At 42.0% G+C, this 288,358-nt stretch overlaps 11 protein-coding genes across 23 annotated transcripts; 6 read left to right on the forward strand and 5 right to left on the reverse strand.

Moving 5' to 3' along the window:
* Positions 1 to 8,408: 8,408 nt before the first annotated feature.
* Positions 8,409 to 9,342, reverse strand: tnnt2c (troponin T2c, cardiac). 12 transcript variants are annotated; one of them, XM_070853951.1, is made up of 3 exons: positions 9,322 to 9,342; positions 9,271 to 9,291; positions 8,409 to 9,198 (listed from the first exon to the last, which is right to left on the reverse strand). In XM_070853951.1, the coding sequence occupies exons 1-3, from the start codon at positions 9,340 to 9,342 to the stop codon at positions 8,509 to 8,511; spliced, it is 732 nt and encodes a 243-aa protein (XP_070710052.1). In that variant the 3' UTR covers positions 8,409 to 8,508. The 12 variants fall into 12 exon arrangements, with proteins under 12 accessions (XP_070710052.1, XP_070710051.1, XP_070710050.1 ...); XM_070853950.1 differs by lacking the exon at positions 9,271 to 9,291 and having other exon boundaries at positions 8,409 to 9,210; XM_070853949.1 differs by lacking the exon at positions 9,271 to 9,291 and having other exon boundaries at positions 8,409 to 9,222.
* A 3,807-nt stretch (positions 9,343 to 13,149) lies between these two features.
* LOC139221981 (transcription termination factor 2, mitochondrial-like) lies at positions 13,150 to 15,734 on the forward strand. Its single transcript, XM_070853939.1, has 2 exons — positions 13,150 to 13,216; positions 14,154 to 15,734. Exon 2 carries the CDS (start codon positions 14,171 to 14,173, stop codon positions 15,305 to 15,307), a length of 1,137 nt encoding a protein of 378 aa, XP_070710040.1. The 5' UTR covers positions 13,150 to 13,216; positions 14,154 to 14,170; the 3' UTR covers positions 15,308 to 15,734.
* Positions 15,735 to 15,978: 244 nt separating this feature from the next.
* LOC139221980 (cryptochrome-1-like) lies at positions 15,979 to 28,703 on the reverse strand. 2 transcript variants are annotated; one of them, XM_070853938.1, is made up of 14 exons: positions 27,796 to 28,703; positions 21,466 to 21,574; positions 21,207 to 21,349; positions 20,905 to 21,089; positions 20,655 to 20,743; positions 20,226 to 20,366; positions 19,472 to 19,783; positions 19,043 to 19,194; positions 18,443 to 18,645; positions 18,188 to 18,304; positions 17,991 to 18,086; positions 17,790 to 17,867; positions 17,450 to 17,554; positions 15,979 to 16,809 (listed from the first exon to the last, which is right to left on the reverse strand). In XM_070853938.1, the coding sequence occupies exons 1-13, from the start codon at positions 27,951 to 27,953 to the stop codon at positions 17,454 to 17,456; spliced, it is 1,884 nt and encodes a 627-aa protein (XP_070710039.1). In that variant the 5' UTR covers positions 27,954 to 28,703; the 3' UTR covers positions 15,979 to 16,809; positions 17,450 to 17,453. The 2 variants fall into 2 exon arrangements, with proteins under 2 accessions (XP_070710039.1, XP_070710038.1); XM_070853937.1 differs by having other exon boundaries at positions 15,979 to 16,821.
* Positions 28,704 to 32,194: 3,491 nt separating this feature from the next.
* On the forward strand, positions 32,195 to 188,791 carry LOC139221692 (ankyrin repeat and BTB/POZ domain-containing protein 3-A). The gene is made up of 17 exons (XM_070853612.1): positions 32,195 to 33,239; positions 138,964 to 139,113; positions 160,673 to 160,880; positions 167,639 to 167,791; positions 169,442 to 169,607; positions 174,562 to 174,651; positions 176,899 to 177,000; positions 177,863 to 177,956; positions 179,875 to 180,010; positions 181,819 to 182,051; positions 183,937 to 184,115; positions 184,389 to 184,494; positions 186,399 to 186,501; positions 186,590 to 186,671; positions 186,840 to 186,908; positions 187,013 to 187,126; positions 187,693 to 188,791. Exons 1-17 carry the CDS (start codon positions 32,375 to 32,377, stop codon positions 187,921 to 187,923), a joined length of 3,081 nt encoding a protein of 1,026 aa, XP_070709713.1. The 5' UTR covers positions 32,195 to 32,374; the 3' UTR covers positions 187,924 to 188,791.
* Positions 188,792 to 194,575: 5,784 nt separating this feature from the next.
* On the forward strand, positions 194,576 to 202,099 carry LOC139222195 (zinc finger protein 11-like). The gene is made up of 7 exons (XM_070854173.1): positions 194,576 to 194,860; positions 196,753 to 196,955; positions 197,307 to 197,408; positions 197,522 to 197,617; positions 197,754 to 197,864; positions 198,910 to 199,033; positions 199,196 to 202,099. Exons 1-7 carry the CDS (start codon positions 194,833 to 194,835, stop codon positions 201,808 to 201,810), a joined length of 3,279 nt encoding a protein of 1,092 aa, XP_070710274.1. The 5' UTR covers positions 194,576 to 194,832; the 3' UTR covers positions 201,811 to 202,099.
* An 8,045-nt stretch (positions 202,100 to 210,144) lies between these two features.
* igf1 (insulin-like growth factor 1) lies at positions 210,145 to 226,476 on the forward strand. Its single transcript, XM_070853489.1, has 5 exons — positions 210,145 to 210,292; positions 211,744 to 211,903; positions 221,874 to 222,127; positions 222,720 to 222,755; positions 223,567 to 226,476. The coding sequence occupies exons 1-5, from the start codon at positions 210,245 to 210,247 to the stop codon at positions 223,624 to 223,626; spliced, it is 558 nt and encodes a 185-aa protein (XP_070709590.1). The 5' UTR covers positions 210,145 to 210,244; the 3' UTR covers positions 223,627 to 226,476.
* Positions 226,477 to 232,256: 5,780 nt separating this feature from the next.
* pmch (pro-melanin-concentrating hormone) lies at positions 232,257 to 234,737 on the forward strand. Its single transcript, XM_070854234.1, has 3 exons — positions 232,257 to 232,505; positions 234,433 to 234,574; positions 234,688 to 234,737. The coding sequence occupies exons 1-3, from the start codon at positions 232,257 to 232,259 to the stop codon at positions 234,735 to 234,737; spliced, it is 441 nt and encodes a 146-aa protein (XP_070710335.1).
* Positions 234,738 to 235,360: 623 nt separating this feature from the next.
* On the reverse strand, positions 235,361 to 247,206 carry parpbp (PARP1 binding protein). Its single transcript, XM_070853636.1, has 10 exons — positions 247,057 to 247,206; positions 246,285 to 246,521; positions 246,067 to 246,171; positions 245,125 to 245,295; positions 244,826 to 244,980; positions 242,061 to 242,244; positions 241,765 to 241,946; positions 240,387 to 240,468; positions 236,460 to 236,646; positions 235,361 to 235,944 (listed from the first exon to the last, which is right to left on the reverse strand). The coding sequence occupies exons 1-10, from the start codon at positions 247,204 to 247,206 to the stop codon at positions 235,613 to 235,615; spliced, it is 1,785 nt and encodes a 594-aa protein (XP_070709737.1). The 3' UTR covers positions 235,361 to 235,612.
* Positions 247,207 to 247,954: 748 nt separating this feature from the next.
* nup37 (nucleoporin 37) lies at positions 247,955 to 258,294 on the forward strand. Its single transcript, XM_070854051.1, has 10 exons — positions 247,955 to 248,054; positions 249,016 to 249,204; positions 249,290 to 249,411; positions 252,107 to 252,179; positions 252,419 to 252,513; positions 257,142 to 257,232; positions 257,407 to 257,588; positions 257,683 to 257,733; positions 257,934 to 258,027; positions 258,114 to 258,294. Exons 2-10 carry the CDS (start codon positions 249,049 to 249,051, stop codon positions 258,225 to 258,227), a joined length of 978 nt encoding a protein of 325 aa, XP_070710152.1. The 5' UTR covers positions 247,955 to 248,054; positions 249,016 to 249,048; the 3' UTR covers positions 258,228 to 258,294.
* Positions 258,295 to 262,619: 4,325 nt separating this feature from the next.
* th2 (tyrosine hydroxylase 2) lies at positions 262,620 to 268,348 on the reverse strand. Its single transcript, XM_070853546.1, has 12 exons — positions 268,121 to 268,348; positions 266,705 to 266,879; positions 266,444 to 266,532; positions 266,284 to 266,351; positions 266,134 to 266,184; positions 265,876 to 266,021; positions 265,126 to 265,261; positions 264,970 to 265,039; positions 264,824 to 264,880; positions 264,523 to 264,618; positions 264,304 to 264,437; positions 262,620 to 262,809 (listed from the first exon to the last, which is right to left on the reverse strand). Exons 1-12 carry the CDS (start codon positions 268,346 to 268,348, stop codon positions 262,644 to 262,646), a joined length of 1,416 nt encoding a protein of 471 aa, XP_070709647.1. The 3' UTR covers positions 262,620 to 262,643.
* Positions 268,349 to 269,338: 990 nt separating this feature from the next.
* pah (phenylalanine hydroxylase) lies at positions 269,339 to 282,887 on the reverse strand. Its single transcript, XM_070853487.1, has 13 exons — positions 282,781 to 282,887; positions 281,346 to 281,468; positions 276,881 to 277,064; positions 274,845 to 274,933; positions 274,209 to 274,276; positions 272,801 to 272,997; positions 272,294 to 272,429; positions 272,132 to 272,201; positions 271,818 to 271,874; positions 271,633 to 271,728; positions 271,035 to 271,168; positions 270,797 to 270,912; positions 269,339 to 269,882 (listed from the first exon to the last, which is right to left on the reverse strand). Exons 1-13 carry the CDS (start codon positions 282,844 to 282,846, stop codon positions 269,839 to 269,841), a joined length of 1,380 nt encoding a protein of 459 aa, XP_070709588.1. The 5' UTR covers positions 282,847 to 282,887; the 3' UTR covers positions 269,339 to 269,838.
* Between the last annotated feature and the right edge of the window lie 5,471 nt (positions 282,888 to 288,358).

The raw sequence follows: 288,358 nt of genomic DNA on the forward strand, positions 1-288,358 counted from the left end.
TGGAGCTGTGATGTTCAAATACAACAAGACAGACTGTCTGTGAGAGCACACAGACGTCTTTGCTGCAGATCATCTGTCCAGATTAAAGTAAAAATGAATCCCTGTTAGCATTCTTCCACTGCTGTAGATAAAGACTACAGCTTTCTAAGGCCTCTGATACCCTCTGAGTAACACTCGTATTAAACCCTGCTTCAAAATTAGCCTGAAAATTGTAATTAAGACATCGCGAGATAGCAGGGATACAAGAGGCTTCATTGTGGCTCCAACAGGTGTGAGCAGCGGTACTATCATCAGCGCTGTCACAGTGGCGAGAAGACGTGGTAATAACGGGTTTGGAGGAGAAGGGTCTGTGCGAACAGGCCACTCCAGCTGCTCTGCTGATTTGCATGGCGAGCAGAGGTGGAGGAGTCAGCATGAATCACCCGAGAGACCGAGAGGACACAGCGGAGGATGTGAGCTTGAATCTAAATGCAGCCATTTATCAGATGCCGCTCATTCCATCACAGGTACGGCTCAGCAGCACGGTGATTCATGTCCAAATCAAACAGCTGGACCAGGACAGACAGGGGGACGCTTGCCAACGGAACACATGAATACGGAGACGGACGTCAGATCTCTTCCTCTATCAGACACAAACATTTAGTGCATGCAGACAAACGCACAGAAACGTTGTCTGCAAAACAAACTGTTCTGCAGGCACACTCATAATTTGCAACCGACTTTCAAAGACATTGCAGATGTATTTCCCCAAACTCACAATGCCCACCAATTTAGAATCATAACATTAAAGATAGACATTGCACCAAATTTGCGGCTCTGTGAGGCTACAACTCTCACTCTAAAGACAAGTGCTTTTTATATAAAAGTTGAGGTCCAACGTTTAGTCTTGATTCTGTACAGCCATGGAAAATAGATGCGAGAAAAGGAGTGATTGTTACAGTGGTGACTGTATGCATGCTAACATCCTCCTAATGCTGGCATCTAGCAACGTTTACCGTGTTCATCATCTCAGTTTAGTGTGTTAGCATGCTAACAGGAGCTAACTAACACTGGGTTCAGACAAGGCGGATGGGGATATCAATAGTTTTGCAGGTATTTGGTCAGAAACCAAGATTCTGGATTGAGTAAAACTTTGACCTTAGGATGGCACTAATTCACATTCAGGAAATCACCAAAAGGAGTTGAAAATCAAAACTATAATGCCTCAATCGAAGCACTCCACACTTCCACAACTGAACTCTTGAGACAAATTAAGAGAGGAGTTAATCCAAACAATGACATTATTGTTCCAAGCTGTTAGTTTTACCGTAAAACTACACGTGCCACACATATACAGTATTAGTTGTTCTTTCTGCTACTTTCCTCCAAATGCTGGCTTTAAAGTGCAACCGAGGGACTGAAACAGCACGTCATGCCTTTGCCAAATGTAACATAAAAGTATTTACACTTTTTATAAGTGAAAAAAAATGTTCCAGTCAAAGTTGCCTGTGCATTCATTGGCCTGATTTTGGCACTTCCTGTTCAAGACTCTATATAAACTCCAGCACAGTGTTGATTTTAACACATAATTGGCGCCGGAGCTCTAGTTAATACGTCACGTCACTAAGTCCACAGCAGTCCCCAGTCAATGTTTTAGTCTGAGTCAACAACAGTGAGGAGAAGTGTGATGTCGGTGTTGTATTTGAGTTGTTTTTCCATGAATGAACAGCCTGAGCTCCTACACCCGGGTGGTGAGTCATAGTTTTGACCTGCGTCCTTACAATGTGTTTGTGGACGCCGCCGACAGGAAGCCGTTGGGTAACTGCATGGGTTTATATTTATCGTGTTTCCGTGTATGACGAAGCAAGACCAACACACACACACACACACACGCACGCACGCATGTGCTTCGAGCGCTCGAAATGACTCACTCACAGGCCTTGTGTGTTCTGCAGCAGTATACCATCCCACTGTCCAGTACATCTGAATTTCCCACACTTTGACTGAGCACAAGTGTTATTATTAAAACAAACAGGGACATGATCTCAGAGCATCGGCTTTCTGTAGTGATTCATCTTTAGACAGGAGCTATTACAGCATTACTGTCTAGTTTCTGAATGGATGTGTGTGTAAAAATACTGTTAAGGCATGAAGCTGGTAACCTTCACTGCCACAGATTAAAGCTGCACCACTGAAAAAACCCACTGTGACCTGCTGCTTGGTTGGATGCTGCATAATATTGAAATTCAGCATGTGCCGTTTTTAGGGCTCTGAATAAGGTTTAATGATGTGGCTAACAACCTAAGGCTCATACAAGGGGCCGCAAAATGATTCCCCTGGAACATAAACATGATGAAGCAATCTTACACTAAATCTGAGAGGACGGAGATCTTAATGTGCTTACAGCTTATGTGTACTAGCAAAAACCACTGATTTGAATACTTTGACCCTTTTGTTACACACCGAAAAGGGCTATTGAAGATGATATTTTCTGTGGCGTTTGAGTGTTTTTACTTTAAGAAAGTTATGGAAAGTTTGAATACGTTTTTCAGTAAAGCAGTACTCTGATTTCCCTCAATCTCTTACTTCCAAATGCCAAATGCACTAAAGAATCAGAGGCTGCAAATCACTGAAAAGCGGGAAAGCCAAATGCGGGTGAATAAAGTAATCTGCACGTCATCGGCTACACAAAGCCAAGTGCATTATGGTCAGCCACTAAAGGAAAAGTGCAGTTTTTACCCTGGAGAAGAGGGCTTTCACTCCCTTTAATAAAACCCTGAAGCTATTACATTTCTAAATCTAACGACCATTGTTACTTTTGATTTTATTTTCGTCTCCAAAGACTCGTTATGCTTACTGTTTTTACGGTTAGGTTTATATGAGTATAAATGTTACGTATTTATGTTTTCTGTTATAGTTTTAATAACTGCCGCAAGGAAGTAGAGCAAAGTGAATGAAAGTGAAAGTGAAGAGCCAGCTACACTACCAGCCAAGTGTAGTGGCTCCTGAATAACAACTTTTATGCTACTGAACTCCAAATGGACTCTTTTAATAATGTGGAGCTCTAGAAACCAAATACATCACCAGAGTCCCTCTCAGAGTAGTCCGATTCATTTGTCATAAAATATATTTTCAAGCAGCGACCAGAGCACTGGTGCATTTTCAGATTAGACCACCTGATAGCTGAGCTTCCACTTAAGAGTATCTGGTTAAGTATCACATGAACTAAAGCTCCTCTGTTGCTATTTTCATCCAGACTATGCAACAGACTGACTACATTGTACACTAAAGCTATGTACTCATGAAGTCGTTCTCAAAGGGCTACAATGGGGTGCTGATAGGATGCATGGTGACATCAAATCTTTATATGGCCAGAGGGATCGGGGCTCGAAAACTTGCAGGATGCTGAGGAGGTGCGGAGATTAATGCCCTGTCGGATAGGCTAAATCTCTTTTATACCTCTGGTTGCTACCAACTCCCACCTCAATTTGGAGGTGGTTGGAGATAAGCCCAAACGGCACTGTCTCCAGGGCAGGCTAATTTATCCACTAGGCTAAAAGCATCCAGAGAGCTGGAGTGCGAGCGTTTCTCTAAACTAGTTTCCCCGCTGGCATTCTGTGTGCATGTGTGTGTTCATAACAGGACAATGAACTGAAGTCTGTTTGCCATAAAGAAACCACCTCCCAGAAAGGTAAATAAAACATCCCAACACAGTCGCACAAATTAGTTTTACTGCCTTTTTTCTACTCTTACTAAACCTGCAGACTCACTCAGCCAGATTTAATGAAGGTGCTGTGTTGCTAAAATCCCCTCTTGGGTTAAATACTGATTATTACTTGAGTGCCCAATTCTCTGCCTAATTAATAATATAATACGTGTTACATTAACCACTTCACTTAACTGAACTGATTAATGTGCAAATTTAAATCCAGGCACTCATATTATAACTACTTTACATACTGCTGAGTAGTTTCATTCAAGGTTGAAACCTGACGGAATAATAATCAATACATTTATCAAAAACTTTAAATATTCACTGGTATGAAAAGGGCCTTGTAGCACCAGGTGTCAGGTACATGTAGTGGAGAAGAAGTGTAAAGCAGCATCAAATGGAAATATCCATGTAAAACACCTCAAAATTGTACTCAAAGGATAACTTCTGTATTTTTGAAAATAAAAATCCTTCAGGGCCATTGTACCAGATCGGAGTACATCCACAAAAACCACTTGTTTTTGCCCCTGACAGAACCAGATTGTTACTCTCAGTCTCAGAAAGGATCCCTACAGAGATAGAACTGTAAGATCCTTTTTGTTTGGCCAGAAACAGCTGTGTTATTGCGCTCTTCAAAGCCACCAGACTCCATTCCCAAAACAGTCATTTTTGTACAAACCAGTCATTTCAGTCCCAAAACATGTAAAAATGGCGCCCAGGTTTAAAAATAGCAGAGTTATCCTTTAAGTAATGTAATGTCCTGACTTAATTTCCACAATTTCTAGAGGACTGCGTGCTGTAATCATATAATACCTCTCTTCATTGGACAACTTTTATGTCTTGATTTATGGTTTACCCCAGAAAAATTGGTCTTATCCGCTCTACTGTCTCTCTGGACTGACAAGATTGGGATAATGTGACAAGCTGTTGTTCTTACATTGGTATATATTATTTTTTTTACTAATTTTGTCACATCATAAAACAGACATTTCTTTTTGCTCTCACTGATGTTTGCTAGATCACAAGGCAGAGTGGAAGAGTCTGAAAATGTGTTCTCATCTCTCGTGGTGCTTACCAACAGGCGTAATCTAATTTAATTCTCATTAAAAGAAATTGTACATAATTAATAGGAACCATGAGAGACTGCATCACACGGGCTCATGACAACCATTATACCGGATAGTGTGGAGTTAAATACACAGGGAGGCACACAAACATGGAAATTTAGACATCATGTCTGGAACATGCCTGTTTATAGTCTGGTTAGAGTCTGTATATGTGCTCATATATTGAGAATCAACTAATTAAACTACAGATGAAAAAAAACTAAAAGAAACTTGCAAGAGGTTTTTGTTATCAAACAGTAAAGCAGTGTAAAACAGATATATAGTATATTTACGCTTTAGACACCTGTTGAATATGATCTAAACACTAGCTATTCTAACAAACGTACCACATCTTTTTAAGCAATTCATACACGCACTTTTTTAACGTGGAGTTATGATAAATAATATCAAAGCAGCATTTATTCGAAGTTTTAGACACTTTGGGGCAGAAAAACTTCATAACGTGGAAAACACATCACTGAAATCAGTCTAATATAAAAGTATGTGTCTGTTGTGTGGTGCTGGGTAGGCAGTGAATAGTGAGTTTATCAGACTATTAAAGGGTCACTCCAGTATTTTTAAACCTTGGGCCCTATTTTTACATATTTGGATTCAAATGCAGTGAACTAAGCAGATTGCCTCAGCTGGTAGCTGCGAATGGGCTGCAATGCAAACCTTTGAGGCACCAAATCGTAGTACGTCCTACTAAAAGTGCTTGTTTTAGCCACTGACAGGTCCAGATTGTGTCTGACCACATTACGATAAGGGTCCCTACAGAGATGGACCTGTAAGATCCTTTTTGTTTGACCAGAAACAGCCGTTTTATCGTTTTCTTCAAAGCCACCAGACTCCACTGACAAAAACAGTAATTTTAGATCTCAGATCACAGGGATCGCTGGTCTGCTGCTGCCTTGATCGGTTAGTTTGTTTGTGCTATTGTGTGACTGTGGTGTCTTAAAAAGGTTTAGTTTTGATCCAACACAACATTTGTGCAACTGAATGTTCCTGGTCAGACCTGAAAGTGTGGCCCAGGAACCATAAAATCAACCATAAAGCGGTTACATTATCCTCTAGTCTCTGCTGGGTACTAATGAGCAGACAACGCCCCCCTGATGAGTCTGCAGCTGCTGTTCCTGGTGTGCACACACGCGCACACACACACACGCACACACACACGCACACACACTCTCTTTGATATGAGTGGACACGTTTCAACTCCATGTGCATCATCTTAAAGCACGTACTTTTGTTCAAACCTAAATAGGATCACAACAGAACAGTAGCAAAAGTAGATCTAGTAGTAAACTTAATCACCATCCAGCAACAACTTATCAAATTAACTTCGGCAGCAGAGTTTTGGGAACATCTTGTTCTCTGGTGTTGTTCCACAGGTAGTCGATTGAAGCATTGGTGTGTCCTGCTGCTGTCAAGTCAGGCATTTTTCACAACATAGTCAATACACACCCCATAACTTGAAGCTGAAGGGGCGTCGTGGATGTGTGAGTGGGCGTGTTGAAGCTGCAGGGAGGTATAGGGACCTGATCGCACAGACGGCCTCTCCCTGTCTCTATGGTAACCGGGTGGCACACTGCCATGTCTGGAGGGCTATAATGGCCTGTCACTGTTATGAGACCAAAACAGCAGTGTGGCATCGACAGTCCGAGCGTGAGTGACAATCAAAGCCAGCAGGGGAGAGAAATGATCCTGTACCTTATTCTGACATATTCATCGCAGGTCACCGCCTTACTGTTGGCACAGAGGGTGTTTTCCTCACTGTGCACTGAAAAATTCTCTCTGGACATATTTAACCGGATAATTGGTATGCAAAGACAAAGACAAGAAACTTTGGCTGTAACCCACTTACAATAAATTCAGAGTCTTTCCTTTCCAGACATACAGGTTTTCCACTTAGTTCAAAATTAAATAAAACCACATAATTGGTGTAAAGAAACTTGGCTGCCTGAAGAAATTGTATAACTTAATGAACTGAAAAAACTGTATTGCACGCATGCAGCGTTTAGTTGTGTATTATACTTTTTCTAGTGTGTTTACTAAAAGCATTTTGCTACAAACTGGTGCCCTAGTGCCACCTAGTGGAGATGATACTTCACTGCTTGTGCACTTTGACATTCATTTGACCATAAGCAGGATGATATTTTAAGGTTACAACATTACATTTGTAGCAAATAATGCATTGTATGACAATGCAGATATCACTGCAGTGTGCTTTTACATGATTACATTTGCATATACCCTGGGTTTTTATAATAGATGTTGTTATTTTTACAGTATTTTTGCATTTAAGTTAACAATTTAATCAAACTGTTGCTTTTGATTTGCACAATGGAGATTTTATTATAAAGAAGTAAGATTCAGAATAGTTTTAGAAACATGAAATATTTGGTAAAAGCATATTTAATTATATAATTGTGATATTAATGGTGAGGATGTGGGGAAAGTACAGCCAACACAAACACATGAAAAGAACATTTTGATGTCGATTATGTAAGCCAAATCCTTGTGAATTGTGTTTACCAGTGTTTCTTGTGCCCCATTATTTGCTGCAGAGTCCTGGTTTGATTAATGTAAACAGAGAGTGAATAGAAACAGAAAAAAAAGGGAGAAGTTTGTTTTGAATTAGTTTGCCAGCCAGTGCCGATTTGTCTTTTAAATGGGTTGTTATTCAGCGTCTGTTTGTGCAGACAAGTGCATAAATAGCCATTTACTCTCTCAATTTGTTTGCTCAATTGACTTTGGTCAACTACCAAGATTTGTCCGGTGTTTCACTGCAAAGGGACGAGAAAAAGAGTCAAATCTGTACATTAAGGAATAGAAACGGGGTTTTGCTGATTGCAGTTAAATATATGAAGAGCACCAAACAGAGCTCAGCGCTGTAAAGCTTCTTCCACCCTGCAGGCTCTTTGGGTCGTGGGCTCCACCTCTCAGCCAACAGTTGGGTGTTTTTGCTAAAAACGCTGCAGGCCTGCGCTGCTTGTCCTAAGCTTCACAGACCAAATTAGCTCCTTAAAAAGTCAGCTGTGCAACACCTGTTAGGCTTTAACACGACCCCACCCTCACCGTTTACCGCTCGTTCAGTTCAGAATTACTGCACAAAAGTTAGAAATGTTGCCCCGAGAGAGACCTTTTCAAAAAACAGTGACGTAGGTACCAACAGAGTAAACTGTACTTCTAAAGAGCGTCTGAGTAGGAGCAAGAAAAGAGTTAAAGTGATGTCATTTGACTCTGAAAGATATCAAAATGTGTCTTAATTTAATGGAACAAATTACATTTCTGCAGAGTTATTATAGTTTGGTACTTTTTCGTTAGTTTTTAATCTTTATTTCAGTTTTCATTTTTGTTCTCATCCAGATTCGTTTCAGTGGGTTTGCTTGTTTCAGTTTAGTTTTTATTGTTTAAAAATGTTTAGTTTTAGTTTACTTTCTAACATATAGAATATGCTTTAGTTTTAGGTAAAACTCTTGGTAGGAAGCTAAAACAACCAGGAAGCATACTGTAGAGCAGTAGTGACTTTAACACCAGCAAGCATTCAATCAGGTTTAATAAAGTCTCCAACCACAGCATTTGAACATATCTATACATCACCCCCCCCCAAAAAAAGTTCCCATTCAAGTCCACACACAATCCCCGGGATAGCTTTTATGATACAAGTTGGAAATATGAGCCAAATAGTCCAGAGAGAACTTGGCTGGTTTACTTCCAGGAGCCAGACTTGCCCTTGGCCCCGCGGGACGTCTTGGACGCCTTGGAGCCCCTCTGGTGGTCGCTGACTCGGTTGCGGAGCACGTAGATGTCGTACTTCTGCCTCTTGAGCTTTTCGGCCAGCTCAAACTTCTCGGCGTGCAGCTGGTGGAGCCACTGCCAGAGGTCCTGCGCCTTCTCCGCCAGCTTCTCCTGGTTGAGGTGGTCGATGTTGAGGGGCTTCCGGCGCTCCATCAGGGCCTTCTTCTTCTCCTCCCGTGCCGTCAGCTTCTTGCCCTTCTTCTGGTCCACTTTCTGGAGGTAGCCGCCAAAGGACTTGTTGGTAAATATCTTCTTCTTCTTTGCCTCCTCCTCGGCGCGCAGTTTGGCTGCCTCTTCCTCGCGCCTGGCCCTCTCCTCAGCCAGACGCGTTTGGCGTTCACGCTCCTGCTCGGTGCGGACGCGCTGCTGCTCCGCTCTGTCAGATCGACGGCGCTCAATGCGGGTACGCAGCGCGATCAGCTCTTCCTCCTCCTTCTGGCGTGTGGAGAAATGAGACTCGATCAGGGTCTGGAGGTCGTTGAAATCCTTTTCTACTCTCTTGCGGTGCAGGTCGTCAAAATCCACCTTCTCGCCATCGGGGAGCTTCGGAGGGGCAATATTTGGCACGTAAGTTGTCTTGTGCCGTGGTTTGGACTCCTCCTCGTGCTCATTCTCCTCGGCACGCTCTTCTTTCTTCTCTGTTTCATGACCAGTGTGCTCCTCTTCTTCAACTTCTTCCTCCTCTTCCTCTTCCTCTTCTTCCTCCTGCTCGTACTCCTCCACAATTTCCTCAGTGTCAGACATGATGGTACCGCAGAAGCTTTCTATGGAAGAGAACACCAAGACCAGCTGGTGTCTTGCACACAAGAGATGACCAGGGTGTGCAGCTTGGGGGCTTTTAAGGGCTTGTGTTCACCATGTGACCGCAGGCTGAGAAAAGTCTCCAGAGTGTAGGTCAGCAGCAGGGCACATTTTGAGACAGATGGAATAGTCTATTTTCTCCTCACCGAGTCTTGTCAGCCACACACACCCCCACTTATCCCCTACAGCCCCCCACCACCAATCTCCACTCTGACCCTGCAGCACTCCTCATTCCTTTGTAAGGACGAGATGAGAGACTATTTCAGATACGCAACAGATGCACGCACATACTTGTGCTTTCCAATCCCACAAAGCAACACATAGGATCGCCCAGAACAAACAGCATCCTCACCGTTAAAGGCCCCCCCCCCTGAGCCTCTGGTGCTGACTAGAGAGACGGAGATGTGGAGGCACAAACATGGAGGATAAATAGAGAAAACTGCCATACTATGGATCATCCACTCTCTGGATGTTTCACAGCGTCTGCAACTTGGGGAGCTCGCTAATCCGTGGTGACAGTTCAAAAGCAATGGTGGCCAAGTGTGCGGTGTTTGAGAACGTCCATTAACAAAGCACATTGCAATCTCTTAAGTACGTCAGAGCCAGTGAGGATTTTAATAACAGGAAGTTACAGCTGCCGTATTTTCCACAATGTGCCAGTACCTTGAATATCCTGTTCCCTGTACCATTAACTAACTAAGAGGTTGTTCTTGAGTTAAAAAAAAAAACAACACTGTAAGGATGATTGGGCCGAAGCCAAACTACACTCTTTGTTTTCGATAAATAAATGGAAGCTTATATTATATCATCATCTTTATGTGTTCTTATATCTGTGAAGCACTTTGTTAAGTCAGTCATTTTATATACTGCTGGTGTTTGTATACCAACAGTTATTTCTGTGAAGGAAAGCAACACTGAGCGCCACAAAAAGACCTCCAGTAACAACAATGACGGGCAAGATGAGCTTTACTGCTCCGGCCTTGTCTCCACTTTGGAATGTAATTAAAACATTCTTGCTATTGGAGGCTTTACTGCTTTCAGCGCTGCTCGGATTAAAGTGTAATTGCTCCCATGCAGCAACACGTAAACGCTGATGTCAAGAATTTGCGTTCCCAAGTCTTGAGTTATCGGTGGAAAAGGACAAACGCAGTATTTAGAGGGTGAGATAACTGACGGGGAGAGACAGGTGCCCTGTTGTGTCTGAGAATCCCAATTAAAGTGTTACGCACGCCTCCTTAGGATAAAGATTCTGACGTTATTGGGCTGTACATGTACATGCGGCAGACAACACATTATCTCCAGGGGGTTCAGTTTCAGTCTTAATATAAATCTTCTGAAGCTCTGAAGATGGGCTAATTGTGGCTTTAGAGAACCAAAAATCTCATCTTGATCCCATCTCATCCCAGAGCGGACTGAGCTCCACTGAAACATGCCTGTGCACAACATGAGGACAGCAGGTGGCTCCGGTATAATCAAGGCTCTCTTGGTTGCTGGTGGCAAGGGACAACTGTGTCCATCAGCACAGAACGGCAACAAATGAGGAGGGCTATAGATAGCCTCATCTTCTGCTGTATAACACAGTCCACAGTGTACAAATACAGTGATACAGTCAAACTCCTGCGTGTTTTAACTCTGTGCAACTGGTCTGCCATCACTTTCAATTTAAAAAAAAAACAGTGAGGGAGATCTTGAAGGGGCTTAACGTCCTGCTGGAACATTTTCAAAACAAAACTTGTTTGACATAAGTAATGAATCCTATAATAAGAATAAAGTGGCCTTTTGTCATGTCATGTTCAAAGCAGTGTTTCTCCCCTGATTGACTCAGTAACATCAACATTTTCTTTGTCAAAAAAAGTCTGTGCAGTTCAAGGGAAGAAGCAGTTACGCTTCGGCAGGCCACCCTGGGTGCACAGTGACCTCGTCTGGTCAAAACTGTGCAGTACAGTTACAGTCTGTCCCACAGAATTAATCTCCAGGTGGGGTCTCCATTCCTGCCAGACTGAGGACACTGAGTCCATGATGATTAATGCTAAAGATTTACAGAGCAAGCCAAATAGTGTCAGTGCTGCACATTATCAAAGGATAACTCCAGTATTTTTACACCTGGGCCCTAATTGTTTTCACATCTTTTGGGTTGGTAATGACTGGTAGTAGATACAAAATGGTTTTGAATTGGTCCAGTGGATCTCTACAGCCAGCAGCCACTGACAAGCTGCTATGGCTTTAATGTAAATCCTCTGGGGCAACTGCACCAGTCAAAGCAGGTCCACTAAAAGTGCTTGTTTTTGCCACTGACAGGCTCAGATTGTTGTTGTAAGTGTCTGACAACATCACAGAAAGGATCCCTACAGAGACAGACCTGCAAGATCCTTTTTGTTTAACCACAAACAGCCATTATAACGCTTTCTTCAAAGACACCAGACTCCATTGACAAAACTAATCATTTTACCTCGTAGAACACCACAATTGCTGGTCTAGTTGTCGTGACTTTGGTGTTTTAACACTTTAGTTTGGACCCAAACTAAGTCTCCCAAACACAAAAGTAAAGAATAAGGGTGTGTTTGATTTCACGAAGGACCTGCCATTACATTAAAAGCATTATTACAACAACGTTGGCTATATGAATATGCTCAAACTAAAAATACAAATAAGAAGGAACAGAAAAGTAAAATGACTCACCATCACAACACTCGCAGAAGGTCGATGTGCACCTGTAGTCCCATTAGCTCATGTCTTCCTGTTTCACCACAGTCACCTGAAAACCATTCAGTCAGACAGTTAATTCTTTTTTTTTTTTTTTGCAATGGCTGGTTCAAGGCTTTAACCCTTGATACTATAACTCTAAGAGCTGTTTTAGCTATAAGATAAACTAAATATCTGAAGCAAAGTCTCACAGGTCTCCTCCATGTGGCTGCCATGTGTTTAACATCTAGTTATACTACTATGAACTGATCTAGCATTGGCTGCATGTCCTCTTACTCACAATGTATCTAAACTAACGAATATAATGACTTTAATCCAGTTTAACAAATTGTTTAATCTTGTGATTCATTACATGTTAGGTTGCGGTAGATTAAAGTTTAGCTATAACACATAACTGTAGCGTTAAAAGGAACTTAACTATCACAAAGGCCCAACACAACAGTCCACCAGCGAGAAGGTACCAAACATTTCTGTTTGTCCGGACTGTCAAGCTTGGTGTCGAGTCTGGACTAAAACTAAAATGTCCTAGTTTTCAACATTCACTCACTAATGTCCTTATTTTCACCATGATTACAAAACTAATAATAACATTTGTTCGTTGCTCGTTTTCAGTGCTTACGTACACGTTTATGTTGCTCTTTCCTCCTCATTAACATAAACAATGCACCGCGGTTCTGAACTCGGCACTGATTGGTCTGTATGTGTGTCAATCAATCAATGTGTCGTTGTCAAGGCTGTTGCTAGTTTACGAACAGGTAAGGTCTTAAGAGTAAGTAAGAGAGTAAGAGAGAAAACGTCTGTGAGGCGTGCATATGCGTGTGGGGGTGCATAAACGTGCGGTACACTTACGGGTCCCGGTTTGGGGGCTTGAAAATATGGTCACACTACTTCAGGACCAACCAAACATAACCTACTGAGTACAGTGGACTTGGTTGCGGCCGTACTTCCGGTGGGCGGGGCTGGGTGTCTAACTCCGCCCTCCAGCCGGCCACAGGCAATCACGTTTTCCCCACGTGTGTCCCCTCCTGCTCTCCGTGGCTCCGCCCCGCTCGTCCTCACATTATGAAAGCACAGCGGTGGGGCTGATACACGGAGTCCTCCGGCGTACAAACTGGTAAAATAACCCCTTTTATTATCCATTTAATCTAAACAGACGTTCTCTGTGTTCCGCTATCAGTACATCCCGCTTGCTTTGTATCGGTGAGTGTGTTGTGTGTAGCTGTGGGCACTGCTGTGACTGAGCCCGTGCTGCACAAAACATGTAACATGTAAGGGTCAGGACACAGTGTTCCCTCTGTTTGCTCCACCTGAGGACAACTGCATGCATTTTAACAACTTTACTCTGCTGATTCACATACATGCACTCCTACATAAATGTCCTGATGTCCTAGTTTCTGTGTAGCTGCAGATGTTCACTCTGCTTTATACCCTAAACTTAATCCCTTTTGTCCCTGAATTCCTTTATACTGGCAGACAGTCTATTGACAACATGCATGTGAACTTTAGGTTTTGCAGGATCATAACTTTAATAGAAATCTTCAAGTTTCACCATTGGGTCTTAAAAGTTTTGTCATTCTGCAGAGAAACCACTTTATTTTCACGGCTAATTATGAAAAAATGAAATGCTCTCATTGACAGTGTACAGATCATGTGACTGAGTCATTCCCACCCTCCTTAAGATGAGGCAGAGGGGTCACTGAATTATTAACTGATAGGAAATAAGAAAAAAACTCAGAAATGTGTGTTTTCTGATCTCTCTGTAATCATTTTTTTGTGTGAAATTTGAGATAGTTTTTACCTTTGCTGAAAATCCAAAACACTAAAAAATGACTGGAAAAATGTTTTCAAATGAAAATATTTGCTGATTTTCTTAGTTTTCTTCTAGGGTAAGTTAAATACCTTTGGATTTTGGACCAAAGATGTAATCTGAACATTTCAGCCTATGTTTAAGGAGGTCAGGAGTCACTGCTGAATGAATCGTGTACATTGATACGTTAGAGCGCCACCTTCCACGTTCACCTTACTTACGGATGTTTTTGTTTCCCTTGCAGATCTGCTACAGTCGACGATGCTTCGTGTCACCACCGCCACCCTGTGCACCTACTGTCAGAGGATGAGGCTCCTCCTCCCTCCCTCCGCCTTCGCCTCCACAGTGACATCACCCAACAAAAGACCGGAGAACCAGCACACGGTGAACGCCCTCTACGAGCTGTCGGTGGACATCCGAAAGGTACGCAAGTTTAAGGGCTGGATCCTGTCCGAGAACTCTGCGTACGTGTCTGAAATCGCTGACCTGTTGAGGGACATGGGCGCGGACACAACGATGATCGCCCGCATCCTGGAAACCCACCCAGAGGCCGTCCTGTGTCGGCCGGAGGACGTGGCCGCCCAGCGAGACCTTTGGGTGTCTGTGTGCGCCAACAAGCGTGACTTGATGAGCATCATTGAGAAGTTCCCGGCCTCTTTCTTCACACTAACTCACCACAGCAACCAGCGGGCCAACATCTGCTACCTCCAGAGTCTTCGCCTCAGCAACAGGATCATCGGCAAGCTGATCGCCAGCGCCCCGCAGAGCTTCAGTCGACCTGTGGAGCGGAACCAGGAGGTCATCCACACTCTGAGGGAGACCTACCTGGACCTGGGCGGAGACGAGGGCAACCTGCGCCTCTGGCTGCAGAAGCTCCTCAGCCAGAACCCGTACATCCTGCTGCGTCCGGCCGAATCCTGGAGGGACAGTCTGGGCTTTCTGAGGGAGCAGGGCTTCAGCACGGAGGAGCTCCTCAGACTGGTGTCGAGCCTCAGAGCCTCCATAGCAGAGCTGCAGCCAGACTCCATGCAGCAGGCGCTGGCCTACATCGAGGGGGCTCTCTCCTGCTCCAAGGACGAACTCAAGCAGATAGTGATCTGCTGCCCGGCCATTCTGTACTACTCCTTGCCAACCCTGGGGGGGCGCTACCAGGGACTGATGGATGCCGGTGTAAGCATGGAGCAGGTGAAGGAATCTCCAAATGTCCTGGAGCTCACCACGCAAATAGTGCTTTATCGCATCCACAAGCTGGCCTCCTACGGGTACGACGTGTGCTCTGGCAGCCTGGACGTTATCGTGGGAACGAAGAAGGACTTTGAGATGAGTTACAGCAAACTGCAGCTCAGGCAGCTGCGGCCGCTCTTCAACCCAGTAGCTCCCCTCAGTTCTGCCGACTAGTGACTGTCACGACAAGTTTGCTGATTTGCTGAAACGTGCTGCTATAAAGGAAAGGCTCGTGAACGCTGTTTGGTGCTGAGTTCAGGAAGGGGTTCACACCTTCACCTGTGTGTAAGATGCTCACAGAGGCAGTTTGGAATTCCAAACCTCCAGCAATACGGTTCTTCTAGTATTGAGAACAACTTCATCATGAAATAAACTAAGTTTCTGCCCTGCAGCCTTCATCAGGGTCCCTGATGAAGGTGGAGTGGAGCCTGAGGGCTCTTGTGAAACTGAGACAGTGCGACTGTTTTAAAACTTAGGAAACGGTACTGTATTTTATATGAAAAAATACATTAAGGAATATACTGACAAACACTAAAACAGTGATGCATGGAAATGAGTGCTAGTCATTACCAAAACAAAATGATTGTGGTGACTGAACCTGTCAGAGGGGCAATAAATGTCATGACTAAATGTGGATGTTATTGAATTTCATTAAGTGTCAAAACTTTTTCCTCTGATTTAACAGGAGCACAAACGGTCACTTAACTCACATATAAATGTAATTTGGAGTAAAACCAGAGCACCAATCAGGCTCATTTCATTGGAAGTTTTCTCCAAGTTTGAAATATTGAACTATTTGACTGTTGTCAAAACCTGAGCTTCAAGGAATAGACTGAAACCATTCGTATATTTAACCCAGTTTTAATTAAACAAGCACATTGAGAAGAAACAAGCAGCAAGTGAAGCAGTTCTCTCCAGTGGTACATTTATTGGGGGAATTATACGGGGGGGGGGGGGCACCATGATATGAAGACTGTATACCTGTCGCCTTCTCTCAGAAACCATTGACAAGGGCGATAACTGGATAGTTAACGTCATACTGATATTGCCTCTACAGTGGTGAGGAATAAAACTAGTTCACTAGTACTGAGACAGAGGGAGGAAATGATCAAAACACTGATAGATACATCAGACGGCTCAGAAGGGAGAGAAATCAGGAAGTAGAATAAAAGAGAGGACAGGCGGACGTGTTAGAATGGATACACGGTTTTGCAACATTTTTTAGAGTGGACAGTCTATAAATGCTTTTATTTTTATTGAAAATTTTCCAAAAAGAAAGATCCATCCACAATGATTTGTCATATCAAAAATATATCAACGGGTCTATGGCTACACAAAGAGAGAAAACACACATACAATATCCAAATATGTACAAGTTGTATGTGAGCAGAAATTAGCAAATACATTATATACACAGGGACTTCTGTCCCGTCAATATTAACCCAAACATGAGCACAGTGTAACAGCCGCTCCAGTGATGGCCGGGCCGTGCAGTCCACATGGTCATACAATGTACAGTCCCGTTACTTGAGAAATTTGTGAATGTGTTCAGTGTGAGTTTGTATGCACCTCCTGACGGTGTGTGTTCATGCAATGGTGTAGTGCTGTAAGAAAAGTCCAAGTCTTTGTGTCCGTTTTGTGTTTGGGCTTTGTACACCTTCTGACTGACGGCAAGTCTGCAGACACACCTGTAAGGACAAAGACAGGACACACATGATAAACATGTCTAATAGACAGTTTAGTCACATCCTAAAGAGAGAACCTAAAGTAAGTTAAAGGATACAGGTTGGTCTGCTGACATGTTTTTCTTACTGTCAAATCCCATGAAAAGACCAAATCGTATTAACAAGTATTGTCTGTGTGGCCCAGTGGTGGAAAGGGGTGTTTATTTTGACTCAGTCCCAGATGCACCGTCCTGCTGCCAGAAACACTCAATAGAGCATCAAATCCACAGCTGAAACAAATGCACTACTTGGCTGTGCCTGGCCGTGATGTAGATGTTCGTCACCCAGTTCTTAAGAGCTACGTCTTAGGTAGGAAGGGTTTGGGCCACAGACATGGTTGGGACGTTGGACAGACAGATAAAAGCACTGTTGGATTTGATCTTTTGATGGGATTAGTGGGCAACAACTAAAATACAGAATAATACCAGCCTTACCTTTTAAGTTTCTCCTAAGGAACTCTAAGTGAATTTTAATCAATAATCAGCTTCTTGTTTGCTAGTTTGCTGATCCTTTGTGGTCAGTTGTTGTTTGGTTCTACAGGCCGGACATTTCAGTAGGAATGTGTTTAGTGTGAATTAAGTTTCCAACTAACCTTTCTAGTGGCTGCTCTGTCTCAGGACTTTAGAGCCTCTGCCATTCCCGGAGACTTCGCTGTGCCGTTTGCCGCTGGTCTGAGGGGTGCAGTGGTGGTCAGGTCCTACAGAGTAAATGAAACAAGAGCGTAGTTGAGAGCGCCGCACAGAAAATACAGTTTTACCAAGTGCAAAACAGAGGAATGACATAGCATACACAGACTAGACTCTAAAGCTGGTGCCGTTGAGAACTGAGAGCCTCGATGTTTTTATCCATTTAAACAATATGGGATTTATTAAAAAAAACCTAATTAAATCATCAGCTGTGGTAAAACACAAAGTCTCAAAATCAGTTCTCACCTTTCTGCATCACAGGACCAGGAATCTGCTGTGTGCCTTGGGTGTAACACATCCCACTGGTACTGGTTCCTGCGTAACCTGGAATTCAAGCAAGACTCCAGGATTAGCAGGGAGGTTATCGAGGACTCCTGAGCACAAGGCCCAAGTGCATAATGTATTCAGACACATGAGATGGATGATGGAGTGGCTGAGGGTCCTCACCCTGCTGCTGTGTGCTGATGCTGGTCTGTAGGTCACTCTGCATGTACGTGACGCCGCTTTGCCAGTCTCCCTGGGAGTGAGCTGGCATCCGATAGCCTACAAAAACAAAACAACAAATGCATCATCTTCTTAGACACAACTTCACCGCCACAGTCTATAGAGGAAGCTGCTGCATAGGAAGGCGCTACGCCACTTACCAGACGGAGCTGCAGCATCATGCGGAGCCTCAACAGGGTATCCCATCATGTCTGAAGACTTCTCTTTGTCATCGTTGCCGTTGCCATGAGAGTTGGATGGAACTGTAGCTAAGAGGCCTGAAGACACAGACAGTCAACAGTTCATACACGGCACAAGTTTAGAATAGTTAGAATAGTTAAATCTGCGTCATTTGTTAAAACTCTTTTTGTGAACATTATGAAACAATCATATCAGGCCGAGTGCCGTGTCCTTACCGAGGCCTCTGTAACAGGACAGCTGCTGGTAGATCTGTTTCATTCGCTCAATGTTGAGGCGGCTGGCCTCTGCGTGGTGCACCATGGGCTTGGGGTAATGCACTCCAATAATGCACTTGGCTGCTTTCTGCACATTCTCTGGAGCATTCCATGGGTCATAAATATATTTGGCTGGAAACCCTCTCAGAATGGGCAGGTAGCGCCTGGGGGAAGTGATGAAGAGGTTTAGGCTGAGTGTGGGCTGCTGTAATGTGTTATTATGACAAGCACAACACAGCTACGGAGGTGAAATTAGCCAACAGTGATTTATTAGCATGTGTCACCCACTTCCCCGACCACATTAAACACATTAAAAACTCAGTGGAAAAAATATTTTCTTGGAACATTAACCAATTTAATTGTTCAGTCATATTAGTTAAGGCTTTAATTGATTTATGTTTTAGACACTGAATAGGTCACTCTGCCTTAGAAAGAGGCCACTACACATTTCACAATAAATTAATCTTGTATAAAACACTTAATACTTGTAATACTTAGTATTTATTTATCCATAGCATTTACATAGCAGGTATGTAGCAGAACTGAGGCTAATCAACCTACCGTATGTAATCTCCGTTGGGGTCTGTGCGTCGGCCGAAACCCACGGGGCAGTAGCAGTGGAAGAACTGCTGGAAGAAAGAGCTGCAGGAGAGCCACATCCAGCTGCCTGCATTCACACTCCAGTCTGCATCCAGCAGCAGCTCCTCGAACACCTGAAGACACACAAACGAACCTCACGTTGGCTGGGAAACATGAGTATTCATGTGTTTGGCAGCATTTGGCCTGAACTAGTTATTATGTTTGTTTTTCCTCTTTCTTGCACTTCTTTTTCACTTCATGTCATTTTCAATAATCAGAAAATATATCCTACACATGTCCTAATGGCAAGGACCGCATTTACTACAAACAGGGCGGGTTTTCTTTAAATAAACAGAATAGCAGGAAAACCAGTTCCACTGCCTTATATGAAAGAACTTTAATGTGGCTTACCTTCATGCCCTCCTCCCAGCCGATCCACAGGTCTCCTCTGGTCAGGAAGCACGCCACGGCGTGCCTCGCCAGGTGGTGGATCCAGCCCTCCTGCCTCAGTTGGGTCATGATGGCGTCGATCCAGGGGAAGCCGGTCCGGCCCTCCGCCCACTTGGCCAGCGCCTCGGGGTTGTGGTCCCAGGGGATCTGAACGCAGATGGGATTGCTCTCCATCTTGTCGAAGCAGGGGTTGTTGGTGGCTGCCGTATAGAAGAACTCGCGCCACAGCAGCTGACCGTAGAGGGAGAGCGGTGGGGAGCTGTTCTTCTTCACCTGGTGGGGTTGGAGAAGAGGCGCCACACGTTATGGTCTCAGGAAGTCAGGGTGTTACTTATCATATCCAAACAAGTGTGTGTTCGTATGTATTTAATATAAAACACTATGCTTATTTCTATTATCAAATCATCTATTAATAATGTTGTCAATCAACAGTCCAGTCATTCACTTCACTATAATAATAGAGGGAAGCCATTAATCTTACATAACTTCTGCACCTTCTTGGTAGTAAGAGTGACAGACAGACATTTTCCTCGATAATACTTCATACTTCTTAACTGTCAACACTTGCACTGGAGTCTGACTATACAACAGCGCCTCAAGAGGGAGCCAGCACATCAAAGCAACACTGCTATGGATAATTCACCTCACTATAGAATAAGAACAAGATAGGAACCATTTGCTGGCGCCCTTTGTTCAGAGATGTTTCCCGACTTACCTTCCTGTACAGGTCGGTGAGCTTGAAGTAGAAGAGGCGACAGGAGAGGCAGCCAAAACGCAGGTACGGACTGAGGCCAGTTGGGCTGGCGAGCAGCGAGTTGGCGTTCATTCTGGGACGCTCAAAGTTGGCCACCCATGCCTTACGGGGGGTAAAATAAGAAAGAAAATGAACGATAGCAGAGTGTTGCATTGCATCATAGCATTGACAAGGCTTCTATCAAGGTTATCCCACTGGGACAGAAGCAACCAAAGAAGCTAAAACGGAGCCTTACTCCACTATAAACTCTAGCTGTTTTTGTGGTTTTCAAGTGACAAATATTATCTGGAAAACATTTTTGTAAATAATAGCAGGTTCTAAATCGCAGATTCTCTTTCTTTACATGACAAAACAGTAGGTACAATCATAGTTGAAAAAGTCGTGACTGACCTTCCTCTCCAAATGCCTCTCCAGTCGTGTGAGGGCTTCTGTCTCTCCACCCGGCCACACAGCTGAAGACAGACCTTCAGTATCAAAGCCTGCAGGGATTGCATTGAAGGAACACATTAGAATCCAACTTATGGAGTTGAATTTCAGTTTGGAGTATGTGGGATCAAGCTTTGATGCTTTATCTGAGCCTAAGCTGCTCTGGTGATGGTGCTGTTGTGGACAAAAAGGCTTCCTGTCTGCGCTCACTCACCCAGCTCCTCCAAGGAGGGCACCCCAAACTTGTCATCGTGGTCATCAGACAGTGGTGTGGTGCATTTCCCCATGATTTCAGCTGTGATGGACTCCGCAGGCATCTCCACTGCATCCATACGACTGATGAGGGTCTGGAACCGCTTGTACGTGAGAGGGGACTGACCCCCATTCAACTCTATGATCCTGCAAGAGTGAGATGAGCACAGAGGGACTTAAGGAGCTGATAGACCCGGAGATGCAGTTAAATTCAGATGCCAAAAATGACACACTGCTTGGTGTTGTGGTAAGAGGGTGACTCACTTGTCCAGGTCATAGAGGGTGTGGGAGATGCGGACCGTCACCTCCACTCCAGCCTCAGAGGCCAGTTTCTTGATAGCCGCATCTCGCTCTTTCCCAAAGGGCTCAGAGTCGTACTCATAAGACAAACGAGTAATGTTCCATTCCTGGAAAACAGGGAATTGAACAAAAGTGAGCTACAGAACAGAATAAACAGGTTTTTTGTTTTTTTTTTAAGTACGGTGGGCTTGAGCTTGATGGTTAAATGAGAGGGCTGTGTGACCTTGAAAAGCCTGGGAAAGACATCGGTGGGTTGGCCTCGTATCACAAACAGTCGAGAGTTGAGCTTACGGAGGCTGGAGTCCAAGTCCTCAAGACTCTGCAGTAAGAACCTGGAGGAGGACAGGAATGAGTGGAGGGTGGTTAAAACTCTGACAGTAATACTAGACTGTCAAATATCAAAAAACATGTCACAATGCCATGAACTGTCATGTTGTTGAAACAGTGGGGAAAGAAAGCGTAGAAGAATGATGCAGCAGTTTTAATTCAGTTTGCTTTCTGATATGCTCATTTTATGCAGGTAGGTAAAACAAAATCTGTTCAGCTGTTGGCTTTTTCCTGCTCCAAACTATTGTTATATTGGCCTTTGAAAGTCCACCGTCGGTCGACCTCAGGAGGTAGGAAACCATTTCTGGCAAATGTGTCACTTCTGGTTAGATAACAACGCCACAGGCAGAACAAAGTGGGAACTAGACATTCTGGACAACTCAAATGCACAAAGGCAACTGCTGACACACCAGGGAACACCCTACTGTAACACTGCATGGCCAGTATAGTTAGGTCTTTTTTTCACCACAGGAACAGTCTAACAAACACTCTTCACACTGCTAGGTGTAGCTTTAAACAACCTGTTTTACCATTTTAAATTAAACCTTGTTTGGGTGGTAAAGACAGGTCAGTGTGCCGGTGTCACTATTTTCAGAAAAATTGTAAAGATGCAATCAGCAGATGGCAAAATGAAGATATTTCCTCCAGTTGGAACAAATGCTCTGTAAACCCAGGTTACTATTTGGATAATCAATTACTTTCTTTGGTCATATCTTTAAGCCAAAACACCAAAAATGTGCTGATTTGCTGATAGTTTTATCATAGTTAACAGAATGTCTTTGGACTCTGGATCAGACCAGAAAAAGCTGCTTTAAGACATCACCTTCGATGATGGAAATAATCTGGCTTTTAATTTGGCTGTTTCAGACATATCTGCTTTGCTACAACGTTGATTGTTGTAAATCCTGATTAAGAATCTCTCTTGACAGGCTTTTCTCACTCCCATGACAATAATGCCTAATGATAAATAAACTTTGTAGCAGTGCTACAAAGGGAAATGACATAATTATCCCTTTCTTCTTTCTGTAATCCTGATAGTAAAATTCCTCCTTAAAGAGCCCAATTTAACATCAACTAGAGAAGACCTTGAACTCTTCGGGCTCAGTCATGCAGCCAGTGGACACATCAACCAACCTGCATCCACATCAGTTTAATCATGTCTGTATGTGACGTCAGTGAACATAAACCAACCAGACATACTGACCTAGAAGCAGATATAACTGACAGAAACGTTTCTTCACTTTTAGAACAAAATAATGACTGTGCTCCGTCGTTATTTTGCCACAGAATGTGTGCTGTGCTTCTGTTTTTATCTTTCCAAAAAGAAGAAATACCGACTGTAAACATCAGAGCACACGCGCGCCCCCACAGGACCACACATGTGTGCAGACAGAGTGGCAGTAATGTGGTGCTTCCCGTGCTGTTGCTACAGATACCACAGTTTGTGGGTGGAAGGTTCCTGTATCATCCACATCTAACAGTGCTTTTACTGATTTGAAAGTCAAGTAGGTGCTCTGAGTGTACTGTGAAAACTGGCAGTGAAGCTCAAATACCCAACTCTCAGTCTCCTATTCATTACCACCATGATGTAAATAATTCTGTTAATAAATCATGTGACATTTTGAGAAACAGCAAAAGCCATAATTGTGCAGTTGTACATTAATTTCAATTGATTCTGTGACAGTTTGTGCTTGCTTTAACACGGGTTTTGGCAAATGTGGACACTGATAAATTATTATTCAAATTCAGATTATGCTATTTATTTTGCAGTGTAGCTCCACATTCAAAAGCAAATCATGTAGATGAAATTAGAAATGGCTTTCACCTGGATTACAGACCGTGTGGAATGTGAGGGTCGGAGGTGGATAGAGCAGCGATATGGTTGGGCATTTTAAGCAATTTAGCCACTCAAAATCGAAGCCAGAGGCAATTCAGAAATGCTAACGTCACTATTCAGCAAACAAAGATGTGTTATGGTGTTGATCAACAGCAAGCTGCGGTTATCCAACCAAGCCTCTCTGTGGTGCTGTGTACCAAAGGACAACCATAGCAATAACATGAGATGCAACACAGAAGTGAAACAAGTTCAGTGGGCCAAAAGTTGGATCTGCTGCGACGACAGCTGGGTGAAGTGGTTGTGATGACAGCCTGGCTGATTCTACATCTTCCAGGGCAATAGCAATGTCTGTATTTGTGAATTTCAGTAATCAGATGATGATGATTATGATGATGATGATTTTTCCACATCGCCATGTCTCAAAATTGGTTATTAAAGATCTGTGACCTGGTTACAGGACATTTTAGAGTTGAAAAATGGATCATTTAGAATTTCCTATCATCATGACACAACTACTCTGTTGATAAATGATAATGCTGTTGTATCTGTTGCATGTGAGCTGCACAGCAGAGCTACAAAGAAAAGTGGATCTATGGGAAGTGGTTTCATGGATTTGTTTTTACTGAACATTCACCGAGCAGTGTTTTTATCCGGGAACACCCTGCACTCTCAAACAATTACACCGTGTACATTCACATCTGGAGGCTCTTATAACACAGTCTTATCTGACATCACAGCTCAGTTTATCCCTCCAGTCCATGAATGGAGTCTGGGGTCACTCCCTGTGCAGCTGTCCTGTTCTTCTGACCTCCACAGCATGAAGCTGTAATGGCTGACTCAGACCATCTGACTCCAGAAGAAAAGCAGTGAGCTTAATCTCACTTCATCTGGGGTGTTTCCATTTATACAAAGCTGTGGTGCAATGCACAAAAAAAAGTCTGCATCTGTTTTTCATTATTTTTGTATGCAGTCCTCTGACACAGGCACTTCTACTTCTTATAAACTTCTTTCATGATCATGGGCCACCCAGCACAATTCTGTTTACTAGCTCGAACAGTTTCAGGCAAGTGTTAGCATATCAGATGGAAGCAGCTTTGTTGGGATTAGTGCTCGCTGTTGTGCTGCTCACCAGAGATAGTTGGGGTCTCTTGCACTAGCAGGAGAGCAGAAGTAGGTCAAAACGCAGAGAGGAGTGGAGGGTTTTCTGCTAACACACTGACCTACTTGCACCACGCGTGGAGACATAGGGGAGATGTAGGGAAAGTCATTGTGATTATGTCATCTGGCACTGACCCACCTCATTCACTGAGGATTACCCCTAGATCTCAAGGACGGGGAGGTTCTCTTCTTCACGAACAGTTAAAATTATAACTTGAGCTGGCTGTCTGTGCAAGAACAAGTGCTAATTACACAGGCTGCAAGCTATAGAAAGCATTTCTTCCTCCCATTGCATTAGAAAATCATTTTGTGACAGTGAACTTTTTCTGGCTTTGAACAATGTAGACTGAAAGATACAAAACCTTAGACAGCTGGAACAATATCGCTATAGTTTGACTGCTAATAGTTCTTGTAATGCAGCAGGGCCTTAGTTTGCATTTTCCTAACAGTGGCACATAAATTACTCAGCTCTGATTCGGCCAAAAGTACCTCTCTGTATAATGCAAATTATGTGCAAATGTACACACTTCCTCCGCTAAATCTCATTATTTGTAACGGCATATTCACTACCCAGAGAGAAAAGATCTCTTGACTCTCAAACGAGAGAGATTTTGATTCTCTATTTTTCTCCGTACACTCTTGCTTTTTGAGATGAAGGGTTTTATTTCATGCACATGTGTGAAGTGTACATAAAAAATTAAATAAATAGAAGGAATCAGGGCATGCTAAGCGATTTGCGCGAGCTCTGCGTCACTCATGGTTGCCGTTACATAACTGTGGAAGCATAACATGGATGCTTCATAACAGGCACGCCTTTGCTGCTGCTGCTGCCCTACTCTTCCAATGACGGCATGGGACTGCAATGCAAACCACAGCGTGGAGCGAGAAAGAACACACAAACATCCTGCGAGACACCGACTGTTCTGTGAACCTCAGGAGCTCTTTCATTCAGCAGCTGCATGTGCAGACTGCTGAACCTGCCAGCTGAGGTACTGTAGTTTCCACATGGGGGCAGTTAGCAGCATACCACACACGTTTGTGAGGTTGTGATGCATAAATGTCTGGGTCACGGATCAAGCTAAATTAAAAAAAGAAACCAGCTGTTTTATTTGACAGAAGAAGCTTTCAACGCATTGCTGAATGTTATCTGGGACTGTCTGCAAGACGGTTTGTACGGCAGGAAGTTAGAAATGAGAGTGACAAAGCCACTGGGCTATAGGTAACTTAACTTAACTTAACGGTCCTAGCTCTTATCTCGGTCACATGAGCCTGTGCTTCACAGCTTCATATACTTATTAGTGTCACCAGACTCAAACAGCCTGTCCATATGTCAGTCAGACTAGCACACACAGACTTCACAGACAGAGTTCAGAAAATGTCAGTTATGTAAAATGTTAGCTTTCAATGATGCATTTTCTTTACTTAATACATGGCTAAAACTATGTCATTTGAGAGTTGAGAAAGAGTTGAGCTGAGAAAAAGAAAAAAAGAGACAACTCTTGACATGTTGAACGCAGTGTGACTTCATGTTCCTCTTTTTGGCCTTCAGTCCAAACAGTTCAGACTAAAACAACACACAGCCCTCAATTACTTAGAGAGAGAGAAAAGAGATTAAAACAAAGCGTGTTCAGTCATTATTCTCAGCTCTGGCAAATGTGGAAGACTAATTAAGTCTGGAGGCATTTCTCTATTTCTATCTCAGGACTACATCTCAGGCGCTTGGGATATCGGAGAGGTCCATCTCTGCCAAGTCTCTAATCCCTGTGGAAGAGCTAATGATCTGAATGTCATTTACACTGCTGCAAACTAGTACCACAGACCACAGGGTGGATCTGCGGCCCGCTCTGCAATGAGCTGTGGAACCTTAATGCTTAAGTCTGGGAACTGCTGTCTGCTGCTGTAAAGCACATGTGCTGCGATAAACTGTGATCCATTTTGACAATAATTATAGTCTTGTGGGGAGGTGAGGATCAACACACCAAAATACTGTTTACCCGTTTGAGATCTTACTAATTTGTGAGGAGAAGACAAGAATAATACTTTAAATGATGAGGGTTGTCAGCACCCATCATCACTCATCATCACTCCTTTAATCATGAACCTGAAGGTTTAATTGATGTTTGTTTTTTTTGATGGATATGGTTTCATTCACCACTATATGTCATGATGTAATGAGGAGTGTAAATCACTTGGTGGTGCACAATTTCTATCACTCAACTCACTGACACCAATACCCACAGTTATCCATTATGTGTTATGGCGTCAAGACCAACATCAAAATCATGCCTGTTGGTCTCTCAGTCCAGATAATATGATAACAGTTTAATAATATCTGATTTAACGTAGCAACTCCGGTGCTTTTTTAAAAAAAATAGATTAAGTGAATTTTGTTCTGATTCGTTTAGATCTAAAAAAAAAAAAAAAAACCACCTGTAACAAACAACATATCAAAACATCCAATGAAAAGCACTTAAGAGACATCAGCATGTGCACCAGTTTTAACAGTTAAAACAGACTGCTTTTAACAGCCAAACAAAATGGGAATTATCATCCAGGGGTTAAGGGAATTACTTTTGTTTATTTATTTATCTAAGAAGGGATGTGCACATTAGCTGAAAACATGTAACATCCTGTAAATGTAACCATGTAGGGTCACTTTCTTTTGCAGTCCATGAGAAGTTGATAGCATATATAAAAATATAAAAGATCGTAGAGATTGATTGGAAAGATTGGATTTATTATTAATGAATCTGTTGATTACTTCCTTGATTAACTGAGTGATCACTTTGTTCAAACATATCCTAAAATGAATAAAAAAGATTTTTCCCAAAAGGGGTTTTTATTTGGGCAACAGTCCCAAACCCAGATACATCACTTTGCCATCATATGCAACAAAGAAATGCTGCATATTTGGACATTTTAGCTTGAGGTGACGCAAAGGATTAACAGTTGCAGATAACCTTATCTGTCTATTGACATCAATCATTTCAGCTTTCAATCTGATATCAGATATGGGCGTGAATTGGCCAGTGCATCCAACTAAAGTGCAAAAAAAAGCCCCCTTAAATATGGCACATTACATGCGTCATGCATTTGGCACCTGCTCATCCGGAAACACGCTTTTATGTTATGAAAATAACCAAGAGCATCCTGATATGCATGGATCACAGAGAGGAACTATGTGACTGCGTCCTTCTGAAGACTATATCTGTTGTTTCACGTTTTCCTCACCTCCACCTGTTGATCCCAACGTTGGAAGATCCGGCGAACCAGGGGTCGAGGATGTAGACGCAGCGGACTGTATCCGCTCCCAGCAGAGATTCCTTGAGGGACGGGTTGTCGTGGAGCCGCAAGCCCTTCCTGAACCAGTGGATCGTATTTATTACCATTACTCGACTGGACGAATCCTTTATACTCCTTTTTGAATGATAGAAAGTCTTTGTGTCCTCGCTTCACTCTTATACCGACTCACTAACAGAGATTAAAAATGTATATCCAGGAAAAACAGGGCGAAACAAGGCCACTGGGAATCCAAATCTGATCCAGAGGAAAAAAGTGCTTGTTTGCTAATAAAGCAATCACTAATGTAGTCCAACTACTGATTAACCTTGCTCTAACAGGACCTTTTCCATTATGTCGAAGAATTTAGAAACCGATGGCTGCTGAACCATTTGGGCACGAGACAGCGCGCGCTCTCCGGCAATGTGACAACCAGGAAGTCTGCGGGCTTTAGGACCGCGCTGCCCAACGGTAGCGTAGCTCGTTGTATAACTTGTTTGTCTGAACAGTGAAAAATACATATATAAATACACATGTACTAGTACGCGTTAGTGGGCCCGCACTCTTTTAACATTATCTAAGTATTACTGAATGACAGAGTAATTAGCAAGCGTGTAATTTGAGGCGGCTGGTACTAGTAACGACAGCGAGACACCGTGGCAAGACCGGCTGCTCCCCGCCGCGAATAGCTGGTTATGTAAATACAAATTTCTGACTGCGTTTCTATCAAATTCCTCTTCCTAGTGCAACCTCGAGAGCTACTTAGCTGTAACGAATCCTTCTCTGTTCCGTATATATCGTCTCCTCCACTGTCGCGCAGTTGTTTTGAACGATAGTAACAGAACAATTTGCCCTCAACGTCCAGCACAAGTGACTGCTCAACCTCCGCACCGCACCTACAGTCCGAACGCCGCCCACGTCATGACGCGCACAGCATCCAGCCTCCTGATTGGTCAGAGCCACTGAGTGCGTATCTCGGCGTTGTCACGTTTCTGCAGCGTGCTTTCCTCTGACCCCAAATAGGAGAGATAAGTTAACGTGTACCGTGAACGTAGTTGGGGTAATGTTACTGAATTGTGACCTCTTATGGTGGACCTGTTTGTAGGATAGTTTAAAAAAGTTCTGCCAACACATATCTATGTTAAGATTGTAAAAAGTCTTTTGGTTTACTACGAAGTTAATTTTAAAAAAGAGCATTCAATATAGGGTGTGCATACTTTGAAGACTTTGATTCTAAAACTTTAAATATATTAACAAAATCTATAATATCAGTGAGCCTTGCGGCGCACACTGACTTGTTTACCACGAAAGAACCCGGATAAGCACATGAAGCCTGGCATGAGCGGGCTGCCCTCACGCGTCACCGTGCGTGCGTTTGTATGAGTGTGTGTGTGTGTGCGTCACTGTAGTACTGGAGAAGTACTGTCTCTGTCGCACTTGATATTTTGAATCAGCTGTGCAGTAAAGGCTGTGGTGAAAAGTTAAAAATAATCTTCTTTCTGTATTTTTTGTTGCCCCCCCCCCCCCCCCTTGTTGTTAAAACGTGCTGTACAAATGAGCTTACTTTGCCTTACTTTGGAGCAAGATGTTATAAAAGTAACATTACCTAATTTACTTTATCTGTCTATGCATGCATGTATGTCTAAATTATATTGTTATCACTATATATTCTATCTCTGCATGTGCTATGTAGAAGCAGAAGGGGCAAGATGCATCTTATCTTCTGTATGTTACGTGTTATTTAAGGTCTAAATAAGAAATGCGTCACAATAGTCTCTTACATAAAATGGATTGTAATTATGCAAGCTGTAAAACGCAGCACCAGACGGAAGGTGTAGTACCGTCATTTGGATGCTGGGTGTCAGTACAACATCATGCCATCAACGCCCTGTTTCCCTGTCCTGTGATAACCTCATGTGATGTTAATAATACGAGGCTGTTACAGTGGATGTTGTAGTTTTTTTCACTTTATGGGCCCACGTTTCCATTATTATTATTATTATTATTATTATTATTATTATTAATATTAATATTATTATTATTATTATGGTTATTATTATCATAGGGCTAATACAAGTAAATTAGTAATTAATAAGTAATTTATTTTTCTATTTAAACAGTACAATCACTTAGGAACAAAATCATAAAGAGGACATACAATTTTAAAAGAAGGAAAAGACAAAAGCTTTTGAACATATAGAGATAACACAGCACAAAGCAATATGCTACAGACATAATCACACAAAGCACTTCACACAAAAGACAGTGTAACAACAGAGAATTTGATAAATCGCAGAGTAAAAAAAACGTGACTGCACAACATGAGTAACGAAGCTTGTCTGTATGATACATTCATTCTTCTGGCAAGATACTAACAATCCATTGTCTTTCTGGGAAAATCATGATCATTTTGCTGTTACCAGGCAACCAACGCTTAATACGGGAGGACAAGCTCTGGAGGACCACAGTGCTCTTAGAGAAGCAGCTGACAGCTGCCCACCTCCACCGTTCTCACCTTAGTTAGTCAGCAAGATATGCTGCATTGCATCAAGAGCTCGTGGCAGACTGCTGGAGATGAACTCAGTGAGTGTCACAGACTGGAGGATGGGATGCACTGATGGTGACATCTGCTCACAAAGAAAACTAAACAACTATATATATAGGGAGACAGGAAGAGTTCTTTATACAAAAGGCATTATAATGGTTTGACCAAAATGAAATTCATCCTTCATTTTCCCTTTGGAGTCCATGTAAATATTGATATTCCTCTGTCTGCATCTGTCACACTCACCCTTTTGTTGACAGCTAAATAACTGAACATTCAGACAGTAAAAACCTTCCCAGACTAATCCTTCTTGTCCAAAAAAGTCTTGTCGAACAGCATTCAGAGGCCCTATGCGTTTCCACGTGGAGGCTCTTACATACATACATCATGTAGCAAGGAAACTCCATTTGACAGTCGAACAATAACACTAAAATACTGTTTTCAGTTCTGGCATAGCTGTAGTGCAGTGTCATGCTAAGAAAATATGAAAGGGCCTCTGGCATGGCAGGCAGTGTGGACAGATGGTTGGTCCAGCTCAGATGTACAAGGAGAAGCCCCAGCAGAACGGATGAATCATCGTTCCACCAACTGTTCCCCTCAGCATGTCTTCAGAATTCAGCTCACTCGCTCTTTGTTTTTCGTGGCCCGACAAAACATTGTATTTTGGAGAGAAAGTCGACAGCACGATGAAATGATGCTAATCCTTGGGACCGGACCACAGGTCAGCATTACCACTGAATGTTGGAAGCATCTCTGATCTCACAAAAAAGAAGACAGCTTGGACGAATGTGCTTTGAACAGTAAAATATTTATGGGGCTCTGGCATTAAAGCTCATGGTGTTCCTCAAGAAAGCTGCTTTTGCTGCAGACCCACTTTCACTTCTCACTTAAAATCATGACTAGTGGTGGGCAGCGTGCCAAATAACAACAGCTTTGCACTGCAGGACCCCAGACTGTTGCCATTCAGGAAAACTCCATTTTTCACAACAGAGGTTCATTCAGCAATTCTCAGTTTTATCCAGATTACAAATACAGAGAGATTTAAGTCAAACAGAACATTTTTCATTCCTGTTGTTATTATCATTATTGATGTTAGCTGAGCAGAAAGGTAGAAAATGAAGATTTAGGAGGGAAAATTGCTGGATGATATTATAGTTCAAATATATGTGTTCCATCAAAGTTCTTTCTACTTTAACTGCAGATATAAAGTGCACAGCAGGCTGCTTTTGCAGACATCTACACCCGTAACTTACCCCAGCAAACTGCACGAGTGTAATCAGTTATGTGTATTATAAATAAAAGGAGAGCAAACATCTGCATGATCTCCAGTTAGTTTGTGAAAAAATCTATTTCCTGAGGTTTCAAGTTTGAATAAAAAGGCTGGCTGTGACGTTGTCATGCAGACCCCCCTCTTGTGTTGCATCTCTGTGGTCCACATTTTCCCACACAATCTACAGAAAAATTCACATTTCCATCATGTGTTTTCTCAGTGGGAATCCACCTCTCATTCTGACTCCTCACTGCAGCCACACGACTAAAAATAAGAGATTGGTTGGCACAGCACAGCCTACGTGTGCATCTCTCGACTCTGCAGTTGTGTTTCACCAGCACCAGGTAGCCTCTGCTGAAAGGTATCACGCAGGTTGTCCGTGTCAGTCAAAGCTGATGGAGATGCGGATTGGCTCATTTCAGCCCGCGGGGCTCCAGGCTCCACCTCTCCATCAGAGTCTTGCCTTTGCTGCGCTTGTTGCAGTGAGCGCGTAGGGGCTTGTGCGCTCTCAGGTTACGCGTATGAAGTTGTGGACAGGAGGACAGCGAAGACACCCAGCCACTGAGAGAGGGAGGAAAAGTAGAGGCTCACTTGGCTCACTCTTAAAGCGGGGGAATACAACTGAATCCACGGGCAGCGGCGGGGAAAAAGCAGGAAAACGAGTTTGTGGCATTTAACTGAGAGACCAAGCATACCCAACAGTATGCGGTGCAGTTATGGCAGGCAAGGGTAAGACAGTCGTGAGGACGCTGGAGGATTTAACGCTTGATTCTGGTTATGGTGGAGCCGCGGACTCGGTCAGGTCGTCCAGCGTGTCGCTGTGCTGCTCCGACACGCATCAGTCCGTCTCGCATGGGGCCAACTGCTGGCATCTGACCGAATCCATGCACAGCAGACAGAACAGTTTGGACACAGTCAACACCGTCCTGGCGGAGGACACGGAGATACTGGAGTGCTCGGGTCAGTGCGCCAAGCTGCCCGAGCTGGAGGACGTGCCATGGAGCCTCGGCGAGGTGGAGGGCGCACTGAGGAAGGACGAAGAGCTGATGGTGGGAAACCCGCCGCCGGAGGTCTTGGCGCGGCTTTCGGCTCTCATCAGCCGCGCGCTGGTGAGGGTGGCACGGGAGGCGCAGCGGCTCAGCCTGCGCTACGCCAAGTGCACCAAGCACGAGATCCAGAGCGCCATCAAGGTGGTGCTGTCATGGACCATCTCCGTCAACTGCATCACGGCGGCTCTGAGCGCCCTGTCCCTCTACAACATGAGCACCGGGGACAAGTTCAGCCGAGGCAAGTCGGAGCGCTGCGGGCTGGTCTTCTCCGTGGGGAAGTTCTTCAGGTGGATGGTGGATAGTCGGGTGGCCCTCAGGATCCACGAACACGCTGCCATATACCTCACCGCCTGCATGGAGAGCCTGTTCAGAGAGGTGTTCAGCCGCGTCCTGCGCAGCGCGCTGGTGGAGAGGGACAACGGGATCCCCAAGTTTACGCTGGAGTCACTGGAGCAAGCCATCAGCAACGACTCGGAGATCTGGGGTCTGCTGCAGCCCTACCAGCACCTCATTTGTGGGAAGAATTCAAGTGGTAAGAAGCATTCAAAAGAAAGAAAATTCTAGAGATGGCAATCAGTTATTTTTTGTTGTTGTTGACATATGATGATCTGAAATCTGATTGGAAACTCTTGTGTCACCTTGGTGGTCCATTTTTTTTGTGTTTTGTGCACTCACCATCCTCTGTGGAATCCACCATATAGGCCAGATCATATTCTGCTTCCCCTCAGAAACAAGTCAAGTGCCACTTAACTCAGATGGATGTCCAAGTGCTCCAAGAAATATCTAGAAACAAGAGGCTGAGTCTCAAAACAAAGCAGAATGGGGGGGGGCCCAACTGGGAGGTTGGGAAGTTTTAATAATTTCTTCAGAGGACAACATGATTTTAATGAGCATTTGATTGAGAGGATTTCCTCAGTGCACAAAGTGATAATCTGCTTAGTGTAGCCCAGTTGGACAAGTAATATGTCTATAAAGTGTGTAATTATGCTGGGGAATAACCACTGCTTATCTAGCTCCTGTAATTGCGCTCCCAAACAAAAGGACTTGACAGCTTCTTGAATATTTATTACCTTCAGCTTAGACCTCAAGCCCCCCCCTGTGAAACAGGAACTGTGTTGGCTATCAAAGCCTCGGAGCAGCTACAGCCAGAACAGGTATTTATGGTGGAAAATGATGAAACACGCTCCAGCTTCTATTTCTTTGAAGCTATTGTGTTCTCTGACTTTCATTAGAGACAACAGCATTCCTGTTAATTATTGTTTTTGATAGAGTGAGGGCTCCGCGTGGTGTGTATAGATGATATGCGAGTCGTGATTTTGCACAAACCGGATTTGTGTTTATATTGTGTGCCGGCCTTGTTGGTGAAGCTATTACTGTCTCGCTCCAGAAGGTGTAAGCTGTCAGTGTGGGCTGGCCCTCTTATCCGAAGCCCTGAATGAGTTGGCTGAAACAGTAAAGCAGAAGGGACTTGAAATGTTATTCTTAACTGAGAGCCAAACTGAGCCGCGCAATATTGACCAGGAAAAATCATATTGCAGCTTGTATGTTAATTGTTGCAGTGGCTGTTTTTCTTTCAGCACTTCTAAGGCATCTTAATAGAGGTGAAAAACAAAGATGCTTGGGCTGAGGGATTGCGTACATGTGCAGCCTGTCATGTGGATGAACTATTCCTCTATCATAGCACCAGAGAAGATTGTCCCAGAAGCAGCCTGTGGAGAAATTGACCTGAAAATAGCTTTCATAGGTTCCTCTGTGATGTTATGTCTGTGACTGAATGTTATGGATGCAGGTTTTTCCTCACACCACAGGTTCTTATCTGCAATCCAGGCCTTTGGCCTCCATCATGTGTCACCCATACAACACCCACATTCATGGTTCAAGCCTCACAAGTGGGAATATTTGCTGCTTTCATCATATAACACACATCAACTGTTGCATTTTCGCTTAGAAAATACAATAATTTCAAAATAGTTGATCCATTCTCTGCAGATTTGTTGTCTAATTGTTGCTTGATGTGGGGCGTTTCTCCCCCCCACCTCATCTGTCTTCTTAAAAATCTTCCAATATGCGGCCTGGGCAAAGATGCTGCGCACAACTGCTTTGCCTTGAAATCGCTGCCGAGAGAGCGAAGAAGGTACTTCTCTGTAGAGGGGACACGGAGCAACGCACGCATCCCCCTCCACTCCTACCCGTGGAACACATCATTTCCTGATGGTGCAGAGGAGGCAACAATTTGCACTCACACAAAATAGCATGATGTCATCCCGTGACAGTCAGGATGTGAGGATGTAGAACGTGCTGTTTTTGTCACTGTGGGTTTGTGACACCCCTGTCCGTCCTTAATCACACATCCACTCACATGTCTGTAATTCCTCCTTTTCTGTTGAGCCACATGTAGGAAGTATTGTGAGGCTATGTTTAGGCAGGGGTGGGAGAGAGCAGGGTAGCCCTTCTGGTGCGCAACGTGGTCTCTTGTTTTAAAATTCAACCAGAGAACAAAAGCAGCGCAGCACATAATGACTAAATCCCCGTTGCTGTGCACTCCCACTGACCATACGTGACAGCCTCTTTGCTCTGACTAATGAGCAGAGCTAAATGGAGGCTTTTCTTTACTTCCTTTGTTATCAGCTGTACACACACTGCTGTCCTGCCTGTACATTTAGATTATTTTTAGGATTTCTAATGTTTACCGTTACAAACAGAAGATGTGTGTTATTTTTCACGCTTTTCAGAGATGCACATGTTTCTATTATGGGGCTTTTGCTCAGAACACTAATTCTGAAACCTATGATATGAGCTCACTGCCTACAGGTGGAGGGATGGGCAGTTAAGGATGGGCCGTATCTCCTCATAATGAACTGACAAAATCATTGTCGTTGCCTGTCATAATGACTCATATGAGCCCTTTTTAATCTGGTGGCCTTCTGCAGGACGACCTCCAAAATGACCCAAATGATCACCACAGAAACAAATTCTCAAAAAGATGACATGACCAAAAGAGGTCGCTTGTTAGGAAATCAGGTTAGGTTATCAGTTTGATGGTACAGTTTGTCTGAGGAGGACGGTTTGTTTTCAGCTCTTACACTCTTCTGCTATGACTTAACTCATTTAAGTATGACTACAGCAGACCAAACTTCAACCAACGACTACGATCGGGGCGGTGAAGCACATAAAACCTAAGAAAATACAGCCCGCTCGGAACGTGATGCAGTAAAAGTGTAAGCCGCTCTAGTGATTAAAATAAAAGTGTATCTGTTCAGGCCATCGCTGCTTCAGGACACGTCATTGTCCTGTTTCTCAGCAATGATGCTGGTCAACTCTCCAGAAAAGCAGCAGTATTATCATACCTGTTTTCCTGGGTGAGGGCATCCTCGTTACAGAGGTGTGGTACAAATGAGTTTGCCAACTTTCAGTGAGATGTGGTACAAATATTGCATGTCAAAATGTTATCTCCTGGCGTACAGTTCCCAACACGGATTCACCTCGTTTGACTCTGTCTCGTCGGTTATGTTAAACAGCCTTTATGACAAGTCAGAAGCAAACAGCTCGGTCATCAGCTTCCAAACCTGCCGGTGCGGCGTTTAGTTTTGGGAGCCCGAATGACTTGATTGCATCTGATTATGCGTGTCATTTGCCGTGACCTTCCCCAAGGAAATGATCCACCCTCCACGGGACAGATGACACAACATAATGGAATTGCATAGCCTGCTATAGCCAGTCTATTAAATTAGCAGTGGGGTGTCTGTTCTCTCTCCTCCTTCGCTGTCTGCCTTTCACACCATATTTCATTGTGTTTTCTGCTAGGGGTCGGGCTCAGTGTTTACATATTTATTTTCCACCGTGGTTTTTAATAAGCTCAACTCATAACCACATGATTCTGGCAAAGCCTTTTGTTGTCCATTCTGTTATTATTTTCCGCCTGTCCCCCCCCCCGCCCCCCACACACGCACCCCCTCCTTGGGGTGGACTCGCAGATGAGCTGACAGATTGCTGTCGTAGTGGTGGAGATGCGAGCACCCGGGCAGGCAAGCTGCTTGTGATGGATTTTTCTGTCATGGTAATTTCATAAGACCAAAGGCTGCACCCGCACCCCTCCACCGCGCTTCATTTTCAGCGGTGATCAGTGATCGTGAAGTTATGTGGAGTTGTTTCCGAGGCCGAGACGTATTTTATGAGCTGCGTCCCTTCCTAGCGCTCCTCCGTGTTAGTGGCTTGTGAAAATATTGGCTCTCATTTCATATGCCTCTCTGTGATTTCACTGGTAGGGATTCCAGAAAAAACACACCTATAACTCTGCTCGGGGGCAAGTTTTATTGCTTCCATGTCGTCGGAGCGAGGTTCCCCTTCCATTTTCAGAAACTAGGTGAAAGCACTGGGTCAGGATGAGATAATGAGAGGAGGCTGAGAGCGCCGAATGCTTACTGTTGTGAGGGAGTACAGTGCGGGAAGAGAAACCAGGCTGTGGTGTCAGCTGGAGGAGGTGGCGGTGGTGAGGGGGCACTGGCGCAGGTCCCTCAGAGATATAATTATGCAGCTCTCTTTAATTAACACTTGTGCTTATCTGGTAGTCATTAAGATTAGGAATTAGCAACGGGAAACACCAGGGAGCTGCAGAGAACAAAGATGATAATTCCTCTCATTCATTTTTAATACCAGCTGCGCGGGTCCACGCCGGTTTTGATCTGATCGGTCTGTGTGGCCGAGATAAAACGTCTCCTAGACGTTCAGACCTGCGGACTTTCTTTGCTACGCTTCCTGACAAAGAAACTTGTTACGTCACTCGTCCTTGACATTCTTTTACTCCCTCAGCATACTGTGGATGCCTACAAGCCTGATCAGGAGGATGGGTTTGTCATATTTGCTGGCATGTAGTGCATTTTATAAATGTTAAATTGCATTAATATAGACACTATAACTGTAGTGTAATATGTGCTATAATACGGCACTTTAATTTAGGATCTGTGTTGCACAAATCACTTCTGAGTAACTTCTGAACTTGTGCTCAGGCACACATCTGCTTTCTGCTGTGGTATGTGTCATCAATGTTGGGGCAGAATCATAGCTGTGATAAGACAACGTTGCACCAGACACACATTTTCTTTTATTTTTGGTTCTCTGGTAACAGGATGTCACATATGTGCATTGTCCCCATTTCTCATGACGTTTCTTTACCCTCTTCTCTCCTTTTTTTTCCTTTTTCACACCCCGATCAGGGCCATGTTGAAAGATGCTCTGGCGCCGTTTTGCGTAATCAGCCCCATGTGTTGACCCCTGACCTGTGCTACGGGTGTGAAGTCGGTACGACAGGTCTCACCTCGCTCTCACCTCAGCGATCGGCGAGGGAGGGATCGATGGGAACAATGCTGCAGTGTCAAAATGACCTAATTGTGCGGTCCAAGTTTAGCATGTACACAGCATCCAGCTGATGCCGCAGCGAGATTAGATGACACACATCCTGAAAGTCTGGAGATTCGCTCGGGTTCTACGTCGACACAATTCGTGTGACAGCGGCTGTCAGAGCGTGCTGTGTTATTCGATGTTATCTGTCAGCAGTACACAAACCTAATTCGAGTTGCATCCTGTGGGGATTCCTGAAGCACTGCTCGTCGTGATGTTACTTTTGCTTTCATTCTACATTTTTTTGTTGCTTTATTTCTTTAAAAACGGATGGCTTCGTTTTATCTCCTGTGTTAAGAGAGTCAAAGTAATGCCACAGGATGTGTCTCACGAGATGCATCAAAGGTTCAGTTCACCTAAATTAGCCAACAACGTGTCTGGCCTTGAAGAAAGTTTGGTTTTACTTTTGATTTAAGATCACAGTTTTTTTTCAAGTGTATGCATTACAAGATACAGCTTTTTCTACACGTTTCCTACATAGGATTAGGTTTGGATTATATGACAATACCTCGGCACTGGATGTACATTTTTATATCAAATGAAACTTTTGTTTTTGTTTTTTTTGGACAGTCACATGTGGTTATTTTATCTATAAATGGTATAATGGTATAAAACTTTCCCTAACCTTAACTACCTGTTTTACTAGCCTAACCCTAATCATACATAACCATAGTGTATTTGCCCTAACCATGGTGTTTCCATACTGTAGTAGCCACTCACAGACATAATAGAAGGCAGGGATTTCAAATGAATGATCCACTGAAAAGGGTTCACAGGTCTTTGGATTATTCACTAGGACATTGTATAGGAAGACAAGTTTTTCATGCTCAATTTTAAAATGCCTTTAACTTCACACCTTCAACTCAAGTGAGGCGAAATCAGAAACCTCAGAGATGGAAACTTCAGTGCCTCGTTACCAGCTACATAGCAGCAGACCAAAGCAGAAGTCACACGGCTCTGAAATGCCAGTAATTCAGCAGAAGTGAAAACAAAGCAATTTAAAATCAAAAGTGAGACCTCTTCTCCCAGCCGCTGTGATGTTGTATCACGTAGTCTGAGCTGCTGCGAGGTTTAAATCAGGCAGTTTGCATTTGTGGTAAAAAAACACTTTCTATCTTCTCAGCTGTAACTGTACATTTTCTTCCTTGTCAGGCGTCGCTAGGTTTCCGTTGTCACACCATTCGCTCTTGTTGCACCGGGCCTGTGGTTGTTCTTTTAAATCTGTGATGATGCTTTTGATCACACCTTGGGCACAGACAATTGCAGTTTGCAAGAAGCTCTAATTTAGAGTACAGTATTGATTGCACAATAAAGAAACTCTGTACATGCGAAGCCATAGGAATTCTTAGAAATCAGCAACTAACATCAGGACTTCTGAGAAAACAGCACTCTGACTAAAGCTACTGACACTCAGACATTACTGTATGAGTCAAGCTATTGACTGGTCAGGAAATGTTGGATTTTCTGTAACACTGATGATGTCCTCGGAGAGGGAACGAGGATGTTGGTTAAAAAAAAAATCAAAAAAAAAAAATCACATCATCTGAAACTCATCTATTGAGTCAGAGATTGTTTTTGTCTTTCGGGGACTTTTCATGATTGCTTCCTGAACCGTTAGCCAGCACACAGGCGGTGTCACTTCAAACTGTTTGTGCTGCTCTGTGGTTATTTTTCTCATGCTGCCAAAGAGTGACAGTAAACACGTGTGTCACACAAAAACGCAGAATTACAGAAGCTTTATGTGAGATTCATGTGAGCTTGTCAAAAGATCTACTGAGAAGAAAAATAAAACGACTACTGACTGATTGCCCTCTTGAGTTTAATGGTTTATTAAATCAACAAGTATGCAGTGTAGGATGCAATCATATCACTTCAAAAATATATTCTAGTTTGGTTTGGTTACTCATTGATTTATGCAGCGGGTTAGATGACTTACATTGTTCCAGCACTATGCATGTTGTTTTTAACAGCAGCAGGCATCAATCAGAGCTCCCTCTGTGCTTATTATCCTCCCCCTGCTGTTATTCCACACACTTACTACAGACTCCTGGAGTTTAACTTGTTTATGTGAAGTGAAATACTTTTCAGTCCGAAACAAACTCTTTTTTTTTTTTTTGTTGCTGCATTTGAAGACCTGCTCTGAGTTCTCCGCAGCTCAATATATATGCGGTTGTTGACACCCGCCTCTCTGCAGACTGTACTTCAAAATGAATCAAAGTGACAGATGATTATCTTTCCTCTGACTTCTTTCCTCCAGACTATTTCTCCTCTTATCCCTCTTTGCACTTCTCTTCAAGACAAACTGAAATTTTGACAGCTGCCGTGTGTAAAAGAAATAGAAATATTAATAGTAATAAAATGACAAGTAGTGTTGTGAATGTTTTTTCAATTATTTCAAAGAGGACAAAGTCGTTTTTGGACGTATTTATTGAGCGACTGAGTGGGTGTTTCCCATTGCAGAGACTGACTGACATCTGAGAGTCGCCAGGGGACGAGCTGGTAAAACACATTGATGAAAAGATTCCGTCGTTTAATCTATCAGGCTAATCAGCAGATAATCTAATCAGATGAATAGTGAGTCTAGCTTGCTAATGCTAGCGCTGATGATTCCCAGACTGGACATTACTTTTTGTCTCAGTGGTCTAAGAAGTTCTCAGATCTTTTACTTCAAATAAAGATAGCAATACTACATTTTGGAAACACTCTGTAACAGGTAAATGCATTTAAAATATCAATTACTTAATTTTTTTAGAAAAATTACAAGTAACTAGTGACTAAAGTTATCAAATAAATGTACTGCTGTACATATTTGAACCTGTGCAATATTGTTCATTTACAACCGTAACACATTTCATACATCTTTTTATGCATAAGATGACAATTGTGTGTGTGAATGTTGGATGCGTGGTTCAAGTATTTTCCAAGCATCGTTCCAAGCAGTGCACCTGAATTTCTTTGTGTATACACACACGCACGCACACACACACACACACACACACACACACACACACACACACACTCACACACACGTGGAGAGTAAAGTACAAGTACCTCAAAATTGTACTTAAGTGCAGTACTTGAGTAAATGTACTCAGTTAAGTGAGTAGCTCTGTCACCTTAGTGCTCTGTTCCTTACACAGTGATTCAGGTCACAACATGTTGTGAGTAATGTTCGGTGTAACAGTACACACAGTCTGGTGTGTGTGCGGCTCTTTAGTGATATCATAACTGTTTTTACTGTCTTGACTGTCCACACAGTCAAATTACTGGACCAGCATTGGCGTTCAGAAGCAAACCTTCAGTTCTGTGGAGAAAACTAACCCTCTCTAGTCCGCCGTCCCCAGCTGTATCGATCTCAGTCCTTCCACTCTGCAAACTGAAACATCTTCTCATTTCCAGTAGACCCAGTTTCCTGTAAATGAGAATAATTTTATGAGAATTTCCTACAGAAACAGGAAGCCTTTAATGTGTCTCTCCGCTACACTGTGTACAAGGTCTTTCATGTTCTTTCTTGTGGCGGCTCGGATAGTCTTCAGTTGACCTCAGCCTGCTCGCCGCTTTGTGTTGACGCCTTCCTGCTGGGCTGCGTGTTGGTGGGTCACATTTCTGCTCAATGTGAACACTGATAGTTAACTAATGTCTAACCCAGCAGCTTCAATGGGCACAGATTACAACAAACTACAACATGACTGCTTGGCCCCCACTAGTCTGTCCCTGACGTAGTGGCAGGAGTGATTAAAGGCTTTGCCAGGATCAACAAGAAAGGTTTTTCATATTATTTCCATGCCGTCATATAGAGACAGGATCCAGTGCAGAGAAGAACAGCGCTTTTGCTTTCATGTGTTTTCATTTCAAATTCACATTGACTTCTGACAGATAACCAATCCAACCAAAGGGCAATAACCTAAAGTATTTACTTTTATTTGGCAGTAATTTAGGCACGGAGGAGCTGGAATAAGTTGGTTTTAAAGGATCAAAAAGAGATTAGGAGATGAATGTTAGCATTTTTACCAGCTGGATGGAAAACACCTCACGTGTGATGTCTTTCAGATGGTGGCCAGAAGTGGTGCATCATTTGACAGCCTGCAGTGAATTGCGTAATGCTTACATAATACTTACGTAGGTTATGTACCAAGAAGAAGTCATGATTACAACTTTTTGGATAAATCTATATGTACTGTTTTTATGTCACGCCACTTTCATTGATCTTCAAATCAACTCACTGTTGATCTGCCTGAAATCACGACAACTTGCAGGCAATGATGCTCAGTGGTGCTAAATCGATGTTTTGATTACAATCTTTTTTTGTTATTCATTCTTTTCTTTTTTTTTTATTGTCACAACAAAAATGGTGGAAATGATGCTGGAATAGATTCGATCACAAATAGCAGACAGCAAGTTTGATATCTGATAACTTCAGAAATGAATAGTGGATGATGGATGTACATCACAGTCTGAAATGCTGCATTCAAGGCCAGCCTGCTGTGGTGTGGGGCTTCTCCACTGGAATCAGTAACACAGTTTACAGGCCTTCAAAGTGAAACTGAAATCAGTGTACGTGCATTACCAAATGTTCAAAATGTCTTTTGTTCACCTGTTTATAATAAAGTGTAGACTTCCTGGAAAGCACTATTGATTCTGAGTGAAATAAGACAAATTAAACTGAATCAAAGAGCTTTCAGCTGCATCTCACTGTCTTCATTCAGCAATGGGAGATGTGCTAAAAGTGCATTTGCTGAGTGAAGACTGTGAGATGTGATTTAAAGCTCTGAAGCGTCAGTAAGTTTATTTTGTTACACATAAATGTGTTTTTTGGACTGTTGGCAGTGGCATTTCTGCAATTTTCAACAGTCAACATTATAGGGCTGGGCTGATTATTCATTCAACATTTTGTGGAATTGTTTTAGGACAATATGATTATACTGTATTATCATCCTGCAAAATTATGCAGTTTCATTTCAGTAACTCCTAAAATTATAATTAAAAGTAACTAAATTAGTTTTTGTAGTTTTTGTTTTTGTTGATTTGAGCATAGCAGTTAATCAAAAAACAATTGACAGTGAAAATAGTCACCTGGTGCTTGCCTAATGCCTTATTGGTTTTTAATTCCACGTTAAGTCATCATCGAGTGGAAATTAACAAGAGGGGGAGAGGACGGGGACAAAATGTTGCACTTGTCAGTAAAATAGACATGGATAAATAAAGCCTGCCTCACTGCACGTCGGCGCCCTGGTGCTCGCCGCGCTGCAGGGCTTCAGTGTGGTGTGTTACATCCCGACAGGACAGGCAGCTTCTACTACATGCCATTACAGCATTTAATTAATGAGGGGTGAGCGCGGGATCAGTTTCTGGCTGTTCCCAGGTGGTGAATGAAAATTAGGCTTCTTGCTCTGGGGAGAACCATCTGGTGCCACAGTGGCACAAAATAGGCCAATAATAGGGATACTGAGCATTCTGGGTAATGGGATTTAGGGGAATACCATTTGCAATTACGACCCACACATATACTAAAGTCGGACTTGAACACATCCTCCCTCCCATGCTCTTCTTTGTTTGTCGGCTCTACCACTTAATCCTGACTCGACAAGTGGAAACGCCAACTCACATAGCTCACAATAACAAAAAGAACCCCCTTTTTTTTCCTTCAAATTTTCTTTTGGTGTTTTAAAGCCCACTGTTACAAAAGCTGTTTCTCAATGACTGCTCATTGAGAAACGGCGACAGTGACAAAGTCCCACCACAGTATTTCTGACATTCAGAGTTACTCTCAAGTTGACTCATGTGAAGATGTAGCAATTTTGTTCACTGCCGTTGTGTGGGCAGGAACACTTCCTCCCACTGACATGAAGCATTTCATAACGATTACAAGACAGACGTTGAAAAGAAAGCTGCAAGCGTGGAATTAAAAACCCAAAAAGGAGAAACTTCAGGTCTGTGCAGTCAAATCATGCAATCTCACCAGCTCCCCATGGTGACGTTTCTCCTCCTGTTTCTTTTGCTAAAAGTATTAAATTAGACATTTGATGCCATCTCTGACACCTGATCTTGTTCTTTCCACTAATTGCTGTTTTCTTTCTCAGCGAGGGCAGCTTTATTGTGTTCTAAAGTGAGAAAAAGACAGCATGAAGCAGCTATAAACTTAAATCTAAAAGATGTGCAGTATTTGGCATCTCTGTGTGGGAGATTGGTTGAACTACTGGGGTTCTGTGTTTTCACAGAATGTGACGGTGGTGGGTGACTGGGTGCTGCGTACAGCTACAAAACACTGCGTCTCTTATGAATATTTCTCACAAGGATGGCCTCAAAAACATACCTAGCTGTTAGCACTGATATTGATTTTTAAATGTATGAACCTACGGGGCATGTCAGGAGAAACCGCTAATGTCATGTCTTTGGATGGTGATACTCACATGCTAACACTTAGCATATTGTGCTAAAATGTTTGGATGCAGCGCTGGAGGTGATAATTGGATCATTTCTGTGTTTATGTTCAGGTTATTGATCGAGTGCAAGTGCACTGTATTGTGTATAAAGAAAGAAGGAGAACCTATGAGGGAAAGAAGGAGGATTATGAAATCAATAGACAACAGGATTTGCAAACAAGAAGTGCCAATCCTCCTCCACTGAGTCCTAAAAATCAGCTCCACCGTAGAGGATTTTTTTAGTGACGTTGAAAGTGAAACTAAACAATTGACTGGATAAAATATTAATTCATGTGAAACAAATATTTTCCCACTGATCATCCCCACTCATCCTTCAGTTTTCTTGCAAAGCTTTGTTCCTCTGTTTACCTAGTGTCTCCTAATACATTGGCACACCTGCAGCTTTAACACGTTGTTGCATAATGACATTATCGTTACCCTCTGTGCAGTCTTTTATGTATTTATGTCACTCTGCTATGCTACTCGTCGGGTTGAACCTGCTTTGCATCATCCTCTGGCCCTTTGGCCGACGTGACAGACAAGTACAGGCACAGACAGGTTGCATCACCGTTCCTGTTTACCAAATCCTGATTCATTGCCAGTAACCAGCTTACTGCAGGCATGCAGATCGACACACAAACAGGTGTCTGGACACACACCGACACTAGAGCATTGTTGTATTACTGCACCTATGGGAGTGACTGGTAATAATATGCATACATGCATGTTTTAGCCATACCCTGAACCTGAAATCAACCCTATAAACATATGTGATTCACACTTGTGAGGACACTCAGTCACACATTGCATTCCCAAAGGTGCGTCTATAATTATGTGTTAAGAGGTTACAGCCTGTCTGCAGATATTTGAGGCTGCAATTACTTTCCCTCTCCCCCAATTTTCTGATGCACCATGAAGAGAAAACATGAATCAAGTTAAAAAAACTAATCTTCTCCTTTCCTCCTTTTCTTCTTCTCCCGCTGTCTGTAGCAGTGAATGAAACAAGGCAGACCTCTCCATAGCCTGATCATGCACTCTACATCGGTCTGAATGTTGAACTATAAATGGAAATATGCCATATAGATATCTACCAATTAACCTGTTGCAACAACCACTAGTCATTTGAATTATTGATAATTAATATAATCAGCATCTCCTGTAAGGAGGATGGTAGTAAGGTGGGAAAAGCGTGATAAGAATAATAAAGGTGTAAACTGGCCTGCCCTAATAGAGTACAGCACAGATGAATGAAGGAGATGTCAATCAAGACTTTGTATGTGTCCACACAGTCTTAAGAGGAGGTCTAATCAGGCAGCCTAAGTGAAAGCACCCACCACATTTAAAGGATCATTATCAAAAATATGTGTTTGTCTAATGTGTTTTTGATAACTAACGCGTCAATATCAAGTATTGGACTCATTTCCAAAACTGTCCCCACTCTTAAATGCTAAAGCTTAACCTGATCCTAACAAATACAGAGGTACAACAATGCGGCATTGTCACTCACCTGTTGCACATGTGTAACAAAGAAAGCTAGTGTGACAGTGGCAGCGTCTGGTCTATTTATGTTACATGTCGTAACAGGGTCACATAACATTATCACCACGTCATAACAAGTTAATGTCTTAATGTGTTAAACGGCTTTAATCTCGGAGCACAACCGTCGTTAAGTGCAGAGATAGGTATTCATGCATATCATGCACCCAGTCACTCTGGAACTCTTTCACCTATGCTAATGCACACCCACACGAGGCAGCTGCGTGATACCATTCCTGCTTCTGCACATTCACAGTAGATAATCCTAAGGCTTCACAGCAGCATTTTTTTTCCCACACTCCCAAAACAGACACTCAATCTCATCAGTACACACAATCCATCATAATGTCCCAGAAGCTGCCTGCTACCGTCATCAAAATACAATTTGTTTTTTGGCTTGTTTTTACCCGTGGATGCATCATCAGGGGGGTGGTAGCATCTCTCTCCCTAACCTGCATTTTGCTTGGCGAAAGCTCGGTTTAAACGTGTGAGTCAGACTGAGCCAATATGAGTGTGCATAAAATGTACACTGCAAGACAAAATATGGGACAGTTTTCTTTCTTAACTCTTTATTTTTTGCATTGACCAGTTATTAAAGCATTAGAAATAACAGGATCATCCGAAAAAATCTCAGAGCCAAACGACAAAGAAACCCCAGAGATATACAGCTTACAATGATGGAGAACAGAGAATCTCAGACACATTTGGTTTGCAATGTTTGATCTTTTTCAATTGACAATTTTTTTTTTCACTGAGATATTATTTGTTTAGCAAAGTACAGTATTTCTATTGTACCAGATAAAGCTAAAAGATCATTTTTATCTGCAGTCCCAGGGTGGAGGTCACTAGTGATGCAAAGATTACACTTAGTATAAAACAGACACCAAAATGTAACACTACAGTCCCCTCTAGACCAGCTCTACATGTTGTTATATAAAGATTTTCTGGTATGGTTAAATAATAAACACTGGCTACAAACAGAGCATTTTCAAATGTCAAAAGTTCATACTTTTTAACTATATTGCAATAGTTATTTTTTTATCCACAATTCTCCACGGACAATACAGTATGTATAACGTAACAATATCATTATATGCATGTACAGGTATGCTGCGTCTGTACTAATGAGTTCTAATATAAGGTGAAGGTTCATTCTGCAATTTACTTCATCACCCCTAGAATTGTAAATAAATCAACATGTCATCCGCATATATTTGAATATTAACATCTGGCAAATGGGTGGTAAATCATTAAAATAGATATAATGTAAGAGAGGACATAAAATTGAACCTTGGGGTACACCAATAAAGCATTCTATAAATTATCATTTTTCGTTAATTTTGTAAATTGTTGTCTATTGTTCGAATATGATGCCACCCATTTAATGATCTTTTCTGATACAACAGTGTGCTGTGAGTGACTGTGTCAAATCTATAAATGATTCATAAATACCTACCACCCTCCTGGATCGATTAATCCACCACTGGTTTCAGCAGTAGAAATTCCATATCGCACATATCCATATTCCATCTAAATGAGGCTCCTCTTTGCATAAACCACATCCTCTTCTCTCAAACCTTTATTTTTATTTATCACTTCTTTTTATCTCCATTAGTTCTTTTGCGGTTATTGTAAGTGAAATTTATGAGGCATAATGGCTTGTGATTTAATACATCTGTGTACTTAAGATTTTGCCTGGGGCCTCAATATATCATAGCAGTGAGCTTGCATCCAATCATTTAGTAAACCATGCTGCAGTGTTTCAGAAATGCAAATGCATTTTTTGTCTACTATTCCAGGAATCTCAGTTTAGTATGTTTCAGTGTTTATTTCAACATCAATTAATCTTTTTGGCCGTGTGGTGACAGGAGCTGTAAACACAACAATGTCATAAAGTTGACATAGCAAACCCCAGATCAATTCCCACATCCTACAAGAAGTACACCAACAAGAAAATAGCCCGGAGGAAGTTCATTCAGCGACTGGCAAAGGAGCCGAGAGCGGAGATCATGGAGGAAAAAAAGCAGCACGACAGTTGGCAGAAGGATCCGATCAGCAGCAGAACAAACCACAGTAGCAGACATCAAAACGGAAGCAGTTCAAGACGCAGACAAAACAAAACACAAAGACAGCTGGTGCAAATACTGCAAACCCATGTGCGGTGAGACCAGAAAAATGAAATACATTGATTATTTACAAATATTTATTATTTGCAAGAATGGCTTTGTTGAGTCTGCTATTTGTTTTACATTCCATACAGAAATTAATGGAAATCTTCAAGAAAAATACATTAAAAAAATGTGTAGCACGAGGTTGAAAATGGTAAACAAAATATTTACATGATATGTAGCTAAGGAGCTAAACCAGACTGGTATAACACAGAATTTCATGTTTTGAGCTGAAAGTGGAAATATTATTCATTAAACTGGTTGACTCCCACTGTTTGCTCTGTATATCTTATTTTCAGTGACTCACTGCAGACTCAGAATCACTTCCTTTAAGGTATTTTGGTGTGAACAGTTGACAGTAGTCCTTTTTCTTCCTGGCTCTCTCTCTCTCCCTCTCTGCTGGAAGTTGAGGGCTGTGAAATTGCCCAGGACACATCAATCATGCCTTCATTTCCCAGGCTACCTCCACTCCCCCTACCCTCACCCCTGCCTCTGGTCGGCTCTCAGGGGTTTTCACCCCGGCTTTTCTTATGCTGCTATCATTTTGAGTGCCTTCTCTCCCGCATAAATCCCTGCATCCTCATGGGGGAAGAGAGTGAGGCTGATAGAGTGCCCCGATATAAGTTCTCTTTAGGAAGGACAGGGCTCATCCGTGTTTTAATGCAACATCGTGTTGATATATTTATGTGTTTAGAAAACTCATTCCAGAGGTTAGCCAATGTAACAGAGGAGCGATATGTGGCAGATAACCAGATTTACCCTGCTGGGAGATGGATTGGATGTCAGAATTGTATTATTATTTTTCTAAAGCTTACAATGGGAAAAGCATTGGAAAGTATGCCAGGCTATAAATATTATAGTATGTGGTAAAACAAAATAAGAAAATACTAGAGTAATGAACAATAAAAATAAACATTAAATCAAAATTTTAAAAAATATTTTTTTAAAGCTATATAAACAAAAATAATATCTGAATTTTATTTAATAAGGAAAAATGTAAAAGAAAAAAAGAAGAAAATCAAGAATTGAGGAATAATAATTGTATTATATTGTGACACATAGTAAAGCAACATAAAATAAAATGAAATATTATAAATATATACAAAAGATAATGACATTTAATTACAATAATTAGAAAAATTATTAAATATTAACATAAAAATAAACATTAAAAGTTCCGTCTCTTACAGTTTCATCACTGCAGAGACATGACTGTCAGCTGACCAGCTCTAAATAATTCCACTTTTTATCGCGAGCTGTCAGAAAGGTGACTCAGGAGACAAATAATGGGATCCGACAGATTAAATCATATGCAGAAGAGAGTTTACTGTGTGATAGATGGAGGAAAATGATGCTCCCTGTAGCCCTGCTGCTTCTTTTCAAGCCTGGAAATAACCAATGTTGTGCTTCCCCCTTTGCCCTTTAAACATCACTGCTCAACTTCTAAACTTTTATGTTTGTCATCATTTTGTTTGTGTGCAGGCGTGTGAGGGCTCTTTAGCATGACAATAAGTCGGCAGGACCAGATGCACTCACAGACTGTCCCAAGTGTCAGCCGCTCTTTGTTGTTTTTATTGTGTGTGTTCATCTGTGCATGAGCCTTTATGCCATACAGATACTGCTCTGTCAGACATTTTGTGGCTGACACCATTAATCACTGAAGTACACGCGCAGATACGAGTCCGCCAGGGGAAATAAACAAGTTTTCCTGCTGCGGAGAAAATGACAAAGACTCTAAAGGCAGCCGCTCACAAATCAGCTCTGATCACCTTACTTCTAACAACCACATGTGGAGAATTAAGCAAGTGAAATGTTCTGCTTTGGTTTTCTGCTCTTTTTGTCTGAGAGAAATCGGTATAACAGGATTAATTGAAAATACACTTCTGCCACACTCAAAGATTGTTCACACTCATGCATTCAAGATGACAGACCAAAAGGTTTCTGTCGCGAAAAACAGAGCCTTTCCCCCCCGAAGGCTTAACGGGAACATAAACACTCCTTTTGATCCGAAACAGAAAAGAGTCATCTGTGTTGGTGCGAATGTTTGAAACGTTGTGTTGGATTAATTTGAGCATTTAACTTTTGTTTGAGACAGCAGAGGACTACATGTGATGTGCAAAGCTGTATGTTTTTACTGTTTTAGGTGTATTATGTTACTGCAAGATCGTGTGTTTCTGTGTGTGTGTTTGCTGGTTTTAGCTTCTGGGGATTGGCAGCTTTTCTCACTTTGAAATCTCCATAATTTGAATAGTTTTTCATTTTTTGACTGTTTGATGGAGCCAGCAAGCAACATGGGACCCGGGACGCTGTGATGGCCATTTTCCCACATTTTTTTTACATCATTTTTTTGGTGAATTTTTTTACATAAAAAATATTCAAATATCTAAAGGGGAAAAGTGTCGTCATCAATGGTGGAAAACATAGATCATTAACAAATGTGGAAGGAGCACCACAATAGAAATACTTCATAAACAGTTAAGAGCATTTAGAATTTAGTGTCGGTATTAAATGATTATTGTTATATCATTGGATCAGAATTATTGATGCATTAAAATGCTCAATAAGGAGTGACTGTAACTGATTAGATGGTTTGTATGTAAATGTTCAGTGTGAAAAGTAACCAGTAACTAACAATTTAATAAATGCAGCCAAGAAAAGTACAGGTACCTCAAAACTGCACACCAGTGGCCTCAGTTAGAGTCAAAATGGACAAGTATGTATATATATAGCCAACCTGTGGCTTGTTCTCTCTGAAGTTTTATTATCTTTGATCTAATTCAGCTTCTGGCAGATGTGTCACCTGATTTTTCTTCACTCTTCATTGGTTGTGTGGTTTCAGAATGACTTCATGTATCAACACATGCACAAACCTCATGACTTGCTTCCACTGTGACCCCTGACCACATGGTAGTCACTGGTGTTTCCTGTCATGTGTGATGTGGGTGCAGAGAGGGATGTTTACTGGCCTGTATTAGGACCAGATAGCTGCAGGTTTCGTTTCTGTGCCTGAATACCACTGCACCCCTGTAGAGGAGTCGGGGAGAGTTATGTAATTTCTTATTGATCCTGAACAATTTGGTGTTATTGGGTTTATTCTCTCCCCGTGGTTGAACACATGCAACAGATTTGTGAGACATTAACGAAGGCTTACAGCGTTATCGGCAGGGATGCTCCACTTCTGATATTGATTTTGCAACCTTAACTGAGGATATTAGTCGATGCTGATCCAACACTGCTGCTCTTTTTTTTGGACTTTTTCAAAACTGAGAGGAATACAAGGACCTCTCTCCTGTATTCAAGATACTTTTTAACTATCATAAACCAAAAATTAAAAATAAACCAATAATACTGACTCATTTATGTGAGAAGAATGAATTGTGGGTTTCTAAACGGATTAATTGGTTATTTTTTAGGGATGCTGATTTTGGTCTGTTGTTTTTTTTCCCAACATTTTGATTCATGAGCCATTACCTGCAAAAACAATGACATTCCCATCAATTAGCATTAAACACTCTAACTTTGTGTTTAGTGCTCCAACATGTTCTAATTAGCACTTAACACAAAATAAGCTTCTGCTAATTAGTAATAGTTGGAGCCAGTAGCTGCAGGCCTTCAGCCTTGTAGTTATTAGTAATGGTCATTTGTATTTTTTTTTGTATATGTCCGTATCCAGTAGGAATAAATACTGTATTTTCTAAAAAGTATTTTGGATGAATATTTGGATAATATTGTTTTATATACTTTCTATCTCTGGTACTCCACTGTATAAATCACATGACGGCTTAATAGAGTGTCCAGTATACACAGATACCATCCTGCTGAAGGCAAGATTTATTTTTTTCTCACGTTTTCACATTTTCATGTGGGTTTTCTCTAGGTGCTGTAGTGTCCTCCCACAGACGAAAGACAGGCTAAAGGCTTGAAACTGGGCAACTTGTCCAGCTTTTGCTCACTGCACAGTGGGATAAAGCTCCCATGTGATCCTGTTAAACGACTGTGGTTGAATAGATGCGCTCGGATCAAACTAAATTAAATATCCAGTGCACTTCCTCTTTGAATAGCCAGGCAGTTCTTACAAATAGCCTCCAGACTGTACTTACAGAGGATCTACTCTGGAAGAGGGAATAACGCCGCATTTCCCCCCACGTCTCCAATTTGCTTTTCAGATCGCGTGTTTCCTCAGAGCCCCTCTTTGAAAATCTTCAGTCTTCAACATAATTAGACCCAACAGTGAAAACCTTAAACGAACGCTCAAATCGACAACTTCAAAAAATAATAACCTCTCCGTCGAGTGAGCTAATTTGTTACTATGTGTGTGATGATCTGCAACTGTTAGCCGGTGCTCCTGAGTCAGCATTGTGGAGAACAGTAATTGAGACTGGGCTAATGGGGAAGGACTATTCTGAGGTCTAGTTAAGCAGAATGTGGGACAGCATGAACACGGGCATGTCAGTGTGTTCAAGTGTCAGTTCAGGGAGCTTCCAGACCAGCCACTTCGAAACTGGGATAACTAAGAGACAGACAGCAGTACACTGGCAACACCACCCTGTGCTGGATTTACAGTTATTTAAGATTATGTTGGGACTGTCAAAGCATTACTGCATTGGTTTAAGTTATATGTGGATTTATTTGCACATCAAGGCGAGACAAATTTATTTGTACAGCACCAGTCGGACACAAGGCAATTTAAAGTGCTTTACAGGACATAACGTACATTAAAAAAAAGACATAGAAAAAATTTTAAAATTGCATGTAAAAGACAATAAAAACACAAGCGAATAAATAGGTATAGTTTAAAATGAAATTCCATTGAAAGGACAATAAAAGAGAATTGATGAACAGCGTCAGATTAGAGTGAGATTAAGTGATTTATTGGAAAGCCACAAGTACAAGTTCATCACCATTTCAAGACCATTTAGCGCTTTATAAATATGTAATAGGATTTTAAAGCTATCCTTTGACACACAGGGAGCTGGTCCAGTGATTTAGGACGGGTCCACCTTCTTTGTGTTGGTGAGGAATCTGCCAGCAGAGCTCTGGACAAGCTGCCACTGTCTAATCGATTTTTTATATAGTGAGGATACTGTTACAATAGACCAGCCGGCTGAAAACACATGCATGAAGTTTTTCTGTATCTTGTTTAAAAAGCAATTGTTCAAGTCTTGCTTTGCTCTCAAGGTGGTATTAGGCTGATTCGGCCTTTTTGTGGCTGTTGAAATTCAGTAGTCCGTCATTACACCAAGATTTCTGGCTGGATTTTTAGGTTTTGACATCATTGTAGTTGTTTTGTGTGTGTACGTCTAATATTCACTCTCTTCTGCTCTGATTTTGGTCTCCACCAACTCTTGAGGGAAATATCTGGTTCTTTAGCTGCTAAACGCTCCATTATGTTCACCAGCAAGTCACTAACTGCTTCTGTCTGCTGTTTGGTCTACAACCGCTTTCGCTATTTTTCTTGTCTTTAACACCGTTCATCTCTTTTTTTCATTCACCTTTTGTCAGCCAAATGTTCTTCAGAGGCAATTTACCCTGGCAACACAGCTGTGGATATAACATTTCATTAAACAAATATCAGCTTAACCTCTTCAATGTTGCAGCTGGATGCTGAAAAAAAAAAAAAACAGCAGCGTATTTCAGCATTTTCTGATTGTGCCACTGGCCTACACAGGAGGTTTTGGAAACAATAACAGTGTTGAGCAGCGCTGACTTTGCTGTCACACGCCTACTTATTCACCCTCATCAAGCCCACATGTTGAAGCTGCCGATGAACAGGCCTGCTGCAGTCGCTTTGCTCCTGCTGTTTTGTTGCATTCCCAGCACTGTGTCGTGCCTTTGGTGAGACAGCACTTGTTAAAGGTTCATAAAATCAGCCTGGTCTTTGTGGACAAACTCTGTTCTACCTACTCTACCATATATTTATGTGTCTGTAAGAACATATGAAAGTAGTGGGATAATATAGTACAGTTTGATAATAGATTGATAATAACAAAGACATAATATTCCCATCCATCCATTCCTCCAACTATTTCCTGCTTTTGATTGGGTCCTGGTTCTGGTGGCAGCAAACTAAGCAGAGTGGCCAACATAATGCCCATCTCCTTAGCTGCATCCTTCACCTTCTCTTGGTGTATCATTAGATATACCTGATGCCTCATAGGATACGTAATCCCATCAGTGTGCTTTGGGTCTGCCCGAGTGTGTCCTCTCACATGGACGCGGCCAGAAATCCTCATACAGGGAGGCATTCAGAGGCACAGTGATTCAATGCCCCGATCACCTCAACTGGCTTCTTTCAGGGTCAAAGATCCAACAGCTATTGACACACTGAGAAAAAACAACTGCACATATAAACTTTTTTGTTTTTGTTTTTTCACTTTCTGTAGGTGAGGGTTGGAACAGAAATCAATTATTACTGGAGTTAGTGTACCAGTATTTTTGATATATATACAGTACAAAACTTTTTTTGTTCATTAAGCATGCAGGAACAAACTTTTCAAATGTATAAGCAACCATGCAGTAACGTAGAATAACTCCTTAGTTGTTGTTTTGTCCAATTGTTCTGTTTTCCAGCATAAATGCATTTGAACTGTTCATAAAAACATTTTTACATTTTATCGCATTCACTACCTGGATTGGAACATCCAGACAATTGATGCTCATCAAATTATGTGTTGATCCAAATGACAAAACACCTGATTTCATAATATTCTGGACAGTTTTTGACTGGACACACGTCAGTCAAGTCCTAAACGTAGTTCATTTGTCCCCGATGTGTCAGTATGCTGAAACAAATTAGTTTGGATGGTCTGTTGTCTGACTATGTCTGAAGAAAAAAAGTGTTTGTAGCTGATCCTTATGGCCACAGTGGGAAGCGGGGGGAGACGCTGGGATGTAATGACTTGTCTATAAATATGAAGGCAAAGTCTTGTGCTTCCTGGCACTGACAAAAAGTGACAGAAATATGCAAGCTTGAGAGGGACCTTCAAACCTCCATACTCACTGCAGCTTGCCTGGCAAATCACTGCATAAAAATAGACACTATTCTCAATTGTCCTTTATGGAAAGTTACAGAAATTTATGATTGCAGCTCCACCACATTCTGAGGGCTTCGGGGGTGGGGGGGGGGTTCAGACGCTGTCAGACCATCTGAAGAGCTGAACACGTCCAGCACAGCATCCAAACAATGTGTGGTCTACATTCATCTACATAAATGTGAGCTGCTTTCCACACAATGCGCTTTTTTTATTTTTATTTTCTACAGCTGTTAGCGTTGGATGAGGGAGGAGATGTGGTCAGAAAGGGAATGTTCTGAAATATATTTGTGTTCATACAACATGAAGAATGAAAACACAAGATGTAAAATTCTGAATATAGCTCGAGGTTTTTGCCCTTTTTTAGAAAATATTTTTTTGCATGCATATGAGGTTAAGTAACTGCACTGTATGTCTGTTTTACAACTGAAATTCAGCTTGCAGACGGTAATTAAATGCACTGATGCATGTTTCCCCTCAATGCCTATTTGGGCCATAGACAAGCTACAGCCATTCAAGTGCCCCAAATGACCACTGTCGCCTGCTGTGGCCCATGTGTGTGTTTGGAAGGCTTGTCATTCAGCCGCAGATGGGGTCACGACTTCAGCCAAGTGCAAATAGACCAGTAGACAGAGAAGACATGCTTTAGATGACGCAGCCCCTCAGTGGATCTTCCCAAGCTCAGGCTATGGTGGCTAGCAGGATGGGAAGTGAAGGAAGGCCAGACTAGTTCAGCCTGTTGGATATGCAGGCTGGGCTTTAAAGTAGGCCAGCTCATGCCTGGGAGCAGCCGTGCCAAATGAACTTCCTTGGTTGCTGTGTGAGGCGGCGTTTTGGAGGAGCCTCTGGGGAGCCGGGGCTGTCAAGGCAATGTGAAGCACTAGAAGTGCAGCAAAAAGGAAACTCGGTCGGTTCGGTTCAGTCAGCAGCCCTGTTTGCAGTGCAGAGAGCTTCATATTTTGTGGAGGTCTGCTGCTGATTTTTATTCTCGATTTTTATTTTTTAACAGATGAGTTAAAGTGTATGACAATATTTATTAAGATTAGCAACAGAGGAAGACTTTATCCATGCGACTCTTGATTACACAAAGGCCCATATAAATATAGCAGACAGGACAGGATCCCCCAGACTCTGGACAGTCGTGGTACTGGGGTACTGGGGTAAAGCTGGCGGAATATTGATGGAACATCACAGTCAATGTCCCTCGCCATGGTGGTGATGGGAAAGTGTAACTGCACTGATATTTGTATGGATATACAGAGCAACACTCAAGGACTGATAGGCTGGAGGAATGCAAGCAGAGAGATCATTGGTCAAATATGGCGACGTCAGGATTGTGAATGTAGGAATTTGGACTGTGTGTTGGTTGATGTGACAGAGAAGATTAGAAGTGGAAGAAATAGCAGAAATTCACCCATAGAAGAATAAAGGAACGTGAGGCTCATAACTTCTTGCCGGAGCTTCCTAAAATAAGAGTTCCCAGAGCTCACGATGTCTTATAACAGTTTAAGAACCGAAAATAATTCAATTTGAACTTACCTTAGATAAACAAAATCTGCAATTCTGTTGAATTACTTCCGATTTGCTGAGCGTTTGCCTTTAATTATGAATCAGTCAACTAATCTATAATTGCCTCAGCACTCTACTTACATCTGCAATAACTGCCATGTTGGCCACCTTGGAAATAACCTTGTTAGTAGGCTTGCAGAGAGAACAGTTGAACAGCATTTGAAGCCGACAAATATAAGAAGTCCCATGTTCACTCTCCTCTTATCTCCGCTTTGGCCTCGACCGACTCCTGGAAAGAATATCTAGCTCTATAGCTGCTAAAAAAAAATATTCTCGTGAACCAAATACTTCCATTTTCAGAGCAAGCAGCAACCTTTAATCCTACATTTGTAAATCAAGCAGAATGCATGAAACACTCACAGACATACAATCCCTTAAAAATGAGGATCTAATTTTGATATCTCTTATTATTTCTTACAGAAACTACTGAACTTGTGCTTTTGAATATTAAATGTAGGAGTTCTATCAGTGGACTATTCTCTTTTTATCTCCACTCTCACATAAATAAAGGATTGGCGTACATATTTCCCAGCCGCTCCCAGCAGTTATTTAACTGTCAAAATCCACCAGGAGACTCTTTTAACAGGTTCCATTATGAAATGGCAATAGCTGTTAAACAGTCAGGGAATCCCATGATGCCAGACAAAGCTCTTTTAATGAACGTTACTTTCCTGCATCCTGGGGGGGGGGCACTCCAAAAGTGTCAGTGCCTTCATGTATTCACCTACAAGCACACTACAGATATATATGTCATAGCATGGTGGACTATATAGCGAAGGGGAAAGGGAGCTGAAGAGGTGACGAGATCGGAAAAAAATGGGGGAGTGCTATAATTGCGCTGACTGAAGGGGGAACGAATGCAGGAAGACAACGGCGAAGTGAGAAGAGGAAGACGAAGGAGAGGAGGAGGTGGAGGAAGAGGGGGCGGAGAAGGCCCGAGTGGCAGCGGCCCGTTCCCGCTGAGCAGGCCGGGATAATCAGAGCAGGGAAATGAGCCGAGTCCCACGCAGTCCTCGCCAACCGCCCCGGAGCGACCGATGACAAGCCTGATGGATGGCAGCACACAGTGAGCACACTCCTCTGGGAGCGAGGGAGGAGAAGGGAGGCGAGGGGAGGACTGTGAGGAGGGGAGGCAGGTGAGAGAGAGGCAGCCCGACACCAGGAGATACAGGGGAGACTGTGGATAAAAATGGAAAGTGGAAATATGTTTGTTAATGACCACAGATGTTTAGTTTGGGTACATGAGTGACATGTTTGGGATGAAGTTATACACACCTCTCCTGGAGGGCAGAGCTGCTCTCCAGGTAGAAACCATTTTACTGGTCGAGTTAAGCCTCGGTAGCCTTGTTCCACTTCTAAATTTCCACCCACGTCTCCAAGCGTCTGTGCTGTTTTGATGGCCGTTAAGAAAGGGGACATCGTATTTCTGTGTCAGAGCCGGAAACATAACAACAAGTGGGTAATGAGATGGACAGGTTTTTGCCGTTGCCGTTCTTGTTGTTGTAAGTTGACTTACAGGAGCAATGACTCCTTATTTGATCGACTTCACACGAGTTATGTCAACTGCTCCGAGCAAAGGCTACTGCTGCTTCTGAGCTGATGGAAAATGGCAGTTTTTATGTCAGTCACACATCGGTTTGGGCAAAAATAACAACCACCAACAAACAGAAAAAACCCTAACATGAACATGACAGATTGAAGAATGAAATGACCCCAGGCGAAGGGTTTCATGAAACAAAGGTGAACTTTGATGGTCGGTAGGATAAATTAGCTTCCGCGGATAACGTGCAGTAGTTTTACCAGAATGTGTTTTCCAATAACTAGTAAGAAAATTAGCTTGACTGCTTATTATGACTGTAGTTTTTTGATCCACCCATAAAAGTATAGTTTGCCGAAGAAGTTACGTAGTTAATCAGTAAAAAGCATCCTCACATATGGAGCTCCTTGGGGTGTGTTTTCACCTGCTCGACTTCAGTGACATGAAAAATCTCTGATGCTTCCTGCTCTTAACTTAAACCCACCTTGATTTATCGCCCCGCACCTCCACAAGCTGAACTCTGTCCGGCTGCCAAAAGCCAGTTTGTTCAACTGTCTGGAAAATAGTCACACTGTACCTCCTTGTCTGTTTCGCTCTTACACCATTGGGTCACACTCGGTGAAACATAATGTAAGAGAGGACAGACTAGACAGTATCAGGGAATCTGAGCCCGACTTTCCAGTTGGCTGGACTGTGTCCTGGCCTGAAGTGCACCTTGTGGGCCCATTGCTCGGAGATCAGCAGCCAAGAGAAATAAACAAGGCAGTAAACACTAACTGCCGGGGGGGATGGCCACAAGGGAGAGCTTATTTTTCACTCTCCATGAGAGGTCTGCCCAATCAAAACATGTCCAACTCCACACAAAATCAAACCAATCAGTCCCATTGAGGGTTTAAAGCGAAGGGGGACAGATATTTGGAATATAAATGTCATTGTATGGCAGGGTAGTAAGGAAGACTTTTATGTAAAGATACGCCAATTTTATCACCTAATTCAACAAACCTCCCAGAGTCCCAGCCCCATAACTTATCCACTACAGGTTGGCTGTTTTTTTTAGGAAGAAAAGTTCTGATGTTGTAAGCAAAAATGCAAAATATTCATTGGCTGCAGCTTCTCAAATGTGAGGATTTTATGGCTTTCTGTATTTTATATCATTTTAAATTAATAACCATCGCATTGTGAACTGCTGGTTGCGCAAAATTAGATATCTTAGAATTAAATGTGAGATCACCTAGTGGAACTTGGGATGGGCTCGTTCCTTTCTGAGGCTCCAACTTGGCTATAATCAATACATTTAGATTCAAAGTGGATCAAACGTGTGAGGGGATTGCTCGAAGAAAGGAATAGGGATGTGCATTTCAAGCTGAAATACTATGCAATAGATACTGTGAACTGTTTGAAGATTATTCGATACAGTTTGCTCCTACATCTTCACAGAGGCCTGTCTTCATCTTATACATTCCGCATCAGTCTACTGCTACTGACAGGACAAAGGAAAATATATTTTTAAAACAAGATGATAGTCGCTCATCCCTGGAGATAAAGCCACAGAGGATTATCCTCTGATTTCCCTTCAGCTTTCAATGTTTTGCATGTTTGCACACAACTGGCTCACAACTTTATAACTTTACTGTCTTCCTTCACTCTCACTGCTCTGATCAGGGCTGTTTTTGACTGTCGCTGCTTGGCTTCCAACTCATGCTGGGTGCCAGATATCCAGCATGAGCGCCCCCCTACCTCAAACATATGATTAAATAAATACATTTTAAAAAAGAAGTAAAGTGAATATTGGACTTACACTCATTATGTGGACACAAACAAATGGATACTAATTGCTCCATATCTGTAGTATGAGTAATTAAGTAATAGTTTGCAAACTACTTTACCATGTCAACCTAAAGGTGAGAATACTGTATGTCATTGATGTGTTTACAGCAACCTCCCAAATAGCACATAGCTACGTTAATAAATGCATGCAAAGATCAATTACTGTGAAGTGTGTTGCTCACCAAGCGTGCAGAACATGCATGTGTGTGAGCATGTGTGTGGGAGGCCCAGTGACATTAAATGCAGCTCATGCTGTGCGCAAAGTGTGTTGACTCATTAGAGAGTGCGATACAGATTGCAGATGGAGAGACGGTGCCAACGGTGAGCGCAGAGGAGTGTGTCGCGCCTTAGTCAGGGCTACGGGGATGCACCTCACCGGTCTCATCCGAAATGCACAGCGGACGTGCATCGACAGACGCTGCTGGGCGACGTCAAAGACAACATGTCAGGGCTGATAAAAAGTGACTGATGAGCATATCAGTGTCCAATTTAAATGCAGCGTATAATAGACGCTGATGAATAAAGCCATCAAAAGTTTCAGCAGGAGCTGGCAGATAGGGAGAGGTACATTAACTCGTGTCACATATCTAATAAAGAAAATAGTATCTGACAAAGGAAACTCAAAGTGATGCTTTGTCTCTATAGGCGGAGTGACAGTGTGGTGAAACTACTACTGTCTAGATAAAATAAGATTCTCTGCTTCAATTATTCTTTTAATACTGGCAAAGACTGATAGCTTCAAATTGTTAATTCAATGCAAAAATCTCAATCTTGTCAAGTCACTTTTGTCACTTATTGAGTGCTAAAAGCTTTAATTTGAGCTTCCAATACTCAGACGGGCTTAGAGGTCAATTTATGCAGCTCACATTAGCACACTACACAAGATATTATATGTAAGTTCAAACACACCAAGTACATGAAGGGAACCCTGGGAGCATTCACCTTTACGCATTTTCTTTCCACTTTAGCCACGTCTCCAGCGTCTGTGCTCTTAGGCTTGACGTGACAGTCAGAGAGACTGTGTGTGTGTGTGTGTGTGAGTGCTTGTGTGTGCGCATCCCTGTGTGTTAGTTAGGTCTTGAATTATAGAGAGATGAGGCTGCCTTCCTTCAGGGAATGCAGCAGAAATAGTTTTTTGGAGATGCTAAAACTCCTGGGTACCTAATCTTTTTCAAGTTAAAAGTAAGAACTGTTTTAAGTTACCTATCAGAGAAATTGAAGGATTGCACTAAAGGCTGCTTTTTTTGGGCATTTTGGTGCTTTAGGCCAGAGACCCACTTCATTTTCTTCCATCCTGTTCAACTTAACTCAACGTGTGCTAAATGTGCATGTAGTCAGTTAGTTGGTATGTTTCCATGAACGCTAGTATACTGAATATGAGCCTGATTTTGATTGCGATCACATTTGGTATATGATGTTTAAATGGAAAGCATCTTAGGTTTGGAGGGGCCAGTGTGACAGATCTTTACAGGCAGTTTCTCTGAAAGTAGCTATAATCAGCTGCATGCATGTTTAGAGCTACACTGGTTTGACCCGCACTACCAAATGATGGAGTGAAGGTGAGGCGTGTGAAAGCACTAGAGTGTTTTCAAAGCTGAGGGGCTCTTGCTGAAGTGTGATGGTCAGCGTAACCTCAGAGGATAACCTTCCAGAGAGTCCGACAGTTAGATCAAGATGACTGCCTTCCTGCAGGATGAATGTGCAGAGGAGATAGAAAATTCAAATCTGCCATCGCCACCAGCCTCATAGTCCAGACCCACGGGCTCCACAGAGCCTTATGAATAAATAAGCGGAGCAAAACGACCCAGCCTGACACTTCTAATTCTCTAATTGACCAGAACATGGGCCCCAAGGCCAGTTCTTGAGATGATGTTGCCTCTTTGTTCGGTGATACTCACACCTGATTAAGCATGCATGTGATCTTTACTGTGAATGGCAAGCGCAGCCCTTAGCTGGGTCACACCGAGCCGATCTTGACATTTGCGTTTGTTAAACAAAATCGCCAAGTGGTTTTGGAATAACACGGATGACATATTTATTTGGGTAGGTCACAGCGACAGGATGATTTGAACTCTTGTTCCAGTTTGTCTAAAACAAATAACAATGCAGGTTGAATGCAAATGCAAGCAGAGTCGCTACAACTACACAGAAGTACGTGAACATGGCTTAAATTATGAAAATATATAAAAAAACACAGAGGCAACAGTGTCACCTATGCAAATTATTATTATGTACCTGGCATGGAGATCTAGTACAGGATGCCCCTAAAGGTGCCTGAAGTGGTACAGATGATATTTTGTATGCTGAGTGCAGAAAACTGCACCTCCAGCTGCATCTACCCTCTATCAAACGCAAGACCAACCCTGTCTGTAAGACTCTGTCACTGCAAATACTGTATGCTGCCCTTGTGCGTGTTTGTGCTCATCGTGTTGGTGCACTTTTTATGTTTTTTTCCCCCATCTTTGTCAGCTTTAGCCGTAGCCAAAGTTCCAGGGCCCTGATATAGATCAGAGCCTAATGAGGCTATCTCTATGATGGACATGTCATATGTGAGATATACCGCAGACAGCCTTCACACTGTGGTATCTTCAGTATGGCTTGGCACAACAGTTAAACACTTCCAGACATAAGCACATAAAAGGTCATTTATAAGACAGTTTTCTTTCTTGGCTGGGAATAGTTTCTCAAGCATGTGATTAGACCACTCAGCTGGGTTCCTTTAGAAGCTTCATTGACTGATTCACAGCCTCCAGGTGCGTTAGATTTATATTAATGTTACTAAAATCAGCCAGCCATCGCATTCAGTCACCCTTCAGCAGGTGCTGTGATGTCAGTCCCAGGGCTCAGTGAAGATGAAAGCAACAACTTGTTGAAGGAGGTTATTTAAGGTTTGTAATCCTTTGGTGTCGGGGGTTTGGTGAGTTCTCACAAGTGCCCTTGAGAGGAGCAAATGCAGAAGCACCCACCGCAGTAAGCCATAGTGCAAAACCAAAACAGGCCACAGTACCACAGAATGATTGGCGGACTGAATTCACAATGTATTTGTAGCTCAGACAGAAGTATTCTGTCAAGTTGCTACTATATCATTTGCATCATGACGAGTGCATATGTGATTAGCTGATCAATTGAAAAACAAAAGCTGCTTGATAACACTTTTGTCATTTATCAAGCACAGACGGCAAACGTTTACTGGCATGTTTGAACCAAATACTGTGGTGATCCATTTGATAGTTGTTGCGATATCTCTTTAAAATCCACAAATGCTAACCAACTGGTGGCACAAGAGGTAAAGTCAGGGGATTACCAAATCCTCTAGAGACCATGAATGTCTGCACCAAAGTGAATGGCAAACCATCCAATAGTCTGGACCAAAGTGGTGGACTGAATAACCAAAAAGCCAAAATTAGATCTTGGAGCTGCTCCACTGGCATGCCTGAGAACTAATCAATTAACTAGAAAAATAAATTCACAACACAGAAATAATTGCTAGTTGTGACCCTAATCTGAACCCTAGCTGATGTACAGTGGACTGTGTGTGGATTTCATTTTATTTTCACTTTGGCACATTAAGATGTTTTTCTTTTTGCTCAGAGAAACAGAGCTTGGAAAGAAAATATGATAATTCCTCACTCTTGTGCTCGCCTTCTCATTTCCAGATCCACAGGCCTTAAACAAGAGCCATGTGCCAGATTATCTCCTCCATCCTTCCCCCGTGCTTTCCGCTCCCCCTCGCTTTCTCCACACAAACTCTAAGCCTTACAGAAGCCTCTGTACCTTGGGGACTGACATCGGCGTGTAGGAACGCTGCCAAGCTGGTACAGTAAGATAGGCACGCAATGCTTTGCTACTCCCAGCAGATAAGTCCACTGAAAGAAAGCAGTGAGAGGAGGCAGGCGAGTGCTCGAGTCTAACATACTACAGGGGTCAGTGGCTCGATTATCTACCCTCTCTGAGGCCCTCCATTGTTGCCGAGGGCCCATCTTATCTCCAGGCACTGGGTCTCTGACACAAATGAATAATCACACCCCTTATCGCCACATGGGCTCAATCCATCCCAGGGATACGGCGCTGCATTGGAACACAGAGAGCAGCCTTTTATCCGCATTGGTCGCGTATGAATGTGTGTATCTGCGTGTATCGCCGTCTCAGTGTGCAGAGAAAGTACACAGAGGAGCAAAAGGGCTTTCATTGGGTCAGGAAGAATGACGAGCAAGTGGTGGACATTTGCTAAGGTAATGGTAATGGACCTGAATGCCCTGAGCAGAAACCCACTGTAATTTCCCTGCTGGTCTTTTATTGACTGACTGTCATTGTGCCCTGCAGCCCTAAAGGACCTCATCTGTCATACATCTACTTGTACAGGACTTGCCATACTGAACCCTGGTCCAATTGAGTCATCTGCACTCACTTAAGCGGCCTTAGATGGTTTGACGGCTGTGAAGGAGCAAAATTGTATCATAAATATTGCTCGCAGTTTTACTTACACTGTATTCTCTGTATTCCCAGCCATGCAGGGACACCACCAGCTAATTATTCCACCACAGACATTTGGTCCAATTCGCACGGTTCAACACTGTTTATTTGCTAGACCGCTTTGGCAAGCCACATAAAAAGAGGAAATAATTGTATTTACTTCCACAATTTTTCCACTTCAAGGGCAAAAAAAAACATAACATAAAAACATGGAGCAGCCAGGAGCAGAAAGCAAAAAGATTAAGGTGACGACGGAGCGGCACAATCATTCACAACAACAGGTCAGTCAGCAATCAGCTTGTGATTAGGTGAGTCATTTTAAAGAGGGAAATTACAGCTTTTACCAAATAGAAAATTTGCCATCCAAGAATCAACAAGAAAAAATTTCTCAGTATTGTTTTTTACTTGATAACAATTGAGGCCTTTGTTTTTGGAATTTGCATGTCCTCTTAGTGAAAGGACATCTGTGCTTATCTGTAGCCTATGAGGAATTCTCCTGCCATGGCCCCTTGACCCAGACACTGACCTCAGAACTGGTCCCTGAATGCTGCACCGTGGCTACTGCAGCATGTGTACCTGACTGTTTGCAGCTGATAAACTGTAAAACATTTGTATAATTTGTATAATACACTTCCAAGGTGTGTGTTACTTTTCTTGCTACATTAATGTCCAGTCTCAGATGTACATCCAACACAGTTCTATGTAGAGTACGGCAGTATGGTTTGATGTGATGGGCTCCTTAATGGGGCCCCTTGCAGAGTGTTGGCCCTGGGTCAGCTACACCCCCATAAAACCCGCTATACAGCGATGTTTAACCCTTCTGCAAAAGCCCATTCGCAAGGACACAATAGAACGTTTCTCTTGATAAAAACAAGGAAGGCACTTAGAAGATGAAAGGGAACTACAAAGAGAGGAGAACAGGAATTAGAAGGCGAGGCAGACGGAGAAGGAAGGAGCTGGAGTGACAAATCGAGCGGTGTGAGAGGGCAAAGCGTCCTGTTGAATGAGCCAGCTGAGGAGCAGAATGGATTCTGCCATAATGAAACTATTACCCCCAGAAAGGACCCGGTGTGACGAGGAAACAAAGCAATTATGTTGAAAGAGAAAGGTCAACTTTTTCAGGAAATGTGCAGTTAACCTGGCAACCTGCTAACAATAGCGTTGTTGATTCTGTTCAGTCAGTTCAATTTTTGTTGATGCTTCGAAGATGCTGCTTGTGAACAGAGAAGGCTGACGTTAACGATTAAAAGCAATTTCTTGCCCTCTAAAAAAAAAAACAGTTGATGAAATGTTGGAAGAACTGTTCTGAAGCTAAATCAACATGTTGTCAACAGGGTGACCATTGTAAACACAGAGTTTTGCCACTTCTGTCACTATTTTCCCATCAGCTTTGTGTCGGCAGCAGCTCCCGATGGCTTTTTAATTAAGCCAAGGCTTATTAAACCTCAGTGTTTTTAATTTGATTATGCTGAGTAGAAGTAAACATTTGAAGAGACTGACACTTTCCAAACTAATGTTGGCTTTGCAATGAACACTGTCGAATCATATGGCACTAAAACAGCGTGAGATGGAGTGAAATTAAAATTGTAATGAAATGTGAACAATCTTAGCTCTCTCTTTTAATTTTCTTCACGGCAAACTTGACCTTGAAAGGCTAATATCTGTTGCTTATATGAGATGCAGCGACATAAATCATATAAAATGAAAATATCTAAAAGATAACCAAGAATAAGTGGGTGTAAGCTCACATGTTTATTGACGCAAACCTTGTGTGCACCATTTTGAAGCGTCCATTTTTAAAATTATTTTTAATTTCATATTTGAGGCAAAGGTCTGTCACATCGTGATACATCTTGACTAGCAGCCTCTGTCATCAAAAACTCCACATTAAGTCAGAGCCAATCTAATTGTGCTCTTTAAAGATCAATAAGCCGTGACCTTAAATCTGCAGGATGGATATAAACCTCCCGTCAGGAAGTCACTGCTCGACCACGACGCACACACCAACTTAGCTGACCAAGCAAACTATTGACATGGAGCCGCACGTAAACACAGAGCCTCGCGGAAACATTTCCTCGCGTGCACGCTTACACACAAGCGGCTCTCAGATTCCGTCGTGTCACATGCTTTCGCAGCACTTAGTCATCACATGCAGTTAAAATCACTTGGACCCATCGTGCTTTTGTTGCCAAGTTGCTGTAAATGGTGTCGAAACAGTGTGTGTGTGTAATTGACAGGCTCGAACCACGCAGTGATCAGCAGTGTAACCTGAGGGGCGTCTGCTGCGGGGGTTATTGTTTGTCCACTTTACAGCGTGTTTGTTCAGGGTCTTGGGGCAAATCAATGGCAACCGTGGTGGAAAAATCAAACTAATGCTGAGTAGAAATGACTGCCTGTAGTTCTAAAAAGCATTTTGTTTCCAAATAGACATCATTAATAGTGCTGCATTTATTTGCTCGTTAATTTCCGCTCGTTATATTTGTGGGATTTCTGATTTCCTATTTGCACATTCTCTTGCTTTTGAATGTACGTGTCACTTTTAAGTGTATTTGACAGTAACCTTGAGCCATGACCTTTGAACCTATTTGAACATGCATATTATTGATTTTATAAGAAAACAAGCAAACAAACATTTTGGATTAGACATACATACGTGTATCATCTGGAGAAAAAGAACTATAGAAAAGTGCTCAGGCATTAGATGAAAGTGTGAAAAGCAACTAATTTAGTAAAAGAATTATCTAAAAAGTAGTTAGTTGCAGCAATGTGAAACGTGTAATAAATACACTCGTGCAAACCAACACACAGGAGAGGGCAAATACACTCAGTTGCCAGTTTATTAGGTACACCTGGCTGAAACTAGATTCAGTCTAATAAATAATCTCTCCTCATTAATATAAATGGAATAGTTAAAGTAGAAGATGAACCTCACCTGACTATACAATTAAAAAAACAACTTCAATATAAAACTGAATATTTATTGCAGGACTTTTGTATTAGACTACATTATCAAAATGGCAACTTTGTAATACTAAATTATGCACCAATTAAATGATAGCAGCAAGAAATGAGCCCAAATTAAAAGTAGGATAGATCTTGATAAATGCAGAGTCAGTTGTCACGGAGTTTGGCTGCTTTCAGGCAAGTTTCCGGTTTAGCTTTCAAAATTTAAATGGAGCTACAAGTCTTATTATCATCTGGCAGAGCGTGTCCACTGATCTGTGGTTATCTATTGACATAAAACTGTAGACTTGTACAAAGACCTCTCTGTAAAGTCACAGCAGGATAAAGAAATCACATTAATTATAAATGATAAGGGATGGGGCTGTGAATGCATCAGTGTTATAATTTGGAAGACACTAACATTTAATTGTATTTTTAAAAAAAGTTGTAAATTAGTAAAAACGACTCTTTGTTGAAAGTCTTATGCGCTGAGTTTGTCTTGGTCTGCAGCACATTTAATCAGGTTGCCATGGTGACCAAGCCAGTGCAAGATTCAGGGCAATTATGGGAACATTACCTTCCTTACTGCGCGTGGGAGTATAGGCATAGTGGGCTGGGGTTGTGAGGATATGAAACCGCCATTTATTTAATTAAAAAGGGGGCACAGAGCGAAGCCTCATGAATCTAGTACTGGTATGATAGATGCACATTGTTTGTGTGTGTGTTTTTAAATTGTGTTTTCGGAGGAGATATTTTAATCTGATTGTGGTTTAAGGAGAGAACGGTCTCACAAAATGGCACAGAAAACAGTTTATAACTACAAGAGGATAAAACATAGCTGCTACTCTTTGTCTCTCTGTCCCCTTTTCATACCATTCTCAGCAGATTCCCTACAAATTTATGGGTCTGTTAAGGCACCGTAATTTGACTCGCAGCCAGTCCTCCTGGCCACAGCACAGTGCCTGTGAAGTGAGGCCATTACGGCTCTGCTCTGGGTTTAGAGATGACCGGGGTCACGGATGACATCAGAAAGTCTCATATCCCAAACTTCGGCACCACAACGAGGTGGCAGAGCTGGCAGAGTGTCTTCCTCTGCTGCCGTCATTTTCATCTCAGCTGAATTGCTGCTTTCACATGAGCTGGGCTGGAACTTTCCAGATAAAAACTTTCCCAGCAGCATTTTGAGAAAGGAAAGGAAAAAAATGCTACTGAGAAAAGTAATCATTCTAAGATTGTTCTAAAGACTAAATACATTTTAAAACTTGATTGCAAAAAAAGGATTTAACAGTTGGTCTGAATGCTTGGTTTCCTCATTGCTGCGCTAAATTCAACTGTATGTTATCGTCGGTCATCATCTGTCACTCTGCTTTAGGGAATAAACTGTCAGAAGACACACAGGGACAGATTTCATCCCTCTGGTCAAACTGGGGATTTAAACTCACCAGAACCTCATATTATCCAGTGTGTTTCACTGTGTACTACTATTCTTGTGAGGACCTTTTTTATGCTCTAACCATAATCTCATCCATCACAAGCGGATGTCTAACACACACTTATCCCATAACTCGGACCTAATTACAAGCTTAAGGGAAAAGTTTGAAAAAGTAGACTTATTCGCTTACTTGCTGAGAGTTAGGTGTATGATCTGTATTTGTATAACAAATAGGCTGCGAGAGTCGTACAAGTTGTGGTTTTATAGGAGGTTAGGCATGTGATATTTCTTGGCTGGGTGCAGTTACTTCCTGGAGTCTCATGGTGATGATAAGACTCCATGAAGTTACTTCACCCCCTGTAAAACTGCAACATGCCGTTGTCACAGTTACGTTTCTGCACAGATTATGCTAAACTACTGGCTAGCTGTGGCTTTATACTTATCTGATAGAGAAGTAGTAAGGAAATGAAGGTGGTATCAATCTTCTCATCTAGGTCTCCACAAGAAAGCATATATGCATGTTTCTCAAAACGCTGAACTATTCCTTTAACCTTTTTAACCCTAAAACAGCCCTTGGGAGTGAGGATCGGCCAAAATGTCCTCACTTTCCAAAAATACTCCCCCTGTCTGGGTCATTGGTCCTCACAAAGATAGAAGCACAAGATCACATGAGCACACACAACCCTACTCATCGCTCACCATTACATCATGCAATTAAGCTTGAACATAGGAACTTTGGCTGGGCTTATTTCCAAACACAGTGTAAGTCAACATTGATTTCAGTTCAACCCAACCCCACACTGGCACAAAAACAACCCTGCAGATTTTGGGATTAATGTGGCAGAACAGTTACCGCCGGTGCCACAGCACACTCGCTACACACACACACACACACACACACACACACACACACACACACACACACACACACACCGAGAGAGCACACGACCTACCACACGAGATCAGCCATCACAATCAAATGAGTTGCAGAAGTGATGAATTATGGGTAATTATGAGGTTTCTGTTCAGAAAAAAAAAACCTCAGCATCAAGTCTCTATTTATGAACACTGTGAATATGAATTGTTTTGTTCATGAATCAGAGGTACGTAGGTGAAGGACTCATTAAGTGAAGCTAATATCTTGGAGGCAATAATAACCCACGGATTGTGATAAATGAGCTAAAGCTCAATGGAAAGAGTCAAAGAATGACAGTTTGGTTGGTGCAGAAACTTTACGTCGCACACCCTCAAAACAATTACAGCAATAATCCAGCGTGCCACTGCTTAAAATGAGCTCTCCGTTTGCCTTAATGCACACAGATGACAAAAAAGAACAACTTTACAAACAATCTAATGTTTGAATTTTAGGCAAACCTGCAACATTTTCCCTTTTTCTGCATTGACAGGTGTTTCTATTATTTTGTCCACTCTATATCGATGAGTGTAGGTTAATAAAAGGCTCAGACATGTTTCTTTGTAACATCATAATGAACTGCAGCCCCCAAAACAGGTGGCTGTAACACACCATGACAGAGCAATGCGTCCGCCAAAGGCAGGTAGGAAGAACACTGCTGGCCAATGTGAGTGTGAACAATGTAGTTTGAAAGTATTCCAAAAATTGTCTTATTAATGTTTTTTGAGGGAAGAAATGTGTCAACTCATTTGTTCAGCCTCAAGGATGCACCCAATTCAAATAGATGAGACTTTTTCTTAAAGCGTCCTCCAGGCTCTTCAATGGACGCTCATTCCCTTCAAACCAGATACATACAGCTGCAGTTGTAGAGGCTACTGATACAAACAATACCAGGACAAAGGAACTCGAAGCCCATATAATGCAGGACAAGACAGTGCAAGACGCCCACCGGGGATGGCTCCTTGGCCAGTTCTCACTTATTAGGATGGCTGGCTGAGCATGCAGACACCCCGAGGGAAGAGGATGTGGAGATGGTGGGTGGTGCCGGGGCGGAACGAGCCACTTCAGTATTCCTCAGGATAGTTTTAGTCCTGGTGAGCTGGGGGTCAGGGCTTGTGTATTGTGTGCACTTCCTTGCTTCAGCTTTATGAGGCCTTGGTGGAGGTCAGCTGGTAGCTGGTAGATGTTTTTGAGGCTTCTGAAAGGGTTTTTGGAGGTGGAGGTCACACAGGTATTTGAACGGCTAAATTATTTTGTCAGCTTTTTGTTTCTTGCCTTTCCATGCCCTCAATCCTCTCACAGACTTTCCCAATTTTTTTTCAGCAGCATTTCAGTTTGTCCACCACCTTGGAACAGACTGAAATACCTCAACAACTATGTGGACTGACATTTGCGATGCACAGAGGACGAATCCTCATAATTTTGGTGATACCCTGACTTTTTCTCTATCGCCACCACAAGGTGAATGAAGACGGTGAATATAGTTAACATCGTACCTGCTAACCATCGTTATGTTAGTATTGAGCATGTTAGCATGTTGACATTTAGCAGATTTTTTAGCCTCACCCTTCAGCGCTGATTAAATCTTACCACCTGAGTATTACTTTGACTTAAGGAGGGTCAATATTTCCTCTCTTGATCTGGTTTCACATGAAGGCAGGGTAAACCGTGTGGTGCGATCAGAAAGCTTGCTTGAATCTGCAGAAGAGATTGGCTACAATGCATGAAACCCTGAGATCTAGTGATGCAGAAGATAAATTCAGCTAACAAGTCGGCTAACACAAAAACCTGTAGGTAGTTAAACTAGTGCTCTCTTTCGGTGTAAACACTGCAATGCTGAGGCTAAATTCTAAGGCAGTCGATAAACAGATAATGGCATGTCTGGATGAAACAATGACACCCTGGTAGCCGACCCCTCCCTGCAGACTCCATGTGGACTCTATCATTGACCCAACAAGTGTTTGGGATCTATGTCCCATGTGAGCGAGCGTGACATTAGGACCTTTATTGCACGTGTCCACTGCAGCAACACCAAGCCGGCGGGCAAGCATGGACACATCATAACCAGTGCTTTACATCACATGTGGAAGTAGGAGGTGAACACAGAGGTGGTGGTGTGAAGAGAAAATGGCAGTAGGTGTGACTCATGTAGCTCACATGCAGGTGAAGGAGTGACCTTTGGTATTCAGTGTAAAATAAAAGCATGAAGTGATAACGTGAAATGAGTACAAATCAGGAACAAAATCCTCTAGAAGTAATAAGTAGTAGTTTCTGAATATTTGCAAAAGAAATGATGTAGCAGAAGTTATTTAAGCGTAGATATGTATATTTCTGTCTGTTCAATTAAATCAAACTGCCTGTTTCTACATATCTGGTTTGTGAACACTTTACAAAACACAAAGGTCTTCGCAAAGCATGAAGACAAGAACAGAAGAGTTAATAATACATAAGATAAACTACAATAATATACAGATAAAAGGTGAAAAATAGTGTCAGCTTGAGATTGTAAATATTAAATGACTTGAAAATTCACAAAGAAACAGGACCTGTTCACAGAAAATGTATTATTAGTTCATGAAGTAGTTCACATCTGAATTGTTATAACAAGAATCCTCACTTTGGTTGCCGCCCATGAACAGCAACATATTATTACCCCTCTCTCTCCTCTCTAATTCCTGCCATTTTGAAAAAATGCATAAAAAATCCACCACAAATTGCTAGCTATCTAGTGACCATATACACCCAGAGGCCATTAGGCACGCTGTACACCTGCTGGCTGATCAGGTGGCAGTAATGCATAAGGGATGCAGACGTAGTTAGGAGGTTCAGCTGTTGTTCAGACAAAGGTGAGGCCACGTCACAAAGCACACGTCACCTCGAGCTGCTTCCACCAACATCACGATCAGTCCATTGTACTCTAGTGGCATTTACAGTCACCAGAGCCCAGAGGAGCGGAGCAGCTTTGGGATGTGGTGGAAGGAGACGTCCACAGTGTGAGCGTGCAGCCGACAACTCTGCAGCAACGGAGAATATTCCCTGAGGAATGTTCACAGCACCTTGTTTGTTCTATGAGACAAGAATCCAGGGTGTTCTGGGAACAAAGGGAAGCCCTACCCCCTATTAGAAAGCTGAACCTAATGAAGTACATCCTTGTTTACATGATAACTATAGAAATCGGTTCTCAAGTAATTTATCATCCACTGTACTGAGCGCTGAGTTATACTTAGTTCTTAATTTGTAGCTGACTTGTCACTGGATGACTACTGGGTATCTTCTATAAGGCACACACACATATATATGTGTGTGTGTCTGTGTATATATATATATATATATATATAATCACATATAGAAGATATTCCAAAGTGTCACAGGGTGAAAAAAATACTGTTGGTCTGGAGTTTCTGCCACTAAAGTTTCAACTTTTGTACTTGTTTGGGCTCTCTGCAGTCTCTGTTGTCTGACTTGACAGTGCACCGGCTCACTCTGTCAGAGCTCAGTGGAGCGTGAGGCCAGTTCAAAAGACAGTGCTGCTCAGGATCCTGCATCCATGATGTCACAGCAGGTCTCGTAGTGAGGCAGCAGCCCTGTACTGTATCTCTGGTGAAGTCCAGCTAACAAGCTCAATTACAGGAGCCACAGCTACAGTGGCACGGCCTCAGGTTGGATGTGCCTGTCGTGCTCACTGTAGTCAGCTGCAGTGGGAATGCTTTCACCTTACAGGGCTATATTTTTTTTAGCAGAAGTAAGTGAGATTCAATTTGTTTTTGATCTTATCCAGTAATAACAGCCATTCTTTCAAAGAAGATGAGTTGTTTCTTTAAAAGCTAAGTTCAACTAAATTACAAAGATATAGATTTTCTACCATTTCTTTGGCGTGGTGAGGTAAATCTCAGGGGATGCAAATTGATTAACAGCAGAAAAAGTGTAATTCTGCAACACTACGTGTCTAAGTGTTCATACCCTCAGCCTGTGAGGAGAGACAGCAAATAGACATTGATTTAAGGGGTCTATTGCAGCAGCTAACAATTATTTTTCGTATCGATTAATCTGCTTAATATTTGTCTTTATTAATCAATTGACTATTTAGGTTATAAAATGTCAGAAAATAGTGAAATGGTTTGGCATTTCTGCAAGCTACATGACTTAAACCACGAATCAAAGTATATAGCAAGCAATTTTTTGTCAATCAAATAATCAATTAATCAAATTAATTAACAGGCTGTGATCCACTGCTCTAGTGTCCTATATGTGTATACAGATGCTTCTGGATTTATTTCACTATTTTGAAACATCCATCTCTGAGATTTTTGCAGCCACCTCAATATAATGGACATGAGAATTTTCATTTGTGGTGCTAACAGCAGAGAAAATTTCTTAGCAGGATTCAATAGCAGCAACTCTTCCCAGAATGAAGAGAAAAATCAATAGAACATGTTGGCAAGACTTTTCGCATGCAGGGCTTTTTTTCCCTTTAGAAAGTAGCTCAGGTGAAAATGGATAGATATGAGTTGTTGTTACATTTTGTGAAGGGCATTTTTGAGTGGCGAGAGAGTCACAGAGAAATTCCATTCATCCTCTGCATTTGGGCATTTGGGCATTTGGGCATTTGGGAAAGACGAATACCTGGACAAATAAAAAAAGATGTAAATCATTTGCAACTGCAAAGCTAGTAGTAGTAGTTTGACGAAAAAGCTTTCAACCACATTTCGAAGTCGCCTTGAGTTGGTCGAATTTGCGTGGAAGTTCAGGTGCAGCTTTTCATCTGATATTTGTTTGAACTAACCCTTTAAAGGCATTTATATCAGAGAGAATGTAAAAAACATGCAAGAAAAGAGAGAGAAATGCAGAGCAAACTTCACCTCTTTCTGTGGCCACTGCAGATCAGCATAAATCTAATGTACTGTGAACTCTGTGTTCTCCGTGGATAAGTCCTCGTCATATCAATGCCCCGATTCAAAGCGAAGGCTGTTGGCTTTGTTACCGTACCAGACAGTGCTCGACTGAAGAGTGGAGGTTGTCTGAAGGTATTTATACAGTTGGGGGGAATAGCTGCCAAATTCACTCATCAGCAGCTCGTATAAATCATTTTGTCAGCTTGTGGGGTTTGGTAAGGTCACGCTGTCATTCGTTCGGTCTCAAAAAAAGACACAACTGCACACAGAAAGCCACAGGGGATACACAGACACAGTACCTACAGTACAGTGGAGGTTTCTCTGGCAGTCGTACTGGTGCTTATCTCGCTCAGTAGTGCAGCAGATGCATGGGAGCCCTGGGTTTTAATCAAGAGGATGACAAAATTCAGCTTTGTATTTGGTTTCACAGTTGCAGTTTATCACAAATAACAGTCATGTTGTGATTTTTTTTTTTTTTTGGCTTTTATTTAACAGCAACAGAACCAGAGAGGAGGGAAATATTTGGAATCAAATACAGCTCCCCGGCCAGATTCATGCCCTGGATGTTGCGGTTACATGATAACTGGCAAGAAATAAGCGGTGCGTAAATGTGACGTCAGCAGGCAGGCGAGCTGTCTTCATCGGGCTGATATATCAAAAATAACCACCAAATCTATGATCGGTCTTTCAACAAAACACAGGCCTACTCTCCTCAATTCAAGCTGCACACTTCTCTGAAATTGAGCGAACTCCATCTGCTGATGAAAAGGCATGATTGAGAGCTCCAGAACAGCTTCTACATGGCCCTCAAAGACGAGCAGGCTTCGTTCAACAAATCATTTTCTTACCCAGCCAAAGCTCCACATACCCATAGTGAAACGGAAGACCTTGATTGCCCTCTGAGGATGGTTTGTGTAATCTGAATGGCAAAGCACACATTTAAAAAGGACAGTGTGCAGCTACACAGGCAGCTCTGTGGAACTGTACTTTGAGCACAGCAGTGCTTTGAGGTGCAAACATAAGCATTTGCTAATTAGCATTAAACATAAAGTACAGCTGAGGCTGACGGGGACGTTATTAGCTTTGCAGATATTTGGTCATAAACTAAAGTAATACACGCTAAATTATAATAAGGGTGCAATAAGTGTTGGCCCCCCCACGACCCTTCAGGATAAGTGGTATAGATAGTGGATGGATGGAGCTCCATAGAAGCACATTTAACTTCTTATGCTAACAAATACTGACAGTTCAGACTGTAGACTATAGATATATGTCCAATGTCTGGGTAATTATTTTTTAATACATTCACAGTTCAACTATATTTCCTGGTTCTCGTCCTTTTATTGTATTTTGTGCCAATTTGTGTCAAGATTTCTCTCCACTTTCGCTGACTCAGCACAGAATACCTTTGTTTTTAAGTCTCACCATCCTTCAGCAAACTTTCCACACTCATTCAAATCTCACTTTTGGACTTAACTCGAGCATTGCTGGCCCAGCCCCTGCACAGAAATGTTCTGTCTTGGATATTCAGAGGTATTCTCTACTGCTGATTGGGCTGAAATCATCAAATACGGTAAAATATCTGTCATCTTTGTCATTCCTCGGGTTCAGTTTCTATTATACAGCAGAAAGAGCAGAATATTTTACACCTCATTGACTTGAGTGAGATGGGAAAAGCTCTCTGGACAGACGTAGCTACGGAAAACCTCCCAACTCCCCACGTGTCGTCAGGATTTTACAAGCTTAGCTCAATCCCTGGCCATGTCTTGGTTCAGCTGACCTCCTAAACCAGACTTTCTACAAGGAAATCTTTGACCTTCGGCTGATTTATTAAAGGTGCTTCCTCAGTGTTTCCATTTGTACTTAGTATTCAAGTCTTGTCTCAGGCCTGTCTCCTTGGGTACTTTCTGTCTCCATGGGGAGTCAAGTAAATGTCATTTTTTCTTGGAGATAATTGGACACAGGAACATAGCAGTGAGGGAATTTCACCGTGCTTCACTCTGACATCTCACATTGGCACAGCTGCACCAGGAAATTCTTGGCCTGATACGAACGATCTGACACATCTGTTGAAGGTATTTTTTCCCCATTCGCGAACAATGTGCTCCTCTTGCCCTTTTCAGTCAAAACACTCATTAATATTCAGAGCTGATGAATATTACAGAGGTGAATGGGTAAGCATCTCTTTGGGACTTCCATCTGAGGTAAAAGATCCTCTGGCGGTCAAACATTTGACTGTAACAATACTGTAACTCTTCAAATGTCACTGGATGAGCAGGTTTGATGTTAATGTAGAAGCTCTCTCATTATGTTAACTACAGGACGTCCACTTTACATTTTAAAAACCTCCAGATCATCATGAAATCACTCTGCAATTATCTTTTATTAAGGGTAAAGGTTTACATCCACCACTTGGCAATAAACATAGTTCTTTGGAGGCATCAGTTGTGTTTCACCAAAATCTGACCAGAAAAAAAAAAACCTGATCACTAAAACGCAACTCTGTCTAAAACTGGTCAAACAGCAAAGTGTATCAGCTCATCCTCACAAATAGGTCGTATTAAAAGTGAAAGCCTGGAATATGGTAACACTGGTCAGTCACAAATTCTCTCTGCTAGCTCTCTTGCTAACTCACTTGGCTTTGAAGCCAATTTCAGAGTGACCAAACTGTGTAATTATAACGATGGCGTCTGTTACGTGATGACACTGGGCACAAGAATACTTATTTCCATAGATGTTCATTGTGAAAGAGACAGTAGTACATGCTGGAGAGTGGAAGGTCTTCCTACTTTTTACGCATGGGAAGTCAAACTTTTTGGCTTCATGCGCCACTGAGAAGCTTTCATGAATGAACAGGGTCCCTCCTCCGACGCTGTGTCCAGTTCTCTTTATACATCGATGAGTTAGAAAGGTCAACAACAGTTTATTCAACTCGAATAATTTCAAGTTGAATAATTTGTCTCGTAGCTGTTTTTGTTCTTTCTGAAACAGAGATGAAATGTAACACTTCAGGTCATTAAGCAATAATACAACTAAACAAAAAATGTGTTTTATATGCAAATGAAGAATTAGCAAGTAAGTTTTGTTGGGAATGACAGTGAGGTAATATTCAGACTGAATGTACCCATAAACTATCTACTGCCAATTCAAAGTGTTCATACTGAATACAGCTGCACAAATTCACAGTTAATTAATAATTACTCTTGGCAATAAGATAGCGTAACTGGTTTAAGAGCTTTGATTGGAAAGTGAACATAACATGGGCATCAATGGCGTCTTCTCTGACACATCCGGCAATAAGATTGCAAAAGGTGGGCATACCATCTGATTAGCCACACTGTGATGTAGTTCCTTCAAAGTTTAAGTCGTGTTTCTTTCATCATTTCCTTTTATTCCTCAGAATAAATAATAACTCCGAAGGTATCAGTACAAGGATCCGTAATGAACCACGACAGTGTTTCTCTCCCTACAGCACATTTCTCTTCTACTCCCCCACATCATCTGACCATTTGATTGACAGAGGCTTTCTTTCATTTCAGTGGGTGGTGAGTTACATAAGGCTGAGAGTTGATGGAGGGATGACTGCCCTCTGTGCTGCTTCTTCACATACAGCCCCCCATGTAGCCTTGGACATCTGAAATCTGCGAGTAATCAATTTTAGCCTCGGGCCATAGGCACTACAGATTAAAACATGCAAAAGGTTTTTATTCTACTACTTCAAATATGTCAAGATCATTATAGAGCTCCAATTCTACACTCATCATTAAATCTAGTATCATTTTCTTGACATTTGGAGGAGCGATTTTCCTCATTTTGCTTTAATTAAAAATGCTCAAATTTGGTGCTTGGATTTCACTGAAACAAGTGAAAACACACTGAATCAACAAGGTATTATCTCAGTTTGTGTTAGAATCCGCATAATGACATCCAGAGCTTTTTAGCAAGAAGGTCATATTTTATTTTCCCATTTTACTGCTGACAGTGTGGAGACAGTGTTACATTCAAGTGCTAGTGATCCCCTGGGAAAAAAAAGTGAGCTTTGGGTTCCTCTTAAGCACAATTTTTTCCCCAACTTAGTCAAGTTTGAAGTTGATCAACTTGAAAATTCAAGGTGGTTAAACAAGATTATGACACAAGGCCCCTCTTGACACAAGGTCAAGCAAGTTTTAAGAGGCAGAGTAACACAGTCTTCCTTTTACAAATAAAATGTTTTATTTGGTTTTAATTTCATCTTTGCATGCAGCTCTGTCCGACTGAATGTGTCAGTACGCTAACGGTAACCTGGAGTTGGTACCAGGCCAAAACAAAAAAGCTGCGTTCATGGTGTCCATGCTGAGCGATAAATCCCCCATCCTGATGAGAAAGTCTATGATGCGTTCATGCTGCATAAATGTATGTGTGTGAACGGGTGGTACACTAAGGAGTCCTGGTTTTGGGGTTTGGAAGTATGGTCACCCAACACTTGTGGCCAAAGATGTCTGCTGTACAGTAAAAGTTAGCTTTGCTTTAAGGTTTTTTCTAAGCCTCTTTATATGAATCACTTAATCAAATGATCAGAACTGATTAAACCGAATCAGTGGCCTTTGGTGCCTCAGAGAGTTTTGGGACTTGGACAAATGACTGCAGTATTTCTAAAATCCTTGCTACAGCCCTGGATCCATCCAGTGTGTGGGCGTAGCAAAATGAGAGAAACCACAACGTGAACTGTACTAAAAACGGATTAATGTACACTGAAATGTCACTGTAAACTCCCAGAATTCTCCTCCATTCATGCCAGACTTCAAAAAATCATTACCACTGAAATTAGAAAAAGTGGAATAATTCATCGACACGGTTCGGGCATTTCTTTGTTCCGATTATGAACAGTAATAGCTTCCTCAGGGCGCCTTAAATAGAAAACCGAGGTATTCATCAACCTCTAATAGTTATGATAATAGTCCATTGAATAGATAATTACCTCCAGGCCATTTATGTGCCATCCACTTGGAACAATCATTGAGCAAATTTAGCTTTAAATGCTTTAAAATAATACACCCTTAAAATATAAGCTAGCATGTTGCAAGCCACATTGTCAATGATTACCGGAAAGATCTTACAGCCGTGATATGAATTGCAATGATCCTTCCATGTGTGTTATGTATTCTCAGCTGGACTTAGAGCGTAATCCTAGCTAACATAATTATCTCTTTCCTTCTTTCCATGCTGTGGGACGTGATCTCCCTGCTGTCCACTACAGGTAAGCCTCTTTGTGTTGCACTAACACTGGTCTGACTGTACTCTCTCGCTTCACTCGCAGTGTAATTTTTCAGGCTGCTCACCAAGCATGAAAACAATTTACCGCATACTAACAAGTTGCGAAATTGGAATCTGTACATTTTCCAACTGTATTACAGCCAGTGGATGTGCTGGCTTTATTTCATTGCTCTGAAGCTGGCAGGATAAAAAGCAAACATTATTTTGTTGGTATGTTGTGTAACAGATTAGAGGAAGCAGAGAGAAAATCCCTCTCTCTTGTTTCCTTTTAACAATTTCGATGTGTGTGACATCTCATTACTGGTCTGTGGCTGATTATTCCTTTTACTATGTTTTGTTCTTTTAACAGTTTACAAAGTGTGATCTCTCATTACAAGGCTGCTTTTTTTACTACGAGTTGGCCGTTGCTTTATTAACTCTCAGGTGGTTTGTTATTTCAAATTCATGCTTCAGTGAAGCACCGCACACTCCATCCAATTGTTTTTAAAAAGCTGCTGCATCCTTTCAGACCCTACTCTTTATATCTCCACTTTATTGTTGTCTGTATCTAAATGTGTTGTCTTTTACCTTCCATCTTATTTTGCCTTGTTTTGGAGCCTGTTGTGCCTTATTTTAACAGCTATCATCTGAGAACAGAGAACAGTAAACCAACAGCAGAATACCTGGGTTGTTGAATATGTCCAGTGTGACTCAGCGGCCACCTGTACATGACCTGCTCTTATCAAAAACCCGGACCACCTGTGCTCTTTAAATCGCACAGATTTTAAACTGCCCTGCAATCAGGAAAGCACATTTAAAGTAAATAATGGAGGTTGGAGTTGGTTGGGAACAGCTGGCTGTGCATTTTAGCCAGGACGTATCAAAGCATTAAGTGCTTGGGGTGATGTGCAGGTCGGCAAACCTTCCTTTTTCCACATTAATATGTCCGTGTTGGAGTATGAGTTCTCCGGCCGCTGATGCCTGTGGTGCTCTGGAGAAACCTGTTAAGCTATAATACTTGGCAAAAAGACTTCACCACAGCAGTGCACATTGCATTTGTCACTTTTTCCTAAAATCTACTAAAAGAATGGCACGTTCTGTAGATTCATCGGTGGCATTGTTGGTGACATGTTAATATTTTATAGATCTTATCTATAGATACCTGGGAAGTCAACATTTTTGACCTCATGCGCCACTGAGCAACTTTTATAGGAATAGAGCCCCCCCCACTCCAACGCTGTATCCAGTTGTGTTTAGACATCCATGATTACAGGTTATGTTTCAGTGTCAGGATTTTTAAATTATCGTGAGACAATAAAAAGTCAGCTGGAGACGGAGATAGTGTTAGATTAATTAGCTATCTAGCTACAGCTGATAAAGTCTGCTAGCATTAGTTGCCATGTCAGCCAGCGGTTCCACTGGTGATTAGACTACAGACATTTGAAATTAAAGAGCACGCATTGTTTTTAGTTATAAATTTGCCACCATTATCAATTATATGCTGTCAGTGACCGGAGAGAAATAAGTAAGGAAGGTGTAGGAACACTTCTTTAAAGGAAATTACTCTGCAAACTGCACACAAACTCAACTCAACTCTAAAGCCTCTCTCAAAACGTTCTCTCTTTTTTTCCTTATAGTAAGTGCTTGGTTAATCACAGGAAACATGCAGAAGTATTTGGAAATCACATACCTGTAAAGTAAAGCTCATATTGAACAAACTGGGAAATATACATGTTGAGTACAGTGTTGTAGTATCTGTTTCAATCATTCATTCTCCAGCTCTGGCAGTTGCATGTCCCCAGTCAGGATTCTCATTAACTGTTTTGAATGCTGCTTTTACAGAGTGTTTCATGTATTTGCTTTAATGTGTCTTCCAGGAGGGATTTGAAGCTTTGATCCTGCAGCAACACTGTGCTCTGGCTACCATTCGAAAATTATTGCCTACCGAGCGCCAAATATGGGCAAAATTGGCTTTAGTGAGAGAATCAAATGGGGTCACCGGCTGGTTGGGTGGTAATTTATTTCGGACATACTGCCAGGCTGAAAGCACTGTGTTTGTTGTGCTCGGACCAGCTGAGAATACTTTGAGACAATATTGTGACCCTTGTATGACCCACTAAAAAAGATTGTGACGCGAGGGTCTAAGAAAATAAAACCATTATAGCCAGTAAAAGCTGCAGTGTTCATTCAATTCCACAAAACAAGCTATCAGCACAACAAACAGCATTGTGAGGATCTTTCTGTTTCTGCGAGAAGCTGAATGATGCAGTTTAATTGCCAGTGAAAAAATATGTTTGGATGGTAAATTTCTCAGTTTACCTGTCACTGGCAGATGGGTCAGAAAGTAAATTCTGGTTCCTGGCTCTGGCTGTCGGGCATCATGCCCTGCAACAGGCGTCGAAGCATCAGATGGCTGAAATTAGCATGATGAATGCAGCAGGATTATTCATCATAGCAAGAGGCTCTCTATCACAGTGTAATTACCTCTCTGCCAATGCTTGCTCGTCTCACAGATCAAAAGGAAAATGCCCAGATTCTCAACTACGAACTTCCCCTTCATGTTGTAACACATTTGCTGTCATGCTTGTCTTCCTTTAACTTCTTTCCGTCTTGCTGATGTTACGTGGCTTGTTAGAGGATGAAAAAACTTCTTGCATTGTGTAAAATTTTTGAGCTTGAAGCGAAAAAAAAACAACAACTTTGAAATATTTCACATATTAAAAAGGACATCCACCTTAACAGTCAGTCAGACTGCCTCATGCTGACATCATAAACAAATAAAATTTAACTTTTGCAACGGTTGTGAATGGATGAAACTTACAGTTAATAATTAATTGTATAGATATAAATTGAATTTAGAAGATCCATCTACTTTTTTCAGTTTCCATTTTGCTACACATAAAACACAGAATATCAAATTTCTGTTAAGTGTTTCCAGGTACCGCATGCAGTTTGGAGTGCAATTGGAAATATGTAAGGCGAACCGCCAAAGGTCTGTTGTTTGTATATTTATGTATACAGCAGCTGGAGGAGGTGATAACTCATACTTCTGCTTGCTTTAATGGTGCTATAGCTTTTGCCACCATAAATAAACCAACAATTGCACGCTGTTTGCGTCCACCCACCTTATCCTGCATTACGATGAACTGTAGACACCTAAAGAATTCATTTGCAGTTGAAATTGGCACCTGATGAAAGCGAAAGAAATTATTGCAACTGAGAAACACTCGTCTAGTGCAACACTTGTAGAAACTGAAAACAAGTTCTTTTTTTTTTGAAGAAATACCTTCTGGTGTGCAAAGAAAGGATGCAAAGAAAAGCTCCACTGAGAATGATGCATGGCTTTGGCTTATTCTTGCATAGTGCACAGGGTGTTGCTGTTTACACCTTTATCGGAGGTTTAATGGAATTTCCAGCTGTTACTTAGGCCAAATGCTACAGCTCCTGCACAGTATATTGCAGGAAAAGTGATTTACCACTCATCCCCAGACGAACAGAAAGGGGTTAACGTTTCCCCTGATGTAAAATGGCATTAAAGGATTGAATTTTGTTCGACTCATGCCCACTTCCCAACGCTCATTATTCTCATTTATTCTGAACTCTTCCCTCCTAATCACATTCAAATAGCACAGCTAGACCGTTATTTCATTGGAGCAGCAGAGCCCCTGTGCTTTTCCTTCCTCTCTTTTTCTCGCTTCTCCCCTTCTTGCTATAGGTTGTGTAAATCTCCATATGGTAAAATCTTGTTAGTATTCATATGGCGGCTTCCCTGTGACTTCTACATTTGTCATTTAAGGGATATAATTAGCTAATGGAGCGAGTCTGACTCAGGTCAGTTAGTCTGAAGCAGAGTTCTAGTCAAAGGATTCAACCAGGCCTCCAATTCCATTTGGCCTGAATATGATTTAACTCGATGGATGTTGGCTGCTGTTGCTTTTAAAGAGCCCCTTGAATAAGTGAATACCAGAGCACACAGAGGAGCAACTGCTATAAATGATACAATGAAGATGTAATACGTGTTGAAACTTAATATACTTTATTCAGCTGAACGGTCTCTGTTCTTTATCTAGTATTTATGCATTGTTTAGACCAAAAATGTTAAAATAAGTCCTCGTGGACACCCAGTGTGCTGTCTGAATCACTAATTACTGCACTGCTGGGTTTATTATTTTATTATTCCCCACCTGTTGACCTAAATTCCATCTCCAGAGTTACCTGAGTTTCCTTGCAGTGCAGCTCCACAGACCATAACGCTCTGTACTTGTAAACAAAGTTACGTAACACGTCAGGGGGGAGCCAAAATTCTGCAAAGCATTTTAGAAGCATCTCTGAAGCTTGCTCGGTGAATAATTCAGAGCTGCTACCTTGAAGATGTATAAGCCGCTGCCCCACTCTTATCTGTTTGCTGTCATGTTTCTTCATGAAGGACAAGGGTGCGCTGGCCACTGGGGGTTCAGGAAGAGATCCCCTCTGCCAGGGTTACACAGGGTTTTTGGCTGTCGAGCAAGCAGACTTAATCAGTGGGATATTGTTGGATGGAAGCCTTTTTAGGGTCAATGGTCAGAGTCATGATGGCAACTTCTACTGAAAGATGCAAGAAATGGATAAAAAGTTTGTAAAAAAAAACGTGTGTATAAACGTGTTTTCTGCAGTCTATTTGGCTGCAGCTCCCTCTGAACTTGCTTGTCACGCATCATTTAATCCAATCCTTTCTTTTGGAATTGCATAGATGAGTTTATTTTTTTCCTATGGGCTGTGTTATGTATTCTGGTGGCTTGTTCGAGAGAATTAAGTCCAAATGTAAATGATAGATGTCCAGTAAGTTATAATCCTTAAGATTTCAGTTCTGGTTGATTCGGCAACACCTGTGGTTACCGTGGCGAAAGCAAATGTGGATTAACACCACAGCAAACCCTCCCTGAGCAGCTACTCAGTCAGAAATACGACAGGAGCAACTACAGAACGTGTTTACAGTGCAGCCAAACAAACACATGTTGTTTCAATGAAGATGTCAGTCTAGAAAAAACAGGTTTTAGTTTCACTTTGGCTCAATATACAACTCTGACAAGGTGTTAGGAGAGTTAACAGTCAACAGTGAGGCTGTAATCAATGAGATAAAATTACAACTACAGCTACTATATAAGTATAATGAACACATTACACAACCACAAACAGTATCATAGATAGGATTTCATTTAAATGAAAATCTTAAGCATCATAATGTATAGATATTCTGCTCATATTCACAGTAGGTTGGTTAATGTAAAGAACTCTGGAAGGAGATGGTCTCTTCCCAGAATGCCCCTGTGGCCTCACTGCTTCCCTGCACTGGGCCAGGCTGTCAACCTCCCTCACATCAGCGGGATGAGGTTGGCCAAGCTGAGAGGTCACGGCTGGACAATCTACTGTCTACATGTCTCGCTGGGCCTCTGCCTCCTTCTCGTGACTGTCAGGGAAAAAGATTAAGAGGTGTGTGTGTTATTGCATAAGTGCATGTGCTGAGGGAGGCTGATATCTAAACCAGTCCCAACCTGAAACATCTCCATTTTAACCCGTGAGTGTGACTTCAAATTGCATTTCGTCCTAGAACTGACAAAAAAAGAAAAAAGAAAAGTCCAGTAAAGTGAAGTCTGTCACTTCTTTTGCGATGTAAAGCTCGTGGACATGTCTCTAGAGTTTTCTTCAATGAAGTGTCATTCTCTCAATAGCAGTGCAGGGATGTGTCTCTGGGCCATAACTACCAGTGAGGACACAGAGGTCGTCTCTGCAATTTTTTTGTCACGTCCACTTTCATTTTTCACACTTAGCGGAGACTCGCACAGAGAGCCTGTACAGTAAAACCCTCACTGTACATCATGAACTGTTCACTACAGGATACCAAATATGGCTCCAGGACCCAAATATTTCCAGTCTTATTAACATATTTACAATATTAATAATAGATCTCATAGTAGGATATACTATAGATGTGATTTACACTTTTATTTACGTTTAACTTCGTAGATTCATCTCTATTAGCACCCAGTCATAAAACAGCTACTGCTGGATACTGGGTGACGCAGCATTCGTGTGGGTCGTGCAGTGGCTACTGTCAGATTGTAGCAAATGGACATGGAACAGAAACCTCCGGTGCTATCTTTGATTTGGGAGATGGCAGCCGCATGATGTTTAATGATTTCTGGTTCTCTCTGTTCCCTCAAAGGTCAGCACTGTCAGGAGGATTTGTAATAAGCTAATAGCTCGAATTCACGTGTCAAAATTCACACAAGTTGAAGTCAGCATGACGCAAATTCACGGATCTTTACACTTTTATCCAAAGGAAAGACTAAAGATCCGTGTGCAAAATGACACGGTGCGGTGCGAGCGCCCACTCCCTTCGTCGAGCAGTTATAAAGTGTTGCTCACGTGGGCTTGAGAATTAAGCATTTTTTTTACTGAAAGCCCTACATACCATAGTTTCTCTTAGATTCAGACTCAACCATTGTTACAATCTTTGGACCAGAATAAAACAGTGCTGTCTTCAGTGTTATGCCCCAGCATTCCCTCATTATAATATATGTATTATGTAAATGTAATATATTGTAATATAAAATATGTTACAACAAGGTGATAATTGGCAATCTTGATTCCTCTTAGCAGCCCCTGCTGTGTTTACCTTCTCTAAGCCTACAAATATGGGTTCTGAAGAGTCTCAGTGCTGTAAAAAGTTTATGTCGATCAATTGTGTGTGTAATTACACCAGTAAAACAGATTTGAACCTTAATGACTTTGACGATCCCCTGACTGTTCCTGTTTTGCCACCAGCAGGTCAGAAATGATTACTTATCAAATGTCAAATATAACCATTGTATGGATTTGCACAAAATTGTGCTCAGGCTTTCAGGGTCCTCAGGGGATGAATCGTACTGATCCCCTGACTTGTCCTGTAGCGCCACAAGCAGGTTGACATTTTTAATTTGACCAACCACAGCACAGCTTTCCTGCTGTGTGAACAGAACCATGAGCCCAAACTATGCTCTGCCTGTCGCTGTCTTGTTCTTGAGACTTGAATGCTTTTGCTCTGGTTTCAAGTCAGATCAAGTCTTTAGGGAGCCAAAAGTGAGTCAAGTTTCATAGCAGCCAAATCTGTCAGAATCAAGTTTCAAGTCGCCATTGTTATGACGTCGGTCGTATTCGAGTCCAAGTCTCTGATGTCTACAGCTCTGATGTGTACATTTGACTTGGAAACAAGATCAGCTGTCCCATCTGATTATATATTATATCATGTCTGTGGGAGAGGGAGGCATTTTAAAGCCAAATACGAGACTGAATCACTTGTAAAAAAGAAGCGCTCCAAAAATGCCTTTAGCTACATGGCAATAGATGAATAAACACATGAAATGTGCCTGATAGTGCATCCACTCTTCCACTTAGCTTTTTCACACGAACAGACAAATGCATCCGACACCCTCAGGTTCACTGAATGTATTATCCACTATGAGGTGTATATCACCACTTTGTGTGCCCTAACCAGACCTCTCCCTCTTCCTCCGATGACATACACCTTCTCTTTTATCTCCCCACTCGTCCAATCTCTTAATTATCCTCTGTTGCGAAGGCGGATTTTTTTTCTTCTTACTCTTCAGACAAGTGATCCAGCAGATAAGGCAGCTGAGGGATAAAAGATCGATCGGAGTGAAGCGCTGCTGCAGGGGCTGAATTAGAATTTGTCGCAGTCCCCCCCTCACTTTCACTTCACAGCAGCTCATCTGACACAGACACACACACACGCACAGAGACAGATCTGACATCGGGAAGGAAGTAAAAGGAAAAATGGAGAGACTATCAAGTTCAAGAAGAAAGAAAGGGGCTTGTTTCCTTTACTCCCTCTGAGTGTGTGACGGCTCGACACCATTGATATGTTTCTTTGGAGGGGCGAGAGATCATTCTGTATGTCTGTGGCAGTAAATTAGACAGCTGAGGCGCGAACCAGCAGAGGTATTAATCAGGAATTGCTGCCCCTGTTGGCTTCACTGAGTCAGGATTGACTCTCCTGGAGGGGATCAATTGAATCAGCTGTGACTCACAAGGTCTCACATTGCAGTGATCAGGCAGTTGTCGTAGCTTGACTTGTGGATTTAGAGAGGGAGCGGCGACAGCTCCTTGGAGGGAAGCTGTGGGGATAGCCAAGAGAATTGAGGCTTTGCAAAGAGATTTGAATTTGCTCTGAAGATTTTCATTTTGCTGGATTTTGAAATGTGCTCTGTTGAGCTCTCGCATTGATCCGAAAAGGAGAGAAGGACAGCGCCGTGTTGGCAATGACAGTGAATAATGGCCTTTTTGTAAAGGGCAATAATAGAATCATTCATTCTGCCCCCAGCACACCTTTTACCTGACTTTATGCAGTATTTGAAGGCACCTTGTTTGGAAAGTGAACTGTTTTTTTAATTGTCACCTGTGTACCTTTCTATGTTCATTCAGCTTTGTCTCCTTGAAATTACATTTACATACAGCTGTTTTATAGGGAAATGCAATGCTGAGTGAATTACTCTTAAATTAACATAATGTGGAAATTAACGTATCTGGTAAGTCGTATCAGTAAAATACTCACTGACAGTATATTTTATTTGTTCACTGTAGCCTCTTTCATTTAATATGTATTTCATTTGTTTTCTGCCAAAACAACTGAATTGATGATCTTTCACTAATCTAAACCAAAGTGCTTTTGTTGCTTAACCCTAAAACACTAACAGTTAATAACACCACCATAAAAAAATACTTCTCATCAAAATACATTATAGTACAACAATACATGGCAAATTGAAGTACTCTTCTTTTATTTTCCTCTCATAAAATGAAAAAAAGGTATCATGGTGGGACCCTGTAAAAAGGCTGTAAAATTAGTGAAAAATTAGGGAATCGTTAACGAAAAATTCACACAGTGAAAATCACGTGACCACAGTCACGTGGGTGAAAATCTCCCGACGTTAGTGTGTTAGTGTTAAAGTTAACCACAGACTAGAGTGGACTTGAACTGGCCACTGGACTCTGGTGTGACAAAGAAATGTTTTCTGTGAACATAATCCAGGCAGCGATTACATTTGTCAGCGAAATGTAGTCATGAAAACAATGTAATGATATTGAAGTCATGTCTAGGAGACAGCATTGTTCACCTTGTGTACAGTGCTGCACTGTACAGGTTATTGGGGGGGGGTTGGGTGGATTCAACCCACCACATCACCGTTACCCAGTCAGTGTCAATACGTAAATACAAGCACAGCTTTGCAGAGGAAGGTCATTGTTTTCATTACAATGGGAATGGATTTTTGTGTCACTTTTGTGGGCCTAAAGTCCAACTAGATTTAACATTTACCCTCAAATGCACTGACCTCTAAAATATATGCCCACTTTCATTCTGGCAAGGCAAGATTATTGGTGCCAAATTTGTCCACAAAGAAAAGTATATTTATACATACAGTTCACATCTTCAGCAGAAAGCCTGCATTACTAACTGGAGGTATTGAAGGTGAAAGGTTTTTACTAGACTTAGACTGTGGAAACTGTAGGATCTGATATTTTTAGAGCTCACACCAACTACCAGCCAAGATACGCTGATTGATGATTTAGATTTGATTTGGGCCATTCTTATGGTAATCCGTCAAATTTCCCATATTTTATGAAAGAGCATAATTGGATGAAACTTTTTACAATCAAATGGATGTGGGCAGCAATTTAGAAAATTACTGGTGTGTTTCGGACCGGTGGTCAAACAAATCAAGCAGTTTGAAAACTTCACCTTGATCTCTGGAAAATTGTGACGGGCAGTTTTCACATTCAGCATGTAGATGAGATATTAAGCTGCTGTCTAACCACAAGGAGGAGGTTTACCACACCACAGTAACCACATTGATTATGTCATTAGTAAATAAACGTTGACTAACACACCTTGGCTTTCATTCCAGGTGCAAACAATTTTGTTGTCTCTGAGGCTGAACGTCTGATTAGCTTCAAACCGTATACAGAATATAATTTATTGCTTGAGTTACATGATGTGTGTCACATGGACAGCACACGTGTCACGTGTTTGCCCTGCAAATAAGGTTTTTTGAAATTTGTGTTGCACTAGTAATCACACCACATGTTGGCGTGTTGGGAAAAAATAATGATATGTCTGGTAATGACGTTTGAGTGTGCGGCTGCTTTTTTTCATTCATTTGGAAACTAATGGTACAAAGATTCACCGGAAGTGATTTGAATCATCAGTCCAACAATATCAAAAGCCAAAAGTCAAACGGCACTGACATCACTGGTTACATTTAAGCTTTTATGATCAATTGGTTTAGGTGAAAGAAGCACATCTATTCACAACTCTGACCTCCGCGCCTTCACTTTTTGCTGCACTCGCTGCACTGTGCAGTATTTCCAACTCTGTCATCGAGTGGAATCAGTGTTTTGTAAAAGAGGTTAAGTATAAACACAATTATTCAACATCACCTTGCCTCCCAGTCTGCAATTAACCTAAGCTCGCCCCAGAAGCAGCAACTGCGGCTCGCCTGATAATCAAGAGTGAAAAATAATCTCAACAGTCGTGCTGGTGATGAGTGAGGCAGGAGGGGGTGATTATTGATCTTGTGCGGGTTGTGATGGCAAAAATCATTCAGCCCATCCAGTCAGAGTGGACACTGCCTGGAGATAAAAACAAGCATTGATCTCACTGTACCGACACAACTCTGTTTTCAGAAATATTATCTCTTATTCTTCTGACACAGAAACGCTCACTAGCTTTCTGTGCTTAAATACCCATGGTTCACAGGACCATCTAAATGCTTTAGCATCATTCCATTAAATGCATCAATCAAGTTTTACAGAGAGGCAAGTATACAGAACATTTCCAGAGGTATAGTTTTGCATATAACTGATGGACACCACACTTAAATGAACATTAGCGTAATTCAATTACTCCATCAAAGCTGTCATTTTCACCATGAGACCTGGCGTAGGCTGTAATTTGAGTCAAATTGTGCTGGGCTGCAACAAAAACATTTCTTACAGTTTTTGGATGTGTGGTGCAATTAGAGCACAAAATAAAGAGCCAGACTAAAAGGAGGATGGCTGCTGTCGTGCTTTCATCACTGAGAAATGTTCGGTTGGAGACCCTGCCAAACATGCAAAACAAAATCACCATGTTTATCAGAATGCAGCTTAAAATGCATACACTCCACTATGTGGAGTAGCAGATCTCCTCTGCATCAAGTATGTGGGTCTCCCCACTTAATGCAGATCCTCTTCAAACAATTTAATTAGTCTGGCTCTCAGTTGAGAGTTTTAGTGGCTTGCAATTCTATTTCAATGCTTTTCTACATTTTTTCCTCCCAACACTTTGGAAAACAAACTGCACTTGGCATATAACCCGCAGATATACTCATTTTAGCCAGTAGTTGAGTCATTCAAATTGTACTTTCTTTCAAGGAGTGAAAAATCTGTCAGTGAAAAGGGAAATACACAAGTACAAGTATCTCAAATGTGTATTTAAAGTACAGCAAAGTTTATTTTGTCACAGCCAGTGAAAATATGTGCAGTGCAGTCAGAATATTTCAACCTTTTTTCAAATTAAAATCAACTTGTTTCATGTATTTTGTAAAACCAGGTTTCATTAGAAAAGTCGAGAAAAGTCGTTCATGGTTCTTTCCTTCAAACTGTGGTGAATTTATGGATATATACTGCAAGAAAAATAATAATTTGTTACAAATGAACATGATTAAGAGTATTTACATTTCAACCTCTTTCCAACACAAATCAACTTGTTTCAAGTGTTCCAAAAAACGTTTTTAAGGACAAAGAGCATAATCTCCATAATCCTGACCTGCCCTGGCATCAGTGGCTCCTGTCAGCCAGAGTTATGGTCCAACTTTATAGGGGTATCCCTTCGCCTGGGCCGGGCCACCAGCTTCCCCCCGCCTGTATGCCTTAGATCAGCCTGGGTCTTTATGAGCTGTCTCTGCCCTGTCTACCTCCCTTAATCTCACAGCAGCTATTAACAGGGGCAACTCTGGCTCCAGCCTTGCATGGCAACACTGCTGTCTAATCCTGCTGCTGTTTGGAGGGATGAGGCTGACTGCTGACGCACCGCTCGGGGAGAGGGAGGGAAGAGGTTGAGCCTTCTGAAAGGGAAGAAATCTGTTTTTTTTTCTTTCGATTTTAGTTCTCTAATGGAAAACACACTTCAGACGTGCACTTATTGCTTTTCATTTTATTGCGCTCTGTAACGTACAGTTCGGACGAATCAGCCATCTTGAAATTGCCCTCCATCAAACTCCTGCTTCTAGTATAAATTATAAAACCAAAGTAATACACACTGATTGAACACTGATTTCCATTGATGTTCTCCTTTGATGCTCTAATGCAGAACTAAAGGTAATGTCAGTCTGCACAAACTGTATCCTCTCTGCATTATTGTTGTTTTTGGATTCAAGTTTCTGCAGAGGAAACTTAAATCCAACCCTTGAAATATCAAAATAATTAAAACCCACATAAAGCAATTTTGGCTGAATCTGAAGCTCTCTATGCATCTGGTCAGTGTGTGTGTGTGTGTGTGCATGCGTGTCTGTGTGTGCATGTATTGCATCGCAGCATGAGAAAAGCCCCCCTAATCGGATTATTATACAAAAGCACACTGGTGGAAACAGAGCTCGGTAATTAGTGGGATTTTTGCTGAATTCAGTGGTCTATTAAATATCCTTGTCAGTCTGTCTGTGGTATCTCTGTGTGCCATCCAGAGATAGCTGAAAGCAAATGGCACAAGATGGTTTGTTCGCAAGCTAAAAAAAAGTGTTCTTCGTTTGTTTTAGGGCTGCAACTGACAATTATTTCCATCGCTGATTAATCCGCCTATTGTTTTTTTTTTCCGACTGACTCAAGTTGTTGCCATGGTTGTGGCTGATGTGGCGTTACTTACTCCATGACTTGATAGCGGAGGGTCAGGTTGTTCATGTGAATGACGGCCCTGCAGAAGAAGCTGCTCTTGAATGAGGATTTGTGAGTAAAGACGTTCCCGTACCTACCGCTGGAAGGTTACAGAGGTGTTTACAGAGTGAGTCAGATGCTTGTTGATGCTCGTAGCTCTCTTTGAGCAGCTCATCTGAGTTGTAGTTGTCAGATAACTTGCTTTATTGCCTTCTGGTCAGCAAAATGTTAGAAATGGTTCCCAGAAACCAAGATGACCTCTAAAAATGGCTTGTTTTGTTGATATACAACGATCGAGTAAAAGAAAAGCTGTAATTCCTAATGATCAACAGATCTGGGCCGTTGATGAAGATTTTCTTTGTGGTTTTAAATTTGTTGCTTTACAGCGTGTCTCTTGATGCCAGTATGTTGCCACAGGGTATTACATAGAGCCAATTTTAATCAGCGTGCTTCCCAGAACAAGACTCGTTGTGTTAAATCGCTCTCTCCTGAAAAATTAAAAATCAGCAGGATGTCATTGAGAGGCACCGAGGCACAGGTCTGTAGCACACATACCGCAGTCACTCCTGTGGGTTTGTTATCACACGCTGTTATTCCGCGCCTGTCAACCCAACTCTTAATTATTCATCATTAATAACCACCTGCAAAGGCTTAATTCTGGCCTTGACATTTCATTAGCTAATATGAGACGCCTTCATTAGTTTTGTGGAATCGCAATTCAGGATATTAAGTTGGATGACATCAACTTTCGCACTGAAATTTATCTGATGAACCTTGCAGATTGTAAATTATGTAATATTTCACCCACTGGAAGTGTAATTTCAGGTACAGGTTTTATCGCTCACTACATGTTTAGTCTCTGCGGTGTGATTTGGTGTTTTGATAAGATGAAAGATGCCGTCTGGCATGATTTTGGGTATCTGCTGAGTGCTCTTTTAATGCCCATGGACTGTTCATCATCTGGACCCCAGATGATGCTGAGGAACCCCGAGGAGGAGGGAGCCACGGAGGAAGACACACGAGGAGGAGACGGTCTGCTATTGCACCCCGCAGTTGATCTTTTGCTCTAAATTGAACTCCAACTATCAGGGTGTTTGGCCTTCTGGTGGGTTTATGCAACATCTGACGAGAGGATTGGCATCTCAGCGGAAAGAAAATCTTTGGCATCTAGTTGCATAACTAAACAAAATGACAGCTATGATTCATCAGTGTAAAAATATGGAAAGATTTAAGGCTTAACTGGTTTCGTAAATAAGACAACTTTAAAGCTGGCAAGGAAGCCTGACATGCGACACATTAATAAATCCTGTAGTGGCACTGAACACTGGCACTGAAAGGAAATGGTGAGGTGAGGAACGGGCCAATATGAATGTGACTTGTAGGATAAGAGACTGGTGGCTGCATCAGCCAGAGGTTTGTGGTACAGTCTATTTACAGGATCCTGTGATAACGGTTGCTGGGGTGACACTGATTTTAGCCTTTGTTCTTCTCGTCACATGAAAGCAACAGGAAGACGTTTCCTGAGATACAGAAACATGCTGCTGTCTCGTTCTTGATCTGTGCAGCTACTGAACGATCTGTGTGGACTGGAGAAGTGCACGCCTAGATTTGCATGTAGCGCAAGTGAAGATGGATGTAAACAAAGGCAAAGACTTCCAATGGAGGCATGTTATGCAGGAGGTTGGGATGTAGATTGAATGATGGTGGAATTTCAGTTAAGTCAGTGAATGTCCCAATCAGAGACCTTCAATTAATGTTTGCATTGTTATTAGACGTAACCACGATCTTTACCCTAACCCTTCACGTGTTTTAGTTGCTTAAAACTAGCCATACTTTAAACATAGCTTCTTTGCTATAACTCCAGGTTCTCTGTTCTATCATACCAAAGTTTCTACGTGCAGATATTGTCAAAAGACAGAGTTGTATAGACATTTCCATGGGCCAAAAACAAAAAGAAAAAAGAAGAAATCAAGGGTTTCGCAGAGTATCAACACTCTTGTCTGATGTTATTTACAAACTGCAAGCTTAAACGGGCCCTATGATAATTCTGGTTACCATACTACCATACTTCTTTCTGCTGGAGATTATTTTGAACTTTGTCACACAGCTGGGGTGAAAGGACACAGTCCTTCAATTGAACTGAGTCTAAGTGAACGATCTGTAGTGGATAGGCATTCTCTCCTCCTGTCCTCTGTTCAGTAAGCAGCAGTCAATATCAACCTTTCCAACTGAACAAACATGGTCATTGGTGTGGGTATCAGATCAATCTCTTCTTTCTGCGCTGGGAGAGTCCCACGGAGCTTCTGCTGCAGCGAAGCCGATCTCGCCGCGTGTTTCCTTTCATGCGCACAACAATCCACTCTGAGCGCTTGAGAGGAGGTGAGGAAGGAAGCATGCCTGATTAAAGTAAGCTCCCTCTGAGTTGTGACCCAGCCTGAATGTGGCAGCACTCCAGATCTGCTGATGAAGACGCTTCGGCGAGGCAGGCAGTCCGCCTCTCTCTCCCTCTCTCCCTCTCTCCCTCTCTCTCTCTCTCTCTCTCTCTGTGGGCCGACATGGGGGTTTTCTGTTTGAGATGTAGCTCCTCTGTCTATAAACATTTTCCCCATCAAGTGCTGGCCTCTAATTCACCTGGCAGCTCACTCAGCATTATATAAGACATCCCAGTGTTTTTACTGTAAAAGTGAAAGCAGTAACCCGGCATGCTCTTGGGGGCTCTGATGAATCAAGCCGGAAACAGGATCAGCAGAAGTCATCAGTGACTTAAAGCAAACTTGTGTTGAGGATGATCCTAAAATCAATCCATCTTTGTTTAAACTCAAAAATAAATCTCTTTAACTGCAAATGTTTGCACAGGAAGACAGACTACATTCGACTTTGCTTGAATGACAAAAAAACATTAAATATTTCTTTTAATTAGCAAATGAATTAATACATGATTCCAGGTTGTCCTTGTCCTGTAATGTAATAACACGCATCAGTACCTGCCAAATAATTTGTGCAGGCTAATTTAGATTTGGCATTGGGTGGGTGAGGGGGACTCTACTCAATTTTGAGATGAAAAGTTTAGAAATTCCCCCAGTGGACTTTAAAGACTTTAATCAAGCTCCAAGGTTAAAATGCTGCCATGCTTTTTATTTCCCCGTGCTATGAACGGTTTATGGTCTCCGTGGCTTCCAACCTGTAACCCAAGAGGATATTTAGGGAAGCATAGTAGGCTATGTTACAGGATCTGGATATGTCACGTAGCATTAGCTCGCAGGCGAAAGGAAAACAATCAGAGCTGATTAGAGGAGAAATAGTGAAGTCACTGCTGGAGAAAATCCAGAAACAGATGGAGGTCTGCAGCAGTTTCTCATGTCATAACTGCTGGAGCAAAAAGTGAGGTGTTTTTGTTACCCCACGTGCAGGATGTTGGCTAAAAATGATACAGGTAAGTAATAACACATGACGAGGTGGTCTGACGGATGAAAATAACAGACAAGGTGAAAGCAAAGGATGCCCTGATATGAAACAGTGCATCTACTATGTTGCTATGGTTACCTTTAGTTGGATATGTACCTTGTGCAGGGATGGATAACAGCAGCTGAACTTGCAGCTTAAAGAGCAACTTAACATCCCCTGAAAGTCTCGTTTTTGCTGACCTCCGGTGGTTTAGCTTCTCACTTTGCTGCAGTGATGCAGAGATGTGCTGCAGGGTGTGTAGGTTCGCTGTGACATCACAGCTGGGTGTGGTCAAAGAGCACCCAAAGGTTAGAGGTCAGAGGTTAAACAGGCGTTGAACTTTCAATGAGAGAGGGCGGTATAACACTGTTCTTCAGCTCGGTGCTAATTCACTCTCTAATGTAGTGATGTCCAGATGCCGCATACATGAGCTACGTGCTGTACCAGCATGTGTTATATAAGTACGTTTAAACGATTCGTACCAGAAAACCAATCCAAGAGTCAGATGTGCTACATGGAGACCTAAATGCAGAGCCAAACCAAATGCTGATTGAAACAATCTCACCCAAAGGTCCATTTATTAGCTGTTCTGGAGCTTTCAGTCATATTTCAGTCAGCTGTCATGGCATTGTAAATATTTTTTCAAACCACTTTAACTGAAACAAATAGTGATTGCAGTCTAAACTGATCGGCCTTCATTCCTTAATGAGCAAGTGAAAGTATTGAATTATATTAGACATGAGCTTAATCAATTTTAAAGGCAGGGTATGGAATTTATTTTAGAAGCATTTTTATGTTTGTTAAAATTTTCACAACATTTCCCTCAGGGAAAAAAAAAAGCTGGTATGTCTCAGGGCTGTAATAAGCCCATCCAATCGTTTCATTGGGCCCAAATACAATGTTTTTCAAGCTTTAGCTATGGGCTAAAGGTCACGTCATTTTCAGGACGGCTGTTTTGCTTGTGTTTATACGACTGTGGAGTTTACCAGAGTTGTTTAACTGTCAGATTAAAAAAGCTGAGAGAGGCGGTCAGTCAGTCAGCGCTTATGTACAGAACAGACGTCGGGGGGTGGCTTTGGATGGACGGACAGGATTTTTTTTTCAGTGTATCGAATTGTTACTACATGTATCTGTAATCATTTTGTGTCAGGTTGTGGTTCATGTAGCTAATCAGCAGTGGGGGAATGCAAATAAGCATAATTAGTGTGGTACAATTTTACACAACCTCTGCTCCTCTTTTTTTCAGATGGAGACATTGTACTTTTTACTCAGCAAAGTAAAAAGTTTGCAGAACAATTTGCTGATAAAACTTGTTTGAATATTAGAATGCATGAATTTATTTGCAAGTGATATTTTGCAATATTTTCTAGTTTTGCTTTGGTAAATAACCTGATTATTTCTTCCACCACTGCGTCTCCAATCATTTGAAAGAGATAGATAAACAGTATATTTTTAGTGATATATCCTAGAGTATATCATATCTCCAAGCTACTGACCTACATTTGGCCTCACTTTCCTTCAGTAAACCATCCCTGAGATCATAATGATCACCACACGTCTGCCATGTGTTGTCCATGTACTGTATATGCACAGTGGCACTTGTAAAACAACATTGAATTTGCTGTATAGGTGCACCGTCTGTGTGTTGATATGATGTCGCCATTTTGATCTGCTCTTATCTGTTTGGACAGGAAGGCGCTCACATCAGAGGTGGGAGATAACAAAGACTTTCTAAGGGAAGAGATCCAGTCTGTGATCAGACACTTTTTTGGCAAGCCGGACACACTGTGATAAAGCAGCGGGAGAGGCAGCAGGTCGCTCCGGCTGCTTCTTCCTTAAGTCCACCCAATTTCATTGTGTGGATGTTTGAAAGTTTCGCACAGAGCCGTGCAGATGTAGATCAAAATAAGAAACTCCCTCTTATATTTGGAAATACACTTGATAGCCTGTTTTGGTTCTTTTAAAAAATGTTGTTGTTTTTTTCTGGTCTCGATGATAACTTGAAGGATTTTCCACGGGCACAGGCGGGTCCGCTTTAGCTGCACTGTGCCAAGCCAGGCCAGGATAACATACGTTTCTACTGCTGCCTCACAGCAGGGGATCGCTGCTGTAATCCTGCATGATAGTAGGGCCGACCGCAGCCGACTCCTGACAGTCTCCTTAGCTGAGTCCTTGGCGACTTGCGAATTTGTGCATCTCTCAGCTTTCAGCTCGCTTTTATAGCTTCTGGATAGACAGATTCTTTATTGTCCTTTTCAGGAAATGTGTTACCACAGTTTGTACATAGACGCAGTTTACATTAACAGCATATCCACACTCATACACACATCTCATACACATACACATGCACATATACACGTGACGGCTACTGACATAGAACGGGTGTTTGCGGCGTCAGGTCAGTGGTGAGTTCACTGTATTGTCCAGGGTGAGTCTGAGATATTTGAAGCACTCCACCATCTCAGCAGTTTCATTATGGATGCAGGTGAGGCTGTGGGAGTAGGCCGTGCTGCGTCTGCTGGAAGTGTTAATGAGCAGTTCTTTTGTCTTTGCAACATCCAGCTGGAGATGATTCTCTGTGCACCACTGTGAAAGGTGGGGGGTGGAGTTATTGCCATTGAGAAGTGCAAGTATGGCAGTGGCATCAGAGAATTTGAAATATGCGGAGATGGGTGAGGGGCTAATACAGTCATTGGGGCTGTTAGTGATGGTGGAAGAAGGTGTCATAATGCAAGCTCTGTCTGTTTTAGAAGTAGGGTGGATGTTGAGATTTTGGCCCTGCAGGCGGACAAATGGAAGTCCAACTGCGGTCCAACATTTGGAGGAATGTTGTAAAGCTCGCTGTCTCTCTGTGATTTGAAGTATCTGAAGCTGTTTTTATTCCTGTGTTTAGGGTGTCTGCCTTACTTTAATGTTTACTCTTGGACCTGTGTCATGTAACTGCTGGTGCCAACTGAATCTTTCCTGCTATTGCTGCCTCACAGCAAAAGCTCTCCAGTGGCTAACTGGTGGGATGCGGTGCCCCTCTTCAAAAAAAATAAAATTGGGTCCAATAAACCAGATATGGACATAATCTGGTCAGCAGGTCAATTTTAAATATTGCAGGGAGGGAATATAAATAGGAGCAGCCACAAAGAGCTGAAAAGGGCTGCAGGTGACTTCCTGTGTTTGGGACTCCAGCACACCTCCAACACACCATTAAGATAAACTGCTTGACCTTCCTTTGCTCCCGATTACTACCTCCACTACAATAGAAAAAAGCCCCATTGTTTTTATTCCTTTTCTGATATGGTTTCAACTGAAACTCAGCTGGATTTTTAGGAACTTGCACTTTTGTATAATTGACAGAAAAGCTTAACTTTGGGATGCACTTATACATCAGTCTGCTATAACCCATTGCCAGAGCAAAGAAATTATTTCAGTAGGGGTTGGAAGTATTTTATATATATATATACAGTGAAACCTCCTCTGCCTCAAGCAGCTGCCAGTTCACTTAAAAGAATTTCATTTAAATTGGTTTCAATACTGAATAAAATGCTCGTTGCAGGGGATTTTCCACTTTTCCATGACTAAAGTTTAGGGGAAACACTTTATTTTCTTATTTTATTTACCTGCTGCTGGTGTGTATGTGATATGTGTTGATGTGTATGTGGTATGTTGTGGTGTGGTGCAAACTGTACATGCACCAATGTTCTGCACAAAAGAAGTTCCTTACGGATAGATAAAGTTCTTTGAATTTGAATTTACATTTAGCGCAGACATTTGTGGCCCTTTAGCATTGAATTCTAATCATCAGGTTGATAATCCAGGCAGCGCCGCCTGTAAACTGAATGAATTCTTGCCGGCTTCAGTTCAAGATTACTTCTACCAAAGCCCACTATGCAACACACGTAGCCTACATGCTAAACATTAGCTTGTAATACTAACAAGCAGAACACATTATGATCTAACTGTAGGCATTTGTTCACAATACAGGGGACATACATGGTTCCTCATTATAGGATATAGAACAAGTGCCGCCCTGAGGCCAACCTGTATATGTTTCTTGCCTCACTTGTGATGATCTAACAGCAACAAATTGTTTTCCTAAATTCTAATCCACCCAACTAATTCTTTTCTGATGTGTAATGAGCATGATGCCGTAGCTTCACTGGGCCGCTAGCTTGGCTACAGGGTTGTTAGGCTTAGTAGATTTTTGTTGGCATTAAAAAATTCAAATATAAAGATACTGGATTAAAATACTCTGCTCATACTGTAAACAAAATATTGGCAGCTTAGATACAAGAGTCTTAACTGTCTAGGGGTTTGTTCTCAAAAGCCTGCACATACATGACAGCATGCATATGGTCATATTTACACGCACCTACACACAGCGCATGCCCACACATACTTTCATAAACAAGGTAGCATGCCAACATATATACACACACATGTATGCGTAATGTTATTTTGAAGTGCAGTGGCAGTAGAGAGTCCTATATGTGCAGCCAAGAGGCGGTAATAATTAAGGTATCAACACTTTTACAGTGTTGTAACTTGCCCTTCAGATGTCATGCATTCATTACTGCTCTGGAAGCCACATGCGAAGAGATGAGGCCGGAGTGATTACATTTCACATCTCCTGCGCTTGACGATACACTCTACATACACCGGTCTTTTGCACTACTGTGTTCACTGTGTTTTATATTCATACATACCATTCATTAAGTGAGGGCGGGCCTCCAGAACCATTGGAGCGCAGATGAAAAGTGCAGAAAGGATTCTACTTGTCATTCTCCACATCACACCAGCTCAGAATCAGTCTTTTTCCACTTCGCGGGGAGGATGCTCAGCTGGCTCGATTCCTAAAAGCAGGAAGATTTTTCTCACTCTGCTTCCGTCCTCCTCTGACTGAGTGGAGAAGCTATTTAATTACTCCGACCAATTTAATCAAGTACATGCTAATCTGAATTGATTTTGACTTTAACCTTAATTAATCTGGCCGGTTGAATGGCTGTTAACCAGAATGAAATCTTGAAGGTCTCTATTCATTCAATTCCAATTTGACATCAATATATCACATTTTTTTTAATAACTGAGGAAACTCACCTCTGTGGTGTCTTTAAAGCTATCAAGGCAGAAAAGCACTGATCAGGTCTTTGGGGAAATTTGGGGAATTGTTGTATGTCAGCACCTCATTAAGGCTTCATGTCTTCATATGCGTTCATGTGTGCACAGTGTAATATGTGTAATTATACAGCTTTTAAGGGTATTTTGTGGAGATGGACAGGAAATGTGGGGGTGACATACAATCAAAGCCAAGGTTCAAACCAGAGATGAGAGCTGATTGTCATTTTTAAGCAAAAAAAAAAAGTGAAACATTCTCTTTTTCATCTGATGTGATAGTAAATTCATTGTATTTAGATGTTTGGACTGTTTGTCAGACAAAACAAACAAAAGGATGATATCACCATAGGCTTCAGGAAATTGTGATGGCCATTTTTCACTATTGTCTGACGTATCATAAACCAAACATGCCCCCCAAAACTGATTAATTCTAAGTCAAAACAAGTTGACATTTCTGGTCAGCTATGGGAGGATCGCACTCTTGTTCTTTGTTGCCTTCGGATCAGATCAGATCAGCTGGGAACGCGGCGACGTCGTTAAAAGATAGATGTGCAAAGAAGCAGGAGCAGTCAGAGAGGTCTGAAACAAACCCCCGGGTTACCCAGACGAGAAAACAAAGAAGAATGATTAAGCTGTTGCTCAAACCATCCGTGGTAAACATCCATCAGAGTTAACAGGCCAACTTTCTGGTTCAACTTTGTCCTACTGTATGTGCCATTATGTGCACTCACAGTTTTCCTCCAAATAAAGCGGTTTAGATGACATGGAGAAAAGTTTGTTTACCAGCTGTCAAATCGTTAGATTGTCCAAATACTGGTGAGCACAGTGTTTTCAACAGTAAGTGATTGACAAAACTTTAGAATTATTCTTCAATGTTCCTAAAATTAAAGTTTTGATCATGAAAATCCTCATTCTATAATATTTTCCACACTGTTTGACTACAGCATTTCAGATTTGCTTTGTTTTCAAAGGCAGAATGAAAAGGATTGAATGGTTGCAGTTTGTTAACACAGCATTCAAAGTTGCCCCCCCCCCTCCCCGGCTCAGCTGACCGGGGTTGGGGTTAGGGTGCTCGCCAGCCAGTGAAAGCCAGCTCCACTCTCACGTTGGACGCTTGGTGTTTCGCCTCTGTATATTCCCTCTTTTTGTCTGCGCTGTGTCTGCCATAATCTGGCCTGAGCTCTGTTATTGGCTGGGGGCTCCACACCCACTGCCCAGAAACGTCCCGAACACAGCAAAATGAGAAAACACAGGCAGGGGGTCTGCTGATACAGACACCACACACACACTTCCAGGGTGTCATGTGATTGAGAGGGATTATTTTTATGTGAACCCATACATTTACTGTCCAGAACCATAAAAACAGATTCCTGTTTGTGTTCCTGAAGCCAACAGGGGGCCTCCACAACAGTTTTATTTAGGAGATATACCTGCGAGGTAAATCCAAAGAGCCTGTTAAGGGAATGTCTTTGTGAGAGATACAATGAAGAAACAATGGGTCATTCTGATTCATCAGGAATGCACACAAACATACACCAAACCTCAGGGGTCTTCTATTCATTAGGGCTTAGACTGCCATAAACCTGCATGCTAACAAATTGGATTAGCGCAGCATTTAGAGAATTAAAACACATTCTGTGGAAAATTGATCAGGATGAAATGAGATACTTGAAAGAGCCCAAACTGCACATCAAACCCTGCTGCTGTTTTTCTTTTCATCTTCATAATTCACTGCCTGGAGGAGAAAGATCAGTATCTGAAAAATAATACCTTCGCCTGACTGTTTGATATCTATAATGTGGGCAGATTTACAAGTCGCACCGCGGTTCACCCTCATGGATGAGCTTACATAAAAACACCTTTGTCACTGTAAATGTTGTAGAGAATAGCTTGAACGCAGCCAGGGGCTTCTTCTTCTTCTTCTCCTCCAGACTGATTAATGGCCACCTCTGAAAACACAGACCCCCTTGTTTTTTTTTATTTTACACCAAAATACAATGACCAGGGTTATTTGAGGGATTTGTTCTATTTAGGCCAGCTGTGGTACATTTCTTGCTGCTCTCTGGCTCCAGTGTGTGTGTGTGTTTGCAGAGAGAGTGGGTTATGTAAAGCCTCCACCCATCCAGGGTATGTAGGGGCAGATCAGTAATAGCAGTGGATTTAGGACAGGAGTGTAAGATGCAGGCTAAGATCCTTCTGGAGCAAAGATGTAAAACTTTCAAAGTGAAATATTTATACTCCATGCTCCAAGAAATATAGCGGTGCCACACCGTTTGTTTTCATTTCCTGCTCGGAGTTTCCAGCCAAGTAGCAGTGTATGTGTGTGTGTGTGCTGCATCATTTGTACAGCTCTTAATGGGGGATTTACACTGCAGACTTCTACAGCATAGATCACAACAGACGGTACTTGAGGGAAGTTTGTGTCACATCAGAAACATGGCGGGGCCATGTCGCGCAGCAGGTGGTGGAGAAATACTTCAACACCTTATGCAAATTAAGAAAAAAAGGTCTGATTTGGTCGCATTTGAGAAAATGTGTTCAGTGAACAGAGATTGAGAGAGCCGGTGCCTCATTAAAGGAGGTACCTGTCTGTAGCTTTCCCCGACAATTCTGGAGAACTGACTGTGTGTTTTTGTGAATAATGAGGTGAGACACTGGCAGTAAATTCATCTTGCGAGCAGCCTACAGCAACTGTAATGGAGCTTTTTGTTTCTCATGGAGGCTCTCTGACCTCAATAAGAAAAACAACTAGGGTCTGAAATGCTTTGAGTGAGAGAGGATGAGTTACAACTTACACGGTATTTTTTTGTGTTAATGTACTTTATTTAGCCACCCTTTCGTTAAGTCCTCCAAATGTGGTTACAGCTCGCAATTATTTCCATTATTATATCTAGAAAATGTCAGTGGCGGTGGTGAAAAATCGCAATTTCTTGGCATGCACAATGATGTCCTCAAATTGCATCATTATCCAACTAACAGTCCAAAACCCAAGGGTATTTCATCCATAATGATAGAAAACAGAGAAAACTTGCAAATACTCATACCTGAAATGGTGAAACCAGGTATTTTCTGGCACTTTTCCTTGTTAAATGACTTTAAAGAGTCAACTAACAGTCCAATACCCAAATGTCCACTGAATTTACTGTAGCGTAAGACAAAGAAAGGCAGCACATTGTTACAATTAGAAAACTGGAGCGAGGGAATGTTTGGCAGGTTGACTCGTAAAATGATGTATGTATGTGCTGGCCACAGGACCTGTACACAATATTCTCAGTTAGAGCTGCACCTTCACAGACAGAATAATATGAAAAAATAAGCATGCAATAGGTTGCTACAGATTGCTACAGCCCCCCTTTTTCTGCTAACCCCTTTTCTCCCTCCTAAAGCCACAACCTTGGCTTCTAGGCTGTATATTTATGGATCATCTATGTATATCTCATGCTAACCCAGAGGGTGAGGTCATGCATACGACGCCAGAGCAGCCAGGCGGCCTTCCTGTCCATTGCTGCGGCTGGAAGTTTGACTTGTGCCATTCGTATTCAGTGGCCAAAGTGCTCTGAGTGCAAAACAGCCAAAAACAATGGTCGCGCCCTGAGAGGCGAGGTCTGTATGGACGGCTGGTCCTCCAGCTGACCCAGCTCCCTAATTTGATAAATAACATAGGCTGGACTCCCCTGGTGAGTGTGCATATAAGGATGCTAAGTGCTTGAGTGTTTGGAGCGGTGTGCAGTGTGATTTTGAGACTAAAAATTGAGGTTTCAGAGAAAGATTGAAGACGTTAAACTGGAAATTACACACTGATTGATGAATCCACAAAGCTAAAAAGGCTTTCTTTTGTTATTTTATCCGTCGAGCCCGATTGCATCTCACATTTAATTGGTAGCAGCGATTCCCTCGGTGGGCAGTAGATGTTGTCCTCGCCAGCAGCTTTAAGCTGCATTCTTGTTTTCAGTACTCCACAGGATTTTGCAGATATCTTTACATTACAAATTCTTAAGTAGCACATAGTTGTTATGTCGTCTTTGAATTCAGTTCATTAGTTTCACCAGGATCCGCCAGCCTTGCAGCTACAGTCTGCTCAGAGAACAACACTTCCCCTCCTTTGTGTTTCATCTAATAAGCAGCTATCAGGGCTATCACAGGGCTAATTTTAGTGGAAGGTACAGTTTTTTTGGGGGGTTGGAAATTGCCTGGTGTTTAGCATAAACCAGTTTGAGAGGTCTTGTTAAGTGTGTTCAAATTAAGTGTGTCTTCTATTTAACAAGAATATTTGCTGTTCATTAATGGCTTTTTGCCAACTTGTTCTTTTTTTCATTTGGGCAAAAATCCCTATTATGCGGTCAGCATCCTACATACTAATTCCTAGCAGGTTTTTATTCTGCAGTGTGTGGGAAAGTGAGTATACTTAAACCAGACAACATGCATACTAAATATGGTCAATTGTCCAAGTCCAAGTCCAATGCAATACACATAGGAAATGGAGGCACTGCTCTCGGCTGGAAAAAAGTTTGTTGATGGTGGAGAGAGAGCTCTACAAATAACTTGGAAAACAAGCAAATTGATTCTTAAACTTGTAAAAACTGATTTTCGACCACTTGCTGGCAGCGGAGACAAACTGTGAACACAGCATTGACACATTTTACGATAATATTGGGAGCAATTTAGCAAACTGTTCCAACAGATGTGGAGCCACATTAGCATTTATGTGGAGTTCTGTTTGTGTCCACCTGGTGAATGTAAATCCAATATTTATTCTTATTATTGGTCTCCACCTACTCCTGAGGGCAACATGTGTCTCTTCAGCTGCTAAATGCTCCGTTATGTTCATCAGTGAATTGTTGACTGTGCCTGTCAGCTGTTTTGTGCTGGCCAGGTAGTGCAGTGGGCTCATAAGAGCTTTTTCAAACGCTCTAAATGAACAATAACAGTAAACCAAAACAGTAAAAAACAGTAAGCTGAAGGACACTAAAAAGCTGCATAGCTTTTTACGCCTTATGCCTTTATGACTAAATTCTCTTTTCGAAGGTCTCGAGGAATCGTGATAGGACTTCGCAAGTGTTCAATTACTCCCTCAGCTTGTTACTCAAGGATGCATGAGTTTGACACACCACCTATGCAACATCTTAATCCGTTACACAACTTTGAAGTAGTCTCCGCTCACCGTAAAATCAGTTGTGTGATGATAAAAGTCTGCAAAGGCTGTTGGTATCATGAATAAATAACAATAGAGGAAATCAGCCTGAAGGATTATAAAGTATAGATAGAAGTGGGGTTTAAAAAGGTAACCGATCGCTTTGATATGTTATTATCGCAGAAAGCAGTATGTGTTTACAGTTCCTGGCTCTGGTGGAGCAGTCAGCAAGGGAAACTAACAGATTTCTAGGACCACTTAACTTCTCTGCAGACAAAAAGCAAAAAATGAATTTTCCTGGTTACAAAGAAAGCAGTGACTATATAGGGGGAAAAAACAGCGATCAAGAAAAGTCTCCCGACTTCATCTTGCCTTTATTAACAAACGATGCATGGATTTTAAGGCTGAACAGAAACGCTCAGTAAATGACAACAAAGGTGAGGCGCCTGCTCAAGCAATGCAGGAGAGAGTAGAGTCAAAGAGAAAGCAAGGCCTTGGAAATGAAGGATACTCTGGCACTGCAGTGAAAAGGGAGATTATCCCCAATTGTTCCTTTCGCCTGAGCTGTCCTGATTTACTTTCAAAGCAAATCATTCATAGTATAGCCTCATCGACGTACAACTATAGCATGAAAAGTATCAGGGTTATCAAGTTGCAGCATTAAAGGCAGATAGAGTATTGTGCAGTATAGACTGACTTGAGACCTGCCTTTTTGCACGGAATATTCAGTAATAGAAAGCGCAAAGCTCTGCCTTGCTCATTTATTAGAGCTGTACTTCTTGTGGAATTATAGTGAATGAAATAGGTCATCAATTTTCATGCTTGGTAAACTCATCTTGCAGCCACCAAAAGGGGGGGAAAACAATAATGGAAGGCAGTACAGTGCTACAGAAGTGACTGCCGAAGCGCACTTATATTAATGAAAAAGATCAAATAAACTGCTACCTTGATGAGCCTGAATGATGGATGGACGCCTCCCGTGAGCCTCGTCAAATGTCACAAGCTCAGCGGGACAAACTGAACAAATGAAGCCAGACTTCTCTTCAAACAATCAGCATCATCTTTCAACATGTTCGCCAAATGTGCCAAAATCTCTGACTGAAAAATCATTAAAAAATCAATCAACAAGAGGTATTTTAGCCACGATAATTGTAGATACAACAAGTAATAACCTCGACAGGTTCTACACCACTGAGTCACTATCCAGATATAACAGGGTGTCAAAAACTGATGCTTTGTCATCCCCTTTGGTGGCTGATACTAACACACAAGGCACCTTTCTGCATCATTATTAGACGCCCTTTCATTCCAAACAGTTCTAATTCGCAGCTCATCAAATACTGACTGTCTAATATTGCCACAGGCATGCTGGACCTTTCTCATCATGGTAACAATACAAAATGTGTAGTTAACGTTCTGAAACTGTGGCACTTTGGTTAGGTTTAGGCACCAACATTACATAGTTGCGTTTAGGAAAACATGATAGTTTGGGCTAAAATAAGTACGTTATTCACATTTCATCAGTTTCACTTACTGTTTCACACATCACAGTCTGTAAAAGAGACACAAGTGGGTGACACAGCGGCAGTATTTGAAGCCCTGAAAATGAGAATGGGCTGTGTACACAAACAGGGTTGGTGTGGCGCTTACAATCAGAGCTTTGTTAGAAGGACTAAGAATCAATATGTTGCTTTCTTGTGCCAAGGAAAATAGCTACATCCATGAAAATGAGCAACGATGCATGGAGACAGAGACACATCAACAAGTTTGTAAGTCGGATTACAGACTTTACAAATGAACACAATGTAAAAAAAAATGTGAGGCAAATGAGGGCAAAACAACAACCCGCTGCCAAATATAAAAGAGATCCACTTTTTTTACTTTTGTGCTGAGAGTTACATGTCTGTATTTGTTCGTTAGCTTAGCACGAAGCTGGGAAACATATACATATGACTGACCACCCCGTGGGACAAATGATCAGGACTGTGCTTTTTCTGTTGTATTATTATTTCTTTATTATCAATTATCACAGTCTTATCTTGCAATTTGTTGTTTCTGTTTATTTACCATACAAAAAATGCTTGCAGTCATTGTGCTAAGCTAATTGGCTGCTAGCTCTAGCCTCATATCTAGCATAGAGACACGAAAATGTCATCGATCTGACTTTGTTTTCCTCATTGTGCTGTTTCTTTTACACAGTCATTTGAATTATTACTGTCAAACTATTCAAACAGGGGAACTGTGATATGTAGTTCATGCCGATGATTTACTTTTTCTGAATATGAAGCTTTTGTTGTTTTTAGACTGACAATCTTCTTTTCTTCCCCAAGTACACCACCTCACGAGAAACAAACTTACTTGAGAGTAATTAGGAGAAGAATATCTGTGTCAGTTGTTATTTGGCTGTTCACGCTGTACCTGCTTCTTCTAAAAAGAAAATATTGATAGCACCCATTACTTTCAAATTTAGTGATTGAGTATGGTCATTATTTTCAAATCTTGACAGTTTAGTGCAAGCTGGATAATTAATAGTATTCACTGCTGATAATACACACCCGAGACATATTAATATAACAGCTACCTTTTCATGTAGGCTATATGCTAATCAAATCGGGCAATGCAGTTGGTGTTACAATCTTCCTGCTTTATTTGAGAACAACCATGAAATCAATCTTTGACATTGGCTGGCTTCATGTCATGTTTGAAAATCATGTCCCGAGCATTTCAAACCTATTTCATGTCAATAAAGGCAAGTGAGGCAGTTGGGGCTGCATTTGCCTGGTATAATTATTACTGCGAGGGGTTCTGTTTAAACATGAGCGAGCTCACGACAGCGGGGAAGATAATACAAGAGGACTAATAATCACAACAGAATACAATAACAGTGCTTTGGGATTGAAATCTCCCTCAAGAGGTGTCACGTAAGATCGAATAAAATGCTGCATGTATCGTTTACCAGGGTTTTTATTAATAGCAATCCCATTCTCTTGCCTTCATGATTCCCTAATGAGATCCTGAATGACCCAAAGTCATTCAGTTAAAAATTAGTTCACAGCTGGAAAGATGTTCTTTTAGTAAAACTGGGCTGTCTAAAGGCGGTAGAAAGGTACATGTATTTTTCAAATACTCCTCTGACTTTTAATGAGCTTCACCCTTTGTTTTCCTCATTGTGCTTTCATCATAGTATGTGAAGTAGAACCCCACAGATATACTGTTTTATCTTATCAGTGATGTATTATCATTGCATTCTTTTAATCCGATACGTGACAATGAGATAAGGTGTCGAGAAACAACCCTGTCGCCATTACATAGTTACAGCTTCATTTTTCATCTCTAACATGTCCAACTCCGATTCATTAGATTCATTGGTCACAATCCTTTCAGTCTGTATTCATATATTTTTGCCCACTTGGGAGAAGCAGAAACATGCTGCATGTATGTTGATCTGGCTGACATGGTATGATATATGATCTATGACCTGCTTTTGTTTCTTTCATTGTAAACAAAAGAGTTTCTATTATTTTGTTCAGCCCATTTCTATCGGCGAGGTTACACCTCAACAGCACCACAGTCCACATCCTAATGTGATAATGGACATTATAACCTTTATGAAGGTAGGATTTATAGCAGCACCGTTAAAGTACACGGTATTAGTTTTAGCAAGTTGTACCTAATAAATAGGCAACAAAGTATTTATCAGAAATATCGTGATCATGGTATTGATTTGAACCATGTGACTCCATGAGTTTGTCCTTCAGGTTCCTGTTTGTCTGCATTTCCTTTATATCCCCTGTTCGAAGAAAACAACTTGACACATTTCTTCTCTCCCTCTTGGTAACACAGTAAGTGTGGGTAGTGAAGTGGTCCCCACATTGGCCCATGATGCTTCACTGCACTTCTGCAGAGCCAGGTAACTAGGCAACAGCCCTGCCGGTTGATGGAGGTGGGTTTGCAGAGGACGCTCCAGGGATACTGTGACTTTTGAGATCCTCCTATGGCGTCACTCTCATACTACAAGACGCTCGCTGAGTGGAGAACGAGGGGCTTTGCTCGCGGCTGGGTCAGAAATCCAAATATATATATATATATATATTTTCTTTTGAGGAAGGAATATCCTCTGCTGCAGTTATATCAGATATCTACTGGCATACTGAGGCTTGTCGTTTTCTTGGCTGTCCCAGACTCCCACCACGACTCCCACAGAGTCGGGCTGCTTGCCATATGGCGCGGGACACGGTTGAAGAAGAAGTGTGCTGAGGGAGTTTCTGCCTAGAACTGGGTCACTAAGATTGTTGGCTCGTGAACCCACCTAGACTCACTTTTTACCTTTCTATATTCCACTTTTTTACTTTTTCACTTATTTGATTAGTTATCTACGTTGGATAAGATAAGTAACAAAGCATTAAAGTTATGTTATTCAATATGCAGACAGGGTCTTTCAGAGGTGTAAATCACTGCTTTTCTGAATAAATAATTGATTCCTCTTTCCACTGGGGATTATTTACCATATGATGATTGCAGAGTAGGCGTAGTGTCTTCACCTCTATATTTACCTCTGCTTCTACATACAGAGCGAGCTATGTGCTGTTTTCCCTCAGTGATGCCATCAGGGTGGGACCATCCATCTGTTTTGTTTATCCGTTTGTTTGTTCGTTTTTAATGAAACTTAAGGGAATGATTCATTTCTCCACATTGTAGCATTTACTGATTAGCTCGAGGGGGGGCGTCACAACTATAGGTCAGACTTATGAATTTTAATTAGCAGTCGTGTCGCCCCCACACGCTGGAATAACTATAATAAGTTTGATGCACATGTTCAGCTGTCCTTACTCTGCAGATTTGCCTCCTGGATCATCAGTGTACTGTACGTCATGTTGAGTTTTTCACTGTTTCACCGAAGGCAGTTGAAGCTTTTTTGTTAATGTTCTGGCTGGGCGGGGGGGGGGGGCTGGCTGCATCATGCGTTGGTGGGGTCACAAGTTGACTTTTTATTTTTACCTCACAGTTGCCTCCATGTGGCTCAGGTTGTGGTTCCCCGCCTTGTTTGTGTTTCTGAAGGTGTGTGTTCAGGGTTCGTGGAGTTGTCTGCATGTTTAATTCATGCAGGAGTTCATGTATAAACCAGACTGTCTCTGTCAGGTTGGCTCTTCCTCCTCCTCTGGCTGCCTCCAGCTGAAGCCATGGCAGGAAATGTGACCGGGCAGGTCAGTTTGATCCGAGACCCGCCCCCAACCAAACAGCTTGTGAGGATTGAAACAGGCCTGCCTGTCAATCACAGCTGTCAGTCGTGAAGGTCGACCCGCCGTCTCCTTTGACTAAAAAATATACAGTTCATGACATATTTATGAGTTCTGCCTCAACAAACAAACTTTGCACTTTCTTTGCCTCAAGTGGCACTGAGAGAGAGCGGTTTCTTTTGTAAGTTTGAAAGACTTTATGTGAGGTGAGAAACATCTGAGTCCAGGTTTTATTGCAGAGTGACGTTTGATCCTTTGAACCAGTGATTACACCAGAAATAGATTTGGGCCAATTCAGGGCATTTGAAGTAGAGCACGTCATAATTTGGGCTGATCGAATGGGTGTATAGTTGACAAAACAAAAAAAAAACAGAAGAAGAATTCTTCACAACAAAAATATTTTCTTTTGGAGCTTTTTATTCTGGCACCAAAAATAGTATTTTTGCTCTACTTCTATTTCTGTGCCTCTTAAGAGAGATCCCTTATCAGATTCAGATGTTGATGTATTGCACCTTTTCTGTAATGTATTAGTCTAAAAGATGAAGAAACATTTGATACGAACAGTTGCATTCAAGATTTATGATTTAGTATGTGCCTCTTTGAGGAGATGCTGCCTGAAGAAGGGATAGAATGTCTTTAATAGCAAATCACAAATCATTGATATGTCAGTTTTTGTTTATTGCTTCCTTTATTATTTTTGCTTATTTTAATGTGTTGCTAAAAACTGTTGTTATTCCAGTATACCTATCTGAATTCAACTTAAAAACTGATACACATTTTATTTTATGATGAGGCATAATCACGAATAAATATCATGATGGTCTCTAAAGCTTTAGAAAAACACTGAAAAATGCCCATCACATGTCCCCAGAGCCAAAGTGAACATATTGAACACATTCAGGTAGCTTGTTTTGTCCCACAAGTGGTCCATAAACTAAAGATCAACTCAACTTAGACTGATATAAAACAGCAAATGTGGGAATATTTGTCTTAGCTTGAAATATTAAAATGATTTTAATGTAAATTGCTGATTGCAAATTAACTTCATGTCGGTTGATGATATTTAATCGGCTCGTTGTTTTAGTTCTAGAAGCTTGTTGCCTGGATCGCCATAACAACAGGCTACAGTCGAGCATCATAGCGGATTCTGCTCATGAGGAAAAGGACGATCAATATGTCGACCGGCAGTGAGGCACACCAGTTGCTTACGTGTGAGCCTCAGGGAAACTATGGACAGAATTTGATTCTCCTTGTAGAGGATAAATAAATGCAAATATTACACTGAAATCTTATTAGCACCTGTTCTGTCCATCTGTCTCCGCTCGTCATAGAAAATGAACAGAAACAGTGTCTGAACCCAGACACAGATGAAGACTAATGAAGTCACGGTGCCCTTTTCTGATTGTTTTCTCTTTGTCAATTTAGAGATTCCACGGTTGACAGCCAACGCACCTGCTACTGCGCAGTCACGACCCACCATTTCTGCACAGTAATTGTCTCATTTTGTAGCAATGCTGGCGAGCTAATCTGGGCCGATCGCAGCAGGACACAGAGAGAAGCTTCGGCAGGAGGGAAGATTGAGAATTTGAGTATGTTTCCCTGCAGAGATTTGTGATACCCCCGAAAATCCTCTTTTTACTCATTTAACTCGTGGAGTCATTTCACATGAACATGTCAGACGTGGGTTGCACCAGAGCTTCTAAAGCAGCCAGGGCTCTTTCTTACCTGACACCTCCATTATTAGATGACAGCGGAGGTCAAAAATTACGCATCGCCTTTTCTCCGAGCTGTAAAGGCGCAGCTGACAGCATGCCCTGTCGCCCGCAAACCCCCCTGGGCGGCACAGCGGTGACAGTAAGTGGCAGGAAGAGATGGTGCCCTGATGTGACACCCGCTGCAGCTCTGACCCAGGTTCTTGGACGGCCCGTGGCCTCTCCACGAGTCAGCACCTCCCATCAACCGTCCGCTGTCAGCAGAGTGCCTGACAGGCGAGTCGGCTCGTTGTTGTTCTCCTGGTCCTTGAGCCGAATCTTACTGCAGGGTTGCAATCCTGCCATGTGGACTGCAGATAACAAAAGAGCGTCTCCATGAAGGTGTCGGGGCAGTGATCCCAAACCTTTTCAGCTTGTTACCCCTCAAAACAAAGCAGTGGCCTCATCACAGGCTAAACATATCTACATGGTCAGTTCCAGTCATCCTAAGAGTAGATTTTCCTTTCCAATTTGCTTTATTTGTATAATCTCAAATTATCCATTGACCCATAAGAAAAAGCAAAAAAGTCTGGAGGAAAAAAAACAAAATTTGGTGCATCATGTTTTTTCTGCTTTACTATCCTATTATTCAACGTTTCATGCTGGAATCCTCTGTATTATTGTTGTCTTATTAATGAATGCCGTTAAGTGTGGTCCCGCTGTATGTTTATCATAGGGATTACTATGATTAGAGGAATATTTGAATACATTTTCCTTTGTTGCAGTTGGTTGTTGTGGGTGCTCGAGAGAAGGCTGATGAAAGGGGAGTTTGTGGGCCTGAAAACCGAAACAATGAACTAAAAGTTGCTAAAAATGCAAAAGTTATTTTGTTCAAATAAAAACAAATGGTGAGTTCAGCTTTGAGAATATGATAATGCAGATTCATTGCAGAACATTATTTTTTAGCGGCAGACAGCCTTGGAGGTAGATTTGGTGGAATATTGATGACTTTTCAAGAAAAGAAATGCTCAGAGGTGCTTTGTTTCATTACCATGAAATTCATTGTTGTTATCTTGCCTGATAGCATCTCAGACAACAGCTCCACTGAGAACCAGGCTTCCAGCAGTCATATTAGCCCTCAGGTGGGAGCAGACAGGCAGCGAGTCGGTGACCATGTAACTCCACTCCTCCCGTCATGTTCATGAAGAGCTGATCCCCGGCTCCAAGGCTCCGTCAGAGCCCGACACTAAGCTCCTCATCTCTCCTTCTTCTGCCACCCATCAAGGATTTATCTCCTTTCTAACAGACCGCGAGCGGCATGTCAGCACTGCAAAGTCACGCAAGGGCAGCTGTCAGAGGGGTAACAGGGAGCCGGTACAGCCTGATTTCATATTTCAAAGCACAACATTCATGCCAAATCATCTCTCTCTCTCTGACTACTATGCTAATCTGACATGTGATACACACAAGGGAGGGCTATTTTTTTTTTTTTTCTTTTACCAAAATCCCAAACCTTCCTGAGAAGAGCATGTTGAGCTAATTCGCCTCCAAGGAGAGTTTGTAAGGGGATGGACCAGACACACTTCAACCTTCCTGAGGTATAATTACACCAGCGAAGCTCAGCCTCTGTGACAGCCATTTGCTCTGTGTGTCTAGTCTCACTTGGCTCTTGGGTCTCACTCTTAAAGGGCGTTAAGAGGGTTTTGAGGAGAAGGAGCAGAGGACCAGGGGTTACTTCCTGATTCCTGAGCAAAAACACATCCCCTTACTTTCTGCCCTGCATCAGCTAGTTTAACATTCAACTTTAACTTGCCGAAATTCAACTTAAAGTTAGAATCAGTGGCTTGACATCAATAAATACATCAATAAATTAGGATGTTGTTGCTCTTTGTTGCCAGTTATGCTGCAGAGATATTGCCTTTAGCCATTTTGTAAAAGTTTTATATATGCTGTAAACATCAAGAGTCTAATAGATCTTTTTGTGAAAACAATGTAAGAAAAAGAAATGCACAACATTCACGGTCAAACTATCTTCTATTTTTCCCATATCCGCACGCGGACACTTAAGTTGATTAACATTTTTATGGTTACATTTCAGCAACTTAAGTGTCAAAGTAGCAGACTTAAAGGATAGTTCCAGCATTTAAACCTGAACCTAAATGACTGGTGGATTCAAAACCTTTTGGAAGTGGTCCAGTTTTAGTCTCAGTCCATTGGTAGCCTTCGCCGGCAGCTGAGAACAGACAGTGAATGCGTTGTAATAGCTCCAATGTTATCCTTCGGGCAATTATGCTCAATCAAAGTACGTCCGTGAAAAGTGCATGTTTTTGCCACTGACAGGCTCAGAATGTTATTCTGTCTGACAACATTATGGAAAGGATTGCTGCTTTGGAACCTGTCAGTGGCAAAAACAAGCACTTTTAGTGGATGTTCTTTGATTCCTACAGAGACAGAGCTGTAAGATCCTTTTTGCTTAACCAGAAATAGCTGTTGTATTGCTCAATTCAAAGCCACAACACTCCATTGACGGAGCAGTAATTTTACATGACACATAACACATACATAGCATGAACAAACTAACTGATCAAAGTAACAGTAAACCAGCCTGTGCTCTCTGAGGTAAAATTACTATTTCTGTCAATGGAGTCTGGTGGGTCTGAATTGTGCAATGCAGCTGCTCAGGCTAAACAAACAGCTCTGTCTCAGTAGGGATCCTTTCTGTGATGTTGTCAGACACTTTGAATAACAATCTGAACCTGTCTGAACCAATCTGACCAATCTCAGTGGACCGGCGCTATTGACCAGCAGGTTACGTTTCAACCATTCTAGCCATTCGCAGCCCGCTCTTGGCTGCTGGCTGATCCACTGGCTCTATTCCAAAAGTTATTTCAAACTCCAAATATGTGAAAATAGGCCACAGGTTTAAAAATACAAGAGTAATTTTCTTAGACTATAGTCACAAAAACTAGCACTTGAGACTTGTCTTTGTAATCTCTCACGTATCTGATTAAATCAATATTAATTCATAATTTTTCTGTAGACTTTTGACTTAACAAAAGGTCTAATTTAGGGTGCTGAAACACTTGGTTAAGGTTAAATTAGAAAAATTAAAGGTGGGTTAAATATTGAATAGATCAATGTTGACTGGAGGCACAAGATGGGACATATTGGCTTTTTGGATATTGAAATATTTTCTTGTCTTTGTCATTTTGCCTTCATTGGACAATTGACACACAGGAGACGAGTGAGGACAGAGGAGTTAACGTCATGCAGCAGACGTTGGTACGCATCACAACCACCCGGCCAACAGGACGCTCCTTTTTTTTTATATTTAGTCACAGTCTTTAGCTAACCTTATCTAAGTGTTCACAGAGCCTAAAGATAATTACATCTGGGGCAGAGCAAGCAGATCCTGCTTTACCTGCACTTTTTTTTTTTTTTTACCTCAACCACCCACCACCACCTCCTCCATATGACTCCTGAACAGAAAGTCAAATGTCTTGGAGAGAAGGTCACCGATGAAAATAACCCAGACAGCTATTACATTCCTATCAATATGTATTTGAAAAAGGAAATTAGTTACATATAAATGAGACAGACTTCATAATTACAAAGAGGTCACATTTTAAAAAGAATCTAACAATATCACAAGTTTTATGCAGATTAGACAGAGAATCACTAAAGTTTTTTTCTTTAGTTCATCAAATGCAGCAGAAGTTGCAGCGCTGGTACTGGCGCACAGATCTACTGACATCTTATTACACATTTAACATTCTGACATACAGTATAATATGACATAAAGTCCAATTCTAAAACCCAACTGGTGCAGCATCTGCAAGCTCCAGTTGAGCATAATTGGACATAATTGAACCGAGAAAAAAGGCGGCCGGCGACTGTCCAAAACTTTTAGCAATATCATTGTGTTCCTCGGTGCACGACGTGAGGCATAATAATACAAGCACACCTGAGTCCCTGAATAGACATCAGCCTCAGCAGTGTAACGGGGGGGGGAGGTGCTGCTGTGGTTTTGCTGTAGTCCTGTTTGCAGAGAACATACACTGCAGAACTATCCTGTTAAAGGAGTCAAGAGGCAAGAATTGAGTCTTATACTCAAGAAAATAACGTGTTAGGTGACATTTTAACTCTTTCTGAAAATGAGAACAATTTGATCAGACTTTTCTTGTATGAATGTTTGCAAAGAGTGTTTCTTTTTCTAAAGAAACAAATTAATGCAGCTGTTGAAGACAAGGGACTCTGTCTTTCTACATTAGGAGTTTTTAGCCAAAATGTGATGTTCCTTGGTCCAGGCTAAAATATCACAACAATTTTGGCCTGGATTATTAAGAAATGTCGTGCAGACATTCATAGAAAATGAATCCCAGTGAATCCCAATGATCCTCTGACTTTCCTTTTAGTTCCACAGTTTGACTTCACTGCTTTGGCTAAAAAATAACTACACAAGATATGTACAACCTCTATTATGCAGTTTTACTTAATACATAAATTCTGACTTTTCTCACTTTGCACATACAAAGTTCTGGGATGTCTGTCTCAAATATTCCTCGGAGCGAACGTGGCTTCCCCCAGCCATGAATGATGCAAAAATGCCCATGAGATGGTAATGAGCCCGCTTTTATTTCGTTCTGTGATTAATGAATTTCTCGACTCTGACACTGATTGGTTTGTGGTGCAGACAGAGCAAAAACTGTAACCTAAATCTAATTAAAAAAGGCAAAATGAAGTCATGAATCAGATGGAGCAGACTGATCGTCTTCAAGATAAGTTGTGAAAAACTTTGCGAGTATTCGTTTTCTCGCTGGCAGCCCGTTCGTTCAGCGTTTGTAGCACACGTTTGACTCATGGCAGTGGATTGTGTAAGAGTCGTACCTTGTTAGCGTTAATATTTGCTGGTGTGCACCAGTGAGCCCGTGTATCCGTCCGAGTGACAAACGTGATCAGACCTGCCGTCAGCCATGACTCCTCCTCAGGTGTCGGTGTCTCTTCGTGGTGTGCAGCTGTTTGAATCAGAGCTGCTGAGACAGTAATTGCAGTAAATGCAGCCAGCTCATATTCATGCACGGAGACATGCTTTGTCATGTCCAGCTGGCATCCCAAAAAAAAAAATGCAGCGCTTCCCAACCCTTTCTATCTGAATGAAAGTAATTTTCCTGTCTCTTGAGTCCATATTGACTATTTGCACTTGTTTGCTGTCTAGTTTAATGTGTTTGTTTTCCAAGACTCATCATTTCTATTTGCCGTTACCTGTTCAGTCACCTTTTTATCGTTTTGCAACTGGACCTTTTGTGAGAAAGACGTGTCTGTATATATTTTACATTTATAGCTCCCCCTGCACACCTGTTAACTTAGTGCTAAAGTAATTTATTATCATTAAACACTTACTAGCGGCTAGAAAAAAACCTGTAGATCCTCTGTTGGTTAGTGGGGTGATTCTTTTTTTAAAGGAATAGGCCTCATTCACAGAAGACATTTTGGCATGTCCCAGTAGGAAAAGCACAGGTGTAAAGAATAAAATGAATGATGAATTTCATGTACCTGCTTCAGTTTCAAGGTGCTGATACAATGTTGGGCTCGCTGACTGATTGAACAGAACGGAGCCAAAAGTTGTTAAGTCAAAATACTTAAAAAGGCCTTTTGTTTAGTTCGTATAGTGTCGGAAAATATAATAATGTGTCTGGAATCCCAAGGTGACATCTGCAAATTGTTTGTATTGTACAACAATTAAACCTTGTCGCAAAACGATTCAATGTGCAGCGAAAAAAAGCATAAAATCCTCACATTTGAGGAGCTATCGGAAGATCTGCCTACAAGTCTAAAAAGAAGCTCTTAAACTGGTTCTGACTCCAGAGGGCCACAACTTTCACTGCTTTCAAAGGCTATTACACAATCTGTGACTTCAGATGGTCGCTCTGGACTGGACTCCTGTCAATCTGTGGGCTGACACATAGAGACAGGCCATCATTCAGGCTGCCTGCAGGCAATTTGGAGCCACCAATTAGCCTGCATGTTGCTAGACTGCAGAGCACCAGAGAGAGCCCACGCAGGCACGGGGAGACTCCACACTGAGAGGCCCCGGCAACGGTGCTACAGACAAAAGTGTACAGTATTCCAGATATGTTTCGAGCATGTAAATGTCATATCCTGGTGTCAGAAACATGGATAAGAACATGAATACCTGGATACCTTGGTGTTCTCTAATAGAAGCCCAGATTCTGCGGCATGTAAACACCTGATCCTCAGGTAGACTTAATAGGATTATTTTCATGTCCTGATAATATCAGCTATGGTAGAAAAAGTTGTTTTCTCCTGTTGGAAATGAGTGTAATGAAACTTTTAAGAATTACAGACACGTGTATTTGCAGTAATGACGCTGTCTGCTGTACTGTTGTGGTTATTCACATGTTATTTGCTCACAGCATCAGATGTTGTCGACAGACTCATAACAAACACCACAGGGGCACACGGACCGACAAACCACGGCGCTCAGAAAGTGCACATTCCTCACCCCTGTCTGCCCTCGTGTGTTCCCGGTTCGCTGTACGCGGTGCGTGGACATATGGTGGCCATCTGTGCCGGCCCAGGGATGTCAGAACATTGTGGCTGGGTGATATTCAGGGCCCCGCAGGTCACGTTGACCCCCTCAGTGGCAAGCGAGGGGGGGAGAGGACAGAAGGCTGACTGTTAATGTGAGCCAAGACGGCCTGGGAATGGCAACGTGAGATGGGCCGCAGCCTGGCTCACACACAGATACCCTCTCTCACACACACACACACACACACACACACACAAGCAAACACACACACACTTCCACAAATTATTAAACTCTGCACTTTCTGAGAACCGTCCAGGTTTTGTCAGAGAGATCATTATTGAGAGACAGAAGTGCAGAGGACTGTTGGCACCTTATCATTATAAGGTGTCCCTGACTTACCTGGGAGCGCTTGTTTATAAGAGCAGCGTCTCCCCAGGGGAAAGGTGCATCACTGCTGTTAACTATGTGGTTGTTTGGATTCCTTAAGAGCACTAGTTGGTTTCACGCATAACATAAGAAGCTAGCTAAGCTAGCAAAGAGGCTTATCGGACGCCGAAACGCCACAGAGCGGTTTATAATACAGTGACAGAGCATTTGATCTGCCAACTCAGAGCATGATTGATGATTGCATTGCACTGCAGGGAGAATTGAGACATGCTCAAACATTTTTGCCAGACCACTCTTTGTTTTTTGGTCTGGTCACTATCCTTCAGGCTGGGAACAGAGCTTTAGGCCTCAAAAAGGCGATCGCTGTGAAGCTGAAAGATAAAAACACGATTTCCTGGCTCTCTGTCTCTTTCCTGTGCTCACAGCCTCCCCTTTACACTCAACGCTCGCTTTCATTCTTTCTCATTTTATTCTGTCGCTCTACATGTCTGCGTCTCTCTGTATCCTTCGGGTTCATTGTGCTTCGTCCCCATTGTTCTTTCACACTCTCTTGATCATTTTCGTCGTGCTCTCGCTCTTTCATTGTGGCATCAGAGCTCTGCGGCAGTGCTGGGACGTGTGAAATCATTGGAGGCTGGCCGCTGGGCTTCAGCCAGTCACAGCCGTGTAACCTCAGCCACTTCCCAACCTTCCACGACTGGCCGCAATGCCCCGCAGCCCAGTGACCTGTGAGCGCGCAGTGTGGTCACATCAGCCGTGTCGGCAACCTTAACATCAAGACTAAGTCACATTGCCCCCAAATACAGAGCTGCCAGTCCTAATCTGCAGGATTTTTTTGACTCGTGTCACAACTGTTGTCTGTGTTCAAAGTGAATTTTTGCTTTTTAAAATATCACCAGAAGAAAATACACTGCTGTAGTGTGAAGTATGTTTGTTTTTTTTTATACTTCTCTGAAGCACAAAATGACCATCTGTGGCAGAGATGATAAGGTTTTTCATCAGCAGTAATCGCTACAACCTTTATTATCTGGAATTGCGTTCATAATTTAGCAGCTTTTCTATTATGATCATTTTTCATTTTTCTTGGGTATAAAGGCAAAAATGAGTAGACTGTGGAGTGTGGCTCCCATTTAGCAACGGTTCTGTTCATAAAGTGAACAAAATATTATAAATGGAAATTATATGACAATTTAATCTATTATCCTATCAAAACTACTCAAAATAATGACATTCAGTTGTGTTAAATACATTATTATGGCTGTTTTTTCTCTTTCTCAACCATCGGAGTGCAACACAACCAACAAAAAATGAACAAAGCAAAAATAGTCATAAAAGTCTTAAAAATCTTTTAAAACTTTTCCTCAGTATTGTAAGGAACAATATTTGAATTAGGTTTTAACAGTTTTAACCATCCAGGTAGTTCTGGAGTGATCATTCTTACAGCAAAGCAAATTAGTTAAAGACCCGCACATCCACACAGTTTCTGACTTGTAAATAGCCTTCATGTCAACATTTGAACCAGTGGAAGCTCACATAGTTCTGAATTGGCGCACGGATACCTCGTGTCATGCAAAATCCGTCGATCAAGGTAATTACTCTCACGTTTAATGGATGTAGCGTAAAATCAAGTCTGACAGGAACAGCGCTGCGATCATACGGACATCTTGAGTTGTCTAATGATGTGAAACCTTGCAAGGATGTAAACATGGGATCCCTTTTTGATGTAGCATTTGGGGCTTAAGCGCTCAGATTTGAGACTACTTACACCAGCTACCTGCATGCAGGAGCAGAAACAAGGTTTTCATTTGAGCTGGATGGATGCAGTTAGGGCAGGTTACAGGAAGGGTTAGTTAAAAGGGTTGATTAAATGTAATTGTATTGTTGTTAAACCAAATTCAAGGTAATCACAGCAAAAAAAAATCCATAATCTATACAGCTATTCTTCAACTTCTTTGCCAAATCATATCCTGTGACTCATCATGACGGAATCATGATGGAGTACGGTGCTCTGAGTGAGCTGCTACAGTAAGACACTGGAGCTTCAAAGGTTAAAGGCTCTTTAAAGCTCCAAACCCAAACTACAAAAAGAAAACATTATTGTACAGGTCCACTTACTAGTGTTTCTGGAGCTTTAAATCACAACTCAGTCTTTTAAACAAACAAAATTTGTCTGCTCACGATGAAAATTACATGTTGTCGAAGAGTCTGGAACAATCTAGAAAATAGTTTCCTAGGTTAAGAATGACCTTTGACACAATAGTTTACATGATAAAGTTGCTTCTCATTAGCCAGGTTGCTTGTTCCTGCTGTAACTTTATTGCACATGTCGTTTCCAGACTTCTGTAGCTGGAGAGGATGTGAGAGGTGCGTTCAATCGCTCCCAGAGGCCTCTGTGCGAGGGAGGGAGGAGAACTTTGACACATGTTTTCCTTATTTCTGCAGATTTAACAGAATTTATAGATTGCTTAATATCCTTTGCAAGTTGTGACAGTTGTGGCCCCTCTGGAGCCAGAGCAGGTTTAGGATCTCTCTGGACTGTACTTTGATATGGCTGCAGGGGAGGATCAAACCCGAGCCCTCTGTTTGGGGGACGACCACGGCAGCCAGAGGCCGGGCCCGTCTCCTCCTGCTGCCTCGCCGTGCTTCCGCTCTCAGTCGAATGGCATCTTAGAAGAATTAGCCGACGCATAATGCTCTGCTCTGAGGGGATTTTTTTTGTTTGAGTTGCTCTGACTGATGCAGTGTGAGAACATCCTGCTGAATACAGAGAACAGATCAGGTGTTGTACGGCATCAGCATCCTAATGCGAGGTCGTTACCCTTCCCAGAGGGCAGGGGATCCAAATGTCAACATCACCCCTGCCAAATTAGAGACGTGCTCTATTTGGGTACTCATGGCAGCACGGGGGAGAGGAGGGGGGCTGAGGGGCTGAATGATATCAATCCTCCTCTTTACACCTGGTACACTGTGGAAACTGGGTGAAAAACAGGGACAAAGGCAGATTCCTGCAGGGAGAACCCAGGGGATGGAGTCTCCTCCACACTAATAATAAAGGGTGTAAATGTGTGACCACTTGCTACCTTCAAGCTAACCATTAAATCAGTTTATGTCCAATATATAGCTGTAATGTAATATGCCTCTGTTGGGAGGAGGTGAGAGCTTGAACACATGATTACGTTAAATCAGTGAACATAGTACATGAATCCCCAAATGGTGTCATCTTATTTAGGGATATTTTCCAGCAATTTACATGCGGGATTCTTTGCCTAAAAGCACCTGAAGTGTGTTCAGCAGGATTTGCTCACTCCACACCTCACTGTGTGATGCAAACAAAAGAAAAAATCCCCTCAAAGCACAAATTTATCGATCAGGCAGTTTCTCTAAAATGCCGTTCGATTGAGAGCGGAAGCACCGTGAGGATGCCCTGATGTAGAGGCAGCAGAATGAGACAGACAGCCCCAACAAAAGGCGGTGTTGATCCACCTAATGGGGCCATAACACCGTCCCTCCAGCAAGACACTGCAGTCATGTGGACTTTTTGTCCCAGTAAGCTCAAACTAAAAAATGATATTAGATCTTTTTTAACGCATCATTTTTCTCATTTGATTCCTCAGTTTAAAAGATCCCAACAAATCTAATGGTCAGGATTGATTGTTTATGGTATTTATCGGATTTTTGAATACCCAAATATCAGCATCAGCCTCAAATATCCAGTTTATTTAAGGCTGCACTATCCCACTATGCCTGTAAATTCAGCCTGATGTATTTCTTTTCGAAAACAAAAACAAAAAGTCCTCTGGGTTTGAAGTTTAGTGGCGCAACTCAGTTTTGAATCTTCATATTTCTGGATAACTGTCCTCTTATTCCCCAAACCCCATCATTGCCATTAGACGCTCTCTGACGTTCCCTCCTTTCCCCATCACCTGACTGCCCCACCCATCTAATAACCTGCTGCCTCTTACCTCATCAGCCTCTCAGTTCATATTCCGGCCCAGTTCCATTCATTACTGGCCTCGTGCTTTGCATTGCAGCCATTGTAGCTGTAAACCTGTAAACCTGGAGTCTGTACTGTACTCAGCAGTTTTAAACCTCTTCCTGATCTGTTGGATTTGATTTCCTGCCTTCTCCTTTGGATTCGTCTGACTGCCTCATGACAGTGTAAGCTCTTGTAACTAAATCTGTCAATAGATCCCCGAACTTTACATCAGTCTTCCCAGTCATCTGCATTTGGGTCCCCTCCCCATTGCCTCGCACATGCTTCTGTGACATGAAAAACATGAAATATTCGCTATGAAAAAAGCCCCAGTCAAAGTTAGAGTTTGGAAGAAGAATTCTTAGTTATTATTTAATAAGACTTTGGTGCGTGTGGGTGTGATTTGATCAGATTTGATCCACAGTGCTGGCAACACTAGCAAAGAACCCCACAGCTGTCATCACATTTTAATTCAATATTTCTAAATCCTCATTGGTGCATGGAAATGTTTTACATTGCTTTTTCCCGACTGAGCCCAGTGAGAGGATCACAGACAAATCTCTCGTGTGACACAACCGAAACTGCTCCAGCTTTGGCAGAAAACCGTGTGTTCTTGTACAGTAGCACCCGTCCTTCACAGCGAGACGCTAATTGAGGCATTTTGTTTCCAGGGCCTTGTAAAATGTAAATGCAGTCTGTGCTATAGGCGACGGTGCAATTCAAAGTCAGCACCATATTTCTATTTTTTTTTTTCATTTTCATCCTGGCAGATGCTGTTTGTCTTCCTCAGGCAAATGGTACAAGCTTGAAACTACTTACAAATGGTAAGATGCTGTAGCTGGTAGCTGATGCTCATTGGCAGAGGGACTGGTGGCGGAGGAGAAGATGTACAGAAAGTTTGAGATGCTTGAAAAACTTATAATGTATAATACAGATTACCAATCCAATTCCAGCACTTTCTTTCAGTGGATCTTTAACTGTGGTAAAAGTGACCTGAGTAAGATTAAACTGGTTTGTTTCACCTAAATATTCAGTCAGACACTGTTCATGTTTAGGAATGGGAAACAAAAAACAGCTCCAAATTGTCCGATCCATTGGAATTTGATGCCTCCAAGTGCCGGTTATAATGTCTGTACGTGATTATTTCGGGTTAGGTATTATAGGACGTGGATAGGGGCAGCGTGTGGGGCGCCGAGTGAGTGATGGAGCGAGGGAAGAGAGGGTGGGCGGTAGAAAAAGCGGAGCAGGTGAAAAGTTTAGCAGTAAATGTCCAGTTTGTTAGAAATAAAGGCCGGAATAATGTAAATCTCGTGTGTGTTATTTTGCTAGCAGCTGCTGGAAAGGTGATGGTGGTTAGCCATGAAGGAGGAGGCTAAGCAGAAAAAGCTATTAGTGGAAACACCAGCAATGTGTCGAAACATCTTTATATATTACGTTCCAGGAACGTCACGTATGTGAACCTTTACGCATGAGTGCCACCGCTTCCCAACCATGCAGCATGTCTGTTACTGAGGGTAAATATCCTGTGATATAACAACATTAGCGTCATGCAGGAAAGCTTAGCAGATTTTTTTTTTTAACTAGAAAAACCTAAATAAAAGTGAATGCTGCACAAATAGTCTCACATTTCATCCAGAAGACAGACACTGTGTTCAGACTCAGGGATAATAAAACAGTTGCCTTGATACTAAAAAGTCATATTTCATCTCACACAGCAATCAGTGAGGGAATCGATCAAGAATTGGACCGATAAGCAGAATCAATGATGGGATTAATATCAATAAAATCTTATTAATTCCATCCCTGTTCATGTTAGCTGTTTCTCTGAGCGGTAATACTGATTGCTAGGAGTGGTTAATATAGCATTTGTCCTGTTTATCAAAGAATAATTTAAAGAATAATTATTTCTGTAAATTTACTTAAAACAGCCTGCACAGCTGTGTTTGTCTCATCAAAGCTCATCACAGGTTTTATGGCAGTTCTTCTGATGCTACTTGCCGTCTCTGGATCAAAAAGATGACATACCCATCGGTAACGTGCTCTACGAAGCTTGAATTGTCAGTGAGCACATCACCTGAGTGAGATCATCTCTCCCCGTCGTATCAGAAGTGCTGGTGGACTGTTTTTATGCCCCTACTCCAAAGTTGGACTGGTTTTATTCACATCATAAAGGAGAATTCATTGTGGGATATTTAAGTTTTATGTAAGCAATATGGTTGGGTGTTTCACAGTAATGAGAAAAAAAATATAATAGAAGATTTAATTTTTTGTTGACAAAGTCTGTTTTTGTATTTGTGAGTGAAAGAACTAAATCAATGCATAAAGGTGTGTGTGTGTCTGTGTGTCTGTGCTTGCTTGCTTGCTTTATCATTTACAGACCACTCAAGTCTGACCCTCTTTGACACCACTGTTTTTCTTCTCTTTGTCCCCGCTCATTACAACCAGGCTGATATTTGTGCTGCGTCTGATTGCATTACTCTGCCTCCCTGTCTCTTCGCCCCCGGAGATTGGGATGAGTCAGGCGGCTCCATTGAGAACACAGACTGAACCTCACACGCCATCCAAGCCGGGGAATGCAGGCCACTCATTTTGAATATATAATATTTGCATAATGCCAACAACAGACTGACTGTCAAGACAGTGGTGTCACTCAAAGCATAAAGAAGATTTGGTGCTGATTTTATTGCCACGATATGACCCCCTTGGTCTCGATGGAGATTGTAAATATAGTGAGGCATCTGGCTTGCCACTTGCAATCCATCTGGCCTGGCGTGATAAAGGTGCCCAAACGATGAAGGATTAGGTTTGTCATAATGCAGAGGAGTGTGCAGCTAGATTAGGCGACAAAACAACCGGCAAAGACCGACGTGTCGCGTGTCGTGTTGGTTTTCAGCTGGATACAACATGTAGATTAAGATCCACAACATATGGATTTATCACAGTGAATACTTCACCTCAAGATGTTTCTGATGCACTGCTTGCTGGCTGTCGATTTGGCACAGGGCCAGAGAGTTATTTGGAAGGCCATCTGGAGCAAAAGATGTTGTGATGATGATGTCTCTTGTGATGGGTAATCGCTGTAGCCATTTATGTAGAGCTACAAGTGAAGCAGATATAAATTTTGGGTTTGAAAGTTTAGAGATGAAAGTCAGTCAAGGGAACTCTACAGTATGCCATACGTCGGCTGGTTTTAGGGTGCCTTCACTTATGTGTAAAAAGATTATATTTACTCAAGTACTGTACTTAAGCATAATTTTGTGGCGCTGAGTCGTAGCTACTTTTTTCTTCACCTTTACCCCGTGAGGCAGTTGAATGTGTGAAATCACCATCATGTGAATATCCATGTTGCCAGGCTCCAGGTTAGTGCAGCGTACACTGATTCCGACCAATCAGTGTGCACTACAGATGGGGTTTAGCTGTCCGTTTGAAAAACGACACTGGCGGCTCCTGAAGAGGTTAGCACGAATGCTGCTAATGCCATTCTTCATTGAAAGAGGAGCAAACCACAGCATTGACGGCTTTTCCCGATGGAAAATGACATTTTTCGCTCTTCTGCTGCCTGATTTTTTAACTATATATGGTTTGTTGATCTGATTGGCTGAAGTTAGCCTCTGTTGGATGGTGATAAACAGATGGTTTATCCAATCTCCTGCACTCCAATCGCCTTTTCTGAAAGTGCCTGCCACTTTACACAGTTTCTACAGACGACATCCTGGATGCTTGTGTGTAACAAACCATGGGATGTGTCAGATTAACCTCTACTCCACTACAAAGGAAGTGTCTGTGTTTGTTAAGTGTCTGTACCAGAACTTGATGCATCAGTATTAATAATCTATTAACATATATGATAATATATTACTCACAGGGAGGTTTTCTCTATAGAATTCAACTCTTACTTGCAATTCTTCCACCACTGCTCACAGATCATGGGTAGATTTTCCATCAAATTTCATTTCACATAGAATAGAAATAGAACAGAAGTATCTTGCGTTTCTGTCAAAGGAAGCTTTTGTCTGGTATGGGTTAGGCCTTGAACATTGAGGGAACATGAGGCCACTGGCTGCTGTGATGGAGAGTAAAGTACTGCACTTAAGAAGGCTACAATTCTGAGGTACTGTCGTACCTTTTACTCCACTACATTTATCTGACAGCTACTCTTCAGCTATAAATGTTTCAAGACAGACATACAGCATGATCAACAAATAAATTATGCATTTTATAATCAAATTTCATTAAATTAAATCAGCACCACCTTGATGAACTACAAAATTGCTACCTACTTGTAGAGACACCACCAATAATAAAGTACAATTATAGAAGAGAGCCTACTTTTACATTTAGGATGGAATATATAGTTCCCCATATTCTGAATAAGTTGGAACCAAAAAACTGGTCCGTTTTAGGCTAGTTTCATATTCAGTTGGAAAAGTGAAACTTTCATTCAAATAGAGAAAAATAGTATTTGCTTGCTTGACACAGTGGTGTCTCACACACACACACACACACACACAGACAGACTGAGAAAAAGACTGCAGTGGGGCATCTCAGAATATGCAAATATGTCGAGAAGAGAGTCTGCAAACATGCAGGAAGGTTCAGAGGAAGCAAAACAAAGTTTTAACGTAAGTGAGAAGCAGGCGGTTTGCGGTGGATGAGCGCACGCCGCAAAATCACTCCAAGTAAACACATCTGCGTGTGTTTCCATTACATGGCTGGATACATTTGTTTGTCGTGATTTATTTATGAGGTTGTGAGGGCCCCATCTTGCTGGAAGATATTATGGTGGAGGAGAATATGTGATGAAAAACTGTGGATCATTCGAGTGCTAATGAATGGATGGAGAAATGTTCTGGTCAGTGAGCAGCAATAGAACATTTAAACTACTACCTTTTAGCTGTATTGCTGTTTCAGAGATATTGCTGACAGCCACGACATCCCACTTGGCGAAGAGAACCACGGGTCAGTCAGCCAAGTCACATGGACTGGATTATAGTGTGAATGTGAAGTGCGTACAAAGCTTGCTGGGCATCTAGACTAGACTAGCAGGTTGGAGGTGGCAAAGAGTGAGCAGAGTACTGAAGCCTCAACGGTGGAGCTATGGTGGATCCTCATTTTGTTTGACTCAGCACACATTCCTGACAATGGTTTCGTGCTTCTCTGCTTATCACCAGTTGGCGGCATCGTGATGGTTGTTGTGCAAAAAAAAAAAAAAAAAGCTACAGCAATGGACCCCGCAAAGGAAGTGAAGAAGACTTTAAATTCACAGTCATGATGAAAACGACATGTTGGATATACGTTGAAACATTATGTGAAAGAGTGTGCCCTGTGAGTACAGTCACAGGATTTGCTTTTTAAGTCTCAACACAACACAAAATGGCTGCCACATCTGAATAAAATCCCTGAATAACATAAATATAGTTGATTCTGAAAAAGAAGATGTACACTGTGTGGCGGTCGGTTTTTCTTTTTGCTACAAAAAACAACAAAGTAGCTTTTGAACAAACGGAAATTTTGATGTGTCAGTGAAGTATTTCAAGAGCTCCAGTCTGTCTGCTGTATTGGCTTTTGAAGTAGAGAAAATGTTCACTCTTCTTTGTTGTTTGTCCCTTCCCTTACTTCTGCTGTACAGCAGACTAATGTCAAATCACGTGCTGCTTGGTTTGAATTTGAGGCAGAAGATTTATGTTCAGCTTTGATCTTCAATGAGCTCTGCTTTATAATAACCGCAGGACCTCCGTGGAACCCCTTTTAGGCGTAAGACTGCAGGGACTTCCATTAAGAGCTGCTCTCACAGTGTGTGAGAAAGATAATAGTAGTGCTCTCTCAGACCCTTTGTCTGTCTGCAGAGCCAACAGGCCAACACCCAGCGCCGAAAGCAAGTGAAATAAACGTTTATGAGGGCATTGTCAGAATATGGCATCCACACCAAACTGAGCTATTATCCATAATGTAGTAGGTGCTCGCCAGCGATTACTGCAGGGCTCGCCATGTGCACACTGGAGTTTTACATTCACACAAGCAGAGCTGGTGAGGACTGGAATGATGAGTGATACAGAACAACCTTGGGTTATAATGCAGCAATTTAAAGAGCCTTCATCTTCTATAGCTCATTTGTGACAGGACATCCAGGGTCGTGGAAGGATAGCTGACTTTTATCCAGATACAGGACAGGACAGCTACAGGATGTGCAAGTTTTTTTTTTTGGTAACCTGTTTTTATTGATTTCATTGGAGGAATTCTTGGCCTCCTTAGCGTCTTATTCTGCTTATGGTATGCCCTTATAACTGGCCTTGCTCTAATGCTAGATAGCGAAAAAATATGTGCTAGTGTGTTATTTATTTTATTCAACTAATGACATTTTTTCGGGCCAAGGTTCGGCTCTGTTACGAAGCCCCCGAAGTCCCAGAAGATTATACTTTTTATCTTGTTGGAATAAGATGTTATCTTGTGGTAACAAATTACTACCTTGTCCATATAAGTAATGTATCCAGGGGGAGTTATTTGTAAAAGTGCACAAGTTTAATGCTTCTATAAAAAATAACCTCAATAACTTTCAGGTAACTGCTTCTTTTGTTGGCTTCCGGCCGAGTGATTTTCAATGTGGAACTGTCAGTACACGCTTTGCATAAAAAAGGTTTTTAAAGAGAAACTACGTAACTTTTGCCGGAATGAGGCCACCGGGGTGACAAGCGACAATTACAGCATAATGATACATTGAATTGGCCTTCATTTCCCAAGATTCTCCAATGTTTCCTAACATTAAAAACCCTAAGCGGCTGGTCACACCACACCGCACTTGTCTGGGGAAGCAAGACCCAAAGTGTGTTGACCTCGGTGAAGGGGTGTTTTATCGCTCATGAATTCAACATTTAATTTGTTCTTTTCTCAGAAGTTTAGCTCTAACAAAGGCATACATGATATGTAAAATTCAGTGCTTTATTTGGTATTTAAATACTGCCCTCGGTGAAGCTGTTGCCATCTGTATCCCGATTCAGCTCAGCTAATTGGACTCTTTTTCCCACTTTTATGGTAATCGTCTTTGCATTTTATGAACTTTCATCAAAACCTACCCGTCTTCCATGACCATGTACCTTGAATCTGCAAAGCTTATTTTCTGTGAAAATACCAAGCAGATGATTCCTGCCAAGGACAGTCGAATACTTTGAACAATTACATAACAGATTGTTGTGCAATTCTCTGAATAACTACGTTTGCACTGAACATGTAGATATTTGCACAAAATTAACTACTTGTGTGTACAACATTTTCTTCACATAAGTTATTGAACACCTTCACAATTTGGGACACGCACGGCTTGTCGGGCGTCTAGACTCCGACCTTGTCACTCCACACAAGGAAACATCCAGTTCAGACTAGAGCACAGCAGGAAGTGGGGAGTGATGATCATAACCGCCCCCCACCCCACCCTTTCAAGGTGAACATAGACTGATATAATCAACATGCAACCAGTAACTGTTATTTAATTATACTATTCGACGTGCTTTCAAATCTCAGCAAACATACACAAACATTGGTCTCAATGTTTAATCCTCACGTAACATGCAAAGAGGTTTTCACACAATTAATGAGATATAGTGAATATTTGAGTGTGCAACAGTATAGCTGGTTTAGCTGCAGGCGTCAACAAACAACATGGTTCATTATTCCATATAGAAGTGTTAAAGGTTTCTATCAGCTTGGGAGCCACAAAGCTTAGACCACATTTAAAACATTAATAACTAATTAGACCTTCACACCATTGGCATAAATGCATAATGGGATTGTAGTGAAGTCGAGTTTTGTTTGGTGTTCCCTTTCTTTCACTGCTGTGGGCATCCACCAGCAGCTGGGTCGTGGATCTACAGCTGACATTTGAAGTTAGCCAGTGGGGTCGGGTGTATAATCATTTTGGTCGTTTCACTGCTAGTGTGGTCTGAGTCCCAAGTACAGTCATTTATTATTGATGAAGCTAAGCTAACTGTCTCCTGCTGTAGCCTTATATTTAACCCTCAGATGCTGTATGAGAGGGGTATTGATTTTCTCATCTAGCTGTCAAGAAAGCAAAACTTCTCCAAATGTCAAACTAGTCATTTTATGGCACATCAGCTATATTTTTTACCTGTTGGACCATTAACACGTACGTCTTTGCAAAGTATTGCGTCCACTCAAAGCAGTTTTCCTACTCGTTCTTTCACTGCTGTGGGTTTTTACCAACAGCTGGGGCGTGGATCTACAGCTGACATTTGCAGTTAGCCAGTTGGGGCGGCCGTTTAATCATTTTGGCCATTTCACTGCTAATGTGGTCAGAGTCCCAAGTACATTCATTCATTATTGATGAGAGAATAAATGTCTCTCTGGTATACTAGATGCAGCAATTACCCAACTGAATCATCCCCCAATGATAAGATGCTTTGTGTTAGATGGCTGGTCATCCATGTGGATGTGGCGCCGGAGCTTAAAATTCACAGAGCTGCTGAGTTTCCTTGTGTACGTGTGCTTTCCTTACAGTAAGAAAAAAAGAAAGGGGGGGGGGAAATGCTGCTTTTTCAGCTCATGCAATCTCTACGCTGTTAGGCAGCAGTCGCCTGTTGCCATGGCAACTACCTGTTAATATTCCGCCAGAGTTTTCTCACTGACAAGGGGAGAGCGCCACTTTCTCGCTACAGAAAATCGATTGGACATTCCTGCAGAAAATAAAGGAGCTGAGCCATGTGGTCGAGGAGAGAACGGTGCAATACCTGCACATGTTGGAGCTGATGGCTCATATCTTCAAAGTCACCTAATTCACCTTGATGTGTCATTTAGAGGCCCAGTACTGTGCGTGTGGCTCATGGCAAATCAACATGTCATCCAGTTGTCATCGCCAGCGTCATACGAACTTTAGTTGTTATCGGGGAGTCATTTTCTTAGCGGGGATTTCTCTTGAGGAGACTGTTCAAAGGTCGGGCACTGAGGAATTGAGCCTCCTCATTCAGAAGGGATTGGCTGTCTATCATGTAAAGAGTTTGGAATTGAGCATGAATCCCATTATGCCGTAGGCTTGATCTGAGACAGTCCAGACAATCCCTCCTCCCATTTCTCTCCTGAAAAGACCTTTTTAAAATTGTGCTTTTCTCATGCAAGAGACCTGAAAGTGTGTGTAATGAGCTATTAATGCACACACACACACACACACACGCACTAGCTCTTGTCTAATTTGTTCATGCACGTAAAACCACATAATTAATAGCTAAGAGACATGTGGAGCTGAAACGAGTAGTTGATTGGTTGATTGATAGAAAATTAGCCACTGTAACCACTTCGATGTGTGGAAAATGTGAAAAAGAAATTAGCCGGTTGCAGTTTCTCATTTATGATTTCCTTCTTTCATTTGCCTAATGTGACAGTAAACTTGAATATCTTTGGATTTTTGACTGACAATTTTGAGGACGTCACCTTGGCTTTTAAGAAATGTATGACTTTTCATTTTTCACTATATTCTGAAAAGACCGATAATGGAGAAAAGAATTGACGAATAAATCTATGATGAAACTAAGCTGTAGTTGCAGCCCCATATCAGTGCTTCCCTTTTACAATAGATGAGCATTTTGGCCTCAAACTTCAGTCAAGTGAGCAGAGCGGTGAAGGGAGGCATGATGCATTTGCCTCAGGCCCAGTGAGAAAACCTAACAAGATCATTTTTTGAGTAATGCACAAATACAGCAATGTTTTTCACCTCATGTTTCTGGCAACAAGTGTGTGGTGAAGAAAATAGCTTGGACTTAAATTGTCAAGGCGTGCCATTAAACCAAAGCTTCATACAAAAACACATTGTCCTGTCGCTTTGGAACTAGTGTACGCTGCTTCTTAAATTGGAATAAAAGTGTCTTTGGTGCCTCCTGGATACAGTGATTGTGGAGCAAAACTTTATGGTCTTAATGGAAGCTGACGGTCTTGATTTTATTTCAGATGAAAGAGGTGCTTCTCTGTGCTTCGTGGTTGAAAACATTGTTTTCTTCTGTCCCTGGAGAGTTAATACTGTGAGGGTACAAGGTTATCTATGTGTGTATTGACAGAAAGGACAAATCTGCTTACATTCACCTCCATCAAGGGTCAGTAATGATTTATTAGAAGGTTTGCAGCCTTCAGTCCACTGAACTCATGCCATAGTCGGACTGCTGAACTTATCCTGAAATGTGAGAACGGATTGTTTGCCTTGCAGAAAGTACAACATCACAACAAGCTCTGCATTTTTGCAGAACTATTCCATAAGGGATGTTATAAGGCACAAATTTTCAAGCTAGCCCTGTTGCTGATGGGACAATAAGTTCATACAGGTTATTCAAAAGACATATTTGTACCATCAATTCTTGTCTTGTAACTATGCTAATAATTCCTTTTTTGTGAAGCTGTTTACACTCCAACAGAGGAGGATAAACTGAAAGTTGAGGGTACAACTAAGTTAAAAAGCTACAATAACTTCCTTTACTTTGACTTGTCAAGATGGTCTTTCGTACTGGGTGGGCAAACAACCGACTGTGTGTTACGGCTAAGACGGACTAATGTCAATACTCTCCAGCAACTTACTTTATTTTGTCTCTGAACCATGAACTGAAGTGAAAATAGCCTGCGATGTCTGTGTTGTTACAGTACACATGGAACCATTTTCAACTCATCAGGCTCATGTAAACATCAAAAACCTGGCTGAGCAGTTGCTTCAGTAAAGCTGGATAATATCAAAGAGCCGCATCTTCGCTCCACAGTTTCAGGCTGTGACAGAAATATTAATTGCTTTGTTCTAGGCCATGTGATTTTTATTTAATTCATTTTTTTTTTTGCTTTATGTTTGTTCCTCTGCTTCTCTGCAAAATGAATTTTCCAACCCTTTTTCCTTGCATGATATATTCCCATACAGACAGCTGTTGCGTGCATATACCTGCACAGCTCAATATTCTCTACATTATTTATGATGACTTTCTTGAGCAGCAGTATTTCTGTGGAGATGACTCAGGGGAGTTTGGTGCACCGCTCGGAGCTTTAAAGTAGTCTTGTCCCCGTGACCCAGTCTCCGTCTTCATCTGCCCGGCAGCAGTAGAGATGAAGGGAGCCCCGGAATAGAAAATGCAGGTCATATCTGTTTATCTGGGATTAGACTGTTTCTCAAGTATACGTATATATACTGCTGAGCTCGTCCAATTGCTTCGGAGGCCGCAGAAAGACGTGGTTGAAGTGACACAGAAATATAAGGTTATAAGACACGCCTGTAATCCTTCAGAGTCTTGTCATTTTTTAATCAGACGCATGTGTCAGCATCCTCACTTCCCTCCATCTCCGCCTCTTCCTCTTTTCCCCAGTCTCCACGGGCCCACACTGACTTCTGTCTCACCTCTGATGTTTATTACACAAACAGCACCTAGGATCAAATATTTTTTTTCAATCCGTAGAAGCCAAGTGTTAGTGAGAGATAACACGTAGAGGGAGTGGGAGGTGGGGGAAAGAGAGAGCTGCAGACTTGTTTATATGTCTTGATCTGACGGGATGAATAATTCAGCAAAGGGCTCCCTGGCACCCCAGGATTATATTAAAAGAATAGTTAGGGCAGTGGAAAAAAAAAAAAAAAAGTTGGAGCGACGCTGAAGATGGGAGGCCTTGATTACGGAAAGCTCTGTGAATTATTCAAACCTGTTTCCCCCCCCCCCAAAAAAAAACATACAAAATCTCCAGCAGAGGATGCCGTGAATGCTGTGAATATGGTTTTGGTGATTAGAGATTTCTCTGCCTCACTCTGGGACGGGAGATGGAGAGGGACTGACAGCTTCCTTTTTACCCGAGGTCTGAGAAATTCCTGCTTTTCTATTTGCCAACAGGCGCTCTGGAGTCTTCTTTCAGAATTTTAACTTTACTTTTACTTTTCTGGGCTTTGCCGTCCCTAGACATTTGCAGCAGTGAGCATTTTGCAGCAGGGCAACACTGACATGTTGTTTACTTAGCAGTTTCACAGACGTTTTATAAAAAGCACCTCTTAATCCCTGACCTTTTTTTGTTGAGGAAAACATGCATGAATCCCTATTTAGCAATAACTAATCACCATCATGTTTTTATTCATGTGCACAGAGTGGTCAGGGATGTAATTATAAACTAGAGTGCTATAATAAATGTGTTTATAGTTCCACAAACAAAACCAGAGGAAGCAAATGTCGCTGCATCAGTCCAGACAAGGATGCCTCTGCTTTCACGTTAAAAGATGTGAAGATGCCTTGGGTACATACAACCTTTTCAAAAGCATTTCAATCTTTTGTTTGTGTCATTAGGCAAAAAATTCATGATAACTGTTCAGCTCATTGTAATCAAAGTTGTCTGAGAGAAAACTTGACTTCTGAGCCTCTTTCTGGCTCCTTTTTCTGGCTTTAGAAAATCAAAGCCATGATGGGAGATTTTGACCAATCACAGGTCCTCTCAGAGAGACACTGGTCCTATTGGCTGTTCCACAGATGCAGATGCACCCTTTAGAAGCAAATGACAGCCTGATTCAATGGTGGGAATTCCTGCCAAAAAAAAAATGCTATTCTAATATCTGTCTACACTGCAAAGCAACTGAAACAAGGACAAAGACAGACTTATCAAATAGAGACTCTAAAAAGAGGCTGGTAATTTTCAGAGATGGAAAGAACTTAGAGACAACTTAATTTTTCTGTATCTAAATGTGTTGCAGTGTTTTGCTAGTTTGCATCATAGATGTGAGACTTCTTATAATACACCCATTGGTTGTGTACCCAGATTTTACATGAAAGCAGCCGATGACTGGCCAGCAGATTTTTGATATAATTGCTGCCATACAGTAACATTATTGGGATCACCAGCATGATAGCAGCATTTTCCTGTGCATATGAAGTGCTGCATATGTCCATGCTGGTCTGGTGGAAGGGTTTTAACACAGAGAGGAGAAAGCTGCAGGAGGAGAGCTGCAAATTCTGTCCATTTTTTTTTTACCTTTTCCCGAAAACTGCCTACCTCAGCTTTAAAAATTATTTCAAGCAACACCTTGAAATATAGTCATTTAGTCAATTTTTACCTTCTTGAAATCACCTAATCAGTGCTTCTTTCTTCTCGTCTGAACATACAGTAGAAATGCTACAATTCTTCAGAGCAAAAAACACCTATTTTTGTGTCAACATCATACATTTCACTGATGGAATTCCCTTTGAGCCACACCCAAATAACAGCTGTTCCATCATTACTGGTCAGCGGTTTAACAGTAATAGAAAAATCTGTTATAATCATTATTGGAGGCTCCAAATAAAGCTGACCTCCCCGGAAAGGCTGTGGGAAGAAGAGGGAGCAGGACTACAACTGGGGAATACTGGAATTCTCGGGCTGATCGCTGTGGGAAGAGGATATGGTGGGAGGAATCTGGATCCTTCCTCTCCAAGAAGGAAAAACTCCTACAGAATGAGAGTCCTGAGCCTGCTGTGCTGTGTCCACTGAGTGGGTCTTTTGTCTTATGTGCTGGCATCACACACAGACAAATTGACTAAGTTCCTCCATGTTTGTAATTACTGTTTGTTGAGAAACGGCGTATTCCCCAGCGCCATGTCATTAGGATTAGCACACGGCGGGGTGTTGCTTTCCATTCTCCTGTAGCAAAAAACTCAATATCCCATCTGTCACAAGCCATTCTCCCCAGCAAAACAAAGCCTGGCTGCAGTAACAGCACCTAAATGGATTAATCCTCTCTCGCCAACATTATCTGCTGCACCTTGTTTGCAGAGGCGGGTGAAAAAAAAAAAAAAAAAACCCAGAACACACCTGTGATCACAACAAGATGCAAAAGGAAAATACACATTCCAGCAGCGTTTATATTCAAGGCTGTGCTTTGAATTTATAGCTTTGAGGGAACAAATGTGCCTCACTGTCTACTTCGCTCAATAAGAGTTCAAGCTATGATCTTAAAGTCAGGCGTAAAGCCAAAGTTGATATCAACCACGAGGGCTCAAAATCCACGATACAGACATTTTATTTCCAGGAACTGACTCATTCATGTAATTTTTATATTTATAGTAATGTTAGCAGCCGGGATGTTTTCAAAAACAAAGTACGCTGTACAGTGTGTGATTAACCTGCGACTTTGTCTCCATTTCTAATCTTTTAAACAAATGTTTGCTCACTTGCTGCTGCATGTGAAATGTGGATTTTGTTTTCCCATCCAGCTTACCAACTCTGCTCTGAATATTTAAGTGAAAGTGCTGATGAGGGGGTTCCCCTACTCTTCCATACTTTTTCTTACAGTTTGCATTTCCCTATTTTGTAAAGTTGGTGATGAAATTTGACTTTAGTAAAGAGTGAGAAGTCATGAAATGAAATAATTTGGTAATTTTCACCATAAGAGAACAGATGAGTCTTTGCTGTTTTTGACCTTTGGGCCCTGCTCTCTGTGCTGTCTGCAGGTGTGCTGAGCCTGCCGGAGAGTCTGAACCTGCACCGAGACCAGCAGCGCTCAGGGAGGGGCGGCGAGTGTCAGGGATACACCCAGGCCGAGCTCCGCACGCTGGAACAGTCACTGCTCGCAACCCGGGTGGGCAGCATCGCAGAACTGAGTGAGTAAAGCTTTTACCGGCAGTTTTTAATACACAATATGAGGATTTTAACTAAGTTGGGGTAAAATCAAAAAACACAAAAGTTCTGCAAGGCAGGGGCAGAGGCAGAGGCAGAGTCGAAGGCAATAACAGGAATCAAAAACCAGTAACATAACACATGAGGAAACTGCTGGAACGCTTGTCACAAGGAGCAAGACGAACTGGCACAGAGGCCAGGAGGCACAGACTAAATAGACTAGGGCAAGCAGGTAATGAGACACAGGTGGAAGTGGTGGAGACACAATCAGTGGTGGCGGGAAAACACACAATGGGAGAAAGTGAATGTACCTGAAAGGAGAGGAATGTGTAAGAAACCAAAATAAAACTAATGAAACATGAAGGACAAACAGCTAAAACCAAGAACGGGTCATGACACCACCCCTGCTTTGTCGATTTTACTCTTAATACTTTACAAATAATTTACAATAAATACAAATAATTTACAAAATGAACATTTTACTGTATTGGACAAGACTTGAAACTAGTGATTGAGACCATGAATTCATTAGGAAAGTGTTTACTGAGGTAATAAATCAAGTGAGAAGTAGGATCATTTATTTGGAGCCAGTGGAGTCGCCCCCTGCTGGTCATTAGGAAGACCCAACCGCTGCATCCACTTCTCTTATACAGGCTCCGTACAAGATGCTGCTAACGGAGCTATTACCTTAGCAGAATTTTATAAATAATCTGTACTTGGAATGAAGGGTTCGATATCGTACAATGATGTATTTACAGCAAAAAAGTATTTAGTCAGCCACCAATTGTGCAAGTTCTCCCACAAAAAGATGATACATCATAGGTATACCTCAACTATGAGAGACAAAATGAGAAAAAAAAATCCAGAAAATCACATTGTCTGATCTTTAAAGAATTCATTTGCAAATTATGGTGGAAAATAAGTATTTGGTCAATAACAAAAGTTCATCTCAATACTTTGTTATATACCCTTTGTTGGCAATGACAGAGGTCAAACGTTTTCTGTAAGTCTTCACAAGGTTTTCACACACTGTTGCTGGTATTTTGGCCCATTCCTCCATGCAGATCTCCTCTAGAGCAGTGATGTTTTGGGGCTGTCGCTGGGCAACACGGACTTTCAACTCCCTCCAAAGATTTTCTATGGGGTTGAGGTCTGGAGACTGGCTAGGCCACTCCAGGACCTTGAAATGCTTCTTACGAAGTCACTCCTTCATTCCCTGGGTTGTGTGTTTGGGATCATTGTCATGCTGAAAGACCCAGCCACGTTTCATCTTCAATGCCCTTGCTGATGGAAGGAGGTTTTCACTCAAAATCTTACGATACATGGCCCCATTCATTCTTTCCTTTACACGGATCAGTCGTCCTGGTCCCTTTGCAGAGAAATAGCCCCAAAGCATGATGTTTCCACTCCCATGCTTCACAGTAGGTATGGTGTTCTTTGGATGCAACTCAGCATTCTTTCTCCTCCAAACACGACAAGTTGAGTTTTTACCAAAAAGTTCTATTTTGGTTTCATCTGACCATATGACATTCACCCAATCCTCTTCTGGATCATCCAAATGCTCTCTAGCAAACTTCAGACGTCTGGCACTGCAGGATTTGAGTCCCTGGCGGCGTAGTGTGTTACTGATGGTAGCCTTTGTTACTTTGGTCCCAGCTCTCTGCAGGTCATTCACTAGGTCCCCCCGTGTGATTCTGGGATTTTTGCTCACCATTCTTGTGATCATTTTGACCCCACGGGGTGAGATCTTGCGTGGAGCCCCAGATCGAGGGAGATTATCAGTGGTCTTGTATGTCTTCCATTTTCTAATAATTGCTCCCACAGTTGATTTCTTCACACCAAGCTGTTTACCTATTGCAGATTCAGTCTTCCCAGCCTGGTGCAGGTCTACAATTTTGTCTCTGGTGTCCTTTGACATCTCTTTGGTCTTGGCCATAGTGGTGTTTGGAGTGTGACTGTTTGAGGTTGTGGACAGGTGTCTTTTATACTGATAACGAGTTCAAACAAGTGCCATTAATACAGGTAACGAGTGGAGGACAGAGGAGCCTCTTAAAGAAGAAGTTACAGGTCTGTGAGAGCCAGAAATCTTGCTTGTTTGTAGGTGACCAAATACTTATTTTACCGAGGAATTTACCAATTAATTCATTAAAAATCCTACAATGTGATTTCCTGGATTCTTTCCCCCCATTTTGTCTCTCATAGTTGAAGTGTACCTATGATGAAAATTACAGGCCTCTCTCATCTTTTTAAGTGGGAGAACTTGCACAATTGGTGGCTGACTAAATACTTTTTTGCCCCACTGTAAGTGCTGTTTTTTATCTGTTTGTACCCTGCGAGCTCTTAAAAAAGTCCAATTTAAAGATATTCAGAATTGACCTAGAATATTAGGCTACAGTCATTAGTTCCCAGACGCTAATGTTTGATGAGCACCACTGTGTGTAAAACCACTAGGTACAGCAAGCAGCGTATTATGGATGCAGCACTAAATGTTAATACACATTAAAACTGAACTGCTCAAGGAACTATTTTCATAACTATTTGCCAAATAGCCCCATTAGTGTGAAGGAATGCACACACACTCCCTGTCCCTACTGGCTTTCATGGTGGTCTGAGGCCAATCCAATGCTCTTCTACTGTCTCTTCAACCCTCTCCTCATCCACCCCCCCACCCTCCACCCCCCTCCCTCACCCTCTGACAAACTGCAGCCACGAACCGTTCTATTACAGCTGTTCTAACACCTGTTTAGGAGCCCCGCCCGGGGACCTTTAAATCCAAGGTCACCGCCTCAGAGGCTTTTCACCTCAACTTGAAAGGAAGAGCTCCACCTTTAACTCTGACAGCCCACTACTTCCACCCCCGTCCCCGTCCTCTCCGCAGTCACATATTAGATCATCCTGTCCCCCCCAGACATCTGCACTTTGTGTGGCTGCGTGTTTGTTTGTGTCCCTGCACATTTGTCCTGGATGACTGTTTGTTTCAACCCCGTAGCACATTATACACCAGCGATTTACTATGCACCATCGATTTAAGTAAGAATTTGCAGTCTTTTTTCGTAAAAAAATACCATCATCATGGCAGGGATTCAGCCTGTGAGCATTTCGTGAAGCATGCTGTTCAATCTGCACAAGAAAGGATGCATTTATATTTATGGTGTGTTTAGTTAGCATGAGAAATGATAGCCGCCGTGGCTGAATTGATAGAAGAAAAGAACATCAAGTGCAGAAAGTAAACCACAGAAAATTGTAGGAAAAATACATCAGGATTCAATGTAATGGGTTTAAATCCACAATAACTGAAGTTTTGGTCACTCTTTTTAACTCTGGTTTGGTCTCAGAGAACTCTGGCTCTTAGGCATGTAATTGTTACAGTATGTTTGCTGGCTAGATACAAGATTTGCCTGATGATGTATGATAAAGGATACATTCACTGGGATGTCGCTGGTACCTCGTGGGAAAAACAATCGCTGTGTGGCAGGCGCAGTGATACACACTATGAAAGTGTCATTAGCATGCATGTACAGAATGCCAGACACTCGAACCAGAAGGCAGGAAAAGCAGGCTGCTGCTGTTTGATTCCTGCTTAATGCACCGTGTGCTTGACTCCCTCCGCCACGCTGCTCAGCTGGGCTTCCTCACCTCCAGGGTCAGCCAGTCGAACGCTGCCAGAGGTTGACATGCAGCTCATGATACAGTTGATGCCAAATGCTTGCAGTCATTTAGTGAATTCCAGCGGATTCTGTAGCATGATTTCCTCCACATGTTGTGTTATATGAACAGATTGATCTACAGTGTACGAATCACTGAGTTCCATGGGTGTGAATCTGCTTATCAAGTGTCTCTCATTTCAAACACTTTTGTTCACCTACAGACTTTAGTTTGTTTAGTCTTATCTAACATGCAGCTTGTATGTGATAAGCTTATCTGATTTATGCATGCATTTAAAGGAGTGTGGTGATATTCTAGATTTGTCGTATTGCCAGCAAATCCCATCAAAAGACTGAAACCAACGTTAAAAGGATCGATTCTTTATCAAGTATTTGGTGCAAAATCAAAGCTTGATATGTCTAATTTCTCTGTGCCATAGAGGAGGGATTAAAAATACATCAATGAGTCACAAAATACAAATAAATGGCTTTAAACAAAGTCTGAGTACGTCACACAAGAGCGCGAGGAAAGGCAACGGAATTATTTAAAAAAAATAAAAATAACGGCATTATGAAAGAAAACGTAGCCCAAAATAAAAGAACACATTGTGAGCTTTCTCTGGCTCTGAAGAATGAGGGAACTTTCACTGATCTGCTAATGCACTGTGGTGATTTCACTCTTTTGAGGAGACGTGCGCAAGTGTGCATTAGGCTGCAGTTACCTTTATATGATATTAGGCGGACATGGGCCCCATGAATGACATGTACATTCACCACCCATTTGCTTTGTCTGTGCATTTCTTTTTAGCTTAATTAGAGGCTCAAGTGTTTGCAGTTTTGTTGCTTCATTTGTTAGCAAATCCATTTCACCATCACTAAAGTTAATGCATTCACTGTGTTTAATATTTATGACAATCCAGCAAATAGCATATTACTGTGAAATTGAAAATCACGCTTTCTAAATTAATGGCAATCTAATAAATATTTATAGATATTATGTAAATTGATGTAATTATGACTTAATATCACTAACTGTACTTCTAATCACATCTCATTTACATTGATACAAAACCTGATGCGTAATGATATTTAATATTTGCGTGTTTACTGATGACTGATGATCAATACCAGCTTCTTTTAGGTGAGAATTAACTATACATAAACATATATAGGACTTTTTTTTTTGTTTAAAGAAAAACAGAACAATATGAAAAGGAGGTTGCACCTTTTTTTTGCAGCTTGAGAAGGTAGGACAGTGAGCATCATGAGAGGCGAAACCCAACCAAAGACAGTAAGCAAGCACTCAATGCTGCTCGTAAAGCTCAATGCTACTATATAAGTGAACTGTAATAACTGATCGTTCAATCAGATGACCATATCAACATCTTTATCTGCTCTATTATCTGGATTTTGGGAGCTGGGTGGGAAAAGTTCGTTGTTAAGAGAGTAAACTGAGACTGTAAAGGTGTGTGTGTAGAAATGATGCACTTACTCATGTAAACGGGGTTCCGCCAAAGTCAATCCATCATCATCAGATTAGTTTTACACTGTTTGAGTGGGCAGAAAGGTGGATGCACTGAAATTGCCATGCATGGGGCTCTGGCCCTTCTTAGCTCAGTTTGGTTTTGTAAATCGATCCAGCAGAATTCCTGCAGAATCCAAGGAGACCTGGTTTCCTGTTTTGGTATGTCTCAGAAATTATACAGCCAAAATATGAGAATCAGCAGATTTCCTCAGTGTATGTGAACATGGCACCTGTGCCGTTCGAAGTGCAATGCAGAGAAGAGGCTGATAGAGGCTGCCAGTCATCTCAGCAGTAGCCTGGTTGATTTACGGTAATTAGACTAATGCTCATAATGAGGAATAATGTGGTAATGATAATATAAGTACGCTACACGCACCACCTCAATATCACAGAAGAGACGTGGAACGAATCGATGACAGGAAGCAGGTGTCATGGTCAGATGCAGTGACCCCCCCCTCCCACACACACACACACACCCACACACACATAAGGCTTTTATAATGTGCTCAGTATCAACACATTTAACGTGTTTAAAGTGGAATCAATTTCAACCTATTAGCTCAATATCTGAACAATAAACAAGATCACTTGGGGAAAAAAACGTGGCCACACAGGGCTGGTTGTGAGGGCAATTTCACACCCGACTTGTTTGGTAATTAATGGATAATAGAAGAGGCTGTTAAAGAGCAACATTCATCACTATATCTATAATTTCATTCTCTTGAGGTGGAAAAATAAGTCTTTTGTTTCTGAGGTCGCCATTATCTCGCCACTCATCTAATGTGCTCGTATTTCATGTCTTTGTCCGAGCGAGCTGAGCAGATCGCCGGTGGCAGATTTGAGCAGTTGATTCTCGGGGTGTTCGCACTTTTTCCTCATTTCTCATGTCACTCTGAGGGACACCATGAAGGATAACTTTCTTTCTCCGTTTTCCTTCACGTGCCGCACTATGTGTGGTGTAAAGGATCTATAGGCACTGAACTGGCATGTTGTGACCAGGTGTGATGGAGAAAGGCCGTTCGTCTGTCAGCATAGCGGCTGTTCCGTGGGTCAGAGAGCAGCCACTAGGCAAATAAACGGCGTAATGTAATACAGTGAAGGCCTCTAACAATGGGGCCCTCCATTCCTGAAGCAGGGTGTGCCTCTACCACAGAGCATGGCAAATATTCAAGGTATGAACTTTGTTTAAATTGTAATCCTTAAGATTTTCACTAAAGATATTAAATATTCTATTTGTGTCATTGTAAGTGTGGCATTTTTTTTACTATGTAAAGTAGTTTTCATTGTTAGTGACAGGTTCCCACCCTGGATTCAAATTGCCTTCACACATAATCCAGTGTTGCTGTTTTTAATTCTAAATCATCTATATCAGCTCCCTTGTTTACTGTTCACTCTTCTAAAGCCGTATTAGCGCTGTATTAAGTGACTGCCAGTGCAAATCCAGCATTTCATACTTCAGCTGCTTCATGTTAAAAGCATTCAACTTGAAAAAAAAACAAGACAGGTTTTTTTGTGTTATCAAAAATGCATCTTCGAAACAAGACAAACCAACAATGTGAGTTTGTTTGGCTGCACTGGAAACAGCAGTTGCCACAGTTGTCATCATTTCCGCCTGGAGGAGAATCTACAGCTTTAAGCTACGCAGTCCATATTGTCAATTTGTATAATTTTTACTTTTTCATTTGAAAACTAAACACATAATCGTCATTTTGAGTTTTAAAGATGAATTTTCATGTTTACCACAGACTGTGCGCTTTAGACATTTGGGCATCACTCGCTCTGTATTTTCCTGGGCTGACAATAGCCAGCTTGAAAAATGACTCATAGTGTATTCTTCTGTGCATAGTCAGAGAGGAAAAGTGCTTATTCTTCAGGGCTGGGTGAGTTTCACAAACAGAGGAATCCCTTTATCAATGCAACACTGTTGTGTGAGTGTTGTGTGGTGATTTGAAAGGGTACAGAAAATTGCTCGGCGATGGGTTGTTATTTCTGTTTTTCCAGGATGTGATTGCCTATTGAATACTGGTACATGTGAGTGTCTGCTTATGCTTTTTGGTGGACATATGCGTCATATTTCTATGCATAAAAAAACATTACTCTTTATTGATGTATTATTAAAAAGCACATATTTTCAAACAACCTAAATTTCAAGATTCATTTATGTGATTCCTTTTTTGTAGCTGTGACTCAGACTACCTTCCCATCCTTTCTGCTCCATTATCTCACACACACTATGTGAATATGAGATAATGGCATATGACATGCCGATCGTGGAGATTCACAGGGAGGTGTTACATTTCATCTCGAGACCATCCGTGCTATTCTCATTTTTCATTATATTAGAGTTAAAATACTCCTGCGTCGCAATGCATCATCTGTCCTAATCTCACATAGTCTGACCCACTTCTCAGAGTGGGTAATGGAAAAGAAAAAAAGGAGAAAAATGAGTCACTCAGGCTTATTAAGTTGATAAAAGCTCATGAAAGACGTCATTCGTTCAGTAAACAGGATATTGCAGTTTGACCTATAAGGTTGTTTTTTTTTTTAACTGAAAAGCACATTTTACCCATGAGCTGCTGATGATAATGTCACCCTCATGTCCTTTTCAGTGTCTCTCTAATGGACATGTGTAAGCAGAACAGTACCTCGATGTGCTGGAAAAGGTCCCTGCTGTCATTTTGTCCCCTTCACTTCACTTTCTTTGTCCCCTCAGAGGTCTGCAGTGCCATTTTCTTCTCCACATCTGTCCGTCACAGAGACACCGTGGTTTGAAAAAATAAAAAATAAGAAATTTTGTTGACTTGGCTTTAAAGATGAGGCTGGTCTCATTCAGTCACTGGAGCAGGGTGCGGCCATTTTCCTTATCTGTCTCCCAGCACCTTTAGGAGGACAGCGGGGGCATGCTGACACAAACAACCCACCTCACAATCCTCCAAACACACACCACACACACCTCTTCATTCCACACAAAAGACACACGCTGGAAAATCTTGTAGGCTGTTGCGGCATGCTGCAGTAATTACGTGAGACTGGATTCATTATTGTATAATGGTTTAATGTCCCTCAATACCTGCCACAGGATCCCACTCCCTCATCGCAGCTCAGTGGTGCACAGATTAGAATATCGAGCTGCTTGAGGAATAACTTGAGTATTTTTCAAAAGGATGTTAAACCACATTTTCTGGCCTAAATCACTCTGGGGGTCTTTCTCAGTTTGCATTTGTGTGTCTGTGACATTTAAGTGCTGAAGCCTCATAAGCACGATTTTCATTTCAAGGTCAAAAGACATCTTAATAAGTCTGGCTAAATTTGGTTGAAAAGTCAACAGTTTTAGACTTCTAAGATATAAACAAGTGTAGTTTCAACAGCATTGCGAGGACTATGTTCATCTACTTACAACAATGTACTTACAACTACTTTCAATGTACTCAGAATTAGCTTGACACTGAGATATAGTTGTTTAAATTCCATGAATGCAACGATTAACGTGTAGTATTGTCTCCGAATATTTGAATTAGAATCAAGAAGGCAGGTTAACATACATAAGTAAGTGATAATTGAGGACGCTAACTTCCCAGTATGAATGACTAATGTGATTATTTTCAGGTCAGATTATGTCTAGGTTAACCTGTTTAGCCCTAGTTATTGCAAACTTCATTGCATTACTGCTAAATGCTGTAGTTTAATACAAACTCACATGTTTTAAGTGTGCAAATTGTAAAAATGTGTTCAGACTGAACAGGAAGCACATTTTTAATCTTCTTTATCTCGGTTTGTGCAAATCTGACTGCTAGGTGAAGCTAATGTCACTTAAGTGTTGCTTTTAGCTTGTTGTCCTCCCTTTTTCTTACTTTTTCCTCTTGTCCCTGGATATTTAAAAACCCTTGGCACAAGATAAGTTGAAACGTTTCAGTAAAAGTACTGTCATAATAATTTCCTAACAGTGCTATATTGTTTGTGTGTGTGTGAGCAACTGCAAACCTTAAATCTGCATGTGTGTCTAAACATGCTGGTTGTGTTCGGTGATTTGTGCACTGTAGATCAATCTGTTCACAGAACACAACATGAGGAGGATTTGCTGTTCACCTTGGCAGTCCAAAAGCATTATTGGGTGTTCTTTTGTCCTCCATAATCCATTGACAAAATTCCTGAAGGCTAATGTACATTTACAAAACACGAAAGAAAAGCAAGGACGGCTGATGGATAAAGATTTCAGCAGTCTACTTGCCAACTGAGAATGCATCACATGGCGACTTGGCCAGCAGCAGCAAATGGGGAAAAAACGAAGGAGAGAGCCAAAGATTCACTTAAAAAATAACCCATCACATCCAAACAACTGCGTACTTTATTTTGGAGACCAAAAACAGCAAAACTGAACATCAGCGTGTCTGAAGTGATTATACTACATCAAAGACAGGACCAATTTCAAACTGTAAGATGCTTCTTCTTGTCATGCTCTCAAGAGGTTCCACAAGGAAACAAACACTGACTGAGGACTCTTGAATTTAATAGCCACCAACTTGCTGTTATTGGATGAGATTACTTTGTTTCCTGTTCATGTATAAGGTCAGCGGCCTCCGTTTACGTCTCATGTCGATGCCGCGTTGCTGCACAGCCTGTGTGTTGGATTCTAATTAAAGTCTATTGAATGTATCGCATTTCTATACTTGCACACACACGAATGGTAAGCGTTCAAGTGTGTGACACCTCCTTGGAGAGGTATAACACCCAGAGGCAGATGTTTTTCATTAGTAATTATAACCCATCAGCCTGACATGAGAGCTGAGGATACTTGAGCCTGCCCCTCTCAGCTCCCTTCATATTCATGACCTCGGTGGCTGAGGGACAAGCTGAAGTTATCCGCGTTTAACATCCACTTTACACCGTTGTCCTGCTGCAATAAGATGGACGTTACACCACAGACTCTGCCTTTATAGCAGTGCTGCTGAGAGGTAATGCACACTCACTAATTGAGTGTTTTGTACAGAGCCCAGAAGCCTAATGGAAGTTTTGGGGTAATAAGGCGGTGAATTGAACAACCTGCTCTTAGTTCTCACCTCGCTGTTTCCAGCACAGAAAATATGAAAAGACAGGGCAGCTGTTTGGAGATAAATATTGACAACTGTTTGCAGCAGTGCTTTGATGAACAGGGACTTCATGAAAGAGCCTAATGGGTTGTGGCATTTTGACTGAACTCCTCTCATCAAAAAGTATTATTCCCTGTCTGCACACACAGACAGTTTGTCATTAACTCCGATATTAACTTAGTGCAAAAATCCATCTGCATCTTCTGGTTACGGCTTTTTACTTTGCCAAGTTTTTCTGTATTTGAGCATTATTACAATGTTAATGTAAGACTTGAATTAGTATGTAAACAGTGTGTGCGTTAAGAGGAAGCTCAGGTATGATTTTGTTTTTAATGAGTGAAAAACTGGACACTAATTCCTTCCATACAGAAGCAGAAGAATATGACTATTTTATGGCTATAAATGAGCTTTTGTTCATTTTTCTACAAGATATAATTTTTGAGTGTTTTGACCAACAGACAATATGCCTAAATATTTGGCTTTAATTTGGGAGAAGAGGAGAAGGGTCACAATAGTAAATGTTCTGAGAAAATACTCTAGTGGAAGCTTAAATTTCTAAATATGAAACCTGACTTTTCCTCTAGCAACGCCACAAGGTTAAAATGTGTGCTTTTTAGTGAAATGCCTCAACCACTATTGAATGGATTACCATGAAACACACAAATCCCGCTATGGATGAATGGCCATAACATTTCCTTAGCGTTACTATTTGTTTGTCCAAATTTGGTTTATGACCAAATAATTGGGTGGTATACATGATAAAATCAGCATGTTAGCTTTGTTATTATGGCCATGCTGCCATGGTGATGTTAGCATTTGGCTCAAAGCACTGCTCTGCTAAAGTACAGCCTCAATGAAGATCTCTGGGCTCTTAGTGTTGTTAAATATAGAGTATACAGTTGGATTTAGTTGATACTATTGCCTATTTACCATGCCTACACACTCTTCTCTACATTAGGAGCTGTTGCTGCCATGCACTGCACACGAATACTAAGATTTGTCTTTACAAAATGCACTTTTGCTTTGATTTGTGGCTGTGTTTTAGCTACCAACAGGACTAGTAATTTGCAGCCGTACTGTAATCGTGAAACATATATAAGGAAGGGAACAAAAATAAGCCCTCAGCTGAAATATGAATGGTGCAGATTTTAAGCACATTTGATACAGTGGATAATCAAGACCACACATAAGAAGGCTATTTATTATACGCTGCAGCAGTCTGCAGTAGAGCTTCTGCAGATCTTCGCAGAAGAGCCATTAAAGTCCCTAAAAGAGCCATTAGACAGAATAAAGTGGCATCCATTTAGAAGTCCCCTCCTGTGAGTTGCAGGAAAGATGATGACAACAGATAGAGAGTGATAGTTTGTGTAATCTCCTGCTCCATTTCCGCAGACTGGTTATATCTGGAAAACTAAGTCAAGATGGTGAGACAAAATGAAGCAGTGGGTTCAGAGGCCTCTTTAGGCAGGAAGAATTCATTATCAAGAAGGCTCCTACATTATTTCCCCTTGTTTCATAATAACACACAGACTTATTATAGGGTTCCTTGGGACTTTTACAAATGAGCCATCACAGCTTTGTTTCTTTTCTGGTGCTGTGTCATTGCTTTTGTTTACAGTCATCAGTGGATAGATGCAGCAGACAGGGGCTTCTGTGGGACGCCATAATGGCCAGAAAGAAGAACTATGATGGTGTCTGCAGCACCAGCACTATCAGATATGATGTAGAAACAGTGCAGAGACAAACACCTGAATTTCCTAAACATGGATTTCATTATATTTTGCAGAATCTTGCATAATCATTCATTCCACATCTTTAGTCAGAATTTCCTCTAGGGAGCACTGGCATGAAAGAACGACCATGGACATGTGACCCTGGCCAGATTAGATACTCGCATGAAGAAGAAAACAGTTTCAGTCCAATAGATCTAAACCAGGGGTGTCCAAACTACGGCCCGTTGGCCAACTGCGGCCCGTGGTCCAATTTTCATTGGCCTGCAGGAAATTGTAAAAATGTATAGGAATACTCACCACAGGATATATACATACTCACACATGGAACCTGCGCTGGACTGTATTGTACTTCTTAGTCTCACCGCTAGGTGGAGTAACTGTCTTGAACGAGGCAGCTTCTCTATAAAAGGAGTAAGTGAAGAAGAAAGTTGCTACAGGTGACCCAAAATGGCAGAATTAAGGAAAGAGAGCAAGTGAGTGTAGAAAGTTTCAGACGCAGTGTGCGATGAGAGCACAGTTAATAACTAATGACGATCACTTTTGCATTACGGAGGAGCTGCTTGATGTTAGCAGTCTAAAGAGCACCAGGAAGGGTGAGGATGTTTTTGAAGCTGTGCCAGGTGCAGTTGGCATGATGGGACTTACATGGGACGAGCTGTGTGGAGGTACGACGGATGGGGCTCCAGCTGGGACAGGGGAGCGCAGGAATGGCCTCTACGGTGTCCGCCAAGGGGCAAGAAAGTGGAGGTAAGGCTGTTGATTCGAGCACCAGGGCTCTAGCACAGACTATTTCAAGCTACCCTCTCTGATGCTGATGCTGGTGCTGGTGCTGGGGGGGGGGGCTTCTCTACCATTCTCATGTGCGCTGGCTCTGTCGTGGCTCTGTGCTGCAGTGGTTTTATTCCCTGAGATCAGAAATCGACCAGTTTTGAAGAGAGAAGGACCTCTTCATGAGCTCAGTGACCCTCTCTGGTTGGCATTTTTATTGAATCTCACTGATCACCTGAACACACTGAACAAGAGCCTACAAGGCAAAGACCAGCTTGTACCACAACTAATAAATGAAAGCCCACTAATGGAAAGGCTCTTTTTTTTCTTGAATAATATTCAGTTATCAAGCAGAATTTACCTACATTTGATTGATTTTGCCAACTTTAATCCACTAGAGGTGAGGCGATGTACATCATCTCTAGTGGATTAAAGTTAGCAGTATAGCTCACTTCCAGTGAGTGGCCCAGCCCTTTGTATGTTTTTCTGTATGTGGCCCTCGGGGAAAAAAGTTTTGACACCCCTGATCTAAACTTTTCAAAATGAATGCAGTATTTTTAAGCATGGGGTGATCATTTGTAATTCAGAACTAAATATTTCAGTGAATTATTCTGTACCCCACAGTTTTGGGATCCTGGGGTAAAACAGATGGTATTGCGCTGCTGTTGCTGCTGCTTTCAAGTGTTTTCTCTGGCTCCTCCAGAGATACAGTACAGATTTGTGGTGTAATAGCTGTTTAGAAACTGTACATTACCTAAGTTTTAATTAGTTTATCAATAAAGTAGCTGCACCTGCATGACACCATAACTTTAAGGAAACATTTAAAGCTGCATTTATTGATTTTTGGCCACTAGGGAGCAGAAGTACTACAAAGAAAGCTGACAGACACACACCCTGTTACACCCTCATACTGTGGGTGATACAATGAGTCTGCCAAAGCAGTGACAAGCTTCACGGTGACACCACCCAACGCTATCATCCAGCTGTGACTGCATGATCATGTCTGCACCAGAAACCATGGGTTAATGGGTTATAATAAGTCTATGTTGACTGTTGCTTTCACACAGGACACAAACAGCAGTCTCCTGGATGATTCCTGTGTTTGACCTGCACTTTTCTGCCCCTTATAATACGTCGACTGACTTCCTCCTTTGCTCCCGTCATAATTGCTACGGCCACTAAAGGTCACATGTGAACACTGGCCATTTTAAACCCCTTCAGTATGAGAACGGGCTGCCATGCGAGCATTGTGTGATATTTTCAGCAGCAGTTAAAGGCAGTACAGTGGCTGGAACATCACTAGTGCTGCACTGCATTTGCAGCAAAAGCGCTTTATTTTTTCTCTTGAGCTTTTTTTGCCAGCCCACCTTTGCAGATAGTACCCAGCTGCTTTTCTATGTTTCAGACACAAACAGTGTGTTACATTTGTATGAGTTCAGTGTATAAAAAGACAGAAGATGGATCAGCGCTCCCCCTGTGACGAACCCTCCCTCTCTTTCCTCTCTGGAGCCTGTTTGCCAGTAAAAAGCACCAGAAAACACACATTCAGGTATATTTTTACCCTTTTGTTTCGTTCCTGTTTGGCTCAGCGTCGGCTCACAGGTCTCCTGGCCCAGTGGGTAAACTCCCAGTACTCCAGATGGTCACTCAGTCTCAGATTGCATCCTAGCCAGGATACTATAAAAGTGTGATTTTGGATTATAAACCACCAAGCTTAGAAGCTGAGTCTTAAAAGCAGCTATTGTACTGCGTCTGTCAACGGCTCCACTGTCTATTCAAACACAGACGGTTATCATTGGCCTTCCCTCACATGTCCATATTAAATGTGTCCACTGGTGATTAATTTCCACTTGAGCACCGCTGGTAAAAGTATCTGCTAGTTCTGTGTTGATGATGACATGTCCTGTAATTGACGGTGATTAATGGTTGCCATGGAATTGCTAATGTGCCCCTAAGGCAGAGCTCTGAGTCGGTCGTATTACCAAGTGATGATTAAATGTCCTCAGTTCGGCCCCTGGGGAGCTATAGGCCATGACAGTGTGTCAGAGGACAGCGGAGGAATCTTCCATCCCAGTCCTCCATTAGGGAACACAACAGTTGCCTCGCCGTGATAATCTCGGGTCACATTTGATAAGAAGTTGGTTCACCTCACTTTGTCTGCTTGAATTACAGGCTTGCTTGCTGGCTGTTATTTTAGTTATGGATAATGTCCTCGTAAAAACACTTGAATCACATCTGGTAGTGTATGTTCGGTTAGTTTTAATACGTGTCAGAATCATAATTTCCATCTAAATGTTTCTGAAATATGCCTGGTTTAACACTTGCTTTAACAAACTTAAAATCAGTTATGTGCCATGTAAAGACATTTCAAGCTCACCCCTATGAATTTAAAGTGGCTATAATAATTATTTATTATAACGATGAAATCAAATTACATCGTGTAATCACTGCTTCGGTTCACTCTCACCACTCTCAAAGTGTCCTTTTCGGTTGCATCAGGCTCTAAGAGCTCTAAAGCTCTAAAAACTCAGAGTACACAAGGGGAGAGCAGGGTGATTTGAGCCTGTGAGGAAGTTGAGCCACCGTTTGTTTCTAAGCAACCTCAAATGAAATTGGTCATGTGACCACACTTTTTTTCTGCTATTCAAAGTGATTATGGGGCTATACCATTAGCATGACGTCAGCTCTAAATTGCCTGATGATACAAGTTTATTAAAATGGCAGGGTTGGGGTAATTTGAGCCAAAAGGCCTGGGGGAAATTGTTACACTATTAATAAAATGTTATTTTACTGTAATTCTACTTTGCAGCAGCTACTGATGCATTATGAGTCACAAATCAACCCTTTTCCCTCCTTATCCACTTCTTCTTCTGGGAGTCATGACTCAGTCAAGATGCCAATTAATGAATGGCTCCGTGACATCATTACACTTCCTGTTTTTATCACCATTATGTGCCATCAATAGCTGCTTAGCTTAGCTTAGCACAGAGTCTGGAAAACCACTTGAATTAATGAGCTAAATGATACTGGATAAATAGTCGAAATGGCTGGCTAAAATAAACTGCTGTCAGTTTTGTTGTTCGTTTTGAACGTTACTTTGTTTTGAAATTTTTAAATTGGCCTAGTTGAAGACAATTGGACAATTATCTTTAATTAAAACCTTTAGGATGTCATTTGATATTGGATTTGTCTTTGATATGGCATTATTCTACATCATATATACATATATGAGGTGAAAAGGTTCAGTTTTACTTCACCATAATCAGTCGCACACTTTACTTTCACGTGACTCACGTTCACAAAGACACTACTTTTTTTGTCATATTTTTAAAATTGTTTGTTTTGAAAGTGATTATTGCCAGAGATGTACCACATCCCCCTTCTCTGCTTGGTCCCTGTGGCAGACAGAAGCAGTTAGTGACTAGCTGGTGAACACAGTGGAGCATTTAGCAGCAAAAGAGACAGATATTCCCCTCAGTTGGTAGAAACCACAGCCAAAAGTAGAGAGAATACTGGATTTACATTGGACAGAAACAAGACTCCTGAAGAATAATAATGTTGCTCCGTAACTGCTGAGGGTGTGAATAATCAACTTTTGCTAACAAGTTTGTCATATCAACTCAATGTGTCAGTGTCAATATTGTTTCCACAACTTGTTTTTGCTGCCTCCAAGTGGAAAAAGAAAATTGCAACTTTAATTAAGAGTTTGAATCCACTGTTTTTACATTTTGGAACTGCTGCTTTAAATAAGGAAAAGATCAGAATACTTCTCGCATAACTGCTACAAAAACATCCAAAATTAGCAAGTAAGTAGTCAATTGCACTTCCATAATCAAGGCTACAGGAATAAATATTAATTTGTGTAATTTTTGTGCACTTTTGGAGGGTTTGGTGTACACCTGGCATTGCTTCAGAGCTCTGACTCGACTTCTGTTGATCACCATGAAGCTCTGAGTAAACAGAAGCACTTCCAGCAGACAGAAAAGACTATACAGGCCTCCAGTGTTATTTCTATGCATACTCTTGTTTTATCAGATAGCCAGTCACTGTCTCCTATTTATACAAAACTAGAATTATCTTATTTGAGTGAGGATTTTACCTCTCACGAATAATTTAAGTGCTTTACTGAACGTTAGTGATCAAATTATGTCCAGATAGAACTGAAAAATGACTCCGCATTTAAGTATGCCGTTCCTAAGTAGTGTGCATTGAGCCTGTTGAAAGATAAAATGATACCAAATGCCTCCATGAATCTCATCCATCTCATTATCATTAAAAAATGTTGCTCTTTTGATGGATTCAGGCTTTCTCCCTCCCAGAGGGGCCTCCATGCTGAGTAGCTGCAGGAGATGAGTCTCCTGAATTTGCACCCACATACTATTGGAACTCAGATTAATGATTTCTACAGCTTTCTCCCTAATTCTGAGGGAAAAGGTGGCAAAAACCAATGAATCTTTACAAAAGCACAAAACACAAACTAGATAAACTCTTGCAGATCAGGGGAGAGAAGAACTACTGTAGTTCTGTGCAAATGAAGATCTAAACAGTTTGCACTTCGTCTGGAAGTCTAGACCTAATAAAACTCAAACTGAATTGAAATCAAATGTTAACCACAGTCACTATGGTTACCACATTTGAAACGGGTGATGAGAAAATAAAACTTTACAGACTCGCTGATATTTGTTAATGTAATCAAGTCATGTGACGTTTGGTGCCTTTACATAGCAAACAAACATTCACATGTGAAATGACTTTAGAGAGCATATTATTGGGCTCATAATTACTTTTATAAATGCTTTGGGGTTTTATGGTTCTGCAGTAGTCTGCAATAAAAACTTAGCACAGTTAAATTATTCTCCGTCAAAGTAAATACACTGTTCCGTCTATAATAAATCAAACCACATTCCCTGTGGCTGTTCATTATGATAACATAATTACAGTAAATCCACTGTACCTGTTACAGCGGAGTATATTTAAAGATCACAAACACATACTGGGAAGTGAGATATGCTGTAAAAGAGAAAAGGCAAAATTAAAGCTTCAGTTGTTGAAGTGTTGACAAGCAGAAAGTGAAATTAAGGTGAAGCAGCTGCACTTAGTAACAATTCATATTTCGACACAATTTCTAATGAAGAAATCTTATATAAGCGTCCATTTTAAAGGAACTGAGTGAGCATGAGAGGGATTTTGGACACAGACAAAGATAATTACAGGTTTTGTTGCTGCTTTATGTCTGAATTCTAAGCACTGGCATTTCAACATAGTTAAAAGTAATGTGGTTTTAGTTTTGGAGTGGATGGATTGTCATGAAACAGTTCACACATTCACCATTTCCTCATTAGCGAAAGATGAACTGTTGATGATCCTCTTACTTTTCATGTATCGCCATCGGCAGATCTCCATTTCTTAGCATGATAGCAACTATCAGCATGCTACCACACTAAACTAAGGGTGAACATGGTGATATATATATATACCCACTGAACATCAGCATGTTAACGTTGTCCCTATGTGCATGTTAGCCTTGTTTCAGTTTTGTTTTTGTGGATTTAGATGTGAAAAGAGTTTTTTTTGTTTTTTTATTTTTAATGACTTTATTGGCTCAGTGAAAACGTCCAACCTTAAACTTACATTGGTTCTTATGTACTGGTTGTAATGTAGTAGAAAAAGACAGTAATTACAGGTTTTGTAGCAGAATTTCAAGTGTTGACATCTCATTATAGCAGGAAGTTCAGCTCTATGCTGTTTCACCATTTTTTTATACAAACAGGGAACAAAGTTTTGCTCTGTAATGAGTCCTTCCAAGAGGGAAGGACTTGGCTGGAAGAAAGGAAGACACTAAGCTGTCCCCTGTGATTAATTCAAATGAGATGAAGCATGAACCCCATAGGAGTGTTGCTTAGATAATTACAGCAAAGGAGACGGGAGCAAATGTTGTCCTGCTGACAAAACCAAAGTCACAAGAACAATTAATGAAGGTAAAGGAAGCTCAATGATCAGCTCCGGCGCTCATCAGGGACGGTGGCGTTTTAACCATTTGCATTGTGGTTGCTTCTGTGGCACTAGATGTGGTATATTATTTATGGACGCGCTGTGGTTATACAGTTCTGTTTTTGCTCAGCAAGGACTGCGAATCCAGAGGGAGCGCCGTCAGTTCTTGGAGTTGGTGGTTCTCCGCTGTCTGTTTTATGGTTTGCTTATATTGTTTCCCACTGAGCAGGGGTTTGCAATGTAAATGCATATTTCAGTCTTTGCTTTATCTCCGTTATCTTAAGTAATGCCTCCCTTCTCCTCTTTATATTCAGGGCAGTAGCACGCTGCGTAAAACTCACACTGAGTAGCATGGGGACTTCCTGAGTACCTGGAGTGGAAAAGTTTTCTACGCTGAATGAATCCGCCTAAATGAGGCTCCGAGCTACAAGCTACTGAGCACCCAACATGCATAGCAAACAGAGTCTGCACAGTGAAGCCAGTTCCCATATCACATTTAAAACTGTAGCTTCTGTAGAGCTGCGAGTAATGATTGTTGCGTTTCATGATTAGTGTATTGATTTTTCTTTTTTCTTGTTACAAAATCATGAAAATGCAGAGGATGACATCTTCAGTTGCTTGGTTTGTCAGGTCAGTGGAAAAATAATCCTCACATTTTGGTGAAGTGAGTAATTTATACTCACTTCTAACCAGTCAGAAGAGCTCAGACTAAACAAAAAACATACACATCTCTAATGTGAAACTATCACAAGTGTTTGAACTTGGGCAAAAAATCCCCCATTGCTCATGGAAGGAAAACTGAGGAAATAGGCTAAGGCTAACTAAATCATTACCTTAACCTCAACCATGTTAGTTGCCTAGTCCTTAAATGTGTCCTCGTTCACTTCCCGTCTTGTCCTCAGGGGAATCCCCACGACCATCATAAGTGTCGTTCCATTTGTCTGAAAGGCTGAAGTGAACTTGGTGAGATCAACTTTCGAGGCAAGTGAACGACGGTGGTCACTCCAGACGTGTGTGTCACCCCACTTCCCCTCTGCTCTCCAAGTGGCCTCCGTACGACGTGTGCAGTTACGTAATACCGAGGGCTGAGGGGAAGTGGAGCTGCGGACGAAACAAAGCCAATGATAACTGTAGCCCTGTAACATTTATTTGTAACATTCCTTTGCTCTGCACTGAGGAGCCGCCCCTGCTGCTCTCAGTGACCAGACCTAATCATGTTTGTTTAACACGTCATACCTGGAGACGGGAGCCGTATCCCGCCAAACATCTTTCAGATCAGCCATGGAAACAGGGCACATTTTGCTTTGCTTTTAATTAGTGCCATATTTAATTCTTTTCGGATAACTGTCTATGAGCGCAGACGCTGCTGTGAGCAGCTCTGTTTGCGTCTGACTGCCTGTGAACTCTGTCAGGGGCCTTTAGTCTGACAGATGGAGAACCTAAGGCGCAGACTTACCGTGTCATTCTGTCTAAGGAATGAGGTTTCAAGACAGGCCAACTTTCCTCAGACATGGTATTTTTGGAACAAACAATCAAACAAGATTTGAGATAGAATATGTGTGTGTGTGTGTGCATGTGTGTGTTTTGCTGCAATGTGTTTACTGGTGCACTGCAGCTCAGAGCTTCAGACTTTCACACATAATGTTTTATTCACATATTACTCATGTATCCAGTACGAGAATGCATGAACTCGCAGGACTCAGGCAGCGGAGCTGTCTGTCTAAACTCTGTGTCCATGCTCTCCTTCGAGCCTCCACCGTTCCAATACTCCAAGTAAATAATTAGATCAATGAGGATATTAATTTCCTCTGACAAATCGACCCTGCGGGCTCACACTGCAGTATTTTACCTCTCGGAGGAGCAACATCGTTATTCTTAAATGCATCACTAATGACCTCATCGATAAGCTGCCGTGAAGTTGTCAAAATCATAAATCAAGAGAATCACGACTTTCCAAATGTCAGTGCTGAATATCTGCCTCTGTAGTACACAGGTACTGACATTCAGACTTTGAAATTCATACCTCCTCTGATGCTCAGATCTATTCGAATTGTAAAATTTCTTCTGACTTTCATTTGTTCCCTGCTCCTGCTGCGTACAGACACAGCTTGAAACAGGTTCATCCTAAAACAAATGGACCACATTTATCATGGAAGATAATGGAAAATGTGCCCTATGTTGCCTAGAATAAAGGTTTACTTAATCTTTGTGGTTTGTGTAATTTTTAGAGAAAACAATTTCATTTTCTTTTTTAATGAGAGTCCTTGGAAAAACATGACATGATTATCTCATTTATAAATAAACTGAAGGCTTTACTTACCAACACGATTACACACACCCACTAACAGATATTGTAGTTTCTCCATGACTGACTTGATGGTCATGTAATAACTGGGTGAAAAAAAAAAACAAAAAACAAGAGCTACAAATAAATTGAGGATAGAATAAGAGCTCAGGGTCCTAAGTGTTTTCCTGAGAGAGGCACCATGTGCATAAGATCTACTTTCAAGGCATCAATTTCCATCTCAACAGGGACTGTGGGCATTATGTGTATGACTAAATGTACGGTGAATCAGAGGGGGTGCGAATCAGGGAGTGAGTCTCTGCATCATGAAAGAAGTGTTCACATGTCAAAGGAGCGGTGCACAAAGCGAGTTTGTCATTTGAATTTTGTTATAATTCCTAACTGCACCACAAGATGTTAGTATTTTATCTTTAATGCACAGTCCCCATGTCTTTACTCAGTATTTGGTCAAATCCACACACTGTTCTCATGTATAAAAATGGTCTTTCAGGTGATTTGGTGTGCCGGGCCATGCACCACCTCCAGCCACTGCACATCAAGAACCCCAGCAATGGGACTCCAGTCCACCAGAAGACCAACACCACAGTGCACTGGGAGCCTGAAGCCCTCTATACCCTGTGTTACTTTATGCACTGCCCTCAGATGGAATGGGAGAACCCCAATGTCGAGCCCTCCAAAGTCACCTTACAGACTGAGAGGTGAGTCCAACAGTAACCCTGGAAATGATGCTGCTTTCACACTCTTTGTTTAGTCCAAATCCAGAGACAGTTTGCCTAAAAACTTGGTAATATGGACTCTTTTTTGCAGACCAAGAATACATATCCAAATTCATACTTGCATGGATCATCATTGATATTTTTGAATTGTTAGCAAAAATATAAAGCAAAGCAGCCTGTGTTTTTACACAGGTTTGCTAATTTAATTGCAGATATTTCTCAGAGAGCTTCTCAGAAATAATCTCATTGGTTGTGTTAAACCTTAGAGGTTGGAGACAAAAATCTGTGTCCCAGTTTAGCTGTTGGCTCGTCCGAAGCCCACCATCTATAAATGGAGGGTCCTGGTCCTCCTCCCCGAGCAAAATGGTCTATTTGCACAGAGACAAAATCTGGTGATGCGTTCAGGTGCGTTACAGAACGTTAACTCAAAGTCAAACCTGTAACGGCCACGTTTCTCACCTTGACAGAGCCAACAAAGTGCAAATGCCAGTAACATCGTTATTCTTAAATGCATCACTAATGACCTCATCGATAAGCTGCCGTGAAGTTGTCAAAATCATAAATCAGAGAATCACGACTCTCTAAATGTCAGTGCTGAATATCTGCCTCTGTTGTACACAGGTACTGACATTCAGACTTTGAAATTCATACCTCCTCTGGTGCTCAAATCTATTAGAATTGTAAAATTTCATCTGACTTTCATTTGTTCCCTGCTCCTGCTGCGTACAGACACAGCTTGATACCGTTTCATACTAAAAACCAATGGACCACATTTATCATGGAAGATAATGGAAAATGTTGCTGAGGAAAAATGTTTACTTAATCTCTGTGGTTTGTGTAGTTTGTACCAGAAAACTATTCAGTTATGTTTTTTTGTGTGTGAGAGTCCTCAGGATCTTGGGAAAACATCCCATGATTCACCCATTCATGAATAAACTGAAGTTTTAAGCTTTACTTACCAACTAGACCACACACACACACACACACACACACACACACACACAGACTAACACAGATATTGTAGTTTCCCCGTGACTCACTCGGTGGTCACGTAATAACTGGGTGAAAAAAAAGAAAAAGAGGAGCTACAGATAGAGACTGATGATACCCAACTTTAGAGAACCAGTGGTGATATTTGACTTCACTTGACAAACAACTGGCACACATGTCCATATAACGTTTTTGTAACACCCTGTGATTAACACATCCAGATTACCTCACATCAACAAACACTGGCATTTACAGTACGTCTGCCGACCAGTATTGACACTGAGGAGGCTTTTTGTCGGCCTAGTTCAAGCATTTTAGCTGACTCACTGCTAACTGAAACAGCTAAAGACAAATATATGGTAATATGACGCTGTAATGAGTTGTTTCCGTAGTCAGTGATCAAGGATAATCTGAAGTCTTTCAAACAACATAGTCAGGCGGAAGGAACTGGCCCAGAGGCTGGAAAGGATCCATTTAGGCAATTGAAAGCAGCGTTTGACATGGCACCAGCTTTGGCAGACACTTATGACATTGAAATTCAGACAGTCTCAGAACTTAATTCAGTGCATCAATGAGCCCAAAAAGGACCCAGTCTGACAAGAACTGGCCAAGCTGCTCAATTTTGCCAATTAGCCAACTTGTACACTATGATGTGTGGTCCTTTGCTTCCACTCACCAAGCTTTAGATCACACAGTAAGATGATTTCTGTCATCAAACGTTTGTGTAAGTTAAAACCCAATCTGAACATGTCCACATTTGTGGCTCACTGTACACACTGTGAAAGCATCACATTCAATGGGCCAAAATTCATCCATCATATACAGTATGTGTTTCCAGCCACAGTGCATTTGGCAGTTAGTGGCACATCAGACTTTGAGTAATTGTAACTGTTGTAAAGGTTAGCACAGACATTCCTACTTTCTTGCACAAGTTTTTCGCCCCACAAGCGATCTTGTAAGATGCTGCGTGGGCTGGTCAGCGCTGACACTCCCCTAGGCATTGAGCAGATTGATGGGAACCAGGGGGGCTTCAGTTGGATGGACGGATGGACATATATTCCTACAACTCTCCTCCGCTGTGAGGAGATAAAACTCCATCCTGACGACCCTGGGGAGATCGAGGAATGTCAGCTGGAGTGACATGTCAGCATGCTCTCGGGTCCCCGGAGAGAAAATTCTCTATTTAGCATTCTGCCGAAAGGTTGAAGACGAGTAGAAAGGATCTGAATACCACCAAGGGATGAGAGGAAGGCGGAATATGATTAACTGAGATGAAATAATCTTTGAGCGTTGTTTTGTTAAGCTCTGTCAGGTGAAAATTATCGAAGGGAGGTAAATTGCTGAAACAACTTTTACACCTGAGTTGTAAATATCTAACCGACTTAAAATTAGCCTCAAAAGAAGAAAAGTGTTTTATCACTCCAAATTTTGAAGTTCAAAGAATCTAGAGGAATTTAAAACAGCAACAGAGCTGCACTAGATTACAGTTTAGGATATATTCAGCACTTTGGCCCAGACTTTTTTTACACTGGCAGCTCTGGGTTTTGGTTGTCGCTGCAGGCCTGCTGTCTGTCTCGATGGATATTGTTACCCTCAGTGTTTTCATTCCAGACTGGGCCTCCCTCTTTTTCAAACCCAGAACGGTATATATGTCTTTCAGGAAGCAGACACAAGCTCTGAGAAAAGGGCGGAGGTCTGAAGTGTCACATTAGTCAGCCAACTGCTAAACAGCAGTAAAGACTTTACTTTTTTTAAACTCTTGCCAAAGTTCACATTTTTGGCAGACTGTAGGTGTAAAGACAAGGGTGGGTCTGGTTTTGCAGTGAGAAACTGATGCACACAAAATGTAGACTAGTCAAACATAAGTGTGTCAATATCTAAAAGCTGCTGCCTTGATTAAACATGTGCTTACAGCAAATTTACAGAAGGACCAGGCAGCTGCATACACGGTAAACAACAGTCCCAGATGGTTTCTCTCAGTTGGGTACGAGGTTCTGTGTGAAATCATTCTTTAAGAAATTATGGTTGCCAGAGGGTCACTAGGGAGAAAAGATCTAGAGGGACCTTTACTGATGGACTCATAATATAATTTAACTGACTATAACATGAAATTAGCCCCTTTAATTTACTCTTTCCGGGTTTTCTAATGTGCATCTGAGACTGCTTCATGGTTTTAAAAGCCTTAAAGGACTTTTGTTATCATCTAAGCTGAAATCTGGTGAGTCAGAATTCTACTAACTCAACCATAATTAATGTTTCTTGTAGTACACTTGCTGATAAAAGAGCAGAGTTCATAAAAAGGGCAAAGTCTAGATGACTAAATACAAAAAATGGGGAAAAAAGTCCTGCTTATTATCTTCTTAATGAGAACCTTCATACTCCAACGTTCATATCTATGAGTGACCTGCTTTAAGGCACTGCAGAAAGTTCTGTTTGTCATTTATTCACTAAAATGCACTAGAGAAAAGAGGAAAGGACCTTTTATGGGCTTTAGAGGATAATTATTGCAAATGAATGAGATTCACGGAGGGCGCACTGCCAGAGGTGGACTCGTAAAACTAATTTAGACCTATAAACTTTATCCAGCCCAGGAAAACAATGATCACTTGATCATATCTGTTGTGATATGGAATATACTTTATTCTATTAATTTATAACTGCGGCCAGATGAAACGAGAATACAGCGGATGGGACCAAATGTGGTAATAATTTCTGACAGATGATTATTAATCTATATATTATTAGCTTGTTAGCTTAACTCGCTCCCTAATCTAATGGAGTGTAAAGCTGTAAAACATGTAAGCTGTTAATATCCCAGCTGACACATTCTCACCACAGTTTGATATTGATGTTCAACATTAATGTCTCATACATCAGGCCGGCAATGCATCATCCAGTGTAGACTTTCATCACCGTGCCGCTTTTTTAAGGAAAACAACCCCCTGTCCCACATAGACGACAACAGTATAAACACTTTAAACAAGCCAGTCTAAATTAATAGCCTAGTTGGTTGCACCAGCAATGAATCCAAAAGAGCAGATCTCTTTGTTTTGTCCCACTACCGTGTCCTGAAAAAAGGTCCAGACTGTTTTTTAGCCCCTACCTACGCGCTAACGCTATATGCTCATGTGGTGGCCACTGCGCCACACATTTGCCAGTATAGCTTATCTTGGAGGCGCATAGCCCCACAACCCATTGTTAAATCTGTACTTTTAATATTAACAGCTGTATTAGCCTAATGTTAGTGTGATGCTGGGAGAGTTAAGACATGACTCCATATGGATCAAATTAAACATTTCAATGTATCTTGCACGTTCTACCGTAGGCAGAGGCGATGTGTATTTACTTTTACATACTTTGGGTTATTTATAAACTGATTTAATTTTGGTGATTTTCTATTGGTTTTGGTTTGTATAGTTTTTTTACAATAAAGTTTCTGGCGAGTGTTATTATTCTCTGGGGACTTGTTGCTACTGACTAAAGCTACCATTCAATAAAGTGAGAGGCAAAGGTACCTTTTGACTTATTTGTAAACTAAACCATAGCTACAAATAAAGTATGTAACACTGATCAAATATAGACAAAATACAGCATTCTTCATTTGTTTTTGGATCATTTTATCTCCAACTCCATTGACTTGTTGAGTTAGCTGTTTTGAAATCCCTTTACAACAGTCCATAAAATGAATCTTAAATCACAGTACAACACTGTTTGAAATGTATTGAAATATTTGACTAGATATCATTGTTCTATCTCATCTTCATGCACAAATGAAGCATCATTAGCTTTAGCTCAAAAGCCGTTTAAAAAAAAGGCTGTTTGACATAAAGAAATTCACTATTCTTCTGACTGGTATTATACCTCAGGAGAATAAGAGCCTTATTACCTCTTTCTTCTCTTTGGCTTTTCTCTCTAGGTTTCAGGGTTGTGTGAGTGTCCACGTTGAGGTGTGAAGTTATTGTGGCTGAATGGATGTTCGAGAGCACCAACTGCATTCAAAGATTCCTCTGAAATTCAATTTAATAAAGTAGTCATCTTGCAAATACCTGACTTACGTTTTTCCCAGTTGCTCTGTGAACCTTCAGAAGAATTACAGTCACAGGGTTGTACTCTCGTAAATCATAAAAATGTACTTTGCCCTCTGTAATATATTCTAGCGTTAATTGGAGTGTGCGTTTGTAGCTCAGTATAACTATTTTTTTTTACCACGGAGATCTCAAAAACCTGCTAAATCTCAGCTGTTGATTAGACTGGGGATCATCTGATTTCACTAATTCGCCATAAGATGAATAGCACTTGCGATACACTTAACACACAGCCACGAGAGTGGTATCCATCTACTGTATTTTCTAACTGTATTTTACAAAAAAATCAAAGACTGTCCTTGATGTGTGTGTTACTTATTTTGGTCCATGAGGAGATAGGAAGTCATAGCTGTTCATAATTTTACAGCACAACAGCTCATTCTGCCTGTGAACAGATGTAAAGGGGTTAAATGACTGACGAATGACTGACCTGAATTTTCACTGCTGTTGCACTTTGGGGGAAAAGATAAATAGCAGACAGACCTACATAAGAGTGTGTATGTGAGAGAGAGAGATTAGGTGATTTACAGGTTATGTGATCAGAGACTGTCCACACGCACGCACACACACACACACTCGTCCTGGAAATAAATTATGAAATATGAACATGTCAGCCGGGCAAGACCCATTACTGATTTTGATTAAAGAAGGTAATAACAGCATTTAGGGAGGTTGCAGCATCTAGATCTCTTTCTGTTCTGGACTATCTGAGTTATAAATTATGAATATTGATTTGGTGTAGCTGCCTTTTCGGTTATCTGTAAGGGCATCTTTAATTAGAAAGTTTGTGGCTATCAGTCTTGAACCAGAGTCTTCATTAAGTGATTTTATTTATTGAAAGTGAATAGAGCCCATGGAGCATTATGAATTCTAGCAATGTGTTTTCAAGGATTAGATGATATTATCAGTTTGAAATATTCGTTTTGACATACAAATACTGATACTGTATATTGATATGGCTTTTATCCTGTGTATGTGCTATCTACACTTGTATATGCAGCTAATTGAGTCTTTTATAGCTCGTCTCTAGATCTTTTTCTGTGCAGAAGATGCACATTTAGTGCATTTTTTACGTCATGATATTGATCTACAATTCACACAGCATCATACATGCTGCAGTGTAGGTTTAGTAAGTTAAAGTCCCTGTACCCTTAGCTTGAAATCATATCATGAGTATGATTCATGGCAACAATTAATCATTAAAAAAGCATGTGAAGGTATTACTTCATGATGATTTAAGACTCAAAAGCTCAGCTAACCTTCTTCCTCAGGACAGTGTGGGTGTGGTTAGATTAGATGTGACAAACAACCCACCAACTGTCATCAGATTCTTCAAATGTTGATAAATCCTGTTGTGGGATGTCACCTTTTTCCCAAAGGAGTCTCACTCACGCAGCGAGAAGCGCACAGAGTAAAAAACCCTCATGTGAAAGAACCAAACATTTGGTAGAAAACAGTCAATCCTGAGATCCCATCAATCATAGTACGAAACCAAAAAACAAAAAAGTTTTCAGGGCCTTTAAGATTTTAAGTTTAGTTAAGTTTTTACTGTTTTCCTACATCCTATTATTTCCTTCTGCAAATCCCATTTTACGTGTCATTGTCTCTGCTAATCTGATTTGCGCATTTGATGTGACCAAACAAACTTTTTTTTGTCTCCTGCAGGCCATTCCTGGTCCTGCCTCCGCTGATGGAGTGGATCCGGGTGGCAGTCGCCCACACTGAGCACCGACGGAGTTTCTCCGTGGACAGCGATGACGTGAGGCAGGCCGCCAGGCTGCTGCTTCCTGGTGTGGACTGTGAACCACGACAAATAAAGTAAGGATACAATTCTTACAACAAAATTTTACTGCAACAACCTAACTGCTTTTGACGCAGAAATAATCTCACTGGTTTAGTAAATTAAACCTCAGTGACCGAAGACGACATGCTGTTCAGTATGAGGAGTAGTTTTGCCCTTTGAGTGTATCAACCAGTTGGAGTGGGTCCTCCTTGCTTCTGGAAGTGTTTATTCATTATAGACTTAACATAAGCCCAGTAGCTGAGCTCGGAAATCTCTCAGGCCGTTGAAAAGGTCTAGCTATGTACACATCTGTTAAAATCTTAAGATTTAGAAAAATAAAGTTAGAACATGCGTCTATAAATTTAGCCCCTTGCTTGATATGCATCTTATAAAAAACAGCAAAAAGGGCTTTATAAATGTTGTATATAGTGTTCCTTTTAAAAAATTGTGGTTGATGTGGATCTTTAATGTAGTCAGTGTAGCTAACTGCCACCTCCTGGCAGTGATTGAGATCAGTTGTGCGATAACAGGGTATATTGTAATATGTCTGTCTCATTGAAGACAGCCTTACATGTCAAACACAAGTGTGACTAATTAAGATTGAGCTAGTGGCGTTTAGGGATGGCATTGGAGGTCAATTCATCAGTCTACCACATCAATCCAGACTTAAATATCTCTTAAAGAAACCATCATCTGACATCAACATTTAGCTCAAAGCACAGCAGCCACATGCTGCCTTCAAATGGAAATCATGAGCTTGTGGATACAACATGGGAAGTCGTGTATGTTCAAGAAAATGAAAGTGTTGAAAGGCAAATACAGAAAAAAAACAATGTTGTGAGTACACTCTTGGCATCTAGAAACAACCGTATCTTACAATTTTGCATAGCGTTGAGGCAGGAAATAGGCAGTCTGGAATATCAGCATGTCATCTGCATAAAATCACTTTAAAGTGATTTTATGCAATATATGGACCCCTCATATGGACCTTTATTGTGAACACGGTAAACACAAGTTTGTACATGAGATTTGGCAGCTGTTAAACTAAGTCAACACTCTCCTATCTTCCTCTGTCTCTTCTCGCCGTGGCAGTCATGTTGCCGCGCGCTCAACATTTGTCATCTGGCAGCCCAGTCAGTGGTATTGTATTGGTGTCAGTGGGTTAAGTGTTTTATCGCATTTCAAATACTTGCAGAAAAATAAATGAAACACTGAGAGGTGTGAAGTGCCAATTAACATCTCCATGCATATGCCAGATATAATTGTCACGTAACGTTGGACAAACATCACGAAGAAGTTCCTCTGTGACCTTGTGGAAGTCGGCTATGACAGCAGCTCGGCTTGGATTAAGAGACTTTACAGGAGGCATGAATGAGTAATAATGAGTCATAGCAAAAGCCTCACCTGGAGAAAAGCTACTTTAGGAAATAAGGAAAGTACAGAAGAAAAATGCAATGTTGACAAATGCAAACATTATTCAATGTAAACAGCTCAATATTTGAAATATACATACAATTGCAGGTAATTGTATAATATTGAGAGTTGAAGTTGTGAAAAGCAGAGCAGCAGTCATTTTCTGTTTCCTTCAGTGTGCAGTGGAGATGTATATTCACTGATCTCAAAATCCATTTGTGAGATAAGCTCCCACTTAATCACAGTAATGGATCTGCTGTTTCCATCTGCAGAGCCGAGGATTGTTTCTGTGCCACCAGAAAGCTGGACGCAGCTTCCACAGAGGCCAAGTTCCTGCAGGATCTGGGCTTCAGGATGCTCAACTGCGGACGGACGGACCTGGTCAAGCAGGCCGTGAACCTGCTGGGCCCTGATGGCATTAACAGCATGAGCGAACAGGTCCGCCACCTAGCACACACTCCTACACGCATGTGCGGTATTAACATCACACACCTACACAGGAATAGTGGAGGGTTAAACACAAGGAATTGTGAATTTCTAACAAGTATTACCTGCCAATCCCTGGTTCACACACACTGCACACAAGCTGCTCCCTATGAGTCACGCAATGTGCTAAATTCTCATGGCGTGATGCAACTTTTTGAAATGCACTTTATTTACAACAAAATGTTGGTATAGTTAAAGAGGTTCGTAGAAATACATTATAGGAATATCCACAGATATGGGCAGCATCTGAATATTGTAATATCTGTCGTCCCACACAAACGTCACACCACCACTCATCATATACTCCATCCGACAATCAGCTTAACCAAACTTTTAAAGTGGTCATTGATGTCATTTGTTGTATATGATGAAGATGAAGAAGTTGTATATGATGAAGACGGAGAATCCTAAGGAGATGTCATCAAAGTATATGTTTTGTTCAGCCAACACTAAAGATATTTAGTTTATTTCCACATGCAGGTTTAGCACAATGTAAACAAATAGGCTAAAAACATGTAGGTTCAATATTCAGACATTCAGTTCATCCCCAGGACGATTTAATCCATTTTCACTAAATGTGTTGTGTTCTAGTGTTATTTTTACCTCATGATCTCATATTGAAGCCTGCCACCGACTTATCGAAATAAAGTTAGGGGCCACCTTTAATAGACAGTACAACTTTATTTTCATCTGGACCTTTGTTCTGTTTCCACATCTTTGTCTTTGAAATCCAGTTTAGACTTTTTTTAATCTTTTGAAATGAGTTCAAATACAGGGGTTCATTATTTGAATTATTTAGGCACATGGTTAGGATATCATGTCATAAATGTTATTTTGGATGTGTTATGGGCAGCTAAACCCATACGTGTGAGGAGTGTAAGTGGCCGTAGAAAACAACTGAACACAGAAAATGAAGCAGTCTTGACAACAACAACTTTCTGTATAACCACAAATACACATATAGTTACAGACATGTTCGTAAAATGATATTAAAAAAATGCAGAGATGAATGATCTATTGTTCTATTTGTTCCTGATGCTGCAACTCCCTTCCTGGATTGAGCTTTGACGGGTTTGCTTTGATCATCAGGTCGATACCTCAGCCTTGCTGCTTCAAAGTGTTAATGTCATTGGGGATTTTCTACCTTCCCCAGTCAATGGAAATATTGGTTATATCTTGCACTGCTAAGTGGAAACTAATTGTCCAATCTGATTTTCAGCAAGCAGAGAGCTTTGCCTGGATAAGTTAATTTGAGAAATTCTTGGCAGATCTTCACTCAGATGCACTGAATACGTGAGATTTCAGGGATTTCTACAAATCCTTTTTTTTTATTTTAGTTTCTAACATAACCCCATGTTTTAGAGAACTTACATGTTCCATGTTATCCACAGCTCCTGGCAGGTTGATTCAAACCATTTTCAGTCGGATTATTTGTCTGCAACAGACCTGAATTTGTAGTCAGTATTTGCATGAGTGCAACAAATTGTATTGTCTGACTCACTTTTGCTGTTCACTCCTCCCATAAATAACAAGCCGAGGTGACACACAGGCTTTTGTTCATTTGTAAAACCAGCTAAACAGTGCAAGGGACCAGACGGTGATAGAGGAGCAATAAAGGAGAAGCTGCAGTCTGTCATCATGGCTGAGAGGCATTCGAACCCGTAATGATGGTCATCAGGGTTCGCCGTCTATCGCACTCAAGTTGCCTGCTTATTAAGTGGATCGGTGTCCAGGAAATATTTAAGAACGAATCACCTCAAAGGGATGTCAGTCTTCAACATAAAGGGCTTCGGTGTGTTATGAGCGAGTCGTAAAAGGCCTTTGTTGAACATAATGACCCGTATCAGGCATATGATTGAAATCTGTTTTATGGAAGCTCGTCGAAACACTTTAAAATTAGCTTTTTTTTTCTACTTTGGATAGTCGGGTGAATGGGAAGAACTCGCCACTTGTTTTATGTTAAAGTCCTATTGTTATTTTTCTGATCCGCTTCACTTTGCCGCAACACCCAGATGCAGCTTCACTCTGCTGCTCAGACCAGAATGTGTCATGTCGATGTGTGTGTGTATGATAGCATGCAGAGATATAAGGTGTTATGTCAGGAGTTTCAAAGCCTGCCTATGTTGTCGCTGCTGTTGGAGAGACTCTGTTATTTTTAGGCAGTTATGATTATGTTTGGAAAATTAGAGCCTGACTACAACTACTGGAAATGTCTCTAATTAATATGGAGGAAATGGGCCCCCAGTTGTGTGTGTCCGTAGGAGGTATATTTTAGTGCAATCTTGAAGTACATTAGTAAGTTACGGTGCACTCACAATGGCACACGTGATGCTCTTCATGACGAAATGGTGATTTTAAGAACATTACTTAAAGAAAGACGTGGCGACTGATGAATGATGCTGTGTAGGTTTCCTACAGAACTAACGAGCACAGCTGTCGGCGAGCTCCTTTCTGAGCTGCTAATTTGCTTTACTGAGAGCACTGAAATCTACATTTTTCATGATATGCTCAAGAGGAATTGAGCAAAGAGTCTGCCTTAAAAGTACGATTTCATGGGTGTTAGTTAAGATCTTTAAAAAAACAACACTGTGTGCACTTATTTAGGTGTTGAATTCTCAGAAACAGATCAACAACAAATAATAACCAGGATGGCGCTCCAATCAAGTCATTTGTGGGCAGTAATTTGTCCATCCAGCTATTTTCTAAACTCTACCTGCCAGTGTAAGATAATCATTGTATGTGTAACAGGTCATAGTTTGGGGTTTTTTTCCATAATAGTGAAATTGTGCAGAGTTGATGAGGACCATCCTGATAAATGAGAGTCATTAGCTGAATCTGAATCTGCCCTAAATTATCACATCACATCTCTGCTTAGATGTTTTGCAGCAGGCACCGTTGTCGCTCATAACCTCAAATAAAGTCTTTGCGATTAAGTTTTGCAGCTTTTGTTCACTTTCAGAAATGGGTTCTCATGATGAAACTGGCTGTTAAAATATCCTTCACTAACGTGCTTTCAGTAAAAGTGATGAGGGACAAAATCCACAGTCCTTGCTCTGTGCAAAAATACAAAAATACATTTGGAAATGCGTGAAATTGCTAATACAAGGCTTCAGCAGGCTGAGTGAGTAGATAACCGACAAAAGTTATAGTCTTTTTAGTACAAAATTCCCCCCAGTGTTATTTTAAATCAGACTTGACTAAGTGTGAATCTCTCCCTTCACTACCAAACTGTTTGATTTAGTGTGTTTATCCTCAGGGTTTGTTTGGTTTACGGTACAAAAGGCCTCACCTGTAACCTTTTGGCTTGCATGTGAGGACGGTGTCTGTAGCCTAAAAACGCTGGCTCGTATACAACTTGGTGAACTCCCAGATGTTATTTTGTGAAACACAGAACCGTCCTTGGCACTCAGCTCTCAGTCTGGATTTGAATATGCAGCAATTCCCGACTGTTTGTATGATTATTTGGTTTTTGGCACGTGGCAGCACTGATAACCACAGCAGGGTTTCGGGGCCCGAGCCATCCCCAGCATGCACTGGGCTAGAGGCAGAACACCCCTTGAACAGAACAGCCAGGCAGCCACCCTCATATTCGCACCTCCTACGTTGTGAGGACGGTTTAGATTTTTTTCAGTCCACCTAACCAGGATGTGATTGGCCTGTGGGAGGAAACTGGAGCTCCTGCGGAACTTGCAAACTCCAATTGTCAGTTTTGAGCCCAGGGCCTGAGGCTGTCGAGCTAACCACTAAACGTTTCTCACATTGGCCAAATAGTCCCAAACCAATAATCTACTTTAGTATCAAAACATCTGGCTCATGAGGCTGATTGGAAACCATAATTTGGGGGTTTAATGAGGTAAATGTGTTGCTTTGTCGAGCACAATGGTGGAAAAGGCTCTCATTCTTAACATAAGCAAAAATGGCAATACCAAAAAAATACTGTATTACAAGTACAGTAATAAGCAAAAGTATAGAGGAATTAGTGGAAAATATACTTATAAAGGTAAAAAAGCACATATACATATGATGGTATGGATTTTTTATTGTATATGCATTAATATGTATATGAGTATTCTTACTTGCAGCTGATTTAATTTTGAGTTGTTGATTATAACTGATAGGGAAGATGCAATTTAACATAGTTGCAATACAGAGCATGAAACTGATTTGATGCACAGAGAATTCATGGCTATAGCTAATTTACAACTGGGTTTTTTCACTTGTACAGTGCAGTTAAAATATACAGATGTCCGTATCACAAAATCACATTATGCCACAGATATGGAATTACAATAAGATACATGCACAATACACACACACACACACACACACACACACACACACCAAGAGTCTAATTAGCTAAAAGTGGGTACAGCTCTTGTTTGCTTTCAGCCAACATTTCACGTTTGTTGTAAACGATTTTCAATCTGAAATCAATTTCATTTCAGTCTGTAATGTGTTCCACAGTTGACAGCCCTTTACTGAGTGAGCTGATGGTCCAAATTTAAACCTACAATGTGTTATTTTACAGCTGCCATTTATAGGTTGATCATATGTTAATCGTACGGTTACGTTATTATAGCTTTCAATTAAATGTAATGGGGTAAAAAGTACAATATGTGTCTCTGGAATGTAGTGAAGTGGTATGAAGTAGCATAAAATAATAGGTACGGCAGCAAAGTACATTTCATGGCACTGCTGTGTTGTTCAAACTCTAAACAGCTGCTCATTTACTTCATAACATTTTCAGATGAGAAGTAGAGTAAGTGAGAGAAGTGGTTGCCTGAAACCTCCTGAAAGAACCATAGCTTGTCACCTTTCCTCTCCACAAAATGACATTGTAGAAATGAATAATCCATCCTAAGCCCTGTAATGTGTCCCCCCCCTCTCCCCACCTCCCCTCACGCAGGGAATGACCCCTCTCATGTACGCCTGCGTCCGCGGTGATGAGGCCATGGTCCAGATGCTGCTCGACGCCGGAGCGGACATCAACAGCGAGGTCAGTGTTCACGAGACACCATCAGTCCCACGTGTCACGGTGTCACATTTATTCCACATTTTGCTTTTTATGTCCAAAATGTTCATTCATATTTTTTTGTGTGTTTGTATCAGTGAAAACAATGAACCCACTTTGTGTTGCTCTGCCCCCCTCCCTCCCCTCTGTCTTCATTGTCTCACCTGCTGTCGGCATGCTCTCTGTTCTCCTTGGCAGCTTATTACATGAAGTGCACTGATAAGCAATAAACGAGGATCATTTTCACAGTAACAATGATAGTTTGTCTCTGCACTGATATAGAATAATACACCTCTGACAGTCCCGTGATGCTGCAGCTTACTTCCTCACATTTTACACTGTAGACATTCAGCTGCAGTTTGTTTTATACCACATCAATAATGCATTACTGTTGTACTAAGTGTGTGCACTTAGTGTAACTTGCTACCACACACTGTGCATGAGGCATGAACTTCACTGAGATCTAAAAGTAACAGTGAGTCAGTATAAATCCTGATTTTGTCTCTGCAGTGTGTCCTGTTTATATGTGTGTGTGTGTCCTGTTTGTGTGTGTGTGTATGTAGCTGCTTTAATCTTGTTTGACCATGAGAATATATTTAAGAACAGAAATGTTTCATGGACTCTCCTCCACCATAGTAACCTCATTGTTGGCTGTTTTTGTGATTGCTTCCTTGGTTTAGTGTCTGTGTTTAGTGCAGGTGTGTTGACTCGAAAGCAAAGCACAACCCATGTACATGGTTAAAGGATCAGTTTGCCCAAATTACGTATTTCTAATGGAGTCTGGCCGCGCAGATAGTTTACTTTGTCCATGCTGTTTGTGATTTCAGCCACCACAGCGATACAATGGTGCTAAATGGAAATTTCTCCTCAAATCTGAGAGGTCTGACAAGATAATTAAAGGGATAAGAAAAAAGCAAAATGTGCTCTTTTTTCCAGCATTTTCTTTGATTTTTTGCATTTCATGTGAAATAAAGCTTTTTCAGGCTTCAAAGAATCCCTCAAAATAAAAAGCCTTACAGGCAAAAATCCCTCTTTGGTTGAGCTCCACAAAACTTTTGATTTATTTGAAACAAGGGGGGGGGTGTCAGTGCAGATACCTACAGTGTAGGTTTTAATTAGTAGTACATGATCAGGACATATGACGCTTTAATTACACTTAATTGTGTTTACATTCTTTTACGCTCTAATTTACATCCAGGTGACATCTACTTTTCTCATTACTCATTATTCTTTTCCTGTGGCAGAGAGCCGTGAGAGCAGTGGAGATGTCTTAGGTAGATGTGTGTGACTGAAAATGAGAAGTCTTTTCTCAACCAGAGTCCAGAATCACCTCCATTTTATTGAAGTGGCGACATAAATCTCAAAAACCACAACGTATCAAACCAAAACTGTCTGCGTGGCTAAACACACCATGAAGCGAGTGCGAAAATATGTCTTTTTTATTGTAATTTGGGTGAACTGAGCCTTTAAGTGAAGTAAAATCAGATGATGTTGCATATCACTGATTGAAAAAAGGCTTTGTTAAAGCAGCAACTGTAGAGTCATGATATTTGAGGATATTGCAGTCAGTGAAGCCTCTGTTTGTGCTGAAACTGCCTCACACGAGGTGATTAATAATTCATCGCTGTGAAAACAAAAACACTAACGGTCCCGCTGTTGTTTAGCATCAGGGCTCAAATGAAATGTGACATTGCATTAAACATCTGTTTGAAAGAGGCCTCCTCCAGGCAACATTTAGAAATCATTTCTATAATTTACTCGGTGATAAAGCCACTTTAGAAACATGGGGCTGCATGGCTGTTTAATTCCCCTCTGACGCTGCTTTGTTCGTGAGTCAGCACCGCCCGTCTTGACAGTGTTTGTAGTCTTTGCCAATGTTGTGTTTTCTCTCTGGTTTCATTCCCCTTTGAAATGAAACACTATTTAAAGATGGAGCTAGACAGATAGTGCAGCGTGCGGTCAGAGAGCCGTGCCCGGGCAGACACACCTCACGTTCAGAGGCGAGGGCTGAGATGAGAGCTGTGAGTCGAGCTGCTCAAAATCTTCTGTGAAACTCAAGAGGAAAATCTCCCTCTGCCATCCTGCCCTCCTTCGCTTACACTTCTCCTCCTGCATACTGCTTCTTGCTCCTCCCCCCACCCCTCCCCCCTCCCCCTCCCCATCTCCCGCCCTGAGCTGTGAATGTTAATGGCTGTATATCTCTCTCCCTGAACTTCACCTATGACTTCCCAGGTGCCAAGCACAGTAAACAAGCACCCCTCAGTTTATCCTGAAACGCGCCAGGGGACGCCAATCACTTTCGCCGTGTTACACGGACACGTCCCTGTCGTGCAGGTAGTGACGTTTATGACCTGTAACCATTAGCCTGTGGCCTTTGCCCTGGCCTTTGCACCAAGATAAGGATATAATGATGATGATGATGATGATTATGGTGCATCATAATAATAATAATAATAATAATTCCATATGCCGTTTTTATTTGTCCTACTTGGTCCTATCTGTGCAGTAATTATCTCTGTTAAGCGGAGAGGACTAACTCTCCAGATTTAGTTTGTTTTTAAATTATGTATGCTCTTAAAATGTGTAGATGAGTCACCCAGCCAACCCCCCTCCCCCTCTGATTGTCACCATAAGTGAATCTAAGAATTGGTCCTACAGCAGAAGGGAGAAACTTCCAGAGGCAAATGAAACAGAGCAGAGCTCAGCCGGCCTGATACACAGCCGCAGGGAGGCCACATTTCAGTGTTGTGTTCAGTTCTGTTGCTTTTTAATATATAATACATTTTCCCAGTAATTTTTGTATGAGCTGACACTGGCTGAAAGCCTGATGAACAGCGTCGCCCTCAGGATTTTTTCAATTTCAATTATTAACCTGCACCACTGCAATCAGAGATTTTTTTTTTTTGGTGGGATAGAAAAAGAAACCTTTTCGATTGTTTCCTTCTCAGCTCAGACAAGTCGACACCAGCAACAATAAGACCCCCAGACAGGACCTAATGAGGAAGAGTAGCAAGAAGTGTGTTTGGTGTCCACAGCTAGGACAGTCTAAATGAGGTGGTTTAGGTTTCCACAAGTTGTGGCTTTTCCTCTCGCCAAGCCTGAGTGTAACACACCATCTCTCCCTCGCCTGTTTTCTCCCTCCTTCCCCCCTGGTTTGTTTTCCCCTCCCTCCCCTCTCCGCCTCCCTCCTCCACAGTTGTTGCTGGATAATAGAGCAAACGTGGAGGGCGCCCTGCAGGATGGGGCGGAGAACTACACAGAGACCCCTCTCCAGCTGGCCGCTGCTGCAGGTAATCGCACGCAAACAGCTAAGATGTAGATTCGTTTTCATTTTCATACTTGACCCAAGCATTCTTCTTCTTGATGCAGCATATAAAGGATTAGTCATGGCATGCCTGGGTCTAATCTCACCAGAAGGCATTCTCACTCTGCTTTAATCACTTAATTAATTTCTCACTTTCAATTACTATCTGAGAATCAAGAGTGCGGTGAATTTCAAATGCTGCTTCTCGTGATTGTGTGGCTGCACAGTTATGTAGCCACGTATGAAAGAACCTGCAGCGGCTATTGTTATTCAGTCATAATGAAACTTGGAAGTGGAATTACAGCAGACCCAAATGTGAATTTAAAGGAACAAGAAGCTGAGAAGATCGACACCACTCTCATATTTGTCCGTTAAGCTACAGCCAGTAGCAGGATAGCTCTTAAACTCAGAAATGAACACTTGTTAAAGACTGTAGTATTCAAGTGTTGTCATTGGGAGGGTGTGGAAACTCAAGGAAGTCTCAGCAAGAAAGCCATTTCCAAAAATGGTGAACTGTTCCTTTAAATCCATCTTATATTTGCCCACAGGTTGATCTCTATGCTGCTCCCCTTGTAATTACTCCTAATGAAAGTTTTTAACATAAATCAAAGTTAACTCAGACATTAGTTGGCACACGGTGGTGAATCACTATGTTACAGTGAGTGACCTCCGGAAGGGTGTAGGCAGCCGCGTTGCCGTGGTAACAAGTGATTAAAACACACAGCCGTGGATAATGAACACAATTAAGATCCTGCTCATTAAATAATGTAGATGAAATAAAGAGCACAATCCAAGATCTCTTTTTTTGTTAATTAATGGCAAACTTTCTAAGCACAGAATAATTTTATGCAAGTTCATACTTGTTTTCTGGCTCCTTCGCTGTCACAGTAACTCAACTAGGGCAGAAAAGCTTGAAAAAACGATGGGAGTGTCCAGAAATTCAGGTTAAATTCCAACTGATTTTGATGGAGCAGTGTCTGGATGGTGCCGGAGAAGATCACTAGATAAGTGTGTCAAAACTGGTACCTGCAGTACTCCCTTATCTAATGTTTGGCTGAGTGCATCAGGGATTAGTTATGACATGTGTTTTTGTGCTCAACAGAGCGGATCTCACTGTCGTAGTCACTCGATTCGATTTACAGCTAGTTTGTGGAATTCAGTCAGTGTGAAAAGGTATTTTGGTGCCTTGTGTTTTATAGCTTTTTACACTTCAGCAGCCACTTAAAGACCCACTTAAAAACCCTCCCTTCGCCTCAGAAAGTTGGCATTTTCAGCACCAACATCAGTGGTGGAAGAATCATTCAGATCCTTTACTTAAAAGTACCAGCAAAGCCAGCAAAATGTATTTAAAGTGCAATAAAAAACATGATGCAGAATGTTTTTTTCTATAGTGCTTTATAGTGCTATTATTACAGAATCTTATATTCATCTGTTTTTATTACTAACAAATACGTGTAAGGCCATTTTAATGTAGTTTGTCAATGTGGAGTCAGTTTCAGATGCTTTGTATACTACAGGGTATATTAGCTGTACTGTTTCATATTACATAAACATGTCACATGTTTTTTATGTAAAAGGTAAGTAGTAAATGTCTTAAATCAATGTAACGGAATAAAAAGTACAATATTTGAATCTGATTTTAGTGGAGTAAAAGTATAAAGTATCATACTCAATTTTTTTTAATTGTGAGTAAGTAAACAATCAATGTAGTGGAGTAAAAAGTACATTATTTCTCTCTTAACACTAGAAGTATGTGTAAGTATTTCAATTTAGTGTTACTTAAAAGTGCCTCAAAATTCCACCATTCGCCAACATAGGTGGCAGCAAAGCTGATGTGACCGTGCAGCTGCATTTTAGTGTATCCACCCTTTAATCGTTTCTCTCCTGTGTTTCACTCTGGTTAGGTAACTTTGAGCTGGTGAGTTTGCTTTTGGAAAGAGGGGCCGACCCCATGATCGGGACCATGTGTCGAAACGGCATCTCCTCCGCCCCGCTGGGAGACATGAACTCATACAGCCTGGCAGCAGCACACGGCCACAGGTAATACAGGCAATCACACACACACACACACACACACACACACATGGGCACATTCACAAGTGCCAGCCAGCGGAGACATATCCATTACCAGAGTATCGATCCATTTACACACTCTGCCCTGGACCATCTGCCTCACACAAAATCCTGCAGCACATGAGAGGCAGATATCCCAGTTTAGCTGTCAGACAGAAGGTGACGATAAGCGCTGCAGTCTATTCAGCGGCACTTATGGCTTCGGTTTGACGTCATTTCCCCACAGCTGAGTAAGATAAACCCCATTAACATTCAGGCCAGTGAGAGCTGTCAGGAAGTGGAGTGGAGTGGAGTGGAGTGGCAAGCCAACAACACAATGCAGCATTATTAAGACAATCAATTATAGTGTGATGATCGTGCTGCAGTGTGTTGTGAACAGTCTCAAACTGCATTGGGATTGGCTGTGAGATGGTGGAGTGTAACGGTTCTGTATTATCTGTCCAAGTGATGGATAGACCAAACGCTACCTGCCGTCTTGTTTGGAATTCTCTTTTGTTCTACGGGGACATGACAGCATTTCAAATACAAATTAATCTGGATAGGGAGACAGCTGGTTGTCGTGACGTTGTGAAGTTGTCATACATAAAGCAGGAATATGGAAGAGGCAGCAGCACATACAAATATAATCATCTTTTCATCTTACATTTTTATGCACTGTATCCTAAGAGACATCAAGACTATTTGAAGATCTGTATTACTTAAGTAACTAAAGAAAGATTTTTGTGATGTTTCAGTTGTGTTCGCAGGGAGGTTGAGCCAACGTTAGCATAAATCCGAAAGCTAGCGTCAACCGAAAAAAAAAAAAAAAACAGCTTCAGGCATGTTTTTTTTTCTTACATGTTCACCAGTATATCCAAAAGACCTTTTCCTGTTTCAACATGACAAGGCCTGCACAGATCTCTGACCTCAACCCCATCCCAACAGCTTTGGGATGAACTGAAACTGCGAGTCAGGCCTTATCACTCACTCACTTATGCTCATGTGGCTGAATGGGAGCTAATCCCTGGTGCCAGGCTCAGAAATCTGGTGAGAAGACATCCAAGAAGAGTAGATGCTGCTATTGAAACAGATTAATCCCCATGGACAAGCAATGAGCTGTTCACCAATCACATACAGGTGTAAGGTTCGAGGTGTCTGCACAGTTTTGGCCACATACCGAAGGTCCATGGACACGACTAGAAAAAATACTGCACTAATCTGTTTATTCAGCGATGAACATTCACACCCAAAGGACTGTTAGTGGCGATCAAACGACATTTCATAAACAGCTTGAAAGTGGTAGCAGTGAACCTCCCACTGACTTGTCATCAGTGATCAAATAATCTGAAAAACAGGATGTGATGTTATGTTGGTGTAAAGGAGCCCCTCCTTACTAAAGCAGATGGTGCAGTGATGCATCCCAAGGCTGTGATCACACAGTTTACGTTATGTGTTGAAGTCCATTCTTCTAAAACAAGGGCATCTCTTACTGCAGTTCCTCAGTACTAATGAATCTGCAGACCAAAACATGTGTCACTTTTTCACTATCTTTTCTTTTTAATGGAGATAAACAGTTCCAGCTTTGTGTATTTTACCTCAAAAGACCAGCGATAGAGGGTCAGAGTACGCAGTTGTACTTAGTTAGATTAGGTATATGAGCATATTTTGAGTGTCATCACAGCTAGAGAGCCATGCAAGGTGTTTTCCAGTTGTCTTGTCCCCTCACCATTGTATCTCATTGCTCTGCTTTCTTTGAAACTCTGTTGGGGTTTTATCTTCTGCCTCCTTCCCTCTAGGAACGTATTCCGGAAGCTCCTGGCCCAGTCGGAGAAGGAAAAGGGGGACGTGCTGTCCCTGGAGGAGATCCTGGCCGAGGGTTCAGATGCCACGGACAAGAGGCTGGCACCGCAGGCCAACGGCGGAGGGACCCTGCGAACAGGAAAGGCCAAACTGAGGGCCCTGAGAGAGGCCATGTACCATAGCGCAGAGCACGGCCATGTGGACATCACCATAGACATCCGCAGTTTAGGTCAGATTTACTAATACATGCTTGACTGGCACACATGCCTCGCTCTCTGGTGCCTCCAGCTGTCCTGGAGATGTGCTCATGCTGTGCCTGTCCTGTCCCGTCCTGTGCTGTCCTGTACACACTCTCAGCAATCACCCCCACTCATCCAACCATGAAACAGTCGCAGAAGTAGGAGTTTTTATATCCGAGGTGATAATAGCTCGGTCAAAGGTGTGAACACGATGGTGAAAAAGTGATGATGTCCTTAAGCAGAGCTCACTCTGCCCATGTGCCAATCATCAGCTCCAATCCAACTATTGTCCAGTTGAGCTTAAGCCCGAACATGGATTTGATTAGGATCAATTGACTAATTTATTTAAGTTGGCAAAACGGTGCCTTTTAGTGGCTGTTCTGGATCTTTTGGTCACATCCCACAATCCTCAGCAGATAGGGTTTGCTCAGTTCTCTTGGAATTGTAGATGTTAGACTTTAGTTTGAGATTTTTAGAGATGCTCTTATTCCTTTTCTTGACAGAAGTTAGATGAGGAGTTTGTTACCGTTCTCATATCTGTACAGTAAACAAGTAGTAGTAGTAAAATCAAGCTACTGCCAGCGGCTGGTTATCTTTGACAGCGAAAAAGACTGGAAACGGGGGTAACAGCTAGCCTGGCTCTGTCCAAAGGTAGGAAAGAATCTGTCTACCAGCACCTCTAACTCTCAGTAAGGAACATGTTATATCTTGTTGTCTCAGCCGTACAAAAACCAAAGTATGAATACGACAAGTTGTCCTGTGATGTGTGTGTGCAGCTCAAAATGTGGGACCACACAGGCTGTACACTACAACCACTGCACACTGACAGGAAACTGGTCTCTTGTTTCATGTACCGTATTCCCCATCTTTGGTCCCATTCTCATTAAGCAGCCATACACACAGTCTTCATTTTTTAATATTTTCATGTTGTTCAGCCAAACGCAACCGTATTGAATGTGTATGCGTCTGCAATTGTAACATGTAAGTATGTCCGCTGTCTGCATGCAAGTCTACAGCTGTCAGTGTGTGTACCGAAGTATGTTCAAGACTAAACTCTTTCCTCCCGTTTCCAGCCTTTGTGCTAAGCTAAGGCGCTAACGGCCTCCTGGCAGGAGCGGACAGATATGAGAGAGACATTGATCTCCTAGAACCATGTTGAATTATTCCGAGACCCGATGGTTATGTGAAACGGTTAAAAGCTCCGGAACAGCTACTAAATACACCTTGTGGGGAGGTTTGTCAGCTAAAAGAATCAACTAATCGTTTTTTTGGCTAAAGAATGTCAGAAAAGAGTGAAAAATGCACATTACAAGTACCAAGAACCCATGGTGATGACTTTTTTTTTGCCTGATCAAGGCTCTAAAATTCAAAGATAACAAATTCATGATTATACAAAGCATAGATAAGCAGCACACTTTAAAATATGAGAAGCTGGCTTTTTTTTGTTGGTATTTTTGCTTAATAAATGTCTCCAACGATTAACCGCTTATCAAAATTGTTTATTTGAAATTTGTTTTTTCAACTCCATTAATGAACAGATCATTTCAGCAGAGCTGCAGACACACTAAGCCTCGAATGTCATGTCATGATTTATGTTAATATCACGCACACATCATTCAGCGCTCATCATATTGTGGCAGAACATTACAGCCTTATTTGAGCAGGACTCTCTGTAGTTATATTCAACTGCTGCCTTTATACTCCCGACGGAACCTCTGACTCTCTCTTTCTAACCATGCAATCGCCCTTCAACTCACGCTAACACCATGAAGTGATGGAAACATGGTCGGTTCTGACGCCCTTGAAACCTGACATCAGTTTAGCTTTGATTAGCGCGTTAGTGTGTATTCACTGTTCGTGTGGTGTTATTCCCAGGCGTTCCCTGGACGCTGCACACCTGGCTCGAGTCCTTGCGTACCTGCTTCATGCAGCACCGCCGGCCGCTGATCCAGGGCCTGCTCAAAGACTTCAGCTGCATCCAGGAGGAGGAGTACACAGAGGAGCTCATCACGCACGGCCTGCCGCTCATGTTCCAGATCCTCCGAGCCAGCAAGGTCGCCGGGGCTTTATTTCATGTGCATGTAAACAAAATGCTTGTTAGAGAAACATCATACAAAATGACGCTGGTTTAGTGGCAATACAAACTGTCCTGCGCTCATGTGCTTGGGTGACATTAGCACTCATATTTGCATATATTTAGTTGCCACTTCCAAAGCATATTATCATACATTTGCATAAAAGTTTGCAACTCCTTGAAAGCAGAGGCCACAAAACTCAAAAATGTGCATAAACTTTCCGTCCTCACTTGTGTTGGTGTCTGTTTGCAGAACGAGGTGATAAGCCAGCAGCTGTCAGTCATTTTCACACAGTGCTACGGGCCCTTCCCCATCCCTAAGCTGACAGAGATCAAGAAGAAACAGACCTCACGCTTAGGTAAGAGAAAAAATAGTGAGCGGTCCTCAGCATTTTCCTGCACTGAATGATGCTGAGGGAGTGACAGCAAGGTTGGAGTTAAAGCTGAGAGAATCTTGTTTTTTGGGGGGGGGGGTTTGTTTGGGCGGTGGTGGGGAAGGGAATTTGTCTCCAGCTTTGGTGAAGTCACCAAACTGTGCTTAAAGCTGGGAAACAAGTTCCTTTTGCCCTCAGATTTTCAGTTCATGAAGTCTCTGTTGGCGCTGCTTTGTTCTTTTCCTTTCAGACTTTGTTTTTCAGCAAATATTAAAGCTTTCATGAGCAGCTTGTAGTTTGAATTGCCTTTGTACTGCATCATTTGCAGTTCCAGAAAGTCAAAAAGTCAGATATATATATAAACTCATCAAAATCCTCAAAATCATGATGTAACAGTAGATCTGAGTTATGACGTTACTCTGTTTGCTAACTAATACAGCAATACAAAACGCATTATAATGACAAAACATTGCTTTTGGGTTCAGGTGATTATCAAATCAAACTATTAAACTACTAAGGGAGTGTTTGAAAATTAATGTATTTCCGCCTGAAATTAATTCAAATGAATAAATCATTTAAATTGGTTAATCCATTCATTAATTTCCTGCCACTTCTCTGGGTAATAATTCTAGGTCATGTCGTCCCTAAAGGTTTTCATCATACCTTCGCACTTTTCGTGGGTAAATGAAACTGGTATAAATTACGTCCTGTGTGGTAACTTGGTGAGCACTGCAGAAGGGAGGGTAGACTGTTTTGTGGATTTTCCATGTTTTTTTCTAAGTCAAGGAGTCAAGGAGTGTGTCCAAACTGATTATTAATGATAATATTATGATTAAGAAAAGGGTCTATGCTTCCAGGCACAGCCCTTTTCATACGCTCCCTAACCAGGATTGTTCTGCACATACTGCGTCCCTCATCAACAGCTCCAAAAACATAATTAACAAGTCCACTTGGATTTGAATTGTTGCAGTTTTATAGCACTTCTTTGCATGAAGCCTTGCTCGTGCATAGCCAATATAACACATGAATATTTTCTTATTTGGTGTAATGTCAACACTCAGTCAATTCAGCATTTAATCACCTTCTACCTAAAGTCCTGTTTGGCAAGGGAATGGTTTACCACATCAATACCTGTCAACACATGAGGTGTTAATAAGGTCCAAAGAAGTTTTTAAAGGGAAAGAAATGATTTTGCAATTCTTCTTATCACATAAAGCACATAAAGTCTGTGGGACTAAGAAATAAATAAATCATCCCTGACATTTTATCCTCATAACAACAGCACACAAATTTGACTTGATGTGTCACGGCATGTTTTGCAAGCAGACATTTGAAGCCACATGTCTGTAGCGATGTGATTTATCAGCCTGATTTGGTGTTAAAAGCCCCTTTGAAGTGGAAAAAAGTCAAACTCATTTCCACATTTCCATTTCTGAAGGTTTCTTTTAATCACAGCGTGAAAAACGCTGCGGAAACACTGAGTGACTGTGCTGCAGCACCACCTGGTGTTTGATTAGCAGCAGGGTGATGACACAGATGACACATGGCTTCCTATTTTGTATGCAAAAAGAATTTAAGCTTTAAAAACCTTGGACAGCTAATTATTGTATCAGGATGTTTGAGAAAACACTTTAAAGAGCAGCTCAAAGGTGCGGCTATCAAATTCAATTCCCTGGCTTTTTCGAGTAGTAATGAAATGAGAATTATAGTTTGCTAATGCTGCACTGATGGCTGAGTGATGAATGGCCTTCCGAGTAATTAATGACCACATTAGCTTAATCTTTTGCGGTCTGCTTTTCAGCACCCACAGTTTAGGAGAGAGGAGGAGAGGCATAATTGTGCCGTTTTTATGGGAACTTATTATCATCGTCTTTGTTTTGTTTTTTCAGACCCCCACTTCCTTAACAACAAGGAGATGTCTGATGTTACTTTCCTGGTGGAGGGGAAACCGTTTTATGCACATAAAGTTTTGCTGTTTACAGCTTCACAGAGGTAAGAAATAAATCTTTTTTGGTATTTTCTTCCTCTTTTTGTCCTTATATAGCCATTATATGCTCATGGTCTCTTCCGTTTCATCCAGGTTCAAGTCTCTGCTCCAGAACCGACCAGCAGCAGAGAACACCTGCATTGAGATCAGCCACGTCAAGTACAACATTTTCCATGTGAGAATTTCACTGTATCATCTTTTGATATCAATAATTAAGACAAAAAATATAAACATGAACAAAACCACCATTTATTGATAAAAGTCTTTTAAATTAGTTAAAAATAAAACATTTTGCTGTGGGAATGGTGCCATAGACTGAACCCTGTGCCGCTCTGTGTTTCAGTTGGTCATGCAGTATCTGTACTGCGGAGGCACCGAGTCTTTGCACATACGCAACACTGAAGTTATGGAGGTAAGAGAGACTTAACCAAAGCCTGCGGAGCGACAGCGCGAGTATTAGCATTTCTAATCCCAAGTCCTGTGTCTCATTCTGTGTGGCTCTTCTGTTCCCCGCAGCTCCTGTCTGCAGCCAAATTCTTCCAACTAGAGGCCCTTCAGAGACACTGTGAGATCATCTGCTCCAAGAACATCACCACTGAGACCTGTGTGGACCTCTACAAGCACGCCAAGGTGAGACGCCGATTAATTAATAATAATCCTGCTGTCTATTAAAAACCGATATTTAAAGCTGCTGTGTTCAACATTTTGTATGAACTATATATCAGATGACTGCATGTATGTCAAAGGGTTTGCTCACAGTGATGAGTGACTGTTTGCTTTTATGACCAGTAACTTTACTGTTTTTGGATCACTTTCATCATCTTTCTTACAAGCGCAGCAGGCAGCTGTTTTCAGCAAAAAAAATCCCTTAAAACCCTCTTCACACCACCAGCCCTCCAAACAGCGCTGAAAAGTCAAAGGTAGCAGCTAGTTGGTGAACATAGCAGTAGGTCTTTTGCCAAAAAAGGAAGCCTAATTAACCTTAAAAGTCATTTTCAGGGGAAATTTTGCAAAAAGTGTCCACAGAACAAATTAAAGCTGCATCCATTTTGATAAGGGATCCCTGACCATTCTACAAACAAAAATATGTACCTTTAAAATAAGTAAAAAAATGCTGCAATCACATAAAAACTCGAATACTGGTGTCCTCTTCGCTGTTCAGAACAGTTAAAACTCTGCCTTTGTCTCTCCACCAGTTCCTTGGTGCCACGGAGCTCACGGCTTTCATCGAGGGCTACTTCCTGAAGAACATGGTGCTGCTGATCGAACTCGACGGCTTCAAGCAGCTGCTGTACGAACCCCCTTCCCCCGAGAGCCCCGCGTCCAGCCCTGGCATCTGCTCCGACATCCTCCTCGACTTGGAGAAAACTCTGGCCATACGCATCCGCTCAATCCACCTCTCCACCTCCAAGGGCTCCGTGGTGTGACATGGTGTTCTCCGAGGAGCCCTTCCGAAAACCACAGCATCCATGTAACGCCACTTTTTAACATCCAGTGCCCTGCTACAGTACACAGCCCCCGTCCGCTTGTCCTCGCCCCACTGCTGAGAGGGGGCTGTCGGATGTTTTGATGTCAGGGATTCCCTTTAATTCTGCCTGTTGCAGCCCCCGTGAGAGTTAATGCTGGCATACGTGACAAAATCAGAGAGAGAACTCTGTTGTCCTAATGGCTCCCACTGATCACTTCACACCCTTACAGTAAAAAGAAAAAACTATAAAAAAAAAAGAACAAAACAGAACTGACTTGACCCAGCACTATCACTTAGACCTAATTGTGATTATGGAACTTACTGTATTTCATATAGGATACATGCATGAAATACATTCTGTACACCTTTTTTCGCTTAAAAAGGTAGAGTAGAATTTTAACTCAATAAAAGCAGCTTTCTCATCATCTCTGATGTGAGACTTTGGTTTACAGACATCACTGTATTGAAGTGGATGCCATTGCAGTATAAAGTTTAACACATGCCAAAATATACTCCTACTATACAACCAATAAAAGTGACTAGTAGCAATGCCGGGAGACGGACTTTTAGATGGACTTATTTCCATTTTCTTCTGTCACTTCTGTGTTGGATACGTTTCACTGTGTTCTATCTACTGTGTGCCGAGGCCAAACTGATCACAGGAACTTCCACCGTGGCCGACACTGCAGCGCTGATCAAACTGAAGGCGGCCCACTCAGTGAAAACTATGCTGACGAACGTTTGAAACATGGATGTCCAACTGGGAAATTAACTTGTGATAACTCCACGAACACTGTTGACTTTTTTTTCTCTTTTCTTTTTTTTTTTTTTTTGCATGATACTCAACTGAGCTGCCCTGATATTGCTTTTTATGCAGAGCTTACTTCACAGACCACTTTCGCAAGGGGGAAGTAAGGGAAAACGCTGCTTATTAACTTTCTATCCACTGCAAAACTGACTGAGCGAGATTTGGAGATGGATTTGAATTGGCAGGGACTTTCTCTTTAAAGATATTTAAAGCAAAGTGTACATAAGTCTCTGAAGTCATCGTGCTGGTCGTTCTTTTTTGTAAACTGATGTACAGTATTCTCCTACAAACGCTTGGCTGATGACACCGGTCTCATTGAATGTGCTCCCCGAACAGTCTGTTCCTGCCGTATGTGTCTGTTTATGCAAAAGTTGCATGTTTAGTCTTGTTTGTTTGAATCCTCCGTTCCGCTTTAGGTGTGCTTTCTGTGTAGATCAGTACGGCTGAGCTATGGTGGCGATTGTTCCAGTTGAAGTCCAATCAAAGGATGTTTCCCCTCAATCATTTTGCTATTTCTGATACATTCCAAATGATAAAGGGTAGATCACAAGATGCATTTCAAAATCACTTTTTTCGTTTTAGGCTTCGCTTTGGCTGAATTTCTCGGCAACATCAATTCTGTGAGAGAAAAGTTGTCAGCTGGCTTTATCTGGGACACAACATTTATCAGAGACACTGTTGCGTGATTCACTGAGTGCATCCCATCCATGTGGTTTCATCACATTTTCAGTTTGCGCACGAAAAAAGATTAAAATTGATTTAAAAAAAAAAATACAAAAAAACAGAATGCGACAAATTGTAATGAAAACAGACTCAGCAGATAAATCATGATGCACATAAAGCTTGTGACTTAAGCAGCCACTAAAGACACAAAAAATGGCAGCAGATGAAAACAACAGATCTGTGTGGGCGTAAATTTGTGTGTTTTCCACATCGATTTCATTCATTTGACTGGCGCTCGCCTAATCACGTCATGTCATCGCACCCTCTTATTCTCTAAATGTTTAACGGCACCCGACTGGAGGATTAGCGCCACCTACTGTTTATCTTAATATTCACAAAACAATATTCGCAGTGTGAATTTTCTTTGACGATTTTATGGAAATTCATTTCAAATTTGATCTACAGTTGGATGGAAACTTGATGAAACTCTCCCGGTTGAATCATCAGTGCAAAAGATGATCTAACTTTGTTAGAAAATATCTGTCCTGTTTGATAAAAAGTTGAAGTCTTTGGACATTATAACCTCAACATAGGTGTTAAGTATGACTCCAAAGGTGGACCCCAGCAATAAACATCCAGTCACAGAGCTTCATATTGACACTGACAGACATGATTTGTCAGAGATTTTTCAGAGATTTGCATTAGTTTAAACAAGCGGCATCTCCGACATCTATCGTAGATATTGTTTAAAGGAAAATTTAAAACGGAATGAGGACAAACAGCAGCTCGGCACACTTTGCAACTCCATGGACCTTCATCAGTCATCAAAGTCACAACTTGAACCAACAATTTTTATACTAAAACCAATGAAACAGGACCACATTTCAAACATTACCACATCAAAAATCTTGAAATTGAAAAAAAATGTAAAATAAAAAAAACCCACTAAAACGATTTAAAGTAACGATTTAAAAAGATTAAAAAACCTTTTAATGGTCAGTGCTAAATGAAACTCATAAAGGGGCAAAAAAGAAACTCATAAAGGGGCATTCTGTGTATTTTGACGTGTATTGTTTGTCACATTCAGGTGTTTGCCACTCATTGATGTGGTAACTGTCTCAGGTGTTTGACGTTTGGTTTCTCCCTTTTCATTGGTTGTCGCAGCCTTCGTTTTAACATTAAAAATGTTAAAATGTGTTTCACAGTGTGAATTCGAAGCCTGATGAAGGTGCGTGACAGAAATGTTGTGTCTCTGATGAACTCAAAGCTTGCAGGAATTCTACCTTTTGCTCCGTATGATGGCACTTGCCTGCACACCTGTCCTCCAGGTGTGCGTTAGATAATACTTATCAACTCTAAAAGTACTAAATGCTGAAGCAGACGCAGATCTCTCAGCAGCAGCTCTGCTGCTTAAATGATCCTCAAAAAGGGTAAAAACCTTCAATTTATTCATGTCTGAATAAAACCCTGTTGACTGGACCGTGACCAGTCTCACTCAGACATCCCAGTTTAGGAAAGCCCTCAGTATCTTTTATGAATGTAACAATGCAACAAAAGTTGAATATTTACAAAATGTGCAATGTCTCCATTTTAGCAACAAACCAAAAAGGATGCATCCCTCTGTTTCCAATGGCTTACAATGCAAATGTCTCTAAAGTGTCCTCATACTCTGTGATGTTGTTTCTACACGAATCTGACTGTACTTTCAGATGAGCGACAAATATTATAACTTAAAATATTGTAGCACACTCAAAATTACTTAAATATTTGTTTTGGGCCAAAAAAAACATATAGGCATATAAGAGTTGGGTATAAGTTCTGTAAATAGTTACAGAAGATGAAATATAGATATTATCCGACTTTATTTTCTTACCTACATACATAGCACTATATATTTTATTTTACATTCCACAGCTATTTTGTTTTACAAAAGTGAAAAAGATTACATAAAAAGATGCTTTAAAGTTTAGAAATTAAGCAATATTTCCACGAGTCTGTATTACTCTGAGTAGTACAGTGAATAACATGCCACAGGATACGGAGCTACAGTTTAAATGTGAACTGAAAGACACATAACGTAAAGAAACGAATGACTGAAAGAAGCCTGAATATGCTTTTATTTTTGGTTACATCCCATTGCGTATTTTCTTTAAAATGTATTTTGCTGGTTTTAAAAGAAGATTTCTAACTTATAGGCTGCCGGTCTGTTGAGTTTACCCCGGCAGCTTTAATCAATGAAGCTATTTAGACTAACTCTGGTTGACATGATTAATCCTCACAACATATTTGCCTTCACATCAAACCATTACACATGCCCACAATTGAATCGAAACTTTTTGCTATTTCAAGGTGAAATGTAACTTCGAGATGCAAACCATTTTGTCTCCGCAGAGGTAAAAAGGTTCATAATGATGTCAAGCACTTTTTTGTGCCAGTGTTACTGTAGCCTCACACACACACACACACACACACACACACACACACACACACACGAAGAAGCATTAGTATTTCAGCAGTGAGCTTAAGTTTAAGTCTTATTATGATCAAACAGCAGCTGATTATGGCTCAACAAGAAGAGAATAAGCCGAAAGACTTTTTTTTTATTAGTCTTAATGTTACGCCATTAGCAAAAAGACTAACTTTAGCTCGCCCCTGTACTGGTGCTTTTGATTCCAAAGTGGGTCAAAGCCGTAGAGTAAATGTCGGTTCGCATGGCTCTTCTTGTTTAATGTTGTTGAGAATGTGCTTTGTACACCAGCTTTGTCTGAAAAGACTCTCCCCTTAATTTGTCCGAGCATTTATTTGCCTTCGTATTTGTTCCTGGTAATAAAGAACATTTCTCCTAGACGCAGTGGAAACATGCATGGGACACTCACCAGAATTCAAATCCACAAGGGGGGGGGGGGACTTTTTGCTATTATTTTTCCTTTGATGAGAACATGTATATTGTACAAAATATATATATATATATAAATATAAAATATAAATTATACATGGTGTGAGAAGCAGGGATGTGGTGGAGTATAACAACATAAAGGAATGTTACACTCGTGCTACAGTTTCTGTGGTTCCATGACATGCTTTTGTGGACAGCTAATAAACAACCAGAGTTTAAACCATATGAAGGTCTGTTTTTTTCTTCATCTCTGACATGTTGTTTTAGGCTGTTGTTGTCTGTCGGTGTGACTTTTCAAATATTGTGACATACCCTCTAGTGTGGCTGTAGACTCTGAGTCCATCACCACAGTCAGAACAGTTTCTAGATTTAAAACTCAGAGTTCTGACTTTAAGCTCAAACTTTTGACTTTAAACTCAGAATAATGACTTAAATCTCTCATTAATTCATGTAGGCTGTCACTATATAGTGAGCTCGTCATTTTGTATTGCTGTCTGAATATATAGCGAATTATTACACCCTATATAGTGGACTCAAGTATCCCATAATGCTTCAGTGCTCATAACACTATATGTGGACTTGCTCTTACATGACCACAGCTCATGGGGAGTAGAGTTATCTAATATCTGCAGAGATGTAAGAGGAACTCAAGGATTCAACCAACATTATCAATTTTTCAAGTTTTCAAATGTTCAATAAATCCCATGAAAACACCAAAACCAACAGTTCATTTATCCAACTCTTAAAACTCCAATGGGCTCAGTCCCAGTTTATTTCTGATGATGTAGATCTTCATATATATATTTGAAAATAATAATTTTCTACAATAACTGAGCACTGTAGTTTTTAGCAAATACGCAATTAATGAGGACTATTTTCTGCCGTGATTGAATATTTGTTACTCTACTGAGTACTGATTTATACCAGCAGGCTGCAAAATAACTACAGTGCCTGTATTTATAGTAATGAAGAACCATGTTACTCAGTGCAACAATGTGACCTCTTCATAGGTTTTAATAGTTTTTGGCAGCTGAGGAATAAACTGTATCAGACTGAAAAGACAATACTTGTTAGTAGGATCAATTAATTGTTGTTTGTTGGAAATGTTGACAATAAGAAAGTTCTAAACCATCATCACCAGACGCTTGCTTAGAGGAATCCATAATAGCAATAATAGGTGTGGCAGCAGATGAAGAAACATTTAATCATTACTCTTTATCAACATTTAACACTAATGCAGGGATCTATAATATAGGGAATTCAAACATTTAAGCAACATTATAAAACTTCTGTATATATAATATACAGACTCACAGGCGTAACAAATGACAGCAAACAAAACAGTCTTAGTTTAGAGTATCTTTATCTCACAAGGACACTGCACCATCCCCAGAATAAAGAAATGTGACAAATCTGGCCACAGCCCAGCGCAGGGGTGTTTTATCGATCCATTTACTTCGACCCAGCAAGTGAGTCAAGGTACTAAAAGTCATGACAGCTCCCTCACAAAGCCATTGGACTGTCTGCAGTCAGACTGATCAAGAAATACAAGGTCATAAAAAGTCTGGAGGAGGCTGTACAAGTTTGGCTGTGACTCCTATTTTGGGGATTTCCTTTTTTTTTGCTGTCTCCACAGAAATACACTGCACCCAAGGAGGAGCTGACCTCACAGAAGAATCGTACCGAGGCCTGCAAGTTCGATAATAATGATTCATTTAAGAAAAACAACATTTTTCCTTATAACGAAGCACAGGTCATGGCAGGTCGTGAGTTTGCTGATTTTATTCACAATGTATTTTTTTACCATCGGTTGGACAATTTGTCAGCTAGCTGGAAACACAGAATTTTCCATTATTTTTTGACATTTTATGGAGCAAACAATGACTCAGTAAATCAAAAAATTAGTCCCTATTATGCTCTATTAGTAATCCATCCCAGCCAACAATAATCACTGGTTCCATATACACAGGGTTAATTTTCACTCTCGTAGAAGGAAAATGATCATCCTCACTGCCAAAACGTCACCTGACACTTGTTTAAACATTAAACAGGCAGTCAACTATAACTAAATAACAATAAAGTTTGTATTAGGATTAAATGTTAACCGCTCATTTCCTGCAGTGGCCTGTAGGGGGCGGTAACGACCAAAGCAGCTTCATGTCAGGCTGACATTCCCCGGGAGAAGCAGAGGAGCATGTTTCTTTGGTGGCAGGCGGCGGAGCCTCTCTGCAGACTGTCCCAAAGTTGGCCAAATCATTACACTGCATAGTTCATAGAACATATGTAGAAGCAGGTCGTATGAGCAGACATGAGCCCGCAGAAGGCCGCGGCTACTGAATGAAACCATTCATTGTGGTGTTATTGACTACGCCTGCGCACTCTAAACCGAATATCGAGCCGCCCTTCCTCCCCGCCAACTAGCACCGCAGGGTCGGACGGACGTCGACTCACAACAACCCCGAGTTGGTTTTCGCATCTAATTGAACGCTTTCCGTGACAAAATGGAGAGTCCGCATCGGACACAGAACGGTAAGCCAGCGAGGACTCAATTATGTGTCGCCCATCGCGAGTTATCTGGTTTTCTTTTGGATTGTGTGCGCCCGATTTTGAACATGGCGTACCCCGCTCTGAGATGGCGGTGGCTTTGTGCGCTAACAGAGCGAGCCGATGTGTGCGGTAACGGTGGGCATCAGAGGGAGCTTCTCCTCAGCCAGGCTAGCTAGGTAGCTAACATTAGCCTAAGTCCTTACCGGTATTTTATCACAGCAAAAACACTTTAATGTAGCAGGTGGTGGCAACAGTTTGGCTACCTGCCGATCAAGGTTTGGGTGAGTTAGAGACTGAAAAGCAGCAGTGGGCTGTCAGATGCTGCCTTCAAGCAGCGTTAAGTCTGCACTGCTAATGTTAGCTTGGCGGCTAAAAACAAAAATACAAGACCACTTGAAGTCTGACAGTCTAACGGGCGTTGAGGTCTAAACATACCAACTAGTTTTCCTTAAATAAATGTGATAAAGAAAAGTAAAGTCGCATCAATTACAAGTACATCGTCCGTACTATTTCAATAACTTTTTTAGAAAAGAGAGTCTCGACTACCGCAGCCACTTTTATCCCTCTGCCGGGTACTCATGTGTGGTATGTCGGGATTCCGACACAGCTGCCAGTCCCTGAAGGCAACCGAGAGAAGGTGGAGGTGTAGCTGGTTGGTGAGGGGGGGGGGCACCAGTGACCCGATGGGGTCACTGACCCATCAGGGGCCAGTGACCCACCAGGGACCAGTGACCCATCAGGAACCAGTGAGGCCCAATGGGTCACAGTCTGTCAGTGGTTGTGTTTGGAAACATGACAAAAATGGCAATATGAGCGAAATTAAAAGTTTTTGTTGCTTCAGTTTCAATATCAACTGAAGTTATTATTTCAGTTGATTCTGTAATTAAATGTTTGCTAATTAATTAATCATTAATTGACCACACCATCATTAACATAAATTAGACCTGGAGTCATTAGTTTCCAGCTCTATGTCACTGGTTGGTTTTTGGGATTGAAGACAAAGTGTGAGTGAGCTACGAGCCACATCTCATCAGCTGCGTGTACTCTACTTGATTGAACTTAGTCAAGTTCATCTATGTTTTCATCATAGATCAACCTGCTGATTGGCTTCATGAACCGTTTTGGTCAATAAAATGGTGAAAACTGCCCTGCACAGTCTCCCAGTCCTGATTTAATATATTCATGTTGCTTGTTTTGACTACAGTCCAATGACAAGGATTATGAATTTAATATTGCATTTAAAAACCTGGAGCCAATACATTCTAGGTATTTTTTTAAACTTAGAATTAATTAGATGATTACCAAAATATTTGTAAAAAAGCTGTAAAATATCACATTTTGTTCTGCTAGACAACTAGGCCTATGTTCCGTCAGACTAGAAATGACTTTGGTTTGGTGTTATTTTAATAAATTAAGCATATTTGCTGGGACCTATGCAGGGATTTTCTGTTTTTTGACGGCCAATAAACTTTGACACTGATAATTGTTGATGAACCATCTTTATACCATGATACATTACAAAGTGCAGGAATTCAGTGTCTCCTAAAGAAGATGTATACATTGGACACTACATACACCAGAACATGGGGTGCCTAAAAACTCTTCACTTAAAGTCTGTAATGATAATATCTAATAATATTTTATTATTTCCTCTAAAAAGAATGTTTATTCCTATTTGAGTGTGTAATTCTCTCAAATTATCAAATCTAGTTCATGTAAATACTCTCTAAATAAACAGTAATTGAAGAGATAAAGTGTATTAGATTTTAACAGAAGGCCAGAGTCAGTAAATTATTGATATAATTTAGCTTTGAACATATTTTAAAGAGAACCGCTGGGATTATTTAAATTTGGCTTTGTAACACATTTTCCAGAGTTGCCTCTTCTGCTGCCATCCCTTCGCCTCTTCATACCTCCCCTGCGCCTGGTGTCTGCGGCCATGTGGCAGGTCGTCCAGCGGGGAAACGTGCAGGATTATGGGATGGTGGAGGAGTTCATCAGCACCGTTTCAGAAATTGTACCTGAGCTTTTGAATGCAGATCAGAAAGCTCAACTCCTGCTGGGACTCAGAGCGCGGGTAAGACTGCGAAACACTTTTGCAGCAGTTTAGTTTAGTGGTTGTTATAGCAACGTGTAATAACCAATCATTGTGCATCCAAGCAGCCCCCGTGGTTCAGCTGGGGAGCTGTATAATCATACCAGCATCACCATAAAATTCACAGTATCTGAACTATGTATTGTTGCTAAATTCTCGTCTGACAGACGTTACTGGCTGTCAGGTAATAATGTAGCTGCAGCTGAGGAAGGGATTTAATGTTTGACAGGAAATGTTCGTCTCTCACTTCTGAGTCTTGTTGTCGATGAATAAATATTTCCAGGTGCTGCACTGTCAGTTTTATTCACCCCGAGGTGAAACCGTTTGTTGCAGGTGGTTCTTGAACTGTGTCGGGCCGAGCAGATAACAGACACAGAGACCATCGAGATGCACCTGGAGCGGATCAAGGCCCTCGTGTCCACTTGGGCAGCACAGGTCAGCTCCCTTTTCGAGTGATGGAAAACGTGACCGCTCCGCTGACCTACTCATCGCAATTCATTCTTTGCTTTCCTCCACTTGAGCTACGTCTGTGCTTATTTCTGTTTCAGCCATGTTTTGCGGAGGTCGAATTTCCAGAATCAAACTTTGTGGATCAGGTTGAACTGCTGTTGAAAGACGCTGACGAGAGGGAGAAGTTCTTCCAGGTGGGTGGTTTGTCTGTGTTTATTGGACGGCATCCTTAATGCAACCGAAGCAATCTTGCAACAGAAGACGTTATTTGCACTGGTTGTTGTTGTTGTTGGTTTTAGCACTGAACTGGAAACTGATTCTTTTTTCCAGGATGTCTTTCCTACGGATTTTGGGCCTGAATATGACAGCGCTCTACAGGTGCTCATGCTGGATTTCCTGTCCAGACTGGAGAAGCTTCTTCCAGTACCAGACATTCAGCAGGTACCAAATCGTGCATTTGCATCATCAGTCAGCTAGAATAACCAACACACCTACATATCACCAAAGTGAATTTCTTTATGTTTAAAGGATAACTGCAGTGTTTATAAAGTCAGTGAAAGGCACAGATTGTTATTCAAAATGTCTGACAACATAATGGAATGGATCCTTACGAAGACAGACCTCTAAGATGCTTTTTGTTTAACCAAAAACAGCCATTCTGTCGCTCGGTTCAAAGCTAAGCAGCAGACTCCATTGACAAAAACAGTAGTTTGTTGCTGATCTACCATGATCATCATGATTAGTTAGTTAGTTTGTGTTATTCTGTAACTTTGGGGTTTTAAAGGGTTAGTTCGGATACAACAAAATATTTGTGTAACACACAAGCTAACTGATTGAGGCAGCGGTAAACCAGTTTTTGTCAATGGAGCCCCGCCTGTTTGAAGAGCTGTTTCTGGTTACACGAAAATGATCTGACAGGTAATGTACAGGCCTTAGAGTAAGTAACAGGTATGTTGTCAAACAGAAAACAAGATGACACATGATCAGCATGTGCAATTACAACCAATTGAGATGCTCCTAGCAAATACAGAACTTGCCTGAGAAAGTTTTTAAGTTTTCTTAAGTATCAAAGTAACCTGGTGATGGTTGTCTGATGTCCATGGGTACACTGCAAACTTTTAATAGCTGATTTGTCATACTTTTAATGTTGCCAATTTGCCAAATTGTAAACAAATACGCTAAAAAAACTAAATCAAGCTGTATGCCAAAGTGTAGCATAATTAATCATACCTTTATACTTCATGCTTTCATGCCCCAAATCCCATTGATATTAAGTTTTGTCATGTTGAGCTGTCAATATGTTTTTAACATTAAAGCTCAGGATGTCCCATCAACATGGTTTTTATGTCCCCACAATGTTGCCACGCATGCAAATGAATGCTGATTCTGATTAGCCCACCTCATTCTGAGTAGTAAAGAATCCCAGGGTTCACATAGAGCTTTGTTGAGTGTTTTTCTTTACTGTAATGTTGTATCTCTTCACCAGACTGCATCCATGCTCAGCGCCGTCCCATCTGCCCTGGAGGAGTGTGTGCACTCTGTTCCTGACCCCCAGCACCTGAAAACTGTGCTCCAGTACCACACAACACTTGGACATTTCGATTTCTGTGGTGAGTCAAGAGAATAAAACATGTTTTTTTCCCCCATAAGCACTCAGAAGAAGAGCTGAGTTTGTTTCGAATGTTATGCTGTGAGTATGTGTATGAACTGATTTAAATTTTTGTTTATAGCCGCTAACCATAAGACTAATGGGAGTGTTATTTTCCCCACAGATGAAATTCAAACCATTCCTTCTACCTTTGGGAATTGCATCCTCTCTTCGCTGTCCCTCCCTCAGCTGGAGAAGGTTGTAATTGATGCAGACCAAATACAGCTACAGCCTCCACCAGAGCAGATGCAAGGTTGCATGACTGTCCAGGTGGAGGGTGAAACTGTGACTCTGTTGGACTACATACAGATCGAACAGCCGTCAGGTTTGGTTGAGCCTGACGGTCAAGAAGAACATGAAGTGAACGAGGAGGAAACCACGGGAGAGGATGTCGGTGACGCCCTGAAGCCGGCAGCTTTTCAACCGCTGAAACAAAGCAAACGGCTCCAGTTGAAGAGAAAAGCTTTAAAAGAAAAGAAAGACTCAACGGCAGCTAAGAGGCAAAGAAAGAAATACCCCAATAATAAAACATGTCCTGTGTGCAATAAGATTTTCCTGCGAGCGGCAGCCATGAGGCGGCACCAGGAAATTCATTCTGCCAATCGGGATCTCAAGTACAAGTGCGCCAACTGTGACAAACGATTCAGGGACCATTACGACATGAACCGGCACAACATGCGCGTTCACGAAAAGGAAGAGCTGTGTAGCATCCCCAAAGAAGAGGAGTTAGGGGACCCCAGCACTTCTGAGATGTCCGAAAACAAAAACTGCACTCTGTGTGGGAAGTATTTCGCCCGTCGAGTAGACATGGAGCGACACATGAAGTCCCACTCAGAGGACCGGCCGTATAGTTGTTGTTTCTGTGAGAAGAAATTTAAGAACCCTTACGTTTTAAAGAGACACCAGAAGGAGATTTGTAAGAGCAGAGAGCTGAAGAGACCAAAGAGGAGAGAGACTCAGCGCTCAGCTCCACAGCCGCCATCGGAGGGCTCAACGGAGGGCAAAATCTGTCCCATCTGCAGCCGGATCTTGCCTTGCACCGCGGACATCGCAAAGCATTTAAGATCTCACACGGAAGAGCGTCCTTTTATTTGCGTCACTTGTGAGAAGGGCTTCAAGTACAAGGACACGCTGAAGAAGCACCAGATCATTCACGGTCACGAGGGGATCAGAGAGGAACAGAGCAAGACAGTGGAGCAGATTTTGGCTGAAGCTGAAGCCGACACTCAGAATTGTACCGACACAGGTGGCCTTGATAAGAAGGAAAATAATCTGGATGCACCTGCTGACACTTCTGAGGAGTCTCCATCCACGCCTGTGCAAAAAGTCACCAAAAAAGCCCCTAAAGTGTGCCCAGTCTGTTCAAGGGCATTTGACAGTGTCAAAACACTGAACAGACACATACAGTGTCACACAGAGGACCGGCCTTATCACTGCGTCCATTGCAAGAAGCGTTTCAAACACATGCATGGGCTGAAAAGGCACCAGATTTATGCCATTTGTCATAAGAAAATCACCCGATTCTCGTGGAAGAAGGAGCCGAGAGCGGGGCCCAGCCAAAGCGAAGCGACCAGCACTGACCCCCAGCAGGGGGCGCCTCTGAAAATACCCGTGTGGTGCTCAAACTGCGGCAAACACTTCGAATACCCGTCCGCCCTGAAGGAGCACCAGGAGAACATCTGCAAAGTGGAGCTGAGGGAGGTTATGAAGTGCGACGACTGCGGCAAAGAGTTCAAGAGCATGACCATGCTCAAAGTGCACCAGAGGATCCACGACCCGCTCTACTGCAAAGAGTGCGGGAAGATACTCGCCAACGAGTCCGCTTTTGAGAGGCACAAACTCATGCACAGGCCGATGCAGTGCACAATGTGCGATAAGACTTTCACCTTACTGAGACGCTTGAGGGAGCATTACGAGAAGCAGCACAGCTTCACCGGGCCGTATCCTTGTGTTCAGTGTGACAAGTCCTTCATCCAGCTGTCCTACCTCGCCATCCACCAGAGGATCCACAAAGGAGAGTTCCCCTACATTTGTAATATGTGCCCAGAGAAGTTCAGGTCCTCCAACTGCCTGACGGTCCATCAGAGGAAGCACACCGGGGAGAAACCCTTCCTGTGCTGGCTGTGCGGTAAGTGTTACCGCTCGGCCTCGGAGCTCACGGTGCACATGGGGACCCACTCCGAGGAGAGACCCTGGAACTGCCCCCAGTGCGACATGGCCTACCGCACGAAGCTGCAGCTGACGAACCACGTCGAGCAAATCCACATCGGCGTCCGGTACCCCTGCAACAGCTGTGGGAAGCAGTTCATGAAGGAGACGTCCCTGAAGAGGCACGAGCTAATCCACACAGGCGAGAGGCCGCACCAGTGCACCGTGTGCGGAAAGACCTTCCTGACGGCCAACGAGCTCAGGCTCCACAACAGGTACCACACCGGGGAGCGCCCGTACAAGTGCGAAGAGTGCGGGAAAGCCTTCATCCAGTCGGGATATTTGAAGTCGCACATGCGCATCCACACGGGTGAGAAGCCCTTTAAATGCGACATATGCGACAAGGGCTTCAGGTTGTCCTATCACATGAAGAAACACAGGCGGACTCACGCCGGGAAGCCAAAGAGCTACATATGTGAGGAGTGCGGGTTAGCCTTCCTCCATAAAAAGTCCCTCTGGGAACACTCGCTCGTTCACAACGTCAAAATGGAGCCATCGTTCACGGATGAAGTGAGAATAGAATTTCAGTAGAAGCCCTTTATACCTTCATGCAGGTCGTTTCCTTTTACAGGACGCTGATGATACGTTCTGAGCTGGTATCACAGTCACCAAAAGACACTTACTTTCTTAGCTCTGAATTTTTCTTTTCTTTTTTCTTTAATTTTCTAAGTTAATGCCCTCTTTCCCTATCGTTGCTTTACTGTGTAGATTCCCATGTTCCATAAAGCATATTGATCATCTACATGGCATGTATATACTGAAAGCTAATGAATTATTTCTGCTTACATGGCTTTTTGGAATAAATCTATCTTGAATATAAGTCTTGATCCCTGTTTTATTTCATGTTAAAAAAAAAAAAAAAGATTTGACAGAAATTCGCCAAATATTTGACAGCAGTTATTTGTTGAATGCAAAGGTTCACTAATTCCGACCTTAAAGCTGAGAGGACTTCTGTTTTTTTTATTTATCGCCTGTTGGTTGAACAGGACCAATGGGAAACTGTTTGACATCTTTGGTGAGACCTTTGGCACCTGTATTATTATCAATATAATATCAGCTAAATAGTGATTGACTTGGTATTTTTAGCCCAAGTAAAAGCTGTTGAAGTAGCAGTTTGTCATTATTTCCAAATCCAAAACATGAAATCATTATTATGGTCACTGAGTTAGGAGACAGATTAAAACTGAACTGACACATCACACCAGTGAAAAGGTCATTTGGTTTCCTAGTAATCTGTTTACCTTATGTCACATCTTATTGAATCTTACAATCATAGATTAAAGACTCCATCTGGACATGTTTTATGACAACAATAATCTATTCTGGAGATATTTTTTTTCCCCACAAAGAAGTTAAAATGCCCCCATCTTCGTTTAAAAAATGGCTTTCAGACGAAGGTGAAAACAGCTTTCTAGTGTTAAACTCTTGAGAGGCTCTTAAAAAGCGTGTGTAGTATACATTTTGGCTTGACCCTAACAGTCCTAACCTGTCTCTGGTATGATCGCAGTGTGCAGCAGGTCTACAGTACTGAAGCGGTCCAAGTGTTCTGTCAGTAGTCCTGTTCAAACAGAAGATGGCAGTATAGCAGTGGTAATGAGCGTCGGGGCTCAGCAGCTGTGCCTCACAGGAGGGGCAGAGCTGTCAGTGTTGCCCCCTGCTGCCACAGCTTGTGTTGGAGGCTGTTGTCCCTGCGAGCTTCCAGAAACATAAATAATACAGTGTTTATCCTTCATTAGCATCTACATCTCAATTCTCAGTGAATATTGATGGCATGGCAACCATGACGGCATCTGTTTGCAGTGGAATTTGTGGGAGAGCTTGTTTGTTTATGCGGCTTTTGAGCTTTATGCAACATAAATTTCCCAACAATTGTTTATACAGCCTTGGTGGCTGCAAATCAATATTTATCCTGTGCTCTTCCTCACAGTCCGTGTCACCTGACTGTTTGCTCGGCCTGAGTGACAGCTGAGAGCGCAGCAGCAGCTAGAGCAGCACCCCTGCCCGATTCCACAGAAACGGCTCCCACCTCTCCGAAAAATCAAAGGCCGACTGAGTCAGAGCCTCTCCAGAGTGTTGGGAGCAGATCACTTTTTAACCCAAAGCATATTGATTTATATGGGGCTATAATTGCTTCAGTGTGTCCTGGATTATTCCCCCCGTAATTGAGGCCTGGCAGAGGTCTCTTTCCTAGACATTGCCTCCTCGGTGCCAGGTGGTGGGCAGAGAGGAGCACCGCACCCACTCCCCAGCCAGCCGGAGAGAGGGCCAGGGAGCGGTGGCCCTTACCCCCCAAAACCACTCCTCGCCGTGGGATAAGCAAACAGCACAAACAGTACACTACCCTGCATGCTTTGAGGCATCTCACGCAGGCTCTCGTCCAGCTCTAATTGCAGTGTGAGGCAGCACGTTATTAGTAAGGCTGGATGGGACGGACGGCTTGCTGCAATATCACTGACACTAAAAAGCCCTGAATCTGTGCATTTTTTTGGATATTTTGCTCTCGTCTGTGGTTTGTCTCTCCAGGATTAGTTGTGTTTACTAAAACCACACATTAAGGCATGTAATTACTCTACATGCTATTGTTCAAGTATTTGTTTTGTGTTTTTGTTCATGACTCACAAGAACATTCCTGGATTTTGTAATGGGCGGAATGCTTGCACGCTCTAACAGGTCTCGAGATTACTGTGGTGTCACAGGTAGGCTTTTGCACGAAGAAGGACCGAGGTCACCTTTTGAAAGTTCAACTACCAGGACATTTCTGTTTGCAGTGTGTGCTGTATGTTGCACCTGCAGCGGTTGGTCCTAACCTGAATCTAAGGCGACCATAGAATGATTAATTATGTAACAAATTTGTGATGCACCAAAATGTTCATATTTCCTGAATTCTTTATTTCAACACTTTCGCCTTTAGAAATCCTTCAAATGAAACAGTCTGAGGAGAAGAGAAATCAGAATTAAAAACACCACGACTTGTTCACTAGCCAAAAAGGTTGGGGATCACAGCTTTAAAGCATGACCAGCCAATACTCTTTTAATATGATTCAAAGAATTGTTTGCAATGTAAAAAGAGGCCGTTTTTAAGCTTCTTTTTAGCTAATTGTTTTGGTTTTCATGGTGCATTTACTGTATGGTTCAGTGATTCGCTCTCATCAACTTGGTTTCCAGATGCAGCATTACACAACATTATTGAGCACGTTGGCGCCTTCAGGTGTTGGAGAGCAAGATGTGTTTCTCAGGGGGTGGAGACCAAAACAGAGCTAAAAGATAAGTGAATACTTCCATTACTTTAAGTGAACACTGCTCCATGTTAGCTATATGAGTAAATAAGCATTTAGCCTCTATTACGTTTGCAGAAACAACTTTATAAAGTGAGTAAATGTCAGGACTGTTTAAGTTCTTCTGTCCTCAACTGAGCGAAAAGGAATTTTTGAATCAAAATGACTGGTTAAACTGGTTTTTGGTCACTTTGGGCTAAAAACGCTAAAAACATTTTCTAACTCGAAGCAACATTGGAATTCATTTGGAGTCGTGAATGTGTCCGGTTTGGTCTCCACCAACCCCTGAAAGAAATATTTGTCTCTTTAGCTGCTGAATGATGACATTTGCCGCTAATGTCGTGTGTTGGTGCTAAACAGGTGGTGGGTTTATCTGAGCTTTTTCAGTACAGACAGCTGCCTGTCAGGTGATCATTCCCTGTGGGTTTGTCACTACAAGCAACACCTTACCTTAATACCCACACAAGTCCTAAACAAATCCACCACTTTAGACTAAAAGTCTCTTTTTGTCGTCCCCCCTGTTGTATGTTCAGCTACAGAGATCGAGGCACACTCACAGAACAGAGAAACATCTAATAAATAACAACCAGTGGCCTCGCAGCTCCACACTCGCTATGTGGCTCCATTGTTTTCATCTCCAGTAAATGCGGGGTGCTGCCTCCTCTCCCAAAAACTCTTGTGATAATACACATTTCGAGGAAACTTCCAGCATGTTCAGCGATCATAAACGGTTAAACTGTCCCAGAGACATTTTCGAAAAGTAGGTTTTGATCATCAACAGGCACCACAGAATTTCCTGGCCTTTTTGCCAAAATACTGTGACCCCTGCGAGTTACTAGGGAAACACAGCGTATCAAAACAAGCGCCCCATTTCTTGCTTTTGCTCCATGACGCACCTTTATTTCTTCCATATGAACAGTGTATGGCACCGCAGAGGGCTTTGATAACAATATCTGCTCTGAGTGCATGGACAACAGTGCCACACCCGGTTTAACCACCAAGCTTAGGAAAGTAAAACACACAGAAAAAAAAAAAACACAAATTACCCCTACAATCACTTGCAATAGATACCCTACTTTTCATTGTTTTTGCAAAGCTTTTTTTGTTTTAGTCAATTGATAAAAGAGGAAATATAACACAGAGAACCCACTGAGCTGGAAAATCCCTCAGACTAATCAAGAGAACAGAGAAAGATTGCTCTCCTAATCAAGTGTGTGTACGTACGTGCATGCGCTTGCAATGTGTGTGTGTCCTCATCTGAACCTGTGTGTGTGCCCAGACATATCCCCAGCCTCACACATTCCCTCCCATCTTGGGTACCAGCCCTGCAATCCCCCCCCCCACCCCACACACACACACACACACACACACAGCCCTCCATCCTCCCTCGCCACCGCGGTGTTCACGCAAAACCAAAGGCTGTATCTCCTTTTTCATCCACTCTAATTCTTCCTCCGTCCTCTCACTTTCATCCACACTCGTTCATTTGCATTCTGCACCACTGTCTGTATCTGTGTATCCCTCTGACTCGGACATTTGTTTGGCAGGAGAGACCAGACGGGATGCTGTTAACACTGCAAAAAGTGTCTCTCTTCAGTCTTTTCGTATTGCTGTCCTTGTTGCCAAATGTGCTGCATAAATTTTCTTTGGTGAGTATTACTCTTTTAACAAGGCAGATCAGTCACCTAATTTATCAACAAAATTACACTAAATTAAAGAAAAAGTGCTTTAAAAAGTGGGAACAAATTGTAAATAAGTGAAACTATCTTGCTGGCATCATTTTTTAACTCTCCCTCAGAGCAAAAAGTGTGATTTTAGAACTCACTTCTGTTCAAAATGACTTGCAAAAGTGGACATTTTTTGCAGTGAGCACTTTCTCCTTCCTACACCAGAAGGGAGTGAAAACAAGCCTTTCCCTGGTCAATGAGTTCACTGGGGCGGACGTCTCCTTAGACAAGTCTGCAGGGGGGTTTAGAGGGGGAGGCGGTGGTGGTGGTGGTGGTGAGGGGGTTCAAAAGTCTTGCAACCGAAGAGAAAAGAGAGTCAGAGTGAGGGAGGGAGGGAGAGAAACCTGGCACCAAGACAGTTCAGAGCGCTGGGCATTAGAGACGGGCGAACAAGGGAAGGTCAGCCTCCCCCCCCCTCCAACCAACCCCCCTTCTTCTCCTTCCTTCTCCTGCATCAGCAGATGTACAGCATAAGCCCATCATCGATACTGCCAGACCACAGCTACAGTGATAACAGGGACGTCTGCGATGAAGCTTTTACATGCTAGATTGTGGAGTTTTTTTTTTTTTTTTTTTATGTCAACAGGAAGTGAAAGATGAGATCATTTCACATCTAAGATCAGAGAGACTGACAGAGAGGCTTATGGGCATCAGTGACCGGCCACGTCCCTGATCTGATGCTAACAAGGTCATCCTCTGGTCTGAAAGCTGCTTTGTCTCTCTAATCGGAGAAGCACCATCATCATATTCCACGTTGTATCAGCAGCTTCTGACAGTGACGCAATCCACCAGGGGAGGCAAACAGAGACGCCGCTCAGTGTGCATCTCGCCTCCAAGCAGCAGTCCTGAGAGGAAGATAAGGCAGGTCACAGATTGAGGTCGTGGACCTGCATGTGCAAGTTTAGATAAAGAGCTGAGATTTTAAATGCAGATATGTTATTAATGCACCAGTCGTCTGCAAGTGCATTTTGTGTAAACGTGATGGTGTAAAGTAGTGCAGAAACTAGGATTACTGTCATCTTCGAATGATTTAGTCATCTTCTAATGATTTCGTCTATACAATATCAAGAAATCATGACAATTTCTCAGGGTGCAAAGTAACATCTTCAAATCACATGTTTTTTTTCCCCAGAAACAGTCCAAAAGTATTTAATTCACTATCATAAATCTTTATAAATCTTTTGCTTTTTATTGTCAAATCAAACCTCATTTTTATTCATGGTCAGCTTTTTTTTTTTTCGCAATAGCCATTAAATGTAATTACATTCAGCAATTATCTTAAGTACACGTTTTGGTGTTAGTAGTGGTGGAGTCCGCCATTCCTGCGCTGGCTTCAGATTACAAGGAAAATGAGGCAGATCAATTCTGTCTCACTGATATCAGCTGCACTGCAGTCGTATCAAAGCTGTTTTAAAGGTTGTATTTTTGGCATTTGTTGCCTTCACTAGACAGTGACAGGGAAGCAGCAGACAGGAAACAGGAGAGGTAGGGGAATGACATGCAACAAAAGCCGCCAGCTAGAGCCGATCCAGCGACCATGTGGCATGCGCTGTAACCATTCAGCTACCAAGGCACAGTAACTGTCTGAAGTTATTGCTGATGAACACTGACTTTTTCTTACTTCTGCTACTTCACATTAAAAGCTTTCAACTGGCAAAACACAGAAGCACTGAGGCAGCCACAGAAAATGTAAAGGTATTCGTTGCAATTAGTGTCAACTAAGATCACAAAACAACTACAAAACAGTAATTTTCTGCATTTTTTCATCAGTAGATCAGTTTTGAATGTCGCAGGGGGGAGCTGTAAGGTGAAAAGCTCCAAGCAACACACCTCCAACTTAACAAACTCTACTGTGCTCTGTTGTCGTTTCAAACTACTGAAGCTGTTTGCAGCATGAGGTTCAATTATTCTTTATTAAAACAACATGCATTTGTTTGGCTGCACTGTAAACACACACACCAGCTGCTCTTCTGTTGTATTTCTGGTAAAGTAGCTGCTCAGAGAGTGTTTGCTGTTGTTTTAAACCACACTTACTGTTACCATGGTAACCACAGGCATTGCAAAAATCAACCAGGGCTGTCTTTTTTTTTGTTGTTACTAACTAATCACTCATTCAGCTCAATGACTCCCAAAGATTCTGGCTAAAGACTGAACCCTTTCCCACCAATGACTCCACATCACGGCTCACATATGACGATGAGCTGTGTGCAGTTTGCACAAAGAGGGATTTTACAGAACTTCAAACTCATGTTGCAACGTGTTTCCCATCCTAGATCATTTAGTTCAAATCATTGTTAACAAAAATCCAGTGTTTCTCAACAAAAAAAGGGAAATTTTGACAAATTTCTGAAAAAATAAACGTTATGTCTTGTGACAGCAATGGTTTTTTAGATTCTTTTCAACTTGTGACTCCTCACATTTATCTTGCCCTGCCGAGACCCTCATGTTGGAGATCACTCATTCACTTCCAGTTAAGTTTGAACCTGAGTTGCCTCTGCAGCCTCAGCGCCATGAGTGTGATCCAGTGCTGTCCGTGTCATGTGGGGACATTTGGTCGTGCATGTGTTTTGACCCACTTTACCCCAACAACCCTACTTATTGCGTGTCTTCAGCCTCTGTCCCTTTCGGATCCAACCTTGCTTGTGATGCACTTGCGCACACTGGCCGAGCATGCTGGGATACGTGCCACTGTCCTGTTTTATGATTGGGTCACAGCACTGATCTCATGTTTAGTGACTGGATCAGTGTTGATGTCCCGTCCCTGCTGAAAACAACTCTCTTTAAGCCCTTGCCTCGTGTGAAGCTGTGGTTTGTCATTGCTGAGGTTTTTTTCTGTGACACAGTGGGAACATTGGGGCCCTTACTTTGACATGGTGAGGGTGGGTGCCTCTGCACAATGGGTGCCATCAAGTGTTTGTCAGTCCATTAGTAAAGCATCCGGCTCTGTACTTTGCTCCAAGGAAGCGACTGACATCTGAAAAATATGGAAAAAATGTCATTTTCATAATTAATTCACATTTTTTTTGTTTTTTCACACTTTTTCACATCAGTCATCGCTTCATGAAAGCATCAGATGTCATTTACAGACTAACCAGCGTGCATTAACTCAATTTCCACATACAAACCAGAGCAAATGTTTTATTTCTGACTAGAAATTACAGTGACAAAGTCCTGAAAGGCAGTAAATCCTGCACAGAAGCCAAAGTTTAGAGAGAGCAGGACTTCAGCTGAGGCTTTCTGGTCAACTCTGGCTTAAATTTGCTCTGTATTCAAATAAAAATGTCACATTTTTTCCAATTTCACCTTAATTCACTTGCAATTTTGTTTTATTTTTATGAGGCAGTCAAGTTAGTGGCACGCTGGTGATGAAATGGGGAAGTGGTTAAATTATTTATTGTGGCGGTAATTAAATCAAACTATGGATAGAAGGGCTGTTGAATTACGCGGTGCCAAATTACGCACAACAAGCAACGGCCATATCATAACCTCCAGCTTGTCTTTAACTTCTCCTCCGTGAGCTTTCAGCGCATAAAACAGTGTGTTGTCTGAGTGTGAGCTGCTGCTGGTGGGGCAGCGCCGCTTTTTCTATCTTGATCTGAACTACTAACCAAGTCTTAGAGAGATCAAAATTCAATCCCGTTCTGAGAAAAAAAGAGAAATGACGTTATTTGAATATGTGCCCAAAATCCTTAATGAATAACTTAGGACGAGTAGGAGGCAAATGCTGCCCCAGCTGTTTCCTGTTGAAAATGTCTGTGTAATGTAGATAAATGTGAGGGATTTTCTCTCTAAATCCGTCTCCTGTTCGCTAAATCTCACTTCTCCAAAACGAGCCTGCGCAATGGAACAAAGTCGGAATATTGAGATGTGACATTGCCCGCATCTCATCTTCTTTCTCCCCGTTTTTAATGACTTCAAACAAGTTCATTTTCGCCGGGCTTTGTCTTGCGGAGACCCGTGGGGATGTCTAGCGCTGTTTCCTTTCAGTGGCATTTATGTGATGTCTTCAAGGTAACTTACCTGATTTCCTTTGACACTATAGATTATCACTTTCACTTGCTCACTATTTGCACAGAGCATCCTTGCCTAGTTTCAACTGAAACAATAAAGGGTTTTTTCGTCGCTTATTCGTAATTTTTCTGCTTTTAAATGCATGTTAAATGTGGATTTATTCTGATTTTTAATCATTTTTATCCCGTTCTGTCTGCATCTGTCCTGCGTGTCTTCGTGATTTTTTTTTTTTCAACAGATAACAAGAGATTGTCCCTCTTCTGCTTTAATTGAGTTTTTTTTTCTTTAGGAGATCTTGACATGAACCGTGCATGAGTTTCACTGCTCGGATGAATGGGTTTTCATCCTCCGCGCCTCTGTGCGCCATGCGCTCTTTTTCACCAGAAAGTCCTAATGCAGCTCTGCAACTTTCAAAGTAATTACTGCTGAGTCTGCATTATTAAGTGCTAAATATCTGACCTGAGGCTGCGGGCTTAATAGAGAGGAGAGCTTAACATGAAATAGTCATGGGCGTCGGGACCGTGCGGTTGGAATTGTGATGTAGATGGATAGTGTCCTGTGTTTATTCTTTTTATTATGTATATTTGGCCCACTCAGCTTCCCCGGCTGGGTTTGGCGGGAGAGCCGTTTTCCATCTCACAGTTTGGATCGGAAAGATCCCTGGCGCTTTTTACATCTCTTATTCTGCTTTTTGAATTTTGAAGCACTTTTGGTGTAGTTGTGTGCGTAATAATGCACTGACAGCTGGTCTCTGGCACAAGGGAGATGCCGGAGCCTCATTACCAAGTGGTTACTCGTGACATCTTTTTTGATTTAATTGATTATTATGGATTGTTATTAACTCACGGGGCCACATACGGGGGCTGAGCAGCGAGATAAAAGGAGAAATGTGTGTTTTTGATTTGGACGCGCTCTGCTCGGTTGCGCACAGGCGCTCCGGAGCATCAGAGCCGATCAGCCTCCTGTTTGTTGTTTGAATCTGGCACAGTGTGGAAGTTTGGATTTAAAACATTTTCCTCCACTTCTCCAAAACCCTGTAAAGTTACAATCTGTGGCCATGGCCATCTTTCATTTTCTTTTTTAAAAGGAAAAAAAAAAAACCGAGAAGAATACAGACCGAGAGCCTGGAAGTTAGAGGAACGACCACTCAGCTCACTGGTTTCAATTTTTTTTTGTGAGGAAATGAAGTGTTGTCACCATTTATGTGCCATTGAGCAAGGCAGTAGGCCACCAACTGTCCCAACACTGCTGCTCAGTGGTCAGCAGTGTAACATGAGAGCAATGTGAATGTTAAATGTGTGACTTTCCCTGCTTAAATGAAAACCCTCTCTGATGATGCTCTGTCTCTAACAGCAGTGAAAATGTTAAAGCTCTGTCTCTCTCCTTTTCTCTCTCCCTCTCTCTCTCTCTCTCTCTCTCCCTCCCTCCCTCTCTCTCTCCCTGTGCTGCAGAGTGCGATGTGCTGTATCTCCTGTAGCCACACCCTCTCACTACTGCTGTGCGTCCTCACCCTGACTCCGACGGCAACAGGGGCGGGACCAGAGACCCTGTGCGGGGCGGAGCTGGTCGACACGCTGCAGTTTGTGTGTGGAGAGAGAGGCTTTTATTTCAGTAAGTGCACCTTTTTATTTATTCATAAAGGTTGGCTGTATCTGTCCCAGAGCTCTCCACCTCCAGCGGGCTCATAAATAAAAAAGCAGCCAGTTTGACATCTTGTCTTGACTTTCCCTGCATTAATGTTCCCTTTCTTCCTTCATTCATTCCACCTCCAGTGTTACATCTTCTCTTTAGGTACACATTCTTCCCTGCACATTTGTTTTAATGCTCGACTCTTATTAATGGACAGGAGCCCAGATTTTGAACAAGCAAACTTAAGTCAAATATGGAATAATGATAAGTAACTATATTGTTGGTGGCAAATCGCAGTTTTGCCCACGGGCAAAGGGCTTTAAGTGGAATTTGGCTGACCATCTCTAAGAAAGAGGAGGGGTAGAAACTAAATGTTGCAGTGAAGTTTTTTTCTTTTTTCCACCAGAGAAGGGAAAGCGACCCAAAGAAAACCCTCCACCAAGAATCCAGGATTTAAATCTCCGATTTTTCCATTAAGGGTACAACCCAGCCCAGAACAGCACAGGATATATGGAGCTACCGAGGTTAGGTGCAATGTTCCACCAGCAGCCAGGGTTTCTCAGTACATGTATCCTGATCTTTCTGTCAGAGACACACAGTGTGACTGTACATTAGCAGCATAGCTGGCTCAAACACTACAGAGCTGAGGTTTATGACCTCATTATTCGCATTTCTTTGGCTGACATCCATCAATTAAGACAATTTGCACAAAATGTCCAGGAAGAGTACCATATCTCCCCAGAAGTATTTTGATTTTTTTAAATAATAATTCATTGTCCCTCTGCCGTCTGTGCAGTTTTGACATAACAATCCATTATTAATGGTTTGGTTCGGTCCCAAAGTTATGAAAGATTTTCCACATGTGGTAGACTTTGTCAGCTGCCAATTTCGAAAAGAAAAGAAGAAGAAGATATAAGATTTCTGTGGGAAATCAGCAGCATCTATAGTGCATTTGCAGTTGTTCTCTTTTCCAGTAATTGATTGCTTTCACCTTAACCTGAACCTGGAGTGGTTTGTAGATACACCTTCTCGAAAACTTGGTGACTGATGGAAGATTAGGTGCCAGGAGGGGGAGTCTTTGAATCCCTGCCTCAGTACAGCAGGGGAATAATGCAGAAGTGGCCAGAGTAATGTAATGAAAATCTAAAGCCATTAAAAGCCAAAAATTGAGTAAATTTAATAGGTACGATAATAACAAATGAGTCTAGAGCCATTCTAGCAGCCCCGGGAGACTGAACATTGTTGTACTTATGATGCTAACAAGCTGATGTTCAGAAGGTAATGTTCACCGTATTAGTTTAAAGTTAGCTAATTAGCATTTTCTAATTAGCACTAAACATAAAGTAGAACTGAGGCTTGTGGGAATGGCATTACTTAAACAGGTATTTGGTTATAAACCAGTCCTGGGTACATTTTGACATTTTTGATCTGATTACCACACTACAGGAAGATTTTTGGGACCACCAGAGTTATTGCAATTAATCCTCTTGGGGCCATGAATATTGTCTCCACACAATACTAACCACAGTCTTGGTCATTTTTCAAAAAGAAAGAAGAGGGCCTGAGAACTAGTTGTAGCACTTATATCAATAGGCTATTCAAAGCCTATTCAGCAGTTTCTGCAGGCGTTTGATGTCTTAGTGCGTGCTCTGCTTAGGCATTTCTATGCTGTATTTGATAGTGGACAGTGAAGGCAGACAGGGCAGAGATGCAGCAAAGAGCCCAGGCCATCTTTGAACCATGACCCCCTGCTGCCGATTTAGCTGGAGAGTGCAGGTGTCTGCACATCATGTACTTGATTCTTGGCCATCTTCTTCTGATTGGTTTCTCAGTCAAATCCCTCCGTGAACTGCCTGTTCGCATCACTCAGTGACCGCCTTTCATGGTGTTTCTGACAGCAGCATGTTTGCAGCAACAAACAGCCCCTGCAAAAGTTTCACCAAACTGCCCTTTGACACTTCAGGATGTTTACGTCTTTGGTATTTCTGAAAAGCCCAGATGATGTTTTTTACAGAGGCTTTTTTTCTGCGTCAACCAGATCAGTGACTTGTTGCGCAGGCTAGAAATTTTTGCTGTTGATGATACCTGTGCCTGCGCTACAGCCTGTAGCAGCTGGTCACGGTACCAACAAAGGCAGCCTTTCACAAGAGCCGAAGATGTGCTCTGCCACTGTGCTCTTAAGGCACACTTGATATGATGATGATGATGGCTCTGCTTTGGCCCAGAGGAGGCTGAGGCTGCGGTTAATAAAAACACAAACATTAATGGCAGCTCTGCAGTGGGACACAAACTCTGGTTTCCTGCATGGCAGTTCTACCACCCCAACCGCCTTGTTACATGTGCCTCGCTACATAGAGAGTGCACTACTTCCTGCATTGGCACTGAAGATTGGCATTGGATGTACAGTCAGCTCTGTAGTGCAGAATCATCAAATCTCAGGGATACTGGCCTGGATTAGGACTTCTTTGGTTCATATTGGATAATTTGTGGAAAATAATTTGTCTAATGTCGACTGTCGGTACAGAGGAAAAAAGCAGTGTTTCCGATATGTAGCTCGACAGAAAGTAAAGGTGTGGAAGGTGTGGACTGTGAATGGGTGTGTTACTAGTCTAAACCTTAACCCCCACCTATCCCTTTCCCCCTTTAACCCAACCTTAATCCGGTGTTACAGTTGCCTAACCTCAACCATACCCTGACATTATTCTTGTGGCCATGCATGAACACTGTAAAAACACTTTTAAAAAGGTGGCACATGACACACCAAAATGTCATTGAGCGAATCGTTGCAGAATCATCCAATAACAGCGTTCAGTCTAGCAGCGGCGTCTCTATGCACCTTGCTGCTGCTCCCCACCATTCCACTGCCACATTCCTCCACCCCTGCATGCAGCTTTTCCAGGACCAGTCAACATCATTCTTTGCATCGGGCCCTTTGTATGCTGTTTGGCAGAGAGTTGCTGGAGAGACACCAAGCTGCTGCAAAGCTGTGAGTCTTGTTCGTCCAGATGCTGCTGGCAACACCCACACGCTGTGAAGTGGTCATGACAGCCTGCTCGATTGCCAGTTTTCTGCCAGTTAAGACTTTTTGGTCTTTGGATTCCCTCTGCTGCAGCACTTCTCTTGTATAAATGACCGTGTTCTCTTCATTTAGGCTGAGAGACAGTTCGTGATCCCTACATGATGTCTTAGAGCTTTTCAGTAAATCACATTTAGCGTCTATGCAACGTAAGAATCAAGTCTTTAACACCAGCAAGACTTGGACTGTAGCATTCATTTTGTAGATGGTGATTGCAATTGTCCTCCTTTAAATCAAGCTCGCTGGTAAATCCCATTTTGATGATTAACATCTCATTTTGAAGGCTTTTAAAATGGTCCCAAGAAGTGTCTGCAGCTGTAGCTTTAAGTTGATGAAATTTTCAAGATTTTGACAAGGTATAAGGGTGTCCAGATATTGGATGAAGTGAGAACGTGACAACGTGTTGGCTACTGGTAGCTGGAGTCGTGCTACAGTTTTCTAAATGTTTCTCACAGGCTACAGAAGTATAGCACCACTGTCCATATTCATCTCATGAGAAAGTGTTGAATGCAGGCCAATGTAACTCATGAATCCTCATGCAGGATACACCTCTTAAGCAGGAACAGACCTTTTTGTGGTACAGGGAATGTATTTGTCTTTCCCGCATTACCTTACACTGTGCAGTCGCTGAACTGCACAGCGTCCATCTATCAATGCCACATTTTCCTGCGTTGAAAAAAAAGGCGTATTTCACGAACACTCCATCCTTTTTCTGAAAAGACGATGAGGTTTGAGCAGCAGGGTGCTGTGCCTCGGAAAATATGCCGCTCCCTGTCTTCCTCTGTTTCTCTCGCTCTCTCATATTCTCGCTGTCATTCCTTTTCCTTCTTCTCTCTTTCGGTCGCCACATGTACCAGTGTCTGTTTGCGTAAAATATCTGGAGAATCCATTTGGGCTCTGTTGTCTAAAGGGCCCAGCAGCGTAACAGCTTGGCCAAAGGAGGCGTGCTCCTTTCCCTGAACTCTTCCCCTCCAGTCTGGCCGTGTTGAACTTGGCAGCCCTCTGATTGATAATGTGTCCAGAGACAGTGTTGCAACGACAGTGGGCTTTCTGTGCCGAGAGTGCTTTTGCCAGTCCACCTTACGCATTTCACCAGTAAAGTAGCACACTTGAATTTGAACACTGCAGATTTCCTTCTCCGACAGAAATGCTAAACACCAGTTGGTGGAAATTCTTTTTTTTTAAGGTAATGAAACAAACTGCGGTCTATGAAACAGAATAAAAAAAAAATCCACAACCATAGTCAGTTTTTCCAATTATTAGCCTGACCTAGAAATCCTCAGCTGTCTTTGTAATGCTTTAGCAGGCAGGACCATGGGGTGATTTCACTGCGATGTTCATTCCATGAATCAGATCTGTTATGGGAGTTTTTTGGCTAAAATGTGAGTGCTAAGTGGCTCCCTGTCCTAAGTCACTTCATATTTTATCAGTTCATGCTAAAATATTCACACTTATTCTAGAGTGAGTGTGAGATATATAATCTTACTGCTGACTTCTGCAAAAATGAGTGATGCGCAAACTCCGTTGAATTACGACACGAGTGAATAATCCATCATATCAGGCCAAGAGCTAATTGTTAGTACACCAAGTCCTAATAAAAAAAGAGCAGCCAAATATGAAACGTGATCATTTTTTAGGTGTTTTTTTTTTCTGTTAGATGAATTGAAGGTAGAAAGGAAACAGGAAATTGCTTTTAGCAGCGATTGATGAGACTTCCTTTTTGGTGTTTGTCTCTGTCAGTTTTATTCAAAGCTACTCGGGCTGGGAAGAGAGGTAGAATGTGCAAACAGCACATCACATGCATGCACGCACACACTCAAACACACACATAGCTAGGCCTTGTCCCTCAGCAGCAGGGGATTATGTGGATTACAGGATGATCAGGACACCCCCCCTCCCCTCCTCCCTAGTTTTACACTGGACCTGAACACACAGCGGAAGGCACTGAGATCTGAAGAAAGACCTCCTGTGTCCTCTCCATCACTGAGAAAAGGTGTCGTTTTCCCATTAAGACCTGAACTAAAAAATCTCTGACCCTTCTGTGAATTACTGCTCGGCAGAACAAAGAGGCATCTCATGAAAAGGACAGGCAGGCGTCCTCCAGATTTAGATCTGTACATTAGGTGAAGTTGAGACACGAGGGATTTAAGGACACTCTGGGACTTAACAGTACTTTACCTTTGAAACTCTTCATCAGTTTAATCCAATCACATAATGTAGGACCTCTACAAAGAAAATCGAGGATATATCTTGTTGCATTCGTGCAGAGGTCACCAAGATTCATAGCTGATGTCCTGGACATTCTGGATAACCTGGCACTCTTTCTTCTTCATCTTGGGTAGTCTCATACATTGTCTATCCCTTTTTGGATCCCACTTGTAAACAGACCAAAGAATCCTTACATACTTAACCTCAGAGCAACCCCCTGGTGCCTCCACGTTTGAAAAAGTGCCCTCTTGAATGCCCCTATGGTAGATAAAACATAATAAAGTGCCATTCTAGTGGGGAAAGTGTGTAAGTGTGCATTAACGGGTTCTCTTAAAATGGTCGTATAGGCTGCCCTACATGCTAGAAAATTAGTTGGCATCCATGTGTCTGAGTAGTTAATGGTTTCCTATTATTATTACAGAGATGTGGTACTTATACTTTAAATCTGAGTCGCACCATAAAACCATTTTAATCTGAACCAGGGTTTGGAACTGCGTCACCATAAATACATGAAGACTTTCTGCAGGCTGGTGCCCCATCGTAAGCAGCTGCTGCCTTTTTTTTAATTTTTCGGACAACCTAAGTCCACTGCTGCCTCAGACCTTTGGTTCCATTGGACTCAATTCCAGACCGTTAATAACGTGAGCGCATGTGACCGACAGTGTGCAGGATTTTTTGGTTCCTTCACAGTCAGGAGTTTTTGATACATGTACTTGTCATTACGATTTTGATGGTGTGCGAGAATTTAGTCAAAATTGTTACCCATTCGCATTCCCATTGTACACAAGTAAATGAACCTCACTTAATTATTCTTCTGCTAATGTTTCTGTCACCAAGAACAGCAGGCAGGAGGCAACCCATTTCAGTGATTCAGTAATTTCTTATACTGTCGCCAAAGAATTCCACTCTCAAAAAATCAACACTGATCTATATTTTCAATGGCGTGAACAACTTTTAATCCTAGTGGAAGTGATTTTGGATAAGATGCCAGTGTCCCAGTGCAGTAATGTGAGGAACACTTCGCTCGTGCCATAAACTCTTTGTGGTACCAGTGATAAAGAGATAGTTTCCAGTACTTTAGCAGCTCTCACAGTCCCTGCCCAGCCGTAAACTGCCTGACACTTTGCAGGAAGAGCAGCGCGCAGGCTCCAAGAATCCACTGGCTTTTATTGACCATGACCAAGCTGTAAAACTGAGATGCTTTCTGTGCCACTCTGGAATGGGAGAATCCAGCCATCTCTCTCCACTGCTTATCCTTGGAGGAATGAACACTATGTGTGCAGAGGCTGTCAAACACCAAACCAGAGATGTTACATGGCATCAGATGAAACACCTCGTCCAAACTAAATTTGAAGACAGTTGGTTCTACTGCATAGTTGGAAGAAGCATGACGGCAGAATGACATCTAATGTAAATCATTTAAAGGAATATTCCACTCCAACTCTTTATATAGTATCAAGCACTAGAAAAGCGGCTCTTAAGAATTCGTAGACTACTCGCTCTGCACCTGTAGTCAGTTTAGATTCACGGCACATACAATTTATTCCAAATCCAACTGGGAGCTACGAAGAAAAGAAAATATATCAACCTATCAAAACATCCATAGAAACTTCTCACACAGCTCCTGCAGCATAAGGCCATGTGCAGACAGCACTGCGTGTGAAAAAAGGTTTAGAACTGCCATCCAGATCAACTGTCAGTCAAAATACATGCATGTGCACGATGCATGTTGATCCATTTGTGACGGGATAAATAGGAATATGATACATCTACTTTGGGATCGTCGACACAGAGGATAGAATGATTGTCGCCATGGTAGCTGCCCAAAGTTGTCCCAAATTTCTGGATGTTTTACACCAACTACCTTCATTTCATCACCTCAGCAGTGAGTTTTTTTTTAAACTGATCTACATTCTAAGTGTTTGAAATATGATGAACATGTAGGTAGAGATAAGGGTAAAGAGGGGGATTGCACTGCAGAGCTCTCACAGGTTCTTGCAGACGTTGTGACACGTTTAGTCGTCCTCTGCAAAAGAGCATGTGATGAACCTCTCCGAGCTACCTTTTAATCCTACCAATGGTGAGTATGTCATCCTAAAAACATGGATTTTTGATGGAGCTTTCCTCTAGTCGGGCCACTGGAGCCCTCGATTCCTCACAGAATATAGCAAATGTGCAGAAAGTGTCTAGCTGCCATTTTTCCCGGCGTAAGAGAGACACAGTGCGACACAACTGCACTCAGCCTCGTCACGACGGCTAAAACGCTGACGCACGCTTTCTAATCTGACCTTCATCAGCATGCGTGATCCCTGCACCCCCCCCCCCCCCCCCCCCCCATCCAGAGTCCATGTCTAACAGCAGAAGGCCGTGAGGCGGGAAGCCGTGGCAGAAAAGGTTGTTTACTCTTTATTTGTTTAACAACACTCACAGAAAACAACTCTTTATTTGTGAGGGATTACAGCAGTTATCCATGGAACTGTAGCATTTAAAGCCTTCAAAAGCTTTTAGACCTGATTATTATATGCGTGTTTTTCCCCAACCTGCCCGAGCTGATTATCCTACATGTTACAACCGGTGCCAGCTGATTTTTCTCTCCCTTCCAGCTGTTTGTGCAGCAGGGTTGCAAGCTATTTTCAGAATAACAGCGGATGTTAATTTGTAAGGCTTTATTGGGAGGGATTGAAAAACAGGCCAAGCAACGAGGCACGGCCCCTCTTTTGGCTTTCAGCAGCTATTATATAATCGCCAGCCAGGGCTCAACATCATATTTCTGTCCTTCGAAACTTCTTGACATCAGGTGTTAATAATAAAGCTGCTCCCGCTGATACTGGAAGGACTGAAATAAAAATGTACAATGAAAAAGGCGTAGCTGTCCATAAATTAGCATAAAAATGCAAAAGTTAAATGAAGGTTTTCCGTCATCTTTCATTTCATTGAACACGTCCATTTTGGCAGTTTGAGATCTGAGTGAATCCGGTTCTTCTGTTCCCTAAATAATGCAGGTGCACGGTGTATTTTTAGCATCATTCTACCTGACGTGCAACATGAAAGCCTCCCCGCTGCACCCCCCCCTCCCCCCTCCCCCCTTGTTCCTCCCTCTCATTCACACCTCCATTATCTCCCGCTCTGCTTTGCGTCTGGGGGTGCGAGGAGAAAGATGCTTCTGTTTCTGAATGAAAGCCGCTCTCTGTCCAAAACAACATTGTCAGGACAAGGCAGACAGAGAGCAGAAGTTAATGCACTTTGTCAGCACTGGCAGGCCTCTGAGCCAAGAGCTATTAACTCTGAGAGGGAAAGGCATTTCCTCCTTGTAAATGCCATATTAAATTATTATTATTTTATTTGGTAACAGGGAAAAGCCCATCAGGGCTATATTGCTCAAGGTGAGCAGGGAATTGTAAATGGAGAGTCAGAGTTTTTCTAAAGGCCACCAGAAGAGGGTGGGTTTTGGGTAGTAAGGGAGTTGAAAAAGGAAGTGAGCACTGGTGTCATGTTAACCTGATGTGGTCAATGCTGAGTGTCACACCTTTAGACTACCACACAAATCACCACTTTCTTGGCATAAAACGTGTATCACCGCCACCACCGCCTTCAGCATCCATGTTCTACCACATGGGCTTAGCCAACAGGGGGTAATGCCGCCTCAAAGCCTGCCCGGCTATTCCTACAGGTTGATCGGGCCCAGAGGGCTTGTGGTTTGGCCTCGCTGGACGGGCCTCTGAAAGAGAAAAGAAAGGTACCTGGGCCAAAATGGCTGACCGTGATATTCTCAACGTTTGGGTGACTTTTTACAGGGAAGCAGCTGCCAAAAAGGGTCCATAGTGCGCAACGTGATACACTGTAAATTTTACACGGAAGAAATCCATGTCACCAAGGCTGTTCATGTATCAGAGGAGTCAGACCCATGACCTGGCCATTATCACCGCTTTATTACAAGTGTAGTGTTTGGCCACTAGCCACAGTCAGTTTGACTAATTCTGCTAAACGACATAAAGCACCGGACAGGAAGTTCTGATTTATAGAAGCTAAATTGACTGTTTGATCAACCACTCATAGATTTAACACTCGAAAATCAGTTACAGCTTGATTTCAGAACGAGGAACTTTCTGGAAAGACGGAAGCAGGTGTCATTTCTTCCTTTAGCATAGAGTTTCATGAGTTGATTAAAAACACGTTTTTTGTGTTAACATGCATGATATCATGCTTAAAGGCCGGAGCTATAGATCAGACTATTTCATTCTACTAGAAAGGCGTTTACCTGATTACATACTAGGACAAACAGTTCAGAGTTGTGGTTTATTGTATGTATTTTCAAACTCTAGGTTTCACATTTAATGTTGCCGGAGAGAAGTGTGCGTTCTTGAGGTTTTTGGCAAATGTGACGCTAGATCGGATGAAAAGTCTGGCACGGCAGCACACTGATATGGTAGCGTCCAAGTCCCACACACAGTGGGGAAATACTATACAGTGGAGTCATGAATGATGGGGTTTTGTTTTGTTTTCACATAACCTCAACACCAGAAAACTAACCCAACACATCAGTTCATAGAATCTTAATTGCTGTTTGTTTGAATGCTGAAGGAATTTGTAACCCAGAGCTTCAGCAGTAATGACCAGCCATGCTGTGGCCCAAACGTTTCCAGCTAACCTGCTGCTCTTCTCAAACAGGTAAACCAGGCTATGGCCTCAATGCACGGCGGTCACGTGGCATTGTGGACGAGTGCTGCTTCCAAAGCTGTGAGCTGCGGCGCCTGGAGATGTACTGTGCACCTGCCAAGACTGGCAAGGCTGCTCGCTCTGTGCGTGCACAGCGCCACACAGACATGCCGAGAGCACCTAAGGTTAGTACCGCAGGGCACAAAGTGGACAAGGGCACAGAGCGTAGGACAGCACAGCAGCCAGACAAGACAAAAAACAAGAAGGTGAGCACAGCACCGAACAGATACACTCTTAAAAAAAGAGAATAGGACTGATGCTTCTGTCAGAGCATGCACATGTAATGTCTTGAGAATGTTAAAAGAGTTTGGTTTGTGAAGTACGCGCATTTGTTTTCTTACTGAGAGCTGGATGAGAGGATTGATGCCACTCGCTCAGCATGACATTACAGAAAGCCGATGGTTAGCTTAGCTTAGCATAAAGACCGGAAATGGAGGAATCCTTTTGCCTAGATCTGCCCAAAAATACTCATCCGAAATTTAGTCTTGAACATGAAATAAAAAAGTAATTTAAAAAAAAATTAATAAAATAGAATTTTGAAAAATTGTGTTTTAATGGGAAGCAACAACTTTGGGCAGAACAGTTTCACCCATTTCCCGCCTTTATGCTAAACTTTATGCATCAACTGTCTTCATGCTGAACGAACAGATGTGAGAGTGGTCTCACACTTCCCATCTCATTAAGCATATTTCCAAACTGTCGCACTGCCGTACTTTAAGGGATCAGTTAGCTACTAGCTTACTGTATAGTAAGAGACATTGATCCTTCCATTAAAGTGGCTTCGTTTTCCTCCCACAGAGACCTTTACCTGGACATAGTCATTCATCCTTCAAGGTATGCAAGCCTGTACATACTTTATGTCATTTTATTGTTTTTTATCATGTAATTTAAACCAGTATAAACCATAAAATCCCCACTCTGGCATTCCCCAAAGTTTCAAAAGCAGAACAACCTTTATTTTGAAACGCAAGATTCATTTAAACAATCTTAGTTCTGAAATCTTAATCTTTTGGCCCAAGAAAGAAAGCGGGAGGTCTAAATGCATCCTCGAGTTGCCAACCTGCGGGAGAGTGTGATCCTTTTAAGATTTGACCGTGTGCTTTTTACCCTTCTCTCAAAAAAGAAAACCATTAGCAAGAGAAGGAACTAAGTGGTTTTTGTGGTAGACCCAGTGGCACTCCAGCTCCCCAGGCAGAGTCGCAACTCTGCTACCGTGCATTATGTGCTGAAATTCTGACTTCTCACCACAACACACTGACACACGCAAAGTCCATCTATGTGTGCAGTTGTTTCCACATCACTCATCAGTTCATTAATTTGCATATTGTGGTGCCCCGTAATTGGTGGTATTGCGGAGTGAATCCTGTTTTACCATTTTTCAAAAGAAGGCTTATTTGTGGAGACCAAATGATTACGCACAAAGAATATATAGTCTAATTTCTAGGCAAACATGAATTTTAATTTGAGTCTGAGTTGACGTGAAGAGAGCAATGAAATGAAATGAAATCACAATTTTTATTCAAAAGTAGTTTTTTCCCCATCTATAGAACAGCTGTAGTTTGTTCTCTGTCCCAACGCTTGCTCACTTTGTCCTGTATCCATTGTACCTCTGCTCTCTGCCTGAAACGTTTCTCTTTTGTTGCAGGAAGTGCATCAGAAAAACTCAAGTCGAGGCAACACGGGCGGCAGAAATTACAGAATGTAGGGAAGGAGTGAATGGACAAATGCCCAGCGACTTGGGAAGAGAGAAGGGAGTGGCCTTACCTGGTACCCCTGTGGAATGGTTCACTGTAAAACAAAACAAAGAGAAGGCTAATAATCGTCCAAAAAGCTCTTCAAAATGATTGAAACCTGAGAGCTAAGTGGTATTTAAGGGTTTGATGAGGGATCTTGTGATTATTTTATACACTGCACCATTCCATATCGGGAGGAATTCTTTGTTAATGCAATGTAACAGACTAGTTTAGCTGCTGAGACACGAACAAGAGCTTATTATACCTCTATGTGTGAGGTGCAGCATCCCCTGGCTCCAGGAAAGGTGGGGACGGATCTGGGCTTCAGCCAATCAGAGAGCGGCACACTGTGTTTGAGAGTGAGTGGTCCATCCTGTCCCCTGAACTTTGCAGAGGTAAATCCTTTTACTCTGAGAGAGTGGATTCATTCACTCCCTTCGTAGGACAGGATACTTTGTCACCGGTCACATATAACAGTTACTACCCCAGTTAAAATCTCAGTATCTTACAATCAGAGTTTGATTATGCGCCGTGCATTACTGTGGATGTTTTTAATAGGTAAAACAATGTTTTCTCTAAAGGACAAAGACAAAAGTTTATTATCACACTTAAAACAGACTTTATGTAGTCATAAACCCTTCTCCTCATTGACTGAAGGCAGCGTTCCTCTGTCTAAGTGGAGTCCTTGAAGGTTTGAGTTCGATCCAAATCTCTCCTAAGCCTCAGGAAGTGTTGAGAACCTGAGGACTGAGTCTACCATGCAAACACTAATGTAGCAACAGATCAAGCACCATTAGTGGGGATTTTAAGGAACAGTATCGAGTACAAAAACAAGATTGTCCTTTTGCCTGTTTTCAAAAATGGAGAAAAACATTAGCCAGAAGCAAAATTGAATTAAAGTGCTTTTGGCCAGTCAGTGCACGGTGCTTGTTTGGTTGTCAGAAATGGGTCATTCAGTGGATTCAAAGTGCATTTGGCATAAGTGAGTGGAATGAATATCGACAATCAGACAAAATGTTTGTCGTCTACAATTTCAAATGTCACCACTGTGGCCACATCTGATTTTTGTCAACAATCCTGTCAACATTCAAGTCTGAGTGGAGGTCTGTGTTCAAGGTTAAGCGCAAGTCATGAAAGTTTAGTCACAGCAAGTCAATAAGCGACCCAACAGAATCTGCTACAGTAAAATATTTTTCTTGTTCTCTTGAAGAACTAACTGTATATCCCAGAAGCTGTCGAGACCAATGTTTAAAGAAAAAGACAGAGAGGCTCTAACAATATCCACATAGATGGGAAGTTTAATGATTGATCATTCTTGGCTAGTAATATTGTTGTTAGTTTAGGGAGGCCGAGAACTTTGCTACTTCAGTTGTTGCTTGGACTGCATTACCTGCCATCATGGCTAGAGTACAATGAAACTCCACTGAAGTCCACTGAAGAAACACAAAGATTAATTGACTTGGCTAATATTGCGAATCAAAAATGGCAAGTCCTCCTGGAGATGTGAGATATGGCACACATGTAACAAAAACACATAGAAATCACCCACCGTGTAAATGAGAGTTGTGTAACTGTGAGCAAGGATCAAGCACACACAAACAAACCCACACGCACACACACACACACACACACACAGACACAGACACACACACACACACACACACGTTTCATGAAAAGTCAGTTCTGAGAAGTCCTTGCATGAGGACCGGCTCAGTCATGGCTGTTTGTTCAAGCCTCCGTGTGGATTTACAGTCATTTTATCTCACAAACCGCCCAAGACATCTCATCTCTGGCTCTGCCTCCTCTGCCTGTGTATAATCAAACAGTACTCCCATTTATGTTAACCTATGCATTACTATCATTCATTGTACAGGATGGTTTCATATAACAAAACTGTATTAAGAATCCTATCCACTGTATAATGGTGCTATTTTGTAGTTTGTTACTTGCAAGAGATGGCTAAGACAGACAGATGGCAGGGCTTACATTGGAGGTCTTCCCTTTTGCACAGCCTTGTGGCCACCATTTTAATAGTGTTTTTATTTGTAAGCTGTTTCAATAAGGTAGTAGTGTACGCGAGTAAATGTATCTGTGTGAAATCTGTGAATGCATGGAGATAAAAAAAAATTAAGAAAAAGGAAAATACCATGTTGTGGTCCCAAGAAGGCAAAATGCTATTTTTTCTACTGTTTTTGAATTATTTTCTCAATATAGATCCCTTATGCCAAATAACTTGACAAAAGTACTGTGAACTGTGATTCTTCCAATTGTATTGAGATTGTTAAAATTCATGGTGTGCTTTTGTCTGTCCTGAGATGTGTGTGTACATGCACTTCACTGGAAGCCAAGGTATTGATTATTAAAACACTAAAGCGAGATTGCGTAACCCTCGCTAAGCAGTGACCAATGTGGCTACAAGTGGTAATTCCAGGATAATGGCACGTAAAATTTGCCTTCATATCCCAAGATTCTCTTGAGTCAGATGCTTTACACGCACCGTTATGTTTATCTGTGACACGCTAAAATGTAGTGCAACAGGAACAGTAGCGAGGAGCTGTGAGGTCAGCAAATGTACTCATTAATGTCACACAGCGCCCAGCTTAAAGGAATAGTTCGAACTTTGGGGAAATTCACTTTCATGCCAGTAGTTAGATGAGAAGATCAACACCACTTTTACTCTCTTCTGTTAAATATGAGGCTCAGTTAGCAGCCGGTTAGCTTAGCACAAATGGTGGAAACTATGTCTATAGTTACCAAAATCTGCCTACCAACACCTCTGAGGCTCACAAATTAACACATGAAAGTGACAGGAAGTTCAATTGTGTTGTGTAAATATGTGAGCTTCAGAGGAGTTGGTAGGCAGATTTTTGCCCCCTCCAGACAGAGCCAAGCTAGCGGTTTCCCCTTGTTCCCAGTCTTTATGCTAAGCTAAGCTAACTGACTTCTGGCTATAGCTTGATATTTAGTGTATAAATATTGGAGCGTCATCAATAGTGCCGTCTAACTCTTGGCGATTAAGAAGCAAATTAGCGCATCTCCATGAATGTCAACCTATTGCTTTAAGTTTGCTAACATTAGCTGGCGTTAGCTTGTGTAAGCTACTGGTCATTCCCATAGACTGTGTATAAGAAGTGGATGTAGCCACCGTGACATCACCCACTGGTTTGTGGACCGTCGCTTTGTAGCCTTGAGCTTGGCTTTACGGGCATCGCCATCTTGGTTTCATGTCCCTCGCTAACTTGATTTTTTGGAGCCAGAAGTGACATTCATTCCACAAAGACAGCCTCTGATTAGTTAATTACAAAGTAGTCCCGCCTTAAAGCATACCGTGCTTTATTGTCTATTTTCCTCTAAATGGGACCATCATTTACTAAATGAACATCATGCTGTGTTGAAGACTTGAAACTGGCGACTGAGACCACGCTCAAGTGTTTTCTGAGGTAATACCTCTAGTGAGACATAAGGTCATATTCTCATAGACTTCCATTCATTTGGACTTCTGTTTGTAACAGCAGAGTCGCCCCCTGCTGGCCATTAGAAAGACTGCAGGTTTAAGGCACTCCAGCATTGGCTTCACTTTTAAGCCCGAAAGCTACGTCCACTTCTTTTAAACAGACCAAATGAGGCTGTAGTGACAAAACTGCTCATTGAGCAAGGGCGCATTTTGTTGCTTATGAATTAGACTTTTCATTTGTAAGGGAAACTATGTCATTTCCTTTTAAAGTTAAACAGTGTCACTTTAAGAAGAAGAAGCCAGGAGTTTAATTTATTTCGACCATTTGTTTGCAGCTCTCTGAATTAAAACCTATTTTGAACAATCAATTTAAAAGTGTGTTTTTATCTGTACCTTGGTGTCTATTCCTCACAAATTCTCTTAACAGTTGACCTGGCAGCTGAGATGAAAAAGAAGCTGGTTGGAGAACAACTCTGGTCTTCCCAGCTCTTCAGATATACAGTACAAACCAAAGACTTTTTAATGGGAACAGCATTATTATGTCATGAGCTAAACCTATGACCAAAATTGATGCCATCCATGTCTGAACTGCACTGCAGCTACCATACACCCTTGGCACGCTGTCGCTGCACCTGAAGTGCAGCTTCTGTAAAAGATAGCCGAGTGAGCTAGACAAAAGTCCCACAGTGTATATGCGGTATATTTGGAGAAGTGATGAAGAAAGCAACCAACCATTCAAACGTTTCTGTTTGTCACTTGTGTGAAATATCTATAAATTCTGAAATGTGGGAGTTAGCGAGACATCCACGACTCTGTGAGGTGTTTAATGAGAATTTAATGAGATTTCCTGCAGTTCACTGTCCAAGAAACTGTTTGATTACAGCACTGTTATTTATGGTGCTCGACTGCCTTCTGTAGAAAAAAAAATACTGACAAATTGTTCACCATTCCTGCTGAATAAACCACTTGTCAACATCACAGAAATGGCTGGAGAGTTTCTTCATGCGGCATGCACATACGCTCGTAAAACCTCAGGGGAAACATCATCCTGTAAAGACATCACTCTCTCTATTAAGCAACATCACACTGGTAAAACTCTATATGGCTCTTACGAGGAACCCTGTGGATTCAGACACATAAACAGCACATAATTACATGTTTCTCTTGAACATGTGCAAACCATAACTCAAGCTGAGGCTTTGTGCATCATGCAGTGTGAAACTGAGCGTACTGTGTGTTCTGAATGACAAAGTGATACTTCCTAAGAGGTGGCGGGGTCTGCCAAAGCAAACAGAGCAGGGGTGTGGCGCTCCCCAAGGCCAGAGCTGTGTACTCAGCTCTTCGGAGGATGCTCGCAGTGACAGCACCGAGCTCTCACTCACTCACTGTCAGCACTTTTTCAAAACCGACGTACACGGGACAACAATCAGACCCTGATAAATTGTCTGTCTGGCCGGCGCTCAGCAGTCGGCGGAGATCACAATGTGGAGCGGCAGGGAGGCTGGCGAGGCAGCGGTCATCCCGGCCATTCTGGATGTTATTTCATCCGTCTCTATGACTAATACAGAATCAATTATCTCACCCTAATGGTCCAATTGCAGGCTGCAAGCTTGCAAGATTTAGAGTTCAAATAAATCAGAGAGAGATTGTGTGCAGAAAGGCCTGGGTAGGGACCAAGCCATAACAAATAAGCCAATTATCAAAGAGGATGTTCAGTATCATCCAGCTGTAATTACTATAAAATACAAACGTTAGGATGTCTTGAAAATGCTCTGTTTATCCTCTTATATGTGCTAATTTTGGATTACATGGTGACTCAAGGAGTGCAACACAAAGATGTCTGAATAACCTCAAGAACCAGGATGGTTCTGGAAAGAACTCAGTCCGTTCCCATTGATCTGCGCGCACTCGGGATCCAGTGCATCTAAGGACACAGATTTTGGACTGAGCACTGAAACACAATCTCTCCACACTCTTCAACTCCTCATCTTAAGCACACAATTGTCTTTTGAATGACCTTGTGGTCTGTTTTACTACACTCACCAATTTTACTACTTATTCTACTGGTTGTTTTACAGGAAAAGTGGTTGTAAGGCTTCATCAGTCTTCAACCATTCATTTTTTCCCCACAACAGGACACACAGGATTTCACTTTGCTGGGTTTAACTTTCGTTCCTGCTGTTGTCAACTCAGCATTTGTTGTCTCTTCATCCCGCATATTCTCATATCCTGGGCCGTGCATCCAGTCTTGGCTAGTGATGAGTTGATCATGACAAATTTACAAGTAGCCTTGTGTCGCAATTTATAGCTACCGTGAACCAAGGCCAGATGTAAAAAGGAAATAGAGACGCGAGAGTCCAACAAGTGCACTGTGAGCCTCGCGCTACAACGGGAATGTTCGCAGCTAGATTAAAGCATGTGTTTTTAAAAAAAGTGTCTAAAGCGTTGGAGGAGATTCTCCCTCTTTCTCAATTTCAGTCGACAGTGGAAATTCACTGAGGCTTGATTATAGCAGGAGAGAGTGTTGGCTCAGCTGTGCGCTTTAAGAACCCATGATGTCAGAGCCTTATTTTCCTTGGAGAGACTCTCATCAGCTGCATTGTTCCAGGAAACCATGGTCTGTTCTCTGGGCAACAAAAAAAAAAAAAAAACCTGCCCAAAATGCAGCCCCCCCCCCCACAACCTCAACCCCCCAGCATCTCTGCTGAGTGCAGCATGCCGGCCTCTGGCACAGCTCAACTGTCTCTGCAGCATAAACACACAGATAACTAACATCATGCTCGGAGCATCAGTGCATCACAGAGCTGCTTCCCCTCTGCTGTGACGCTGTTTGCTTTCCTTTATGTTTTCCACGAGAAGACGAGTGTCTGTGATGAAAGGCAGCGTGTTAATACAGGACAAGGAAATAATGTGTTGGGCCCCGGAGGATTATAAAACAATGCTGCTACTGATGTCATAGGGCCCAGACTTCTGAGGTCTCCTTGCGCACAAAGCTGTGGGCGGTGTGATTGAAATACAGCACCGGGAACTGACAGGTGATGCAAGCAGCCGACAGAGCTGATGAAAAAACTACTCCGCAGCTTTCCCCGAGTTCAAAATTTAAACCATGCACGTGGCCGAATCAAATCTGGACGCAATTACGACTGCTTACAAACAGGTCCGACTGTAAATCAGCGACAACACCGTCAGTAGTTGAATAAACTTTACTGGCATGGGTTGAAGATTTGAAAAGCTGGTGTTGTGGAAACAAAGATTTAGTAAATAATGTTCATGGATACCCACCAGATCACATCTGGTCCTCATAAGATTATTTGACTCTTGGCTTTTTTGCTAATGTTCTTTGTCAGAGAATTATGGAAATGATTTCTTAGAAATTCAGACCAGGAAGAAATCACAGTTACCAGATAAAAACCTTCACCGTGGCTTAGAATTCGTTGAATCTTCTCTGTAAGTGCCAGGGATGCTGATAGAGCCCAGGAGCTTTGGATCGGGGGTCCTTGCATTGATTTGTAGTGTGTTTATTGACCATGTCAGAACATTAATACAGCCTGTACTGGGAGAAATGTGGAGGAAAAGGAGGGAGAGATTATCAGAAAGACAGAAAGGAGCGAGAAAGGTTACAACAACAGTGCATGAAGCTCACAAGTTCAGTTGTGCTTCTGCTGGAACGGCCGTGCCCCTGTGGACAAGTTCAGTCCTTCAGTAGAGGTCCTCGCCCTCCAACAATAATACTTACAAAATAAAGGCTGACCGCTCCAAGTAAAATCACTTCAGCTGAGTTCAATAGCTATTATTCATGTCCCGGTTCTCCATCCTCTGCACTACGGCTCCTGTGATGTTAATAAGGTAAGCCCTCTGAGCTGAGAAGAAGCCTACGAGGAGCTATGTCAACATGGAGGCCCTTTGGTTTTTGCTCGCCTCCGCCTTTTATCATCATCCTATCGATCAAACACTCCCAAGGCTCAATCACAGAGCTGTCTGTGGCATATGAAATTCTTATTTAATTTAAATTCTTATTTGACATTTGGGGAAAGATGTTTATTCACTTACTCTCATATCTGTGAGCTAAATATGAAGGCCATATACGTCAGCCTTAGCTTAGCTGAGAGAGTGGGAATACAGGGGAAACACCTCGCCTGGCTGCGTTCAAGGGTAACAAAACCCACCTACCAGCACCTCCAAAGCTCAAAAGGGATCATCAAAGTTATCACGATTCATCCTCAGGGGAGCATGAATGTCTCTATCAAATTCAACAGCACTCCATTCAATAGCTGTTGAGATATTTCATGCGAAACCGTAAATGTCAACCTCATGGTGGCGCTAGAGGAAAAGTCAGTGAGATGCCAAAGTCAGTAGGCTTCATCCTCTGGGGACCATGCATGTCTGTACAACATTTCATGGCAATAGTTGTTGAGCTTTTTCAGTCTCGGCCAACCGACAGACTGGCATTGCCACCCCTGTTGATCAGGCCGCTAACATAACTAATAAAAACGAGACGGTGCTTTATGCTTGTTGTGTGCCAGACTGTCTCTTGGCTGGGCACAGTGATTTCCTGGAGCCAGATGAGATATTATGTGTAAATCAGCGAGCTTCAGAGATGCTTGAAGGCTGATTTTTGTAGGTTTTGTAAACTGACCTTTGTGCAGGGTCCATCAAAGGATTTTTCTCAGCCACATTCAGAGAAAATGACTCACTATGAGCACTCTGCCTTATTACGATGACGAGGTTCTGTCCCACTGCCTGCTGAGTTCATCATCCATTCAGGTGGATTTTGAAGGAAAAGAACCACAGTGAATTCCTGCCCTTTGACCTCCTGTGAGCCTTCTTGACACCCCTCTGTGGAAATTACAGCCCTCCATGTTTCACCTCTTTATCCATTTGAATTAATCACAAAAAAAGCTATTCACTTCTTCCTTTATGAAGGACTACGTATTAATGGAATTACCGCACATTTGCTGTGACCTTTAGACTTCCTCTGACCTTCAGCCTTTAAGATGGATGCAGCCCTGCAGGAGACATATAACGATCTTAAGTTGTAAGCAAATGGCCCTCTCTTTGAATATATAAGACGGCTGAGAGCCTGGCCACAGCAGTCGTCAGGTGAGAGAAGATCAGTCAAAGACTGTAGAACTAAACATTGCTGGTACCATGATCTCGGTCTACTCTTTCCTGTATACTCTAGTGCTGTTCTCTGAGCTGAGCAGCCACTTGGTCACCATAGCCATACCTGCGACTAAGGTAGAAGACGGCGTAGCAGAGCAAGATGGCCTGGGTTTGCTACTGGCCGACGAGCCTATGACTGAGCCCGCTGTGGTTTCCCCTGTGCACAGGCAAAGCTTTGTGATGGACAACAACGTGAGGGATGAAGATGAAAGCCCTAAAATCATCATCGTCTCAGTAAGTGTCACATCGCAACTGCTTTTTCAAAGACGGAAGCTGGTTGTTAGGTCACTAATAGCTTCATTCATGGTTAATGAATAATTTACTGATGCTTTATAGTTCAGTTTATTTAATGGCTTATACCTTCTCCTTTATATACCTTAGCATTAGTTATATGAACCCTTTATAAAGAGTTATTAGAAAGTGGTGCTGTTCACCCAGATGTCAAAAAAACATTTACTTACAAAACTCTGGCTGTATCTCACCATGCAGATTGCTCTCGTTTTGATTACCATGTCTTAGATTTCTGCTTCCACCTCAATTCACTGGAAGTAAATGTTCATTGATGGTAGTCAAAACGAAAAATTGCACATAAAAAAATTCAACAGCAGAGTGTTTTTGTGGAAACGATGTCCTTTTACTTTGGTTTTTGTTAAATCTAACTTTTGAATGATAAGCCTGATAATAAATCAACAAGCTCAACCCTCAGCTCAACAAAAATCAGTAGCTGGAGTTAATTTATTCATTCATGCACAACATTTTGACCTGATGCCAACTGGCAACAATGTTACAGTCAATTACAGATGAATAGCAGCAGTGCAGCCAATAGGAGGTTCCAGATTCTAGAAACAATAACCATTAAAAGGAGCTTCCATGAACAGAGCTATTGATATCACAGAACAGTCTAATCTTCAATCATGCCAGAAGTCAGTAAAAGGTAAAAGGTTCAGGAGCAGGTCAGGGTTCAGAGCCTGTAGGGGCCGCTTTGTGGAAACAATTACCGAATGAATAGATAATAAGTGCCAGCTCGTGATATTTGCTCTGGAGGATTCAGCACCTCTAACACATATCAGGGTTGAGCATGTTGAGTCAAGGCCAAAACATTGAAAAATTAGATTAAAAAAATTCAATAGCATGTTTTTCCAAACCCAATGTGCCTGTTACACTGTATGATAATATACAACATAAAAAACTGTGAATAGTTTTCAGTTTAACTATTTTCTATCAAAGAAATAGCCTCTAGGAAAACTTTTGGCAGCATCATTTGTGTATTGCCCACAGTACCCAGGACACTCATTATTGGATGGAGAGGTTTTGGTTGTTTGGGTGAACCAACCCTTTAAAGAATCTGGCTCACCAACAAGTTAATCCAATTCAAATTTACCAGCCACTGGGATTATTCTTAGTTGATTTATTCTCAATAAATGTATCTGGCTAGTCTGTTTGCAGTCATTGATCTCTGCCAATGATGGTCATGCGTCATAACTATTCATTGTATGAGAATTCTCTCTATAAACAACCACAGCTCTCCGTAGTTCAACAACAACAAAGAGCGCATTATCTCCATCCCGTGTCTGAACATTTGAACCCTCTCAACTGGTCACCGTCCTCGTGTCTACTGTTAAGTCAATATTTCATACACATCTATGAAAATCTTTTACGGCAGCGTTGGAAAAAACGGGAAATACTATTAGCTGAGAAGGTCAAATGATCACAAGCCTATAAAGATTTATTGGAATCACAGTGGGAAGAATGATGATATATCTGTGCTCCCTCAAACGTTTGGCTGCAATGTGTAAAGAGTTTATCTGGCGGCTGCGTCTCCTGTGTGTCATGAACATGGTGGTTATCTCTGCGGTAATGGGGAACAGGCAGCCATGATGGAGAGAACAAAGCCATCTGGGTGAACCAGAGCAGTGGAAGAAAATGGGCCACTGTGATATAGTAAAAATGGGGAAACACATTTATTCCATTTGGGGTTCCTGTGGCTTGGATCAGCTGGTAAAGACAGATCCAACACCTGTGCTGCAAGTGAAAACGATCATCTTTGAAAGCTGCTGCAAAATTACTACGACTTGACGATCCAGAGTTCAGATCCTGCTGTGCGGAAATGTGTGTGGTCTTATGGTGTCACATGTAATCACTGATCAATACTGCGTTTCAGGACATGAGGCTGAAAGGACACAGTATCCGCGGGTTCAAGCCAGCGTTCACCCGGAGCCTTCCTCCGCTTGTAGACCAAAGCTTGAGCCGCATTCCCACTGAACGCAGTTTTAAAATTGATCGCAGAAACACCGACCTTGACGGCAAGTATCTGCAAACCCATTGTCTGTAGAGGTTGATTCTGACATACAAGACAGCTTCAAATGTGTTGATGCTTATATTCACTAATGCAAGTATTCTTTTCCTCTCTATCCAGTGCTGCGGTGTATGATAGGAAGAGTGTACCGACCCTGCTGGGAAGCATAAGTGCTTCCCTCGTGCTGTTGCCCTCCCTTCTATGTGCTGTATAAAATGTGTTACACTGAAATGCATTTCCCTTGTAGAAAATGGACAAAAACAAAAATATAAAACAAAATAAAAGTTTATTTAAACGAAAAAGTCTGCGTCATATTTACAGAGTTGTGGAATTTTACAGATTTAAAAGATGAACTATACAACTAGCGATTAAATACATTTCAAGCACAAAATAAGGCTCGTCTTGATGAAAATGTCCTGACCGAATCCAAACTGGATTCAGTCACACTGAAACATCCACATCTTCCACTCTGCTAAACTGCTTTCTGTGGAAACAATAAATGCTTCAGAAAATGAATAAGCTATAATTTCGATGAGCGATTCTCAGTTTGTAATTTCTGTGATTTTTAATTGACCTTGTTTCAACATTTTATAGACTAAATGATTGAATAAACAGTTTGACATTTGGGAAATACGCTTATTCACCATCTTGCTGAGAGGTCAATGAGATGATTGACAATTCTCATGATTGTATGTTACATATGAAGCTCTAGTTACCAGGCTATTAGCTTAGCATAAAGATTGGGAAGAAATCAAGAGAAATCGTTATCATGGCTGTGGTAATAAAGGTAATAAAGGTATAAATAGCTTTATATTTAGCATAGCTCTAAATCTGAATGCTAGTTTTTAGGAAGTAAACAAAAGCGATTCCTTCAATCAAGTCCTTGAAATAACTGAAAACAGTGAAAATATGAATCAGTTGCAGCCTTAATTTCAACACGACACTCGTCAGTGACGGGAAATGACTGATCAACACTCAGCTGCTTTGTGTGAACGTGATTTCGCAGGAAGTCCATCCCCTGTGCCATCATGCGACAGTACAGTCCTTACAGTCTGAAGAAGCCGGTCAGCTTCCCCTGTCCAGCTATCAGCTTCTTCTTACTCGAGGCCTTGCTGACATTCTTGCCTGGCATTTTGACTGCAGCACTTGTGGGCTGTTTCTTCTGTGGAGGCTCATTCTCTGACCCTCCATGTTGATCAGAAGTCACCTGCTTCCTCTTGTTGCCCTTGTTCTGCATCTGAATGCCAGTTTTCTTCCTATAGGTCGGACATGCGCTTCTGTTTTGGGCATTTCCACTTCTAGGCTCAAGAGCAGCCCCCCGCTGCACACTGCTCTGCTCCTTATTTGGACATTCAGAGGTAGGCTTGGCTGCATAGACTGGGGGAAAAAAAGTAAAGACAACTGTGATAACCTGGTAGAAAAAAAGGGAAAAACGGTGTGACGGAATTGCTGACGTTAGCAGTTGTTGCAGACTGTGTGTTTATTCTATGAAGCTGAAATTTAACATTTGTCTTGTAACCTGATGGAGCCGAGCCTGAATTCCCACGAAACAAAAGGCAGAAGGGGAAATGGGCAAAAAGTCTGTGTGAGTGTATGTGTGCTTTTCGGTTTTTACTACAGATGTGGGTGTGAGGGAGTTTTATAGAATGGGGATTCATTTAATGGCTGATGGTAAGTACCAATCCCAGGGCTGGGGCCGGGAAGGGTTCAAGGCTGGAGCTGAGAGGGTGTGCCTGGGCCTCAGTCCAGCTGTTTGGCGTCAGAGGAAACAGAAATCTATCCCGGCACAAAGAGAACGCTGCACCGCTTGTGTTGACGTTTTGAGCTTTTCTCCGCATGCAGTGAAGCACACTACAAGTGGGATTTGCAGACATTAAAGGTTGAATCTGTACCTTTGGTTGTGTCCTCCACATCAGAGCTGCACTCCTCTTCCACAATTGGCATAGTTTTGGGTTTGGGTGCTGGGTGCAAACAGGTAGGGACCTGGCTGGTGCTGGGGAACTCCAGCACACGGTTGAGTGGCATTTCTTCATCTTTGTATGTGCACGCAAACTGGGATCGAATTGCTCTCTCTCTGGCCTGGAAAAACAGAGAAAAAAAAAAAAACTTGAACCCAGCTGATACAGTGATGATACAGTGAGATGGCTGATGTATCAATGACTCAAGGCAGGTGGCCTTGGTTTCTGGCTTTCAAAAACTCAATCTGGATTTTACTTTAGTGTTTGGAAAGGAAAAAAAAAAAACTCACTGACCCTCAGATTTTAAGAAAAGCTCTCCCACTCCTGCACATTTTCAACTGCTCAACAAGAGAGTAAGGACCGCAGCCATGCTAGCTGCTCTGTGATGCTGCACTTGGGCACGGGAGCGCTTTGAGTTAAAAGCTAACCCTAGCATGGCCTGTTTAACAGGTAGGTGGTCACCATAGTCACCATCTTAATTTAGTGTGCTAGCATGTTAACATTTACTACAACAGTAGGATACCTCTAAACACAACCGAGGCTGATGGGGATGTTATTCGTTTTGCAGGTTTTTGGTCACAAGCTAAAATCTTTGACTAATTCAAAACTTGGCCTGATGGTGTCACTACATGAAAAGTGAGGGGATCACAAAAGTCATCAGGATTCATCCTCTTGGAAACATGACCATCTGTGCCAAAGTGCATGGCATTGGAGTTGATAGTTATCAAGACGTTTCCCTTCAAAAAGTCAATGGTGTGGTTGTTGATCTGTATCAATGAAGGCTGGTGGCCATGATCCCAGGCTTTCAAAACATATTTTCTGGTTTGTTCTTTTAAAACACTAAAACCTAAGTGGTCCTAAGAAGAGAGGAGGGAGCACAAAACAACAACAAAAAAGAAAGAGCAAGAAATTATTAATTTATAACACTTTAAACCAATCTCTACGGCAATAATCATTTAACCTGTATATGTGGTTGTGTTTTTTTGACCAAATGTTTTTCTTACGAAGAACAAATAGTTTTCTTCAATCTTCTCACAATTACATGTCTAGGACAGTAGTGCAGCACCTCATTAGACAACATAGCTAGTTATAACAAAGTGAATGATACTGAAGACTACAATCCTGACCCTGGGGCATACAGATCCGCAGTTTTTCATCCACTGTTTGATCTACGCCTGCTTGGGATTATCACAATCCAAGGATTTCACCCTTCAGACCCGTGGGCCACAGTAGGGAGGAGAAATCTAAGGGAAAAATACAGTGAGCAAAGCTGGGTGGGTCCGTAAAGTACAAAGGGATCAAAGCCTTTGTGCTTTTCAAAAGAACTTCTTAAAAGAGCACCTAAAACAACAGTAACCCTAAGAATGAGGCACACTTCAATGATGGAGCTAAAAATGTATGCTGCTCTGGTTGCATGCTAATAAAATATATCTGAGACGCCCCTGAAACAATGGGAGGGATGGAAGAGTGAGCAAGGCCAAACTATGACTGACGGAGAACATCTAATCCAATTACAACAGGTGGGAGCCCGATGTGGCACCGTGTGGTCAGACGGCCCTCATTCCTCTGAAGATGGCTGTCCTGAAATAACCCCCGCACGCCGTCTGACACGACGCCGAAGACCTGACCGAGACATTCCTGATCGTACTTCCAAAAGCAGGTGAAAGCCATCACTGCAGCTTTGTGTTTTGACACGTGTTCTCATACGCAGGCGACACACAAGTCAGAACGAGAAACAGGTGCCTCTCCACTATTATCACCACCAGATTCAATCTGTAGTGGAGCACCATCACGTAATCAAATGTATTTTTTCCTAATCATCATTACCGACTTCAGAGAGAGAACACTACATTGGCATTGAGAGTTTTAGTCAAGGTTTTTCTATGTTCGGATCATCTGTGGCACTGAGAAAAAGATTTGGAAATGTCCCAAAAGCAGAAACTAAATCTGTCCATCTCTGTGTGTGCCAGTTGACGTCAGTGCATGATGAAACCGCTGGAGAAGTCTGGGATAAAGTCATTCAGCAGACAACAGGAAACAATAACCTTTCAAGTTTCCCTTGCTAGTCGAATTACGCGACTGATATGGCATCTTCAAAGTGAAATTGATGCAGAAAGCTTCCGCTCACCGAGTTCAGGAAGCGGTGCGCTGCCCAGGGACCATTACAGCACACTCAAACAGGAAGGCAGCCAGATTGTGGGGAGCTAAAATGACATCTGCTAGCGCAATCAAATAAAGGAGCCATTTCACAAAATGTGTTTAGCATACATATTCAAAAGGGGTTCACACAGTCGAGCTACTTCATGTTTAAAGAGCAGCCCTACATTAAAACCTAAAGTTGGTCTTTGTCAGTGTTTTTTTTGGTGACTCAGCAATTGTGGAGTGGTGGAAGAAGCACAGGTTGCAATGTGTAATACCTCACTGTAAACATACTCTGCCAAAAGTAAAAGTCCTATATTCAAAATTCAACTCATTTGAAAGTATTTAAGTATCATTAGCAAAATGTATGAAGGTATGAAGAGTAAAAGTACTCAGAGGAGGAAGAGGAACAGCTCTTTTCAGTGTAATATTATAACTATATCATTTGATTTTTCCAAGTGATGCATGAGCATGTAAGCACCCTAGTGTTCTTGCTGGAATAGCCAGATCAATGCTGGATTTTTGAAGCAGATACTGATACTGATATTCGAGAGAAAGAATGATAATGATACATGAGTGATATACCAATCCCTTTAAAAGAGAAAACCATTGATCCCATAACATTGTAGATTATTTCATTCCATGCATTCTTCCGTGTCAAAACCTGGAGCCTACTTTTTCCACAGTGCAACTCGACTGCTGACGGAGATGTGGTTGTACTATGCTAGTAAAGGCTGATGTAGTCTCGAGTGTCTAGCCTGCAGCAGAGATGAGGAAAAGGCTAAAGAGGGCTGACTCAAGTGACATCACCTGAGGCAGAGTTCATCGGATTTTGCGTAAAAATCCCTCTGGAGGCGCAAAAAGGCTTTATACAACTTTTTACATATGCATAAAATCAGTGGTTCCTCTTCAAAAGAACTGTGACTGAGTTAGATAATGATCAGGACATTTTACAGTTGACAAAAATTAAAAAAAACAACAACTTGTCAGCGCTCTCTAGTGGATAACCTATGTAATTCCTGTTTCCAAGTTACCTCCAACCCATAGTCCAGCTAAGCGCATGTATCAAAGGATCCATATTAGATTGATTGTTTAAGGTTATAAGTTATGTTTTAAAAAAACATAGTATCGGCTGTGCCATGTGGTGGCATAGAAGTACAGTACTTGTGTAAATGTACCCAGTTACTTTCCACAACTGAGTGCATGTTATAATAACTGCAACAAAATCATACAAACAATATACTCCATTTACTCAAAAGTTATTGGCAACAAAGGCAGAGTACTCATTATATCACAGATTCTCCTACAATGACCCCAGAAAACATCAGCTGAGCTCACAGCCTGGAAGGAAGGAGGAGGTATCGATATCAGATATACCGTATGCTATGTTGTGCACTGTAAGCAATTGGACCTGAGCCCGACAATAGGATAACCTATCATCAGGATTGGTTAATGGTTTGAATCCCCCACGAATAAGTCGTTTTATGCCGTGGATTTAAACAGCACCCTCAAACCAACACTAAGAGCTAAAACACAGCTGTGCAAACGGGAACGGTGGAAGTCAGTTAAGATGTGCGCTTCAGCTAAGAAAATAAATAATATAATACCACGGAGAAATTACAGGATGTAAAGACATTATTTTCAATGTTTGTACATCTGATTCAATTTGAAATAACTGATGGTTTGGATTTGGGGCTCTTGGACGGAGGGGGCCCACGTTACCTTGGGTTTGAGCAGGTCTAGCCGGCTCTGGACTCGGTTCCTTAGAGGTTCTGGAGAACATCCATTAGACACTTCAGGGGATCTGAGGGGCGAGCCACAATGAGAGGCAAAGACAAGAGGTTTATGAATTAGAAAAGCTACAAGGTTAGATGGTCACACTAACCAAGGAATCTACCCACTGCTTCTTAAAAACACTGCTCTCTCTTCAGAGCAGCTTTAGGCCATCATATTTTCAACATGTGAAAGATGTTTTCACTAACGTCAGACCGAGCTCATGTCGGGCTTTTGCAACAAATTAGATATCAGCCATTTAATTTCATCCACCTAACATAATGTAGGTTCCCCACAGCCACAGGCTATTTTTTTTATATTATTATTATTTTTATTTCAGATGTTTGACCAGAGAAATTGTTCCAGTGTGCTGTGGGAGGATTTTCCTCCATATGGTTTCAGTAGGTAGTTGCAGAGTCTCATGATAGTCTGTCGCTGTTTCAGGGGCTTTCCCACTCTGACTGGATCCTTTGGTAGTGGAAATGTTCAAATCTAATTCAAAGCTCTGCGAGGCTCTTTTTCATAATATTTGATTTACATGTACTTGACCTCTGAGGGATCCAACATCAGAATGAACTGTTCCTGGCTATGGTAAACAGTAGTACACTGATGCTACACTTGGAGTGATGTGTTTTTGTCTGTAATAAACAAAGTTGTAAAAACAACATTATTACCGCTCTGCTTTTGTTACCCGATCCGCTTTGATACGTGAGCTTAAGCCAGAAGATTCTTGGTGATTGTCAAGTCACCACAGTGAGCTTTGAGTTGTGGCTGTTTGGCTTCAACTGAGTCATTATTCTGAACCCTTTGGCTATTTTTTGGCCATGTCAGCATGCTAACAGTAGCTAATCAGCACTAAATACAAAGTACCACTTAGACTTATGGGAATGTCATTAGTTTTGCGGCTATTTGGTCAGAAGACAAAGTGTTGGACAAGATAAAACTTTGATCTGATGATAGCGCTGCGGGAAAAGTCACTAGATCACCAAATTACAAATCATCCTGAGGGGAGCGTGAATGTCAAAACCAAATTCCACAGGCATTTAATCAAATAGTTGAGCCATTCCATCCAAAACTACAAATGCCAACCTCAGGGTGGCGCAAGGGGAAAAGTCAGTAGGATTCATCATCTGGAGATCAGATGGGTTCATGGCAATCCATCTACTAGCTGTTCAAAGTGATGGACCGACTAACCAGCAGACAGGTATTGCCATCCCACTGCAAGCATGGCTAAAAAGATTATTAAACGCTACATAACACGTGCTCTCTATTTGACATAAAATGGCATCTCAAGTCAAATTGTTTGTTATTGAATATTTGAGCCAACCTGAACAACGTGAGGACGCAGGTCCCCTCCGCTCCACTGAGGACGGGCTGGTCCTCAGACAGCAGGTCTGCCTTGTTCTGACAGGGAGGGGTCAGCGCTTCCTCATCCAACAGAGCCATCAGCACCTTCACAGTGTCCCGACCTCCGTACGCTGTGGCATGATTGACTGCGTAAGCCCTTGGCTGGAGAGGAACAACAACAATGCAAACAGGTAAATCAGTTTCGTATGAACTTCAAGAGAGACACCGAGGCCAAAGATGCAGCTGCCTGCCTAGGGAGCAGAGGTCACACGTTACCCTGGCAGGGCTTATCCCCGTCCCGCTTCCTTTAGCAGACTCTTTCTGGATCTGGTGTAGCTCGCAAATCCTCTCCTTCAGCTCCTTTGTCGTTTCTTCAGCTGCAGCGTACACTGCATCTCCACTGCTGCGTCCCTTCACCAGCACGGCCCTGATGGCAGTCACCAGCCTGGCTCCACACGCACTGAGAATTAAACACAGGTACGGTCACAGTGACATCTGCTGAGACAGCCGCATTGTGCTGTAGGTAGAGTAAAAAAAAACCTGCATTTGTTTTGGAAAGTAAAAGACTTCTCTGCACAATACACACACACACATACAGAGGTTTTCATCTGGATGGAATTAATAGTGTTCAAGAGTTCAGCCAATATTTGCCAACATGAATAACTCTCTCCTAAAACCGAAAACCCAGAAAAGCCAGGGCCTTCGTCTGAATGTCTTCAAAAGATATACTGCAGCTTCACTTTCAATTAATTGGACACTGACTTTAAGGGCTCAGAGTAATTGTTTCAGTGTTAACATCCAGTTGAGCCTTATTTCACTATAATGCAGCTTTGCCAATGCTAACAGTTATGAAGCAGAAAATATGCTCCAAATCCCTGTTAAAGTCACCCTGGGCACTGTCACTGCGCTCACCGATAGACTGTCAGCAGACAAACTCCAGGATTTTCCTCTTTATAGCTTTGCGTGTGGGGGGGTGGATTTTCATCCATCCCCACACACCGCCTGCGCTGCATGTCTAGAAATCATTGCAACATATCTCTTGTGTAGGTTTTCTAACAGTCAAGTGCACTAAAGCGTGCTAGAAGAGCTCGCAGTAAGGTGGAGAGGTGGTGGTCCAGCCCTGACCCAGCTCTGATGTGAGCGAACGGGGCTCAGTAACAGAATCATTTGGGAAAACAGATGTTCAGTGAACAAGGGGCCCTGAACTCTCCATAGAAGGTGTTTGTATGAGGAAACACAGTACTCCACCGAGAGCGTAAAGGCACTGCCTGTTGAAAGACACGTGTTGGCCGAGTTCATCAGTGTCTCCTCAGACGCGGAGCGCTCTCATCAGCCTGCATGAACCGAGAGCCCTCAGCAGAGCAGCGAGAGTCGAATCCACTACTACGCAAACATCCCAGTGTGTTGTTATGGCTCGGCTGAGTGAAGCCAACCTCGCTACTGGGACTGCTACAAAGGGTGCCTTCAACAGCTTTCTCCTCAAAGCTCAACCCTCACATGATTGAACGGCTAAATCATTTCTGATAACCACTTTTGTTGTGGTGCCAAATGCTTCGACATCCAAAATAATCTGTAATGGTATGGAGGGTGATCTGTGGAGCTCGAGGTTTGATGATAATTCATCAAAGTGAGAGCTCCAAACGGGGAACAAGTGATTTAACAAAGACAGGCTTTGATGTAGCAACGATGAACATACTTTAGCAATCCAAATGTTATCATGAGAAGCTTAGATGGGAGTCATTACAAGGATTTGAGGGAAATAATAACGAGCCGCAGCGGGACAGGTGGATTTTATGATCACAGGTGTGATTTCAGTGCACAGGTGTCCGCCAGGCCGATACACCCGGCTGTAAATATTTCTACCAGTGGTTGCAGCAGGGCCTCTACGCAGAGCTGAGCTCAGTTCAGATTTCAGAATTTACGTCAGTTAATGAGAAGTGAATCGGCAACACAGGAGAGGACACATGATTTAATCTGAATTTGCAGGACGAAGTGAAGCGATTCAAAGAAAATTCCGGTCAGTCATAAATCACGGGTTTCACTGTATTTGACCAGAGTCACAGCCAGATACAGAAGTGGGATCAACTTCTCTTGGAATCTCTGTCTTCCCTTGATGAAGCTCAGGATGATTTCTCTGGAAACTAATGTATTTATGCAAGTATTAGACTGCTACTAAGCTAACACAGCATTTTGTAAACATTATTGTAACATCATTATTTGAAATGGAAAGCTGCTTGAAACAGCAGGTTAAAGGTGCAGTTTGACCACTACTGAATGGTATTCTTGTTTTGAAATACACATCTTTAATATAATATTATGTTTTGAATTGTGTTTTCTGTAGTGTCTGATCACATTAAAATTATTGTGATTTTGTTTTTTTTGCTTAAAATGAGTCGCTGTGTTGTATTGCCATGTTTCTACAGTAGCCCAGAACGGACAAACAGGGGCTGTTTTGTGTTTTTACATTGACCAGTACCAATTAATGTTGTGAGACGTTTGAGACACAAAATTTTGACTTATGAAGATCATACTTATTATTTAGCCAAGAAAAAGGAGGGAGTGAGGGAATCCTCGCTGGCAACCATAGCTTCTCCTAGACTAAATCCTACACACTGGTCCTTTAAGGACCTCGTTGATTCAAGGAGTAGCTATTATTAAGAAGTGATTTATCCCTGATTCAAGTTAAACTTAAAGGTGACATTCGATATTTTCTTATTGTCAACAAATCCCATAGAAGACCAAATGAATCCAGCTGACTTAGTATTGTGTGCGATGATATAATATATATATATAATATAACTTATTCCTCTGTGCCGCAGACCTCCATTGTGTCCAAAAACTACAAAAACACATCAGACAGCCCCACTGCTGCACTGGGTCACATGTTTTGTGTGCTTTGTCTAAAAGTTGAATTTGCAGCTCTTCAAACTGCTTCCCAACATTTACAACTGACTGTCACAAGAAGGGAAGCATTACCTCAAGAGCAACAGTAAGACAGGGAGCGAGCAGAAGCCCTGATTAAGCTGCGTTAAGCTGTGTACCTTGGGTCAGGGATCTCCCCCAGTATTTCCTCCAGGTTGTCTAGAAACTGGACAAAGTCAGACAGGCCTTTGACGTGTTTCCTCAGTGGGTCAGACTCAGCTGGAGCGTAACCCTTCCCTCCAAGCTGGATGACCCTCACAAAAGATGTGACAGCCTGCAACAGCATAAAAGAGACCCAAATTTTGCATTAGAGAGGATTACTCCACTTTTAATGTCCTAGTATTGGTTTTCTACTGATGTAAAGTGTGCATAAATCACCGCTAGAGCCTACGCACACGGAGAATCTCATATTTCTTACCAAGAAGAGAGACGTGTTGTTGTTGCGTGCAGCGTGCTTGATGTCGGTGAATGCCTGACGTCCAAGAGAGCGACTAGGGACGTCAAGGGTTAGTGCCAAAGCCATGTCGTTCTTGGAGTTCACAAGCACACTCAGATAGGAGCAGAAGACTCTTCTCATTGCCATTTTCATCTATTCATAAATGGAACACACATTATTACCATCAATGCACCATTATCATTTATGGTTTATGGACATCTCAAGAACTGTTAAGGCGATTATTCAACAGTTTGGAAAGTACGCTTATTTTCATTCTTTTGAAGAGCAAGATGAGGAAATTCATACAACTCTCTCCGATTTATCTTCTAAATATGAAGCTGCAGTCTATTAGCTTAGCTTAGCACAAAGACTAGAAAGTGGCTCAAACAGCTAGCCTGGCTCTGTTGAAAGGTAAATCCGAAATGCCAGAAAGCGATTCAGCGGATTCCCCAAAATGTTGAACTACTCCTTTAGTATCATGTTTATCAACTACCAAAAGGGACGGTAGCTTTACTGCCCGGGTAAAACAGCAGCCGAGAACCCGTATTAAACTTTAAAAAAAATGACATCACTCCTGTTGTGCCTCAGCAAGCCTCCAAAAACCAAAAACACATATTCACAAGTGACAGAGAAGAGTGGGGGAGTGAGACCGTTTACAGAAGCCCCACTTTTTGTTGTATTTTAAACATCTGCTCAGTAATTGAATTCACATTGTTCTCTTAAATTTAAGCAATATTGCACAGAGTTCCTGTCGATAAGAGCAGGAGGGATTCCAGACAGAAATGATTTACACTGACGACTGGGAATTTAAATACATGGATTATTGCCAGTGGGTGAAAAAAAAACTTAATAGAAAAAGGATTTTCTAATGATCAGTGATTAAATGAGTTGCACTTTAGTGGATGAAAGCAGGGCTGGGCCTACCTGTGAGCTACAGGGCCTGATTTTAGTAGATGGTGTTGACGGGGCTGGGCAGTCTGGCAACTCTGAGACCTCCATGTTGCCTGATAAGAATTCAAACAGCTGGATCTTGGTGGAAGAACAAAAAAAAGTCATTAGCGAGATAAATTGATCTCTGACTCAGGAGCCAATCTGATCATCCACAATACAAATCAGTCTGATTCCAACCACATCAGGCTCACCGGACTGACAGGCTCCTCTGGGTCCAAGTCCACTAGTCTCAGCTGTTTGTACATAGAGAGGATATCAACCAGGTCCACAGTGTTGGAGCGCTTCAGGAAGGATTCGTATGCCTCCAGGATGAGATCATAGTTCTCCAAGCGTGCAAAGTTGGGGGGTGGCAGGTGAAGTTTGTCTAACAGTAAGTGTTTCCAGGCCATCAGGACATCACTCAGAGCCACTTTGAACTCTCCGCCGTGCTGTCACAGGAAGAGAGAAAACAGTGCAAGCAGCAGCCATAATTACCAACGGCCTGGAACCAATCAGTTCAAACGCAAAAAGACCTTCTCCAAAAATGGGCCATGGGCGGACTCAGCCGGAAATCTGCAGTAATGTCATCAGTTATAGACGTGATGACAGTCAGCCTGATGGTTCAATTGAACTATGCCATGATGATGATGATGATGATGTGAACTGGGCTTGTACAGCCTCGCTGGGATAACTAACAGCAAGAACACAGGGAATATTTACATGTTCACTTGCTCTTTTACTGGATGTATATAAACTTTTTTCTTTCATTTGTTAGTTTACATGTCTTTGTGAAGAGGCCAGGAACTGATTTCAAGGTGCTGTTATCTTCAGCTCTAAAATCATCGACCCCCATCCATGCATGTGAATGAACTGTTTGTGTGCATTTGTGTTTACTACAAATCGCTACTTGAGGGACAAATGAAATATCTTGAACTGAATCGAACTGAAGAGAGGGCTGTTTGAGTAAAAGGAATGAACTGTTACCTGCTTATTCACCTCTGCCATGACCAGCTGCAGCACCATCAGCATGCCATCAGCTCCATGCACGGTGGTCCTCTCAGAGTGTAAAACCCTGTGGCTCTCCCTCCTGAAGATTTTAATCATCGCCTTTAGACGGTCTGCCATAGTCTCCATTTCCCCCTGGAAATGAAGGAAAATACTCTTTCAACACCTGTGAAAACGTGGTTTATTAGGCTAGCCAATTGTTAAATCATTTACTTGGATTTCTCTCCTACATGGGGTTGAATAACACAGATTTACTACAGAAAGCCGGCTATAACCATACAAATGTACCAATTAATGAGCAAAACGAGTTCACTGGACTACAAAGTAAACGCATTGATCATTTCTTTCCTTTTCCACTTATAGGAAAACCTTCAGGTTCGTTGGCCTCGGTGCACAATGGTACCGATAACTTAACTTACAGTGTCTCTATATCAGCTTCCACAAGTTGCACAAATATAGTTGAGACGATCTCCTGTTTGTGGTTACACCAGACCCCAGGGATTGTTAATTTAATGGTGCAAACCTGTAATATTATAGCAGCCTCCGAGAACAAACGTCCACGACAAAAAGCAGCTGTTTTGAAATTTTAAATTACCGATGACGTTTCCTGCCTTTTGACCAATCAGCTTGTAGTACACAATGACGGGTGAAGCATAAAATAAAAAGGGTTTTCTATCCAGCATTATTTGTATAGCTTTGCGACAGATTTGAAAAAAGTAATATGTCAATACATTCAAATGTTGTGGCTCAACAATATGTTGATACCTCACTTCGTGGTTAGGATGTTTTCATTTATCTGTGCGAAATCCCCCTTGACGTTGTACTCAATGGTACATTCCATGACGTACCCGGAAACAGCTTGAAAACATCTCAACCGCGGGTACCATTTGATTCATTGGACTCTTTTAAAAATAGCGTGGTAAAATATATCAGTCAGTACTGTGTTTAGTATCGGAATACACTCTCAGAACCAAGAGGTAATTATTAAGTTCTCTATCGGAGCGTTAAATTGAAAGACGGGCAGTATATACTTTTGTTTGGCTAATTGTTAGCTAGCTGGGCACCTATATGTGAGCCAGGCAGCAGTCACGTTTTAGCTCTCTGCCAAGCTGATACATTACAGCTACGTGTAATGGGAGTAACAAGAACACGGAAGCAATGGATATAAACAAGTTAACCTGTCCAACACGACTACTTCGCCCTGTACCAAAATAACTTGGATGCGAGCTGTTGTGCTGTAATTTTAGTGAGAATGTCATCACATTTCTGTTTAGGTACTTAAACACTGCCTGGCTTGATCGTATACATATTAATTTGTGAGGTTTATTAAGTCTTTCTCTTGGATCTTCTGGTTTATTCTGGGGAATATCAGTCTAATTTTTAAGTCTCGACTCCACAGCTACCTTTAGTCGATATCTAATCTAATCTAATAAATTTCAATTAAAAGCGCTGCTTCGTGTGTCAGATGTTTGCCGAATTGAAGAATGGCCAATACACTTTAGTAAAAGTAGCCGTTTTGTACCCTAATAGCTGTGCATGCCTCTGTGACTACAAGGACATATAAAATAAGCAGATATTTGAATTAGGTTCGGTCTGACCCTCTCTCCAGGCATCATGAGGGTCTTAACGTGCTCCTCTGAGGCTGAGGAACCATTTGGTCTCTGACAGTTTAGTTTGATTAGTACATTAGATTTTTTAATGGCTTGTGACTATACACAAACCATCAGAGATATTAAAGGAGTTTTATAATCTCAGTATGTATCTTGTCATATCAGCCCATAGATCATGTTAATGCTTAGTTTTGTTCAGTATCAACTAAAGAGCTACATTTATTTAGCAGATGTAGCTATGGCTTCACTGTGATTAACATCATTTTTGTATTTATACTCCACATTAGGCCAACAGTTCTCTGACCTCTTTCATTCTGCTGTGTTACAGTGATCTGAAGCCAGCTTTACCAGGACACTCAGCATGCAGGAGGACTCAAGCCGCAGTCCCAGTTACACGGTGGCGTGTGAGGACTACGTTCATGTAGTGGAATTCAGTCCTTTCAGCTCTGGTACCCCTGTCTCTCTCTTGGCCTACGGTGGAAACCAGTATGTGGCTGTGGGCACCTGCCTGTTCCAGGTTAGAGACGCAGCTTCACACAACCTGGTTGTTCCTACATGAACGCACTGTATCATCTTCTCTGAACACATACTTGTTCCCACAGGAAGAGGATATGGAGATTGAGGGAGTTGAATTCAATGTCCTTCGAGCTTTCCATCATGAATTGCGTGTCGATGCCCTTGCCTGGAGCCCTGAGTCCCGGCTGGACAGTATACCCACTATCAGGTACTGCTGCTTTGTTTCGAACACCGGGTTGGACACCACCTTGTATGGTGCAGGACAGCATGGTATCTGTCTGTCTGTGTCTTGGTTTCTATAGATTTTGGAACACATATACATTGTCAACTGAGGCTGAGCAATATATTGTGTCAGCATCAGAATTGTAGTCTGTGCACACTAAATGGTTGCAAATGCTTATAAATTATCTAAAGGTGGTCCAAGATGGTGCACTATATAAAATACTTCACTGCTTGAGAGAAAATAAATACTCCCAAAGGTCACTCATGTCTAAGCCATGATCAGAATAATTTGCCACACAACAAGGAACGTGATTTAAGATGAGGTCTGTGTAGTTTTTATTTGTGTCTAACCTTGAAACGAGTAAAGGGTATGAACCAAAACGCCAAAATGACTGGAAAAAAGACAAAGTAAAGAAAAAGATGATGTAATGCAAAAACAGGAAATTAGTTTCTTTAAAGTTAAAAGCTACAGAATTAAATAAGTTTCTTTGTTTTTCATACTGTGCATGTTTAGGTCACAGCAAAGTGGCCTTCATGGTAGCTGCTCTGTAGTGCAAAACTGCTGCTTAAAAGTGTCCAGTTGGTTGGAAAATGGTTCAAATAAAATGGCACGTGGGATTTGGCTTTCCAGCAACCTGTTTTTGTGCTATTCTGTTAAACTGACAACTCTCCAGTAGGACCTTATTAGCACAACTGGCTGTTTTTGATATAAGATGGTGTTTATGGTGAGAAATCTGCAGCTCTAGTGCGCCTTGTTATGTAAGAGGTCATCAGACCATTGTAATAGGATTAGGAGGCCGTACCTCACTCCCACATCAGAAACCTGACATCTCTGTCTTTAAACACACACAACAGGATAATTATGTGCAAACACTCCTCTTGCAACCAGAACAAGAGGCAGTTGTGGAGAAAGCACAGCAGCCACGCTGTGTGAAAGTAGTCATAACCGCCCCTCACTGTCACACTGCAGCTGCCAGGATGTGAGCCAAGTTATTTCAGGTGGCCTTGGACAGGAGGGAAGTAGCCCAACTGTAGATTGTTAGAAAGCAAGAGTTTCCTCCTAATTGGAGCGCTGGATGGGAAGGTTCCGCGGTCCCCCCGGAGGTGTTTAAGCTTTCTGTAATTGAAAAGGAAAGGCAGCGATAATTCCTGGCCTTCTGTGGTTTACTCCACAGGGCCCTTGAGCCAGCCCTGTGACGTGCGCACATGTTATTGCGCTGATGACTGCCCACTCAGGTTCCATCCCTCCCTTCTATCTGCACATAGCCGTGCCTTCCAGGAAAAGTACAGCGTTCTCACGGGCTTGCCTCAAGCAGGGGCCCAGAGAGAGCGAGAGAGGTGAGGGGAGGAGAGGGGGCTCGAGCTGCAGCGCTGGGTGGCAGCGCCGCCACAGCAGCTTGGAACGGGAACATCTGAAGATTACTGAATCCTACAAAGACCAGACACCCCACATTTAACTACCGACATCTACCAAAGGCACAGACTTTTCAGTGTTTACAGTAAGAAAGAAGCAAACATCGAACAACTGAACATATACGGCGGACAATACACTGAAATTAAATGGGTGAACTCGTATTTTTGGCAGCATTCTATGGCTTCATTAGAGAGTTGACAGTGACGAAACTGCAGGAAAAAGGGAAAAGCATGATGGGGATTGTCGTCAACGTGACGTTGCCAAGCAACCTGGGGAGACTCCAGGAAGTCACTGCGCCTGAGCGGCTGATCGCCAAGAAACTTACACCACCTTACTCAAACGCAAAGCCACATCTTGTTGCGTTTAAACTCATAAGTCACAAACAAGTTATCATGTTAGTTAGTGAGCTTTAGAGGTGCCGGTTTTTGAACTTCGGAGAGAGCGAGGCTAGCTGTTTCCACTCTTTAACTTGGTGTTTTCAGGTCTCTGTTGAGGTGTGTAGAAAAGGATAAACTCTTGTCTCACCTCTGTCTCCTGCTAAAACAACAATCACAGGTCCCCAATATTGAAAAAAAAAAAAAAAACCTGACCTTTGATGTATTATGCAAGATTATTGGAGATCAATCAAGAAAATGGCTTTAACATTACAGTAAAAAAGAAAAAGAGCCAAAATGTGTTCCATGCTTTACTACAAAGTACATCACTAATTCGTAGGGTTAGAAGGCCTATCCTAATATAATCTAATCTACTGTAGCAGTAATACCCCGAAGCATGTTAAGGGTGTTTGTAGTGACATCAGGCCAAATCCATCTGTGCCTGCGACTGAAAATGTGTGAACCGTTGTCTGTTTATTCTGGTGATATGTGTGTGTTTTTCTTGTCATAAGTGAGTTAGTGTAATTGTGTGAATAATTGCAGGCACTGGTGTATACTACGACTGATTAGAGGGGAAAGTCCTCTGCCTGGCTCTGCACAGGTTTTTGAACAGAGACATGCGTAAATGGCGTGAGGAATCTTGTTTTTCTCCGTGTTTATCTTAGCTTGCAATTAGAATCTCCCTGGCAGCGTTTCTACTGATCACTGTCCAAGTTTCTACCACACACACTGACACGCTCATCCAGAGGTGTCAGTCTAGGCGGCTGCGGGCATGCATGGAGAAAGAGATGTCGTCTGTCATTGGGTCCACACAGTCTGACTCTGTTTTGATGTTCTCTCTTTGTTTATTTTCATATCCTCCCTTTTCTTCTCCTCTTCCTCTCTCGCTGCAGATTTTGCACCGCTGCAGCTGACAGAAAGCTACGCCTGCTGACTTCTGATCTTCAGGATAGGCATGAAGTCAAGGTAGTGCAACATCTGGAGCACATTGGCCAGAATTGCGCTTGTCAGTTGGCATCAAACTTTCTTTACTTAGCACTGACATTTGGTACTTAGTGATACAGGAAATGTAGCTGTGCACACAGAAAGCAGAGCTGCAGCCAGTGTAACAAGCCCAAGTTAGCTAGAAAATGCTCATTAAACAGTCTATTGATCATGGGTTTGCTGTTTTTATTTACATGATGTTTTTCTGTGCTGTTGCCTAGGTGATGGAGGGTCACACCAGCTACATTAACCATTTGGTGTTCGAGCCCACAGAGGGGAAACAAATTGCTTCCGTCAGTGATGACCACACTTGCAGGTCCAAACCGTTTTATTTCCATGTGTGTGTATGTGTGTGTGTGTGTGTGTTCCCAGCTTCTGATTTTCAGTTCTGTTCTCTGTTAATGGTGCAGAAAGTCCTGACAGTGTTTCCACAGTGAAACATGATGCTAAGTACAACATGCTCCGGTGTGACTGTGCGTAAGCACAGAGCTGCTTTGTAGCTTTTCTAGCTAATTGGTTAAATATGGAAATCCAATTAGCTGCTGAAAGATTTTCCTCTCTAAGGGGGACCTATAATAAGGTCCCCAAATTTTCCTTTTCAATTAATGCTAGAGGAGGGAAAAAGTGTGTCAGTGGCCAGGGTCACCTCAGGGACAGCCCCCCCCACACCCCACCCCACCCCTCCTCCATATCAGCAGGCTGGTTCTCCTGCAACATGCAAACCTGTGTTGCAGCACTGGGCCCTTCTCTTATGCTATGCATAAAGTCTTTGTATGAAGTTTGATATTTGAGCCAAAAGTTCAGCCTATTTTCATTATTGATTAATCTGCCGATTGATCAAATGAAAAAATGTCAGAAAATGATGGAAAATGTGCATCAGGAACTCTGAGTCTAAGTAGGTGTCTTCTAATTCCTGGCTCGTTGGAAGTCTACTCATTGGCTGTTGTTGGGACTCTCACTTCTTCAAAACAAAAAACAAAACACATCATTTCATTCAAAATCATTCTAATTTAGCTCATTTAGCCGAATCATAAACGATGGTAGCTCCCATATCCAGGTAGCCACAGAAAACAGGTGACAAGGCAGTGGAAAGGAATTTCTAGTGTGAAGAACCTGATAAAGTTGGTTTGTTATCCAGCTCCAGGCTACAGTACTTATGTGCTCAAAGTTAATCTGAAAGCAGTGTCAAATCTGTCGCTCTTCGTTGGTTCATTTGTCATTCTAAAACACTTTGACAGCCACCGGCTTGATGAAGGCCCCCTCCTGCTCAGCGCCTCGTCCTCAGGCCCGTCCGAGTACAGCGCGGCTCCCCCACTCCCATCCACTCTCCTCCTCCCCTGCCTCCGCTGACCAGCCAGAGAAAACAGGAGTGCGCTCCATCTGCTGAAAGATTTAAATTCTGTCATGTTGAGAAAATATGGGATGCGGGAGGAAGACAGAGGCGGAACAAGGGATAGATCAGGTTAACAGGAGAGGACCTTCCAGTCAGCCCACACAAACTGAGCCTCGATATGAGCGGAGGAAACTGGGAGGGAGGGGAGTGCACGCCTGCATGTAAAGGCTCATGACCTCTCCATCACTCTGTTGGGCTTGGCAGCAGAGCCCCTACTATAAGTTTGCTTAGCTTTGTCATCACTGTCCCCTGCAGCTGTGGGAACTCGGCTGTTGCCAACACGCAACCTGACGCCGCAGCATCAAGGTGGGGAAGCAGACTCCGCTCCCTCAGGGGAGTTTACATTTGGTTCATGCAGCCGAACCAGCTCGTGGTGTCGGTGTAGGTGGAGATGGGGTGAGTCTGTGGGGAAATGTGCCACCTAGAGATCACAAGGGCACACTGCGGGATTTGGAGGGGATTTGGGGTTGACTGAGTTCACAGATGAGCTCAGGATAACACACACCTGCTGCCGCCACCACCGCAGCATTATGTGTATGGTTTAAATCATTTTGTCCCGTTCTCAGTGGTAATCCGTTTGCTTTTCTCAATCCCTTATGTTGTGTAAGGGAAACAAATTACAGCAGCTTAATATCTCAGATCCGTGTTTCCAGCGTATCTTCTATCCCAGCCTTTTTTTGGACCGATGTTACCTCCCGCAGCTCCGTGAGACAACATGTTGTAAATATGTTCTCATGAGGAGATTTTAAACTGGATCCTATTTAACACTATTAGTTATGAAAAATGGATGCTGTTACAATTTAAAGGGTCAGTGTTTAGCTTTGTGTAGTTGGAGTTGGATGTTTCAGATTTGAGCTGTGTTTGTTTCCACCATTCATACATTACGTTGAACTATTTTAACCATTTCTCTGTTATTCTACTAACATTTATCTATTTAAGCCATTAGCCGTTACACTTGGCTACCTAGCTTAGCTGGGATCTTACTGTTTATTGTAAATATACTGAAGATCATAACATCAATAGGAAATTCTGTTTGTGTGTATGTTTTTATCCTTTACTACTACTACTGCTGCTACTCTTCTGTTTTTTCGAATTACTTGAGCTTCTCCTCAGTCTTTCTACATACCGTTTCCCCTGACAACCATAGAAGTACCCATCGGGGGACACAGTCAAGCCCAGCTTGTACATTGGTATACGTTTATCTTTTCAAGACATTATAAGGGAACTCGCCAGGTGTATGGGGGGGGGAACTAGCCAACCCCATGAACATGTCAAATGGTTTCAATACGTCGTTCAACATTAAAGTATGTATGTATGAATTTTACAGATAATGTTAGTGTGCTAATTCTGAGCAGGGCCCGTTAAAACAGATGCTGATGCAGACATTGTGCACCTCAACCAGGGCGACCCTGCGAGGCGCTGTGTTGGGATTATACTGTTCGACTCTTCCAGTTCTCGCCCTCCAGAGAGTCACCTTCAATTATTTACTCTGCTCTCTACAATAAACCAGATCACACAGCGCTAGCGGCATTTCCCGTTGCCTCCACTTATGGGAAACACTGACAAACCGTAACACTCCAGCCACGCTGTTTTCTCACTGAGATAACACAATACAGGACTTCAGATGTCCTTTTCAACTCTGTGGCACATGGAAGCAAAGTGTTATTCCTTGATGTAGTGTTATGCAATTACACAGTGTTTTATCAGAGTTGGTCACGCGTGTTTTCGTGTCTCATGTCTTTCACCTCGTTTGGAAAAGGTTATGTTTTTTTGGGGAGCCGGTGCTCTCCATTTGAAGGGCAGAGTGGTTGACCACAGTTTGGCCGTTGGTGGTGTAGCGTGCAATTGAGCTCTGCTTGGCTAGTGGTCTGAAAGAATAGGGTTTAGTCGTTGTTTTCCTGGTGTGGTCTGGGGGGTTTTCTTTTTTCTCAGACTCCCTCATGCTCCACGGTGGAGGCTCTGGCTGAATATGCACATGGGCAAAGGAAAGACGCCCAGAGTTTCGACAGGGTTCTATCCTGCTGCAGGGGAGATGAGGCAGGAAAAGTTGAGTGTTTACTGAGGTCTTCATCTGAGACGGGGCATATCCACCCCTACGCCGCACCACCGAGGACATCAATCTCTCCAACAACACACTTGACATTTAGATGGTCTTTGGAGGTACTTTTTGGGCTTTATTAGATGATGTCTTCTGCATGACCTCATCAGTCAGCGCCTTCCCATGCTTCACAAGCATTTGTTTTATATTCCCAGAAACACTTGCAGCCAGACACCCTCCCCCTCCAATCCCCCCCACCCTCACCCCTCCCCATCCCCACCTTTTCTTCTAGTTCAGGGATGGTTCAGATGTGGTTAACCGTAGATCCAAGTCTCAGGGCCCGCAGTTCCCTCCATCAAAGTGATCTATTACATCCGTGGTGTTTCTCGGCTGCTTATGCCACCATCGCTCTTATTTAGCTCCAGAATCGCCTCTTTTTTTTTTTTTTTTGAATGAAGATTGGTCACAATCCTCACACGAGCTTCGATTCTTGGTTGGCGTTTGCTCGCAGGACCCCTCCGTTTTCCTTCGCTTAAAGGAGGATGCTGTTCCGCTTCTATCCACTGCTCTTCCTCAGCTGACGTGCATTCTGCTGCCCTCTCTGCACTCCACAGAAAATGAATGGCAGCGGGCCGCCCACAGCGAAACATTTGCTGTAATGTGAGTGGAGCGTAACGCCGACTCAGGCGAGGGTGATGCCCCCCCACCCCCTCCTTTCCCCGCTATCATAGCTCAATGAAATGTGAGGCTGGCGTTTTCCCTGAAAGAGGAGTCCAGCATGAGACTGTCTGTCTTCACAGCTCAGGGCCCAGATCTGAGAACAGAGCCCCTTTTCCCTGGAAAAGCAGGAAGACCGTGCACATCCCTTCCACGGAACCAACGGGAGTTAGATAAATTAGGAGCAAACATGAACTTGGATGAAAACATATCATCTATCATTGCCCACATTTTGTGCCATAAAAGCCTGATGGTTGTGTGTTTCGTATTGAGCCACAAATTTATGGGAAAGTTGAGCTTGAATTCTGTCAAAAATACTGTATGTGAGGAAACTTGTGACCCTAAATCTGTTGGTGTCAAGGCTCTATGTGTGGTACATTTGGGCTGTCTGGAGAATGAGCTGTCTTACTGTTCTAGATCGAGCACAACAAAGGGAGAAACCTCAGAAAGGCGAATTCTTTCTGATATTATGTAAGCATCTGAGGGTGGCTCAAACTCGGATGCTATTTTTGGAACTGCTCTAAAACCCCATCTTTGTTAATTAAGAGGTAGTGGATTTTGTTTTGGATTTCAGGCCAAGAGCAGTTCACATATCAAGTCGAATCAATCCTTAACGTTACTAATGAGAGCTGATTAAAAGACCTGTTTTTGTGACCGGCTTCACAAAAGCCTGAGAACCATTCTCACAACACTTTTGGGTTATGATAAAAAAAAAACTTACACTCATAAAGGTTGAATTTTGCAAACGTAACATTTGTACCAATATTTTATTTTTGTATGACCTTTTTTAAAACAGGGTGTGGGACTTGGATGGAAATGAAAGCACCACTCTCAGACTTCGCTCTCCTGGCATCAGCGTGTGCTGGCATCCTGAGGAAGCCTTTAAGGTAAGGAGGAGGATGTTGTTTCAGATACAAGCTCGTACTCAGGGGTCAAACTCCAGAGTTGTGCAGCTGTGTACTGTGTTCCAGGTGAACTGTAAAACGCGCATTTACGTGAGGTGTGTCAGTGTGTTTGTCTAAAGCCGAGTTGCCAAAACGCAAACATTGGTTCCTCTCCAGTTAATGGTGGCGGAGAAGAAGGGAACAATTCGCTTCTACGACCTGGTGACCCAGCAGGCCATCCTGTCACTGGACTGCGGTCAGTCGCCTCTCATGTCAGCTGACTGGTGCCTCACAAACACGATCAAAGTCGGCGCCGTGGCAGGCAACGACTGGCTCATCTGGGACATAACTCGCTCCAGGTAACGGGGGGCACGTGGGGAACATGCTATTGATTTGCGATGGTGGTGCACAATTGAATAGGGTGCGCTTAAATCTTGTTTTTATTATATGCAGTTACCCTCAGGAAAAAAGGCCGGCCCACATAGATAAAGCACGGTTATTCAGGTAAGATAAATGTGTTCGGATCATTTTCACCTGAATATTATGTCCCCACACACAAAACGAAATCCTTTGGGTGCATGTAGATAAAGCATTTCACTATGGATTTGTGTTGATTTTCAGCTGTTTTAACAAATAGAAATGAAAATATTTGATTTAGTTGAAGTGTGTGATGACATTCAAAGAGATGTTGCTCTCCTCTTCAGGTGGTCTCGAGCTAATGAAAACCTCTTTGCCACCACCGGATGTCCAGGAAAGATTTGCAGTCAGTTACTCATCCACCACCTTGGCCACCCACAGGTCAGTGAGATGCCTTTCCCAGTCCAGATCACTATCTTTTTAATGTTCTCTACAGCTCGGGTCTCATTTCACACATGTCCTTACAGCCGGTGGTGATCGGATCGGCCACAGTGGGATCGGGCCTCAGCTGGCACCGGACGCTCCCGCTCTGTGTTATTGGCAGTGACAGGAAACTTTGTTTTTGGATGACTGAGATGTAGACATCTGTACAGCACTTGGTAGATAACTAATTCACTGTTTCTACTCTACCTAATGTCCAATAAAATATTTTTCTGAGTATCTGTCAGGCTTTTTTTATGAAATTTGATGGGAATTGGCTAGATGCTAGAGCTTTGTTCTTTTTTTCATTTTATTTTATCTTTTTATTTCTTACTACCGCTTCAGGTCAGCTACAGATGAACAGCAGACTGGTCAGGTCTCTCTCTTAAGAGTAACTTACATCAGCTGCCTGTTATGTCCTGCCAAGAAAGCTGTAGTTCAAAGGAATGCATGGAGAAATCGGTGCCAGCTCTGCACTTCACCAGTCAACACGCTCATCGTGCCACAGGTGCTCTCTGTCTGACTGTTTCTCACTTTTCTCACTATAAGTGACGGATGCTGAATTATGTTGAGAATATATCTTCATATGCAGTGTTCCACCTGCTGTGGTGTGCAGAAAATCCACAGGAAGGTTTGGATGAGGGGAAAACTAGGAGGTCTGGCCGTGCTCCAGCTGTTGGACAAACCCTGCATGGAGGGGCTGTGGGGGCGGAGGGGGGTTGTAAGTGTAATTATAGGAAAAGCTTTGGGAAGTATTGGAGTCTGGGGCCATTTCAGGTCATCTCCAACTCCATGTCATGCTAAACCGGCCGTTCGTGAGGATGCAGGGAGAGGAAGGGATGTGCATCACCTTACCTTGGAGAATAATTATCAATGCTCCACGGACCAAACATGGAAGACAAGGGATCATTTGGCAGAAACCTGTTATGCCCTCCGGTAAAACAAGGACTCCTTGTACTGTCACAGGAATGCCATGTGTGAGAAACCACCATCTCCATTTTCAAGGCAGTCATACGCCGGCTAAGCTGCAGAGGGCACTCATTTAATTAAATTGATCATGAATCATTCTAGGTGACAGCTGATCACTTGTTTCCACAGTTGTGCTTAATCTTCAAGGGTTCAGCGTTGGATAAATGTGCATTTCTACTCGGGCGTCTAACAGAGCCACTTATTGTACCTTATTAATGTATATGTCAGCTGAAACACTAGGTTGTATTGTACATCGAAGCTTCTGCACGACAGACCGGAGCGAGCGGAGGCCGTGGAGACCTCCGCTCTTTCAAACCAGTTCGTCAACCTTGTATATGTCTTGGACAGGAGGCGTAAACCACCTTCCACAAAGCATAACACGCCGCTGCTCTCCTGGTCCACGCTTGTGTTTGAACAAGTCCAATGTGGTATCCACTCTCCACATTTTGCTGTGCTTTAGGTGCAAGTGCTGCTGGGGCAGCTGCGGATAACACGAGAGATGTCAGGCGCAAGAAGCTGCCATTTTCATCTGTGCACACTCTGAACCTTTTCCAAAGATTATAAAAGCTCCCCTTAGAGGGCACTTGAATGGCCTTTCCTCTGAAACATGAGTCATGAATCTCTGGCTTTACAAATCTTAGCGACTCAAGGACACCATCTGATGGCTGCTGAGCAGAAGGGCATCAACATGTAGTTCCATCTTGTCTCTGAGCTGATTTCCACAACACATGAGCCATCTTGGACATCTTACAAACTCACCTCTTTCCTGGAAGCACGTCCTCAGATGTCACCGCCCCGGGCCGACATGTTACCTTTGAAGTAACCTGAATGAAGCTATTATCCCTCACAAACAGCTTGATCTCTTGTGGTGTGTGGACTAATAACAAACTGTGAAATGGATGAAAGGGAGATCAGACCGCCTTAAAATCCTCACCAACTTTCTCCTAATCTCCCCCCTCAGATAATTCTTCTGCAGCCCTGCCAACTTTAAGCCTGGGCTCAACAAAAAGAGAGCAAATAAAAATAATGAGGAGCATGATATGAAGGGAAACAAAGAAAGAGATTAGAGCTCTTTGAGGCTGGTGTTTGATTTAATCTCACGGCTGGTTTGTTGTGCAGTGCTTTCCCAGAATGGAGCGATTAAGTTGATCTTGATGAGCAGAAGAGAGTCAGTCGAAAAAGTGCTCCATCAGTACTTTTGAGTAGAGTTTGTTGATTATCTAAACTGTTGATGCCACAAAGTGTGTGACAGCTGCGGGGTGAATGTGTCGGTATCACCTTCTAATGAGGCAAAAGTTAAATCCACTGGCTTTGGTAATGGTTAATAAAATATTCATTAATGTGTTATAATACAGGCATCGTTTCCACCTCTCTCCCTGTGCTGCAGTACTATTAGCAAATTATTCACCTTTACAACCATTAATCTTGATGGGTTATTATAAGAACCCTTATGTAAAGTTGACTTGCTAACTTTTGCTGCTGGTGCACTGGAAATGAGAAACCCATGACCATTTACTGATTGTTCTTTTAAGACACGAAGAGGTGCGCTGCCTGGATTGGGTTGTGTTTAGCTTAGCTTAGCATAAAGACTGGAAGCAGGGGGAAACAGTTAGCCTGGCTTTGTACAAACTGAAAACACATCAAAATGTTCTACTTATTTAGTTATTCCTTTCCTTTCCATTGTGGGACATGAGGCTAGTGTTGCTTGTGCCCCCTCCCCAGCTAGCTGGATGGCTTGTCAGTCTCAGGCCTGCACCGGTTCATTCTGGTCGTCCAGATTTTCTCTTGCCTCTCTTTGCACAATTCGCCTCTGCCTTGTTTCACTAATGATGCTTTTGGTTTTCCTGTGTTGTTAAAGAGTTGAGATCTTGTTAGGCCAGAGGACACCACGTAGGCTTCTCAGACATCCATTCCTCCTCATATGGCCTTGGTCTCTCGCCAGCATTCAGAACCGTTCAATAGGGTGAACGTGACATTATTGTTGTATAGCTTTAGAGGTGTTTGTTGGCAGATTTATTCACGCTGGACAGGGCCAGACTGGCTGTCTCTGTCCAGCTCTGGCTTTAATCCACCAACATGAGATTGGTACACCTCATCTGACCCCTTCCCCAAAAAGTTGAACTGTCTCTTTTTAATGGCTTACAACTGATTTATAAAGCACTGGTAAACAATTTGTGAGCCATAAGCAATGCTATTAGTTTTTTAAATCACCAGTTCGCTCATATCTTGTGGTCTATCTGTCTTTTTGAGTTCTCAGGCCTGAGGACAAAGTGAACTTCTTGACCCTGCTTCCAGCCCAGAGGAGGCAACCAAGCCAGCCTGGGGATGGGATGGCCCTGACATCAATAAAGGAAACACTTATGGTTGGAGTCAGGATGATACAGCGTTTGGGATTTGCGGCGAGTACGCGAGGCACAAGAATCTAGCTGGATCCCTCACTGGTCGCCCTGTTGCTGGGGCAACCCGCTTTTGTTTAGCGCTCAGCAGATTCAGATCCTGGCGGCGGTTTCATGGGGATTTGTGGATTTGAGAGCGCTGGATGTAGAATGAGATGCAAGAAATTATAAAGTGTTTGACTTGTGCCCGGAGTGAGTGTGTGTGCACGCATGTGTGTGTCCCTGCACACTTGTCAAGCAGTAGATCACTCTTTCCCTCCACTTGCTTTATCCCCCTTCCTCTCTCGCTTCACACACAATTTTTTCTACTCCACAAACACAGAGCTTCCTAGGGAGGCCGGAGCAGGGCTTGATTTACTGTACAGTGGAATTATGGGAAGAGTAAGCTTCCCAACACAAGGTGGCCGATGGGAGGGCTTGCCAGGCACTGTGCTGATGGTGGCGATGCTTTATGAGTCCTGCAGATGGAGATGATTTGTCTTTTCAGGGGAAAAGCTTTGACGTGCGCGGCTCTGATATGCATTGTCGCCTGCGTGGAGATCAAAACGCTGGACGTCCGTCAAAAACCCCCGAAGGCCAAATTCTCCAGTCGCACGCAGAAAGAGAAATAAAGAGAGAAGAGCATCTGTCAGCAGTGCAGCCCTGCGGACCGTGCTGTGGTTGACTGTGAGGTCCCGGTGACCTGGCCCTCATGATGTGCTGGGCCTCAGTGCTGGCTCTGGCCTTGACCAGCTGAGGGAACATGATACTTAAATCATTCATAATTAGCTCCTTCCCCTTTGCTTAATAACACATGAAGATAAATGGGTTCCAAGAATTTTCCAAATGGAAATAGTTGGTTTGGAATTAAAAGCTAGAAAATGGCCTACAAGCTCTGTATTGTAGTGGTTCACTCTCTGTCTTATGCCTTCTGCTGGCAAACACCGGACTTTTTTCTATCCCGTCTGTCTCTCTGGAGCGTAAAACACTAACATTTCTTCTTCATGAAAATAAACGTTTATTTCTTTTTACATAATACATTATACAGACAAATAAATGGCCGCGTAGAACGTAACAAACATTGGGAACTACATTGGGATTTTCTTTATGTGTTGTTCATTATAGTAGATCTCATATACATAGTTTACACAGGCCAGACGCCCGTCCGTTTTGCTTGCAGGTTTCTGTGTGTGTGTGACTTTCCTATCTCTGCAGAAAGACCTGCTCCTGGTTTTAAGATGAGCTGAGCTTCTCCAAGGCGCTGTGAAGGGTCTTTAGGTCTTCTCTCATCTGGCTCAGGGCGTTTTGGATCTTGCTGGGCTGATCCAGAACCTCCATGCTGCAGGTAAAGGGGTCGTACCGAACTGCAAAGGGACGCTTGATGGCTGCGGAGTATCTCCTGTGGACGTGAGTGAAGTATGAGTGTTAATAGATGCATTGAAACGGATGGGTGATATTATCATTATGCTTCATCAACTCAACTCAAGTTAATGGTCCCCAGTGGAGTTTTTAACCATTGGTAGTCTTATGGAGTAATGCTTTTATGAAGGGGTCCCAGTTTGTTCATGAGGGACAGAATACACTGTCGCACCAAGAAAGCACAGCAATGCCCCACTGAGGGCAGGGAACAAGACTGCAAGCAAGTAAACAGATGTAATAATGCAGGTTTCAAAATCAGAAAATGTGTTTTGCATATATTGACACATTTGTTAGACCTCAAGAAACATAGTTTTTAATTTAGATTATTTTAATAATGTCGCTATCTATAGATAAATACTTTATTAATGGAATTGGGAGATTGCAATGTCAAATGAGCCATTTTGAAGTCTTGAGTTTGGCATTTTGGCTGTCGCCATCTTGGTTTCAGAGGCAGAAGTAACGTTCACGCTGCAAAGAATCTTGCGTCTGATTGGTTAGGTTTGGGCATGACCCGCCTTTTATTGGTTTGTCACAAGGTCGTCCCACTATAAACCATGCGCTGCTTTATTGTCTAAATGGGACCATCATTTACTAAATGAACATCATGCCGTGTTGAAGAAGACTTGAAACTAGCAACTGAGACAATACGCTCATTAGGAAAGTATTTGCTGAGACATAGGGTCATTTTCTCATAGACTTCCATTCATTCGGACTTCTTTTTGGAGCCAGTGGACTCCCCCCCCCTGCTGGCCATTAGAAAGAATGCAGGTTTAAGGCACTTCAGCCCTCTTATATACAGTCTACTGCTAGGGTGCAGAAAGGACACTTGTGGAGTTGCATAATAAACAAACTCTTAAAAAGGCAATTAAAGTGAAATAAAGTCTTAGAATATAAACTAGAATATGACTTTAAATATGTGTTGAATATACAATGTACACTACTAACTTTGTCACCGTTTGACTGACAACGTATGACAAAATACACTGAGTGAAGACAGCGAGATTCAGTTGAAAGCTCGAAAAGATAGTAAGTGGACTCCTGAGTTTAGATTACTTTGCTAGAATACTGAGGCCATCATATTATATTCGGTAGAGCATTTAGTGTGAAGTGTTATAAATACAGGCATCTCTCTTTAACATTATAAAAATAAAACAATTTAGTGTGACTTGTATTTAGCGGCAGGATTAAGTAATTAATCTGTGTTTAAGGTTGTGATCGTTCTTTAATTTAAAACTAGACTGAGTAGAGGTGTCCACTTTTGGAAACAAAAATGTCTCCCAACTTTTATGTGCTGTGTTTCGAACAAGCAACATCATGTTCAAAGACAGTTTACTGCATTTTATGGCTAGAAAGCTTAGTTAAAGTAATAGTTTGAATGTATTATCATTTAACTTGAGGATCACTTTGATCCATGTTTAAAACCCAGCTGAATGAACCCGGTTCATGCACTCATCATGAGGTAGTAACTGAATACCTCAGCTTAATCTTTGCATCCTCGAAGCTCTCAGACACGAAGTAAACGGGCTGGTAGGTCTGGTCCTGGTACGGCTGCACCGCTGTCTCCTCGGGGTTAAACGGCTTGTACTGCGGCTCATTAGACAGGGCGTACTGCAGGGACAAGCAGAGGACAGTCAAAGACAGGGACTGAACGCTCAGCAGCACGTTAGTGTGTGAACGTAGAGAAAACACTCACGACAAGCTCTCCGTAGGATGACAGGAGTCCTGCTCCGTACGCCTTCACTGCTCCGTTCTGCTTGCAGAGGCCGAACTCCACAGTGAACCAGTATAACTGTGGAGGGAGGACACAATGCAGAGGGAGAGCAAGCTTTAACATAATGTGCAGGGGTTTAGTTTAGCCACTAGATGACACTGAAGATCTGTTAAATGCACAAAGTGAGAAGGGCCTGTGTCTGTCCTAACACCCTATATGACATTGTGTGATTCTCCTGCTGAAAATGGCCTCATTGAAGGTTTAAAATCCTAATAAAACCCACCGTTGACAGTTTCTCAATGTCTTCATCTGTGGCGCCGAGCGAGGCAAGTCCAATCTCCTGAAACGGTTCAAATCCATTAGTATTCGTGGTAATACAGCTAGGTTACGCTTATTCCAACTCAAAGATGGCAGCACGCCGCAGGTTACCTGTGAAAACTGGGCGAATTCCTTGTCCGTCAGCATGGGGATGTGGCCGAGCAGCTCGTGACAGCAGTCTCTGCAGGAGCGGGATGAGCCGAGTCAGTGAGAGAGAAAGCAGCTGAATGCATGAATGAAGTCAGGTCTCAGAAAGGGACGACTCACGGCTCGGGGGAGTGCATGGGAGCAGACGGGTGACGGATGTACTGAGTGCACTGAAACACTCTGAAGGCCAGGCTGTTGAGGAAGTCTCTGGCTGACAGCAGGCCGGCGACTGGACGCAGCTGGAATCCAGTTTTCTCTGAGGAGAGGACGGAAAGCACACTGTGACGGAGCTCTAAGTACATTTACACACGTACTTATGTACAATTTAGATGTACTTGAGTTAAATACCCTGTCTGTTTGAATCTCCACCACAGGGGATATTTAACTTTATACTCAACTGCATTTATGTGACAGCTTGAGTCACTTACAGATGAAACATTTATACAAAACAGCACATTACAGCCTCACATCTATAAAACACCCTGTTAAAGATTAAGCCAGTAGTTGCCAATCCTTCTGGCTTCTGAGTTGTGTGTTTCTGATGTGTATGAGTTGTTCGTCGTTCCACCAAAGAGGCTTCTCCACTCTAAACTTCTCAGGTAGTTTCACTGAAAGAACTGATCAAAGCCCACAGAGGCAGAATTATCTCATGCTTCACCAATAACCACAGAGATTAGAGAATTTCTTAGGATGTCAGACACCTCATTTACTATTTAGTATATGTGTTGTATCTTTTGAGGACAGAAACCTTTCTTCATTTTTTTCCAGCCTCTTACTTTTTAAAGTATTGGACACGATCCCTGACTTGGCCTTTTCACTGTTACATTTTGAAGTCTCCTCCTAAATTGTCATTTTCTCAGTCGTTGTCACCTTTCAGGAAGGCGGACACCTCTCTGAGCTGAGGGATGCGGTCCTCTCCGTAGCCACACTCTCTCTCCAGCTGCTGCAGCCCGTCCAGGAACTGCCTGCAGGCCAGGCTGGGGTAAATACTCCTCAGCTGCCCGTAAACCTCCCTCCTATTAAACACAACAACAATAACAACAACAACACGACCTCATCATGGCATTGTCCCATAACCGTCCTCCACTTTGCATCTGCAGCTATTCTGACTGCGCAGCTCATTCTCACCATGTGGACACTTCTTGTGCTGTGTACTCCACAGTGGGCAGCGGGTCCCCCCTGTGACAAAGACGAGTAGTTCATGAGAGACCGTCCGAGTGATACTCAGTGCTTAATAATGACGATAGATGGACCCTTTTCTTTAAACATCTGACTCACTGTTTGTATCTGAAGGCGAGCTCCGAGATGAAAGCCCGTCTTTTTCGGTATTCCAGATCGCTGTATCCCTGCAGGAAAAGATGTTAAATGACCATAAATAGACGATGCTTTCTCTGATAAATGTGACGTGGCATTTAGCAGAGGATGTGGGAAGACTCACCGGATGGTCCTGGTCCATGTCTGGATCAAATTTGGTGATTAACATGTTGCATCTGTCCAAGTCTTTTATCTGTCGGGGAAACCAGAGAGCTGTGATGTTGATGGGAGAGAAAAAAAAACACACAATAATTAGTGCTTTTGTAATTGGTTGCATTTTATTATCACATGGTGACATTAAAAGGAGCATTCAGCGATTTAATAAGGCCTGTAAAATGACACTCTAATGTGAGCGTACGTCATAGGACATTTTAATGATCCTTGCCTTTTTCCTCCGGTATGGAGCGAACGTCGTCGGCCACCCTCTTCAGCGCGTTGATGAAGACGTCCAGGTCAGAGCTGTGAACTTCACACTTCATGAAGAACTCCAGCTCTGTGGTGCTGTTCTTTGACTTCCTCCCCGGTCGGCTTTCGATGTGGAGAAGTTTCGCTTCAAACGTCTACCAGGAAAGTAAAAAAAAGAAACACAGTCAAAAGCATCACTCTTTTTATTCCTCTCTTGTTCTTTCTTTCTATCCAGTGCTTTGGCTCTGAGGAGAAGCTTTCACATCCTAATATGGCCTCATCGTTTCATTTTTGTCATTACGCTTTATTATTTATTTGTATTTTTGAGACTGAGGCCTCACATTGACACATATCGGGGACTTTTTGCAGATAAAATTCATAACTGAAATCCAAAACACAGGATTGGAATCTTAAATTGATCAACATAAGGACCAACCGACAGGACCTTAACATATGTTAATGATTTTATAAATATTTTTTCATGCTTTTACATGTATTTACAACAGTAATATCTGAAAACACAGCTGTTTTTCTAGTAAAGATCAGCTGAGACAGAAATATATATATACAGAATTTATACCTCACATTTATATGGTTAAATGTTACCATTGATTATATGAATCATTTATATATAATGGGCTTGTTATTATAAAGTAGTTTTGCTCCACTGTACAGAGGTTAATGGTTAACTGCTCTCTATTTGCCCTCCACCACATTTCAGAGGAAATATTGTGCCTTTTTACCACCACATTTATTAGACATTAACTGGATATGTTTCAGATTACTAAGTTACTTACAAAGCCTGATTAGTGTGTCAAATGTTTCATATATACTGGCAGCACGTGCATTGAATTGCAAAGAATTCAAGTGGTGGAAGAAGTGCTCATATCTTTAACTTCAGCCAAAGAATATAAAAGAAATAAAAACAAAAGAATTCTCATGAAAATACAGTTGAAGTACAAAAAGTAGAAGCAGTGATCATGCAGAAAGGCCCATTTCAGATCAATATTTATGATTATTATTACTGATGTATTCATGCTTTCATCACTTTAGTGTTGCAGTTGGTAAAGGTGGAGCTCATTCTAATTATTTTATCTACTGAAAGCTTGTGAATCCTATAATTTCTAGTGTGTTATTGTGTGGAGGAGCAGAAAAAGGAAATACTCAAGTAAAGTACAAGTAAATTCTATGTAAGTACAGTCACATCCTGCTTGTTGACACTTCAGCATCAGTAATAATAAACCAGTAACTCTTAAAAGGTCATTTTGTTTGCATAACCAGAGCCTTTACTTACTATTACTTTCTTACTAAGAATATTTCTCCTCCTCATTCTTCTGAAAATACTTGTAACCTGACATTTTTACTCCCTAAAATGATCTGAATGCTGCTTTCTCACCTCGAATATTTTCCCAGTTTTGAAGAACCCCGCGTGTTTCTCGTTGCTGAGCGCGAACAGGACGTTGAGAGTGACCCTGCCGTCCTTCTCCTCGAACACGGAGCCGTCTCCGTACCTGGAGGGCCCCGGGGAGCCCGCGGAGCCGCTGCTGCGCTCCCTGCGCGCATCTTCGATCAGACTCTGCTTCCTCCCGCCGAACGTCTGCACCACCACGCTGTCCGTCTTCATGTGTCTCTGCTGGAGGCTTCACGGCGCTTCATGAGCCACCATCACCTCCCCGGACAGGTTTAAATAGGCTGCGGTCTGACGGCTGTATGGAGATGAGTTGCGCAAGTACTGTCTTTTTTGGGGGGCCTTTTTGCGTCACGGCTTTGCGTCTCTTTTGGGGACTAAAATAGTGCTGCTAGGAGAGGGATATAACAGGAGACTGTAATAATAGAAACACTTAGAACTGGGATGACGGAAATATTATGTGCATTCAACCAAAACAGGCCGTCATAGGTTACATACGTGCGTGCGTGCGTGCGTGCGCTCTTGGAGACACTTGTAGTAGGAAATATCACGGAGGAGGCTTTGAGTTCTGTGCCAGGTGATTAAATGTCTGTTTGTCTGCCTGCCTGCCTGCCTGTCTGTCTGTCTGCCTGCATGCTGAGATGACACAGCACCCGTACTCCTCACATGCAACAGCGCCCATCACACCCTGAGGAAAATAAAATAAACCAAACAATCACCAAACTCGCTCCTCTCGTGCCATGTGGTCCACTGCACCATAAACACACACACACACACCGACTTGATCCCATCACAAAATGGTGTCCACTCTTATTTATGAAGGGAAAAAACATGTTTAATCGGATTTGTAGAGGTTAAAAGTCTTTAGTGATGCACATTAGGGGACTTTCTCGGTTTACTCTTAATTGCAAAATCAATATCCTCAAATCCAAAACACATGAGAGCCTTAAATTGACGGAAAGGCCCTTTAAAACGATCATTAACCTCAAAACCGTAGTTGTAAGCAGACAGAAACATTTTAAAGTGTTTATTAATGTATCATCCATGACTAAATGCTGGTACAGAAACATAGAGAATGACAATATATTGCACAGTTATAATAATGTAAAATGTGTCTTTATAGAAGTTATGTCTTATTATTATTTATAGTGTTTTATTTATTAAATACCTTTAACCAAGAGAGGAAAAAATGAACGACAGACAGAGTGAGAGAAGAGAAATATTTATTTGTGTCATTAAAACATTTCATGCATATACAAAACATTTCGTGTAGCCAAGCAAAATGAAAGCATGTGACAAAAAATAGCACTCGATATGCCTTTTGTTTTCAAAAGCTTAGAAAAAATGATTATTCATTATTATTTCATGTTTATCTTTTGCAGCATATCAAAAGCAAAATTTGATGTTTGGGTTTAAATTCATTAAAGGCCATAAGCCCTCTTATTTTGAAAAACATGTCTCATAATAACGTTTATACAGTAACATTTTTGACACATTCCTTATTATTCTACATGACTAACTAAGCTACACGTTACTCACCTAACTGAAATACTAATTGGATTACAGTAATGTTGTCATTATTTGACTTGCATATTTGGTTTAATACAAAGAAAGCTCATTTGCAAGCATGCAAAGCAGAACTGCACGTTGACCGTCTCATCGAGGAAATGAGCCTCAGGGTGCTTCAGCTCACATTACACCTGCACTTACTCCAGTTTCCGCAGGGCTTCGCACAGTTTCCCCATTTCACCTGAAATAAGAGGAAAAAAACAACATCAAAATAGAATAAAACTAATCTGAAGCTACATGTTATTTGCTCTGTTTCTAGGAACTCATAATTATAATGTAAGAAACAGAAAGAAAAACCCTGTTATGTCCATAGATGGTTGGTAAAGAGCCCACTGATGAAGCCTGGCTCATGCCAACACCTGCTTTATCGCTTAATATTATTTCTTCCACATAATATTTTGCAGAAAATGAGTGTAGCCTTTTTAAATCAGTGGTTCCCAACAGTTCAAGGAGGCCACGGGATAAATCGAGATGATCAAAAGGACAGTAAAGCAGAAATAAAACATTTTGAACAATCTTTGCTTTGAAGTACAACAGAAACGATTCCACTTTAAGGACATGTAATATTAGGCTTATTCAGATTTAAGGAAAACAAGCAGTGGGGCTGTGTCACACAATAATGGCCATTTCCAGCTATTCCAGCTTGTTAAGATTTATTTCGGTCTGTTTGCCAAGAATACATTGTTTAATGATGCTCCAGAGGCAAAGGGAAATAACGTTACTGTATTTTCATGGTGTTTTCGACATGTTTTCTGTACTAGTTAAGAAATAATACAGTTTTGTTTATAGACCCTCTTTATGATTGAATTTACTACATTAAATCTCCGGACGGTCTTGTTTAAACCTTGATAACAGCTCTTTAGGTCTACAATCTTCCAGCCTCACACACCACAGGGGAAACAAAAGGCTTATTCAGTGTTTTAGTAGTTTTTCCTCAGTTTATCGTGTTCCTGTAAGTAAGAAATGTCGTGAAAGCCTCCAGGTTGTCTGTAATCCAGTGAAACTGATGATGACTAAAACCAGTTTCACTAAAGACAAGGAGATGTCCACAAAAACAGCTAATAGAGAAGTTATGAATGTAGGTGTGACACATACTGCTGATGCTGTCAGCCAGGTTCCTGAGCTGCTGGGTGTTGTCCAGCACTTCGATACTCTGAGTGTAGGGGTTGTAGCGCACTGTGAAAGGCCTGGGGATGGTGGCAGCAAATTTCCTGCAGGCAGAGAGATCTTCATGTTAGTTTAGTTTTCCATGTAACTCTAACTTAGTATATGTGTGTAAAAAAAAAAAAAGCTTCAACCAGCTGCAAATTTGAAAGAATAATGATTTCCTTACCTCACTTTCTCTTTGGCATCCTCAAAGCTCTCAGCTATAAAGTAAACAGGCTGGTACTCTGTGATTGGGTACTTTTGGAGGCTGGTCTTGTCGGGGTCAAAGGGCAGGAGTTTGGGCTCATCTGTCAGGCAGTACTGAAAGAAAATAGTGTAATAAATGACATATTTGATCCTGTTTTTCACTGTGTGCATTTCAGTTTGTCAATGAGTGTCTCTGTTCCCTCCACAGCCATCCGTAAACAGGAAGTGCAGCATGAATCAGGGCTCTGCTCCTCTGTTGATGTGACTCGGCAGAGTGCACATCCTCTGCTGATGTAACTTGTGACCTTGATAGCGGTTCATCTTCTCCCTGCCCCCATTTACCCACTGAACCACTTTACCCAAACCCTGCTGGGCAGGCGGGCCGATTCCCCCAGTGACACATTAAACCTGAATCTGAGTGGACCACTAACCCACTGGCTGCACCGTCGCTGTTGTGCAACAAGGTGAATGTGTCATGGCGAGAGATGGGGGTGGGGGTGGGGGTCAGCAGCAGGTAGGCAAGCACAAAAAAATAAATGACGCAAATGCATGTATTTTCCCACCTCCCCCCGTCTTACCTGCAGCTCTCCAAACGATGAAAGCAAACCGGCGCCGTAAGCTTTGATCTCTGAGCCCTGCTTACACAGGCCAAACTCCACAGTGAACCAGTACACCTGAGGACACACGGGAGGCTGTGAACACCAAACCCAGGCAAGAATTCTGTCTCCGGCTGATTATTTCAGATCATGAACACCATACTCACAGTAGCAAGTTTCTCAATGTACTCATCGGGGGCTCCAAGGGAGGCGAGACCGATTTCCTACGCAGAGGAAAATCACAAGCACATAGATAAGGAGGTGAAAAGTTACAGAATCATGTATGCAAAGATAACAGGTCCCTGATCCTCTGAGGGAAAGTACGTGTTACAGTGGAACAAACAGACACACAGATAAGTCGAAAATATATTTATATTTCCAAGTGGAATTTAAAGCTGTATACAGTATGTACAACAGTGGAGTTTCCTGATGTGACACAGTTAATATATATGAGATGCACAATGTGCATTGTACGCTGTACCTGTGAGAATTGGGCAAAACTAGAGTCAGCAAACAGAGGAACGTGTCCCAGGAGCTCGTGGCAGATGTCCCTGTGGTAGAAGCAAAAATGACTTTTTAATATCCCCCCAGTGATTTTCCTATTTTCCTACTCTTCTGACAGACAGACGGCTCCGACACTCACGGCTCAGGTGTGTATGTGGGCTTGGAGCCGTGGCGAATGTACTGCGTGGAATGAAAGACGCGGAAGGCGAGCCCAGCCAGGAAGTCCCGGGACGAGAGCAGGCCGGCCACCGGGCGAAGCCGGAAGCCCGTGCACGCTGCGGGGAAGAGACGAGAGAGATGAAAGAGGTGAGGGAGGAGAGGCAGGGAGGAATAGGATGTGGGGTGTTTGAACAGGTCCTGCTTCCCACAGTCACACCGCGGGGTTTCCAAAATGAAATGAAGGGGATGTTTCATATTCTGTATAATGCTACAACTTGAATATAAAATACAAATAAAATTATGTAAAATATATAACATATATAAAATATATAAACGTAATGCCTTCTTTGCAGATTATAAATCAATGAATAGCACCTACATAGTACCTAAAAAAACACAGATATTGCACCTTGCCATACTGAATATCTAAGATGTTAGATGATTATCGATGTTGGAGGCTTTGGGTCAGTAACGAGACGGGACTCACACTGCAGGAAGCGGGAGACGTCCTCCAGCTGCGGGATGTTGTCCTGCCTGTAGCCGCAGTATTTCTCCAGCAGGGGGAAGACCCGGTTGTGTTCGCGGCAGGCGTGAGTCGGGTACAGAGTCTTCAGCTCCTTGAACACTTTGCCCCATGTGGCCCTTTCCTCCTCCGTGTACTCCACTCGAGGGATGACCTGGCCACTGGGACAGCGACGTCTGGTTATTGTATCAGTTCGTTTTTTTCTATGTATTTTCTTGCTGAGGTTTCTGTATTAGTTTAAAGGCCACTAATGGGACAAGCACAGCAAACTTGTACATTTACCTGCAAATAGACAAAAGCAACGCTACATAGCTACTCACATATATTATATACCAGTGTTTGCTTAAGATCTTTATATTTTTGATGGTGTAAATGTTTCTCTGAAAGTTTTATTCAACCCTGGGGCCCTCCACCAAAAACCAGAAAAATTGAATTATTGTGGAGGGTGAGCTCATTAAAGCCATTAAAGTGTATGGATTTGAGTAAATCTCTATAATCTCTGACTCTGGTCAATCCTAGTGCTAATTAGCGCTAGCTCAGCAACTTTAACCTACTTACATAGTATATTTAATATTGTCAATAGGTTTATTTCATTTTTAAAGAGGTTTCATGAGTAGAATAAGGTTATTTGGTACTAATCATTGGGAAAATAGAGAGAATCTTCTGAGATAGATTGAAAACACCCACGTTTATTTGAGTTTTTAATAAAGAGCCAATAAACTGCTAAAATCTTGACCGTCTGCATTTACACACACGTAAATATTCATTCATTATTCATTATTACTGGATTCTCTGCTTTCGTTGAATTTCATGCTCACTTACAGACACATTTTCCACATTTTTTTGCATATGCAGGTTAGTTCGGATTATATAGGCATCATACGTTTAGCATCCTAAGAACCCTACAATTAAATCAGTTTGTTTCTCAGAAATGATCAAAGTGTTAGTGTACTCTCATCTAAACATTCTGCTCATGTCTTGTATTGAACATGTTTAAATTGCTTTAAATAATTTTTTGGTTTTTCTTCAGATCTCCCAGCATCACTTCATTATATTGTCAGCATCACAGTATTACACAGCTATGTAAATGCGACCAACCTCAGTGGACATTTCATTGGGTTTGACGCTCTTTGTAGTGCCTTTGAATAATACCTCTCATTTATACACACAAAGACAAAGGACTTTCAAATCTACTTTTGACTGCCGGTCATTTCGGCCTATTTGATTATGATCATTTTTATGGCAAAGCCGGGACTCGGGTATAAAAATATTATTATAATATTTTTATAATTCATAATTTCTTTCCAGACGTGGAATGACACACAAAATAAAAGATGGAGTTTAAAACATGAGTATTTTTAGAAGTAGTTACTGTCTGTAGTTGTAGGCGATGTCAGCAAACTCCTTCCTGCGGGCTCTGTACACTGGATCTGTGAAGCCCTAAACACACACACACACACACACACACACACACACACACACACACACACACACACACACACACACACACACACACACACACACACACACACACACACACACACACACACACATAAAGGAAAGCCATGTTAGATCTCATGATCGCAGCCCAGCCACTCTCAGCTAAATCAAAGAGTGGAAATCCTCTGCTGAGGCTAAACCCTGCGGCCTTTGACAGCATTATGCACTCCGTCTCTAATAAGAGCACGCAAATACATATTCAAATGAAGCCTTTGTAGAGTGTTTTTCAGCTTATGATGAATACATTTTGCTTTAATGGCGGTGGCAAAAGGGAGCAATTATCTATAATTATAGGGGCTCAATTAAAGCAATGACATCAATTTGTGTGTCGAGATAGTTTCCATTAGAATAGACGGCAGAGTGCAGCCTGTCATCTCCACAGCCCCATCTTTCATAAGACATGTGGGCGTGAGTGGACACGTGTTGACACAAAAACACACACACACACACACACACATGCAGAGGCAGGATGTAGCACACAGACAGTGATGGATGAGTCAGTCCTTACAGGGTGATCCGCATCCAGCTCGGAGCCGTAACTGAGGATCTGGTTGGCGAAGCGGTCCAAGTCCTGGATGTCGTTAGGGAACCATGGCACTGGAGAGTGACAGCAGTTCATTAACAAACACTGATCATTTATGTTTTTGTTCAACATGCATTTATTCAGGTCAAATCAATGGAGAATTTATTCCACAAATACAAATTCAGGATAATTACATTTTTCCTTGTCACTTTGTCTCAGTGCCCCGTAATGCTATATTGAGATTTTATATATTTACAAATTACTTAATTCATATTACTAAAGAAAATGATGAGTATTACCTATACTGTAAAAATGAAGAAATAAGGCCCTAAATGACCCGTTCTGTAAACTGATCATTTTTGGTTTATATAGATTGAGTATTTGAAGAAATTAAGTGTGGAGTCAACAACTGTTCACTTTAGTTGTTGTATTTGATTTGATTAACTGCGTCAGGTTTAATCCCCCTGTGCGCCACAACATGCTCTACAGCAAACAGCCACATCCAAACATCTTTTCTCAAATGAGTAAAAACCCGGCTGGAGAATTTCGACCCAAACACTATGCATGCTGGGAAATATGATAGTAAGCTGACAATGTTTCTAAGCTCCTTCAATTGATGAGTGAATTCTTAGCCGGACATTAATTCAACTTGTGCTTTGAACACGTGGATCCACGACTAAAGAACAAAAGTTACCAGAACTTTCTCACTTTAAAATGAGTCAGAATTTAAGACTATTAGTAATCTTGATTTTGTTTACTGTTTTTTTTTTTACTTTAAATTTGTATTTGTGAGTCATTTCTCTGTTTTATGTCATTGCAAACTGAAAGTATTTGGGTTTTGAAGTAACTGGACTCTAGATTTTGCATTCTGGACTTGTTTGTTGCAGCCAAATATTCTGTGTTTCTTGACTGATATGAACGAGTACAATGCAAATTGGTATTAATGTTGGTGATGTAGCCGATGGTTTGCCTACAGGAGTTTTTTCCAGTGCCATGGCACTTTGACACTCAGCAGAACACTAATCGGGGGTCGTCTGCTTGTTCATATGGATTTATGACACTCAAAAACACTGGGGCCCGATCATTAATCTACATTTGTGCAGTGTGGTCCAGCCTGAGGCCCCAGGAAGACAGTAGGTCCCTGCCAGGCTCCTCTATAAACAGGCAGTCTCCCAAACAGGCCATAAATATCCCATCGTTCACTTGACCCTGACCAGCAGACCACAGTGTCTACAGCGAGGTCAAAGGAGGATCCATGGTGGGCCTGTCTGTCTCAGCCTGCCGTGACCTTGGCATGGTCCCCTTCACTGTTAGTCTGGGACCAGGACACAGAGCCCCTCTGTTCCTGCCAAGCCTGTTGGTCCTCAGTAGCTAAACTAATGTCATTCTGGAAACAACTAATACAGGGTCTAGATGTGGGCAGTAGGCCATCAGTCTCATTGGCGACACTTGCTGTCCATTACACTGTCTGGGGTTGGGGTGTCGTGAAGCACCACCCGACAGCCAGCACTGTGCTTAGTGGATAAGTGGACCATTCCAGCTTATTGATCCCCTTTTTATTTTATGTTTCCTATTTTTTAGCTGTGGGGCTCCAGACTGAAATATCTTAACAACTACTGGAGGGAATGCCTTTCATTTTTTCAGTCATGTTCCCCTTTGGATAAAGTGTAATCATTTCAGAGGAATCCCCTGACTTTTCATTAGCATCATCATCAGGCCAACATTTCTATGGCCACTACTTTGATCAGAACCAAAACCAGCAGTAATTAGTAACTGACATGATGTTATTGTTTAGTATAATAATCAGATGAAGAAACCTGGATGAAAGGGGAGCTCTGTTCCTTAATGATCTAGTTTGTAATTAACTTTGCTGATATTTCAACATTTGACCTCCATTCGTGAACTCTTTTTTACCTCTTTATCTTTTTACCCATCATGTGTTTTTATCAGGTTAAGGTTGAGGATTCATGCTTATCTTGTCCTGTCAGACTCTGTCACTATAATCACACACATTCACAAACCTGTGTCCTTCTGTTTGTTGCGTGACAGCTCATGCACATGGCCGCTGATTTGTGTACGCAGGCCGTCAATGACCTCATCCAGGGCCTGGGAGCAGGTGGAGTCCACGCTGATGAAGAACTCGTACTGCTCTTTGTTCATCCGCGACGGGCGGGACTCAATGTGTGTCAGGTTGATGCCCTTCTCCTGCGGTGCACAGACACAAGAGAAAGGAGGAGATGAGGGTGAGACCTGAGCTGATTTTTGTTTGCATTTCTAAGAGCTTGAAGTTTGTTGGTCCCCACTTATCTTTTATGACGTCTCCCCCCTTTACTGAAAGCAAAAGCTTCATCATTAAAAACAAGGTGGAACATTTTTAAAAAGACATGCTTGTAAGATTTGTGTGATAAACAACGGTGAGTGTTTTTGCTGCAACAGGCTGCGGCACTGCCTTCATTGCACCACTAGAGAGTGCTGTGTTGTTGCTGCATTGGTGGCTATTTAACAGACTGTGTGGAGTCTACCATGACGTTGGGTCAGAGCTGCCTTGACCTCTCGCTCTGCAAACTGACACTGAGCCAGATAGACTGGACTTGCATAATAAAGGCATTCAGGACTGGTTGTTTGGTGCAAAATCATCGAGTAAATCAGTATGCATGGTCAGACTTTAGGCTTACTCATTCTACAGCACGGGATGTTGCCAAACTTCTTTGGAAGTGATTCACATATTCTTCTTAATATCCAAAATGCATTTAGGATCTGGCTTGTGCTGCAGAACGTGACCGTCTATAAGTGGTAATTACAATAAAAAAATGTGTTTTGTTTTTTTGTAGCTTTGGGGAGGGAGAGGGAGGATGTTGTTCTCTGTCTACTATAGGCTAAGTCAAAAGGAGGGCGTGAGCAGCAGGGCCTGCTGTTTTCTCCCATCTGGATCCCATTCTGCCTTTAACAACTTTTTTTTTGAGGGGCCATGTGGTCTTGCATCCCCCAGGAGCGACCCCAGACTGAGTCCAGGTTGGCATTCCAAAGAAAAGATGACTGGCTTTTTCTGACGTGCCGTTATCTGCCCACAGTTAGAGGAGTTATTGTAGCTTCCTAAGCATGTCAAGGGAGAAAAAAAAATTCCAATTGGAATTCTCAATTATTCAACTAAATCACTGTAGTTATTCCCTGTAAATTCACAAACCTTCACTGAATAAAAATAGTAGGGGAGTTCACGTACAACCCATTATCCATAATTGACAATCTATGCAACAATGAACAGAAGGATGAAACGTTTTATCTAATTGTCCTTCAGTAAAAATCTCTAAAAATCTGCTGGTTCTGCTGTTTTCATCCACAAAGAGAAATGCTTCAGACTGAGTGATATCGGTGGCCTGGTCCAGCTTAACATAGCTGACCGTAAATCTTAAACCCAGCAGGATGCAGGGGTCATTTCGGCAGATTTCAGTACCCTTCTGAGCCGTCCCTCTGTTGTAAGGCAGGTGACTTTAACCCTCACGTCGCCCCGAGCGAGCGAGCCGCGAGGTCAAGGTCAGCCCGTGGCTCTGTTTCGTCACATGATAACCACGCTGCCATGTCACATGGGCTTGGGTTGCGGGCGGATAAACAGTGTGGCAGTTTTTAGTGCGCAACTCTCAAAACTATGGAGATTAGACAATGAACATGTGACAGATACAGCGGCCGCTCGGCTAAACGTTAGCACATGGTTCAGGCAGGGCAGTCAAGTTTTCAGAGAGCACGGGGGAGAAGAGGAAGAAGTGCGGTACGTTCTCTTCAAAGCTGTGATTTCAGAGGAATCAGCATATGTTACACTGCAGTGAGGGAGATGGGGGGCGTGTGGGGATGGTTTGGGGGTCATTTAGTCTGCTTTACAGAAATGTTGGAAGGGAAAGAAGAGGAGAGGGGAGGAGGGGGGTGGAGCAGGGGGAGGATTGGGAAAGTGCAAGCTCATAGGTTCAAAGAGGATCCTGATGTTTACTGCTGCATTTGGAGAGCAGCATTTGGCACATATTGGGTATTGAACAGAGTCAACCCCCTCGGCCCACAGAAGCTCACATGGCTGAGAGGAAAAACTGTATGCAAAAAGTGTGTTTCTTTAACCTGGAACATTCTTTATCTCGGGATGTTTTGCACGCTTTCTCCCTGCAAAACAGTCGGGAGACAAATGTTTTTCTTGCAAGAGGAGCAAATGGGAACCTTGATGTGACATGCATGTTGATGATTAAACAATGGAGGCGCTGCCAATCTGTGTTTACTTCGAGCCTTCACACAGTCACGTACACACAGGCAGTTCTGATCGATAAAAGAGAGTAAAAAAACATCACACACTGGTACACTGAACTCCTTGTGCTTGATTCTTAACTCAAAGTAGGAAAATCACATTATGAAAATACTCAGTTTAAAGTAAAATTCCTGGATTCAAATTTCACTAAAGTACAAAAGTTTTATCAGAAAAAATGTACTTGAATATCAGAAGTAGATTTTCTTGTTAAGCAAAGTGACCCCTATCAGTGTGTTGGCAGCAAGCAGCATTTTAAAGGGGCACTCCACGATTTTAACACATGAAGTTCAGTGGAAGCCCGTGGTGACATTTGTATAAAATCTTTAAAAAACCTGACGATGTCATAGTGATGTCAACGGGGTCATCTTGGCTTGGGCCCGAGTCTTATTTTTCTAACAAAAGGCCTGCATCCCAAGCTAGAGATGTGGAGTTTGAAAGATGTGGAAATTTAGGAAGCAGGGATTGTTTAGTGAAAAATTCTCATGAATTGCATCATGGGAAATGTAGGATCCATACTAAAGACTAAAAGTCAGGCTGTCTCAGCCTCTGCTGCTTCATGCATTTTGGAATGGCTGGAATGCCCCTTTAAAAGTGTAGCCGCTTGATTGGGTAGTTTCATCTGTTGCAATGCATCATTTTATAACATGATCAGTAAAATCAAAGTAACAAATCACTGTTTGTAAAATATTTTCAACTGATACAAAAAAGTAGAATATATAAAATAAGAGTACTGAAGTTATGTGCAAATATTTCAAACTTGGACTTAGTAAAGGAATTAAATGAACGTTTTTACTAAATTGTTTTCCACGTCTGCAAACCGCAACTGAGCGTCCAGTTTTTCAGTGTCTGTGCAGTCCAGTGTTTGACTATTTCATTATTTTAGAAGCCGTGGAGGAGGTGTGTCAGTGGATCAAAGAGCCACCTGTCATGATTGCACACGACTGATAAACAAACACCTGAGATAAGCTCAGTTTGTTTAGCTTTCTCCTTTAGACCGTGAGCATGAAAACTACACCAAAACAGATACTCATGTGCATAACCTACTTTCCTCTGCCCAAAAACTGACAGACTTAAATGTTCAAACTACATAAACGGTGAACTAGATTTATTAATCTGTAATATATTCCCATTTCAAAAACTGTCCCTTAGAAAAGAAATGTAGCTTATTTTGTTTCATGTTAATCAGTAACTTTGTGAACACTAGCAGGGCCAAGACCTCCAGCAAGGCCACTAGTCCAATATTATTGCTTGTTCGTGAGCCTGATCCGAACCCCCTCTTAACTTTAATGGGTTCTTACTTACCCTGAGGTACACCCTTCCACTACATTTCATGAAAGTCTGGCAAGTAGTTTAATCCAGCTGACAAACAGTAAAACAACTGGCACAAAAAACACGTCCTCCATGGTGGAGGTAATAAAAGAAAGACTTTCATCAATTATTGATGCACTTGTGCACAGGAATCTTTTAGAGGAGAGGATAGGCCCCACTCTTATATTTGCCCGTTCAAAATGAAGCTGTAGACAGTAGCTACTTAGCTTAGCTTAGCATAAAGACTGGAAAGAGCTAGCTTGGCTCTGTCATTTTATTAACTTTCTCTTAAACATTTTAAGTGTAGCCTACTGTTAAAATGAATAAGATATAACGTGTTAATCAGTGAGCTTTAGAGGAGCTGGTAGGTGGACAGAGCTAAGCTAACGCTCTCCCTCTGTTTTCTGTTTTTATGCTAAGCTAAGTTAACACTAGCTTCACACTTAATAGACAAATATAAGAGGCAACAATCTTCTCTACTAACTCTCAGTAAGAATGTGAGTTACTATTCATTTAAACAGCCTGTTTGTTCTGTTTTTCACTCTTTTATTACCAGAAAATTAGATCTTTTTTTGAGGTTAGATGTAAAGTCAGCCTTAGCCACTTACTTAGTCACACCATGGAGTGGTTAGCTTCACTCCTGCTGTTAGGACTTTATCACCTGTGACCAATTCAGACCAGGCTCCTTTGTGACACATTATCTTGCAACTTATTTCATCATTTGAGACAAACAATAAATCTTTTAATGGTGGGTGAAGCTACGTGTGCATCAGAAGGGATGACTACAGGTGTACATTTGTTGCTGATAACATGAAGATCTGGGGCAGAATTAGGCCTCCTGGTCAGGAGTTTAAAGGGTGTCTGCCTGTGTTTCAGCTGTCAGTGGAGATCTTTACCTCAAAGAGCCGCAGGGCCCTGGCCAAGGCTCCAACCTCCTCTATCAGGGAGAAGATGCAGGAGATCACTTCTGACTTCTTGTTGGTCTCCTCCTCCAGGTAACTGGAGCCCCTTCGCCTTTGCTGAGAAAGACAAATTTCAGGAAACAACACAGGGCTTAGATGTGGATTCTCACACTCCCACCACTGTTATGGCAGGAGTCAGTGAAGGAGAGGGAGGGATAATAAAAACAATCATTTCTAGAGTTTATCTTGATCTCCTTACGATCCGTGTGATAAAACATGTGTTTTTAACCCTAAACCTGTCAGCTGAATGGGCAAGATAGTCTACTTAACTCTAACAAAGCTTTAAAAAAAAAACACAGATCCCGTTTTTAAGTCTATATAATGTGCAAGCCTCAAATTTTCAGAAATTATTTAATCGCTGTCTTGCTGTTTGATTTGGGTTTCTGACCTCATTTTGTGTGTCAGTGTTTAAGCGCAGCCATATGTCAGAGACAAGGGCATGAAATCTGGTTGAAAGCTATGACACCCTGCATTCGAAGTCCTCTGATCTTAAAGCTTGAAGCCTTTACACCTCTTGACACGGACATTTGCAGAAGTAGCACTGGCATGAGCACATGCTCCACACAAGAGAGGATTTTTTTTAACAAACGAGAGAAAGAACATGAACACTGCATATCCTCTGCAGGTGCGTCACAGCGGAGCACAATATCTTATAGATGTAGAAATGTCTGCACAGCCCAGAGAGTTATATATTAATCCATCGATGGAAATATTTAATTCAACATTTTGTGAATGATTGTCTTGGCTGTAAGAGTAGTGCACAGGATGTTCTTCACCTTTAAACCAGAGTCTTTTTCTTGATTAATCAAACTGACTTTAAAATCAGACATGAAAATCATGAAGTGAATTAAGAAAAGAATCAAAATAATTTCCCAAAATCCAACATGACATCTTCAGATTACTTGTTTTGTCAAATCAATAGGTTATTTTTTCATCGATCGACTAATAGTCTTTATAAGCATAACTGAGAGGATATTACTTTGATCCTGGATGCCAACATACCTGAATACAACGGCCATAACTGAGTGATCATTTGTAATTTGTGCCATATTTTCCAGGCGAGTTATAGCAGCACATACTGTCCATATCTTTCAGTAGCATCAGCTGTTTTTTTTGCCCTCTATTCAAATCACTGAGGCACCTTTGCACTGCTTTGTCTGCTGTACCACCTGGAATATTCCAGCTATGACTGCCTCCATCTCTCTTGTTGCATTAAAAAAAAATAATGATTTCAAGTTGCAGATTGGAGATCATTTACAGTAACTTGCTTTTTCCCCCCTCAGCTCATCATGACAGAAATTGCACAAGTAAGTTGATGAAGTTGGAGAAGAATTTTGAATTGAAGACTTTAAAAGTTCATGTGATTTACCCCCGTGCCTTGGTCCTCTGTCTCTGGCCCGTAGCTTCCATTGACTTTCTTGTATGCCGCGTCCATCCTGGTGCTCTTCAGGTGAACAACCTGTGCGTGCTGATGCTGATCACTGTGGTGGCGCTGGTGTGAGCAGCTCCTGTCTATAAAACCCCTCCGATCCCACGCCGGTCCACGTGACACCTCGCACCCCCTCTCTCCATCGGTATGTCACGGGACGGTTGTTGTGAAACAGAATTGCAATGCCACATCTGGTTCTTGTTGCGCACCCCCAGCCATGAGGGTGCCCCCGGGTATGTTCGGCGGGGTTTCATTTCAAACTTTGTGTTTTATCTATCGCGGCTGCTGCTGCCAAGATGCCAGTCTGTGTTTGTGCAGCCTGAGTGACCTGACAACAGGTCGAAGGCACCTAAAACCGACCTAAAGCTGCGCTTTTACGCGTTTAATCATTCCTTAATTACCGTCTAAACATATTCAGTTAACAAACCACACACTTACCGGTCATATATGAGATTTAGAGCATTAAATAGCATTCAAGAAGTAGTTTCTTTGTAAAGATACAGTGGAGTAATAGCAGCCTGAGCAGACCATGAAGTCACACTGTTTTAGTTTGAGCTTCTTTGGCATCATGCGGAGGACTTTTAACAAATGCATGCGATGATGATTCCATGCATGACTTAATGCCGGATGCAGGATGATCTCATGATGTGATCACAGGTGGACAACCAGTGCGTGCTGATGCTGATCACTGTGGTGGAGCTGGTGTTAGCAGATCATGGCTGGAAGGCCAGAAGCCAATAAACTGACAAGTGAGTGTGTGAGACATAAAAGGTGTTCATTATTACAATCATTACTTCACATGTGAGGTCACTAGCGGTGCGCGGTCGCTGACTCTGGGACACGGCAGAAAAAAGAAAGGTAGTAAATGTTAAAGACAGTGATATAGTTTTATTATGGAGATAAGAGTGCATATTTAAACAATAGTGTTGCAGTCAGTCAGTGTAATGAGTCTCATTTATGATTCAGACAGCAGCGATAGTTAAGGCTAACCAGGCTAACAGCTAGCATATCCATGAGCAGGCTACAGCTGAGTGGTACACTGCCAGGAAATTGTAAAAATGTATTGGAACACGGCCCACACACGGAACTTGCGCTGGACTGTGTTGTACTTCTTAGTCTCACCACTAGGTGGAGTAACTGTTTTGAATGAGGCAGCTTCTCTATAAAATGACCCAAAATGGAAGAATTAAGGAAAGAGAGCAAGTGAGTGTAGAAAGTTTCAGACACGGTGTGCGATGAGAGCACAGCTAATAACTAATGAAGATCACTTTTGCGTTACAGAGGAGCTGCTTGATGTTAGCAGTCTAAAGAGCACCAGGACGGGTGAGGATGTTTTTGAAGCTGTGCCAGGTGCAGTTGGCATGATGGGACTTAAATGGGACGAGCTGTGTGGAGGTACTACGGATGGGGCTCCAGCTGGGACAGGGGAGCGCAGGAATGGCCTCTATGGTGTCCGCTGAAGGGCAAGAAAGTGGAGGTAAGGCTGTTGAATCGAGCACCAGGGCTCTAGCACAGACTATTTCAAGCTTCCCTCTCTGATGCTGATGCTGGGGGTTGGCATTTTTAGTGGATCTCACTGATCACCTGAACACACTGAACAAGAGCCTACAAGGCAAAGACCAGCTTGTACCACAACTAATAAATGAAAGCCCACTAATGGAAAGGCTCTTTTTTTTTCTTGAATCATATTCAGTTATCAAGCAGAATTTACCTACATTTGATTGATTGATTGATCTTGCCAACTTTAATCCACTAGAGGTGAGGCGATGTACATCACCTCTAGTGGATTAAAGTTAGCACTATAGCTCACTTCTAGTGAGTGGCCCAGCCCTTTGTATGTTTTTCTGTATGTGGCCCTCAGTGAAAAAAGTTTGGACACCCCTGTTCTAGATGTGCTTGCGCTCTGGAATTATTGTTCTGTTAGTGGTTTGGCTCATATACTGCTAGCATACCAAAGGAAATTACGAAACGAACAGCATTGAACTGCATTGAACAGTTTGGGATGACAACACGAACCATTTCACCTCTAGAGGTCACATCACTTACCTGAATTGTGCCTGACTTGTGGGGATGATATTCATTTGTATGGAATTATAAACACGACCTTCAACTGACATCCAGCGTTTTAAACTGCACTTCAACTAGTTAATAAGAGTCAGAAAGTTAACTGCAAAGACATTCGAAAATGTACTGGTTACATTATTGGCCAGATAGGTAAACTGATGAGTGATATTGAAAGAAAGAGATATTTACAAGCTGCCCTATTGATTGAAGATAGTTCACTTTTCTGCAAATTTAGTTTGTAGCCAGAGAGTTTTCAAATATATTCAGAATATGGAAACTGTGGAGATAGAGGGAGATGAGATAGAGGGGTCAGATATATATAACAGTAAATCATCTGCATAAAGGGACAGACTTTGTTCTTGTCCCTCTCTTAATGTGAGCCTGATTGGTTACTGCTCCAAAGGGCTTGTGAGAGAGGCTCAATAGCGACTGTAAATAAGAGAGAGATGGGCCTTGTCTCTCTATTTCATTGGAAACTGCTTGTAGTATTTTATATCATAATGAAGGAACTGGTGATGTGTTTAGTAACCTTTTCCAAGAAACAAATTAAATGCCAAACCTTAATCTCTTAAGAATATGAAGTAAATATCTCCAATCCTGCCTCTCAAAAGGTTTTGCTGCATCCATAGAACTTAGTATCTGTGGAACTGGAGGATCTGAAGGGTGATAGATGATACTGAACAGACGCCTCACATTAAAAAAAAAAAAAAAAGGATGAAAACAATCTGGTTACAAGATGTGATATCAGGCTGTACAGTTTCTACACAAGAGGCAAGACTCTTCTTCTCTTCTTCATGTTTGCAGTGAAATGGGTCAGTAAGAACTACAGCGCTGTGGGTCTTTGTAGTTCTTTAGTAATAAAGAGATCTGGGCACTGTGCATGTTTGTGGAAGGATTCTGGTCTCAATCAATTCATGATGCGAGGAGAAAAGAGGAGGTGCTACATTTACAGAAAACTTTTTACAAAATTTGATGGGAAAACCATGCTTACCAGAATTTTTTTCCATTCTGCATAGCTGTGATTGCTTTGTAACCATGCTGTCCAAGATGTCTTCTATTAATGCTGACCTTAGCTGTTGGAACATTTTTTTTTTAAAACTCACAAAGATCTTTTGAGCTTCTTTCTTAAGACTTTCTTCAGAAGAATAAAGTGGCATGTAAAATGTGTGTATGGAAATGTACAATCTACATTTACCACAAATTACAAATTGTGTGTTTTTCAAGGCTGTTTTTGATTTTCATTACATTCTTGACTTTTTTCTTTACTTTTTTAGGGGGAAAAACACACAGGAATGAATATCGCCTCGTAGTCTTGAGAGCATTTTGAAACAGTGTTAACACCATCGTGTAGGGAGATAAATTCACAGACAAAATGTCACACATAATCTGTGAAAATAAACTCAAATTTAACAGAATATTTTAGTGGTTGATATCTTGGACACTTTTGACTCGTAACTTACTGACCTAACCTAACGTTGTCCACACTGACAAGAGTATCATTCTTTAAGAGGAGCTTAACAAATCTGCTTAGCACGTATAATTTGATTTCATTGATTTAATTACTTTAACACAGGTCATTAAAACCCCAAGGTTTCTGAGCACATGACCTCTGACAGATTCTTACAATGAAAGCTAATGATTAGCTTTAAGAATAAAGATTACAGTACAATTGTATTTATGTATCTTATCTCAAGAGATGTTCCTACATGAAACTATAAATTTACAAGTTTGTGCCACAAGGTGTAGCCAAATCCACTATGATCAAGGTGGTTGCAAAGGTTTTCCTCCCTAAAGTGGCTTCAGTGTGTCTGCAAATTCTGTATTTTTTTTTCACAGGTTCCTTTTATGCATTGGCCTATTTTTGTTACCTATGTATCACATACACGGCATAGTGAGATAAAATTGATATTTGTGTGTTTTCTTTAATAATGCTAATAATAATAATAATAATAACAATTATTATTATTATTATTATTATTATAATAAAAACCATTCAGGTAGTTTTAGAGTGCTGCTGGAAGCGAGGTGTTCTAGTAGACCCACATTTAGTAGCAAAGAACACCACATTACATTTATTATTTATTCAGTTTGTCTTAAAAGTTTTAAAGCTAAAGTTAGGCATCTTTCTATGTCCTGTCTTAGGAGAAGCCTGGGCGAGTAGCAGATAGAAGGCAAACATGGCTCATTGGATGCTACAAGTGGCTTGAAGAACTACACCATCTGTCTGTGATCTCATCAAATACAACAAGAAGGTTTCTGCCTGCAGTCCTGATTCCTGCCAGTGTTCTGTTTCACAGGTGAAGATACTCATTCAGCTAGTTGAGGGTACAGATGAAAGCCATAATAGATTTTCTAATAAGCGATCTATCAAGATTTGTGATGTTGAAGGTATATGATTTAATTACAGTAGACAATAGCAGTCATATGTAATGTACAAAGTAGCTTAAACCCTGTAACACAATGATGTTTTCTTTGAACACATCGGCCAAATCAGCGAAACGAAGTTCTATTTTTCTTACTTTCTCAATTCTGTACCAAATACAAGTAGATTCACTGATAAATCAGTTAAACAGATGAAAAAAAACACCATCTCTGTACTGGAAAACAAAGGCTACGACTACAAAAATGAAATGACACCCACATTAATACCGGAGCCACATAAACTCTTAACCCTGCTTATCACACCTGACTCTCAGGAGATCCACAGGTGCCACATGAGGGCAGTGTAGGTTTGGTAATGCTGAGGGAAAATGCAGCCAGTCCAGCACACAGAGCACACACATTTAAAATCCAGCTGTTGAGAACATTTTCAAGCTGTATAAAGCATCAAAGCAGCAACCCAAACTTTATTTTTTGAAAATGACTGACAGAAACATTTTGTTGCTTATGCTACTGTGGAGTCAGTTCTCCAAAGTGACAAACTGGATATGCAGTTTAATATGGAAAATGAAATAAAAATCTTAATATAATTCCCAATTTAGCAACCCTACAGTGCTAAAAATTTTAGTTTTTTCTTTGCTCTGCAAAATGTTTTAGCATCTTTCAGCACTCTTTTGTTGGTCGTACACCTCCAACTTTAAAGCACCAAATCAGCTGTGGTGCAGCCTGGGCAGCTAGCGACAAGCTAGATGGACACAAACTCCAAATGAATGTTGCTTCGCGTCCGCTGCATGTGTAAGTAAGTAATCTGATGGATGAGACGTTCACCATAACGGCTTTATGAGGAGATAATATGCGCTGTATGCACATAAACAGGACTCATAATGGGCCACTGTGTGTGTCGTCTGCTTGTCTCCAGTGGTCAGTAATTTGCAGATGGGACGTGATGTCACATAAAACTCCCAAGGTTCCTCAGTGTCCTCTTCATATTGTACAGTGGATGGAGAGCTCCCCACTGCGTCATTTACTGTCATTAATGGTGACGGAGACAATTGCTCATTTATCACGAGAAGTG

This window comes from Pempheris klunzingeri, chromosome 22 (assembly GCF_042242105.1).
Source record: "Pempheris klunzingeri isolate RE-2024b chromosome 22, fPemKlu1.hap1, whole genome shotgun sequence".
Taxonomy (NCBI): domain Eukaryota; kingdom Metazoa; phylum Chordata; class Actinopteri; order Acropomatiformes; family Pempheridae; genus Pempheris; species Pempheris klunzingeri.

Excerpts from the sequence above, each read along its gene's own strand:
- tnnt2c (XM_070853940.1), bottom strand. The coding sequence starts at position 9,342 with ATGTCTGACACTGAGGAAATTGTGGAGGAGTACGAGCAGGAGGAAGAA.
- LOC139221981 (XM_070853939.1), top strand. The coding sequence starts at position 14,171 with ATGCTTCGTGTCACCACCGCCACCCTGTGCACCTACTGTCAGAGGATG.
- LOC139221980 (XM_070853938.1), bottom strand. The coding sequence starts at position 27,953 with ATGGTAATAAATACGATCCACTGGTTCAGGAAGGGCTTGCGGCTCCAC. Across the intron at positions 20,744-20,904 it reads GCCCTCCTTGGAGGAGCTGG|GCTTTGATACTGAAGGTCTG; the intron begins GTGAGTGAGCGC and ends CAATCCCTGCAG. Across the intron at positions 17,868-17,990 it reads CATCAGCACACAGCAGCAGG|GTTACGCAGGAACCAGTACC; the intron begins GTGAGGACCCTC and ends CTTGAATTCCAG.
- LOC139221692 (XM_070853612.1), top strand. The coding sequence starts at position 32,375 with ATGGCAGGCAAGGGTAAGACAGTCGTGAGGACGCTGGAGGATTTAACG. Across the intron at positions 33,240-138,963 it reads TTGTGGGAAGAATTCAAGTG|GTGTGCTGAGCCTGCCGGAG; the intron begins GTAAGAAGCATT and ends TGCTGTCTGCAG. Across the intron at positions 177,957-179,874 it reads CCAGCTGGCCGCTGCTGCAG|GTAACTTTGAGCTGGTGAGT; the intron begins GTAATCGCACGC and ends CACTCTGGTTAG.
- LOC139222195 (XM_070854173.1), top strand. The coding sequence starts at position 194,833 with ATGGAGAGTCCGCATCGGACACAGAACG. Across the intron at positions 197,409-197,521 it reads TGTCCACTTGGGCAGCACAG|CCATGTTTTGCGGAGGTCGA; the intron begins GTCAGCTCCCTT and ends TTTCTGTTTCAG. Across the intron at positions 199,034-199,195 it reads TGGACATTTCGATTTCTGTG|ATGAAATTCAAACCATTCCT; the intron begins GTGAGTCAAGAG and ends TTTTCCCCACAG.
- igf1 (XM_070853489.1), top strand. The coding sequence starts at position 210,245 with ATGTCTAGCGCTGTTTCCTTTCAGTGGCATTTATGTGATGTCTTCAAG. Across the intron at positions 222,128-222,719 it reads ACAAGACAAAAAACAAGAAG|AGACCTTTACCTGGACATAG; the intron begins GTGAGCACAGCA and ends TTCCTCCCACAG. Across the intron at positions 222,756-223,566 it reads ATAGTCATTCATCCTTCAAG|GAAGTGCATCAGAAAAACTC; the intron begins GTATGCAAGCCT and ends CTTTTGTTGCAG.
- pmch (XM_070854234.1), top strand. The coding sequence starts at position 232,257 with ATGATCTCGGTCTACTCTTTCCTGTATACTCTAGTGCTGTTCTCTGAG. Across the intron at positions 232,506-234,432 it reads CTAAAATCATCATCGTCTCA|GACATGAGGCTGAAAGGACA; the intron begins GTAAGTGTCACA and ends ACTGCGTTTCAG. Across the intron at positions 234,575-234,687 it reads CAGAAACACCGACCTTGACG|TGCTGCGGTGTATGATAGGA; the intron begins GCAAGTATCTGC and ends CTCTCTATCCAG.
- parpbp (XM_070853636.1), bottom strand. The coding sequence starts at position 247,206 with ATGGAGACTATGGCAGACCGTCTAAAGGCGATGATTAAAATCTTCAGG. Across the intron at positions 246,522-247,056 it reads TGGCAGAGGTGAATAAGCAG|CACGGCGGAGAGTTCAAAGT; the intron begins GTAACAGTTCAT and ends TTCCTGTGACAG. Across the intron at positions 244,981-245,124 it reads ACAACACGTCTCTCTTCTTG|GCTGTCACATCTTTTGTGAG; the intron begins GTAAGAAATATG and ends ATGCTGTTGCAG.
- nup37 (XM_070854051.1), top strand. The coding sequence starts at position 249,049 with ATGCAGGAGGACTCAAGCCGCAGTCCCAGTTACACGGTGGCGTGTGAG. Across the intron at positions 252,514-257,141 it reads AGTGATGACCACACTTGCAG|GGTGTGGGACTTGGATGGAA; the intron begins GTCCAAACCGTT and ends TTTTTAAAACAG. Across the intron at positions 257,589-257,682 it reads TGGGACATAACTCGCTCCAG|TTACCCTCAGGAAAAAAGGC; the intron begins GTAACGGGGGGC and ends TATTATATGCAG.
- th2 (XM_070853546.1), bottom strand. The coding sequence starts at position 268,348 with ATGAAGACGGACAGCGTGGTGGTGCAGACGTTCGGCGGGAGGAAGCAG. Across the intron at positions 264,619-264,823 it reads ACATTGAGAAACTGTCAACG|TTATACTGGTTCACTGTGGA; the intron begins GTGGGTTTTATT and ends CTCCCTCCACAG. Across the intron at positions 264,438-264,522 it reads CATCCTACGGAGAGCTTGTC|TACGCCCTGTCTAATGAGCC; the intron begins GTGAGTGTTTTC and ends TTGTCCCTGCAG.
- pah (XM_070853487.1), bottom strand. The coding sequence starts at position 282,846 with ATGGACGCGGCATACAAGAAAGTCAATGGAAGCTACGGGCCAGAGACA. Across the intron at positions 277,065-281,345 it reads GGGCCCTGCGGCTCTTTGAG|GAGAAGGGCATCAACCTGAC; the intron begins GTAAAGATCTCC and ends TGTGCACCGCAG. Across the intron at positions 271,729-271,817 it reads ACATTGAGAAACTTGCTACT|GTGTACTGGTTCACTGTGGA; the intron begins GTGAGTATGGTG and ends GTGTGTCCTCAG.